The sequence below is a fragment of the Haliotis rubra genome, unplaced genomic scaffold, assembly GCF_003918875.1.
Source record: "Haliotis rubra isolate DU_JTF1 unplaced genomic scaffold, ASM391887v1 Scf404, whole genome shotgun sequence".
Taxonomy (NCBI): domain Eukaryota; kingdom Metazoa; phylum Mollusca; class Gastropoda; order Lepetellida; family Haliotidae; genus Haliotis; species Haliotis rubra.
In genome coordinates this window covers 753,006-1,009,815 of record NW_025767085.1, presented here as the reverse complement: position 1 = coordinate 1,009,815, position 256,810 = coordinate 753,006, and the positions used below count along the sequence as shown (strand labels likewise).

At 40.1% G+C, this 256,810-nt stretch overlaps 8 protein-coding genes across 12 annotated transcripts; 7 read left to right on the top strand and 1 right to left on the bottom strand.

The window, feature by feature from the left end:
- Positions 1-24,977: 24,977 nt before the first annotated feature.
- LOC124287667 (zinc transporter ZIP4-like) lies at positions 24,978-31,665 on the top strand. Its single transcript, XM_046724169.1, has 11 exons — positions 24,978-24,989; positions 25,157-25,265; positions 25,905-26,009; positions 26,272-26,432; positions 27,131-27,194; positions 27,577-27,746; positions 27,881-27,932; positions 29,491-29,549; positions 30,186-30,236; positions 31,037-31,088; positions 31,504-31,665. The coding sequence occupies exons 1-11, from the start codon at positions 24,978-24,980 to the stop codon at positions 31,662-31,664; spliced, it is 996 nt and encodes a 331-aa protein (XP_046580125.1). The 3' UTR covers position 31,665.
- An 8,647-nt stretch (positions 31,666-40,312) lies between these two features.
- LOC124287675 (glycerophosphocholine cholinephosphodiesterase ENPP6-like) lies at positions 40,313-45,393 on the top strand. 5 transcript variants are annotated; one of them, XM_046724180.1, is made up of 8 exons: positions 40,313-40,537; positions 40,970-41,232; positions 41,451-41,599; positions 42,100-42,280; positions 42,641-42,706; positions 43,727-43,957; positions 44,775-44,915; positions 45,285-45,393. In XM_046724180.1, the coding sequence occupies exons 2-6, from the start codon at positions 41,004-41,006 to the stop codon at positions 43,945-43,947; spliced, it is 846 nt and encodes a 281-aa protein (XP_046580136.1). In that variant the 5' UTR covers positions 40,313-40,537; positions 40,970-41,003; the 3' UTR covers positions 43,948-43,957; positions 44,775-44,915; positions 45,285-45,393. The 5 variants fall into 5 exon arrangements, with proteins under 5 accessions (XP_046580136.1, XP_046580135.1, XP_046580139.1 ...); XM_046724179.1 differs by having other exon boundaries at positions 40,914-41,232; XM_046724183.1 differs by having other exon boundaries at positions 40,313-40,558.
- Positions 45,394-47,784: 2,391 nt separating this feature from the next.
- Positions 47,785-66,186, bottom strand: LOC124287673 (glycerophosphocholine cholinephosphodiesterase ENPP6-like). Its single transcript, XM_046724178.1, has 7 exons — positions 65,911-66,186; positions 51,462-51,610; positions 51,006-51,174; positions 50,280-50,575; positions 49,807-49,947; positions 48,966-49,080; positions 47,785-48,113 (listed from the first exon to the last, which is right to left on the bottom strand). Exons 1-7 carry the CDS (start codon positions 66,149-66,151, stop codon positions 47,905-47,907), a joined length of 1,320 nt encoding a protein of 439 aa, XP_046580134.1. The 5' UTR covers positions 66,152-66,186; the 3' UTR covers positions 47,785-47,904.
- Positions 66,187-74,181: 7,995 nt separating this feature from the next.
- Positions 74,182-84,123, top strand: LOC124287672 (peroxisomal trans-2-enoyl-CoA reductase-like). The gene is made up of 8 exons (XM_046724177.1): positions 74,182-74,313; positions 75,181-75,320; positions 75,849-76,014; positions 76,949-77,030; positions 77,632-77,728; positions 80,451-80,558; positions 81,009-81,123; positions 82,364-84,123. The coding sequence occupies exons 1-8, from the start codon at positions 74,187-74,189 to the stop codon at positions 82,444-82,446; spliced, it is 918 nt and encodes a 305-aa protein (XP_046580133.1). The 5' UTR covers positions 74,182-74,186; the 3' UTR covers positions 82,447-84,123.
- An 11,347-nt stretch (positions 84,124-95,470) lies between these two features.
- LOC124287681 (protein disulfide-isomerase A5-like) lies at positions 95,471-140,022 on the top strand. The gene is made up of 27 exons (XM_046724187.1): positions 95,471-95,569; positions 113,215-113,344; positions 121,413-121,500; positions 122,015-122,083; positions 123,416-123,461; positions 123,580-123,672; positions 123,831-123,891; positions 124,541-124,608; positions 125,153-125,244; positions 125,852-125,920; positions 126,619-126,823; positions 127,199-127,280; positions 127,502-127,514; positions 128,309-128,374; positions 129,982-130,121; positions 130,412-130,482; positions 131,437-131,565; positions 132,119-132,311; positions 132,922-132,989; positions 133,491-133,572; positions 135,294-135,306; positions 135,635-135,703; positions 136,618-136,757; positions 137,278-137,440; positions 137,601-137,669; positions 138,887-139,134; positions 139,835-140,022. The coding sequence occupies exons 1-27, from the start codon at positions 95,489-95,491 to the stop codon at positions 139,984-139,986; spliced, it is 2,700 nt and encodes an 899-aa protein (XP_046580143.1). The 5' UTR covers positions 95,471-95,488; the 3' UTR covers positions 139,987-140,022.
- Positions 140,023-156,744: 16,722 nt separating this feature from the next.
- Positions 156,745-185,634, top strand: LOC124287686. The gene is made up of 4 exons (XM_046724192.1): positions 156,745-156,845; positions 173,203-174,464; positions 177,857-177,887; positions 185,227-185,634. Exons 1-4 carry the CDS (start codon positions 156,779-156,781, stop codon positions 185,466-185,468), a joined length of 1,602 nt encoding a protein of 533 aa, XP_046580148.1. The 5' UTR covers positions 156,745-156,778; the 3' UTR covers positions 185,469-185,634.
- Positions 185,635-186,683: 1,049 nt separating this feature from the next.
- Positions 186,684-195,482, top strand: LOC124287687. Its single transcript, XM_046724193.1, has 4 exons — positions 186,684-186,764; positions 190,536-191,785; positions 192,114-192,144; positions 194,126-195,482. The coding sequence occupies exons 1-4, from the start codon at positions 186,689-186,691 to the stop codon at positions 194,365-194,367; spliced, it is 1,599 nt and encodes a 532-aa protein (XP_046580149.1). The 5' UTR covers positions 186,684-186,688; the 3' UTR covers positions 194,368-195,482.
- Positions 195,483-202,506: 7,024 nt separating this feature from the next.
- LOC124287688 lies at positions 202,507-233,914 on the top strand. The gene is made up of 4 exons (XM_046724194.1): positions 202,507-202,900; positions 230,219-231,468; positions 232,144-232,174; positions 232,990-233,914. Exons 1-4 carry the CDS (start codon positions 202,810-202,812, stop codon positions 233,241-233,243), a joined length of 1,626 nt encoding a protein of 541 aa, XP_046580150.1. The 5' UTR covers positions 202,507-202,809; the 3' UTR covers positions 233,244-233,914.
- Positions 233,915-256,810: the final 22,896 nt, after the last annotated feature.

Genomic DNA, 256,810 nt, shown 5'->3' with positions numbered 1-256,810 from the left:
ATATTTGCCTCAACAACTATAGGAATAATTCACAAGTCCCAGCTACGGCTAAGAATCACATCTCAATCCGACACTCACACCAACTACTCAGTAGGTTATGCTCAAGACACATAAACCAAGCAGATGGTAAATCAATATCTATCGTTCGCCACCACAAAGCAGAGAATACAAAGTAACTAATATGGTAATGGTCACAGGGCCATGATTAATACAACGTAATTTTAATGCCTAAATAATCATTCTTCAAACTAATAGTACGTGAAAGGCACCCACAAGGCACCCACAAGCTGAACGTAAATAACTTTCCCGTTCCTCAGCCTCAAGATGGATACAAAAATAACCAATATTAGTTGGTACTATAGAAAATGATAATTGCTACAACACCGACATTCAAACCGGTTATAAATTCAAACACTCGGTATGATACTAAATACCAATTAAACTACGGCAAAGGCGCAGTTGAACAGTAAACAGCAGGTGACAAAAACAACACAGCGAGAATGAACTAACTTAATTACAATCAATAGAAATCAGATATCAAAGCAGGTCACGAGCGCACCAACTCAATAACTACATACTCACAGCTAACCAGCTGGAAACGAAATAAAAACACTAACCAATATAATATATAGTAGCAGCAGTCACAATTGCTACACACGCAATTGCAACCAGTTATATCAAAGCAGGTCACGAGCGCACCAACTCAATAACTACATACCACAGCTAAGAAGCTGGAAACGAAATAAACCACTAACCAATATAATATATAGTAAAGGCAGTCACAATTGCTACACACCGCAATTGCAAACCAGTTATATCAAAGCAGGTCACGAGCGCACCAACTCAATAACTACATACTCACAGCTAACCAGCTGGAAACGAAATAAAACACTAACCAATATAATATATAGTAAGACAGTCACAATTGCTACACACCGCAATTGCAAAACCAGTTATATCAAAGCAGGCCACGAGCGCACCTACTAAATAACTGCATACTCACAGCTAACCAGCTGGAAACGAAATAAAACACTAACCAATATAATATATAGTAAAGGCAGTCACAATTGCTACTAACACCGCAATTGCAAACCAGTTATATCAAAGCAGGCCACGAGCGCACCTACTAAATAACTGCATACTCACAGCTAACCAGCTGGAAACGAAATAAAACACTAACCAATATAATATATAGTAAAGGCAGTCACAATTGCTACACACCGCAATTGCAAACCAGTTATATCAAAGCAGGCCACGAGCGCACCTACTAAATAACTGCATACTCACAGCTAACCAGCTGGAAACGAAATAAAAACACTAACCAATATAATATATAGTAAGGCAGTCACAATTGCTACACACACGCAATTGCAAACCAGTTATATCAAAGCAGGCCACGAGCGCACCTACTAAATAACTACATACTCACAGCTAACCAGCTGGAAACGAAATAAAACACTAACCAATATAATATATAGTAAAGGCAGTCACAATTGCTACACACCGCAATTGGAACCAGTTATATCAAAGCAGGCCACGAGCGCACCTACTAAATAACTACATACTCACAGCTAACCAGCTGGAAACGAAATAAAACACTAACCAATATAATATATAGTAAAGGCAGTCACAATTGCTACACACCGCAATTGCAAAATACCAGTTATATCAAAGCAGGCCACGAGCGCACCAACTAAATAACTACATACTCACAGCTAACCAGCTGGAAACGAAATAAAACACTAACCAATATAATATATAGTAAAGACAGTCACAATTGCTACACACCGCAATTGCAAACCAGTTATATCAAAGCAGGCCACGAGCGCACCTACTAAATAACTACATACTCACAGCTAACCAGCTGGAAACGAAATAAAACACTAACCAATATAATATATAGTAAAGGCAGTCACAATTGCTACACACCGCAATTGCAAAACCAGTTATATCAAAGCAGAAGGCTACGAGCGCACCAACTAAATAACTACATACTCACAGCTAACCAGCTGGAAACGAAATAAAACACTAACCAATATAATATATAGTAAAGGCAGTCACAATTGCTACACCGCAATTGGAACCAGTTATATCAAAGCAGGCCACGAGCGCACCAACTAAATAACTACATACTCACAGCTACCAGCTGGAAGCGTAATAACACTAACCAATATAATATATAGTAAAGACAGTCCTGAATTGCTACACACCGCAATTGGAACCAGTTATATCAAAATAGGCCACGAGCGCACCTACTAAATAACTATATACTCACAGCTAACCAGCTGGAAACCTAAATAAAACACTAACCAAATAATATAAAGTAAAGGCAGTCACAATTGCTGTGGCGTTGATAACTGGTGCACACCCAGTTTCAACTACACCACAGCAAAGAAACTACAACACGAACGTCACAAAATACTCCGAGCTAACCAGCTGCAAAGGTACTAATACACTAGCCAATACACTACAGGCAATGACGGCTGCACACCGCAGTTCCAACAACAAGTTCTCTCTCTCTGAGCAGGCCACGCGCACTCAAGCTAGCTCATTACTGGAAATGATGGCGCGAATGGACTCCGTCGTATTTATATGCACCCTGCAAATATATCCGCGAAGCCGTGTGTGTTAATGCGCGAAATTCCGTGAACATTCACAAGAACCAACTCAAGTTCACAGAAATACACGAGCGTTCGCTCAAACACACCCACTTCCTGATGATAGGAACCCTCGGTGACCATGGCCATGTGCGCGGGGTGTTTGTTGTTAGAGAGTGCGTGTGGGATTTGATGTGGTTTGCCATCACAAACAATGCTGCCCTCAATTCCACGTCCTTATTAGAACTCGAATTTCTCCAATTCAACTGTGTTTTACCGGATAGGCACTAAATGTTGACAGAAATACAAGAGCGTCACCCAAACCCACACCGCTTCGCAGATGTTAGAACCCCCTCCCCTCCCCCCCAAAAAAAACCCCCAAGCCCAACTGGCCGCCAGGTCAAATTCAGCTTACTTGCGCTTTATTATGTAACATTTTCTGCCGAGACAGTGGCCGTGGCCATGTGCGCGTCCCAGAGAGAGAGAGAGAGAGAGAGAGGGGGACGTGCGTGCGGGATTTGATGTGGTTTACCATCACAAACAATGCTGCCTACATTTTCACAGCTTTATTACAACTCGAATTTCTTTTCAACTGTGTTTCACCGGATAGGCACTAAATGTTGACAGAAATACACGAGCGTTACCCAAGCCCACAGCGCGTCGCAGATGTTAGAACACCCCCTCTCTATCTCTCCTCCCCCCCTCCCCACCACAAACCAAGCCTGCAACTGGCCGCCAGGTCAAATTCAGCTCACTTGCCTTTATCACGTAACATTTTCTGCTGATACAGCGCCACTAACAAAGGAATTTCTATTTTACACTGCAATGCCACAGTCTTATTAGAACTTCTTTTCAACTGTGTTTTACTGGATTTAAAATGCATTACCACCCATTTTCAGCATCAAAAGTATGTTCTGGCTTCTGTGACACTGGTACTGTGGCGGGTTACCTTTGATCCCACCCGCGGCCCTCCCCACCCCAACGCCTTCAAAACCGCAGCGACAGTGGCCATGTGCGCGTGTCAGAGGGAGGGAGGGTGGCATGAGTACGGTGGGATACAATGTTTAGCATTATGTATAACTGCGTAAATATTAGAAATTGACAAATTGCTATAAATCACAATGTCATTCAGAACAAATTTGAGAATCAGCTCAAGTTCCAAGAAAAATTCTGCCCTTTGCGATATGGTAAAGATATTCACAAAGGAATTTCTATTTACGTAACACACTGGCAGAATCTTCTTAGAACTTGAGTTTATTTTCGACTTTTCTTTACCTCAATTGGTATTAAATGTTCACAGACATACTCGAGCGTCGACACAACCCACATCGCTTGGCGGATGATATTACGCCTGAATCGGCAAACAAGTGAGGTCAAAACATTTTGCCCTCACGTCATTTAACCGACATGAACAAAGGGAACTCTATTTCCATAACGCCTGGCGGTGACAGCATAACGCTTGACCTCTTGACAACAGCCAAATTAATCTCAAACACACTGTCGTGGAGGCACCAGTTTGTGCTTTCCTGCTTTTCATGTAGTCTGTGAATTTTCCGTTTCTGTCAGCAGCATTGAATCAGCGACACATTAATCTCAAAAACACTACAGTATACCCTCCCGTAATGGGTTTCTGTGATATTAGGAATTTGCGACTATCACTATGATCGCTGATATTGTCAAGTCATATAAACATAATATAGTGTTAGACGACAAACGGCCATTATGTACAAACTCACGCAAACCTACAGATGACATTAAGGGCGCACAGCACATGTGGCAATCTAACAGGCTGTCGGCAGCAAATCCAGAAGTGTTACTGTAGGTTTACAGTAATAACGACGTTGATAAATTGTAATACAGTCAACGATTTTATAGAATTAACACAACAGCCACATGTCTTCAACATAAACTTCCATTTCACAAAATATGTAGAGTTGATCAACGGGATACGAGAAATGAAAAGTGAAAAGCCGACTTAAGAGATGATAATAATAAGCAGAATACGTTTATACAAAATGTTTGTAGAGATCGCACAAAAACTGCATTACGTGCTATACATAAAGTAGTCCAGCATATAACTAGACGACTCTGCACTATACCAAGGTGTGCGCGACGTCTAGCCGGCGAATCCAAGTTCTTTGTCGCACTTCGCTGGGCACAGAGGCACAACGGATTTAGGACAAAACGAGGATGGAAACTCAACCTATCGACTAATACATGTGCATGGATTGATAAACCCTTCATTCATCTTCAAAACGAAACACTTACCTCCTCTAAAACCAACTCATTTTATTACTTAAAGGATCTGAAACATAGAGACCTACCTACGTTCTACTACATTTGTCGGCCATACTGTTATGGTAATTAGCGTTGAATAAAAAGTGCAAACGCATTAAAACGTATTTACAAACAAATAGAAACTGCTAAAAGTTCGTCCTCCTTCCCCCGACTTCAGAGCGTCATGTTATTACGGTCCGTTTAATACGATTCGGTTTTTTGATACAACTGCTAATTACCATAACCAAAATGGTCGACAAATGGTGTAAAGTTGGTGGGGGTGTTTATGTTTCAGGTCATTCAGTAATAAAGTGAGTCGATTATAGTGGAGGTAAGTGTCCCTCCCGTCAAACTTCTTGCGGAAAGGTGCGTCAAAGAAAATGCACTCGCCGTATAAACTCGATGTAGGCCTTGGCTGGAATACGAGTTTATTCATATGAAGTATACATAAAGTTGCATTAGTTTTAATGGTAGATGACTGTACGTACGCAAATTGCTGAAAGTCTAAACATTTTTTTATCAGCGCCGTGACGATCGACTAATGAACGTAAACAATCGATAGGTGGCGCGATTTGGTGAATGGCTCGTGAGAAATTATGTCATTAGAAAATGCCACGGAAACGTAAGTACCACGGAATCATATGACGGCATGGTAATGTATGAACGCTCCAGCTGGCGTCCGAAGAAACAGTACAAGTAAAGTGAGTGAGTGAGTGAGTGAGTGAGTGAGTGAGTGAGTGAGTGAGTGAGTGAGTGAGTGAGTGAGTGAGTGAGTGAGTGAGTGAGTGAGTGAGTGAGTGAGTGAGTGAGTGAGTGAGTGAGTGAGTGAGTGAGTGAGTGAGTGAGTGAGTGAGTGAAAATTTAACGTCACATCGGCAATATTTCAGCCATATTAACAGTTAATCTAATCTCTCCAGCAGCCTGTCTTTTGCTGTGCTTGGCTGTGTGTTCCTGTTTCTGCAGTTTGTGTCAGCTGCATTGAATCAGCGCCAAATTAGGGCGTCAACATTTCACATTAACTAACATTTACTTGCTTGGTAGTACTATCTCAGAAACACTGTAATGGGCGATCCAGCTGGCGTCCAAAGAAACAGGATAAGTAAAGGTAGCCACCGGGTGTAGATGGGGAAGTCTGAAGACCGCCAGTATTGCCCTGGAGGCAATCCTAGTTATTATTATTATTATTCCAACCGATTTTGTGACAGCTCTACTGACCTAACCGCTAGGTCGATTTTCGTGAAACTTTCAGGGATGATAGCCTGTGTGCTGAAATTGATACATAGTCGAAAAAATCCCGACTTCCGGCTTCCGGTAAGGGCAGAGAACCCAAAATGTCGAAATCTTTGCACCTGAATAACTCAAAACTATAAGAGATAGATTGACCAAATTTTCACTCAATGTAGACAACATCATCCCCGTCGATTCAACACATACCGGAAGTTGGCCGGCAGGTCAAATTTTCCGCTATTTTGAAAAACTGATTTTTGCCCGATTTTCACGATTTGACGGTGCCTGTCTTTGAAAATCTTCTCCTCCAGAACGGCATATAGTACAATCGTGTTCGATACGCCGTTGGAAAGCCCATACTCTGGACTACTTAGTTTGCTCAAGGCATGTCGATATCTAGAATGGTTTTGGAGTTATCGCCCTTGAAGTTGGTGATTTTTCTAAGACGCATTTTCATAGGGTTAAGAAAAAGGTCTCAACTCTGCGAAAAATCTATGTATTCCATTTTTCGAAGTACCATCCTCTAGGTAATTGGATGGCAAACATTTTTGCTTCACATCATGGTTATGTAAAATCAATAATAACGTCACCATTACGACACAAACACAGCCTTCGCGATTTTGCACATTTCCGCACTTTTTTACGGTGCCTGTGTTCAACAATCTGCTGCTCCTGAACGGCAAATAGTACAATAGTGTTCTATATATGGTTTTAAAGCCCACACTCCGGACTACTTCGGTTGTTCAATGCATGTCGATATCTTTAATAGTGTCGGAGTTATTGCCCTTGGAAGTTGGTCAATTTTGGCGAAACGCATTTTTATAGGGTTCACAGCTCTGCGAAGACACAATGGATTTCATGTTTGAAGGTACCAAACTGTAGACGATAAAATGTAGAACAATTTTGCTTCACATCATTATTATGTAAAGTCAATAGTTACGCCACAATTACGCCACAAACAGTGAGGGACATGAGGATTACGCATTTTTTCAGTTGGGACATAACTAACTGAAGGAAAGCAGCGAGTGTTGCTAGATTTTACTTGCGCTTCCTTCAGTCAGTTAGTTAGTTAGCTCATCAAACAGGAAGCGCCAGTAAAATCTAGCACTGCCCACGTCCTGGTGTACCAGTGCCCACAGAAATAGTTCCCTTTTTAACAGTAACTCCGTTGTTCTTAGGTCTACATTCAAAAGAGTTAGTGTTCTGGAATTGGAAGGATATAATCTCTCAAGAGGCATGTCCTTTGCTGTGCTTGGCTGTGCGTTCCTGTTTGTTTTTCTGCAGTTTGTGTCAGCTGCATTGAATCAGCGCCAAATTAGGGCGTCAACATTTCACATTAACTAACATTTACTTTCTAGGTAATTCTATCTCAGAAACACTGTAATGGGCGATCCAGCTGGTGTCCAAAGAAACAGGATAAGTAAAAGTAGCCACGGGGTGTATATGAGGAAGTCTGAAGACCTACAGTATTGCCCAGGAGGCAATCCTAGTTGTAATTTGTAATTGTAATTGAATGTAATTAATTACAAAATCTATGTAATTGCATGTAATTTGTAATTGAATGTTTAAAATGTAATTTGTAATTGTAATTTAATTAATTAATATCTAAATGTAATTGAATTTTTAATTACTTTTCAGTTACATCTAATTACATCTCACTTTTTTTTATTTTGGTGGTCATCAGGCAACCCTTGCAATTATATTCTGTACAATAAGGAGGACAAAGCAGTGTTTTTCAATAAGATGCTTGTTGTCGGTATATACTCTAGCAGGTGTTAAGTTTTGAAAGAGATTTGAATGTCTAAGCCTTTGTAACTATCACCATCTGCACATTGGTGAAACAAAGGGAATCAGTAACGCATGACTGAATGTAGGTTGGTATTTGAGGAAATGGGGGATTAACAGTACTATTAGTCAAGTTCCTATTAAAATGGCCTCTTTGTTTATTTCTCATAGGATATGATATTCAAAATCTTACTGAACTGTAGTCCTATTTTTATAATCATGAAAGGTAATAAGCCATAAATCCAAGTTGACAAATCCTTTAGTATGTTAATGTGGATTATGTCAGATAGAGAGACCGGCAGAGTTTATATTGTAATGTAGGCCTGTAATGATGTCATGATACAGTACACCTAAGGTGGACAAAGTGTTTTGCAACAAGAGATGATAGAGGTGTGTATTTGATAATAAGCCCAAAGAAATATGCAAAATACAAACTTGATCAAATAGTGTACATTGTAGATATAATCTACTTTTGCATTTCACTTTTTGATGACAAAAATATGAATTGGATTTAGTGACCACTGCTTACCAACATCGATATGTTGTTGATTAAAGGAATACAGAAATATATTTGTTTTGTTTTTTTGTTTTTTTTAACAAAGTAATTTGTAATGTAATTAATTACATTGGTAATGTAATTGTAATTTAATTAATTACATTTTAATTTAAGGTGTAATTGTATTTGTAATTGTAATTGAGGAAAATCAAAGTAATTGTAATTTAATTAATTACATTTCAAAGTAATTGAACCCATGTCTGCTTCCTTCACATGTATATTAGGTAATCTGGGTACACAAAGCAGTATTTTTCAACCCGGATCGCTATACATGGGGCCAAAAGCCGGATTTTACACCATTTGAAGCAAACACACATGCGGTAGAGATGTAGGTTGAGATGTAATTAACCTAGTTTCATATCGGATACCTCATCAGTGTCATCTCATGTTACAGTCTCTTGGAGAATAGGATCCATCAATATGGAGTAGTTATATCAAGGATATCCCCTTCAAGTTCTCTGACTTTCTCACGATGTTGGTGATTCTATTTTCACTTCTCCATAACAGACAGTTATCTTTCTTTACTAATACTAAAAATATGCCAGATATAAATATTGGGGTGTTCTATTGTCATACATCATATGAATATTCTACTAACTTTAGTCTACAATTACTAGCAACTAACAACTACTATCTGACGATTACTAAAATGAAGAATTGTCCTAAAAACATTTTATTAAACGTCTGGAATATTATTTTGATTTGATCTTGTTTTTGTCCAATCAGGTCATACTCATGGCACATTAAAGGAGGAAGTATTCCTTGTTAGATATATTTGATTAGGTTATAAAGGATTGTTTTGTATTCAACATTTTAGAAGGTCACATAAACAAAATATGGCTAAAGCGTAAATATTTACAGCCTCTCAGTTTGGCGTCCACAAAATCAAACTGGTAACACAAAACCGAAAATGATACTGCTTCATTATCGAAAAAATCCGCCGCAATGCGTTTATGTCTCTAAGTATAGGCCAAACTGTCACATACGGTATTACACAAGCTTCGATTCAATATCAAGTTTGTGTGCAACTCTACCTACATGCTCCATTGAAACTGGTGTAATGATCTATAAAAATGTCATGAATATAGATCTACAGAAGAAACACATGCTTTATGTTTTCTCCGATAATTTAACTTGATCACCTCAAAAGAAGATGATCGTACTTTTTATGCTTACCATGTCGCTGGTACTGGTTCGCTCGTAATGCACCTTATTGACGTTGCCAACACCAACAGCACTGCACACGCCAGCATCGACGTCCTCAGACCTACAGATGGAAAGGATAACCACCACGTCAAGTTCTTAAAATACCAAGGATATTATATTAATTACGCATTGTATCTTTTGACAGCAGGGCTTCGTGTCTCAAAGCGATCTTACCGTGATTCCCATACTTTGAAATTCACCTACGATAGTCGTATCGTAAAGATTGGTTTGTAGAACAGAGCCTAGTACACTAGTGTTTCTACAATCAAATACAGTACAGAAATTATTGAGAATTTAAGATTGTAATTTTTAATATTTTTATTATTCACTCATTACTCACGTATTAAATGTGAATATTAGCAGAACATAACTCCAGATTCAAAGACAGGTGAACAGTTAGTATTTTGTCAAGTCACCATGGGCAGCAATGCAGGCTTCAATGCGGCGGGGCATACTACTGATCAAAGAAGTTAGAAAGTCGTGGTCTATGCTGTCCCAATATCGGACCACCTCTTCTTTCATTTCAGCAATATTTGTAAGATTTTTCTTATTGACACTTTCCTTCATAAGTCCCCAAACATTTTCTATTGGATTTAGGTCAGGGCTATATCTAATAATGTCATATTTTGGGTCCGAAACCAGACCTGTGAATGCTTTGAACGATGTTTTGGGTCGTTGTCCTGCTGGAAAATCCAAAATTTCCATAGAACACGTGAGCAGATTCGGGAGGCATTTGAGCAGATGGAAGTAAATGTCCCTCGAGAATATCTGTGTACCACTCACTGTTCATATTCCCTTCAATACACAGAGGGGCGTTGCCCCTAACACAGATATGCCACCCCACACGTTAAATTTCGGAGTGTACTTTGGACGCTGATACAAAGGTTTTCAGTTTGTTTGGTCCAGAATTTCAGTGTATTACGAAACAGCCACACAGAAGTTTTATCTGAGAAAAACATTGTCCCAGTTAAAATGTCTATGCTGTAAGCACCAGTTCAACCTTCGCTCCTTTTGTTCAGGTTTCATGATCGGTGATGGAATTCCTCGACTTTTCTGCCAACCCTTTGCATGCAGCTCAGTTCCAATTGTCTCCTTACAGGACAACCACAGTTCCTCTATGAATCATATCCAGCCTTAAGTTTTCTAAACTCCTTCGTTTGTTTTTAGAAACAAGAATACCAAGCCGCCTCCTGTCACCCGACCCGAGGGCCTACCTGCGCCTCCCTGGTGCTCAATGGCCATATCCATTTGCAATATTTTTCAAAACACGATAAACAGTGGACAAAGGGATGCCTGTACTACTTGAAATCACTTTAGCTGATCTGATGTCCTTGTTATAATACTCTAAAATCAACTTCCTCTTCTCTAAATCATCCATACTGAGGATCACTGAAAATGTCGTCTGCTAGCAAGTAAACAAAGGGGGATAACTCTTCACAAACTAATGAAAAAGGATTAACGAAGTTGTCTCTCTTGAATGAAACCAAGCACTTGATAGCTGGTCAAGGTTGTTTATACTAGAAATCCAATTACATGTAAACATATTCCTAAAATTCTCAATAATTTCTGGTCATACTATATCTGCCTAAGCGAGAGGCAACCCTAAAAGTGCTAGAATCTGTACTTTACTGAGAACGTGCGATCCTAAGGTACTTCAGGTTAGTTTCGATTTGGTTTTGTCGGGTAATTACGCTGCTTGCATTAGTACCATACAAATATCCGGTTCCCGTTTGACAGAAAGACAGAAAGTTAGAGTTGATATTTATTTCAAAGACAACTGTAAATAATATAAATCAACTATACTAAATCAATTCAAACTAGCTCCACATCTGTTTATAATAATATATTATATTTCATTTTTCAAATACGGAGTGACGTTTCCCTCAATTTGGTTATTTAAATTTGATATTGACGCTGATATTGGAATTATCATTGGGATGATATTTCTAATTATCTTTCAGAGTAACATACCTAGGACGTATATCGAACATGTATACATGAACACACTCTATAACAGATTGCCATCTCATATATTATGCTCCCATATATTTTCAAATTTAAATCAACTTAGGTATTATTGTGAAACATACAAATGGTTTATCTTAATTTCTCAACTAGAAGTAGCTAGGTCCAATGTTTCATGGATGAGAGGCAATTCAAAGACAATAATAAGACAGGCACGAACCTTTCACGTCCATCAGCCAAGCCACGGGAAACATGAAAATAAAATAGCCAATATTCCCACCATTGTAAAACAGTGCTATATGGGCATCTGTCCACCCGAACACAGCCTTTGCTGACTGAGCAATAGGTCCGGAAAGTGTTCCATATCCCTGCCTGGAGGAGCGCAGCATACGCGAATACGCCCAGAACATACCACCGACGTTTATAGGACTTGATTTCTCTCGTGAAGTCCAACAAGGAGCTGTTTTCCTTCGGGGACGATTTGCTTGGAGCGTCCTTGCTTTGGTCAGTATGTTTAGTTTCTTCCGAGGCTTGAGATTTCTGGTCAGGTTGAGTATCCGCCATGCTGTACCTTTATGTTGAGTGCATTCGGATCTAACTCATTTTGTTCAACAAGCTGTTGCAATACTTGCTATGTTGACGTCGATTGTTTCAATCGATGATATCACATATGAGAAACGTGTAACACTAGGCTGATGTGACTCCTTGAAATGTATACATCTGAGTATTTAATGTATCTAATAACGATTCTTCAGCCACTTTTAGAAAATGAAATGATCTGCAGTGATGACGACAAGATTATTGGAATGTATTGATAGTGGAGTATCGTCTCCCCAAGAGGTACGCAGAGACTGTGTCAAGTGTAGCCGGGTGTAGCCAAACACCAACACTCATATACCACTACCATATAGAGAAAAACTTGTGGTGTGTTTTGGCACGTTTAGCTCTCGACTAACCTGATAGTTTAACCTTTCATCCAATAATTGCCACCCACGGCTGTGAGGCTTTCTATTACAAATCTGCCCCTGTTGTATTTCAACCACACATATATCTATCGATCTTTTTTGAACACTTTGTAACATGGATGCCTGCTCTGCGCCGTATTGGATCACGATAGAAGTTCGCAGTTTTCACTATTTTTATTACATATTGATTGTGTCATTTTCTTTAGAAAGTATGCTTGGCAATAACAAGGGCCATTGTAGTTCAGGTTATGTTTACGGTAATCAGAGGTAGATTACCACTGTGGTATATCCGCTTGACATAGTTTTCGCCCCATATGTTGTGGGCGATCGCCACCTGCTGCAACATACTTGAGTGTTTAACACTGATGGTCATGGAGTTTACGATCATAATCACCAGCCGCAATATACTAATATATACTACTCAAAGTTTGCAGAGGGTCAGGTCTTGATAATATCGAAAACAATCCAACCAAAGTAAATTGAAATTTCATGATGATTTGGTAACCAACATAGCGCCTCAGTTTTATGATGAACGGACAGAGGAACCCATGCGTGAGGCTTTTTGTTTGTTTGATTGTTGTGCACCGCCGTCCTCATCAAAAGTCCAGCTATATGGCGGCGGTCTGTACATAGTCGAGTCTGGACAAGACGATCCAGTGATCAACATCTTTTAACAATCTGAACGTGTCGTATAAACAACAAAAGACACATATGTCAAGAGAATGGAAAGTTAATACATAAGGATTAAGCAAGCAAATATGAGTCATAAAGAGGTGTCAACATGCGGGGCGGAGAAGGACACTTAATTGATTCCCCTTTACTTCAAAACCAATAATACTACTGGGAGGGTGTGATGGGTGACAAAATAGCAACCGTGCGAAACGTATGAAAATACGAAACGGAGGTCACTCGTGACTAACATATCAAAATACATTTTACCAATGAAACATATTACGACATGTATGAGGTGCCTAAAAACAGCATTTGGGTGCACCTTTATGGAGAGCAGATAATCATTTATGCGTCTTCAGTGTCAAAGACGTCCTTTGATGACAGAGAATAGGACAGGTGCGTAATCATCTCAGTGAGGCTCAGACATCGGTCACGGAGCACATGCATTCGAATCCCACCGACATCCCATCCAGGCTAGTTTTGATTGGGCTAAAGTTCACATCAATTGGACAGACCAGGGCAGGGCTCGAATATTTTCTGTCAGGACTTCCCAGTTGTGCCCGTGACACGCAGGAAGAGATCGTGATTCTATGGATTTTTGGGGTAGCTCAATCAACACATGGGGTGGATCAGTAGCGATGAAAGAAGCAATATAAATATCCTACACAGCTGTACGGGGACAGATGTGCGGTGACAGGTGAGGGCCTATACTGTGGGTGTGTACGTGAGACCTATGCTGACGTAATCGTCCTTTGGAAGATTTTGCACGACCTCGTCGTGTCATGGATGTTGATGCCTACAGAGAGTTGGAGGTGATTGTCTGTATGGAAATTGCCAGTTCGGTCAATTTACCTCAAACCTACTGAACATATGTGGATAGAACGACGATTCGCCTTCCCACGACTTGCATAATTGGACGTATTACTCTGAGCTATTGCAAATTTTCAGTCATATACATAGCACTAGAATAATTCTTCGTCAACCGTTTGATTGCTGTATGCAGTTCTGGGTATATGGCAACTGGACGTTGTAGAATCCCAGGTGTTAAGATTTTCGCTTGTCACAGTTATGTCACGGGTTTAATTTCTCATTTGGGCACAATTAGCAATGACAATTCTTGGCTTGTGAGTTTCGTTTTGCGCCACCTTTATGAATATTTCAGCAATATCAGGACAGAGGACACCAGGACTGCACACATTGTACCCATGTGTGGAATTGAACCCGAATCATCGTCAGACGAGCGAATGCTTTAACCACTAGGCTACCCCACCGCACCTTCGACACTGTAAGGCCAGCCATATCACTGTGTTTTTCACGTCAAAGTTCTGTTTCAGTGGGAGGTCGAGCAAATGCATTAATAAAATGTCAATAAATGTACTTATGATTGAGAATACATCTGTTGTGTATTGAGATGAGATGGGTAATGAAGGTGTTCTGTTGTGTATTGAGATGAGATGGGTAATGACGGTGATAAGCACACCCACAATACACAAGGCCTGATCGATCTCTGCCTCAGTGCGCATTAACAGTGATAGCAGTTCGTATCACTCATGTACACAGCTGGCAGATCAAACCAATGCCACCTGTCGGTGTTGCTGGGGCGGTTGTCTGCACCAACTAACAAGGTGCTGTGGAGAAGTGGATATTACAAACATTCATTATTAGAACCAGGATAAATGTTATCCAGTGTTTTAGCTGCTTTTCATCACGTCTGAGATCGTATTCTAAAACGACACCAGCTTCATACAGGAGATACAGACACCAGATACATACTGGTGAAACAGACATCACATACATACATGTGAAACAGACACCACATATATACATGTGAAAGAGAAACCACATACATACAGGTGATACAGACACCACATACATACATGTGAAAGAGAAACCACATACATACAAGTGATACAGACACCACATACATACATGTGAAAGAGAAACCACATACATACAGGTGATACAGACACCACATACATACATGTGAAAGAGAAACCACATACATACAGGTGATACAGACACCACATACATACATGTGAAAGAGAAACCACATACATACAGGTGATACAGACACCACATACATACATGTGAAAGAGAAACCACATATATACAAGTGATACAGACACCACATACATACAGCTGAGACAGACGCTACATACATACAGGTGAGACAGACACCACTTACATAGGGGATACAGACATCACATATACTCAGGTGAAACACACATCACATACATACAGGTGAGACAGACACCACATACATACAGCTGAGACAGACACTACATACATACATGTGAAACAGACACCACTTACATAGGGGATACAGACATCACATATACTCAGGTGAAACACACATCACATACATACAGGTGAGACACACACCACATACATACAGCTGAGACAGACACCACATACATACATGTGAAACAGACACCACTTACATAGGGGATACAGACATCACATGTACTCAGGTGAAACACACATCACATACATACAGGTTACATACAGGTGAGACAGACACCACATACATACAGCTGAGACAGACACTACATACATACATGTGAAGCAGACACCACTTACATAGGGGATACAGACACAACATGCATACAGCTGAGACAGACACCACATACAAACAGGTTTTATTGACCAAATACTGACTACAAAGTCTTACAATCTGGACGAACATTTTGCAGAGTTTTAGGCGGAGAAACTATGAATCCGAAGGACCTAAGTCAGAGCACCGACAGCCGACGTGTTGCAGCTGTCGGTATTCACAAGGTCGCAATCGTTAATAACAGTCAGACCTCAATAAACGTCTATTGGATAGCAAGTTCTGACAATCGACTTTTTCTTTAGTTCACGTAATGACTAATTTGTGTTATTTGAGTATGTAATCACATAGAACTGCAGAATATACAATTTGTAAATGCGAGCACAACGAAACTCTACCACCAAAGCCGAACCATTCAATATCCTCTGTCTGTCTGTGTGTCTCTGATGTATGATCAAGTCAAATAAACTGTTCATACAGCCCTCTGAAACATGATAAAGTCAAATAAACTGTTGATACAGCCCCTGAAAAAGGATAAAGTCAAATAAACTGTTGATACAGCCCCTGAAACATGATAAAGTCAAATAAACTGTTGATACAGCCCTGAAACATGATAAAGTCAAATAAACCGTTGATATAGCCCTCTGGAAAAATGATGAAGGCATATAAACTGTTGAAACATCAATGTGAAAAATGATAAAGTCAAATAAACTGTTCATACAGCCCTCTGAAACATGATAAGGTCAAATAAACTGTTGATACAGCCCCTGAAAAAGGATAAAGTCAAATAAACTGTTCATACAGCCCTCTGAAACATGATAAAGTCAAATAAACTGTTGATACAGCTCTCTGAAACATGATAAAGTCAAATAAACTGTCGATACAGCCCTCTGAAACATGATAAAGTCAAATAAACTGTCGATACAGCCTTCTGAAACATGATAAAGTGAAATAAACTGTTCATACAGCCCTATGAAACATGATAAAGTCAAATAAACTGTTGAAGCAGACCAATAAAACATGATAAAGTCAAATAAACTGTTGATACAGCCCCTGAAAAAGGATAAAGTCAAACAAACTGTTCATACAGCCCTCTGAAACATGATAAAGTCAAATAAACTGTTGATACAGCTCTCTGAAACATGATAAAGTCAAATAAACTGTTCATACAGCCCTCTGAAACATGATAAAGCCAAATAAACTGTTCATACAGCCCTCTGAAACATGATAAAGTGAAATAAACTGTTCATACAGCCCTCTGAAACATGATAAAGTCAAATAAACTGTTGAAGCAGACCAATAAAACATGATAAAGGCAGATGAACGACTGAAGCAAACCTTAACGAAACCTATACCACACGTGTATTTCCTCAAAGGATGTAGTGAGTGAGTGAGTTTAGTTTTACGCCACACTCAGCAATATTCCAGCTACATGGTGGCGGTCTGTAATAATCGGGTCTGGACCAGACAGTCCAGTGAACAACAGCATGAGCATCAATCTACGCAATTGGGATACGATGACATGTGTCAACCAAGTCAGCGAGCCTGACCACCCACCTCTTACGACAAGCATGGGTTACTGAAGATCAGTTCTAACCCGCATCTTCACGGGTCTCAAAGCATGTAGGCTTAATGTGGCTAAAGAATAGTCTTTGATAGATTGTACACTGATCAAACTGGATGGTTTGTACAAAAACACATGTTATTGGTTCCAATGTGATTGTTTGGCTCTTCTTTATCTACGGACAGAGAAACGGCTAGTCCGAAAGTCAAAATAAACAATGCCGTATTACGTTACGCTGAAAGTCTTAGAGGTGATTGCTTACAGCCAAATGAATCGGTACGTTGTTGTCACGTGACTGTCATATTGTGTCGTGAAACCTTTGCACACGGCTTCCACCTATCATCTCAGCGTGAGCCTCTTAAGTCCCTAGATGCTAAACAGACACACAGGTGAAAACACAGCTTTGACATGGCAACCTTCTTTTTGGATATTGTACTAATTGTGACTATTTTTCGCCAGCGCTCTGTCTGGAAGTCTCAGGTATAGACAACCACGGCCATGGTAGAGTTAACGTGTTTCATCAGGTTCTGGCCTCTTTAAACATCACAGACGGTGACAGCCTCAACTTGACCAAGACCGAGGAATTCCTTCAAGTATTATTTCACAAATTTCAATGCCAGTCTACCAGTCCGGGTCCATGTGACGATTCTGTGGTAAGTGGTGATATTTTCTGGTTTATTTTTTAAAAACATTAATCTCTTTAAACGTTTGGGAACATATGAACGGTATCTAAAGAGAAAGAAACCAGTTAAATCACATTAGCATTTAATAAGCGCGACGAAACCCTTTCATTCAGTATATATATCGTCAATGACAGACAATAACCAGTCTTGATTATTGGACGAAACGTGATGGTGACATGAACCAGTGCTCATGACATTAACCACTGGCTAAACTATTAAGTTTTAAGACTACAGTGTCGAACCGAATTTAGGCAATACTTCCACACAATTAACGTGAACGCACAGCTATGGGCTAATTTTGACAGTTGATTATGAAATAACATAGCATGTATTCGACGATGTGAATTTTGAAATTTGTCTAAGGCGCTCTCCAGGACGTTTGTAAACGCGTGCATAGTTAGGTTTTCTTCACTCATAATGTGTACAATATTGATATAAATGGTATCATCAGCAGTGATCAGTTTATGTCTAAAGAAACTATGAAGGACAAAGAGTAACAAGTCTCGATTATCGGACGAAAGTATTCCATCGCACTTAAAAGTCAAAACAGCGGTTAACATTTTATGAATGGAGTATGAGTATCAGATATGACACCAGGTGTTCACAAAAGGGTAAACGTGTCTAGCTCTACCCGTAGTACTCGCCACTCACACAATTGGGTTAAAAAGGTTTGCGTTTGTTGTCTTGCACCACACCTGATTAAGCCCACCTAAGTCTTGCGATGGCGTTATGTAAACACACTAGACAATCAAGTGGTGTTCGAGGATTCCAGACAAACCGCTCCGCCACTTCTGATTTTGTCTAAAAGCGATTTGATATTTAGCTTTGCACTTGGGCAGAGATTTTGCTGCTTAAAAGGAAACACAAAACAGTTGAAAATAGGTTCGTTTTGCAATACAGTGTCCAAGCAAGCATACGCTTAGCGGGAAATTGATAGGCGACAACAACACGTTTCCTTCTGTCTCAGGGCACAAAGCGAGCAGCTTACCCACAATCAAATAATTTCAACCATTTTTGTTTCTAGAATAACACCTTCCCATAGCCTCGTGTTAATTGTGTTCTGTCGGTCCACGAGAAGCTGGATTGAGGTGGGAATGTAGATACTGAACATGCAAAGGTTACATTGAACGTGCGATCTCCCGCGCCCTGGCTCGGACATGCACCACCGTCGTGTGTAAATACTCGGACATCAACGGCCGTTACGGTCGCCGCACGGCCGATTACCATTGCAAGGACAAATGTTACCGACGTGTGGGATTTGAAGGGGAATTAGACTTTTCATGCATGGAATATTTACCTATTAAAGAGTCCTCTGTCTTTGTCACGTCCCGCAGGAAGTACGAGAGCATTAAGGTCTGTGTAGACTTATATAAGCTACTTAGATGACAAAGATTTACAAAAGACTTGTGTGTGAGTTATAGATGAAGATATATTTTCTTTGTTACCAATGTAGCGATGGAATGTAATGTTGATCCATAGGCGGATCCAGAGTGGGGGTGCAGGGGTGCGCAACCCCTCTTTCGTCCAGAAAGTTTGTTATATGACCATTGAAACTCGGATGGGCACACATCCCTTTCTCAAAAGGCTGTATCCGTCCCTGTGCTCGTATCGAAAGTAACATGTTCCGAAGCACCTTTAAACTTCAGCACCGAACCTTCGCGCGTAGATGGTTTCTAACGGGAGACACCACTCTCTCTCTCTCTCTCTCTCTCTCTCTCTCTCTCTCTCTCTCTCTCTCTCTCTCTCTCTCTCTCTCTCTCTCTCTCTCTCTCTCTCTCTCTCTCTCTCTCTCTCTCTCTCTCTCTCTCTCTCACACACACACACACACACACACACAAAAACACACAATCATGCCGCGTAGGTCGATGTTTATGTCGCAGTCACTGGATCTTCTTGTATTAACTCGATTCGGTCACCTACTGCCTTCATGTGGCTGGTAACATTGAACCTTATAAACGTGCCTTTGTCACCGATAATGCTTCAATTTCATGAGCATCAACTCTACACAATTGGGATACGATGACATGTGTCAACCAAGTCAGAGAGCCTGACCACCCGATCCCGTTAGTCGCCTCTAACGACAAGCATGGGTTACTGATAATCAATATTCTAACCCGGAACTTCACGGGTTACATGAGGCACGAGATTAATGTCGTTGTCATTGTCGTCGTCGTCATCATCATCGTCGCCGTTGGCGTCATCAATGATTAATGATACCACTACTTCTGTTCCTACTACTGCGACTGCTACTACTACTACTCCTTCTCCTACTACTACTGTTACTACTGCTAATGCTACTACTACTAATGTTACAAGTACTGCTAGTCCTCCTTCTCCTACTACTCCCGTTACTGTTGTTACTACTACTGCTACTGCTATACTACTATACCATACTACTGCTACTGCTACTGCTACTACTGTTACTACTGTTACTACTGCTACTACTACTACTGCTGTTCAATGGAAATGTTTTCATTCCACGTAATCTATTATCTATTTCAGTTTCTTCCAGCATGTAGGATGGGGCTGTCGGTAACTCAGTTCACACGATGCAAAACGATTCACATTCATTCATGTTTAGAGTTTAAGAACATTATTCGTAAACCACACGTAAGGGAGCGTCATGTTTGCTTGAACTTAGACGTTGATATCTTACGTAAACAAGTTGATTTTTTCGTCAAGTAGGTGTTTGACCTACTGAATTAACCTGTCGACCCACAAATTAAAGATGTTTTATCACTCATGGCCTAACAGTGTTTGCATGGTTCGCCATACCGATCACCTCTCTAACACTTGATTTTCGCCAGATGTCACGTCTTTGAAGGTCACGTGTGAAAAGGTCGTAGGAAGTGAGTGATTTCCTTGTTTGTTGTTCGACGGCGACCGTGACAGCGCGGTGACGGGAGAGATACCCTAGTTTTACAACTTGTTCCAACGTCGCTACATAACTCCCGGCCTCTTAACATCAACGTATGATTTGACCTTTGGCTCGATGGAAACATGATGTAATCCCATACAAAATGTACTCCCAGAGCGGTCATTGTTTTGGGAAACATGCTTCATATTTTCTACCCCTACATCAAAACCGACTAGTCGTGATGTAATACTGTTAACATCAGCGTTAAACTATTCACTCACTCACTTTGTATGTTTCGGTTTCATTATAAACTTGCAGAGGAATAGTTACGTTCTGCTGGTACATCAGAAGTATATATCATGAAACCATAAGACATGGGCATATAAAAATATTTGCAGCTGAAACCATGCAGCACATGTATTCTGTAAGTAATGTTACGTCAGCACTAAACATCTTACAGCGAAAAATTCCTGCATTTAAAAAACACGGAAGCCGCAAATATAAACCCTCTTCATAATCGCCTCAATTTTCATAAATGCGGTCATATTTGACGTCTTCGTGTGATATGTCCAACATTGGTTCTAGAAACGTGAGGGGAAAGTAAGTCCGCATCAGCCCTAGTTCACACGACTGTTTTGTTCCTGTTGACGTGTGTTAGTGTTCGCAGGGAAGATGGCTTAAAAACACCAGAAAACACCTCTTTAACACGAACTCTATTGACTCACGCGTACTCGATCCTCCTTTGTCGACTTACATATATGAGTATAGTCCCGGGAAATGTTGTAAACGATATTTGTTCAAAGATTTAGGTCGAAAACAATTGTTTGGCTTCTGGTGTCAGTGAAAGAAACTGGATGACAACAATCTGACGTTGTGCGAGGTTATTGCACCATTTTTCAGGTTGTTAACTTCATCCATCCATTGATATAGATGGGGAGTTATTAGAACTTTTGAAAGTGGCAAAGGCAACTGCTTGTTATATTTCTGAAATTAAGATTATAGTCCATCATTTTTGCATTTTATTATTTGGATATTGCTGGCATATTTTAGCGCATGCGAATTCAAGACAGAGAGCCACAGGTTGTTAAGTACAATTTAGAGTCTGTAGTTAATACACGTTCATTTGTTTATCTAACATGAAGCTACCTTTAAAGGCATAAATGTCGATTTTCGGGACTATGAAATGTCTATTGGCAATTTGTGTACCATCGTGCCCTTGTCGATGTTCATCCTTTCGCACACTGGTTTGTTTGGCCGAGATTCGAATGTTTACATTATCCGTGAAGGTCCGGGTTAGAATATTGGTCTTCAGTAACCCATGCTTGTCGTAAGAGGCGACTAATGGGATCGGGTGGTCAGGAGCGCTGACTTGGTTGACACATGTCATCGGTTCCAATTTGCGTAGATCGATGCTCATGCTGTTGATCACTGGATTGTCTGGTCCAAACTCGATTATTAACAGTCCGCCGCCATATAGCTAGAATAGCTAAAACTAAACTCACTCACTCACTCGAATGTTTACATGACATTCTCGCACGGACGATTCTCTGCCGAAAGAACCTCGATTACAGCGCCACGAAGGTCAGCTACGATCACCTTAGCGCTAAATCGCTTTGCACAAAGGCTCCATGGGCTATGTTTATGACAGGTGCCACCAGTTGTGCGGGATACTCTAATCTTTTCGCGAACACCTGGTATCATCACTAGTTCATAGTGATTCATAGACACATCCTCTGTCATCATATTGCAATCACTGTACTATCAGGTCCAGGCGCGATTTGTTTACAAGCAACATCATACAGCCGTAATGCTGCTGAAACAAATATATGCTCATGATATAGTCAATTCATGATGTCGTACAATTCCTCATTGTACAATTGTACAATCGCTTCTGCTTTTGGCAGAGATTTCGTATGAATATGGTCACTTAGGGTTTTATCGCTTCTGTTTCCATAGTTCACTGTAATCTGTATACTAGTCAGGTTCATGTGTGACTAAACCCGTGCTACATAAAACGTTGTGTATTGTCACAGAGGCAGATAATGTGCCAGTGGTTAGCATGTCTGACGTCAGCTGTTAACGCGTTAATGTGATATATCCCAGACCAGACACATACCCCAAACAAAACGAGACAAACATATGCATGTACATGTTCTTATCTGTCACAAGCATAGATGAAATATGAACCTGTAATGTTGCATACCTATAGTATAGCATTAATTAGCGCAAAACAACATAGAGCTTAGAATTCACACTGGCCACGATGATGTCATAATATCTGTACTGTTGACGGACGTGTCATTAATGTAATTTGGTAAGCTTACCTGAACAAAGCTTGAACTTGGTTTCATTCTAATAAGATTTATTAAGACTGCCGAGTCGGAAATGGAGTTTTCTATTGAAGATGTTTGACACAGTTTTCAGTGACTCACAAACATTAACATTACACACTGAGGTCCACTTCATACTTATACTCGGTCCAGTCAGTCAGCTCCGAGAGTATCGTTGTTTTGTTATGCCTAATAATCATAAATAATCAGCGTAATTTCATATTTTGCAGCCTTCTGTTTTATAACAATTACGTACAGTTCACGCCATATTTGTCTAGATAAGGTCGGCGAAAAATATATTGTCACTTCAGTATCATCTTTATTTAAGTTCAGGAAGTCGCGCCGTCAGTGCGGCATTAAACACAACTCATTCTATAAATGCATGCAGGTGAATTCTGGTAGAGTCTTACGTGGCTTATGTATGAAACCGTTTATATCGCCAGTGTCTAAACGTCTCCGGTTTGTTCACTGTCGTGGGTGCTGACATGACCCAGGGTCTGACGAAGGAGCAGTTTGACAACGCCTCCGTCGTCATATTCTACTACATCTACAACATCACCAACTACTGTCGACAGAATGTCAGTCCGGAAACCAAAACGTTTGAGTATTATCTCCAGAACGTTCTGAGCATCTTCCGAGAAAGGTCACGGGGATTTAGAGGCGGGGAGTATTGAACATGTCCTGAAACACATTGCAAAGTCAATTATACTGGAGGATTCTCAACAGGACCAGCGTGAAGACCACGACGACCTTAGTCATGTCAAGGAGGTGCCAGTGGTGGAGGAGCAGGTAATATTAAACACACGATTTATATTTATCCTCAGTATAATGCATAACGTAACGGACAAAAACTGTCCCCGTTAATGCAATATTAAACTTCTACCAGGTTTTCTATCATTACAAACACAAATGGTGCTACCCTTTGTAACCCAATGGAGTCAAAAGCGACTCTCTGATATCGGGATTACTTATTGGGATAATTCCCATCAGTATCAATATAGTGGTCAATGATCCAGACAACGGTTGGTCGGGAACACAAGTGAAGTTTAATACTGGCGGTGACAAACATATAATTTGCGTAACAATGGGAGCATTCCATAGCACTATGAAGTGCCAGACAGACTCCAAAAGACGTAAAATGTATTAGAGTAGATTCCCTTTGATAAATGGAAGTTATTCTAGCTGGCCGACTGGTGGACTACCGCGAAAGGCGATCATTGACTATGTTGAAGCACTTGTTTTGACTTTATGATGCTTTCAAAATACAAATTTCAGTTTGAACAATGTTCATTGTTCTCTGTCGCCACTGTCTCATCCAAGGCCTCGTGACGGACTTCCAGGATAATTTGTCATGTTTAGGTACTGTTTGTCAGAGAAGAATACGTTGTTTCAACGATCGACTGAAAGAGTGGCGTTATACGTTAAAGGACCAACAAAGCTTACATTTTGGGATGGTAAACCTCTTGTAATAAGAAATCTTTATAATTATTCGAGATGAAGGATATTTACAATCCAAAAGCACACATACGTGATAACCTCGTTCTAACATAAGATACTAATGCGAACAATGCACTTGTGTTGACGATAACAAAGAAAATGGTTACCCATGACGCAAGGATATTATGTTTAGTTATTCTTACTGAGAACTATCTCAATTCTTGTCTTGTGTTACCTCTATGCAACTCGTTCTGCATAAGCTATTTGGCGTTTATTCGGATTTGTTTTTATATCACACTAAATGGATGTCGATGCGAGTATGTAAGATAGAAAGGTGGAAAATGGCTGAACCAAAACGTCAGTATATTGGGGCAACGTTGCTCCCGCCTTCAACATTCATCTAACCTGTCTTGAGTTGTGAGTGGTATCCATGTTGTATTACAAATGACCCACCTCCTTTCATGCTTTTGACTTGTTTCCTCAGTGTATCAGCGTAGACGCAGCATTCTACCAGGTTGGTGTGGAGAGTGCAAATATCAACAGGGACAAACTTGCAGATATCACCGCCTTCATTGTCTACCATCTTCTTGAAGGTAGGTCTTGACCACACATTTTGTCAGTTAAAATCAGAATGTCATGTGAATGTCATGTGGGTCAAATCAGTTATGACGCCATTTGCCTGCATATATTAAATCGCTTATACAAGATCAAAACCAGGCCATGTATTTCCTTGAAATCGATGTCCATGTGTAACAGTTTATCAAACCGCCATATAGCTGGAATATTGCTGAATGCGGCGTAAACCTCAACTCACTCTCTAACTATTAAAACCTTGTTCGTGTTTATAAAACCTTCGCTTTTTTCAGTGCCTTGTTTGAAAACATTCATTTGGAATATTATATTTTATGAATATACTGTCAAGGTTTATTTGCACGCCGACGGGTTTTTGCAAAAGCCGAAAGTGAGGCAGGTGTCAGTAGCTGTTTTGTCAGACAACCATGGCATTTTTGTACAGTAACTTAAAAGCTAGACGAAACGGTTAATTCAACAAATTGTTAACGAATCACGAACTTCACTTAAAGTAATGTACTTTTGTAGTCGCCCATAAAGCGGAACTTCGGAACAGCCATACTAAAAAAGAATACAACTCATTTAGAGCTGTAAATGTTAACCTATTGTTATTCACACGCTGATTTCATAGTTGGTATGTTCATCGCTGTTTCATATTGCAGGGTCGACAATGAAGGAGACATGTCGTCTGCTCCCGTCAAAGCAGACCATCCTCGACGACCTCTTTGTTCGTATCGACGCCTCCAACAACACCATCATGGACACAGGTACCAACATGAAATTATTATGTATAAAAGCTACGTTCATTGTCCCCATGAAGAAATACGAATAAATATCCTTCTTCATTTCCATATCAATATTTCTTCACTGGAAATGTCGTGAACTTAAGAATCAACAATCTTCTATATCCATTGAAAATAGCATGACACATTTCGGTAGAACTTGCCGTCACTGCCAAGTATAGAATAGTGTTGGAACTTATACAATAGTGTTGGTTGCTAAATGACAATCACAACTTACGATGTACAGAGTTGAGTGCATTGCTCGTCAAGCTGAACTTGGAGGGTGAGCGAACCGACCACTCAGGGCACAGGAGAAGCGCGGGGAGTGACGTCGTCGATGCAGATGCAGACAGTGTTGTCCATGGGCTGACACAGGCTGGTGAAGGTCACAGCCATACAACAATCCTGGTAGGTTGTAAAAATTTCATCTTTGGTGCTATCTTCCCCGTGGGCCGTTTAGATAAGGATTGTCCTCCAAATTAGTGTATGAAAATATGTAATTGCAGCATTGAAATAAGATGGGAAATTCTTAACATGAACCTGAGAAAAATCCTGGGTTGTGTCCTGGAACTTGAATTAGTAGAGAGGGCTGGGCGAAAAGGAAATATGATGGTTCATGGACTGTGAGACAGACAAATAGACCTGAGTAACCTTTGCTGGCCGCCATTAGATCTAATGGTCAAGTTCGATGACTGGTAGATTGCGTGTCACCCTAACCGACGGCGTAGATGGTTCCTCGTATTATAGATCGCATAATTCTCTGGTTCAGATTCGATTATTTACAGGATTCTAGAACAGAGAGTTTGTCGTCGAACAACAAACAGGTTAAAATTGATAGATTATACGTTTCAGTGAGCGTTGGTACTTGCAAATGCAATATAGTCCCAGTATATCAATGACATTCGATTTCTAATCCCTACTTTTGCTACTGTTTTATTTATTTATTTTTCATATATCAGTTGAACTTTTCTTTTACTCGCATTTAAAGGTCACCAAAAAAGTGTTACTCTGTCAGTGAGATAAAAGCAATCAGCGGTTTGGGCCATGATGACGTCATTACAAAGGACAAGTTTGTGGAGTTGTGTCCCACCCTGGTGTATATGCAGATGGCAGGGTCATGCGTCTCCACACCCAACACCACACATGGACCCACGACCACCATGACAGAACGTAAGTCTTACCATACCCTTGATTAAAACGCCACACCACACAACCAAGTAAATAAGTCGTGACTCAAGTGTGAAACATCACACAAACTGACATGCCCACAATGGCAGAAGTAAGTCTCAGTACCAACCCAGAGTAAAACAAGAGACAACCAGTTATGGCGTCCATGATGAGATCGGTGGCCATGCCCTGGTGCTCAACATATGTGTACATCATTGCAGAACATACATCCGGGTCTATACCGCAGAGTACACGCAGGAGGCTCTCTATCAGAGGTACATCACAAATCCCTCCATTGCTGGTACATACGCTTTTGAGTGGAAACTCACAATGAAACAGTTACCATTATCTGCCAAATTTGGAGTCATATAATCATTTGCTGCAGGTTACGGGTACGGCTCCTTGGCTACTCTGATCATCTGCTTATGCGCCGTACTGGGCGCCATCCTCTTCCCCCTCCCAAAGGGCACCTGTCACGAGGCGTTCATGTCCGTCTTCCTTGGCCTTGCTGTCGGCACGCTGTTCACTGACGCCATCTTGCATCTCATACCTCAGGTCAGTTGTGTACATGGGTACCTAGTAGAAATAGACAGTTCAGTCTGTTACTGATTTCACTGTAACTCACATGATGCATTCTCTGAATCTTTGTTTTGAGTAACATTTTCGTTAACATCAATACTTTCTGTCAGGCTTTCGGCCTTCACGACCACGAAGATGAGCATGCGCACAACCAGTCTTCCGGTCCAGTGATAGAAGAATATACTTTATCGCAGGTGAGACACGATGGTCCATATCAGTAAGATATATATATGTGCATTTATCATCCAAAACTGTGTTCACAGGAGATATCGCTTGTGATCGATATCGGGATGAGATTTTGTACAATGCCCTGATTTATCGGTCCATATCAGTCTATGGCACATTTGTACATTGAAAATTAATGAAGAGTGATCTTGATATATTCGGCAAGCCTCGGATATTTGTAACTTTATCAACTCGTGATATAATTGATATCAGAAGACACTTGGGTGAATAATACGACTCCAGGAAATAAAGTGAGAGATGAGTGAGTTTGGTTTTACGCCGCTTTTAGCAATATTCCAGCAACATCACGGCGGGGGACACCAGAAATGGGCTTCACACAATGTACCCATGTGGGGATTCGAACCCGGGTCTTCGGTGTGACGAGCCAACGCTTTAACCACTAGGCTACCCCACCGCCCCTGAGAATGTAAAAGCGATGGAGAGGAGAAAACACGAAACCCGAAAGTTGCAGGTTCGATCCCACTGAAATATAAGGTGTGTTACGAGGCACATTCAAAACATGTTAAAACCAAAAATTGTATGGGTGACGGACGAAGGTTGAACAACCTCACACGTCCTTTCAACTGTTAAAGACGCATGTGAACGGGGATGGGAGATGAAGAGTTTTGTCGTGTACTCTTCATATTTCGCCGTCCATTTTTCACATGTTACTCTTCCATTCTCCTTAAAACCATTTAAGAACTTGTGGTATTAGTGACGTGTAAACCCGTGAAGGTCCGGGTTAGAACATTGATCTTCAGTTACCCATGCTTGTCGTCAGAGGCGACTAACGGGATCGGGTGGTCAGGCTCGCTGACTTGGTTGACACATGTCATCGGTCCCCAATTCCGCAGATTGATGCTCATGCTGTTGATCACTGGATTGTCTGGTCCAGACACGATTATTTACAGACCGCCGCCATATAGCTGGAATATTGCTGATTGGGGCGTAAAACTAAACTCACTCACTCACACTCACTCAGTGACGTGTATCTATATTTAGTTAACAAGTGAAATGTGACCGTTTAATACTTCTGGAAATCATACTTGAATCATCTACATTGACGCTTCGGAGTGTGGAGCAGATTGTCGCAAGGCTACGACATACACTGCCATTTGTTTGAGACGTTTGTACGGTTACCCCTCTAGCTTGAACCAAGGTTGCGTTCCAAGGGGTGGACGTGTGAAGTACTGACTGACTGACTGACTGAGTTTGGTTTTACGCCCCTTTTAGCAATATTCCAGCAACATCACGGCGGGGGACACCAGAAATGGGCTTCACACATAGTACCCATGTGGGGAATCGAACCCGGGTCTTCGGCGTGACGAGCCAACGCTTTAACCATTAGGCTACCCCACCGCCCCGTGTGAAGTACTGACTGTTGGAACTTAGTGTTGACTGTTGGAACTTAGTGTTTCTTGAATAAACAAACTGTATTGACCTCTACAGCCCTACATTTATATGACTTGTCTATAACATGTTCTTTAAATGGCAGGTACCTATGGCTTCTATCTGATCGAGTCTTTCATGGTAATCCTTGGATCCGGACACACGGTAATGACATGTTTGCTTGTTATACTGGACTAGTTCACTTACCAAGCCTCCCAAACAGTAACGGTTCGACTGAACATAAGTTTCATTTACATCAGATATTTTACTCCACTACGATACACCTTTGAATAAAGATCTGACAATACGTCCATCAGAGGTCGCGTCAGGTGAACTTTCTCAGTCCAGCCAATCAGCGAGGAGATATTAAAATGTAAGGACTAAACTGAGCATTAAGACCAGTATATGTGATTTCTATATCTCGAATATTCGAAAGATTAGTAATATAGCGCCATTACATGTACGCAATATGTAGTTTAAGGGGCGACTGCATACATATAAAAATGTGCGTGTGGTCCCAAGCAGATTAACGAGAGAATGAGGTGAATTGATTTCAATTTATCTGATAAACCAATAATATTACAAACGACTTTTTAAGTGATATTTATGAGGTGTTTTTATGTATAGTTCGGTCTAATATAGAATATTGTATTTGGATAACTCCTTAATATAGATATATAAAGTAACGAAAGACCCTTCTCAAAGTATGTCAGTGTCTGTTGAAGCTTGTAGATAAAGTGCAATCAATGCGGAAAAGTCGACTTGCGTGTAATACACAGCCGCTGTGTTCTTTGATTCCAGCATTCTCACAATCACTCTTCTGTGGAACTGAACCAAATTGCTGTTGACCATGTAAGTGTTTACAATTCTTACGTCTGTGTTCACTGTCTTTGTATCAGTGAGTCAGTGAGTGAGTGTGGTTTTACGCTGCCTTTCGCAATATCTAAAGAGATGAATGAGCTTCAAGAATCAGCTCTATACATTGCACTCGTGAGAAATCGAACTCGGGCATTCGGCGTGATGAGCAAACGCTTTAAGCACTAGATTCACTAGGAGATGGTGCGGTTGGGTAGCCTAATGGTTAAAGCGTCCGCTCGTCACGCTGAAGACCTAGGTTCGAATTCCCACATGGCTACAATGTGTGAAGGTGTCCCAGGTCGTGATATTGCTGGAACATTGCTAAAAGCGGCGTAAAACCATACTCGCGATTTTAACCACCAACTTGTTGATGATGCATATCATAGGCACTGCAGTCTGTACCCAAACGTCGCAAAGAATATATTAAAATCCATACCATCCTTACATCTGGTAACTGCATGTACTTTATCGCAGATATTCTCCATATACGCTTCTTATGTTTTGGTCTGGATGCTGAGAGTCGTCCTGTACGCAAAGTTGAAGATAATTATTATTATTATTTATTATTATAGGATATTTATATAGCGCACATATCCAGGCAACTAGTGCATGCTCAAGGCGCAGGTATTTTTCCCTTCGATCATTGGATGTCAATCTCAACGGCACATCGTATTATCAATCTCAACTCCCTGGGGAGTGTACATAATAAGCTTACTATGTCTGTATTTCGTTGTTCTAGAAGAAACCCTATCACAAGTATAGCGTTTCATTGCAACAGACTCCTTTCGTTTCAGAAAAAAGAAACAAAAGGAATTATCGGAAAAGAGAGCCCACGGGAGTCGCCTTGTAAGTAAAACAGAATGTAGAGGGCTTAGGGGTGAATATGCAAGCAGGTAACAAACAGTAAGGACAAGGTGCTGACATTCCAAAGGACCCTTAGCCGAGCGAAGTTAGGATTCGACAGAGAGACGGAACTATGGACCTGTGGTCCGTTTTATGGCAGTTATGCCACGATTGCCTAACTACATTTGGTTTATACCATTGGAATAAAACCACTGCGTTTATCTACTTTTATTCATGGGAGCCCATGCCTCTAAAGTAAACTTACACAGGTAAATCTCTGGAAACTCCTACGTAATGTATTAATATTAGCTACATGCCGTCTTGTTGATCTTATTATACCACCAACCCGATCAGTTTGAATGGCAAGACGCTCGATCAAACCATATTCTGGCGTTTTATCCATTTGGGTTTGTTTCAGCTTTTTCAACGCTTGCCTTAATGGTGATAATCGGGGACGGCATTCACAACTTCGCCGACGGTCTGGTGGTTGGCGCCGCCTTCAGTCTCAGCGTCACAAGCGGCATCACCACCAGCATCGCCGTCTTCTGCCATGAACTGCCGCATGAACTGGGTAAGTAAGCAGTGCTTCGAGGTGTCAAAACTGAAAACCTGTACTACCAGGGATACTCCACAACATATATAGTCTCCCTGGTACTACGAAGGTTATGGATATATTTCTCATAATGACCCAGATTTACATGATCTTTTCAAGCTCCCAAGCAAGGTGGTCTGGCTTTGTCTGGTGGTGGCTTGTGGCGTGTGTTTTAAAATGCCGTGTTATGTTAGAATATTATATCAAATCACAAATAGGTGACACGAATGACATATGTATTTGTAAATAAATAAAGTTGTAGGGACGGGTCGAGTGTCGAATTAGTCGAATAATTTCCCCAGCCACAAGGAGACACAGATAACAAGGCTAAAATATGACACGCATAACTGAGTGAGTGAGTGAGTCGTTTCAAACAGTATTTCAGTTACGTTACGACGTGTGAACTTAACGTTTAAGGATAACCCGAAGTGACGTGTACTGACGAATACCATAATACACATAATCAGGTCGAAACATGGACTCGAACCAACTATCATCATCTGTGTAATGGCGGGGGGCGATGGGGTAGCCTAGTGGTTAAAGCGTTCGCTCGTCACGCCGAAGACCTGGGTTTGATGGTACATGGGTACAATGTGGCCTATTTCAATGTCCCCGCCGTGATATTGCTGTAATATTGCTAAAAGCGGCGTAAAACCCAACTCACTCATTCACTACTGGACGCAACCCAAAACAATAAATGTAAGCGCCTTATATGATAAATTTTGGTACTGAGACTTTTTAAATATCAAATCTAAATTTTACATATAATTCTACTATCACAGGTGACTTCGCAGTGCTGTTGGCGAGCGGGATGTCGTACAAGAGTGCGCTGTGCTGGAATTTCGCGTCTGCCCTGACGGCGTTTCTCGGGCTGTACATCGGACTCTCTGTCTCCGCAGACCCGCTGGTCCGACGGTGGATATTTGCTGTCACTGCCGGGATGTTCCTCTACATTGCACTAGTCGACCTGGTCAGTTACAACCGATATCGTTACATTTTAATGGAGAATAGAAATGCCTTATTAAATGACTTATTGAGTTTGGCTTTCCACCACGTTGCGCGTTTCGTTTGTATCACGGTGTGTCGGTTTAAAGTGGGAGAAAAGTTGGTAGTGATAATGGTCTTAGGTACATACTAAATTTAAGGTTTACTACAAAGGGTTATTAATGAAACGTTGATGGGATTCGGACCGACCTGCGGATCATGTTCAAGGGACGCAACTCCTCAAAGGGAGTGAGTTTGGTTTAACGCCGCTTTTAGCAATATTTTAGAAATATCACGGCGTGGTCACCAGAAATAGGCTTCACACATTGTACCCATGTGGCGAGGCGGAGGCATCGGCTATTACAACTTTTCTACGCATTAAACGCCTGATAACCAGGCAGGTAACAAATATCTGTTTCATATTGAAATATGTCACCGATTTGCAATGCGGTTATGTCACAAAATGTTTCCCCGACACAACTTTGACCTGGCCCCTAATGGCCTCTTTTGCATGTTTGTAGGACACACACTAGAGTAGTACCACACAGATACCACTCTAATCAACTCTGGGGCACTTGTACAAAGGACTTATGTATACTTGCAGTTACCGTCTCTTATCAACAACGTTTCGAGAAACCGGAAGTTAGTGTTTGTGATGCACAACGTTGGGATGTTGTCAGGTTTTCTCTGTATGCTGCTCATCGCCATGTATGAGGAGAAGATCACTATTTGAGGTAAGACGGACCATCGTCTCTTCTACAACAAAGGCAATCCTGGTTTCTCGTCTCCAGCCTCAGCGAGGAAGAGAGGGGCGAGCGAAAATATCGATATGTTGTTTCCACTAATTAACTAACTTTAACGGGTGGTTGACGGGAAAGACAGAACAAAAATGCAGTAAGCCTAATAATAGGTATGCTACTACTCCTACCATCCATGCACAGTCGTACTTCATCCACTATATCCATTTCCATTCGTATTGCTGCCGTTGCCACTGCTACTGCTATCGCCTCTGGTGCAGTGGATGGTGCATCTGGCCAGAGAGCGGATGGTTGGTGGTTCGACGACAGGCGCGTAGCAAACCAATTTTTTCGTGTAAGCCCGATAGATTCCAAAGCTTTATATTTAGATAGTATTGAGGGCTTGCCCCACCTTTTTAGCAGCAATCAGGTGTAAGCACGGGTTTTTTTCATAATGGTAGCTACGCCCCTGGACGACCTGCACACGTTACACGACAAGACATTAGACATGATACTTGTTGTTACCCTGGCTTGTGTTCTACATTTCGGGGACTAAACATGAATTGGCCGGACTGGAGTCAGTATAATTATCTGGTTGGGTTAGCACGTCGCAATATAAGTGAAGTAAGCTTCAACCCGGAATTAAACCTCATTCCACTCCATCTGCTACAGCTACGACTACATCGTTCGGGCCACACAAGCTCGGAATTTGTCTTGGTGCTTGATAACTTGCTGATTTCCCAACCAACTAGACGTAGCCGATAAATATCCGTCCAGTTCGCTATTCTGTAGAAACAGACTAGCAATTTGCTTATGCCTCCATTGCACTTCTAATGACGGATTGGTATAGATTCTTTTGGTAAATTCAAAGTCGGATCAATTATTTACCTTAATTATTCCTAGATTTAGGCTGCAATAACATTGAGAAGATTTGAAGAGATATATTTGTGCAAAAAATCTTGATACTTTGTACTTCTTGCATTCATGCTAAAATAGATTGACATAGACTTGGTCACTTTAGAGGTATGTAGTCTCATTACGACTTCAGGACCAAGTAGGACTAGTAGAACCAAGGATTTGTGCGATCTTTTATGTACGCTTCATAAGTGAGGCGTTTCACTGTCATATGATGACAGTGATTGAGTGAATATGGTTTTACGCCGCTTTTAGCAATATTCCAGCAATATCACGGCGGGAGACACCAGAAATGGGCTTCACATATTGTACCCAAGTGGGGAACCGAACCCGGGTCTTCGGCGTGACGAGCCAACGCTTTAACCACTAGGCTACCCCACCGCCCCCGTATAATGATAGCATTCATTAACATGGCTACCATTAAATTTAAATAATGCGCCAAGACTGGAATATCCGATGAAAAATGTTTAAATACCCTTTACAACAGAATGTGTCTATTATTAATGCCACTAATGAACGCGCAGTGTATCATACCACCTTGATTACAAACAAGAAAATATTTGGATTGGAAAATATCAGTTGACGGCTCACATGTTCTGTAAGTCCTGCAACCGATCAATCTGTGAACAGTAGTTGCCATAGAGTTAATGAGCCGAATGTTGATTTCGTTACGCGATTTTGATTGGACTGTGTTTAGTTTCGTTAGTCTGGCCAAAATTTAACACCATAATCCCAGTCCATTCGACAATGGTGGAAACTGGACTTATCAGTTGTAACATATGTTACATATATACTTCACATCAAAAGTTTAGACTCACTAGTGTAAATATAGCCACTTACTTCAGTCAACTGGTCCAAACTAAATTTTGCAAAATATTCCATACTCTTTAGGGGTACTGTTTACACATGAACTGATGAATTGTAAAACAAATTCGTAACGTTGAAAAGATTATTGTCATGAGTTCAGTAAATGATAAAAATCAGTGAAAATTGGCGAATTCTTAACAAACCTTTACACCACAACGCAGCTGTTCACATGCACGATATTTGCACATGCTTTTCAGCAATTTTACGCATGATCCTCGTGCAATTTATCTGCATAAAGTTTGCAGTTGGTTCCCCCAAGTTAGTGGAGAAGTCAATCTTCGATGTAACCATATGTATGACTACACAATGCCATTTATAAGAAAGTGGTCAAATGTAACATATGTTACATGTATATTTGGGATAACACGCTTTTTAGTAGAGTACAAATTCTAGTACTCTTGTGGGGTTGGTGTGAGGGTTTGTTTTGGGTTGAGTCCCATCCGGGATTCGAACCCACACCCTCAGAGTCAGGCACCAAATCGCCAGCGCAACTTCCACTCCAATATTCCACTGACTTTGTGTGCTGGCGATTTGGTGCCTGACTCTTAGGGTGTGGGTTCGAATCCCGGATGGGACTCAAACCAAAACAAGTACTAGAATTTGTACTTTACTAAGAAAGTGTTATCCCAAATATAACATATGTCACCATATATATACATAACATATAGTGAGTGTTTTAAGTGAGTAACTTTTGAAGAGAAGTATATTCGGGATTGCCCTAACTTATTAATTGTGGCATTGTGTATTCACAGTTAACTCCCTTGCCTTGGAATGACTGATACAGGCCATGAAGTTTAACGATGCAGTCCTTTACATTGCAGGGTTAAAGATGTGGGAATTGGAGTGGTGCCTGCTGCACAAGGCGCCGAGACCTCGTCAGAAGCCATAATACCTCAAACATGGTTCTGTGACAGACTGTGAAGAAGTTACCGTTTCAAATGTTATATACCAACCATAGTACCTCTGTTAAACGCACACGGTCGAATATTCCATTCGATAATTAGTGAGGAATATATTTCTCGATGACAGGGAGACACTTCAGGTTGAATTGTGACGAATTTTAAGGGACTATCCAATTAGCTACGTTAGCTCAGTGTTCTTTCACCAATAGTTCCAGCGCTACATATTGGTTATTGTTGTGTTTCATAAGTTTATGTGTATGTCGGTTTGACACGGACGTCTGCTTGCTATGGAGTCTCACGAGACCAAAATGAATATCGCGAGGTTTGTGCCTTGATTGAATCAGTGCCCACCGACTGCGTTCTTCATGCATTTAACTCAAACGTTGTTGTCCGTAATCCTAACTTAGGGCAGCGGGAAACATTACAGTCTTTATCACCGTATGATTATTTCCTATACACACGTATATAGAGAGATAAGAGTTTCTGTAATGATTAATAATATTTTATCAATTTACTTTTTTATAGTAAACAGCGTCATATTACCTTTCCTATACAGACATTTTCTTTACCTTTAAGGTCGAATTAGATTTAAAATGTTATGTGAATCGTGTGAAAATAACTATAGGTTTTGATAATACTGATTTATTATGGGGTTGTATGGTTATCGAAGGTTAATTTTCTCAACGTTATTTTCTTTCTTTTGGTATTGTGCTGTGTGATATTAACGTGGATATAAGATTTCTTAAAAAGAGGTCTAAATATTCTTAATTTGCATTAATCGATACTGATAAACACCTGGTCTTTCAATTTTATAACGGTGCTTTTCTTACGTCCCAAAATAAACAGCGTGTCAATAATTATTGCTTACTCAGCAACAGCGGATGTTATTCATAGTCAGAGCAGTCCTATAAACAGAGCACAATAATAGCATGGCAGATGGCAAAGTAATCGATAATACTGGTCTGTTTATCAGAAATCGCACAATAGAACCAAGGCAAATATGTTTTCTTGAATTATGTGTTGCGTCAGTCCATTAGCGTTATTGACAACCAACCTCGGTGAAATTTCAATATTTCCTTTGATGATATTTTTCACACGTTACTTCATCGCACAAAGACATGGTGTGGGGGTAAAACATCTGATGATGAGATTGATTGTCAACGTTAGTGGTATGTTTATATACTGTGATGTAAATATGTAACATGTTTCTTTGTGACATTTGTTTATTCATGACAGTTTTAATAAAACTATCAAACAACACTCTTAAATTTTCACTCTGGGTAACTGGGAAAAGGTATGTGTGAATGCATAATTTACTCAACACATTATGCTGGTGTCATCATATGAACCAAATTCATTATGCGTGGCGAGAAAGTTTTAAGGTCAAGATGTTAAAAAAACTACATCAACGCTCACCTTAAAAAAACGATTCTTTCATGTTTCTTTAGCGCCGTGACAGATTGATTAATGTAGATATATTACTAGTATATACGAATCTAAACGATCTCAGTTTTACCTCGTCACGGCGCGTCGTCTCGCCTTGGTAAGGAAACTCGGATCGCTGATCTGACCCAGTCAATCGTGTGTGTATTATTCGGGGCTGCCTCACCCACAACACACATTGCCTCATAACCAGCTCGATCGCCATATATGCCAGGCCTGTGATCCGACATTTGCTGTGCGTAGCTCAAGCGGGAGGCGATGCTAGTTTCGGATCGTCTGCCGCTGGGAACCACGTTGTTATCGAGTGATTCAATAACGGTCATCAGTGAGATACTCTAGGGGTGTTGAGTGGCATGTTGCAACACGCGGAGTAAACTTCTCGGATTTCTTGCGACTAATAGCATAGCGTCAGCACAAAGCGTTCAGAGGTGTAGCCGTGCTCCTCCGCGAGGAAGAGTGACGGAAACCTACCGTGTGACAACTTGGGGAGGCACGGAGTGTGTATACACACACTCCTGCCGCTTGAGGTCCGCGCTTGGCCGCGGATCCGAAATTAACATTTTCTACTTCGCGCTGTTACACAGATCCGAAACTATCCTAAAATCCGATTTATCACACACGGCGTTCACTCGAAGCCAATTGTTTTCGCTGTTCGCTCGCTCGCTGACGTGTGGTGCGCGTAACAGCGGCGAACCGGCCAATCAATAGCGACTTTACAACAGGCCGACGTGCACGATCACAATTGTGTTCCGATTGCCAGCTGATTTCAGATACAGGACATAAGGTCGCTCAGCTTTTATAACCGTGGTAGAAATTGTCACACTGCATGTCTGCCATTCGCGTCGACAGTAAGTAAATCTGAAGACAAAAAGGATAGCTAAGTGACGGATCATATAAGGATGCAAACGCATTAAACTTTACAGTAGCATCTTTAAGGAGTCGTGGAGTTACGAGTTCTTCTTATTAGTTCTGATTCTTGTGTTTCGTTTATGGACAGACACATTGGGATGTTATCCGCATGATAATAACAAGCAAGGACGGACTTTCAGGAAGTTAGAGAGCACTAATATAAACACCTCCGATTCACCCACCCCTGTCTGTGATACGTGCGCGGTCCTTAGGATGCATGCAACACGCTCTCAACAGTTTTATTATGAAGTACAGTGCATGCTCACAGTACATATGAACTAAATGCACAATCAGGCTGCATATTTTACAGGCATCAAATACGACTGGGTCTTTAGTGAAAATGGGCAAAACTATATTTAGTAGGGACGTGGGGGAAGATAGAGTTTCCAATATGACCCAAGATCATGAAGTACTATGAATATGGATAGTCGAAAAGGCAACGCATATCAGTCAAATAGTGCATTCTGAAAGCATTCCTAGAGTTGTACATAAACAATGCATGGAAAACCTCGTGTTACGGGGTTTTGAAGCACACCAATCTAATGTTTTAGCGATTATACAACCATTGATGAGTGTAGGGTGTATTACTACAAACCAGAAACAAATAGTCAAAGCACTGAAGACAGTAAATGTACCTGTGCAAACCCTTGAAAATACAGGCTAGAAATGGTTTCTAACAAACCATGCTTGTGGTGAATGCCGCATTACGAGAAAAGGTGATCGAGGACTGACTGAGTGAGTGAGTTTGTACTTTTAGCACAATATTCCAGCAATATCACTGTGGGTGCCAGCAGAAATTGGCTTCACACATTTGGGAATCAAACCCGGCTTTTCGGCGTGACGAACGAACGCTTTAACCACTAGGCTAACCCACCGTCCCTGGGTGATCAAGCCTAGCTGACTTGGTTGCTGCATAATCATTATCGCAATCACATATTTCGGTGCTCATGATGGCAACTTCTGAATTGGGTGATCGATCGATTATTTACTGACCACCGCCGTATAGCTAGCTGGAAAGGCGCTGATTGCGAGGTTAAACAACAAATGTGTGTACAATCGTGCACAAGTCTGTGTCGTCAAAGATGCAAGCATGAACTTATACGACTTCCTCCATATTCACTTGATCTGACACCCTCAGATTTCCACCTCATCGTAATTTGAATACAGAGCGGTCTTACTAGCATTATGCAAATGGTGTATGACCTGTATGGTGCTGTGTATGACCGGAAGGATGCCTTCCACGCCAGTGGGATTCAGGTACTCTTGGAATCCTTATCTCAAATGTTTTAAATGTGGGCAAAAACTCCACCTATGTTTTCGTAGATATTGTAGGGAGAATGCACGATAACACACCATATGCAGTGTGTAAAGACTGATTTTACGCAAAACGAGACATATTTTAACTACATTTTACATGAATTCTCTTAAAAAGGACGCAGTGTAGCTTGTGATACATGTAGGACTGTCCTGTTCATTGCGCATGCAGTTTCTTTTAGCAATTTCGCGAATATAATGGTAAAAATGCACACTTGTGATTTTGTCCAGTTTCCGATGAGGTGAAGTTTAGAGAAATTAACAAAACTGCCTGTCTTTTCACTGAAATGCATAAATGACGTTTCTGCGGACGCCTTTGTTGATATAAATAATGCGTTACGGCGCATTAGCTCATGAGCCGGTTCCACGGGTCTTCCAATTAATTTCGCTCTAATCTAAGATTATTTACCTAGCGTATACAGTCCTCAACAGGACAATGGAAAGGGTACTTTCTTAAAATAGAACACTACCGGTACGACTAGTTTCTCACTGTTACATCGGGTTATGGCAAGCTTCAGCGAGGCGTGACGGTATCTCCCAGCCGGAGTCACCCGAATAGTGGGGGCATTCAAGGAAGTGTACTCAGTCTTTCATTATTACAAACAGGTTTGTAGAGTCCGCGGCGCGGCGAAGGAAAGTGTACATACCGGTGTTGTGTGTGTGTACGAGGGGGTGGGTCCTATTTCACCCACGGTCTACCCGAGACAGTCGAACTATACCCTGGCTGGGTGAATGCAGGTTTTGTGAATCATTTTCAAGTTGGACTAGATCTGTGTAGACTGAGCACAGGTAGGAGTGTTGAAATAGGGTGTGAGTTGCTTCTGTGTGTAAATATTACTTTAGTGATACAGGTAGATAAACACATGTAGAGAGGAGAGAACCTGTGAGATCTAACTGGAGGATTATTACAAGAGACTGTGCTGCATGAACGTACCCAGGGTAGACAGTTGAAGAAGTATATTTTAGACTCAACCAGTCTGACTTGTCGGTGCTGTACACGTGTATGTTAACGCGTCACCAAGGAGTATAATAATTCTAACTGAATCGCTGTGTACACACGTTTCACGTCAGTGAACACTAGAAGACAGAACTGAAATCTGAACCTTGTGATAATTCTTCATGTCGATAACATTTTAATAACAGGGTAATGTGGCTAATTGCACAGGTGTGACGTATTTTTCACCTGTACACCTTTTGAAACACAACCGACTGTTTCTCCAGTGTTTGTCACCTACATCCACCGCCTCACACCATCATGTCTGGAGGATGCATCCTATCCCTGCTCATCCTTGCTTGTGTCGGGCTGTGCTCGGGGGAGAAAGTGCTGCTGATTGTACTCGGGGGATTCCGCTGGGACTACTTCAACATCCACACATACGATGTGCACGGTTTCAGCAAGGTGTTCGAAAAGGGTGTGAAAGCTGATCATCTCATCCCTTCATTTCCCACCCTCACCTACCCAAACATCTACTCCCTCGTTACAGGTAATCTATATTCCTTTTTCAGCTATACATTACTTATATGTACTTATTCATGTAACGTGGTAATGAATTAACTAGTTCAGTAAATGTTAACAGTTTACCTATCATACATCTTGTATAGTCACTTGACATCTGTATCTGATAAGTGATTTCCTTCAGGAAAATGTTAGATGTATGTGTACACGTGATCTAAAACATTAAATAATTTCCAATTTATTCAGGTTTGTACCCTGAGAATCATGGGGTGATCAGCGACGAGATGTGGGACCCGGAAATGCAGAGAATGTTTTCCAAGGGAGACTATTCCGAGTTTCTTAAACCCTACTGGTGGGACATGGGCGAGCCTGTGTGGGTTACCGCGGCAAGACAGGTGCGTCGTATACCTGAACTATTCAACCGATACCATCAATATTGTTAACCTAATCCCTATTTTTTAACTAACTAATTATGTTTGTATTAGTACCTGTGAAAAGTGAATGCGAGTTTTGAAGTCAAAATGACTTTTTGACGATTACATTATTCTGTAAACAAGGATATGTTTATGTCCACTTACACACCTGGCAAAATGGGTATTTCGGTTCCTTGGTAAGGTGCCTCGTATTCCCCATTTTGCGCGGGTGGTCCCGTCTTCTGAACCCGTTATAACGAGAGTTGTGTCAGAAACCTATGATCGCATATTCTGATCCCAAGATGTTAGTATTATACTTGTAGGTTTGCAGACCACATATCAATGCTGCTGGGTTTCACCACCGCGGTAACGTCTAAGACGTGCATCACTGCGGGGCTTCTTCAATACGCTGTGATATCATTGTTCAAATGCTGTTAAAACACTCAGCTCACTCACTAACTCACCCACTCACCATTCCACAGGGTAAGACGTCCTACCTGTTCAACTGGCCAGGCTGCGATGCCACCATCCGGTCACTGCAGCCCACGTTCTGTGTTCCGCACGCTGACGCCACACCTGACCTTACACCTGACCTTCAGAAATTTGTGCATTTCAAGCGCGAGGGCTTGGAGTTGCTCAAGAATAATACAGCGGATTTCGTTGGTAAGAAGATATAATAGCTGACTCCTTTTAGTTGAACGGTGCGATCAGATGTCGCAACGGACGAGTATTCTGTGGCAATTACTTACGTTACTTCGAAGTCTATAGCATAACGCTTATTTTCATTTTTAAGACTGGTTCCCGTTGTATTTATCCTGTAAAGTGTTCGAGTATAGTCAAGTGACGCCCTTGCTCAATACATTTTATGTAAACTTTACAAAAGGTTGAACAGGTTGCAAACTGCTGGCGTCCATCTACAAAAATGGTATAAAAGAATAATATTGAACAAGCATTCTTTTCATGTTGTATAATCTGACAGAGCTATGAATAGTTTCCCTGAAGGCACGGTGTGTTTGATTACAGGTATTTATTTCGAGGTGTCGAATTACGTCACCCACCTGTACACCCCAGGTAGCCAGGAATCTAAAGGTGAGTCTCTGGTAACACTTACTTTAAGCCGGTCAATTTATTATTGTGAACGGCTGGGGTGGCTTTGGGTAGTTGTTGAACGAGGGAGCAAGGTTTTACTGTAAATTGATAATTACATGATAAATACGAGTATCATTAGGCATTCACGGGATTACAGGTATTTATTTCAGGTGTCGGTCACCCACCTGTATGAGGGGTGAGTCTCTGGTAACATTACTTTAAGCTCAATTTATTATTGTGAACGGCTGGGGTGGCTTTGGGTAGTTGTTGAACGAGGGAGCAAGGTTTTACTGTAAATTGATAATTACATGATAAATACGAGTATCATTAGGCATTCACGGGATGAGGGTGGTGCATGGCTCGAAGTTTTGTCTTTCGAGACAGAATATTTAATATTCATACCTGCCATTCTTGTCAGCGGAGGGAGGAATCAAACAATTTTTGTTGAGTTTTACTTTTTGGGGTAAAATACGGGAACAAGAAATGATTTTAGATCCTAACTTCTCAGACCACAATCCCTTTTCGTCATCCCTAATCGGAAAGTTGGTAACATTGGTTTTATAGAACATGTGATAAAACGAGAAATATGTTATATGAATTAATATTTTACACCTAAATATCAAAGTTCAAACTTTGTCCCAACAATAAATGTACAACATCCAACCCAATAGGGAATATGAGACACTTATAGAGTAATAATAAAAGTATGAAATTATGAAACGTTTTAAAAGTTGTAATAATATTGAGTTCGAACGATGCTCACGTTATAGGTCATGTCGCTACATGTATGTAGACAATTTTTAAGATAGATTGGTGAGTCATGTAATGATGACAGGCAGAATGTTTATGAAAGCTGATAAATATGACTAATACTAATTTATATACAGTATCCATGTTACTGAAAACATTCAGCATTGTCATTCAGGGAATCTTCACACTTACACCTACGGTAGAACATTAATGAAGCACTATTAAAATACACACTGTTTATACATGATGTGTTTCTTCGCTCAAACACAGGTCTGAGTAGATGGCTCGACAATGAATTCGACAAGCTTGTTTACGACATCGACAACGGCGAGCTGGAGTACGACGTGAACCTCCTGGTGGCTTCTGACCACGGTGTCGCAGACGTTTCCAAGAAAAAGGGTCGTCAACATAACGGCCGTTCTTGTCCGAGAAGACGTCGACCACATTGTAGGCCACGGGGCCATCGTCAGTGTCTGGCCAAAGACGAATAAAGTCCGGCAGGTAGGTTGTACATATCTGGATTCACTGTGTTATTTATAATGTTATGCCTTCTTAGAAGCTGTATTGGTGCAATACACACTGGATATATCACTAAATATAAGTAGGTGCTACACCACCCCACGAAGTCCACGGGAGTATCAGTTTGAGGAGAAGGTTCTGTGATGTTAGTCCACTATAGCTAGGAGATGGTTGGGGCTGTAGTCCTGACCAAATGGTCTTTGCTTCTAATTTGAACTTTTTCTTTTAAAACATTTAGAATATTGAAGAATAGTAAAAAATGCCTAGTTACAATCACTGAGGATCCGTGAAACGAGATTTACACGACTCGTGTGTAATAACTTGTTTGAGTGGCATTTAGAAGTTGGTGTGATGAACAACGAGGAGAGTTCTATGGATATACAACTTCTTTAATATAATATGAGCGACGTTTCGGTGTAGCTACTAACACCGTTATCAAGCCTTCTTGTGTAAACATCCTCCAACCTTGTACATCAGCCTCATTAATTGTGCAAACATCAATCACTAACTGTTCAACTTTACTATGTATATACATACCTTGCCTCTAGTATTGTACATCATTTGCTTGATAACGGTGTTAGTAGCTAGACCGAAACGTCACTCATATTATATTAAAGAAGTTGTATATCCACAAAACTCTCCTCGTTGTTCGTGTGTAATAGTCCTATCCTAGGGCTGCTTCACCATTCTGAAAAGCTCATGTCTCAGTAAGTCACTGAATAATAGGCTTCTATGGGGATACATTATCATTTATCCTGCGGATGTGTTTAGAATGATGATCTATATCTGTTGTCTACAGGTGTATGATAAGTTGAAGGATTACAACGACAACGTTGACGTATTTCTGAAGGACGACCTCCCCGACACGTGGCATTACCGAGACAACATCCGGGTCGCCCCAGTCACCCTCGTGGCCAAGCTTGGCTGGATGATAGCTACAGTAAGTTCCGCTCTCATCGCCTACGTTTGAACCATATGACTGTGTATAGCATGTGCACTATTTCTTGACAGGACTACTAAGCAGCGTTCGCATTGAAACTATTTTTATAGTCGGTTTCGTGGCAATAGTGATTTTTTAGAAACAAGACATAAGGTTGAATGCTCAGGCCTCGACTTTGTTTCATAAAATACCTTTAACATCACTGTATGGTACAAAGGCTATAAATATATATGTTGTGTATGTTTAATTGTCAAATTGCATTGGCGAAACTTATCAAACCTGGAATATGTTTCGAGGACGTATTGTAGTTCAGAAGTACATACCTGCGCCCAACTAACTATCTAACGCTGTCTGTACTGTTTTTGTCAGCCTGACCAAGGACTGCCCAAGAGTGACCGAGGTCGTCGGTTCCGCAGCTATGAAGGCTATGACAACAAGGAGGTCAAGATGAGGGCCACGTTCTTCGGGTTTGGACCAAGTGAGTATCACTGCTAACCCTATATTTGTCGCCAGACCCGACTCGGCTGCACCATGTTTAGCATATTCCAACTGACGCCGTTAACTATTCAGCTACCCTACTGTCCCAGTTGAGTGAGTGAGTGAGTATGGTTTTACGCCGCTTTTAGCAACTTCCAGCAATATCACGGCGGGGGACACCAGAAATGGGACTGTCCCAGTTGATGATGACATAGTACCTTGATGGTGTTTCAGTGTATACCTGGATTAGATGGTGTCTTAATGATAGTGTGTCATTGTGTGGTCGGATAGGGCGGTATCATGATGATAGTGTTTCATCATATCACGAATGAATTGATCGATATATTCCATGTATTTTTGTGTTTACATACCTGCAGGAATTTTAGCTTTCTTTCCTTCCAGGTCAATATTCACGTCAGTAATTATTCCACGTTCCTATCCCGGGTCCACAAATCCGGACTAAATTAGCCCTTCGGCCATCGCCATACACCCCATCCTTTGAGATTGTTTTATTACCTCTCCACTATATAGATACCATTACTAAGACAGTACTTTAAATCCCCATTGGCCGATAGACACCAGCAAATGACGTGCTCGGCGCCTGAGGACAGAACATGCCGTCTGTGCGACTCTTCGATTATTGCAGATGAATTTCACTGTTTATTTGAATTAGCGCTTTAAGCTATATGTATAATGTATTCACAGGACAGCTACTTTACTTCGCCAATGAACATGTGCAGTGCTTTTCCAGATTAAACCTATCAGGATACTTTCGAAATGTATTTCTACTTTTCTGATAACTGTCTATAATAGAACAATAATGTTTGTGTTGCGTTTCGTTACGTGTAGTCAGGAAGACAGAGGAACATATTCTACAAAATGACTTGCTCCAGCTTGACATTGATAACGTTCTGGGTTTAAATCCACACATTGATACAATGTATGAATCCCATTCTCACAGTACCCAGTCGCGATATTGCTTGAAAATGTACAAAGCCAACTACACCCATACTCCACTCCATTACCTTATGTATACAAATGTTTGGTTCAAAATATTCGACCTTCTTTCTTTCAGATCTTAAACAAGGCTACACATTACCAGCTTTAGAAAACGTAAACCTCTATCAACTCATGTGTCGAATTTTACGGATCACTGCCGCACCGCACAACGGCACCTGGAGCAACGTTGAAGCGGCATTCATCAAGGTGCCCTACCGACCCCTCATCACGTGGAAGAGAACCTTCACTTACGGACCAGTATTGGCTTTCGTTTTGGTGGCCGCCATTATCTACTACGTCAAGTTCCGGAAACACAGCGACAAACATAAGGCAGTTTGAGAAAGGAAGCATAGTAGTCGATAACATACAGGTCCTTCTAGTCGATTATTCGAGGTACAGAGGACCGTATGTTCATGATCCCTCAAACAGCTTTACAGACTTCAGCGGATCCTGCTTTCTGTTGTAGTATATCTGCGTAAACTGACTTATCATACAAAGTGACCAGTTTAAATTATGGTAACGTCATATAGGCTACGCGCTGTTGCAACATTCTGTAAAGATTTTAAAAAGCTCTGGTGACCTGTGTCTGATTTCAGGTTGTGAGATCGCGCTTACATTGTTGGAACATTGCTTACATCACCATCAAAACGTAGGCGCTTACTCGGGCAAGATCCTGTCAGCTATTTAATTGTATTCCAAAGCATTGCCTTGATATAGGTGTTGAACCATCTTCAGCACACAGGGGTGATTTATTTAGCATTCAACTATATGCTGTGTTCAACCTGGGTGCTTCAAGTCAATTCTCATGTCAACCACGATCTTATCTTGTATAAGAAGAGTCATGTACAAAATATGCATAACAGCGCTCACAGAGGCTATGGCACCTGTATAATATCATGTGCCGTCCAACCTCGCCAACAGTTCCGGACACACCATGAAATATACGTCAACAGGGAACTGCGAGGTTTTACTATGTTTCTACTATGTTACTGGACGTAAGTGTGTGTATGTCTATATTTGAAATGTTTGATTGCTGGAATATACCACCTGAATATCCACTGAAGTACATTGCGTCTCCGACAACATCAGGGCTTTAGAACAAAATGTATCACCTTGCTGATAAAACGTTTATGACGTCTAACTGACCATGATATCAAATCCGATTTGACGTGGTGATCGATGTACCAGGGGAGGTAACTCGCATCCTTGTTCAGTGATACAGATTTTACAACACTTCTATAAGCATGGACTCAGGTTCGTTCTTGAACTTCGATCTTTTTGTTGCCCGCAATTATTACATTGATCCGTGCGTTTATAAAATATATATTCTCTCATACTATATTATAGTCATTCGTCTGTCCACAGTACAGCTTCTGTTTTGAAACACAATTGATATTTTACATATAAACAGTTTTTATTTACATGGAAAATAGAGATAGATATAATAGACATTTTCTCTCATGTATGCATTACAAAATATATGACGACAAATATATATCTAATAATAAAAACATTAGGAAAATAGAACCACATTGAGCACAACTACCAGAACGACGACAAGAGAGCTGAAACATTTCACCGATGACGATGTCTCAGCCAGCATGCCGCTGACGTTGTCCCATGTGCCGTTGTGGGGTGACGGAGTAATGTCAACGATTTTGCACATCACCTGGTACAGATCTGTGACCTTTAAGGGGACAGTTACCTCGTTCTTACGGAACGCTGAAATCAAAGGCAGGAACATGAATAGTATTAATAATGACCATATCATCATCGCCGTCGTCATCATTCAAATGAGTGAGTGAGTTTGGTTTTACGCCGCTTTTAGCAATATTCCAGCAATATCACGGCGGAGGACACCAGAAATGGGCTTCACACATTGTACCCATGTGGGGAATCGAACCCGGGCCTTCGGCGGGACGATCGAACGCTTTAACCACTAGGCTACCCCTCCGCCCCTCATTCAAATGACATCCATCCTACTTTTGTAGAAATAATACCCTTTGCAAATTCCGGTGCATGCAGATTGACCATATATATAGATACAAACACGATTTTTTGTTTGTACAGGGCTGAATGGGTATCTGGTGGTTACTATGTAAAGTGGATGATGAGACGTTTTAGTGCTCATGTCATCACCCACTAGTTTGTATAGCCCCAAGTTGGTTATTGATTATTTGAAGTCGCCATCATACAGCCTAGTGCTGACTGCCATGTAAAATACTGGTGGCTTTTCCCTTGCTATTAACCTACATTTCCTTAAATATCTGAAACACCATTTTCCGGTTCTTGCTTACATTTATTCGGATAAAGACATTCGTTATCTAACTCAGATTCTGACCTTGCATAATGATCTTTATCTTTGAGAGGGAACACATACACAGGTTCAATTCGTACCGATGACCGTAAAGTAGTGAGGTTTTACACCGCTTTTAGCAATATTCCAGTAATATAACCAGAAATGGCCTTCATACAATGTAGTTATATGGAATCGAACCCGGATCGCCGGCGTGAAGAGCGAACGCTTTAACCACTGTGCTATCCAACAACCCCTATGTTAGTACATTCACGCACCTGGTCCAGTGGCTATAAATATCCCTCTCATATCTGGTTCAGTGTTGTCGTATCCATGTGTGCCCTGGAGGGGATTCATAGTAGCAGAGGAGGCTGGGAAATGGGGATATTTAGGCTGAAAAATACAAACGTGCAGATTCACGGCACCTACCTTATAACACATGCAGAGAATCAGGTTTATAATATGACATATAGATTGTAACGTCTCCATTTCCATACCTTTGTCCTTCAGTGTTTCTCGTACCTTTCCGATACGTTATGGCTTTTATTCATACTATTCAAAGGTACTGGTAAGAATTGGATCCAATGCATGTTGACATGGGATTTAAGTACCCGCTACCGATAAAGATCTGAAGAGGTTCCATTATAGATGACACAAGAACCACCTTTCGACCAATGAAATGTCAGGATCTAGCAAATAGTGAAGCATCTTTTTCGGTCTTCACTGGTTTCAAAATGGCTGCTTTCATTCCAGAATGCGCATTGATACATACATATTGAAGGATACTCTTATTTGATCAAACGAAACTTCAGAAATAGCTGATAGACTGTGGAATTTCTCAGGCGGGATATGGAAATCTCTTTCAAGTGTTTTATCTTACAGACTGAAACTGTCGTTCGGGATACCCCATGTTAATATTTTGGCCTAAGGAAACACATTCGGACCTTCACTTTGCGTTCCTGTAACCCGATTGGTTGGATGAGAGTTCTTTCTGACATGGCCCGTAATGGAATGATTTCAAATCTTTGCGTAGCAGCAGAGAACGCAAACATACGATTTTATCAAGAATTGGGAAACGAGACTGACGAAATAACGAAGTAAGTAGGGGAGATAACTCACAATGAGAATGGTCCACCCGAGATCCGCCACTGCCAGCAGAGGTGGAGTGAGTCGGCCATTTTTTAAATACCATCTTTCTGGAATGTCTTCTTTCTTGTACACTTTCAGGTGCTCGGAGATCCCAACGAGCCTTTCATACAACTGGACATCGCATAAAAATACACATTATTGTAGAGACAATGGGGGCACAAGGCACAAATCATCAATTTATCATGGTCAGACTCGCTGACTTACATTAATATTTGCTATGATGATGTGTGAACAATTTGGTATTACTTTTTAACTTCGTACTATGACGGTAACCTGCCAATAATTGACTGGCCCACTGATATCAGCAACGTTCCACGGTAAAAGGATTCGCTGACACCCAATCAACAAAGTCACCTAGTCTGACCACCCGATCCACTAAGGGGCCTTACGACAAGGCCGTTTGTGTCTAAAACACGTCCTTGCCACTAACTAGCTTCACGCACCTGCTCCAGCCTCCCAGGTCGAGGCCATATCAAGACAGGGGTCCCGCTGTCCATAGTCATGAGGACGTCATCTGGACTCAGTTCCCTGGTCAGATCTATTGTCCTTGTGGGAGAAATGGCGGTCATGCCGTGATCGGACGCAATCATGATATTGACCTTGTCAGTCAGACCACGTCGGTCAAGGTCGGCCACTAGGAAGGCCAGTTGAGCATCAAGGTCACGTAAAAAGCCCATCACTAACGAGCTGTAAGGCCCACTGCGGTGTCCGTACTTGTCTGCCAACTCGTAATAAATACCTGCAAACACAGCAAATGTTTCCCTGATACTGTGTAAGTTTAATGATATAGTTAATTTTTAAAAGGTCATTCTTTACGTCCAATAGTCGACGTAAAGAGCGAGGGAGCTGTTTTTAACTCTACTTTCAACAATGTTTTGAGTTACATCACAGTATGTCATCTTGATGAAGGAGGAAAGAAGATGGATGCAGGTGTCAGACGTTTATCGCACGTTGTTGACAAAAGTGGAAACAGAAACTGTGCGACTTTAATGTTCACACCCATTTCTAAAAACTATGGCACGCCAAAAGTTTCTGTGGAACAATTTATGGTTGGTAACATGTCAACCCCAATGGCGATGGGTACTTTCCTCATGAATCAATCAATGGAATCTGTCTTGTACATTTACTGCTGGAATATTGTTGAGTGCGACGTTAAACTACGACCAAACCTGCAAAATCAGCCTTGTCTTCCTCAAGCTTATTCAGAGCGTCTGTGATAGCGCCACGGGTATCGTTGATGGTAGGGGGCCTGTTGGGGTACCTCTGGCATTGAGTGGGACGCAGACCCCGGATCTCCACCTCACACCCGCACCAGTAGTACATGTACGTCCTCTTGCCCTGGAGCAAGAAGCAGGGTATATCTGGTATGGAGTACTGTGTGAAATTCATGTCACCATTATTGGTGAGGATTTAGAACCTCGGAAAGGACAGAGACTTATATTACTGACATGTCATGCAGACCCAACATATTTTGTTTACGTTTACTTTAATCAACGGCATTTCGATCAGAAACAGTCAACAACATCTGCTTAACATAAACCGACGATGGCGTTTTACTTCCCTAAACATTAATATTATTCTTGGTGCATTAGTAATGGCGTCCTATACCCTCGCTGTGTACCCACCTGTCTCGTGGCAGTGATCCAGAAAGGGTCTCCACCATCCCACCAGTGTGCGTTGTACTGGTCTGGGTTTGTACCGATAAGGAATGACTGGTTCCTCACGATGTCGTACATGTAGTTGCCGACCATGCCGTGACTCTCACAGTGGAGGCCTGTGGGGAAATTAAAGTATTTTATTACACATGCCAAGTAATTAAGGTAACGTTAAATCATCACTGTAAACAGACGTGTTCAGGTGACATTTTCTCTCTCATACAATATTTATGACTGACATACATATGCTATAAACTATTATATTTCTTCCTTTTGGTCTGTCTGTGTTAAATATTAGTAAGGCGTAGATATATATCCACGTTTTCGTTACCTAAAAGAAAACTGAATGAAACAAGGTTATATTGCCTAAGGGAGTTCGGAAGACCTGCTCGATCTCCAGAAAGTATTGCCCTTCATCTGTATAGCAAACCGTGGTATAACAACGGAGTTCTCACGTCACGTTAAATAATACCACTGAGCATATTAACGTGCATGCGAAATATAAGGATGGTGTTTACACACTGGACTGTTTTCTCTTAAGTCAAGTTTACAAGGTTTACAATTCAAAAAATGGAATTCGAAAAAAATATTATATGAAAAGTAGACCATCAAACCTGTGAAATATATATAAATTAAATACAACGGGAATCTATTTTGTGTAATCTCATCACGCGACTCAAGAGTACTGTACACAACCACACAGAATACAACACCGAGACCGTATGCTGTCAGGCCTCTGTGCGATTCCTATGTCACAGTACGTGACGATATAATACTGACGCTATGTCATTATCTCATCCAAACTGAGCGACAAGATGTTTGATATCAACCATTCGAGTGTCTGGTCCAGATTCGAATATTAAGTGAGTGAGTGGGTTTAGTTTTACGCCGCACTCGAAGCTATATGGCGGCGGTCTGTGAATGATCGAGTCTGGACCAGACAATCCAGTGATCAACACCATGAGCATCGATCTACGCAACTGGGATACGATGACATGTGTTAACCATGTCAGCAAGCCTGACGACCCGATCCCGTTAGTCGACTTTTACGACAAGCATGGGTTACTGAAGATCAATTCTAACCCGGATCTTCACTGGGTCGAATATTAAGAGTTTGACGTCATATAATTTCAACATTGCGGCGTTAAACAATAACCAATCAGTTGAACAACCTTCCTACACTAAACTAAGCTCGGCTTCAAAATGAGCCATGATATGATAACGCGAGATGAGTGATATGGCGTTACTGCATTATCAACTTTAAATGATTGTGAAAAATGACGTCCCAGCACGAATAGGTGAGTGAGTTGGGGTTGAAGAAGCGGAGGAGGAGGAAAAAGAAAAATAGAAGAAAATGGCTTTGCATATTTTGGAGGATCGAACCCGGGCAGTCGAAGAGCAAAACGCCCACACCACTACGGTTAAGTTTCATTATCGGACCAAATAGAACAATATGACGAAACGGCTTAACTGGATGTAAATAATGGTGATGCATCATAATAGTGACTTGCAACACCACAAACAAGTGACGTTTAGTTAACATAGACCCTGTGTAAGATGGCACTGTAAGACCTACTTACAGAAATACGTTGCTCGTGAGTTTGCTGTCTCTTTAAACAAGGAATAATCAAATCTGTAATAGTAATATCAAGTGGGCTGGAGTAATTTTACTTGCAATACAGTTAAGCTAAATGTACCTATCACTGCGTTTTAACTAAGAAAACATAACACATTTCGGTTGACACTTTCTCAGTAAAGTACAGATTTTAGTACATGCAGGTTTCGAAACTACACTCTCAGAGCCAGGCACCTAATCGCCTGTACACAAAGGAAGCCATTTAAAAAGGCGGTGGCTTCCACAACAATGGAAATCGGGCAACTGGTATTATATCAAGATCACGGATTTTGTGATCAGAGAAAGTGTAATCCCAAAAATAGCATGTGTGACATTTGACCTCTTTCTAAATGGCATTGTGTATTCATAAGAACATATGTTAATTAGTAATAGATATTAACAGGAAGAAGCATGAGGGATGCGAAAGAATACTCTGCCTCTGTATCCCAAACCAATTCCATCGTGTATACAGATTTTCGTCTTGATAAGTATCTCTCACGGCTGAAACGTTATGATATATGATAGATATGAATAACTGTCGATAAGGTACCGGCCTATCTTCTACAAGGTGAAACAGATAAGATGCAAGACATTAACGCTACTTTCTTCACCCTGTATCAACACAGGATTTAAACTTATCACTAAAACAGCTGTTTGTCGGCAGAAAGAACGCGGAAATGAGAGCGTGAATGGGAAAATGCTTGCGTTTTACATCTGGGCGATAAAGTTGAGCTGGGTGGGGTGCCATCTCTATGCAAGATAGAATAACACTATGACTATGGTTCATGCGTCCGAGATAGAATCAAGTCGTTGAGTTATCTCTAGTAAGAAGTATGTTCTGTAACAGCTACTGTCTCTGGAGCATTCACACTATGCAAAAATACAGTCTGAGACCCACAAGGACCTGTTCAACCGACAGTGATCAAAGATTTCCTGTTTGAAAATGCTTGGATCTCGACCTGCAGGCGCGACTGCCCAAACGATAAGATGGTTAGTGCATTTCCAAAGTTTAAGAAAAACACGGAGAGCCAGGTTTATTTTTGTTTTTGTGTGTGTGAGAAAGTAAAGTCGTTGGCAGTTACGGGCAAAGGGCATCATGATAACGTTTATTCTCAGAAGACAGAACGTTATATAAATGCGTTATGGGGAAATGATTGTGGGATGGGTTCTAGTTTTCAGAAAAACAGGATAAAATCTACCAAGTGTTTTATCCTTCATTTACATGCTAAGGATGAGATCTCGATATAGAAAGTACCATTATGTTTGTGCTTAAGTTAGATAAATGTATCATAGCCGGGAGCGTTATCACTTCGACAAACATGATAATAACAGAGAGAAACCATTTCCATAATAGTGAGTGAGTTTAGTTTCACGCCGCACTCGGCAATATTCCAGCTATATGGCGATGGTCTGTAAATAATCGAGTCTGGACCAGACAATCCAGTGATCAACACCATGAGCATTGATCTACGCAATTGGGATACGATGACATGTGTCAACCCAGTCAGCGAGCCTGACCACGGGCTCTTACGACAAGCATGGGTTACTGAAGATCAATTCTAACCTGGATCTTCACGGGTTTTGTCCATGCTAATAGGAAATCTCTGCTGAAAGCAGGGTCAGTTCCGACTGTTATGAACATGTACTTTTTAATAATTGATAACACAATGTGTTCGCGGAAAAATTAGAGTATCCTTCACCACAGATGACACCTGTCACAAACACATGCAGCGGCAGGTGAAAACACGGAACCATATGGTACAAGTCGATATTAGCAACGGCGTCGAACATACATTTTTGTCTCTGGCCATTAGAATTATATATTGCTTTTTGAAAAGTATATCACTGAAAAAAAAGAAGTGGCTACCACCCAAAATATCTGTTAGTGCCCGTAAATTGCTTCTCTGTCCGTATGTTAAAAGTGATAAAGTGGATAACAGTAAATACTTGCCCGGGTTATTTCCGTCTCAGGTGATGGAGGTTCCAATCAGTATCTGATAGACCCGAGGTGGTTTTAGCCACAGGTCATCATCGTCTGTCTTCTTTCATGACTTTGGTCTGATAACATTTTGGGGGTTTCCAACATGATGGATTCAAATCGTATTTTCAGGCCTCGCCGACACATCCCAATTCTTAACAGTAACCAAGTTAGAAGGTCTCGCACACAAATACGTGAAGTCGCACTAGATCTGGTGATATGTCAATGATAGTGTCTTTTCTCAGATGAAGAATGAGCAAAGTTTTACGCTTCTGTTAGCAATATTCCAACAACTCTACAATTCACGGCGGGGGACGCCAGAAATAGGCTGCAGGCATTGCAACCATCTTAGGAATTGAACATAGCTTACGGCGTGACGAGCGATGACTTAATCAACTCGGCTACCTTACATGTCAAGGAAGAACCTCAGAATGAAAACATTACGAAATAAAAATTTCCAGTTTTCAAGTTTTGAGCATAAAGTTACTCATCTGACAAAATATCATGCTAGACGCAGCCTGCAAGGTTATAGTATAATACCGAATAGATCTTATCATTTACGCAGCATACGCATTGGTCTGGTAACACTCCATTCTTATATGTTCTGTTGAGTGTTTTACTAGACTAACGTCTAGTCTCTGAAATGAACATATTTTACAGAAAAAAAACTGTTCATAAAAAATATTAAAAAAATGCAATGGAACGGAGCCTAGAGACTTCATTCGTTTTCACTTGCCACATATTCTAGACTTGCATGGGCTTTCTTGGATATTTGTTTTAGGGTCTGTAAGACAGACTTGGGTTTACATAAAACTTATCATATGTGAAAACAGGTAAGAATCCATTCTCATCGGAAGCCATACGCTGCAAATAGAGAGATTTCCTTTACCAAGCTTAAGCCAGTACATCATCGTGAATGGTTTACAGGTCAGCCTCTGGCGTTATGCCTCGTTGCAAATAGATAGCTTAAATAATAGGAAATGGGAAACCGATAGAAAAACTTTCAACGACACGAGTCTCTAATCAGGCAGAAGGGCGTGGAATCGTAGAGACACCCACAGCCAACTGTCTGCTATTTATCTAGTGTATATCTAGGCGTACCTAATATACAATGACACAGTAGCACTTTGGGGAAATATTTCTGGTGAACTGGTTCCGGCCCCCTGATATCACCTGTCCGTGGACTCAGCGCTCCCTCTCCTCCCCCATCACATGAGGCTATAGGGGTGGTGATGGGGAGAACCCGCAACAGACATACATGGTGATCACGCTAGTCGTATATCATACAAACCAACTGGGCGCTGTCTTCATCACGCCTGACAGCGTTATGGGAGGCACGCAACTGTCTAGAATGACAACTTAAAAAATAACAGCAGAACCTTATTTATTGTACGGATCCGCCTTTTAGAAAGATTGAAGAGGTGAAAAAATGGACTATTTTCTAACCCGCAAAGTAGTTCCTTTTTCAAGACTCAGCTTTTGCCTGTACTGTATACAGCGTAATGCAAACAGTGGGTTGCATTGGGCAAGCAGTAAAGGTTAAGATATATACACTTGAACAATGGATTAGCTACCTGTTTCACAACAGTACACACAAAAATAATCATTGTGACCAGCTACACGTTCTAAGACAGTTTCACACAATTTAACCACTGTGGCCAGCTACACGTTCTAAGACGTTTTCACACAATTTTATCACTGTGGCCAGCTACACGTTCTAAGACGTTTTCACACAATTTTATCACTGTGGCCAGCTACACGTTCTAAGACGTTTTCCCACAATCTAACCACTGTGGTTAGCTACACGTTCTAAGATGTTTTCACACAATTTAACCACAGTGGCCAGCTACATGTTCTAAGACGTTTTCACACAATGTAACAACTGTGGTTAGCTACATGTTCTAAAACGTTTTCACACAATGTAACCACAGTGGCCAGCTACACGTTCTAAGACGTTTTCACACAATGTAACCACTGTGGTTAGCTACACGTTCTAAGACGTTTTCACACAATGTAACCACTGTGGTTAGCTACACGTTCTAAGACGTTTCCACACAATATATCCAATGTGGTTAGCTACACGTTCTAGGACGTTTCCACAAAATATATTCACTGTGGCTATCTTACACGTTCTAAGACATTTCCACAAAATATATTCACTGTGGATAGCTACACGTTCTAAGACGTTTCAACAAAACATATTCACTGTGGCCAGCTACATGTTCTAAGACGTTTTCACACAATATATTCACTGTGGCTAGCTACACGTTCTAAGACGTTTCAACAAAATATATTCACTGTTTCTATCTTACACGTTCTAAGACATTTCCACAAAATATATTCACTGTGGCCAGCTACACGTTCTAAGACGTTTTCACACAATTTTACCACTGTGGCCAGCTAAACGTTCTACGGCGTTTCCACACAATGTAACCACTGTGGCCAGCTACACGTTCTAAGACAGTTTCACACAATTTAACCAATGTGTCTAGCTACGCGTTCTAAGACGTTTTCACACAATTTAACCACTGTGTCTAGCTACACGTTCTAAGACGTTTCCACACAATGTAACCACTGTGGCCAGCTACATGTTCTAAGACATTTCAACAAAATATATTCTCTGTGGCTAGCTACACGTTCTACGACGTTTTCACACAATTTAACGACAGTGGCTAGCTACACGTTTTGAGACATTTCCACACAATTTAACGACAGTGGCCAGCTACATGTTCTAAGACGTTTTCACACAATTTAACCACAGTGGCTATCTTACACGTTCTAAGACATTTCCACAAAATATATTCAATGTGGCTAGCTACACGTTCTAAGACGTTTCCACAAAATATAATCACTGCGGCGAGCTACACGTTTTGAGACATTTCCACACAAGCTAGCGACTGGCTAGCTACACGTTCTAACACATTTCCACAAAGCACAACCACTGTGGTTTTGAAACATTTTGTTTTACAACATACATAAACTGAGGCTCAAGAGACGTTCCAAAACATAACAAATGTACTTGCCAACATTTTCCAAGATATTTTCACAACATACATTCACTGTGGCTAACTACATCTTCGACGACATTCTCTCACCTAAATGTACATTATGGCTAACTAAAGACAATCAGTCTTATAAAAAAACTTTCCTCGAGAAAATAAAACAGAAAGAAGGCCTTCCTCAAAAGTCCTTTTAACAGGGCATTGCCAGGTGAGAATGATTTAGCGATAGCGTTCATTACAAGGTGTATTTATAAGAAAACTGGAACTTCAAGGGAAGTCTTCTTACATCGATTGAATCAACAAAATAATGGGCTTTTTCTGTGATAAGTGTCGATATTTCACGCAGGGTCCAGGATCTTGTTTCGTTTATTCTCCTTAATGACAGCAGATTCATTAGTCTTGATAAACGAAGGACCACTGTTCTGTGGTTCCTATCAGATCTGGACACCTTCACGCAGAGACATGGCGCCAGAGGATTATAGTCTTACCCTACTCACGTAGGAATTCCGACCACCCTTCACCAATTCCGTCCCAGGGCATCTAACAGAGCACTGGTGTCTGGATCCGATCCCACGACAGGTGCTCGCTGCCCCGTGGGTGCCTCCACGCTCCCCTGTGGTTCCTCCGACAATTACACGGGGTAAGATGATAGGTAGGTAAATAAACAGTAACTATTCAAGATTATAGGAGGAAGAATGCTCAATGTTTTGAAAGGTCGGGAAAACAATATCCTTAGGCTCAGTGTTACTGATAGGGTCAAATGTTGACCACATTGACCATCGCTGCCTGGCGGTAGATCCACATGGAACACTTGCCATGGGTAAAAGGTCGTAGTTACACGATGGTAGCTTTTCTTCAAAGTACCTTTTGCATAAACCGTAAGTCCCTTTGTGTATAATCGTTTTACACTTATTCTGTTTTTATCTTTTCCGTTGTGATATATTTTCGATATTATCATTGTTAGCTTCATACTAGTCTGTCTCACAGTCCCTGAACCACATTTTTCCTACTGCCCAGCCTTTTCTTCAATGCTAAAGCCCTAAATGAAGCAAGTCTAGATTCCCCCAGGTTACCTGAATCTACCAACTTACTGGGGCTCCTTTTCAATATAAATAGGTTTATTTGTTACTATCAAAGTTATATATATTCAGGGACTAAGCGTTAGTCTTGCGTCATACGTTTGCTTGTTGGTTTCACGAAAATAGTTGCATCTAGTCCAGATTCCAGAGTTAATGTAGAACAATTAGTAACTGACACAGTGTTCACAACGGCGTAACCCCCACTTACTCACCCTTTCTATGACACTTTATTTACCATTCCACCCGCCACTGTACGGTTTTCCTAAACCGTGTTTAATGCTTCACAGGACAGTTAATGAGTATCATACTTTGGCACTTTATTCCAGATATCTGAGACAGAAGCAAATTACTGAGAACCGAACACGCCAAAGGGTTTCGGGGGAAACGCACTGGAACATTCATTCCAAGGAATTGCGCTGCCTTATTTCGTTGTTGCATGAACGATTAAATGTCTGCAGACAAGTCACGACTGACCTGACCTGTGTGGCTCTCGCACCTGCTAAACTCATGCTCTGTCACGCGTTACGTGATTAACATGTTCTCAAATATCAACAATGTTTATTCAGTCAACAAACATCAAGGCATGAAAATATTGTTTTGACATCGTACCATGCATATATCTAGCTGAAGAAAGTTATCATCGAAATACTACAGTTGAACTCCTGGCAGCAATGATCCGAATCCTATATTTGTGTTAGTCTAGTTCAGTATGCCAGAATTACGTCACGATGGGCGTTGCTCGACCAGTGTTGAATCTGCGCCACATGGTATGCTTATGTGTTAACTATAACAGTATGATAACAAGCATATGACCCTTGTGTTACTGCAGTAAGGTAAAAACAGGAATACTGACCCAGTAACAACCACAGGCCCTCGTGTCTTTACGAGGATTTAAGATTTTAAAAAATATTAAATATTTGAGATGACCCCCGACTTGAAATGCTTCATAGTACAGTACATAATGATTTTATTGTACTTTGAAGCATTTCGAGTCGGGAGTCATCCCAATTTTTTATATATTTTTATAATCTTTAATCCTCGCAAAGACGCGAGGCCCAGTGGTAACAACCGTATAGTAACATATATTGATACACAGTTGTAACATCATGAATAATGTCCATTGTAACAACGGCATGATACACCCTGTGACTACATATCTGTTACTATTCTCATGTTACTACATTATGATAATAACACGAATACTGTCCTTGTAACACTGGTATGATGAACCACGTGACTACACATCTGTTGCTGTTCTCATGTTACTACATTTTGATAATAACACGAATACTGTCCTTGTAACACTGGTATGATGAACCACGTGACTACACATCTGTTGCTGTTTACATGTTATTACATTATGATAATAACACGAATACTGTCCTTGTAACAGTGGTATGATGAACCACGTGACTACACATGTGTTACTACATTATGATAATAACACGAATACTGTCCTTGTAACAATGCTATGATGAACCGCGTGACAAGACGCCTGTTTCTATTCTCATGTTACTACATTATCATTATAACACGAATACTGTCCTTGTAACACTGGTATGATGAGCCACGTGACTACACATCTGTTGCTATTCTCGTGTTACTACATTATGATAATAACACGGAAATTGTCCTTGTAACACTGGTATGATGAACCGCGTGACAACACGCCTGTTGCTATTCTCATGTTACTACATTATCATAATAACACGAATACTTTCCTTGTAACAATGGTATGATGAACCACGTGACTACACATCTGTTGCTATTCTCGTGTTACTACATTATGACAATAACACGAATACTGCCCTTATTCAATGATATAACATGTATATCTGTACGTCTACATATTTGTGTTACTGTCCTTGGGGTACTGCAGTATACCAATTTCATTAATAATATACTTATGATATTCCAATATGATAATATGTGTATTGTCTTCCTAAGCAATACACGTGTATACACCGCTTTAACTATGCAGTCTTACGCACTACGATATGATAACACATACGTTGTTCTTGCTACTATGTGCAGACACATATTTTGTCCGTGAGCTGCTGCATTAATTACTCATGTGGCATACACGTATGTTGCCCTTTTGCACCTATGATCACATATATTGTCCTTATGGTCTCTGTGAGTGGGGCCGGTGGTAGCCTAGTGGTTAAAGCGTTGGCTCGTCACGCCGAAGACCCGGGTTCGAATCCCCACATGGGTACAATGTGTGAAGCCCATTTTTCTGGTGTCCCCAGCCGTGATGTTGCTGGAATATTGCTAAAAAGGGCGTAAAACCAAACTCAGTCAGTCAGTCAGTCTCTGTGTGTGGCAACACGTTTCCCGTATAATACTATGGTATACCACGAACATTGTCCTTAACTCTAACATATGTCCTGTTAATGCTACATAGGATGATAACAAACATTTTTCCTTATGATACAATAGTTTGATAACACTCACATTTTCCTTTTGATACAATAGTATGATAACACTCACAATTTCCTTATTATACCATGGTCTGATAACACTCACATTTTCCTTATGATACAATAGTATGATAACACTCACAATTTCCTTATTATACCATGGTCTGATAACACTCACATTGTCCTTATAATACCATTATATAACACTCACGCTTTCCTTATTATACCATGGTCTGATAACACTCACATTTTCCTTATGATACAATAGTATGATAACACTCACAATTTCCTTATGATACAATAGTATGATAACACTCACAATTTCCTTATTATACCATGGTCTGATAACACTCACATTTTCCTTATGATACATAGGATGTAAACACTCACAATTTCCTTATTATACCATGGCCTGATAACACTCACATTTTCCTTATTATACCATGATATAACACTCACTCTTTCCTATACACTCACACTTTTTCCTTATGATATCACATTTTCCTTATTATACCATGGTCTGATAACACTCACATTTTCTTTATTATACAATGAATGGTCTGATAACACTCACATTTTCCTTATGATACAATAGTATGATAACACTCACAATTTCCTTATGATACAATAGTATGATAACATTTTCCTTATTATACCATGGTCTGATAACACTTTTTCCTTATATGTAAACATGATTTCCTTATTATACCATGGCCTGATAACACTCACATTTTCCTTATTATACCATGATATAACACTCACTCTTTCCTTATTATACCATGGTCTGATAACACTTACATCTTCCTTATGATACAATAGTATGATAACACTCACATTTTCCTTATTATACCATGGTCTGATAACACTCACATTTTCTTTATTATACAATGAATGGTCTGATAACACTCACATTTTCTTTATTATACAATGAATGGTCTGATAACACTCACATTTTCTTTATTATACAAAGATTGGTTTGATAACACTCACATTTTCCTTATTATTCCATATCCCCGATGATAACTATGGTATGATAACGTATTTTCCTTATGATATCATGGTATGATAACACACATTTTCCATATGATTGCCTACGAGCATGTTACCCTGGTGTCAAAGTACAGGGGCGGTGGGGTAGCTTAGTGGTTAAAGCGTTGGCTCGTCACGCCGAAGACCCGGGTTCGAATCCCCACATGGGTACAATGTGTGAAGCCCATTTTTCTGGTGTCCCCCGCCGTGATGTTGCTGGAATATTGCTAAAAGCGACGTAAAACCAAACTCAGTCAGTCAGTCAGTCAAAGTACAATCTTCAAATTCGTTCCGTGGTAGGGGCATAAGTGGCCCAGTTGAGTTTCGTCACAAGTGAACACTAAAACCTACGAATGTCGGATCATATCTCATTAGACCGGAATATGTCTTTGAAGAGGTAAACGACAAGAGCCCGGCATCCCTTTGGGCTTTCTTCCCACATCCAGTCGACACTGTGTAAAGCGGAGTCAAGCCCAACTCATTTATTCATTTCCTGAACCGTAGGTGTGTCAGTACCACCTTTCCTCCCAATATGATGGCATCATCTACCTTTACCCAAATATCACACTATATCTCACACGCTACTGTTCGTATCGCATGAACTATTGTATGCGAGCACATGCAGAAAGTGGATATATTGCCATAACATTTAGGTGGAATTCAAAACCAGGAATGTTCCAAGAATTCTCGAGGAGTCATGTGATGGGGTCGGGGCGAGTTACGGAGCAGCTGGCACCGGTTGTCGGGATGACACTGGAGAGGGCTGCTGGGGGGAAGGAAGTGATCACTTTCAATGATTCAGTTAACCCATGTCTGGATCCCATATCCGAGTCACGTGACTCCCTTCCAGACGTCAGCTGGTGTCTGGCCCAGGTAACCTATCTGAGTATTAACTGACATATCGCACGAGCATCACATGTTGAACGAGGAGGTACATAGCGCGGATAAAATGTATTCTAACGTGCACCAAATGATATCGTTTTATTTGTGATTTATGTACCTGGGAAATATAGATAGGCAATGCGCCAGTTTCAACGAATAACACAATCATTATATCTACATGAATACAACAGCATCTATTTGTGTATTGTAGTCTCCGGTAGGCAGTGACAGAGGGTGACCCTCGCTGCAAGGTATAATAGGCGGGTACATATGATACAGTAGTCGCATGCAAAGAGCTCTCCCCGTGTCGTGACACAGTAATAGTGCGTACGGTGACGTCTCATGTGTTCTGACACAATAGAGCAGATAGTCACGTGTCTCACCAGTCATTGTTAGTAGTAGCGTATCTCACCTGACATCGTTGGTAGTAGCGTATCTCACCTGTCATTGTTCGTAGTAGCGTATATCACCTGTCATTGTTGCTAATAACGTATTTCATATGTCATTGTTGGTAGTAGCGTATCTCACCTGGCATTGTTAGTAGTAACATATCTCACCTGGCATTGTTGGTAGTAACGTATTACAGCTGTCATTGTTGGTAGTAACGTATCTCACCTGACATTGTTGGTAAAGGCGTATCTCACCTGGCATTGTTGGTAGTAACGTATCTCACCTGTCATTGTTGGTAGTAACGTATCTCACCTGACATTGTTGGTAGTAACGTATCTCACCTGTCATTGTTGGTAGTAGCGTATCTCACCTGTCATTGTTGGTAGTAACGTATTTCACCTGTCATTGTTGGTAGTAACGTATTGTTGGTAGTAACATCTCACCTGTCATTGTTGGTAGTAACGTATCTCACCTGACATTGTTGGTAGTAACGTATTTCACCTTGTCACAGCTGTTGGTAGTAACGTATTTCACCTGTCATTGTTAGTAGTAACGTATTTCAGCTGTCATTGTTGGTAGTAACGTATTTCACCTGTCATTGTTGGTAGTAACGTATTTCACCTGTCATTGTTGGTAGTAACGTATTTCACCTGTCATTGTTGGTAGTAACATATCTCACCTGTCATTGTTGCTAATAACGTATTTCACCTGTCATTGTTGGTAGTAACGTATCTCACCTGTCATTGTTGCTAGTAACGTATTTCACCTGTCATTGTTGGTAGTAACGTATCTCACCTGTCATTGTTGGTAGTAGCGTATCTCACCTGTCATTGTTGCTAGTAACGTATTTCAGCTGTCATTGTTGGTAGTAACATATCTCACCTGTCATTGTTGGTAGTAACGTATTTCATATGTCACCTGTCATTGTTGGTAGTAACGTTTTTCACCTGTCATTGTTGGTAGTAACGTATTTCAGCTGTCATTGCTGCTAATAACGTATTTCAGCTGTCATTGTTGGTAGTAACGTATCTCACCTGACATTGTTGGTAGTAGCGTATCTCATCTGACACTGCTGCTAGTACCGTATTTCAGCTGTCATTGTTGGTAGTAACATATTTCAGCTGTCATTGATGGTAGTAACATAACTTATCTCACCTGTCATTGTTGCTAATAACGTATTTCATATGTCATTGTTCGTAGTCACGTATTTCACCTGTCATTGTTGGTAGTAATATATCTCACCTGGCATTGTTGGTAGTAACGTATTTCACCTGGCATTGTTGGTAGTAACATATCTTATCTGACATTGTTGGTAGTGACATATCTCACCTGTCATTGTTGGTAGTAACATATCTCACCTGGCATTGTTGGTAGTAACATATCTCACCTGGCATTTTTGTAGTAACATATCTCACCTGGCATTGTTGGTAGTAACATATCTCACCTGTCATTGTTGGTAGTAACATATATCACCTGGCATTGTTACATAGTAGTAACCTATCTCAACCGTCATGACACAGTAATAGTAAATATGATAAAGTCTCACCTTTCCTGGTACAGTAATAACAGGTAGTAACGCGTGTCACATGTTCTAATAAGTAATAACAGGCAGTATCGTGTCTCACCTGTCCTGATAAGTAATAGCAGGTAGTATCGTGTCTCACCTGTCCTGATAAGTAATAGCAGGTTGTATCGTGTCTCATCTGTTCTGATAAGTAATAACAGGTAGTAACGTGTCTCACCTGTCCTGATAAGTAACAGCAATTAGTAAAGCGTCCCACCTGTCCTGATAAGTAATAACATGTAGTAACGCGTCTCACCTGTCCTGATAAGTATAATAACAGGTAGTAATGCGTCTCATTTGTCCTGATACAGTAACCGTATTTAGTTTTGAGTCTCACCTGCACTGGTACAATAAAAGTAGGTAGGTGAGCATTTTACCCGTCTCTGTACTTTAACAGTAGGTACGCGAGCGTCTCACCTGTTTCGATACTTTAACATTAAGTAGTAATGTGTCTCACCTGTCATGATGCTGTAGTAGTTGGGGTAGGAGGTTGTCGGGAAGTCTGGCTGTAAGTACTCGGCGCGTACCCCAGTACGCATGATTCGACGGAATCCATCCTCCCCAAAACCGTCGTAGTCCAGGTAGTCCCATCTCACGCCGTCCACCAACAGCACTATGAGCTTCTGGGACTCACATCGCAGGAGAGAGGGGAGACAGGCTGCGGTGAAGAAGAGTACGAGTGCGAGGCCCCGCGCCATGCTGGGCCGAGACTGGCCGGTTGCTGAGGAGTCGGGAGGAGGAATGAGGCTCCGGTAGTCTTGGGCTCGCTTTAAAAACTATCTAGTGCGTGATCGAAATATAAACTCATCCTGTCGTTTAAAAACGTCTGTTTGCGTAGCAAGCTGGCTTTACGGGTTATAGGTAACATTGAAATATAATTACAGAGGATGTGTGCTTTTCTGAACATGATTTTGTTTCTGTATGAGGTAACTAGTGAGGTTCCAGCTCGGAATGAAATATAATAACATAACATTGAAACTCAAATGTAAATAAGGAAGGCTGTGTACTTGTCTAGTAATAGTAATACTGTAGTAATAGTCCGCTTGTATGGAGCTCATATCCAGGCACATTGCCTGCTCACGGCGCTACGTACATTACTATCACCGGTCACAGGACACGATAGTACTTTCCGATACTTTTTCAACTCCCTAGGGATCATACAGCCATGTTGCCTGTTAAGCGCAATGAACTAAACACTCACATTGCCAGCACATCCTTACGGGTACCCATTTTACTGCTGAGTGAACTGAGACAATGTGGATCTAAATATCTTGTCCAAGGATACTATGCAAATGTGCCCACCTCGGGACCCGAACCTAGGTGCCTCTACCGGGCCTTCAGCGTGATAGGCAGACGCCTTGCCACTGCACTATTGCCCTCCACAGTAAGAACAGGTAGTAACTTGTCTGAACATATGCATAATTTTATTTCCTAAACATGGTTTTCTTAAATTATCGTGCATAATAAGTTAACTTGACTTGAAGTTTCAATGCTTTCAGTGTACAAAGACGGGATATCAATGTTAGATATTGTTTAACGAACAAACAATGGTATTTTGGGCCGAATGAGCAACCGATGGTATTTGTGACTGGATGAACAAGTAAGGATCGATTTGATTGGGTGCAAAATCAGTGATAGATTTGGCGAGAAGAAACACCAATGGCAGATTTGCATATAACGTCCTATGGCTGATTTTCGTAAATAAGCAGCCAATATTAAATATGACTAGATGTACAACCAATGGCATATTTTGGTAGATGAACAGTCAGTAGTAGATCAGGCTAGCTGTACAACCTATGGCATATGTTGGTAGATGAAGGTCAGTAGTAGATCAGGCTAGCTGTACGACCAATGGCAGATTCAGTCGCCTGCCTGCACTGCCACACCACCTGTCTCATAACATGTCCAAGAACCTGCAGGTACAAAAGTTAATGAATATACACTATACGCCAAAAGAAACGTTACCCTCCGTCCTTAATGACGGAGGTACCTATCTTCAGCTGGCGTTGTGATGCGTGGACGTCCACTTCTTGGTCTGTCTGCGGTGACCCCAGTCTGTCTGAAGCCCTGAATAAGTCTTATAACCGTGATACGATGGCATCCGAGGGCGTTGGCAACAGCACCATTACAATGGCTCTTTTTTCTCTCTTCAGCTGTTAATCGTGGCATATTTCTCGTACTTGTGTATCATATCATGCATTCTAGGTTCTCTTCATACCCTATAGAATCATTCTACATGTGAAATGGATGCAAATACTGCTTCGATATTGCTGGGTTTTGGCGATTGATATTGCTATGTGTAAACAGAAAATGGAAAAATGTTACTTTGCAAGCAAGAATGTTAACAAAGATAATTTTAAAGGTTCCTAAAAACGTTTTCACAATATCAAAGACACTTTTACTTGTTTTTACTAATGCAAATCAGCAGACAATGTTTTAAAAGACTGAACTCATAGGAATGATTATTTTACAATTTTACACACTCTACAGTTGTTTCTTGTTTAATAGTTGAAAAATGGTGACTTTAAATGGTTTATCTTTGTCTCATAGCAGAATTGTATTTCAACGTTTCTTTTGGACATCTAAATCACTGTTTTTGGTTTATTTCGGCATGGACGAAAATAGGACAATTAACTCTTCTGAAAAAGATGCATTTCACCTAAATATGAATGCATTTGAGAATTTTGTTTCCTGATTTGCATAAAGCTGTGTTGTTAAGCTTTCTTGTAAACTAATACCTTCCAACATATTTTTGATAGTTTTTAAGTAATTCATAAATGTAGGAGGGTATCGTTTCTTTTGACGTTTAGTGTATTTTGTTATATATTTGGTCGATAAGGGGATAAGATTTCAACATAAAACACACTAGACATGACAGAACTGATACCGGTACATGAATAGTTTCAGTGATTATACTTAACTTGTACCACATTATGTGCACGTTATCACTTAGAATCTCTGGACAAGTATATACACATGTGTAGGTCCAACGCAAGATTCTCTGGCTTGCGTTCTGAGTGCCATTAGTTTTACGCCGCTTTTAGCAATATTCCAGCAATATCACGGCGTGGGACACGAGAAATGGGCTTCGCAAATTGTACCCATGTGGGGAATAGAACCCGGGCCTTCGGTGTGACGAGCGAACGCTTTAACCACTAGGCTACCCCACAGCCCCTTGCGCTCAGATGGTCATCGAAATGTTGTACAACAACTCTTTGAAGTCAATGATGTACCGTTGTCCATTCAAATTATGCCTGATCGACACAGGCACAATCTTTACAGTCATCAAAGAACCCCGCAAAACGGTACTTGCTCCAAGATATTGGACTGTGCATATGCAGTGTTTCACACGAGCTCGGTCATCATTCATGAACGAAACAAATCGACTTTCGTCCGACCATTGGATCCTTCCCCCATGACCTCTAATTGTTGGACAAACGACGGTGTGGAAACCACTCTGTTTTTTACACGCCACTTGACAGGAACGAATGAAGCATTGTGACTCTTAGAAGGGCCGTATCCTTCCTAGGAGTTGTCATCGTGGACGGCCTGAACACTGACTGTCCTTAACATCATTAGTTTGCTGTGTATTCTGGCCAATCGGCTGATAGTCCATGAAGGACGACCAACATCTCTTGCCTTAATACTATGTCAGCGTTATGTATACCAACAATTTGCCATCTTTGATCAGTTGTCAGTTGAGGAGGCCCCGTATTTGATTATCAGCAACGAAATCAATTGTTTTCGAAGTATAAACTCATCAGGTCATCGAGCTGTTCACTGAAACTTGATATTTGCTTGATGACGGTTACACGTATTGTACGTGATACGCACCTTTGATTCTAGCACGTGCATATCTGAAATCAATGTATGGTACGACCGAAAGTCAAAATAATCGTGCAGACAAGCATGATTGTGATATGAATATAGATGGTTATATATGGTTATAAAATTGTATACTTAGTAAGTATCTACGAATATAATGTGGTTGGTCATATTGTTGGTATTTACTCAGTGTGCGAACGATGATCACAGTCGGAGGCCTGGCCATCTTCAATTTCCAGACCGTTATGTCTCCACAATTGTAAAATTGGCAAAAAATATGAAATCACTTTCTGCAGTAAAGTCGTATTTCTTGAATCATTTTGAAATTATTAATATGCCTGTATGTGACTGACATAAAACACAATATAAAGTAAACAGCGTCACATGTCGTCGGAACCCTGGCTGTGACATGTGTTTACTTCCCCTGCGACCCATTGCGTCTCGTGGTTGTTGGAATGATTTTACGTACGCTTTACTCGTATCCCAAACTTTTCATAAAGAGAATTTCGCTTAGCCCTGGCTCCTATTTGCCACGATCTATATACACACATAAAGAGCATTTGTTGAGAAACCGAATTTAGGCTGATCAATATAATTTGATATACATATATGTAAAGATTTGAAGACATGCAATTAAGTTATGGGTTTCGACTTGTTTTGTCTTTCGTGAAAATACCGAATCTTAGCCATTGTGAATGGAGAAACTGAAACATCTACGATGTTATGTTACATGCATGTCTAAGTACCAACTCCAGCACAGTGAAACTGCGAATGGCTATTTAGATCAGTTACGGTTCCTTAGAGGATACAATCCTATTTAGATAACTGTGGCAATTCTAGAACTAATACATGCATCAACGGTTTGTACTTGTGCTGCAGAAAATGGTTGGTGAGTTTAATGATTAAAATGATTACATTTTATTCAAGATTAACATTCAGCAGTTGCAGTACACGGTCAGTTTGAACCCATCCATGTTAATTACGGTTCTTCTGCGCTTTAATATTCGCCTGTGGCTCCACCCATCAACATCCTCAGGCAAAGTGGTTTCGGAAGCAGACAATGCGCTGGTCGTCTTCGTGGCCTGTGATCTATTTAGCAATTTGTTCAATATGTCATTTACAACTGATGACATGAAGCCGCAGGAGCTGTAGAACAGCGTGTTGTGATCCCTGTGTATGCATCGTCAGTTGGGTGCGTTTCGAAAATTAAATAAAGGACAGTTTCGTATCATTTACAGTCTAAAGCATCATCCTGAAACAGGTGTCCAGGCGTGATTACTACTTGTAAGGTCACACTCATGTGAAATGTGGTTTTCATCCCGTGTCTGTTCGTGTTGATGACCGAGACCTATTGCCGTTTACATGGAAGACTTAATATTACAAATGGTGCGTTTTACCATTGGGACTATCTTGCAGCCATTGTATTACGTGGAAGACTTCCTATTATAATTGGTGCGTTTTACTATTGGGACTATCTTGCAGCCATTCTACTTTAACAAGAAGCAACTTGATTTCGAAATTTGGCGGCATGGTTGTTGTAACTTTGGAAGATTTCTTGCTTATGGCTCCTAATAGACTGTTTCATCACTTTTGCTGAGACAATATTAACTTCGAAAAGTGAACTTGAGGGTAGTCTCAGTCAACTGTAGTTCAAGAGTTTGGAGGGAGTCATCCAATATAAGGACAGTTGTTGGCAATATGTATGTAACAGAAGTCATTGATCAAGAATATTGCAAACAAGTCATTAATGTTTTGACGGACAATTCCGTTGTTTTGGCATATAAAGACACAAAGGCACAAAGGAGACATGATAGCAACTGACCAGCAAAGGCAATCTGGGCAGAAGCAATAGCCAATCAAACTTCGAATCGTCACATCCGATCCACAACACACGTTACTGGTCGGAGAATGTTGACGATAATGCAAATGTGAAGAGCGCTGTAAATAGTTTAGAATTACACAATCAGCTGGGCGAATATGGTCTTTCAACTGTTACCGAACTGGAATATGGTCTTTTCAACTGTTACCAAACTGGGGCTCCTTTCAAGAAGCAACCTTTACTAAGGTTAACCTTAACTCCCTTTCTTTAACACTGCACTAAGGTTACCTTAGTGACTTACGATCACCTTAGTGCTTTGTGAAAGGAGGCCCTGATCCTTAACCTAAAGCCCAAAGCGCACTGGACCACAGCATACGTTTTCCTGGTATTTTCATTTTTCAAACGCGAATTTCATTCAATAATAATGTGCGTAGCGTACTCCTTTTTCCCAGAATGCTTAACCGCTCTTACATCGGAGTCCATCAAATAAACTAGCAGCAGGTCATTGATAGGAATCCGAAATTGTCATGTTTCAAAGGAACGTGGGGGAAAGGATCCGAATATTTTCTATTAATCCGTCCAATCCTTTTCAGTGTGGCGAGGGTGCGCGCGGCTGACAGTTTTGACATGCTTCACAAATACGTATTAACTATCTGAAACACGGCCACGGCACACGCTTGCGAATCCGAAGTAACATTATCGAGTGCTCGGCGTGGACGGCGCTCGAAGGTGAAGACGCGGTTATGCTAGCAGATCCGAAGGGATCCGTGAAAATACATATTTCAAAACCAGGCGCAGCACTTACTGTCAGAATGGGCCACGTCAAAAACTTGGATCGGATCACCAAGTCAAATATGGAGTGTTTTCCCCACAACTGCTGTTATGTATGCAGATCGAAGATTGCTTGTTTACATACATACATACATACATACATACATACATACATACATACATACATACATACATACATACATACATACATACATACATACATACATACATACGTACATACATACAAAGCACTGTGAGCGAAGACGCTCGTCTTTGTCTCGTATGTCCCAAGAAAACGACAATCACTCGTCACAACTAAAAAAATATGTGACATAATAAAAATAATATCTTGAATTGTGTACATGCACAAATATTAATTATATTATGTAACAACAATCAACTTAGCGCGTTTACTATTTGTGCGTCTGGGAGGTGAGGAAGGAGATGGGTGTGTGTGTGTGGTGGTGGGGTGGGTGGTGGGGGGTGTAATTGCAGTGGTAATTGGGTACGGGTTGAATGTGCGCGTGGTTGGGGATATGCCAATTTTTAGTTCATTTGCTATAGGTTGACTGTGGAGAGAGAAAAACCATCATCTGACTACTACTACTTACTACTTACTTATTTAAGTGTATTTACAATTTCAATGTCGGAACGGGGGATTATTTTTAGTTTCGATCCTTGTAGATAAAATGTTATCTACCACCTGCAGACAAATTCCCCCAAACCACTATGCAACAGTTAAAGAGATCCGAATTCACAACTGACCCATACAGCGCAGCGCTGCGCCCTCCACAACACGGCGCGTGCAAGAGATAGCCGCTAATTCACATACGGACGGATTGAGTTGGTCCTACGGGGACGTGCCTCTTTAGGATCCGAAGCTACGATGAATATACACATCTCACTGTCGGATCCGAAATTAGCCGCGAGCCGCTTTACGCGACAAGAATTTGCATCAAGCGAGCATAAAATCCGAATAATGGTCCCTCTAAGCATGATTGCCTCTTCCCAGCTGCTTAGCGCGTGCAAGAAGGTACTATGTCCCGATCTTACACATTTTCACAACTACTTTCATCAAATCCGTAAAATATGTACCTCAAATGCAGACGAAGCTCCGCAGAAAAGTAGTACACGGAAAATAATAAGGAAATAGCTTCGCGGGTCCTCACAATGTGAGCGCAGTACGCCGGCGCCGTCACAGATCCGAATAAGAGCAGAGTGAAGTTTCAAGCTTTGTGGATCCGAAATTACGATGGCGTGGTGCGCGCAGGTTCGCCCAACACTCGCAAGGCGATCGGGATCTCCGTAGCGGGATTCGGGCCGGGATTGGGGACGGGATTTTGTTATACGAGCGGGATGATGAGGCTGCTGAGCAAGACGCGAGCTGCTGAATGGGGCGCGGAGCTGACTCTAAGTCACACAACCGCCACGTCCTTCCACGAGGAGAGGTTTTGGCTTGTGAGATATGGGGAAAAAGACATTTTGCGATAAAGATGCTTACTTGATGTACTTGATGTACTCACACGGCAGTCCCAAAGTGAATTTAAATATCATGTCATTTGTAAAACTTTACCCATTGTTTCAACTTGACGCTTCACTTTAAAGCTTGTTAATTTGAACTATTAACGGCATGTTGCTATATATAGCGGGGAGGGAAAAATGGCTACGCTACCCCACCGCCCCCCGTGAAATCAGACGCATTGTCAATCCAAACTTGATACCGTCTGATTTTGTGATTGACCAATCAAATTGGAGCATTTCACGTAGCCATGGTAGAATGATTCATTAACCTGTGCTGTGCCGTCTCCATCCTTTCTGGCACACCGGGCTGTTCCTCTCTTTGCACCCCTCCCTCGTACCAAATAGTGAACCGAGTCAAAATTTTGATGATAGTTTGTTAAACAACTTTCTTATTTTTAGGACATAAATTCTGCAAAAAAATCACAGAGTTGGTCTGATGTTTTGATTATGATCAGTGTTTCATTGAGTATTATATGTCTATTAGTTTTCGAGTTAGATCGCAATTCATCGGTCCGCTTTTGAGCCAAACTAGAGTTTGACTATGGACATAATTTGCAACAAATGTCTGTAAGTAGAAAAGAAACCGACGTGGGAAAGTTTTAAGGAATGTTACGAATATCAATTTGTCTACATACAAATAACACAGCAGGGTAAAACAATAACACATTCCACTCGATCGCGACTCCCAAGTTGCAGACGCCACGGCATTGTAAACAGTAAAATATATTCAATAATCGGTCCCTTATTCACAGTGATAAATTGTTTCTCCCCTATCACGTGATACGTCTTTGGTCAAAATGGTGGTTCCAAGTTCAAAAGTCGCTAGTGTGTTTCGAGCTGGTCTCTTTAAAGACAAAGTTGCTGTGGTAACAGGAGGAGGAACTGGAATAGGAAAGGCCATAACTCTTGAACTCCTGTATCTAGGTTTGTAGAGGGAAAGCGAGTCAGTGCATGGCAGTGGTAAAGAAACAGGTCGGAGAATTCTGCTGGCTTAGCCGAGTGCCGCGATGGGGTCCAACAGTCATTGAGTCAAGACATGCCACAAATGCACGGTCACGTCTTGACAGTAGAACCTCGCCACGGCTCGCGGATAATGTCTATCCAAAACCTAACAAAACACTGATTCTTTCGTTTGTTTGAAAAGATGACGTGTGATTAAATAAACGGGGTTGTAACTGTGTTGCCTGAACGAACAATACGCGCTTTCAACCCAGTGCCAGGTTTTCCAGATGCAAGTCAGTGTACGGAGTTACGTCCCTTAGACTTGGCAGCAGACATGCAGTCGTTGTGTAATCATCATTGTGATTTGTTAATACGTTTTACTGTGTTTAAGTAGCATAGATCAGTTGTCAAAATGCAATCACAGGATTGGCCGGTCCAAACTTGATTATGTCAAGTCAACTATCACAACTGGAATTATTGCTGACATAGAAAAAGAAGGCAAACATGTAGGCTCTAATTTCTAAATTTAGATCAACTCTTGACTCTCTTCTGTAACAATTTTCTCTTTGTAATGCTGTGTACAGTGAATTTTAATTTGTATGAAAAATAATTTTGATAATTCTGTAACTAAGGCCTCTTTCTGATGATTGCATTTTCTTTGTCTTTTTTCTTTGAAAAATGTCTCTTGTCATTTTTCTTTTAAAATTTCATATATATTGGCAGTTCTTTCAAAACCATATCCCAGCAACTATACATGATACAAGAGAGATGCTCTTTATGGAACATTTGATTAACTTCAATATCTTCTGCATGTGAAATGATTCAATCATGTTTTGCATTGTTATGAAGGATGCAAGGTGATGATCGCTTCTCGTAAGACTGAGCGATTGGAGAAGTCAGCTGTGGAAATGTGCAAGCAGATAGATAAACAGGGACGTGGACCTGCACAGCTAAAACACATACAGTGCAACATTCGAAAAGAGGATCAGGTCAGGCTCATGATTATGTCAACATGGTTTCAGTTTAGATTCATAATATCTAAGCTATGTTGTATTTGTATGGTATCTGCAAACACCAGAAAGTGCAGAAAATGTAAACAATTAATAATTGTTTTGAAAGCTGAAAGTTACTTTCAGTTTGTTTGAGTTTTGTGGTTTATCTCTGTGTTTCACTTATGAGGGTCAGACAAATTATTATATATCAATTAAGTTATTCCATAAAAGTATGTAACTCATAATTTAATCAAAAAATGTTAAAAGAATTTAATATGAAAGAAAATAAACGTTTTTATTGTATGTTATCCCATATCAACCCTCACATTTCTTTTGTCCTGTGTCTTGACAAGAAAATATCGAAAAGAGTGAAAAAACCAAGATCTTAAAGGAACTATTTCTTCTTTGTAGAAGATGGAAATACTGTTTGTATGTTTTATCTTACTGTCTCATTTTATGTAACGGAAGAAATAAAACACATGTGGTCTAAAGCAAATTGTCTAATCAGTTTGAGCATGGTTTCAGGTGAAAAATCTGATGTCTGAAACACTTTCCGCCTTTGGTAGGATAGACTTTCTTGTTAACAATGGAGGAGGACAGTTCCCAAGTCCGGCCTCCAACATCTCCCTGAAGGGCTGGAATGCTGTGGTGGAGACCAACCTCACAGGGACGTTCCTCTGCTGCAGGGAAGGTACATATCACAGATTTATCTTGACATAATCTAAAGGCTGATGTTGACACCAGGTCTGCAGTAATTATCAGAATAAATCCGATTGTTAATATCATTTTCACTGAAGTGATGGCAAGGCAAATATGACCCTTTTTTATGCTGATAAGGAAGAAAAGGCATTAATTGTTACTTAAACATTAAAATAATTACCTTGTTTTGAAGGGTATGGCTCGGTTTTAATTTTATTAGTACAGTGAAACCGGTTCCTGTTGCCTGATGTGCACACTTCGAAACCATCATTTAGTAATCATTCAGTAGCAATCTAGGCCACATATATTGTTAATGTATTTCCATCTCCCTAACAACTGCCTGCAAAAAGTTTCTCAATTTGTCATCCCTCAAATTTTCTAAAATTAATACTCATATGTAGCTTCTGTAGACTAACATTTAATCCCTGAAATCAAATCGTTCTGTCTAAAGTATGTAGCTACAAATGAAATACATATAATCCCAATGAAACCCAGAACTAGCGATTGCAATACCTGCCTGCCCGACCGCCCGGGACAGGGTTTTTTCAACACGGACTGCCAGATTCTCAAATTCACCTGCCCACCAGTAAGGTGAAAATTTAGACATGTGTATGAAGATATTTTGTGGGCAGGTAAGTTTAGTCAGGGCTTGCAAGTTTTACATCTAACCGGCCCTGTGGTCTGGCTGAACTTTTTAGAAGTTTCATACCCTGCCAGAACAATTCATAATTTCAGCCTTGAGTCCTTTAATTTGTTTCCATCGGCATGGGAGACGGATAACTTATGTACCTGCGCGTTCACATTTATTCTGTGTTTGACATGCCTTTAATCAGAAAACATGCTGTGTATTGTAAAACAAAAAGTTCTTGAAAATGAGTTTACAGTTACTGTGCAGTATATAGACAGTTTTCTGTCGATGGTTGCAGTCTACAATCAGTGGATGCAGGAGCATGGAGGTGTCATCGTCAACATCATCGCCGACATGTGGAAGGGCTTCCCATCAATGTGGTGAGCAAGCTACACTGAATACATGGCTGACTGACAACACTAGAGCTTGTACACTTTAATCATTTGCCACATAATTACTATTATGTCTAGACGATATTTTATACCTTTGTGCTGTTTTTTAAACCCTTATGACAGTATCATACTGTTGTTGTTGGCGTTGATTCAGAAACTCGTTTTGATTGGTGCAGAGGTGTATGACCCCACCACTACATCTAGCTAAACAACGTGGAATAACTGAAATACTGTTTAGAGCAGCATTAACCCCGCCTCACTCACTCGAAATAATATATGAATTTGCTCATAGGTCTGGATGAATCATTGAATGGTCTGAAACTGAAATGTGAAATTTTTGCTCCGACATTACATCCTCATACAACTATTACTTACGCTGATTTGTTTAAATCATTCATGTAATTTTGTACCTGAATATTGGATAAATGTTTTCTTGTGACAAAATGTATTGCAGCAGCTCAACACTAACATACCTGTAAACTGAACTTATAACAAGATATCAAATTATATCAAGTGTTCTTTTCATTGTTTTATACCTTGACTCATGGGAATTTCTTTTTTCATTTTGGAATTTTTTGTGTGTATACAGTCACACAGGTGCTGCCCGATCAGCTGTAGACAATCTCACCAAGTCGCTGGCCATTGAGTGGGCATCTGATGGTGTGCGAGTGAACTCTGTAGCCCCTGTGAGTTATACTGACATAAACTGTTGTATTGTACAGTTAAAACTCAGTGACATTGGGGTACTCATACTCTATCTCAAAGTCAGAATCAGATTGTACTTTGTAACTGGTTCAGGACTGAATGTATCATGTAACAGGTTTGGGACAGAATGTATCATGTAACTGGTTTGGGACAAATGTATACTGTAACAGGTTTGGGCCAGCATGTATCATGTAACAGGTTTGGGACAGAATGTATCATGTAACTGGTTTGGGACAGAATGTATCATGTAACAGGTTTGGGACTGAATGTATCATGTAACAGGTTTGGGACAGAATGTATCATGTAACTGGTTTGGGACAGAATGTATGTGTAACTGGTTTGGGACAGAATGTATCATGTAACTGGTTTGGGACAGTATGTATCATGTGACAGGTTTGGGACTGAATGTATCATGTAACTGGTTTGGGACAGAATGTATCATGTAACTGGTTTGGGACAGTATGTATCATGTAACTGGTTTGGGACAGTATGTATCATGTAACAGGTTTGGGACAGAATGTATCATGTAACAGGTTTGGGACAGAATGTATCATGTAACTGGTTTGGGACAGAATGTATCATGTAACAGGTTTGGGACAGAATGTATCATGTAACTGGTTTGGGACAGAATGTATCGTGTAACTGGTTTGGGACAGTATGTATCATGTAACAGGTTTGGGACAGTATGTATCATGTAACTGGTTTGGGACAGAATGTATCATGTAACAGGTTTGGGACAGAATGTATCATGTAACAGGTTTGGGACAGAATGTATCATGTAACTGGTTTGGGACAGAATGTATCATGTAACTGGTTTGGGACAGAATGTATCAACTGTAACTGGTTTGGGACAGAATGTATCATGTAACAGGTTTGGGACAGAATGTATCATGTAACATGGTTTGGGACTGAGAATGTATCATGTAACTTTTGGGACAGAATGTATCATGTAACTGGTTTGGGACAGAATGTATCATGTAACTGGTTTGGGACAGAATGTATCATGTAACTGGTTTGGGACAGAATGTATCATGTAACAGGTTTGGGACAGAATGTATCATGTAACTGGTTTGGGACAGAATGTATCATGTAACAGGTTTGGGACAGAATGTATCATGTAACTGGTTTGGGACAGTTTGTACAGATGTATCATAACTGGTTTGGGACAGAATGTATCATGTAATCATGGGTTTGGGACAGAATGTATCATGTAACAGGTTTGGGACAGAATGTATCATGTAACTGGTTTGGGACAGAATGTATCATGTAACAGGTTTGGGACAGAATGTATCATGTAACTGGTTTGGGACAGAATGTATCATGTAACTGGTTTGGGACAGAATGTATCATGTAACTGGTTTGGGACAGAATGTATCATGTAACTGGTTTGGGACATGTATGTATCATGTAACAGGTTTGGGACAGAATGTATCATGTAACTGGTTTGGGACAGAATGTATCATGTAACTGGTTTGGACTGACAGAATGTATCATGTAACTGGTTTGGGACAGAATGTATCATGTAACAGGTTTGGGACAGTATGTATCATGTAACTGGTTTGGGACAGAATGTATCATGTAACTGGTTTGGGACAGAATGTATCATGTAACAGGTTTGGGACAGTATGTATCATGTAACAGGTTTGGGACAGAATGTATCATGTAACTGGTTTGGGACAGAATGTATCATGTAACTGGTTTGGGACAGAATGTATCATGTAACTGGTTTGGGACAGTATGTATCATGTAACAGGTTTGGGACAGAATGTATCATGTAACTGGTTTGGGACAGAATGTATCATGTAACTGGTTTGGGACAGTATGTATCATGTAACTGGTTTGGGACAGTATGTATCATGTAACTGGTTTGGGACAGTATGTATCATGTAACTGGTTTGGGACAGTATGTATCATGTAACTGGTTTGGGACTGAATGTATCATGTAACTGGTTTGGGACTGAATGTATCATGTAACTGGTTTGGGACAGTATGTATCATGTAACTGGTTTGGGACAGAATGTATCATGTAACTGGTTTGGGACAGAATGTATCATGTAACTGGTTTGGGACAGTATGTATCATGTAACTGGTTTGGGACAGAATGTATCATGTAACTGGTTTGGGACAGAATGTATCATGTAACTGGTTTGGGACAGTATGTATCATGTAACTGGTTTGGGACAGTATGTATCATGTAACAGGTTTGGGACAGTATGTATCATGTAACTGGTTTGGGACAGAATGTATCATGTAACTGGTTTGGGACAGAATGTATCATGTAACACAGTATGTATCATGTAACTGGTTTGGGACAGTATGTATCATGTAACAGGTTTGGGACAGAATGTATCATGTAACTGGTTTGGGACTGAATGTATCATGTAACTGGTTTGGGACATGTATCACTGGTTTGGGACAGAATGTATCATGTAACTGGTTTGGGACTGAATGTATCATGTAACTGGTTTGGGACAGAATGTATCATGTAACTGGTTTGGGACAGTATGTATCATGTAACTGGTTTGGGACAGAATGTATCATGTAACTGGTTTGAGACAGTATGTATCATGTAACTGTTTTGAGACAGTTTGTATCATGTAACTGGTTTGGGACAGTATGTATCATGTAACTGTTTTGAGACAGTATGTATCATGTAACTGGTTTGGAACAGAATATGTCATCAGTATTGTCTTGTACTTGCAGGGAAGTTCCATCTTCTCAGAGACTGCTGCTGCCAACTACGGAGATAAAAATCTTTTTGCCCGCAACATTCCTTTTGTGCCTGCAAAACGTCTCGGAACTACAGAGGAGGTAAACCCCCACAGCCCGTTTAGACATACATCAAATATGTATGGTTAGAACGCTATGATACACACTACTTTCAAATTGATTAAGGTATAACAGGTTCAGCTTGTTGGTGATGTAAACTGGATGCATGCATATTGTTGAACTATATTTATAATGGTATTGATATTGATACATTACACGTCTCTATGATGCCATATCCAGATATATCTACTCATATACAGCACACAGGGAGGTGAGCATATTGCCTACAAGCTTGAACACCAGAATAAGACCTAGAAGCTCTAGGAGTTGTGAGCCTCAGTATAGGACCTATAGACTTTAAGCTGAGTTGTCAGCACTGATATTGAACCTACTGGCGATAGGAGTTGTAAGCACCAATACAGAACCTATATGCTAGGACTGTAAGATAGGGAGGGGAAAGGACCTACACGTCATGTTTACCTACGTCCACAGATATCTGGGGCTGTGTGTTTCCTGTTTTCTCCGGCTGCATCCTTCATCTCAGGAGAGAGCCTTAAAGTGGACGCAGGATCAAGCATCTACCCATCTATGACCTGGGAAATACCAGGTGAGTCCCCTTCTGTGACCAGGGTAATACCAGGTGAGTCCCATTCTGTGACCTGGGTAATAATAGGTGAGTCCCCTCTGTGACCTGGGTAATTTAGAGGTGAGTCCCCTTCTGTGACTTGGGTAATACCAGGTGAGTCCCCATCTGTGACCTGGGTAATACCAGGTGAGTCCGATTCTGTGACCAGGGTAATACCAGGTGAGTCCGATTCTGTGACCTGGGTAATACCAGGTGAGTCCCCTTCTGTGACCAGGGTAATACCAGGTGAGTCCGATTCTGTGACCTGGGTAATAACAGGTGAGTCCCCTCTGTGACCTGGGTAATTTAGAGGTGAGTCCCCTTCTGTGACTTAGGTAATACCAGGTGAGTCCCCTTCTGTGACTTAGGTAATACCAGGTGAGTCCCCTTCTGTGACCTGGGTAATACCAGGTGAGTCTCCTCTGTGACCTGGGTAATACAATGATGAGCTCTCAGTGACCTTAGAAGTTCCAAGTGTGTCCCCTCTATGAATGGAGTAATACCAGGTGAGTCCCCTCCTTTGACCTGGGTAATACAAGGTGAATCTCCTTCTGTGATTTGGAAAATACCATGTGAGTCCCCTCTATGACTGCCAAAATACTAGTTGAGTTTCCCTTTATGACCTGCAGAATAGTGAAGTGAATCTTAAGCTATTTTTCACCTAGAGAATGCCAGGTGAGTCCCCTGTATGACCTGGAGAAAAGCTGATGAATGTCTACCTGTCTCTGACGTACAAAATAACTGATAAGCAAAATGACAGGTGATTCAGGTCTATGGCAGGGAGTATTACCTTAGGTCTATTGCATGGAGAATTACCTTTTCTACATCTTGATTTCTTCAAGAGGTTCCAGCCCATTTTTCAAAATGGTCACCTCTACAATGATATTCAAATAATCATCTGTGTCCATTAATTTGTAGTCATGTGGCATATGCGTAGATCTACTACTTGGGACTGAACATGTTCATTGGTTGTGACTTGACTGTGTTAACACTGTCACTGGCTAAAGGTGAACACTGATTTTGATGGACACAGAGTTAAATCTCCATATTACATCATCATTGACACAAAGCATTTTAATGGCTCCAGGGAATATTTCATATTTTAACCATTTTATGACTCTATTTGTATTTTTATCTAACAAAATAAATTATGGATGCTTGCAACATTGCTTGATAGCATATGACTTGTTGAGAAATCCTGCTTACAATTTCGTGGTTTCAGAGCACAAGAAACTGCCTGCATATCGCTGGGATGAAGATGATGATAGTAACGGATCTCAGAACACCCCGAAGTCCAAGTTATAACATATGATCAATAATCTGAAAATAAATATTCAGTATTTGACAACCTGATCTATCTACCAGTATCTCCCAAAAATCAAACAGGAGGTTGTTTGTTACTGTGTCCATGTTTAAACTGATTTAGGCAAAGACATCCTTCAGAATACATGTATATTATAATAACCGGATAGCTCCATGTTGAGGCAAGGGCGGTGCATTGGCAAGGCCTTTCAATACATAGCGATACACGTGTCTATATTGTGATAGGTATTATCATATTTTGGGAGCTGAAGTGTGTGACAGTGATTGACACTGATTTTCTCTGGAACCTAACGTAGATATTATCAGCACTGCCAATTCAAAGTTATCGATTCAGGGGAGATAACAATATGAGAGAAATATGTCATTCAGTTGTGAATCAATTTCAGTGTAAATTTCTGGTTAAATGCTAAAATAATAATGAAACTAGGTATTTGTTTTTATTTGGTATACTTGACCCTGACAATATATTGCAGTATGTATCATTTGGACAGTATTTTGCTGTAGTCCACTGTTCTTAAACACTATGCAGCTCTTCTATTAATGTTTTTAATTAGATTTTTAGGGATTTTTTTAATAGATTTACATGATCAATATGCAAGGGAAGGAAAATACAAAGAAATAATTAAAAGTTTTGACATAATTTAGGTTAATTTCTTTGACTCAAATCTAAGAATATTTGCAATCAAACAAAGCAAGTCTGTGATTTTTGTTTTGCAACAAGTAAATAGAGATTTATGTTTAGAAGTAAATTAGTCTTACTTAAAACATTGTAAAAATAAAATGAAAATGGCTCTTCAGATTTCCAACTGTGCCAAAATCTTAGTCATGTGTTTATAATTTTCATAATATAAGAATAGTAAAGGAAAAGCTTGTTACATGCTTTGGACTGTCACAAACTTGGACTTGGAGAAACTTTCTCCTGTGTCTCATGTGTGCTGGTGATGATGGGTGGTCTGGCTTTCTGAGGCACTGCCAAAACTCTAGTCAGAGTGGTATCCCTTGAGGGCCACTGGGGTTGTCTAGTAGTTAAAGTATTTGCTCATCACGCCCAGATTCAATTCCCCACATTGGTACAATGTGTGAAGCCCATTTCTGGTGTTCCATATTGCTGGAATGTTGATAAAAACAGAGGAAAACGAAACTCGTATCCATTGGGCATATCTGAAACCAATTATCTTGAGTTCTATTCCAAGCGCGCCCTGACCTGATGTATTAACCAGGGATAGGACAAATTTGTCCTGAGTATTGTTGATATGATAATAATGTAGGTTGGTATAATAGACTGGAGGATGGAATGCCAGTGAGATGTGTGTGTGTGCATGTGTTTGGTGTGTGAGGGAGAGAGGGTGGGGTGGGGTGGGGGGACGTTTGGGGAGTGTGCATGTAAGAGTTAGTGATTAAGTCAGTTTAAAATGTTAAATGTGAAATTATGTCACATTGAATGGTGGCACAATATGACACCGTCCTGACACCAATCTTACTGGATCAGAGCCCCTCCCCACTATCCCCAGGCTTTGATTAATGTACAGATCAGGTATATTTCTATTATATACTTGAGGTGAGTAATATCCAACTGCTGAATGAACACAGTTTGTTCCTTGATTTGTATTGAATTGTACAGACATTGTAATTCAAGTTAAAATAAATACACAAGGATTATTTGCTGAAATTGAGTGTCTTTAATTGAGTGTTGGTGTGTGCCGAATAAGTCACGAGCCGTGAAGATCCGGGTTAGAATTGATCTTCAACAACCTATGCTTATGGTAAGAGTCCACTAACGGGTGATCAGGCTCGCTGATATGGTTGACACATGTCATCGTATCCAAATTACGTAGATCGATGTTCATGCTGTTGATCACTGGATTGTCTGGTCCAAACTCGATTATTGACAGACCGCCGCCATATAGCTGGAATATTGCTGAATGCAGCGTTAAACAACAAACCAACCAACTAACGAGTGACGGAGACAAGATGGCTTGCTGCCCCCACCGTGATATATATGGAGGCCCTCTTTTCTCACCCACCTGTCAGGCCGAAGTGTTCAGATTGAGATCTACAGATAACATATTTATCATAATAAGCGCAACAGATTTTGATAATTGTTGTGCGGGTGTGTTCCGCATTGTGCAGGATGACGACTTTTTGTAGTACCCGGAAGCAGATTAGACTTGTAAGTTATAAACACCTGTGGAATAGTTTAGCTATTAGGATCTATATAGGTTGTATTATAGGTGCAAGCAGGCTACTTCACTTTATAATTGACAAAGATAATTGCCAATCTAGTACACTTGTTATACCATACAGCTAAATTTGTTGTGATATTGAAACAATATATATAGTATGACCAGAAATTATTGAGAAGTTTAGGAATATGTTTAGTTGGATTTCTAGTATAAAAACGTTGACCAGCTATCAAGTTTCATTCAAGAGAGACAACTCCGTTAATCCTTTTTCATTAGTTTGTGAAGAGCTATCCCCCTTTGTTTACCTGCTTGCAGAAGACATTTTCAGTGATCCTCAGTATGGATGATTTAGAGAAGAGGAAGTTGATTTTAGAGTATTATAACAAGGACATCAGATCAGCTAAAGTGATTTCAAGTAGAACAGGCATCCCTTTGTCCACTGTTTATCGTGTTTTGAAAAATATTGCAAATGGATATGGCATTGAGCAACAGGGAGGTGCAGTTAGGCCCAGAAAATTGACTGTCGGTGACAGGAGGCGGCTTGGTATTTTATTGTTTCTAAAAACGAACGAAGGAGTTTAGTAAACTTAAGGCTGGATATGATTGATAGGGGAACTGTGGCTGTTTGTAGGGAGACAATTAGAACTGAGCTGCATGCAATGGGTTGGCAGAAAGTCGAGGAATTCCATCACCGATCATGAAACCTGAACAAAAGGAGCGAAGGTTGAACTGGTGCTTACAGCATAGAAATTTTAACTGGGACAATGTGATTTTCTCAGATGAAAGTTCTGTGTGGCTGTTTCCTAATACACTGAAATTCTGGACCAAACAAACTGAAAAACCTTTGTATCAGCGCCCAAAGTACAGTCCGAAATTCAACGTGTGTGGTGGCATATCTGGGTTAGGGGCAACGCCCCTCTGTGTATTTGAAGGGAATATGAACAGTGAACGGTACACAGATATTCTCGAGGGATATTTACTTCCATCTGCTCACGTGTTCTATGGAAATTTTTTGATTTTCCAGCAGGACAACGATCCAAAACATTGTTCAAAGCATTCACAGGCCTGGTTTCGGACCCAAAATATGACATTATTAGATTGGCCAGCTATAGCCCTGACCTAAATCCAATAGAAAATGTTTGGGGACTTATGACGGAAAGTGTCAATAAGAAAAATCGGACAAATATTGCTGAAATGAAAGAAGAGGTGGTCCGATATTGGGACAGCATGGACCACGACTTTCTAACTTCATTGATCAGTAGTATGCCCCTCGGCATTGAAGCCTGCATTGCTGCCCATAGTGACTTGACAAAATACTAACTGTTCACCTGTCTTTGAATCTGGAGTTATTTTCTGCTAATATTCACATTTAATACGTGAGTAATGAGTGAAAACAAAAATAAAATTACAATCTTAAATTCTCAATAATTTCTGGTTGTACTGTACGTGTGAGTGTTTGTGAGCATAAACTAATAAACCTTTGCCGCTCAGCAACATTCCAGCTACATGATGACTGCCTGAAAAACCTGATAGGATAAGAATGGACCAGACAATCCCGAGATGTTTAAACCAAGCTGACCACGTCGAGGCGCATTGACACAACCAAGTGACCCAGCCAGACTTCAGTAGGTATTAGATGTTGGGGATCACTGGGTACACAACACACACATTCACCTGAAGCAGCTTATACATGTAGATATAGCATATCAGGGAGAATGCCAGGTGTAAGCTGCGAATCAAGACTGGACACAAAATGACAAATTCTCAACAATGTCACAACCTTTATTAAAACATTAAACAGCCTCCGTGGTCGGGTGGATAGAGCGTCTGTCGGCGCCGGTCGCTAGTTCTATACCCAGTCGTCATGCCAAAAGATATTTAGATAGCTCTGCAAACGTAGCCCAAGTACACATGACCCATGATGATCCAGTTAGAATAATTTTTTGTCTGCAGTAACTCATGCTTGTCCTAAGAGGCGACTGACGGGATCGGGTGGTGTGGCCCGCTGACTAGGTTGACACATGCCATTGTACCCCAATTGCGTAGATGCTCATGATGTTGATCACTGGATTGTCTGGTCCAGACTCGATTATTTACAGACCGCCGTTATATAGCTGGAATATTGCTGGATGCAGCGTTAAACAACACACACACACACACACACACACACACACACACACACACGTCCTAACCACATGTCAAAGGATTACCTGTGGAGAATTTAAAACAAACAAAAATAAAAAATCTTGTACCACTTCGCCTAATGTTGACAGCTGTGTGGCACGTGCTGTCGGATCTGTTGACAGATGTGTGGGGCCCCTGCTCCCAGCTGCAGCTACTATACGATTGTCACATTCGCTACATCGGGAACCACCAGTAAATACAGAAATACAAATGTCTCAATAAAATGTGGTCGACGTCAGCTATGTATTTCCGTGTTCAAATGTATTTTGGAGTAATTATCTTTCGTCCTCTTTCGGGTAAGTCACGAAAAAAACAAACCCGCACAATATATTTCCTGGTTGAGGTAATGTCAAGAAAATAGAAGACACTGTAACAGAATGACTATGCATCTTCGGAGTTGCCTTTTACAGATATTAAAAATCTATAATTGGTCTATATCTTGATCGTATCGATCCCGGACAAACCTGTAACAGCATTAGTTTTTTCGCTGTTTATACTTAAAACAACCTTAAATGGAGCAAACAGGAGCCACCAGATGACAGGCCAAGGAAAAGAAGACCGAGTGTCACAACACAAGAAGAAAGGCGAATGTCACAACACAAGAAGAAGATCGAGAGTCATAACACAAGAAGAAAGGCGAATGTCATAACACAAGAAGAAAGGCGAATGTCACAACACAAGAAGAAGATCGAGAGTCATAACACAAGAAGGGTGCCGAATGTCACAACACAAGAAGAAAGCCGAATGTCACAACACAAGAAGAAGATCGAGAGTCATAACACAAGAAGAAAGGCGAATGTCATAACACAAGAAGAAAGGCGAATGTCACAACACAAGAAGAAAGGCAAATGTCACAACACAAGAAGAAGATCGAGAGTCATAACACAAGAAGAAAGCCGAATGTCATAACACAAGAAGAAGATCGAGAGTCATAACACAAGAAGAAAGCCGAATGTCATAACACAAGAAGTAGATATAGTGTTTCATAACATAAGAAGAAGATCGAGAGTCATAATTAAGAAATACAGTTCGCTCTACCACCATGTATAGTGTGATAAAACAAACTTTCACCCTGAACTATTATAGTTAAAGTACGAGGACGCTTGCGATAATTACAATTAATTTAAGGCAGAAAACAAACGACGGTGTCGGTGACCTAAATTAAGAATCCCCGCACAGGGATAACTGGCGCGCTGTTCTATTAATGTGTCTGCCCCCCTACGTTAAGACGAACGTTACCAGAAAAAAACAAATGATAACAGTTTGATGCACGGTTTACGTTCGGATTAAATATCTTCTCTGAATTATTTTAATTACATCTGTCATTAACGTAAACCATATAGGGCAATATGAACGTCGCATTTCTACCACCAACGTAAGTTTAGATCATTACATCCAGATGAAGCTGAGTAGTCAAGCGACATTCCACGATTGCAATGTGGGAACGTAAACATTGCGAACGTTACCGTGTCGCTGAAAACTTGTGAGTCGAATTGACACATTTTAACCGTCGTAAAACATAAACGTAATGTTTCCACCAGTGATGTTAGCTGCGTGAAGCAACTGCAAACCAAGAAACGGGATGCAACGGAGTAGTTTACTGTAGGAGGCCGTACGAGGCGATGACAACTGACATGCATCGTGACGTCGCTTACATTGTGACGTAATGTAAAATGGTTCGATTACGGGACGGCACACTAGAATGGCGCAGTGACGGGATAACGTCATTCAATTGTTACGTCATCAAAAAACTATACCTGTATTATGTCTTTCAGTGGCATTTAGAAGTTGTACATTGATGTCCAAGATATTTTTATGGATTAAACTTCTTTTTGTGACGTCATAACTCAGTTATGACGTCATAGTGACGACGTCATAGTCCTAACTGCCAGTTCACCTGATGAAGGGACCTGGAATGGTCTCGAAACGTTGTGAGAGAAATTAAAAAAGAAGTTTAATCCATAAAAATATACCTTTATTGTCTGATAATGTATTTTTTTTCGATTGTTCTAACCGCTAGGCATCTTAGAACACAAGAAGAAAGCCGAATGTCATAACACAAGAAGTAGATAGTGTTTCATAACACAAGAAGAAGATCGAGAGTCATAACACAAGAAGAAGACCGAATGTCATAACACAGCAAGTAGATAGTGTTTCATAACACAAGAAGATGATCGAATATACAATTCGACAACACAAACAACAGGTTCGTGACGACAACGCCGACGACAGCAACAACACCGTGTTACCCCATAAGTCGATGGCCGTTTAGACGTCTGTATGTACTTCAGGTATCACAGCCTCTCGTCTCGTCGTCAACAGGTACTGCTGACCCCAACACTTCTCAGACTGCAATACTCAAGAATTGTACGGCGTTGACAAGCAGATGGAGCTGTTCACGGATGAAAGTCGTTTAGTTCTGCAACAGACTGAAGGGAGAGCCCTTATGTACAGATGTAGAGGGGATGGCCTGGCACCAGGAGCTGTCCAAGAGATCCACTCATGGACGAGTCGACGTGATAGTATAGCGAGGCATTTCTTGTGACCTCCAGGAAACGCGCTTTTCCTCATAAATGTCAACCATAACGCTCAAGGACGTAACGTTCAAGATCTCCAGCCACTCCCATTGCCAATTTAACGTGGGGGCCCCAGGAATCAATTCCGTAACGCCAAAAATAAACCCCAAGGACCCGAGCAGCACAAATCTATCTAAACAACAATCTGCAGGTCCTGTCATGTCTTGCGTGTTCCCTACATGTAAAAGACCAACTGACTTCTTTCAGCGTCACTTGAACAGACAGACAAGAGTCTAACAGCAGACACCTTTACACAGAATTTAGCTCCAAAACACTAGAGTAACATTGTAAAATCCCGTGTGACTTCATCGGGCGCCGACAGCTTCACTGTGACGAGGGGCGGTGTGGTAGCCTAGTGGTTAAAGCATTGGCTCATCACGCCAAAGACCCGGGTTTGATTCCCCACATGAGTACAATGAGTGAAGCCTATTTCTGGTGTTCCCTGTCGTGATATTAATGGAATATTGCTAAAAGCGGCGTAAAACCATACTCACTCACTCCTATGACGACGTGTGGCAGCAAGCAATAATTGCAGGTGATATAATACTCGCGTTATTAGTCATCTAGAACGGTAGCAGAAAACATTTCAGTTTTACAGCAAGAGTCTATATCCTTGTCAGTGTGAAAAGTCTTTCTGTAACCAACGTGTGGTTTCGGCACATTTCCACCTGATTCGTTGTGCCGTATGGCTTAAATCATACTATCAGTCCCTGTTGTACTGGTTTATGTGTACGAGATAACCGTGACGTAAACACTAGACCCAGTCAGCCAAACGTAAAACTGTCGTGCACATATTTTATTACCAATAAGCCAATTGACACACGAAGCCCTCATGTGGCTCAGCGATGAATAAATGTGCGTCATTACCGTTCTGTGGGATTGGAAAACGGGATATCCAGTATGTGATGTGGGCGGCCATATTTTGTCTCTTTTTACTTCATTTTCTTTCTCTTTTTCAAACTTCTTATGAATGAAACCAGTTGGTAACTGAACAAGCGACTACTTCAGTTCTTACGATGTATTGTTTCATGTGAAGATACTCCGTGACTGTACAATCCCCAGGGAGTTGAAAAAGTATCGGAAAGTACGATAGTGTCCTATGACTGGGGATAGTAATGTACGTAGCGCCGTGAGCAAGCAATGTGCCTGGATATGAGCGCCATATAAGCGGAATATTACTATTACTATTACTATTCTGCTACTGTGTTGTACAGTAAGGCGATACGAGTCGCCCATTTCTCTCTAACTGTTACTTGCGCACCAAACGCTCCGAGGGTCATGGTGTAGGTTCGCTGCTGAGGTATGCGACGTAAGCCTCGGTGACATTGTGAGAAATGTTACATAAAACACCTATCCCCAATTAAGATGTGGCTCGTGCGAAATGTGTAAGCAGTATGGGGAACAAAGCGACTGCAACCTAGATGCATGGGCAGCACAATACGTGAATACAAGAAAACTATTTGCGTTGAAACAGATATCAAGTGGAGTCTTCTCACCACATTTAAATTTGACGTTTACATAAATAAATATTAGTGAATAAACATACATTTCTGACGGCAACTATGACTCATTTCCCAGTTAAAAGGCAGCTGGATTAGTAAAGGCATGCCTTTCTCAGTGACGGTGACCTAAATGAGTTAAAAGGTGTGACGCAACTGGCTAGTCTGGACATAGAGAGGGAACCGCTGTTTCCAAACACTTTGGCATTTATATTTAGTCAAATATTTAAAGAAAGGTTCCACCGGGTGTAGTCAGTTACTAACATACGTTTAATATATATTAACATCGTATTATGAAGCAGTTGATAAGCATGTGTAAGTAGGAAGAACAAGAGTTCGTGAGTGTACCTCACTAATACCACAAGGCTAATATATACTATCCATAAACTGATTCGTGTCTTCATCCTATAACTGGGCCGGCGGGATAGCCTAGTGGTTAAAGCATTCGCTCGTCACTCCGAAGATCCGGGTTCGATTCCTTACATGGGTACAATGTGTTAATCCCATATCTGTCCCACGCGCCGCGATATTGCTGGAAAGTGCTAAAAGTGGCGTAAAACTCACTCACTCACTCATCTTGTAAGTGAGTGAGTCGGGTTCTACATCGTTTTTATTGATATTCCAGCAATATCGAACCAGCGGACAGCAGAAATGGGCTTCATGCATTGTACCATTGTGGGGAATCGAACTCGATCCTCCGCCTTGATGAGCGTCCGCTTTTACCAGTGAGTTACCCCACCTTCTCTTTCATCCTATACGTCGTCATATGAGCGAAATATTCTCAAGCACGACGTTAAACGCAATTTCACCTCACCTCACCTTCATCCTATAAAGAATTTCCACAGTTGTAAATGCGCGTTAATCTTTATAATACTCCCGACTTTGATGAACTATTTGCATAATATATAAATATGTCGTGTCTTCAGATCCCATGATATGGATACGTGGGTTTAGGAACGCGGTTGTCTGTAAATACATTATCGCTGTTTCCCTTCACTTGGACATCCATTGATAGATGTGGACAAGTATATTTACTTAATGTTACGCAACCGATTTTCCAAAAAGAGGATAATCAAGACAATTCAAGTGACATAAAACATTCTGGAGCACGTTCGCCTTGGGACGATGTATTCAACTGAACCAGGTTTAGAGATCTAATAATTCCTTTCTCTGTATTGAGTATGGATCCATGTAAAAATAATTTGTGGTTGTATATTTCACGCCTGGATATTCCAGTCGTATGGTTAAGCATGTACACACAGAGGCGTCTGGGTTAGACAAACCATGTGGTTGATACCGCGAACAACGTATACAACGGGATCCACTGTCACCGAGCCTCATCACCAGATTACATTTCCATTTGTCTCCAAAGAAAGCTAACACAAAACAGCAGACCAAATCTATATAGATTTAACCCGGATCAACACCGGGAGTATACATAGTGATTGACTTAAATATATTTTAGCCATATAACGAGGGAGTATATTTATTTAAGCATTCGCAATGATAATTAAACCCATGCTGTGTCTCCCTTCCTTTGGCCTAATAACCGAGTTTATGATAAATATATGTTTTTACGATGGCCTGAAGTTGACCTAAGTTTAGAATATGATAAGAGTTTGGAATCCGAATTATAGCATTTACAAAACATACGCACCCCGCACTAACCGACTAAATCCGCCCTTGTGCATGGTGCACATGAGACAAGCTGAATCCTGAATCAATGAAATTACAATATGAAACAGAATCTTATGAATATGTGTAGGCTACAGTTACCCTTTAAATTCTATCTGGTTAACTGTATCTTGGCCATATATTCAAGTAAAATGTGTATGTGCGTGCGTGCGCGCACGTGTGTGTGAAACATACAGGCGCACATTCACTGGCAATTACAGATAGGTTACAACAATATATCTTTAGTTTAGAGTTTAACATTTCAATTGTACGGATAATCACAACAGCAAGATCCAATATGCATTCCAAATAGATAAATCAAATCGGAATTGGATTACACAGCTGATCCTATTTATAAATATAACTAACTAGAAATCCTCCACATATTGAAGTTTATAATTAGCTATGGCCAGCTTGTCCTGTATACGAGACAATGTCCCGACCAGACACGCTGGGAAAGCTGAAGGTCAAAAGCATGCAGTATGACAATTAGAGATTAAATTGAAAGAAAAGCTTACACTGGAAATAGATATTTTAAGACATACCACGTTAAAGTATGAAACATAACACATATTCTAAGTTATATACTCTATTCTTATTGTTAAATGTACGTGTAAAATGTACTTAGCTAAATAAATGGCAGCATAGTATTAAACCTTTCTACTTAACACACTAACTAATCTTTATTATTTTAGCTGTGTGCGCACGTACAAATACTTGACTCTGACACATGCATCTGAAACTGATTGATGATTGTTTCCGTTCATTAAGTTCAAATATAAAGACGGCATTTGAAAGGGGAAATACATACGTGCATACATAACTCTTTCAAAACTTTCAAAGGTTCTAACCAGGAAATATATGGCTATTTGTTACAACTCTTCATGAATCAGTATCACAGGAAAACGTCACACAAATAGTATATATGAACATTCTTACCGTAAAATTCTCATTTATATTTTTAAAAATCTGTCCATAAAAGAAAGTCGCATAACTTACAGTGTTCGCACAAAGTTGTAATATTTAAGTATCTGGATTAATGCTATATAGATAACTATGCGAATATGCATACGTATGTGTGTATTCCCCGACCGCGTCATACCAAAAGACGTTAAAATATGGTACTTGTTGGTCCCTGGCGCTCGGCATTATTGGGTACAACAATCACTGGTCGGCTCGGAGTCAGTATAATGTGTCTGAGTGGGGTATTCATTCTTCACTGCGGCATGGTATCTCAGTGGGCTAAATATATATGAGCGAAATATTCTCAAGCACGACGCTAAACCCGAAATTCACGTCACCTTCGTATGTGTGTACGTGCGTTATATTTTTAGTAATATTTTTGCATGTTGGCAAGAACCGTATATGGTAAATTTGTTACAGTTTGTTGTGTTGATAGAACGACAATCCCGATCCTGCAGGATCCCGATAAGGATCCTGGTGGTTTAGGGTTCTAATCCAATTAAAGGTCCTACCCAAACATTTTCAACAAAATTATAAATAAACGTAAGTAAAGACGTTTAAGGCATAATACAATTATTGAGACCGTTCCAAACGTATTCCAGAGTCATCTCTACTGGGTGTCAGTTAAAATGGCGCGACAATAGCACTGAATTTAAATGTAAGCGATCAGCTGAAAGGTATTTGAGATTGTCCCCGTCTACAGATGTGTAACATACATACTTGTGTTCAATAGTCTTAATGTCATATACACAACACGGTATCTAGAGTTTACCGCAGTATTTAAATTTATTTAATTGTTGTTTAAAGCCGCACTCAGCAATATACCAGCAATAATAATAAATAATCGAGTCAAGAGTAATTAGTTAGGATTATAGTAATCATCGTGTGATTCTTCCAGTCAATATCTTATAAGTTCTATATACGTATGTCTACATGTTTGAGACAGATATATACAAAATAGAATGATCTAAAATGAGAAATTATCCCTGAAAAAATATATATTTAAAGTCTACATTGAACGCTAAAATGAATAGGAGGTAGGAAGTAGAATATTATAGGTTTAGGTATTAATAATTTTGATAAATATCCCAAATACCACCAATAGCTCGAGTGCAGAACTATATAGTTGACACAAGAACTATGTACCTGTTAGTTTAAATGATTCTGTGAGATAAAGGAATTATAATAATGAAAAATATTATCAATTGTAATTACGGCCCACTCTGTAACAATTACAGGGGAGGTGGGGTAGCCTAGTGGTTAAAGTGTTCGCTCGTCACGCTGAAGACCCGGGTTCGATTCCCCACATCGGTACATTGTGTTAAGCCCATATCTGGTGTCCCCCGCCGTGATATTGCGGAATATTACTAAATGCGGCGTAAAACTAAACTCACTCTCTGTAACAATTACAAAACATTCCATTCAATAATGCATTCGGTTTCGTTATATGTGAGCGTTGGTATATCACTTCTGTAAACCCAGATATTGGCGTTTTGTCATAAAACTTATAAAGAGACCAGTAATGTTATCAGTATATTTTTATCACTCTTATTGCATGTTGACGGCTAGCAGTTAAGTATAAGCTGTTTTCTTTATGTAAACGTACTTTATTATTATTTTAGGAGAGCCGTACTTACACACAGAGACTCACAGATAGACCTAATCATAGATACTTTAGAAAAACGCCTGAACCATGCTTTTGACAGCATTAATATAGCCGAGTGGCGTCAGATAGGCATACTGGCAAATATAGTTAACTCGCTGAAACATAGCAAGAGGACTTATTTATTGATTTAATTAGTGGAATTGTGCATGTTGTGTCTTGAACTGTATGCTTGTAGTGCCACGTGGGTTTAATATTTTATCAATCAACGGATGGGCCGGGAGATAACGCAGCGTGCCCATCACCAATGGAGACTGTCATTGGCAATCTCGAGCACTGCGCATGCTCATAACTTGGAAACATAACGTGGCATCAAACATGGCGAAAGGACACACAGTGCTCCTGTTCCTCAGCATAATTCTGGTGAGGCATTTTCATTTGACAATAACTAAACAAACTGTACATGGAAGTAGTGAAACATAGTACCATTACAAATGCAAATTTCACTTTCACTGCACTCCCGGAATGCCTCGTGCAGTTTCGTGGAAACTTAGATCGCGGTACCCCTATGCACGACTAATCCCATCTAACAACAATCAACCGGCATCTCTCGGCCTAATGCGCTTGTCGCGGTTGTGTATGAAGATGAATGCGACGATTCCGGGGTCAGATTTGTGTTTGATTTTGACAGTTGATAAAACTTTACTTCATCTCCACGTTCGTTGACATGTGAAAACGTGAAACACGTGAAGTACTACTATTATGACGACAATTTGTATACATCCCATCAGGAGGATGACGTCTACCGAACCCAGTCTAGATATTCTTTGCTCTATGGCGAGAAACAAATGAAATAAGTGACAATTTGATGATAGTTGTGTAAATGAAACATGATGTATGTGAAAAGAAACAGTTTAAAACTTCATATAGAAAAATGTACATTGCTCCAGCCATTGTTTTATACTTTAATTCATGTACATATGACACGTTTGATATGGTGTAATACATCGATCAGCATCGAACACAGCATCGGTCACAGGTCATCTCATACTCCCATTTGGAGTTTAGAATTATTTCCAGGTGCATCAATAAGCACAGTTTTATCAGGACTGCGAGGCTAGTACTGCCAGATAATGGGTGGATATTTCAAGTACATTGTATGCACATAGGCATGAAGATGTACATATGTACTTTTCAAATTGAGTGCCAGCAACAAAATTTCCATAACTAAAATATATGGTTTGATATGTTTCTCTTCAAATCATGCAATCAGTATCTTTGTTAATGAGGTGAGGTGAAATTGGGTTTTACGTCGTGCTTGAGAATATTTCGCTCATATGACGACGTGCATGCGTGTGTATGTGTATGTGCGCCTGCTTGTACTAGCCCAGACTGAAGCTGGTTTTATAGTGCTAGCCTACTGAGATACCATGCCGCAGTGAAGCATGAATACCCCACTCAGACACATTATACTGACTCCGAGCCGACCAGTCCTTGTTGTACCCATTAATGCCGAGGCCCAGGCAGGGACCAACACGTACCATATTTTAACGTCTTTTGGTATGACGCGGTCGGGGATCGAACCCGCGACCTTCCGCTCTCCGGGCGGACGCTCTATACTATACACCACGGAAGCGGTCTTTTTGTTAATGAAGCCAACATTAGGGCTGCAATGAATCAACTAATATAGGTGAATGTGTTATATATCATAAATATTGGGTAACATTTACAATAAGAGATCTGCAGTTCACATATTATTGTTGCATTCAGTGAAACAACAAAATAAATTTGTTGTTAAATTTGGACCATGTTGTCAGTGTTATTTTATGACGACAATGGCCAGTGACCACATTAATGTCAAATTAAATATAGAAGACTGTTGACTATAATCCTGCCTGGCTTGGATATATTGCATTTTGCATATCTCACTTTGTTAAACAACTCCAAATTCAAGTAACAATACCCCTTTTTAAAACATTCGTGACTCTTGATTCTGATGATTATGAATATTCTGTTGAATTGAGGGATATGGTTCGATTCATCGAACACTTGAGTGAATAGTAACAGCCCTAGTCCACATGAATTATAATTCTGTCAGCTGTTGTCCATTGACAACTTTTATGGAACTGCTGGTTTAAATATAGATTCGTATAAGCTTAGGCTCAACTTAAGACTTTTTGTATAATGAATGTTGTTTAACAAAATTCTAGATAATCTGTTGTAATTGGTAAGTTTACCTCTACCAATTCATTGACATTGAAGGTGGTGGGGTAGCCTAGTGGTTAAGGCATTTGCTTGTCATGCTGAAGACCGGGTTTGATTCCCCCCATGGGCACAATGTGTGACGCCCATTTCTGGTGTCCCCCTGGTGTGATATTGTTGTGGTATTGCTAAATGTGGCATAAAACTAAACTCACTCACTCACTCAATGGGATTGATAATACAGTCATTAATTATCCCCCGCCGCGCGTTTAGTGCGAAGTGGGGGATATAGTATCAGGCTCCGTCTGACCGTAGGTACGTACGTACAAATTAGAATATCTGAAGAACCATTGACTAGATTCTTTTCATACTTGGTACCTAGGTGCATCACAGTATAAGAAAAGTCCAAGTCAGGTTTGGTGACCTTGAGCTTCATTTCACCCTTGTTACCCTTGTCAGCGAGATATCTCAAGAACCATTTACTGGATTTCTTCATATTTGGCACCAAGCTTCATATAGGGAATGTGCAGGCCCAGTTGATTTTGGTGACCTTCACATAATTTTTAAGGTCACGACGGCACTTTGAAGATTTCGGCATGTTAACCTGCATGTTAAGCTTGTCAGCGAGATACCTCAAAAACCAATCACTGGATTTTCTTCATATTTGACGCCAAACTTCATCTGGGGAATGCACAGGGCCCAGTCAAGTTTGGTGACCTTCACATTATTTTCAATGTCATGGTGACACTTTGAAGATTTCAGCATGTTAACCTGCATGTTAAGCTTGTCAGCGAGATACCTCATGAACCATTCACTGGATTGTCATTATATTTGACACCAGGCTTCATATAGGGAAGGTGCAGGGCTCAGTCGAGATTGGTGACCTTCACATGATTTTCAAGTTCACAGCGACACTTTTAAGATTTCAGTATGTTAAGATTGTCAGCAAGATATCTCAAGAACGGTTCACTGGATTTTCTTCATAGACTTTCAAGACTTCTCTTGAATGTTTTTTGATAATCCATTTCTCTATTACTGTTTTTTGCATATTTCATACACCATGACATTCATGTCAACGTCAAAGAGAGTCTTGAAAATATTTGTGTGTTTGAACAGCTACAGAGCAAGATATCAAGAGAGGTTGACTGGTCATGTTTTTGTTGACATTTAACTTCATCTTAAACTACGACCTTCACTTTCGTTACTCTTTAATTTTGATTTGATAATTTGCGGCAGGGGATTATGTCACCTTAGTGACAACTGCTTGTTTCTAAATGCCCTTGTGTATAATAAACATTGGCTTATATGGATTTGAGATCTCCGTTCATGCACCAAGAACCAGGGATTTACATGGAGTCCTGTATTTGACTCGTACCTGGGACTCATACTCTTAATTTTCGGGTGTCCTGGACAACAAAATGGGGGTCCCAGACACTTAAATATGATTATCAATACTGTTGTGTTGTGTATCTTGATCATCACATTGTTACAGTAATTAAATTGCAAATAATACCATAACCCAGCTAGTAGCAAACTCAGTGATAACTTATTGTCACTTGATTGGAATTTTTACAAAAAGTATTTGGACTTTTTCTGAGTCCCTGTGGAAGCGGTAATAAATTTGGTTGCGTCCATTGTCAATTTTTATGCGTATAGGACGCAGTAATTCCTGTAAATCCCTGAAGAACTTTTTGGGCATTGCCACTGGCACCTTTTTAAGCCAGCTAATAATTCAATGCTGAAATCTTTACCTATAATCAATAAGATGGTTGTGAGCACATGCATTTAGGACTGAAGTCTGTAATCATCATGCTCATGTCGATACAACATAACAAAATATTGTCAAGGCAGAATCGCCTTCATGGTGACATATGAAGTACCCACAATAGCCTGACAGTGTCATTATCTGTTGAATGATGTATGATGCTTTTATCTGCAGTTCTCCAATCTCTGGTTCAAGTGACATGACCAAAGGAGTAGTGCCCCGACAAGAATCAAATATTCATGAATTATTTGAAAAGGAGTGTTTTTACTTGAAATCAGTTTTCTTTATGAAAGTGAGATATGCAAAATGTAATATATCCAAGCCATTATTGGGGCAATATGAAAGACAAGACATGACAGCCTGGCTTGGAGAAGGATTTCAGAAAACAAAGTAATGTTTGAGAAACTAACAGTAAATTAATTTGACATATGTCTGACATATGTCTAAATTTGGACCTAAAATGTCCTTGGTTGGTTAGAATTCAGACCCATCATTGACAAGGTATCCCTTTGATACCTCACCTGTGAAGGTCCGGGTTAGCATGAACCTTCAGTAACCCATGCTTGTCATAAGAGCCGACTAATGGGATCAGGTGGTCAGGCTCGCTGGCTTGGTTGACACGTCATTTGTTCCCAATTGCGCAGATCAATGCTCATGATGTTGATCACAGGACTGTCTGGTCCAGACTCGATTATTTACAGACCACCACCATATAGCTGGAATATTGCTGAGAGCGGCGTAAAACTAAACTCACTCACTCACCTTTGATATCTGGGTTGAAGTTGGTGTTTGTTACTGAGACTCTGGATACTGGATTAGAACAGGTCTCTTACCCTCTGTTGCCTGTCAATCTGTTGATTGTTGACCAAGCAGGTTTGCTTCGGGAACAATTTTTTACATAAATATAGATGAAGAATGATCAAACTGGCCTGTTTTGTAGGAGTGTTCAAGTGAAAGAACATTTATTTTATCAAATCAGGGCTCGAACTTCCACAGCAGCAGAGAAAATTGAGATAAGAATAGTTTATAGTATTTCACATTGGAATAAAATTTCAGGGTTGATGGGTGACTGGAAACACAGAAAACTATACGGACATCCTAATATTGCTGACACAGCTTTTGCTGTATAATGTACTCCCCCACTTCTGAATTACAAGAATGGAATTCAGGCTGGGATATGATCTTATGGTATTGTTGTGCAGCTATAGTGGATTGATTGAAGTGTAACATGTGTTCGCTCCTCTCAGCTGATGTATTGAGGTTGGCTGGTCGCTGGTCATTAACTTGTACTGTACGCACAAATGGCATTACATTAGTCAATGCTAATAGGTTTTGAAATTCCTTGTAAAAGAGTGACATTTCATGGAAAATACAAATCTTATCAAACCCCTCAAATGCTAAACCAACCCCTTCAACTTCTAAACTCACACCCTTAACTTCTAAAACCGCCCCGTCAGCTTCTAATCCCATTCCCCCAGCTTCTAAACCCACTCTCTCAAGTTCTAAACCGACCCTTCAACTTCTAAACCCACCCTTTCAACTTATTTAGATACTTCCACTAAACGTATTGCTGAAACCACTCAGCTGTTAACTTTCCCTGCCCCTTCAGCTCTTTGGCATGGACAAAAGCCCATTTCTGGTGTCATGAGTTGACAAAATTCTTTCGAATGAGACAGAGTCACTATTAGTCTGCTAAAGCCCTGAATGAAGCAGGAATTTCTCACTGGGGCTCCATTTCAATTGAAATGGGTTTATTTGTTACTATCAAAATTATATATATTCAGGGACTAAGCATTAGTCTAAGTCATCTTGGGACAAAAGGCCCTGGACTCCAAAACCTAAAACACTAAGAAAATGTCAAGGAAACCCCAAGTAACTCCTGATTACTTCTTGTGTCCCACCTCAAAGTGCTTAGAAGGCACAGTAAACCATATCACTGATTGACTTATGTTCTGAAGTATTTCCTTTCGTCTCAATGACATTTGCACAGGGTACGATTCAATTTTTTGTCACTACTTGCACCAGGTGCAACCAAGTGAATTAATCAGGTTGCACCATCAAAATATTGTCTGCACCATGTTATAAACAACCCTGTCACTGTCGCCGACAACTGACGATTCTTTATCAGCAGATGGGCAGGATATTCATAACCAACTTCACTATCTCCAGAAACATTCAGATTACTCAATTTCTGAAAGGATGTTTTGATAGATTGCTGTTTTTTGACGAACATTTTCATTCATAGATTTAATTTCTTTTCTGCTTGGCTAAATCAATGTGTCCACCATTACAAATGCTGAATTACACAGTGACATCTGACCATTCATGGTATGTAACATAACATTGTGTACAGTGTGTGGTGTACGTGACTAATTTATGGCATGTATTCAGACTTGTTTACATTTTTTTGTTCAAGTTATTGATTAACCTGATAAACATGATACGATAGGACTTGCTCAATAATGGAAATTATACCAGTAACACTGCGGCCATCCACTTGTGGTGGAAAATGTTACCTGCACTGGGTGCAACCTGACAATAAACGCTACCTGCATTAGTAATAATTTACCAACGTTAATGTAGCCTGGATATTGCAAACTCGATCCCTGTGGTATCATTCTGGTATGAAGTTTTTGATAGTGGAATATTTGGTTTGTTGGTCAAATTTGTTATTTGTTATGGTTCGTTAATCCTGATTGTTGATAATTATGTAAAAGAACAAGCAAACCATGCAGTGATAAAAGTCACTTCAAGGTCTACAAGTACAAAGTGTGACAACATAAATCCTTCATAAATCTAAATTCTACAAGCCATTATGATTCCATTTTCCATTGCCAAACTTGCTTCAGCTCATGTTAGTCTCAATTCTCATGTACAACAGGGTGCAAATGGCGGATTAAGATCAGATGGATTTCATCTTGAATAATTTAATTTTACATCATATTTTATTGCTACTTTCTGCTCTATCATCATGTTCATCAGTCATTTTATGAAGCAGCAAGAAATTGCTTTGAAATGTTGTGAGAACACCATAGAAAATGAAGGAAGATGAAAGGCTCTGTGAAGTTTATTGACAAAGTAGTACAAGATGGGATTACATGCACTGATGCATGCTAACTTGGTTTAAACATATTTTTATTTCAAAGAAATCTGGATTGGTAAAATAGCAAACTTGCTTATGTTAATACCTCTCCAGGTAATGTGTTGAATCGGCTGGTTAGTACACATAGTGCACAAATGAAATACATAGTCAGTATTTTGAAGTCAGTAGTGTCAGTGGAAAATTATGATTATGCAGTTAACCTTTCTACGCAGAGTTTAAAAATTGCTCAAATGCTAACTTCACAGGTCATGCCATTATTAATCCTTATTTATGAATTTTTTTCTTTTTATGCGAGACAAATTGTGGGTTTTCAAATGCTTTCCAAGAAAAGATGGTGCTGGAGAGACCGAGTTGTCCAAGTTGATGTGGCATTTATGATTATCAAGAGTAATAAAGTTCCATTCCATAACAAGAATATGATTATATTTACCCTGAGTATGTTAATCACCATTGTTGTTTAAGATTATGTCAATGTGTCCATCTTCTTATCAGTAATATATCACCAGGGTTTTAGCTCTCAACTCACAGACATGGGTGTCCCGGAAACTCCCAATTATTAGTCTTAAGGGTAATAGTGGGCCAAATCAGGGTCAAGTGAAGTAACTGTGGAGAGAACTGTATGTTATGATAATATCTTTAGAGCCTGGAATGAATCACTGATCATGTGGACTGATGGATGAAATTATGCACATTACTGCTCTGAAAGAAACAACCAAACACTTAACAAAGTCACAGATGTGTTGTGGGACAATGAATAATAATGTGCGTCCAGAGGGATGCAGTGCATTTTTTTCTGCATACATTCTCTATACTTGTGTGTACTGGACGGACATTTACACGGCACGTAAAACCCTGTAGCACAGATTTCTCTTGCATATGACACTAATTTGATTAGACAGCTGTGTAACATGTGTAAATCTTACAATATAATCTGGTTGAAAAATTACACTGTGGTAGCGATGGATTCAAAGTAGGAAGAAATGTATTACACTTGATATCAAGGATGCAGATGTGGAGAGGTTTGTTGAAGCAGGATCATGTCAGGAGATCTTGATCACCTTGATCACATTCTGTGGTTTATCAGCATCTTCCAGCATCCCAGTGATCAGATGTTTGAGCTGCTCCACATTAAGCCGGCAGGCCTGGCTGTTAAGTAAAGGAAATACAACTAACACTTGCACTGTTTGCTTATCTGATCTGACCTTGCTCTGTGAATACTTATATTTGCATAGTATCTCTCGTCACCTTGTTCTGTCCTGCTCCCAGAGGGCAATACCAAGCCGTTGGTCATCATTCACAGTACTGTGGGGAAACATTTGTCTCATTTCACTGCTCAAGACAAACAAAATAAATATACCCTAAAATCACTTTTGTATAGATGCAAGTGAAATGTGATTTTGAAATAATTGTATGCATACACTGATAAAAGGTTTCATTTTACTAATAGTTTAACAATGATTGTGAGACCTTTTATTCTGGTTTGGGCCTAGAAGTCAAAATAGGTGGCCAAGAAAGAAATATATAATTTTCGACTTTCAAATTAGTCTTACTAGTTATGAATGAAAAAGAAACATGTTTTATTGTAAAGATAATGAAAGATAACTAACTGATGTTTTATGGTAAGAAAATACATCTTTGTTTGCATTATTCAGCATTTCTAGGAGCGGTGGGGTGGCCTTGTGGTTAAAGCGTTCGCTCGTCACGCCAAAGACCTGGGTTCTCTTCCCCACATGGGAACAATTTGTGAAGCCCATATCTGGTGTCCCCCGCCGTAATATTGCTGGAATATTGCTAAAAGCGGCATAAAACACAACTCACTCACTCAATCACTATATCTGTCAAGCAGAGGTTGTAATATCTCGTTGCTTTTTCATTTGATCTAATTGTAAGACAGAGTTAAAAAAAAAACCCAGTTTTGTCGAAAGATTGTTCTTCTTTCTAATTTCACATACTGTTCAAAGCACTGTTAAATGAATCCCCTTTATTATTAGAGATAGCTGGAAAACTGATATAATACCTCACAGACCATCATGTTGTCCTCATTCAGTGTGCAGATCTTATAAAAATTCTTGCGTATGTATCTACAAACCATTGATTTGAAAAATAAATATGTCCGAATTTCACTAAAACTCCCAGTGTTCAGAGTACTGTATTAGTAAACTTCTTGATATTTAGGGAATGCAACAAGGTAGCGTTCATCTGAAGCAGGGTTATATTGTGGTGTTGTTCAGTGTCAAGCATTATCATATTACGTACACACAGTGTAGAGATGGATGATCTTTGGACCACATGACACTTGAACCAACAAGCACTTCAAACTGTATCTGAAAAATAAGACATTTAAACGCCATACATGTCATGCTGAGTCTTTATCATATGGCAGTATTTGATTGGTCAATCAAGGTTGGGCAATTTGTGATCGCAGGGACTTTGGGAATGGATTCAGGGGTCAATATAAGTTTACCATAATGCTAGCCCTGGGTATATGAGGTTGGTTATACATGGCATATTGATGAAGAGATGTTATGACCCACAATGAATAACAGGGCTCGATTTAAGATATGTAAACCTACTTGCACCAGGTGCAACCTAAGATAAAAACCTAGTTGCACCAGCAAATTCCAGTTGCACTGCTTTTATTGCAATATGTACTGTAAGAAAGATGCTATTGAATTATTTAGATGTTTTATTCAGAGTTTACCCAATCAAAAATTGAGTTGCACCTGGTGCAAGTTAGACTAATAACTAGGTTGCACTATTTAATATTGGGTTGCACCAGTGCAAGTAACAAAGCACTCAATCGAGCCCTGAATAATAATGTGCGTCCAGAGAGATGCAGTGCATTTTTTTTCTGCAAACATTCTCTATACTTGTGTGTACTGGACAGACATTTACGCGGCACGATGGATTCAAAGTATTATGGTAGAAATGTATTGCACTTGATATCAAGGATGCAGATGTGGAGAGGTTTGTTGAAGCAGGATCATGTCAGGAGATCTTGATCACCCTGATCACATTCTGTGGTTTATCAGCATCTTTCAGCATCCCTGTGATCAGATGTTTGGGAGGTGTTTGTGCATAGGGGTGGGGTGGTTGTAGGGAGGTGACATTTTCTCAATTTGAGGGTCTCACAGAGAATCACTGTGGGGTGTCTTTTGATGTCCTTCTGCTATTATTGATGGTTTCCAGCAGCTTCACACAGCCTTGAGTCAAGACCCACAGTGTATGTTTTTGTGTACTGATCCTGAGGGGGGATTTTTCTAAATTTCAGGATTATATGTGTTTTTAAAAATCAGACTAATGAGTTTTGAAATACATTATATAAGTTTTGGAAGAACAGTTGTGTTACAACCATATGAACAGTGTTAGGAATTCGCCCTTGAAACCCCCTTGTGACTTTATTCCTTGTTACTATGGTAACAGAATTCTCTCATCCATTACTGTGAACTTTGAAGCATGATTCCATATGAAGAAAATATGGTGTGTTTTTTCAATCTGGAACCCTTCAGGGCTCACTTTTGTATTTGGAGAAGGAAAGTGACAGAGGAAAAGATTGATGCATAGATTCAGTAAAATAATTGTGATTTGTAGCCATTCAGAGATGTGGCACCGAGCTGTAAATCATGAAGTGTTCATTGGCTGTAACCCTGCTTGTGTGATATTCCAAGGTCCCCAGACGGGACATTCATTGCAATGGAAACTATTTAAGTCTTGTTTCATTCTGAATATTTCTTATGGGATATCGTATGCCGAATACTGTAATTAGTAAAATATTACAGTACTAAAATGTGTTTTGCATCAGGGTATGAAAATGTCTGAAAACACTTTTACTGTCAGTTTTGAGCACTGATCCAAAGTTTAATAACGTGTATGGCCACCATTGACCTGAATACCGCGCCTTCAAGGCGCTCTAGGCATTGACCAGATGAGTCTGTCTAGAGTCTGTTGTGGAATGTTCTGCCATTCTCTCCGCAATGCCTGTTCAAGCTGATCCAGAGTCTGAGGATCTGACGGAGGAGGCGTACACTGCGCTTTCGAGGATGTCCCAAGCATGTTCAATAGGATTCAGGTCAGGAGACCTTGCAGGCCAGTCCATATGGGTGATGTTGTTGGTCTGAAGAACATCAGTGACAACTCTTGCTTTCGATGTGGGCCGGGCATTGTCATCCATGAAGATGAAGTTAGGACCTGCTTGCTGAGCCACGGAATGATCACAGGTGTGACAATTTAGATCTCGGTACCTCCACACCTGTCATCATGGTACCTCGTCTGATGACCACAAGATCAGCCAAGTAATAACTTCATATACCCATGAAGAAAATATGGTGGAAAAAATACTTGTTGCTTAACTTTTGTGAGGAGTATATAAATCACAGAACAGCACTCTAAATTGAATGTTCTTTTTTGTATTGGGGTTTACAGAGGGAGAGAATATTTTTAGAAAATTAGCGCCTCAATTATTTGGAAATTACATTTCATGTAAGACCTGTGTTAGATTTAAACAATAAAAAAATTAATGATGGATTAGGTTTTGTGTCAATCAACCGATGACTGATCTGAAATTCAATCTCCCTCATCTGACACAGGTGTCAACTCTCCATTGGGAGCCAGCTGTACTCAATAAATACCAAAATCTCCTTTAGTATTGATTAATACATGTGAAATGTGATCGTCTGATCAATGTAAATACACTAATGAAATCTTGTACTCTTTTTCACACTACTGGTTTCATCACTGTTCATTTGTCATAGGTCAGTTTCAATTTCTGGGTGTGGATGACCATGTGTATTATGTATAGCTAGTTAATTATTCATTCACTTTGTGGACATACCAGGCTACATCGTGCTTGGTTGCTGTTGGCTGTCCAAGAGTTCTGGGTGTGTTGAATTAAAGGCATAAATACACGCTGAAGTGTGTTCTAAGTTCTCTTTAACCACACACCTGAAATATGCTGCTTCTTATAGTAAGACCATTAAATTTGCTGACAACTAAAGATCCAGTGATGGTAATCATCACTGACGAGTGAGTAGTATTTGAGAGCTGTACTTGTGAAGTAGTTCTCAGGGCTACAGTTTTGCTGCAGACACAATATAACCGACAGAAAATGTAAACACGCTTAATCTTTTTGCCTTTTGTCAAGCAGGACTAGGTACTAACTCAGAACACCAGAGATGAAAAAGAATAGTGGGTAGTTTTGAAAAGATCCTGCCTATCTATAGCTGAAAGCAGGGATAGAAATACTATGCCTTAGGGCACCAGACAAATATTTTAGGTGTGCCTTTCAGAAATTGAGTATGCCCACATGTTTTAGAATAAATAACAATGATGATGATCATTTGAAATTTATTGTTAAATAAAGAAATGGGTTTATGAGCATTCAAATATGTATGGTATTATTCAATTTGGAAAAAAATAATTGTTTGGGGGATTAAATGACTAAATGTGAGTTATGTCTCTGAAAAATCAGGTGTGTCAAAAGAGCACCGAGAACATTTTTTAGCAGTGCCATTTCAATATTTACCGTGCCATGGCACACTAATATATGGGGTATTTCGAACCCTGGAAAGTACTTAACTGTGAATCCATAAGTGGTGTCATGAAACTGATTTCCTGACTGACCCTATAAACTGCTTCCAACCCAAATGTTTTTTTTGCACTGTTCATTAACTTGATTGATATTCGTTTTGATGTTTACTCGATCGCCAGTTTCCTGTTTGCTGTGAAACTCGTATAACCTCACTTTTCGTCTGTGTCAGTGAACATTTCGATTTCTCCATGCAGCAGTGAGTGGATTTAGTTCTGTGAAATAATTTTACTGTGTGCAGTGCATGAAATTCTGTCTTACCTGACAGCATCATGTCGAAGAACATTTCTATCTTTGCACAGAGGAAAACTGATCTTTATTGTGAAAGTTGAAAAAAACCCGGAAGCAACATTGGAACTGCTAATGGTCATGATATCCTTGTGTGAGACGTACATTTCAGGGGTATTTGTCTAAACAATACAAAACATCAAAAATATGCTTTTAAAATATGTAATTATCCCCCGGCGCGCGTTTAACGCAAAGCGGGGGGGTATAGTATTAGGCTCCGTTCGTCCGTATGAATTGGAATATCTTAAGAACCGTTGACTGGATTCTTTTCATATTTGGTACCTAGGTTCATCACAGTAACAGAAAGGTCCCAGTCAGGTTTGGTGACCTTGATCTTCATTTCAAGGTCACAAGGGGACTTAAACGTTTTACCCTTGTCAGCGAGATATCTCAAGAACCGTTCACCGGATTTTGTTCATATTCAACACCAAGCTTTATCTAGGGAAGGCGCAGGGGCCCAGTTGATTTTGGTGACCTTCACCTAAAATGGCGACACTGAAGATTTCAGCATGTTAAGCTACATGTTAAGCTTGTCAGCGAGATACCTCAAGAACCGTTCACTGGATTTTCTCCATATTTGACACCAAGCTTCATCTAGGAAAGGTGCAAGTTCCAGTCGATTTTGGTCACCTTCACATAATTTTCAAGGTCACGGCGATACTTTGAAGATTTCAGCATCTTAAACTTCATGTTAAGATTGTCAGCTGAGATATCTCAAGAACAGTTCACTGGATTTTCTTCATAGACTTTCAAGACTGTTTTTCAATAAGCAATTTCTTTATTACTATTTTGCATATTTCATACACTAAGACATTCATGTCAAGGTCAAAGTGAGTCTTGAAAATATTTGTGTGTTTGAACAACTACAGAGAAGATATCAAGAGAGGTTGACTGGTCATGTTTTTGTTTACATGTAACTTCATCTTAAATTACAACCTTAGCTTTCATTACTTTTTAGTTTGATTTGATAATTTGCGTCGGGGGATTATGTCACCTTAGTGACAATGCTTGTTTCAAATCTTTTGGGGCTACAGATAAAATTGCCTCAGCTTCTTCACTTTTGCCAATGGCTTCCAGGAAAGAACTATTTGTAGGCATACAGCAACTTTGAAGCTGGCATTTCTAAAGAAAAGAAATAAAAGGTGAGCATTTGTTTTGTGTGTTAAAAATTTAATGAAAAATAAAATGCAAATATAAAATTAAATAGAAGTACTAAAAGATTATGAGTTATAAGTCATATTTTTATAAGGGAATTGTTCTGCCTCTTACCCGTCTCTCTCTATACATGATTTTTCGTTATTTTTACATAATATTTCCCAGTAGAATATGGAAGTTATCCATGAATGGTGTCACCTACTGTCATCTTTCAACTTGTAAGAAATGCTTATGAAACAATTTGTTATATCTTAATAAAGTACATATAACAGCTCCCATAGATTTCAATTAGGCTTCCCAACTATTATGGACTTGCACGGGCTGCATTCTGTATATTTGTTTCCGTGTTTTGTGACAGACAAACACAAGCCTTGCTGTATATTCATTGTTGAAGCTGATACAATTAGTGCATTGATTGTGGTGTAACATGTGTTGTGCCCCTACACATATGGATCTGACACTTGGTGGGGACATCTAGATCTGTATCATGGATCGCTGTGGTCTGTGCCTGATGGTGGTCAGGACCCAGCAGTACAATACACAGCATGCAACAGCTGGGTCTAACCTCGGGGGCTGAATTCCCTGTCATTGATTCATGTGTACACTACCTCCGCGCTTTCCGCTTATAATGGGTTGTGCCATGTAGAACAGGTTAAAAATGCTGAAGAAGTATATAGACCTCTGTGAATGATTGGTTGCACACACAGCTTTAATTAAGATTAGTTAGTGTATTAAGTAGAAAGGTTTAATACTATGCTGCCATTTATTTATTTAGCTAAGTACATTTTACACGTACATTTAACAATAGTGAGTGAGTTTAGTTTTGTGCCGCACTCAGCAATATTCCAGGTATATGACAGCGGTCTGTAAATAATCGCATCTGTAAATAATCGCGTGACAATCGAGTGATCAACAGCATGAGCATTGATATGCGCAATTGGGAACCGATGACATGGGACTCAATGAGCTATACTCAACCAAATCAGCGAGCCTGACCACCCGATCACGTTAGTTGCCTCGTACGACAAGCATGGATTACTGAAGACCAGTTATAACACGGATCTGCATGGGTCTCGACGAATGAAAAATAAATAAAAGTTAAACAGATCATAACAGCCAAACTTTTCATATTTTGAAGTGCTCATGGTTTCCACTACTTTTTGATGTGACTAGGTAGGTGACAATGGCTTTGTACGACTGTTTCAGATGTATGATATTTCTTGGTAGGCATAGATCAGATAAATTTTTGTTCCAAACTGTGATTTGTGGGATTGCGTGACAGCAAATGAAGCCTTCAATAACCAGTAATGAAAAATGATATGACACCTTTAATCAGTCAAGACAAACTAACCTCTAATACAGGCCCCTGAGCATATACTTTATAGAACGTTGATCCGTCTTCGACACCCCACGTCCTCTCTATCCCCACTTCCCAGCTCTCCACTGAGCAGCTTATCCACAAGTCTCAGATTCCCTTAATAGCAGAAATTTTCCCTTCTGCTAAGAGGTTACTGTAAAATGTATAGTCTAAATAATGCAGGTGTAGATTTTCACGATCTTCCATCTTATTTGGGCTCCTTTTCAATTTAAGTGTGAGACAAAGCTTTGCATAACATCTCCTTCTCAGCTCCTGAAATTAAGACTTGAGGGTTCCTCAGTGCTTGGGGATTCCTTTATAGAAATATTTTTATTTGACCTTATACCCGACTTCATTTCGGTCACTATGAGTTGTTCTGTATAGATTGGCAGATGCTGAAGCCTTTAGCCCTTGGCTGCATCAGTCGTGAACTGCAGCATCTCGTATGTACACTCAATTACTCCTGCCCACAAGTAACAGACAACCATTGCAACCTTCTTGGATTCATATCCACTGACTGTTAGCTACATTATTTGCACAACAGGATTTAGCAAGCGGCAAGTTTTTGTTTCCTTTAAATTGAAAAGAAGCCAGTTGGCCGCTTGAAAAAACTCTTTGGATTAGATCATTGAGGGTTAATAGAAACATCCTTAATTGCTTGATCATTGGCAGGCTTACAGATTCCTCCCTAACTTCAGTAAAATACCAAGATCAATTGAAGTTTGGTCTCAAACAGCGCCTGAAGCCAACCATCCTCAACTCAGGCTAATATTGATTTCAATGTCAGTATTGCATTCTGTATAAATGAAGCCTGAACATATTGAATTTTGTGCTTTTGATGTGAGATTAACATGGTGAACTGGATGAAGAATATAGGTGTCTGTATTTATTGTGCAGTTGCGCATGCATTACATGCATGTTTATGAGGAGACAGGATAATATGCGTCGGTGTACATAACCATTCACAACCTGTGCACATTCCGCACGCTTAGTTAAACAAATCACGTGGGTCACATTAGGCTATTGTAGTGTTTACATCTGGTTGGCATTTCAGCATCAATAACCACTTTGATAAGCGGCAAGATAGCTGATGCGACATTAAACAATGATTACGCTCTCACCGTCAGCCGCCGATTATGATTGGATTGTTACAAGGCTCACAAGAATGTATACTATTCAAAAGGAATTAAGGAACATACCATACACACGATGCTCATCATACTCTTGATGTTCTCATATCACGATATAGTTAATCTGCCGTGGTAGAACAACTTCATTTTTTTAAATCAAAGTCTTCAATCATCAAAAAAGTCCTTGTCATCATTTGTAATTGTTGAATGAAAATGTCTGATTTGTAGAAGATCAAACGAAAGAGTGCTTTTTTGTAATAATGTTCATTACTATATTGATTAAATGCCGGTGAATGATTTGCATTGAATTGGTTATGTAAAAATAAAGTGCATATTTTCTCCCAATTGATTGACTGCATTTAACTGTGCAACATATCAATCAAACATATTTGTCTGTGTTACATACCCAGTACTATATCTGTGCCTGTGTTACATACCCAGTACTATATCTGTGCCTGTGTTACATACCCAGTACTATATCTGTGTCTGTGTTACATACCCAGTACTATATCTGTGTCTGTGTTACATACCCAGTACTATATCTGTGTCTGTGTTACATACCCAGTACTATATCTGTGTCTGTGTGTTACATACCCAGTACTATATCTGTGTCTGTGTTAGGTACTATATCTGTGTCCATACCCAGTACTATATCTGTGTGTTACATACTGTACTATATCTGTGTCTGTGTTACATACCCAGTACTATATCTGTACCCAGTACTATATCTGTGTCTGTGTTTACATACCCAGTACTATATCTGTGTCTGTGTGTTACATACCCAGTACTATATCTGTGTCTGTGTTACATACCCAGTACTATATCTGTGTCTGTGTTACATACCCAGTACTATATCTGTGTCTATATCTGTGTCTGTGTTACATACCCAGTACTATATCTGTGTCTGTGTTACATACTATATCTGTGTCTGTGTTACATACCCAGTATATATCTGTGTCTGTGTTACAGTACTATATCTGTGTTCCTGTGTTACATACCCAGTACTATATCTGTGTCTGTGTTACATACCCAGTACTGTACATACCCAGTATCTATGTGTGTGTGTTACATACCCAGTACTATCTGTGTCTGTGTTACATACCCAGTACTATATCTATGTTACATACCCAGTACTGTGTCTGTGTTACATACCCAGTACTATATATATCTGTGTCTGTTACATACCAAGTACAGTACTATATCTGTGTCTGTGTTACATACCCAGTTACATACCCAGTACTATATCTGTGTCTGTGTGTTACATACCCAGTACTATATCTGTGTCTGTGTTACATACCCAGTACTATATCTGTGTCTGTGTGTTACATACCCAGTACTATATCTGTGTCTGTGTTTACATACCCAGTACTATATCTGTGTCTGTGTTACATACCCAGTACTATATCTGTGCCTGTGTTACATACCCAGTACTAAATCTGTGTCTGTGTTACATACCCAGTACTATATCTGTGCCTGTGTTTCAGTCTCTCATCCCCACCCACCTGCAGGCCAAGCAAGGGAAGCCCAGCCTCATCCTCAGGGTAGACGATTACAAGGAATACAAGAAACTACTCAGGACCAAAACAAACCTCCTGGTTATATTTGCTCAATCTGGTGAGTTATTTACTGTTACGTTTGTGTATGATAAGCAGGTTAGGTCAAGTATCACTCTTGTATTGAGGCTGATTGTCTGCTGGTAGCATTCAACCACTGCTTGTTCTAGAACTAGTAGTAGACTTGTACTTGTACAAACTGATTTTAACACTATACAGTGTCATAAATGCTTGTTAACGTATGGGAGTTACAATCACCTCAGTACCAAGATAGCTTTGTAAAATGCCCTAACTTTGGAAGACCATCACTATGTGTTTTGATGCAGAACGTCATCATACCTACGGGGTGGAATTCCATCCTCTCCCTTCCAACAACCACTTTGACGGCTAGGACTGCTGCAGCCAACCCTAGGCAGTTGGTAGGGCAATAATGCATTTAACTTTCTGAAGTGAAATGTAAGTGATGCTCATTGCTTGTTCGTGCAACAGATGCAACCAAATATGCTGCTACTGTTTGTAGGTAGACCTAGTTTTGCTGCAGGGTAAGTCACGTCTTGGACAGTGGTCAGTAACAGTCTGGCTACTGCTGTGGGGAAACACTTTTTCTCATTGGGAAACTAACAATTGTTTTTTTGCATCAACTCACAGAGTCCTTTCTCATAATACTGTGGTGATTCCGTTTAGAATTGCTTCTTTGCAACCTTTGCTGATGGAAACGTTCTGGTGTCAATTCTAGGCGTGAATAAGTACATGGCAGGATACACTGGTTCACTGAGACAGCTCTTTGGGGACTTGTTCCCCAGAAATACCTTCTGGCCATAAGAAGCAACCAAACCTTCAGGTGCTCTAACTCGGTAGCTTGGTTGATGGTGTGTTGTTGTACTGCTGTTGGCTTTGATTGTCACCACAATATCGATCAACAGATTGTTCTGGTTCAGATTTGCTTATCCACAGACTGCACTCACATACCTGGAATATTGCTGAGGGCTTTGGAAATAAACAAGCAAGCCTTCGTGAGGCAAAATAGAGAGACTTAGGTAAGGCTGAGGTGGTCATTATTTGTGAGCCGGTTGACTTGAGCATACCCTCAAGACGCGAATCATTGTTGGTACTATCAGCCATTTGTCTACCATTATCAGCCAATGGTCTAGCACTGTCAGCCAATGGTCTAGCACTATCAGCCAATGGTCTAGCACTGTCAGCCATTGGTCTAGCACTATCAACCATTGGTCCAGCACTATCAACCAATGGTCTAACACTATCAGTCATTGGTCTAGCACTATCAGCGAATGGTCTAGCACTATCAGTCATTGGTCTAGCACTATCAGCCAATGGTCTAACACTATCAGTCATTGGTCTAGCACTATCAGCCATTGGTCTAGCACTATCAGCCAATGGTCTAGCACTATCAGCCATTTGTCTGGCACAGGCTGGTTTGTTCAGGGGCTACTGTGATGTTACTGAAATATAGTGGACTGTGTGTACAGAGAACATCCACTCACTCACTCACTCACTCACTCACAGTTATCTCCCTTGTAGAGACATCACAGCTGATTCCTAACTTCAGTTCATGATCATGGTATAGACTCAGTGGTTACAGTTTTTGCTTGTCATGCCAAAGGCCTGTGTTCATTGGGTACAATGTGTGAAGCCCATTTCTGGTGTCCCCTGCCATAATAAAGCTGGAATACTGCTACTACTCACTCAATCCAGATCACGAGGGTGCGTACAGTACATAGCTTATACAGTGAGTATCACATATACAGCAAGCTCTATGGTCCATCCCCTGTTGTATGTCATCACACCATGTGCTTATTAAATATTAAAATCTAATTAGGGTTTGGGGGACATACGTTTGTTATCTGTAGTTAGAAGAATGTACCCTTTGGCTGATCAAGGGCAACACAAGGTTTTTCATGTTTGATATACCATGCTGTGATTGCATGACCTGGGAAATATCTGATGTATAATCAGGGGGGAAGAAGTTAACAGGAATGATATTGAATACTGGTACTGAAGATGTGTTGGAGGGATTACAATGCATTGGTTGGTGATCGTGACAGTATAGTCCGTAGTGATGTCCCCAGGGAGAACTGTGACCAAGATGTAATGTGTCCATATCATGTAACTTTGATGTAGTGTGTGTCCATGGTGACATGTAACCTCACACTGTAACACACACTCACACAGACATGCACACATTCTCACAAACGCACAGTAACACACATGTGTGCAGCCATGCGCCTCACGCACATGCACGTGCATGCACACTAGTGGTGGTCCGATTAATTGAAATAATCGAAGATTGGTCGCAGTGCCTAAACAACCAAGCAGTCGATTGTGTTTTCTCATAATGGAACACAACCAATTTTGGAACACTTGTTTGCATCAACGAGATTTTACACAAGGTTGGTTATGTCTGTGTCATTAAATTTACATTTCATAAGCACTACAAGCTCAATCCAAGTCATGATTGAATATATCTTAAGGAATCCAGGAAATATGTGTTCCTAACATACTAATCATCCTTTAAATATGCGAAATTTGCCAATGGATTTTGTACAATTTGCAAAAACCCCAAATTACTACATGTTTCTTCTTTATTTTTTTTTGTGTGCATTAACAAAGATAACAGGAACATTTGATAAATGACGCTAACCAATTATTTTCGATGATTGATCAGTTGTAATGAACCGATCATCAATTATGAGATTTTAACCAATTCCCAACACTAGTGCACACACACACACACAGTAATGCTTACACACACAACCCCTTGAAGCTCATTGATGTGTCCTCACACAGACACACACATGCATGTGCGAACACACACACACACACACACACACACACACACACACACACACACACACACACTCTTTCTCTCTCACACTCACATTCACACTCTCACGCACTAACCCTAACACACAGTTAACACATTAACAAAGTTATTATATGTTCCGCCCGCCACTAATACATCTTCTGTGCTTATAACAATGGATAGGATGTCAACAAATGAGGATGTGTTTTAATCTTTACTACATTTCGTTTTCACATAACACCAATCTGTTTCCCTCAAGATCAATTTACTCTGGAGGTAGAAGAGATAATTGTAAACAGCTGTCAGATGAGTGACTGTTACTATGGAGTACACAGTTATAGTACTGTCGGAAATGCTAGAAAAATGCTTTTTGACTCATATTTAAAATTCAGAGGTATTACGGTTACTTAAATAACAAATATCACTTTAAGAAACATCTACCTAATGTAGACCGAGGGAATAAATTTTGAGACATGCCCTAAAATGTGTTTTTACTGATAAAAATACCAAAAACTTAGAAAAATAAGCGGTAGTGGGACGTTATTTGATACAAACTGCCTGTGTTACGTCATCAGCATGCACGGTATCGACAGGTGAAATTGACACCTGAGCACACGCTCGGGGGAGGGGTCATCTCAATAGATGTTTTCTTAAAAATGTTGAATATGTGTACGTATAGTATACATGTGTGTGTGTGTGTGTGTGTGTGTGTGTGTGTGTTTGTTTTGAAATAAACATACAAATAACTGTACATTGGAAAGAATCCTATCACTTGTGTTATCTTAGCGATTGATTGTAGAAATGTGCAACATTTTAATAAATGTTTTGCATGTCAACAGTATATTTCATTGAAAACATATGGATGTAATTCGGTCAGTTTAATCTAGTTGTGAACATTGGCCAAAGATTTAACTAAGTCACTGGTGTAGCTTCTTTAGACTATATATATTCTTCTTCTCATAAAGTTTGTAGACCGCCCGTCTAAGTACTCCCTTGTCAAAAGTTGTCAAGGATGGTTTTACGTCCCGGTTTTGCTCTTTGAGACCGTCCCTGTCTTATCTGATTTGTTCACAATATTGTAAACTTGTTCGTAAGACATACCAGCAGCTGTAATAAACCCTTTCTAAACTAATGAAAGGTTTACCTCTGTCTTTTTCACGCACAAAAAACTTATAAACCTTTGCATAAATCGACTGCAAATAGTTGGCCATAGTGAACGCTGTGATAAAGATGTGCATGCATGACGGGAAACTTATTTATCAAGACTTAACATTTATATTAATATGTCTTCAATGAAGAAACGATAATAAATTAAAGTAACAGAAACATTCAACATTTATTTGTTTAAGAAAAACGCAAATTCATATTTTTACATCGCCTGTATTATTAGCATTAATGTAAAGACTATTTCAGATTTCTGTTGTTGAACTGTTGTGTTGGTACCAAATTCTCTCCTGTAAACTGCCCTTTAAATGCATGGGAATGTTAAATCGATTGAAATAAAAATTAGGTACACCATAGGCGAGTTGATATATTGACAACATAGTACATTTATCACCTTTATAAAGATAGTAAGGCTGAAAAGCATATTTCTAGCATTTCCGACAGTACTTTAAGACACACTTGTCCTCTCTCACACACTGATAAGGACCTCAGTGTTTGCAGAACACTCTCTGCTGCTGCTGCTCTGGGACCAAGTCTTGTTCTTGTAGTCACTCCTTTGACACTGTGTCCATGAATGTGCTCTGGGATTGAAATGCTTTGTGATTAAAAAACTAGGTGTCCCTTGAATATGTGTGTATTGAAGTTCATATTAGTAAATTGTGAAGATACATCTTTATCGTTTACTTTAGACTCAAAGTAACTGTTTTTGTTGACATTTTAAAGTAATATTCTGACCCATGGCACTCTTCAGGTCAACAAACCAGGAAACATTATTATCAAAACCTTGCTCATTCACTTTCTATGCTGTTGACTACTGCTTAGACATATTCCAGTGAAGGGGCAGTGGGGTAGCCAAGCATTTGCTTGTCACACATTTACTCGTTGCTAAAGTCAGCGTAAAATCCAACTCACTCACTCACTCCCTACATGGTAAAGCAACAACACTATACTTAAACATGGTAAAGCGGCAACACTATACTTAAACATGTAAAGCAACAACACTATACTTGTACATGATAAAGCAACAACACTATACTTAAACATGGTAAAGCAACAACACTACACTTAGACATGGTAAAGCAACAACACTATGCTTAAGCATGGTGAAGCAACACTACTATACTTAAACATGGTAAAGCAACAACACCAAACTTAAACATGGTAAAGGAGCAACACCATACTTAAACATGGTAAAGGAGCAACACCATACTTAAACATGGTAAAGGAGCAACACCATACTTAAACATCGTAAAGCAACAACGCTATACTTAGACATGGTAAAGTAGCAACACTATGCTTAAACATGATAAAACAACAACTCTATACTAAAAACATGGTAAAGCAACAACACTATACTTAAGCATGGTAAAGCAACAATGCTATACTTAAACATGGTAAAGCAACAATGCTATACTTAAACATGGTAAAGCACCAACACCAAACATAAACATGGCAAAGGAGCAACACCATACTTAAACATAGTAAAGCACCAACACTATACTTAAACATGGTAAAGCAACAACACTATACTTAAACATGGTAGAGCAACAACACCAAACTTAAACATGGCAAAGGAGCAACACCAAACTTAAACATGGTAAAGCACCAGCACTATACTTAAACATGGTAAAGCAACAACACTATACTTAAACATGGTAAAGCAACAACATTATACTTAAACATGGTAAAGCAACAACACTATACTTAAACATGGTAAAGCAACAACGCTATACGTAAACATTGTAAAGTAGCAACACTATACTTAAACATGGTAAAGCAACAACACTATACTTAGACATGGTAAAGCAACAACACTATACTTAGACATGGTAAAGCAACAACGCTATACTTAAACATGGTAAAGCAACAATGCTATACGTAAACATGGTAAAGTAGCAACACTATACTTAAACATGGTACAGCAACAACACCATATTTAACTGTGGTAAATTAAAACATAATACTTTAGAATGGTGACCAGTTTACCTTACCTTCACTTTCCAGTCGATATATGTTATATATTAATATACTTACATTACCACTTCTATTTACCTTGTTCCATTTGGTTAGTTTACCACATACCTTACTGTAATAAACTACTGAAAAATTGATGATGATCGCTATCTGAATATGCTGTTTAGTGGGACTGCTGAACATTTGATACTGGGTTTCAATTTACATTCTGAGTAGTTTTCATACAAATGCTATATTGCTTGAGTGTCAGTGTTGATCAGCTTCATATACAGGTAGCTTGCTTGGCTTTTTTGTTATCCCCACCGCGCGTTTAGCGCGAAGCGGGGGATATAGTATTAGGCTCCGTCCGTCCCTCCGTACGTAGCGTACATACAAATTGGAATATCTTAAGATCCGTTAACTAGATTCTTTTCATATTTGGTACCTAGGTTCATCACAGTATAAGAAAGGTCCCAGTCAGGTTTGGTGACCTTGACCTTCATTTCAAGGTCACAAGGGGACTTAAACGTTTTACACTTGTCAGCGAGATATCTCAAGAACTGTTAACTAGATTTTCTTCATATTCAACACCAAGCTTTATCTAGGGAAGGCACAGGGCCCAGTCGATTTTGGTGACCTTCACATAATTTCCAAGGTCATGGCGACACTTTGAAGATTTCAGCATATTAACCTTCATGTTGTGCTTGTCAGCGAGATACCTCAAGAACCATTCTCTTGATTTTCTTCATATTCAACACCAAGCGTTATCTAGGGAAGCCACAGGGCCCAGTCGATTTTGGTGACCTTCACTTAATTGTCAAGGTCATGGTGACACTTTGAAGATTCAGCATGTTAACCTGCATATTAAGATGGTCAGCAAGATATCTCAAGAACCATTCACTGGACTTTCTTCATATTTGACACCAAGCTTCATCTAGGGAAAGTGCAAGGCCCAGTCGCTTTTGGTGACCTTCACTTAATTTTCAAGGTCACAAAGACACTTTGAAGATTTCAGCATGTTAAATTGCATGTTAACATAGTCAGCAAGATATCACAAAAAACATTCACTGGATTTTTTCATATTTGACACCAAGCTGCATCTAATGAAGGCGCAGGGCCCAGTCAATTTTGGTGACCTTCACATAATTTTCCAGGTCACTGCGACACTGAAGATTTCAGCATGTTAACCTGAATTCACTGGATTTTCTTCATAGACTTTCAAGACTTCCCTTGAATGCTTTTCTATAAGCAATTTCTTTAGTACCACTTTTGCATATTTCATACAATATGACATTCATGTCAAGGTCAAAGTCAGTCTTGAAATTATATGTGTGTTTCAACAACTAAAGTGAAAGATATCAAGAGAGGTTGACTGGTCATGTTTTTGTTGACATTTAACTTCATCTTAAACTTTAATTACTTTTTAAGTTTGATTTGATAATTCGCAGCGGGGGATTATGTCACCTTAGTGACAATGCTTGTTTTATTTCTGTCACTTCTATTACATGTATATTGTGCACCAAGGTGAAATGGGCTTGTCATGTAACCATAGTTACAAATAGCATCGGGGTATATGTTGTCACTACCAGGATCACAGCACTATGTAAACGTAGCCCTATGGCTCCAGTACAGACAATATGTATGAAGAACCCCTCCAAGTACAACCTGATCCACAGATCATCAATCAGAAATGTGCCTCACATGAATCTTTGCTCCTGGACAAGTAAATGATGGAGATAATTTGTTTGAGTTAAAAAAGTTCAACCGTCTTCTCATGGATTGTTGTTAGAGGCGACTAATGAGATCGGGTGGTCAGGCTCGCTGAATTGGTTGACACATGTCATTGTATCCCAGTTTCGTACAATGATGCTCATCGTGTTGATCACTGGATTGTCTGGTCCAGAGTCGATTATTTACAGACCTTCACCATACAGCTAGAATATTGCTGAGAGCAGCATAAATCTACACTCACTCACTCTCCAATTCAGACCTGATAGATATCTCTGATTTATCTATAATTGATCACTTGTGTGGTTTAATTGAACTGTATATTTTTGTATGATTTATATCCTATAATTTTGACAAGTAATGTCTGATTTGAACAGTTTATAATCAGTGTGAAGCTCTATCCATATTGCCCATTGTCAGTCTCTGCATGGTGTTCTAGAACGTATGTCTTCTCTCTCCTCAGAAAAGGCAGCATCGAAGTCCATGACATTGTTTGAGGATGTGGCTGAGGAAGTGAAAGGAAAGGGCACTATGGCCTTCATCAACTGTGGGTAGGTGGGCTAGTAAGGGAAACCTTCAAATGTCAGTTATTTCTATATCATAAACAGGAGTGCTATTGGGGAGTTTCAAGTTCAACACATTCAAGCTGTGCTAGTATGTTATACACGGAGTAGTTTCAGAATTCCATGGCATTGATACAAAATAGGGAGTATCATCTCAGGAATACTTTTGTTCTAAGTGTGGGTTTTCTTTTGTTTAAGTTCACTCTTTCTCATTTGATGTGTTAAAAAACTGAAGCTGAGATGTTTTAGAAAGTAGACATCTGGTTGGTTCAAGAACCCATGCATCTTTCATTTTGATTCATTGGTCAAAGTTTGCTCAGTTTTTTGCCCTGCTTGACCTTTGGATGAGGTTTCCTCAGATCTTCGAACAGAAGTATGAAATCAAAAGGAAAAGATCTGATTTTGGTGAGACAGGATGACGACAAATTGTTAGACTTAGTTTCATAACTCATTAATTATTATTTCCGTACTGACTAAGAATATTATCTCTTTCTGTTTCCAGAGAGGAAAAAAAATTGTGCAAGAAGTTGAAGTCCACACCTGCAGCTCCATACACCCTCAAGCATTTTAAGTGAGTACACTTATGTCACAGTGCACTAATGTCACGGTGCACTTACGTCACATTGCACTTATGTCACAGTGCACTTATGTCACATTGCACTTATGTCATGGTGCACTTATGTCACATTGCACTTATGTCATGGTGCACTTACATCACATTGCACTTATGTCATGGTGCACTTATGTCACATTGGACTTATGTCTTCGTACACTTATGTCACATTGCACTTATGTCACACTACACTTGTGTCACCGTGCACTTACGTCACGGTGCACTTATGTCACAGTGCACGTACGTCACAGTGCACCTATGTTACAGTACACTTACGTCTCAGTGCACCTATGTTACAGTGCACTTACATCACATTGGACTTACATCACATTGCACTTACGTCACATTGCACTTACATCACAGTGCACTTACGTCACATTGCACTTATGTCACAGTGCACATACTTCACAGTGCACCTATGTCACAGTGCACTTGCGTCACAGTGCACTTACGTCACTGTGCTCTTACATCACAGTGCACTTACGTCACATTGCACTTATGTCACAGTGCACTTACATCACAATACATTTGCATCACAATACATCACAGTACATTTACATCACAGTACATTCACATCACAGTACATTCACCTCACAGTGAACTTACATCACAATACATTGACATACAGTACACTTGCATCACAATACATTTACATCACAATACATCACAGTACATTTACATCACAATGAACTTACATCACAATACATTTACATAACAATACACTTGCATCACAATACATTTACATCACAGTACATTTACATCACAGTGAACTTACATCACAATACATTTACATAACAATACACTTACATCACAATACATTTACATAGCAATACACTTGCATCACAATACATTTACATCACAGTACATTTACATCACAGTACATTCACATCACAGTGAACTTACATCACAATACATTTACATCACAATACATTTACGTTACAATACACTTGCATCACAATACATTTACATCACAGTACATTTACATTACAGTACATTCACATCACAGTGTACTTACATCACAATACATTTACATAACAATACACTTACATCACAATACATTTACATAACAATACACTTGCATCACAATACATTTACAGAACAATACACTTGCATCACAGTACACTTACAAGGGGTAAGAATTTGCTCTCTTTGGTCTCAGGCTTCTTGCAAAGGAAATAAAATTGGATCCAGTGGTCCTAATCTAATATGGTTAATTGTCGTGTTATCATTCATCGTGGGTATGTCAAGTACAACATGTATGTCATAATATCACCCTCTCATGTTTTTCAGAGATGGTGATTACAACCGGGACTACGACAGGAAGTTGGTATTTAAGGTAAGACTTCTTTTTGTACAGGGTAAGGGTTAATATAGCTTTAATGTGCCATCAAGATTAAACATCTCATCAAGATGTTGAATTGTCAATGTGTTCATTTTACCGATTTCTGTTTCAGTCGATGGTGAACTTCATGTTAGACCCCACTGGTGACTTGCCATGGGAGGAGGACTCTACAGCCCAGGACGTCGTCCACATCGACAAGGAGGATGTAAGTACCGCAGCATCAGCATCACAACATACATCTTTTCCAACATGCTGAAGTAATACTGTGCATTAAAATGTGCATACTCAGTTAACTCACCCTTTCAAGCCCAAAAGCTACCAGCCCAGTAAGAATATTATTATATTGTTAACATTCTGTTTCAGGGGTTCAACAAATTGTTGAGAAAAGAGAAACATCCGATGTTGGTGATGTTTTACGCACCATGTGAGTTGACAATGATCAGGGCATAAAGCCTAACACATTAGACTAGGAATGAAGAAGGTCATCTTCACCCATGGAATTTACGTCATTTCAGAAATGATGAACATCATTCAGTGATTATGAAAGTTATAAGATGGGTTCAAATGATTGAGATTTCAAATGTGTCTATATCAGTACTACATGAATAACTTAGGATAGAATATGTAAAACAGACTGATTCTTCAGATTTTCAGGAAACATTATGTCAATATTTCAATGACTTCCAGGCCTTCAATATTCCCTCTGGGGTGAAAATGGTTGTACAGTGCCTCATTCATTGTTCAAATCAATGTCATATCCTCCCTCTTATCTTGGTTCAGATTAAAACTCAGATACTGACTTACCGGTAGGCAGAAAGTCTCTAGTAATCAATGTTGTAATAAGGTGGAACTTGTGAACATGTGTGACAAGATTGTGAGTCATCACAGTTAGTGAGCCCTTAGATTGGTGGTTTGCTGCTCAAGCTTACTTATTATATTGTCTGCAGCATATATGCACCATGTTGGTCCTTTGATATTTTCTAATTAGGTTTATGATTAAATAGGTACATATTTAAGGATTAAAGATACTTGTAATGGATGTTTTGTGGAAGTAACTAAGGTGATATTTGCAGGGTGTGGATACTGCAAGCGATTGAAGCCTGAGTTTGCCTCTGCTGCCACGGAACTACGGGGTAACTACGTAAGTGTTTGTGATATGCCCATAACTGCTTACAAGTAGAATAATTAGAATTGAATAATTGGAATAGGTCCCCTGTAAGTTATGCCTGTTGAAAGAGGCAGTAACTCTGTTTCATTTCAATGACAGATATTTAGCAAGATTCACATATTATCATTGGACATGCTGTCTACTGATGTTTCCTAAAAGTGGAAAGAAACTTCTGCCTCTCTCTCAACCTTTCCCCTCCCAAAAGCAAACAAACCCCAAACCAACAAAAACAAACAACATACACACCCACACATAAACAAACCTGTACCACCACCATGCAATAACACACTACCATGCGTACCACATTAACACCTCCACCACACACCACCACACACACAGATCTGCCACACATTACACCACACACACTGGAGAGCAATTGGAGGGAGCCTTGGGAATGGATGGTTGCATGGAGAAGGAGGTGTACTCATCTTTGGCATATCTGACTTTCCTTGGTTGTGTTGTATCATTTATCAGATATTGTCCTGTCAATGTTATGCCGATATGCTCTCTGTTGTAGGTGCTGGTTGGTATTGATGTCGACAAGCCCCAGCAGATGGCGTTGCGAGCTCAGTACAACATCACAGGTTTTCCAACAATCTACTACTTTGAGTAAGTTTTGTCCTTCATATGAAATGGTTTAAAAGTGGGACCAGCCAACACAAATATAGTTGAGCTGTAACCCAGAGCCCTGCAGGCAGCTGGCACACAAACACCACCTCTGTGGTATAGTGGATAGAGCACCTGCCTGGAGTGTGGAATGTTGGTGCTTTGCCTCTAGACTGGGGCATGCCAAATGAGAACAACAGGTGTTACTTGTTGTCTCCTGCCTGGCATTCAGTGGATAACATAGGAACTGGTCTGCTTGGAGTCAGCATAGTATGTTTTTGTTGGGTTTCTACTACAGCATTGTATCTCAACAGACTGGCACTATACAACTGGTATTAGTTGGGACTGGTACAAGCAGCCACACACACATTCATGCTAATCATTATGTACCTATATTGCCGTAGATAAGCCACATTTTGAGGACCAAAAAAAGCAGTGAAATATAACCACCATTTCACCTCACCTCTAAACTTGTTTTTTTTGTCATAGAATTTCAGCAAATATTTACCCAGCAACACAATTGTACCCTTAAGTCTGTTTCACAATGTATGAACCTGGATCTTTGTAAGCTTGTATAGTCTGGTGACATGTTTGTTTCTGTGTTTGACAGGAAGGGTAGGGTAAAGTACAAGTATGGAGGGGAAAACACCAAGGATGGAATCATCAGCTGGATGAAGGAGTAAGTATTGCCATATGACCAGGTATGAAACATTCTCATTTGGGATAGGCCACAACATCAGGTTCAAGGACAGGTCTGTAGTTTTGCTGCTGCTTGCTTGTATCTGGGTCTTTACTTCTGTTAGAAGGTAAACCCTGGACCCAGGTTACCAGGGGATTCCCAATTTGGACCATGGTTACCAGGGGATTCCCCATTTGGACCTAGATTACCAGGGGATTCCTCATTTGGACCTAGGTTTTCAGGGATTCCCCATTTGGACCTAGATTACCAGGGGATTCCCCTTTGAACCCATTCCTCATCTGGACCTAGGTTACTTGGGGATTCCTCATCTGGACCTAGGTTACCAGGGGATTGCCCATTTGGACCTAGGTTATCAGGGGATTCCCCATTTGGAGCTAGGTATAGTCGCCATCAGTTAGTATCAGTGACATGTCATTGAGAATACTTGTACCCTGATGTGACTATATAATCATTTGCTGACCGCAGAATATTACTGGAATATTGCTCACTGCGGCAGTAAATAAAAATCAGTTACTCAGCACGCTCTCCCACACAACACTCAAATTTATTTTCAGTAGCAAACTTATGCTCATTATTCCTGTTATATTTTTAGTCCAGTCTCTTCTGTTTATGTACGATATGATACGGTAACCCACATTCATCCTGTGAGAGTTACACACGAGTTACCTCCCTTACAGCCCAAAGCCACCACAGGAACCTAAGAAGGAAGCGGAATGGTCAGAGGAGGAGTCTGATGTTGTGCATCTGGATGATGCCAACTTCGCAGACCATATAGCCAAGGACCCATCAGTGTTAGTTATGTTCTATGCACCATGGTGTGGTCATTGTAAGAAGATGAAGCCGGACTACTCAGAAGCTGCCAAGGAAATGAAGGAAGGAGGGGTGAGGATTAGTTTTGGGCGTGGTCAGTGGGTCAGTCTGATCATTAAAGCATTTGCTGGTCACATTTAAGGCCTGGGTTTGAATTCCCACATGAGTATATTGTGTGAAAACCATTCCTGGTGACTGTACGTTTATATTGCTGAAGTATATTGAAAAGTGCATAGTTGGCCCTGTTGCCTATGGTGCAATAGTTTGTTTGTAGTTGCGTCCCTTACCCGTGGAAGAATTTGTGGTTGTTGTTTTTAATGCTATATCAATCTTGATTTTAATCCTAACTTTGAGTAAATAATAATAATAATTGGTTTGATCAATGTTGGGACTGTTAATAGGGCATAAAACCCATCTCTTTCATTCTCTCACCTATACCTTTTTCAGATTAGTGGGACTCTGGCAGCTGTGGATGCCACCAAGAGTAGGAAGATGGCAGAGGAGTATAAGGTTCAGGGCTTCCCTACAGGTGAGACATGGGTTATTGTGATAGCCACAGTTGACATTGATGGCAGTGGTTCAGTTCTCTACAATTTGCTGTACAGGGTTGTCTCCCTTAGATTCTATGACTTGTGTAACTCATCAACAACATAGGTGTGACAGCTTGATATCAATGAAATTGTGTTTTGTGCAACAGTAAATACTAACTTACAGTGTTTCTTTTTTTCATATGACCTGCCCTCTGAACAGTCAAATATTTCAAGTAAGTATCAATTGAACAAACTACCAAATTTGTTGTATTTAGTATCAAACAGATTAGAAATAACAGGGTACTCTGGGATACAGTCTTCCACTACTGTCTGACTTGTGGTATGACCTTCGATTTGTCAGGCACAACACAAAGTTGTTGTTGTAAGCACATAGAACAGCAATCTTTACAGGAGTTTGCAAGTTATCTGTTATTAACCGATCTGGGGTCGGTGCGGTAGCCTAGTGGTAAAAGCGATCGCTTGTTACGCCGAAGACCCGAGTTTGATTCCCCACATGGGTACAATGTGTGAAGCCCATATCTGGTGTCCCCTGCCATGATATTGCTGGAATATTGCTAAAAGCAGCGTAAAACCATACTCAGTCAGTCATGTTGTCCTCATTCAGTGTGCAGATCTTATAAACATTCTTGCGTATGTATCTACAAACCATTGATTTGAAAATTAAATTTGTCTGAATTTCACTAAAACTGCCAGTGTTCAGAGTACTGTACTAGTAAACTTCTTGATATTTAGGGAATGCAACAAGGTAGCGTTCATCTGAAGCAGGGTTATATTGTGGTGTTGTTCAGTGTCAAGCATTATCATATTACGTACACAGGGTGTACTCATCTCACTCATTTTGGCTGACTGGTGATAACACAAATTTATTTCTAACCGTGTGCTGTGAGGTGATGGCTTCATGATATAGGTGAGAGTCACCATTGTAGGTATGTAGATCATTGATGTTGATGCAAGATTTGCAGTGAATGTAATACAACAGAATATAATTTCCAGTGTTGTGTTGCAGAGATGGCCAGTATGCATTTGATGTTAATGAGAGGACCAAAGAAAAGATTATGGAATTCATGAAGGAGTAAGTACAATAGCTTGTTAGAATCCTGTGCTGGCCACCATGGTGTAGTGGACTGACCTCCTGCCAGGAGAACCGCCTCCATGGTGTAGTGGTTAGAGCGTCCGCCCGGAGAGCAGAAGGTCGCGGGTTCGATCCCCGACCGCGTCATACCAAAAGACGTTAAAATATGGTACTTGTTGGTCCCTGCCTGGCGCTCGGCATTAATGGGTACAACAAGGACTGGTCGGCTCGGAGTCAGTATACTGTGTCTGAGTGGGGTATTCATGCTTCACTGCGGCATGGTATCTCAGTGGGCTAGCACTATAAAACCAGCTTAAGTCTGGGCTAGTACAAGCAGCCGCACATACACATACACATGCATGCACGTCGTCATTTGAGCAAAATATTCTCAAGCACGACGTTAAACCCAATTTTACCTCACCTCACCTCACCTGCCAGGAGAGGAAGGCTGGACATTAAGATGGTACTTGCTGTTATCCTGCCTGGCACAAAGTACCAACAGGCTATAACAAGTCGTGGCGGGCTCAGAGCCAGTATACTGTTTGTGAGTGTAGTATTCATGTTAACACTGCGCAAGGTATCTCAGTTGGCTAGTCTCTAACAGTCTGTAATGATTTCTTTAGATGTCATAGATGATGCAGCCATCAAATCTCCTGTCCCAGTAAGAGGAGTGATTTTGTACTTCTTACCGAACTTAATGAGCATATTGTCAAATTTATTCCAGAATCATTACTGTATCTGACATACTTCCATGTACTCACTGTTGGGAAGTGAAGATACCCTCTGTTGTACACATGAATATGTTGTAAATGTATCGGGGTCGCGGTGGGCGAGCTGGCTAAGGCGCCAGGCTAGTGATCCAGCGAGGTTGAGGTGTCGGGATCGAGCCCACCTGTGACTGGGTGTAAAAATCTTGGAGTCAACTTTGTGTGCAGACTCTTTCAGTGTTGTCACAACTTCTAGTGTACACAACCCTGTGCACTTAAAAGAACCCACGAATCCGTTGGTATATGACCAGATGGTGGACACATGAATACGCAAACACCTAGTTGCAGGTACAGCAACGTGAACATGGACAAAGTACTGTGACTATGTGTCCCAAACCACCCAGCTGTGAATGGGTACCTCGTTAGGATGAGAAAGCCACAATAACTCGGTGTGCCAATAGTGTCTGCAAGAGTTGTATACTCCCCAGGGAGTTGAGATTGATAATACGATGTGCCGTTGAGATTGACATCCAATGATTGAGGGGACAAATACCAGCCCCTTGAGCATGCATTAGTTGCCTGGATATGTGCGCTATATAAATATCCAATGATAATGATAATGATTTCTCTGCTTACCCGTGAAGGTCCGGGTTAGAATATTGATCTTCAGTAACCCGTGCTTGTCATAAGAGTGACTAACGGGATCAGGTGGTCAGGCTCGTTGACTTGGTTGACACATGTCATCGGTTCCCAATTGCGCAGATCAATGCTCATGTTGTTGATCACTGGATTGTCTGGTCCAGACTTGATTATTTACAGACCGCCGCCATATAGCTGGAATATTGCTGAGTGCAGGCATAAAACTAAACTCACTCACTCACTCTACTCTCTGCTGTACAGCCCAAAGGAACCGCCACCGCCCCCACCTCCAGAGCCCAAGTGGGATGAACAGGAAAGTGATGTAGAGCATCTCGGGGATGACACCTTCAAAGCCTTCCTCCGGAAGAAGAAACATGCACTTGTTATGTTTTATGCACCATGTAAGTATAGATGCTAGTTTGAAAAAGACATATACACAGTTTGAAGATGATAATCTATGACAGTTACCATAGCATATATGAAATGTGTTCCATATCAGATGAAGATATAGTGTCACATACATTTGTGGAAATTTAGTGGTGAAGAAGAGGATTTGAATAAACATAGAACAAGTTCTATGAAGTCTTTGAGCCCATACCTAGATGATGCAACTGTGTTGTCGAAGCAGAATCATCAATGATATTGTGTAAATCAACACTTGGCTTGTAGTAACAAGGGTGATGTGTTGCAGGGTGTGGCCACTGCAAGAAGGCGAAGCCAGAGTTCACTGCTGCAGCAAGTCAGTTCAAAGATGACAGCAAGGTAGGTGCATCTGTCACAAGCCGGAGGGATTCCAGGTTAGAATTAGTCTGCAGCAACTGATGATGTTATAAGAGGCATCGTGACCCATAGAGATAGAGGTGGTGGGGGCATTAATGTTCCTGTCACACACACTTTCAATATCATACCAGTGATAAGAATCTTTACTTGTGTGAAATTCCTTGCAATTGAAGCTCAGCGGATTTGTTTAGTCTCTGGGCTCCTTTTTGTTAATTGTTTGTTTTTCTGTAAAATATGTTCATGTCAGAGGCTAGATGTTCATGTCAGAGGCTAGATGTTAGTTAGTACACTGGGCTACCAACCTAGACCCTGGGCTACCAACCTAGACCTAATGTACTGTATATTCCCATGTTCCAGAGGCTAGATGTTAGTCTACACATGGGCTACCAACCTAATGACTGTAACCTATTCCCATGTTCCAGATGTAGTCTACACATGGGCACCAACCTGGACCTAATGCACTGTATATTCCCATGTTCCAGAGGCTAGATGTTAGTCTACACATGGGCTACCAACCTAGACCTAATGCACTGTATATTCCCATGTTCCAGAGGCTAGATGTTAGTCTACACATGGGCTACCAACCTAGACCTAATGCACTGTATATTCCCAGAGGCTAGATGTTAGTCTACACATGGCCTACCAACCTAGACCTAATGCTCCAGAGATGTTAGTCTACACATGGGCTACCAACCTAGACCTAATGCACTGTATATTCCCATGTTCCAGAGGCTAGATGTTAGTCTACACATGGGCTACCAACCTAGACCTAATGCACTGTATATTCCCATGTTCCAGAGGCTAGATGTTAGTCTACACATGGGCTACCAACCTAGACCTAATGCACTGTATATTCCCATGTTCCAGAGGCTAGATGTTAGTCTACACATGGGCTACCAACCTAGACCTAATGCACTGTATATTCCCATGTTCCAGGTGGCGTATGCTGCAGTCGACTGTACAATCCACACAGGAGTGTGTGGCACACACGATGTTAGTGGGTATCCCACATTCAAATATTTCAACTATGGAAAAAATTCTCAAAAATATATGGGAGGTCGAGAGGTAAGATAAGTTAGGAAACCACATGCTTGTAACAGTTTTGCAGTTTACCAACTCTCAACGTAATAACAAGTTATCTTGATTATAAATGTTCAGGGAAATTTGTAAAACTTATTGTCTATGTTTTATTTCAATGTTCATCTTGTTTAACAAACTTATTAAGCTTTTAAGCATTTTGTTTAGCAATGTATCCATCAATTAACACAATCTTTGATTGAAATTTGTGATAGCCTGTCTCATTTTCAAATCTGCCAAGTTAGATTGTGAACATATGTTTTGTAGCCAAAAACTAATTCCAAGTCCTCAGTGACAGTGATGTGAAAGGTAACTGTAGGGGTATGGGTTGGTCAGAGAGGCTTCTAAGGGTGGACTCCACTTAAGGACAGGAATATCAGGGACATGTAACGCATAACTTTAGCCTGGTCTCTGAGGTTGTTCTGTGTGTCGAATGACTCCCAAGTCTGTCTTCTCCTTGCAAGTGAGTAATCAAATATTGGAAGAAACTCTTTGTACAGATTTCATTCTTGACTGTTGTGACATCCTGTCTGTCCTCCAGGAAGCCGACTTCGTCCACTTCATGAAGGACCCCCTGAACCCCACCCCCACCCCTGTTGCTGCCAGCCAGCCACCCAAGGAGGATGCATGGAAGGATGTAACAGGCCACGAAAACGTCCACATCCTGTCAGACTCCAACTTTGACGGCTTCATCAAGGAGAAGAAGTCTGTCCTTGTTATGTTTTATGCACCCTGTGAGTAATGTCAAATATATCAAACATATATTACATCCCATTAACCTGTAATGTTTTGGGGGGCAAACAATATGATGTGTGGTTTGGATCTTATTGTTTGTGAACATGTAATTTTCACATCAACAGTGTCTGTAGTCTGTCATACAGACCCTGAAGCAAATATCCAAGGAATCCCACGCAAGTCTAGAACATGTGGCAAGTCTAGATTTCAACAGCTTCAGGAAATGAAGAAAGTCTCCTTTTCATTATATTTTATTTTTTTCACTATGAGCTTTTTTCTGTAAAATATGTTCATGTCAGAGACTGGTTGTTAGTCTACAGTGTCTGGTGTCCCCAGGTGTGATTTTGTGAGAATTTTGTGGATAGTGCCGTAAAACCATACTTGCTCACTCACATCAACAGTGTTCCATTAACACTGAATAGTTGTCAGTAATGTATTGCTCATTGTACGAAGCAGCTCAGTGGTAACAGGTGCTTGTAATATCCAACACATCAACAGTGTTCCTTCAAACATGGATCCACATGTCCATATGTAGTATTGCTAACTGGAAGCCCATTTGTGCATGTTTGTTTCTCATGTCTGGTGTAATAAAGTGACCTGTGGTTTCAGGGTGTGGACATTGCAAGGCCATGAAACCTGCCTATGGGGAGGCAGCTGCCCAGCTCAAGAAAGATGGAGTAAGTCAAGCTGTAGGGGCATGCTCACTTCTTGAGGCATAGCATGTGGAATATCTTGCAAACAGTGTTAGGTTTCCTCTATCATTATTCTGGGTTGGAATTAGTCCCAAGCAACCAATGCTTCTTGTAAGAGGAGACTTGAAGTTGTCAAACTCCTGGTTGAAGGCATGCCACCGTACAGCACTATGTACCTCATAAGTCCTTCTCTGGTTTGTCTGTTGGAGATCCAGGGATTGAAAGATGCTACAATGTGCTGTGACAGTTCCTTCCCTTAGACATGCAAGGACCCTCTAATCATGGAACTGAAACCATGAGTATGATTGCTCTGACACCACAATACCTGCCCTTAACCTGAGTTACTGCCCTTAGTCATGTCAGGATTCACAGCTTAACCAAATTACGATCCATGGTTGGCAACATACCCATCCAAGGTACATCTCCAAAGTGTGAAACATGTATGACCTGAGTCACATTCTAACTTCTACACTTTTCTACTTCCAGGTTGAAGGTGTCCTGGCTGCAGTAGATGCCACTGTAGACACGGCCGTTGCAGGGAAATATGAAATCCGAGGATATCCAACCTGTGAGTTGTAGTTGGTATAACTTCATTTCCTTACAGCATGTGAATAAGTACTTATGAAGAAACACTATCAAGATGGAGTAGTGATATGTTTGTCCAGGGGGGACTTTGATAGCAGCAGTAAAAACAGTTTGAGATACTTTTCTGATATAAATATTTGAATAGTATTGCCAAGGCTTGATCAGTATCTCTGCTGACTTACAGTACTGATTTCCTGCATACAATTTCACAAATCTGCCAAGTCTTGTCATCAATTTTGGATGAATTCGTTTGGGAAGAAGACAGTGCTGTTAAAATCAGATAGGTTTTATTCAGATACGATATCCCTTGGCATGGTACTGGTTTAAGCATTTGCTCATCATAGCTAATACCTGGCTGTCAAGGCTGCCATGTTTTAGATGCAAGGGAGCCAAACATAAAGGCTTATTTTATACTGTATCTTGAAAAATGAACTAAAACAACTAATTCTGAATCTAGATAGTGTCAACAGTAACATTATCTGGAGATTTTAACATTATCTGGAGATGTTGTTTCTAAGCCCCATGGTATTTACCCCCTATGAGGACTACCACTGAAGAAACATTTGTGCTTTGTTTTGGCTCGTTTTTATACAAATCTTGCAACATGCGACTTTGTGGATAACAGCTTATTGTTTATTGCATAGAGCCACATTTCGGTGTACTGCTTGTTATTAATCTAAGAGAATTTTATACATATCAAAATTTCCATTTCAAGTTGTAGCTGAAATCAGGGCTCGTGGGGTAGCCTAGTGGTTAAAGTGTCCGCTCATCATGCTGAAGATCTGGGTTTGACTCTGTGTGAAGCCCATTTCTGGTGACCCCTGCCGTGATATTGCTGAAATACTGCTAGAAGCGGCCTAAAACCATACTCATGTACTCACTCACTGTAGCTGAAATCATGATGAAAATTAGAGATTTGGTGTGTGATTAGCTCATGACCCCACAAAGCCAATTTTCGAGGTGTTTAAAGTTCACTCAGTGTTCACTTGATGCGGCCTGGTATCCCAGGTATCCGTTTGGAAAAAGGACTGATTTTAATTAGATTGGTATGTCGTGGCGACCTTTAACCACTGTCTGGTAATGGCCTCCTTATGAATGTTTCAATTAATGGTCTCAGTGTGTCTCATTCAGCAGAATGTATTTTTGATCAACAGCAGTGATACATGGACAGGTTTTACATTATACTTAACTGTTTATCCTCACAGATTTAGAGGGGCGGTGGGGTAGCCTAATGGTTAAAACGTTGGCTCATCACGCCAAAGAACCAGGTTCGAATCCCCACATGGGTACAATGTGTGAAACCCATTTCTGGTGTCCCCCTTGATGTTGCTGGAATATTGCTAAAAGCGGCGTAAAACTAAACTCAGTCAGTCAGTCACAGATTTAGAGAGAACTGTTGTTAATGGTGTACAGTAGAACCTGTTCAAATTTAATCACTTAAGCACTTAACCTACTCAAATTCTCCCAAAGACCTTCCAGTTCTTTCATAATACTTCAGATAATTTATCATGCCATAATACATTAGACTTTGCAGTAGAATGCCATGGCAGGGTAACTATAGTAACATAGACAATGGTCAAGTATTTATGTTTCTAACAATAATTTTGCTTGATAGGTGATCAACAGAAACAATGCTGAGCACTTAAGAAAACTAACCTTCTTTCCTTTTCTTTTCTTTCATAATTAATCAACCTGAATCTGCAGTGAAATATTTCAAGTAAGTATAGAAACTGATTGACTTGTAGTTGTGTGTATCAGATTCCTATCTCTGTGGTATAGCTTGATCTGTCAGTGGCATTCATATTGGTCAAATGACTTGCTCCACTTCCTCTGTTCCATCTTTGTATAGAATCTTCACCACAATGGCAACACTTCTATTCAGATATAGGGCTACACCTTGAGCAACTTGTACTATGTATCATTGAGATTTTTTCAGTTCAAGTACTTAATAACAATGTTAGTTGTACATGTGATGAAAAGAGTTATTTCCCTTGAATTAAGAAATTGACAAATCTTATTAAAGACTCTATTTGTTTATCTTTCAGAGATGGTGCTCTAGCATTTGAGTATTCAAGTGGCAGATCATCAGGCGATCTTGTATCTTTTATGAAAAAGTGAGTGATGAATTCACAAAGCAAATTCTTAGCATATAAAGTTGAAATGTTTTTCTACATATTCAGTTAATATGGAGATGATCACAGATAACAGTAATTAGAAATAAACTGAAAGTGATTCTATGGCATATAATTGGCTTCTCAAGCAATATATTTGAATTTATTTCCAAAACTGCAATATTACAGGCCACACAGACAAACAGACTACTGTTTCCTGATTTTACTGACCAAATATGAGCAGTGGCTTAAGGTGCATTATTGGGCTGAACATGTCCCTGATTTTGTGTTGGCAACAGTTTTGTTTGTGATACTCACTGTGGGTAGTTAATATTGTTGATTTATTTTTTTTAAGAATTGACTTCAAAATGTTTTGCATTTATGGAAATATGAAAGTCTGCCTTCATTTTCAGAGCTTTTTGTAACTTCCTTAAGTGGCATTTAGAAGCTGGTATGATGAGGAGGAACAGTTTCAATGGATAGACAGCTTCTTTATTGCAACAGATATTTTGGTATAGATCCTAACACCATCATCATTTGCTTTGGAATAAAGAAGTTGTCTATCCATAAAATGTGTTCCTCTTTGGCTTTTTTTTACTTTATGAGGGGCGGTGGGGTAGCCTAATGGTTAAAGCGTTGGCTCGTCCACCCGAAGACCCGGGTTCGAATCCCCACATGGGTACAATGTGTGAAGCCCATTTCTGGTGTCCCCCGCCGTGATGTTGCTGGAATATTGCTAAAAGCGGCGTAAAACCAAACTCAGTCAGTTTTTTACTTTATGCCACCATTAGCACAAAATGTATCGAAGTCAGTTTATGAATGCCCAACTTTATGATGGTTGAAAAATGTTTAAGGAATTATCATTTCATGAGTTAGTTTTTTACATAGTTTGTCTCAATGCCCCTGTTCTATTTCAGCCCTACAGCTCCACCCCCTCCCCCTCCCCCCGAACCAGAATGGAGTGATGAGAAAAATGACGTCTACCACCCTACAGACAAGGACTTTGATTCTTTTATGGCTAAAGAAAAATCTGTTTTAGTCATGTTTTACGCACCTTGTGAGTATGAAAAGTGACACTATCAAATACCGATAAAGCCCCATGATACTCCTAATTATCCACACCAGTGAAGATCTGGGTTAGTATTGGTCTTCAGTAACCCATGCTTGTCTTTAGAGGCGACTAACCGGGTGGTCAGGCTCGTTGACTTGGTTGACTCATGCTAATGTCTTCTAATTGCATAGATTGATGCTGTTCATCACTGGATTGTCTGTTCCAGACTCGATTATTTACAGACAGCTGCCATATAGCTGGAATATTGCTGAGTGTGGCTTAATCAACAAACAAACCTAATTATTCAGTACTGCCAAATGTTTATTGGTTACTAAACAGCATGCCCATTGTAGAGCTATAATGGTAAAGGTCTGAGACCTGCATAACTTTAGCCATTCTTCCACATCAACTGACAAATCAGCATATGTTTGAAATTCTGCCCAAAGGCATGTTCTATTAAACTCACTCTCTCGTCTTCTTTTCTGGTAAAGGTGGATGTGCATCAATAATGGTTCTCATATTTCAGGGTGCGGACATTGCAAGAAGATGAAGCCAGCATTTGCAGCTGCTGCAGCTAGACTTAAAAAAGAATCACCCAATGCTAAGCTTGTGGCCGTAGACGCCACCAAGTACAAGGATATCGGTCAGAGATATGGCGTGGCTGGTTATCCAACGTTGAAATATTTTGAGTAAGTAACTCACATTTTACTAATTTCACAAATATGAAAAAAATGCCTTTTACCCATAATAAATGCTAAATTTAGATTTGTCCCCAGAACACTCTGCTCTTGTTGAACATAAAGTCAAGATGGAACGGACACTTTGTATGTGTATAACTTTCTCTTTCAGACATGGTCAAGAGAAGTTTGACTATAGCGGGGGTCGAACTGAAGATGCTATTGTACAATTTTTGAAAAAGTAAGTAATCTTCATCACAGCATCTTGATGTTTCATACAGTGGAATATTCCTGAGGTTTCTATGATGATTACACAGGCAAGTGGTTGATCAGTGGAGGGAGGAACATGGCTGTCAAAGGTTCTGTATATGGTTACCTGACAAGTATTTACTATTTGGGATGTGTCCTAGTGATTTGAGGTTCACTGCTGTTCAGAATTAAGAGTTCCCTGTTCTTAGGTTGAATTGGGGCGGTGGGGAAGCCAAGTGGTTAAAACATTTTCTCGTCATGGGTTTGATTCCCCACAAACGTGTGATTTCCATATCTGGTGTCCCCCATCATGATATTGCTGGAATATTGCTAACAGTGGCATAAAACCCAACTCACTCACTCACTTAGCTTGAATTGGTAATGCCATCAACCTTTGTGTCTTTCTTCTCACGAAGCTGTGAAGTAAGATCGGGTTTAACCCATCTCATTCCCTCTAGTGAATGTGAGGTTGTTGATTAATATATAATCAGTCAGGTTTGTCCACACCAGGCTAAACCCTGATAACAGACTGTTGTTTTGAGTCTTTATGTATTGGACTCTTCATGAGAGGGGTGGCAGGGTAGGCTAGTGGTTAAAGTGTTAGCTCGTCACACCGAAGACCCGGGTTCGATCCCCAAATGCGCACTATGTGTAAGCCCACATCTGGTGTCCCCCAATGTGATATTGTTGGAATATCGCTAAAAGCTGCAAGAAACCTCACTCACTCACTCACTCACTCACCCACTCACTCTCTCACTCACTCACTCACTCACTCACTCACTCACTCACTCACTCACTCACTCACTCACTCACTCACTCACTCACTCACTCACTCACTCACTCACTCACTCACTCACTCACTCACTCACTCACTCACTCACTCACTCACTCACTCACTCACTCACTCACCCACTCACTCACACTTCATGAGAATTGTTATTGATATCATGACACACTGTTCTGTAAAGGCTGTAAACCTGACCCTGCTGTTGAACCCCATTTAACTTCCACTCATCTCCAGGTTTGTCAACACAAAACCTGTGGTCATGTAACGACACAAGCCACTGTTTCACCCATGTGTTAAACTGCTAAGATCAGCATCTCTTTGTGTTTTCCTCCTGCGTCAAGCTGTCACCAACGTAAATATTGTTCAAAGTGATGTTAACCATGTACTGGTATTGACATAACTGCATCCTGCTCCTCCTCCAGCCCTAAGGCTCCACCACCTCCACCACCTCCAGAGCCAGAGTGGAGCACAGTGGCGTCGGCGGTCAACCACCTGACCTCTGATACCTTCAGTGACTTCATGGCACAGCGGGAGTCTGTCCTGGTCATGTTTTACGCACCATGGTGTGGTCACTGTAAGCGGGCCAAGCCGGACTTCCAGAGTGGCTCTGAAGCCATAAAGGGGGATAAGAAGAAGGCCTTTGCAGCAGTCGATTGCACCAAGAATACAGGTATGAGGATATGTACCATCATCCTCGATTATCCTTCGATTATCCTTTGATTATGTCTCTGTTTCGTTTTGCTTAATACATGGACTGGTTGTACTGTAGCTTTAATTTCAAGGGCACATCCTCAACTTCAAATCTATAATTTGTGATTTGAGTAAACGGATGATTTTAGCGTTGTGCCACTCAAATCAGAGTTGAAAAAAAGGCTTGGTAGCTAATAGGTCAAGGGTATTTATGATACGAGAATGTATAGAAATATAATTCTCAGGATAAATCAGGCAATACAGTGTTAGCTTAAACTGTTCATGCATCAGTAAAGATGCTTCAAAATAGAGGCTGGAGAGATCATAATGTAATATTAGACAGAAGTTCATACATCAAGTGTTACAAATAGCTGATGTTTGCAAGTTACTGGTCAGTTGAAACTTCTTGTCATATTCCTGCATTGTTTGGAACTAAACATTGGTCAAGATGCTGACCAAGAGGTGATGGGTCTTTGATCATGCCTGTGCCACAGATTTGCTTGGTTCAGGTTCAATTACTCGCAGGCCACCAATGGTGGTACATTGTTCAGGGAGAAGTGAAATATCTTTTCTCATTCAAGTGTTAATTTTGTGTTTGATAAGAGAGTCATGGTTTACATGCAGTTAACAATTTTTTCATTGCAATCTAGAAATGATGTCTCACAATGTTTGGTTTTCAGATGTGTGTAAAAAAGAAGATGTGAGTGGTTACCCTACAATCAAGCTATATGTGGGTGGCAAGTTCCTCACTGCTTACAATGGTGATAGGACGAAAGATGAATTTGTCAAGTTTCTTAAGAATGCCCCAACAATAAAGAAAGATGAATTATAGAAATCCTGTTTTTAATTAAAATATTTATAATTTTAATTGCCTTGTTTGTGTTTTGTTGTTTATGAAGTGGAAGGTTGAAAATAAGAAAACGCTCTACTACAGGGTTAGACAAGGGGGCCTCTACTCTCCCACAATCAGGGTGAACAAGTGGGCCTCTTCTCTTGGTCCCACTATAGGGTTAGACAAGGGGGCCTCTACTTTCCCACAATCAGGGTAAGCAAGTGAGCCTCTTCTCTTGGACCCACAATAGGGTTAGACAAGGGGGCCTCTACTTTCCCACAATCAGGGTAAGCAAGTGAGCCTCTTCTCTTGGACCCACAATAGGGTTAGACAAGGGGGCCTCTACTTTCCCACAATCAGGGTAAGCAAGTGAGCCTCTTCTCTTGGCTCCACAATAGGGTTGGACAAGGGGACCTCTTCTGTCCCATGATAAGGGTAAGCAAGTGAGCCTCTTCTCTTGGTCCCACAATAGGGTTAGACAAGGGGGCCTCTACTTTCCCACAATCAGGGTAAGCAAGTGAGCATCTTCTCTTGGCTCCACAATAGGGTTGGACAAGGGGACCTCTTCTGTCCCATGATAAGGGTAAGCAAGTGAGCCTTATCTCTTGGTCCCACAATAGGGTTAGACAAGGGGGCCGGGGCCTCTACTTTCCCACAATCAGGGTAAGCAAGTGAGCCTCTTCTCTTGGTCCCACAATAGGGTTAGACAAGGGGGCCTCTACTTTCCCACAATCAGGGTAAGCAAGTGAGCCTCTTCTCTTGGTCCCACAATAGGGTTGGACAAGGGGACCTCTTCTGTCCCATTATAAGGGTAAGCAAGTGAGCCTCTTCTCTTGGTCCCACAATAGGGTTAGACAAGGGGGCCTCTACTTTCCCACAATCAGGGTAAGCAAGTGAGCCTCTTCTCTTGGCTCCACAATAGGGTTGGACAAGGGGACCTCTTCTGTCCCATGATAAGGGTAAGCAAGTGAGCCTCTTCTCTTGGTCCCACAATAGGGTTAGACAAGGGGGCCTCTACTTTCCCACAATCAGGGTAAGCAAGTGAGCCTCTTCTCTTGGCTCCACAATAGGGTTGGACAAGGGGACCTCTTCTGTCCCATGATAAGGGTAAGCAAGTGAGCCTCTTCTCTTGGTCCCACAATAGGGTTAGACAAGGGGGGCTCTACTTTTCCCACAATCAGGGTAAGCAAGTGAGCCTCTTCTCTTGGTCCCACAATAGGGTTAGACAAGGGGGCCTCTACTTTCCCACAATCAGGGTAAGCAAGTGAGCCTCTTCTCTTGGCTCCACAATAGGGTTGGACAAGGGGACCTCTTCTGTCCCATGATAAGGGTAAGCAAGTGAGCCTCTTCTCTTGGTCCCACAATAGGGTTAGACAGACAAGGGGCCTCTACTTTCCCACAATCAGGGTAAGCAAGTGAGCCTCTTCTCTTGGCTCCACAATAGGGTTGGACAAGGGGGACCTCTTCTGTCCCATGATAAGGGTAAGCAAGTGCCTCTTCTCTTGCCTCTTCTCTTGGTCCCACAATAGGGTCTACTGTCCCATGATAAGGGTAAGCAAGTGAGCCTCTTCTCTTGGTCCCACAATAGGGTTAGACAAGGGGCCTCTACTTTCCCACAATCAGGGTAAGCAAGTGAGCCTCTTCTCTTGGCTCCACAATAGGGTTGGACAAGGGGACCTCTTCTGTCCCATGATAAGGGTAAGCAAGTGAGCCTCTTCTCTTGGTCCCACAATAGGGTTAGACAAGGGGGCCTCTACTTTCCCACAATCAGGGTAAGCAAGTGAGCCTCTTCTCTTGGCTCCACAATAGGGTTGGACAAGGGGACCTCTTCTGTCCCATGATAAGGGTAAGCAAGTGAGCCTCTTCTCTTGGTCCCACAATAGGGTTAGACAAGGGGGCCTCTACTTTCCCACAATCAGGGTAAGCAAGTGAGCGTCTTCTCTTGGCTCCACAGTAGGGTTGGAAAAGGGGACCTCTTCTGTCCAATGATAAGGGTAAGCAGGAGAGTCTCTTCTCTTGGCTCTACAATAGGGTTAGGCAACGGGGCCTCCACTCTCCCTTGATAAGAGTAAGCAAGAGAGTGTCTACTCCTACACCTACCTCACGGCAAACATGCTGAAGTGCTTCCTTAACCCTCTCCACAGACGTTCAGAGACTATCCAATGATGGCAAGCATTTGGCATTGCTGTCGGATATCAGTAACATTGCTGAACATTTTTCTGTAACATATAATTGTTTTTGATAACAATTTGAACCTGTGATGTCCGGGTTAGAACTGGTCTTCAGCAACCCATGTTTGTCATAAGAGGCGACTAATGGGATTGGGTGGTCAGGCTCACTGACTTGGTTGTTATGTCATCATCGTATCCCAACTGCGTAGATCGAGGCTCATGTTGTTTACTGGATTGTCTGGTGCAGACTAGGTTATTTACAGACTGGAGCCATATAGCTGGAATATTGCTGAGTGCTGCGTTAAGCAAAAGACAAAAACAAATTACAAACAAACAAAGTGTATAACATTACCATAATTTACCATTAGTTAGAAGGTCGTCAGTGAACCAATCAGATGTAAGTTTAGTGGTGATATGAATCGAACCTACTTTATCAAAGCATCTCTATCCTCTGAAAGATGATTGGTGGAAGCGAGAACATCTCTATTCTCAGTACCATGATTGGTGTAAGGGAGAGCGTCTCAATTCTCTGTACCATGATTGGTGTAAGGGAGAGCGTCTCTATTCTCTGTACCATGGTTGGTTTAAGCAAGAGCGTCCCTATTCTCTGAACCATGGTTGGTTTAAGCAAGAGCGTCTCTATTCTCTGAACCATGGTTGGTTTAAGCAAGAGCGTCTCTATTCTCTGAACCATGGTTGGTTATTCTCTGAAGGTCAAGAGCGTCTCTATTCTCTGAACCATGGTGTGGTTTCTATTCTCTATATCATGACTGGTGTAAGGAAGAGCGTCTCTATTCTCTGTATTATGACTGGTGTAAGGAAGAGCGTCTCTATTCTCTATATCATGACTGGTGTAAGGAAGAGCGTCTCTATTCTCTATATTATGACTGGTGTAATGAAGAGCGTCTCTATCCTCTATATTATGACTGGTGTAAGGAAGAGCGTCTCTATTCTCTATGTCATGATTGGTGTAAGGAAGAGCGTTTCTATTCTCTATATTATGACTTGGGTAAACGAGAGATCAACGTTCTGTATCTTCATTCCAGTAAGCAAAGAAAGTCTCTCCGCACAACTTTGATCAGGTTGAACAAGAGCGCCTCTATTCTCTGTACCTCTGAGCCTGTGACTATGATATCAAGCATGAGCAATGATCCAGGTAGTCGGGTGCAGTGAGATGTCAAGTCTCCAGTTCGTGCCTAGTGTATTGCGGATTTCACTTGCGCACCCATAGGCAAACATCCTGAATTATTCATGCTGAAATACGAGAAGCTATTATCTTTGTCACTGGAAAGTTGAACACTCCTTTTCATACCTGTTCTTCATGACTGCAGCTTGAACATGTTGTACCAAGGTATGGACCTTCTTGGTTTAAAACATACATAAATCATGAAACCTCAGTTGTTAGAAACAAGTGAAATGATGACACTCGTGAACCTATTGATGACAAGGTTCAGGCCTGCCCGAGTCAGGGTGTTATGCTTGAGCACGTAACAAGTCGTGCAGCCATTAAAAGCAGACGACCCGCCGTAGTCTGGGTGTTCACTGTGCCCCAGAGCACGATCTCTGCAATTGGTGTTAATAACATAGTTATAACGGCTGCCCAGACCCCTCGGCAACACACCCTTGTCGTAAAAGGCGACTGAGTGGATCCGATGTTAAAGCTAGTTGATTTACTGATTACATGTCACATACACCATGCTCACGTTTTCAATCACTGGATTGTCTGGTCCATTATATCCAGACCGCCGTCATGTAGCTGGAAGAATGCTGCCTCAGACAATCATATTAAAAGTAATTGTTACTTCCAGTGCTTTATCTTGAGTTCAATCTGATGATTAGTACTAAAAGGATTGAATACTTTAAGAGATGGTAATACTCGAAGGCTGATGACTCGCATCCGCCAATAGGGATGGCTGTTTAACCCCCTAGTCTGTCATAACTATGGAAATGAAAATTAGTTCGTCAAAATAATGATTATTGGAAAGCCCTATCCATTAATGCCTGTCTGTAGATGACATTATTTACAAAACCGCAAACAGATTTACATTTCAGAGTTTCTCTATCGTACTTGAGTACATAGCGATAGAGGCCAATATGCTTGACGTTTCTAAATATTTGTTGAAAAATCCCAATTCGGTTTGTGCTTATTGCTTAGCGACACACCACAATCAAATATAAACTTGAGCTCAGATATGAGTATCCTACAATATCGGCAAGACACCCAGAAACACGGATATGACACCCAGAAACACGGATATGACACCCAGAAACACGGATGACATAACACGCCCACATACGGATATGACACGTAGAAACACGGATATGACACCCAGAAAACTCGGATATGACCCCAGAAACACGGATATGACACCCAGAAACACGGATATGACACCCAGAAACACAGATGACATGACACGCCCACATACGGATATGACACGTAGAAACACGGATATGACACCCAGAAACACAGATATGACACCCAGAAACACAGATGACATGACACGCCCACATACGGATATGGCACTTAGAAACACGGATGACATGACATCCAAGACACACGGATGACATGACACTCAGAAACATGGTAGGTATGGCATTCATGAAGGAACTCTGAAACCTAGCCAGGCTGGATAGCAACGTAATGGGTGTGATTCTCACCAACAGTCATTCAGTCAGACGGAAAATACAAGATATAAAACCCTAGAAAGCGTGTGGTTCAACGCCGCTTTGGCCAGTTTGGACTTTGGTCAAGGTTTATCACGAACATGCTTATAACAGACGGATATAAGTGATGTCATTTCGCTCCGGACACTTGTGGTGTATTTTAATTGAAATGCATATAACGAGCATCGGTTATTAAAAATACATCTTTTTTATCTTTATTCCACTTCAAGTTGCATGTACAGACAGAAGAGTGACATGTGTTGGCAGTTACATCATCAAGTAAATATACAAAATTGTATACACATATTAGGGTGTACATATATGTACTGGACAAAATAAGTTAGGGATATTGGTATTTTTATGATTGATATTTTATCAGTGTGTCAATGAATGAATAGATCTTTATTCTTAATTTCAAAATTTACATATATCCCTAACTATTTTTGCCCAGTATAGATAAACAGGAGTTAGATGAAGATGTTATAACTGTTATGTAAGTTGAGAAAGTTGTGTGCTAAAGCTACGGTTATAATTAGCCATAATTGGCCGTCCCTTTGAGTTCCCCACAGCTCGAAGACACCAGTCTAACATCCTGGTTAACCATCTTATAAATCAATCACATAGATGACCAGCTTTTTGTTCAATTACATACGCTGTTTAAACCCCATAACACCATTAATAGCTCAATGCAGTGTGATCGACCAGACTGTCAGACGTTTACAGTTTACTGTAATTAGCAATGTCACGAACCACTAGCTTTTGTAGGACATACAATTTGTCCAGCAGACTGTAACTACGAAGCATGAGGCAAAAGGATTTTAACAAGAACTTTCTCGAACCAATTTGCATAATTGTTCCATCAATGACCCACTGCTAATGTATTAATTTTAACTAATACATTACACCACGTTTATAACGCCTATAACGTACAGACGGATTTAACGAACTATTTGTGGCCCGGGACACTTGCTGTGTATTTATGTCGAATTGCGCATAATGCACTACGGTTATAACGAACAAAACTGATGATCCCGTTAGGTTCCTAATAACCCTACTTTACTGCTGTAGCACAGAAAGGTTATTTCTCTGAGGAAAACAGTCTAGTTTTTGGAACCAAAATGTTTAATATGTTACTCCTTGGAACTACATTTATATTGACAGAGGTTCCACAAGCATTAGGTGTCAATTCGTAGGTTTCTGCTACTGGTATACAAAGATATACAGGAAAATATAATTAGGTAGACTACCTTTTCCATCCTATTTTCCAATGGTGCTCTTGTGCCAATGATATGGAACATAGATGCTCATGTGCAACCGATCCAGCAAACAGTAAGTACACAAGACAGTCTGACAATTTCCTAGCTTCGACAGCTATTGAACAAGGCATCAGTGAAAATCGACTTGTTCTAGTGTTCTGATTGATAACGTATGATTAAATATAGATGCACATAAGCGATGCGAGGAGCGGAGAACGATCCAAAATTTTAAAATGGCACTTGTTGTTACCCTGTCGAAGTCAATATACTGAACCATTATACGAGTAGGGTATCCATGTTGTACTGCTGTCTTGAATCTCAGTGTTGTGGCATCGTGACACCAGCATTAGTCCGGACTACATATAGTACGGTCTAACGCACACGCACACACACACGCACACAAACACGGGCTGTCAGTAACATATATATAGGTAGGACATTAAGACAAATTTCATTTAAAAATCAAAGAGTTTACTTTGCAAATACTTTAACATGTTTCAAAGTATCACATGAATAATGCATTTTTCATCAAATACCACGTGGCTTCCTAAATATTTAGCTTCATTCAGAGCAAATTACGACACATCATCGTAGAACACACAATGCCATACACATTCTAATATTTTTGTTGGGTTGAGTCCCATCTGGGATTCGAACCCACAGCCTCAGAGTCAGGCACCTAACTGCCAGCACACAAAGTCAGCAGCCTAACCCGCTCAGCCACTGCCGTTTCAACACAAATGGAAGCCAGACGACTGGAGGCTAGACCCCTCAGACACGTGTAAATGGCACGGCTGCCACGGGCGAAAGCTATGAATACGCAATGTCATTTAGAAACTGGTCAAATGTTAAACATTCTTATGTTTGGGATTACACTTTCTCAGTAAAGTACAGATTTAGCAATTTTGTTGGGTTTAGTCCCATCCGGGATTCGAACCCACACTCTCAGAGTCAGGCTTCCACAACAACAGAAGTCGGACAACTAGTAGTCTAGATCATGGCCACATGTATTCATAGCTTTCGGTAGTATTCAAATACACTACAGTTACGATTTTAATACGCGGAGTATGGTTTACAGAGCATATACAACAACAGGTGATGTTTTCGTACGTGTCAAATACAAACGTGGATGGTGCTTTATTAATGCTCAAAGGGCGGTGGGGTATCCTATAGGTAACTGTTCGTCAAGCAGATGACACGGGTACGATTCCCCACATGGGTACCATGTGTGAATTCCATTCTCTCTCACTCACTCTCTCACTCACTCATTAATGCTAATGGGTAACTATAAATAAAAGTGCGGTCGTCAAATCCACTTTTCAGACTTCAAAAGTATGTGAGACCCGTGAAGTTCCGGGTTAGAATTGGTCTTCAGCAATCCATGCTTTTCGGAAGAGGCGACTAACGGGATCGGGAGGTAAGGCTCGCTGGCTCGTTGACACATGTCATCGTATCCCAATTGCGTAGGTCGATGCTCATGATGTTGATCTCTGGATTGTCTGGTCGAGACTCGATTATTGACAGATTGACGCCATATAGCTGGAATATTGCTGAGTGCGGCGTAAAACTAAACTAACTCACTCACTCACTCACTCGTTCATTCATTCATTCGTATTGTGTTCATCAATCCTTGATGTTTCAGCGATTATAAACATTCTTATATATGCAGATACATTCCTAGGCTTATCAACACAAAGAGTTACTGTTGTACATAGCGACTGCCCTGCCAGGATGATAGCCACAATGAACTAGGGGAGTAGTTATATAGCATGACCAGAAATTATTGAGAATTTTAGGAATATGTTTAATTGGATTTCTAGTATAAACAACCTTGACCAGCTATCAAGTGCTTGGTTTCATTCAAGAGAGACAACTCCATTAATCCTTTTCATTAGTTTCTGAAGAGTTATCCCCCTTTGTTTACTTGCTAGCAGACGACATTTTCAGTGCTCCTCAGTATGGATGATTTAGAGAAGAGGAAGTTGATTTTAGAGAATTATTACAAGGACATCAGATCAGCTAAAGTGATTTCAAGTAGAACAGGCATCCCTTTGTCCACTGTTTATCGTGTTTTGAAAAATATTGCAAATGGATATGGCATTGAGCACCAGGGAGACGCAGGTAGGCCCAGAAAATTGACTGTCGGTGACAGGAGGCGGCTTGGTATTCTTGTTTCTAAAAAAAACCCGAAGGAGTTTAGAAAACTTAAGGCTGAATATGATTGATAGAGGAACTGTGGCTGTCTGTAAGGAGACAATTAGAACTGAGCTGCATGCAATGGGTTGGCAGAAAAGTCGAGGAATTCCATCACCGATCATGAAACCTGAACAAAAGGAGCGAAGGTTGAACTGGTGCTTACAGCATAGAAATTTTAACTGGGACAATGTGATTTTCTCAGATGAAAGTTCTGTGTGGCTGTTTCCTAATACACTGAAATTCTGGACCAAACAAACTGAAAAACCTTAGTATCAGCGCCCAAAGTACAGTCCGAAATTTTAACGTGTGGGGTGGTATATCTGTGTTAGGGGCAACGCCCCTCTGTGTATTTGAAGGGAATATGAACAGTGAACGGTACACAGATATTCTCAAGGGACATTTACTTCCATCTGCTCACGTGTTCTATGGAAATTGGATTTTCCAGCAGGACAAAGACCCAAAACATCGTTCAAAGCATTCACAGGCCTGGTTTCGGACCCAAAATATGACATTATTAGATTGGCCAAGCTATAGCCCTGACCTAAATCCAATAGAAAATGTTTTTCGGGACTTATGACGGAAAGTGTCAATAAGAAAAATCTGACAAATATTGCTGAAATGAAAGAAGAGGTGGTCCGATATTGGGACAGCATGGACCACGACTTTCTAACTTCTTTGATCAGTAGTATGCCCCGCCGCATTGAAGCCTGCATTGCTGCCCATGGTGACTTGACAAAATACTAACTGTTCACCTGTCTTTGAATCTGGAGTTATGTTCTGCTAATATTCACATTTAATACGTGAGTAATGAGTGAAAAAAAATATAAAAATTACAATCTTAAATTCTCAATAATTTCTGGTTGTACTGTATCTCATGGTTACTTTGAATAGTTATATGTGCCTTGGCAAGTATTGGAAATAACCACCGCATGTAATGTGTATATAACAACTATGACCCAAATTGCGCCCTGCTTAACAAGGAAAGCCAGTCAATATAATGATGGTCCAGTTGAGTGCAAACATAACACTAATTCACTTTTAATCAGTGGCAGTCCAGTGATCAGAGACAAAAATATCAACACTCCTTTTTAATTAACAATCCAGTAATTAATGACTAACGAATAACATATCCATACCCGTTATGGCAGAGTTCAGAATCATTATTTGTATATGATTGTATGCTTCTAGCCCACTGCCGATCAACTAACTGCACCTTGTGACAAAAGCGTTTTAAAGGAGCAAAGATTCGATTGTTTGTTTTTTCTGGTGAAGAGAAGCGCCAGTGCTATAGGCCCGTTCATGTTTTCATAAAACCCATGGTCTGCACCACTAAACACGGCAAAATAGGTCAATAAGATGATGTCTTAGTAACGGGTTTGTAACTTTCACAGAGACGAAAAGACCTGCGTCCCTTGCGGTCGACTGAAAACAGACAAGCGGTCCCACAACACCTTCACGGCTAATGATCATCGTCACCATTGACACAATATTTCTGTGTGATGATGGCTGGAAGACAGAGCAAACTGAATGATATGAATATCACATGTATATAATTATCACGGAACAGTGAGGGGTACTCCCTTGAAAACATCGGTGATGAATATTTATGTGTATTTGAACATAACTCAGGGCTTGTATGTTCTGTGTCCGGCGTAAACATATTTATCTCTCACAGTCCCTGAACCACATTACTTTCCCTGTTGCATAACCATCCCTGCAATGCCAAAGCCCTAAATGAGGCAAGTCTAGATTTCAGGTTCTCAATCTCCGGTCTCCCTAGAGCTCCTTATCAATTTAAATGGGTTTAATTTTACTATCAAAATTATATTTACTCGGCGTCATCAATGAAGGGTCAAGTGGTTGATAACACTATTTCTTAAAAGTTGTAACATCTTCGTTTTAGTTTGAAATATATGCAACAGAATGTTTCACAAACGTTCTTAACAGTATGAAACAACACACCAGACTGTTGAAATGTCATTATTACATTCTTTAACATTCTGTTACAAATGGCACATTGTTTTATTCAAATATGGATAATATGGAAATCCACCTGCCACATAACGTCAATGATTTGCACGTGCAAGTCGCTCCAGGGAAAGTGGAGGAAAATACACATGCATTGATGCTTTTTCACTGTCGTTCACTGTTCAGGTACCTGATAGAAATCGCAGTTTAAAATGAGACGATTTTCGACGCTTGCTGAAAGGGGTCAGGTTATAGGCCTTTTAGAATCTGGTCAAACTCAGGGGCAGGTTGCTGTCTGCTTTAATGTGAGTCAGAGTGCTATTGGTAGACTGTGGCAAAGATTTCAAGCCAATGAATCCCTGGAATATGCACGTCGACCAGGTAGCCCCAGAGTAATAACAGTCCGAGATGATCGGCACATGATTAACACTGCTTCACGTAACAGATTCATTACGCAGCAGATCTTCAGACACCTCAATTTCTTTGAGAGGCATTTTAGAAGTTGTATAAATGGAGGAAAACCAAGTTCTATGGATAGTCAACTTCTTTATTGCAATGGTGCGACGTTTCGGTGTAGGTACTAACACCGTTATCAAGCAAGTGATACAAAGAGTTGTAACATTGAGAATATATATATAGTTGCATAGTGTGTATATACAATTGACAAGGTTGATATACATTGGATTGCTAATGAGTGATCTGAGCAGAGTAGGTTGATGTACATAGTGATAGTGATTAAAACAATATGCAGAATGAGTTTATACAATAGATGAGTTGATGTCCACTGAGATGGTAATCGTGAGTTGAAGAGAGTAGGTTGATGTACACATTGATTAGTTGTGATTACAATACACAAAAGGGAGCATAGAAGCCAATTGGTCGAGGTATGGGTGGATTACTGGTGATCTTTACTTAGGTGGTGATAGGCTGAGAAGATAAAATAACCTTGATCCCGGTTCATGGTGGGGTTGAAGCGTTGGATTTTTATGGCTTCAAGAAGTTTCCTAATCTTGTAGTCTGATCGGTTGGTTTCCAGGATGTGGATGTTGCCCCAAAGGATGGCATGGTCAGGGTTGGCTTGGGTGTGGTCGGCTATGGCGGATTTGGAGTCTTTTTTTCTGGACTGAAGTTTTGTGTTCTTTACTTCGTAGTGGTAGAGGACGTTTCACCTATGTAAGAGTCTCCACATTGGCAATTGGTCTGGTAGACTACTCCTGTGGGGTCTTCTTTAGTTGTTGATGGGGCTTTGCCTGTGGCTTGGGGGAGGTTTTGGATGGACTTGCCTTTCTGAAACAGAACGTGTATACCTGCTTGCTGCTGAAGTAGTCGTCTTATCTGATGTCTGACTGCTGGGACATACGGGATACTTATTACGAAGGGTGCTGATTGCCGACGGGGTTGAGGGTGGATCTGATGACGTTGTTAACTAACTTCTGGGGCACTTGTTATAATGGATGAAGACATGGCGGAGGTGGTTTAGTTCGATCTCTAGGGCTTCTTTTGTCGAGCAGATGTTCTTGGCTCTTCGGGTAAGGGTGGAAATGATGCCTTTCTTAACCTGCAGAGGGTGATTGGAGGTGAAGTGAAGATATTGGTCGGTATGAGTGGGTTTCCTGTAGACAGTGGTGGAGAGCTTGTTTTCTTGTTTCTGCACCAGGACGTCGAGGAAAGAGAGTTTGTTATGAGATTCTTCTTCCATTGTGAACTGCATAAGGGGATGTTGAGACTTGAGGTGGTCTAGGAGGTGTTCAGGGTTGTCGTCGGAGTTGAGGACTACAAAGGTGTCGTCTACTTTTCCCCTAGAACACTTCAATGTTAACAATGTAAGGATATCCAGGAGCACCGTTCGTCAAAGTTTAAGGGCAGCCGGAGTCCACTCTAGGCAGTTCGCCGACCACTAACAGTACGTCACAGGCAGAGGCGTTCGAGATGGAGTTGATATGATGGCTGGAACCAACGTCAATGCTCTTCACAGATGAAAGCAGATTCAATTTGTCCTTCCATGATGGTTGGCAGAGGATTTATCGTCGCAATGGAGAGCGAATCACAGATGCAACTGTGGCCACACGCATAACCGATTTGGCGAAGGTCGGTCACGTACGAAAGTATTTAAATCGGTTAATTTGTGTATTTGTTGTGATATTTTTGATTTAGGAGATAACCCTAGTGTGTTTGAAAATCAGAGACATGTTTTACTGAATTGATGGCGACTAAATTTCAATTGGAACCGAACGCGTAGCGTGAGGTTTCAATTGAAATATTTAGTCGCCATCAATTTAGTAAAACATGTCTCTGATTTTCAAACACACTAGGGTTATCTCCATCTCTACCATGACCCATTTAAAATCGAACTTCCTCGCTCTGCGGAAGACACTGCGTAATCCGGCATGGGACGAGAGGCGAATTGAACTCGTCTGTGAAGGGAGCGGTAGGTGCCGTTCGTATTTTTTAACATTACAACATAACAATATTCTGTCCAAAGAAATCAAACTACTGTTTATTCAATGCAATTATGTAATACCCAAGATCTTGTGTTTTTTTCATCCCATCTCCACACGACTAAAATCAGCCTATTGTTTTGTGTGCCGTGAAACTGTAGCCCCCTGGCCACACTATAATGGAATCGTCTGACCTACTTATTTTCTTCGAAGTAGACAGTTACGCAACAGTTTGAAATGGCGGCCGAGCCAGTGTTTACATTTTGCGAAAGGTTGAAATTTGAAGTGACAGTGGACAATACTTGACTGACTGTCGAATCTGAACCCTGCAGAATCGAAGAATAGATCCTTTCCTGATCAACCTACGACCTGTTACTCATCAAAGACTGTTGATTTTTATGACCGGCCGATCATGATTTCACGTACTGCCCCCACCCCGGCATGCGACAACAGAGTGACAGTGCTGCTGCTTAGTGTACATGCGACTAACTTGTGATTCCTTGGAACTTTGTTTTCGTCGTTTGGGACTGGACTGTGTCCAAGCGATTTCCAAAGTAGATGAACATAACAGTGACAACCTTGCAGGGAAGCTGGCAGAGAGCAGAATTATTTTGTGAACGATGCAACGCCAACGGGATATGATGGAGTATGACTATGAGTGGCATAAATGTGGTGTTTCGCCAGACCGTTAGATCTATCTTGCAAATTTCCCATTCTAAACGGAATTAAATATACCATTTACCAGGTAGGTAAATGTTTACTAATGTTTTGCTGCATATTTTGCATAGATAGGGATGTATTTTTACAAGGCTTTCTGATTTATATGTTAGATATTGTTTTGTTTATCTTTGGGGGCTGTGTATTGTAATTGAGTTTGAATATTTTTATAATAGAAGGTAATATGATAGTGAGGTTCCCTCATAATTGTGTGGGGGAAATCATATAATTGTATTTTTCGAGTTTAAATAAATGTTTTGTCAGCATTTCCATCACGTCTGTTGTATTGATATTAGTCATTTTGGTGGTCAAGCTAAGTAGTGCGGCAGCGTTCTATGCGTGAAGTGAAGCGCAATGAAATCAAAATCATTTTTAATCCAAAAATTTCCAATTGCCTATGTGGAAAATTCGAAAGTCAGCGTCAAAATCCATGGAGTTGTTGTTATGATCCGCCATCATTATGGTCAAACGGAAGTAGTTCTCACAATAAGATTCGTTAATGCGCGGTGAAGCGGCCTTACAATCAGATGAGCGTCAATCCACAATTGATGCCGTCTGATTTTTCTGAACACCCAATCAGAATCTAGTATTTTCTTGATTCATGGTAGAATATTGAATTAACCATGTTACAACACTGTTTGTTCAGTGACGGCCTGTGTTGGCATGTTTGACCGTGTTGACATGCTTGACTGTTGACATGTTTGACTGCTGGCATGTTTGACTGTATTGGCATGTTTGATTGTGTTGACGTGTTTCACTGTTGGCATGTTTGAATGTGTTGGCATGTTTGAGTGTTGACATGTTTGACTGTTGACATGTTTGACTGTTGACATTTTTTAGTGTTGACATGTTTGAGTGTTGACATGTTTGAATGTGTTGACATGTTTGACTGTGTTGTTATGTTTGACTGTTGGCATGTTTCAGTGTTGTCATGTTTGACTGTGTTGGCATGTTTCAGTGTTGTCATGTTTGAATGTGTTGACATGTTTGACTGTGTTGGCATGTTTGACTGTTGGCTTTGACTGTTGGCATGTTTGACTGTGTTGGCATGTTTAAGTGTTGACATGTTTGATTGTGTTGACATGTTTGACTGTTGGCATGTTTGAGTGTTGGCATGTTTGACTGTGTTGGCATGTTTGACGGTTGGCATGTTTGACTGTGTTGGCTTTGACTGTTGGCATGCTTGACTGTGTTGGCATGTTTGAGTGTTGGCATGTTTGACTGTTGGCATGTATGAGTATTGACATGTTTGACTGTGTTGGCATGTTTAAGTGTTGGCATGTTTGACTGTGTTGGCTTTGACTGTTGGCATGTTTGAGTGTGTTGGCATGTTTGAGTGTTGGCATGTTTAACTGTGTTGGCATGTTTGAGTGTTGACATGTTTGACTGTTGGCATGTTTGATTGCGTTGACATGTTTGACTGTGTTGGCATGTTTAACTGTTGGCATGTTTGATTGCGTTGACATGTTCGACTGTGTTGACATGTTTGACAGTTGGCATGTTTGACTGTGTTGGCATGTTTGACTGTGTTGGCATGTTTAACTGTGTTGGCATGTTTGACTGTTGACATGTTTGATTGCGTTGACATGTTTGACTGTGTTGACATGTTTGAGTGTTGGCATGTTTAACTGTGTTGGCATGTTTGACTGTTGACATGTTTAACTGTGTTGGCATGTTTGACTGTTGACATGTTTGATTGTGTTGACATGTTTGACTATTGGCATGTTTGACTGCGTTGACATGTTTGACTGTTGGCATGTTTGAGTGTTGGCATGTTTGAGTGTTGGCATGTTTGACTGTTGGCATGTTTGATTGCGTTGACATGTTTGAGTGTTGGCATGTTTGACTGTTGGCATGTTTGAGTGTTGGCATGTTTGAGTGTTGACATGTTTGAGTGTTGGCATGTTTGAGTGTTGGCATGTTTGAGTGTTGGCATGTTTGAGTGTTGGCATGTTTGAGTGTTGGCATGTTTGAGTGTTGGCATGTTTGTGTATGTTTGACATGTTTGACTGTTGACTGTTGACATGTTTGAATGTGTTTCCGTGTTTTCATCCTGATAACTTTAAATGAGTTTGGTTGGGATCACCGTATCTTAAATTAGTTACATGCATAAAGAATGGATTTTTCACTTTGGTCAGCGTTTGGTAAATATTAGGTTATTGATGTCAATATGACCGGACGTATAAGACAGGAGAGTTGCAAAGTTCGAATACACAATCTCCTTTCTTTACAGCATTTTATGGTCAGGTTTTAATTAGTAGATAATGGTCACCTATTCCGAAATCTGGGACGGCGTATCACATGGTTTGTCAGTAATGTATTGGATATTTTGGTGTACCTTTCAAATAAATATAAATATAACCAAAGAACCTAGAAGACGTGTGTATTACTTCTCGCTTCTGGTACATTGAACATATTCTAATGATCTCTTGCCGTTTCGCATAGTTTATACCAAGGTTTTGCGATCGTATGACAAATTCAACTAGCTATTCGCTTTCGTGCTAAAAAGTAAATTGGTCAGGGTTGCAGCATCAATGGTCTCAAAATAAGTTGAAATGTTTTTAGTAGGTATGTGGAGGGCGTTTCCAATTTCGAGACATCTGTGCGCGATGCAATTCCTTATTTTAGCTAAAACCATATGTCCCTGTGCTTTTGGAAAGCTGACTGACTTGCAAGTTTTAGTGACGGGTGCCACCTTAACTTTCTTCTTTTCGGGAACACATGGTATCATCTCTATTTGATAGTGATTCATAAATAGACGTTAAGTTGGGATTGTTCAAAAGGCGCTGCCCTTAGCCGAGACTTATTATGAGTATGGGAATGGCTTTTAATCTTAATCAAGTAGCATAGTTATGGTCGCTCTAGAAACACTTGAGATTTTCATTTCCCCATATGTGTAATAGTTTGGGGTTTTAGAGGTCAGTGTTACCAAGAAAATGTCTTCCATTCAACTAAGTTAAATATCACAATGCCGAATCATAGAATATTAGGTTTGATAGAATCCCTCTTATAAAGAATCTTCAACAGACGCCTTTGAAAACATATCATTCGTGCCCTTCGTTGGACATTACCGTTGTGATACTTCATACGTGAAGAATACCATGTGGTCCTGGTGTACTCGCTAATAAGGACGTAACTTTATATTTCTCGGTAATAAAGAGATAAAATATGGACATAACTTTAGATTACATTTCACCTCACCTATAGAATCACACAACAAAACCAGTGAAATGGATACATCGTAATTGATTATATAAAGCAGATGGATATACAATAACGCATTGGCGTGAGACAAAACAGTGTGTGGTATTGAATAAAGACCAAACACCAGACGGGTCGATGGTTCCCCGAGTAGTGTCTCGCAGTGTAGCTACGCCATTAGATGGAAGGGGACATCATGGCGATGTGGGTCTGTATGTTGATGGTTGGAACTGTACTTGGCGGTCAAGGTAGGACAATAAGAGACAATTTACTGATTCGTTTGGATTCAGCAATCACTATACAATTTAGTGTAGACGCCCACTATATTTGACTAGTCTCGCTTAACCTGTGAACCACTTAGTTATTTCCTTAAAGCTGACATAAGGTTTGAATAAACGTTCACTCCTTCCAGTCAAGATTAAATCAAAATTGCACTCACAAATATAAAAGTACTTTCGTGAATTAATTCAAACTTTGAACAACTTCGAAAGGTTTTTGTCTAATGTTTGGAGAAACGTCAGCCCGAATTGGACTACCAATCGTTTCACCAATTTTATTGACAGGGCGCAGTTTGATTGACGCGGAGACTCTTCATTACAATATTTCAATGTGCACTTTTGCATATATTTATGATGATCCTCTTGTGAAGCATGATAAAACCATGGTATTTCACAGTTGTTTTAAGTGCCAAAGGTGCTGGACAGAATCTGAACAATGATGTTGATTTTGTTGATGGTCCTGTACTGCGGGAGAAGAACAACCCATCTGACTCCTTGTCGGTCCTGAAAAGTGAAACAGAAGGCTTTCTGTTTACTCCTTTGGACCAGTCACTTCCAAATGAGTCATTTTTTAATACAAACATTAACATGAAATGTAGATAATACAAAGACTTCAATGAAACTACATTTATTTTGTTGGTGAATACAGAACCTTGGCACGCACGCAGTATCTCCATAGACTTGATGGAGTGGCTCGATCAAACAGCAAGTTAACCTACTCACTGTTGTTCTTGGTACCGCTCAAACTCTTAACTGACACTGAGAGAGTACCCTTGTTTGCTATTTGGAACACAGACCTTCTGGCACGGTGGGTCATGCAGAAGCCTGCAGTGTTAGGCAGCCTTCGCATTCTGCCAAAATGGTTTTGTGGGTTCGAATGGTTATTTAGGCTGCGTACAAAGGAGGCTTGGTCCTTGAGCATATAATGAGCACGATCAGGCTGAATGTGCCAGGACCAAGCGAACCCTCTTGGTTGTATTTATGAACAATCTAATATGTTAGTAATATTCATGACCAGTTCCGGCGACTGAAGTTGTGTATACACCGTGAAATGCTAACAGTTGTGAGGCATGTGTTTGCAAGAACCCATAGTGACAACAGCAACAGACCCGAAATTGCAAATGAACTTTTGCATTAATCTTTCTAAATTGCCTTCATGTAGTTGTTACTGACGACCCACACAAAATAACCAAATAAAAGCCCTGATGGATCCCGACGCCTCTGTCCATGCCCTTTCTGAGGATACGTTGTATATTTTGTTAATGTTGTAGTCAAATCCGTTAATTACAGGAGACTAACTGAACATTTTAGCAAATCATTTCCCAAGAATCATCTTGAAAAAATACCTCACTTAATTTCTGTCAGCCTTATACCTTACTGTTATTCGTATGTAATTAACTGTTGTGTGTAAGCTGCCTTTCGAGCATAATTTCATAAACCATAATAAGTGGACAAAAGTGATGGAAAACATTTATACAGGCATTGATACAGGCAACATACCCGCCATTGGTTCCAGTAAAAGGTTTTGGAGAAAGATGTGGTTTATACCTGGAAACTGCAACCTTGATGATCACAATGATACTGTACATGACATTTGTCTGTTTTATTACACTTGACTGTGTGACAAAAATAATAGGAAAGTCCAAAGGCTCAAGGGCCCGAAGGTATTTGAAACCAGTATTGGTTCCCTTGTGTCCGAACAGCATCACCTCAGTGCTTTGATTCAATTCAATCTTCAGTTGGAAACGGGGAATGCTCCGCCTTTGTTGTCTCAATGTTGAACAACACTTCTCCCACAGAAACGTGATTTGACTGATCCTAAAACATCCTCACCTGGTACTTGTCACAGGGAAGACTACTTGTAGGGTGTCTTGCAGATCTTTGGGCATCCTACTGCATCTATTTACATGGATCAGGAGCAGCCAGAAAAGGGATATTGTGGCCACAAGGATTGTTGGATCACAAAATGACCCCTGGAGAGGCAAAACGTTAGAACCGTAACCTCCCAGTGTACTTACCGTAATGTCTGGCTTTCAGCAAAATCTCATTATTGTTCAATATTTCCATTTCCAATAGTGTCCTCACTGTCACCATTTCTACCCCTCAAATAAAACTGTAACCATTGTAACTCAAGCAGCAGTGACAAATCACTGAACTTTCATTTCTAAACAATGATTACATCCCTAGAATAATAAAGCGCACGCTTCCCAAACTATGAAGTAAATGGAAAATCAGGACACATATATGTACACAAAAGAAGTACAACCAGAAATTATTGAGAATTTAAAGATTGTAATTTTATTTTTCACTCATTTCTCAGGTATTTAATGTGAATATTAGCAGAACTTAACTCCAGATTCAAAGACAGGTGAACATTTAGTTTTTGTCAAGGCACCATTGGCAGCAATGCAGGCTTCAATGCGGCGGGGAATGCTACTGATCAAAGAAGTTAGAAAGTCGTGGTCCATGCTGTCCCAATATCGGACCACCTCTTCTTTCATTTCAGCAATATTTGTCAGATTTTTCTTATTGACATTTTCCGTCATAAGTCCCCAAACATTTTCTACTGGATTTAGGTCAGGGCTATAGCTTGGCCAATCTAATAATGTCATATTTTGGGTCCGAAACCAGGCCTGTGAATGCTTTGAACGATTTTTTGGATCGTTGTCCTACTGGAAAATACAAACATTTCCATAGAACACGTGAGCAGATGGAAGTAAATGTCCCTCGAGAATATCTGTGTACCGATCACTGTTCATATTTCCTTCAAATACACAGAGGGGCGTTGCCCCTAACACAGATATGCCACCCTACACGTTAAATTTCGGACTACTCCAGGCGCTGATACAAAGGTTTTTCAGTTTGTTTGGTCCAGAATTTCAGTGTATTAGGAAACAGCCACACAGAATTTTCATCTGAGAAAATCACATTGTCCCAGTTAAAATTTCTATGCTGTAAGCACCAGTTCAACCTTCGCTCCTTTTGTTCAGGTTTCATGATCGGTGATGGAATTCCTCGACTTTTCTGCCAACCCATTGCATGCAGCTCAGTTCTAATTGTCTCCTTACAGACAGCCACAGTTCCTCTATCAATCATATCCAGCCTTAAGTTTTCTAAACTCCTTCGTTTGTTTTTAGAAACAAGAATACCAAGCCGCCTACCTGCGCCTCCCTGTTGCTCAGTGCCATATTCATTTGTAATATTTTTCAACACACGATAAACAGTGGACAAAGGGATGCCTGTTCTACTTGAAATCACTTTAGCTAATCTGATGTCCTTATTATAATACTCAACTTCCTCTTCTCTAAATCATCCATACTGAGGATCACTGAAAATGTCGTCTGCTAGCAAGTAAACAAAGGGGATAATTCTTCACAAACTAATGAAAAAGGATGAACGGAGTTGTCTCTCTTGAATGAAACCAAGCACTTGATAGCTGGTCAAGGTTGTTTATACTAGAAATCCAATTAAACATATTCCTAAAATTCTCAATAATTTCTGGTCATACTATATGACATGGGTTTTCAAGCCCAGTAAAAGGGATGACATTAGAAAAAATTGATGTAAAAATGACGTGCAGACATATAGGTGCAGACATTTTGGCACCTAAAAAGCATGGCTTTGAAGCAGTGTATGCAGTCCGCCAGGAAGATGCCATTTAATTAAAACATGTAGTTATGATAACAGTAGTAACATGTCACCGTGTAACAAGCATGCAAAAGCAATAAATCAAATATTTTCATTCAAAACTTTTGACAAACTTGAAAGGGCAAAATGTGTCCCTCCAAAGCCATTTCTGGAGCACTTAAGTATAATGCATAATGGGCGGTGGGGTAGCCTAGTGGTTTAAGCGTTCGCTCGTCACGCCGAAGATCCGGGTTCGATTCCCCAACATACAGGTACAATGTGTGAAGCTCCATTCTAGTGTCCCCCGCCTTGATATTGCTGGAATATTGTTAAAAGCGGCGTAAAACTAAACTCACTCACACACTATAATACATAACTATCAAAATGTCAACCCTAAACGTTTATTAATATTATTTACATATATCGAGCGGTACTGTGTACAATGTTCACACGTATTTCGAATGCAAGGTTTAAGTCATAAGCTGTTTTATCACAGCTTTTGGATCGACAATAACTGTGAACATTAACTGAACCAATAGAATAATCGATTACACTTCATATTTGATCTGGAATGTAAGTGAAACCTGTCTCTTTGTCACGAGTTGTCCTGTCATTAATAATATATAACCGTGAAACACAGTTCCAGTAGCTTACAGGCCAACGCATTTACAAACCGGTCACTTGACTCTCTCCTTTCCAATGAAACACGAAGTTCTTCGGGCAATGCTGATTGTTGAGCCTCGGTTGAACAAGTGACAATGGCGGGTTGTTACGCCTGCCTGCACAACCGCTCAGGTCCACACAGATGATGACCGCCGCCCAAGACACTCTGATCAGTCAACCATTCGTGAATGATTAATTGTGCTTGCCTTTTCAGATGCAACATCAAATGTTGAATCGATGGAAGAAACATACATTCCCTTTAACAACAAATCTTGCTACCAAGGAGTACCCGTGAAGATCCGGGTTAGAACTGACTTTAGGAACCCTTGCTTGTAGTAATAACTAATTTGAAATTTGCTGAAGAAATGCTACCTTTAGCACCTCACACTTAAAGAAAACATATCTTACGGAAACAGGCCCCTTTGTCTAAATTATATTCATATAATGTAATATACTAAGCAGCAAAAGAAACGTCAGTTTGGAATTTTCCTTTGCAGAAACGGATAACTGTAAACTCATGTAATGTTTTGATTGTATATTTTTTGACAACATCTCCAACTTTACCTGAGCAAAGACATTCTTTCCCAAACTCAGGACCCAGGAAATGGTCTCAAAAAACGCAGCCAGATCTCGGTGAAGGTACAGTGTTCTCCATGTTTTTCAAGCAACTCATGCTGCGCGTGCTGTTCACAAGGACCAGCCCAATAAAATGCACCCCCAAACCTGGTTGAAACATTCACATTACAACGTCAGCAGGATGCCGCGACTCACGACAACTGAGAGGAACCAGGCGCTAGGAAGACTTGAAGCTGGCCACAATGCACAAGCCGTCGCCAATCACTTCCAGGTCAACCTTCTGACCATCTCCAGGCTGCAGCAACGTTTCCGGTCCACCAACACCACAAATAATCGCCCCCGTACTGGCAGACCAAGTGTGACCACAAGACGACAAGACCGCCATGTTGTGCGACAGCATGTACAGAATCCCCTCATGCAGGCATCTGAAACAGCACGCCAGACAGTGGGACAACACGGAAGACCAATCAGTACTGATACAGTACGCCGTCGTCTTAACAGCAGGAACCTCCACTGCCGTAGACCTTACCGTGGACCTACCCTCACCCCTAGTCATTGACGTGAACGTCTACAGTTTGCCCTACAACACCAAAACTGGCTCTACAGGCAATGGAGAACTGTTCTGTTCACAGATGAGAGTCAGTACTGCGTATCAACTGCAGATGGCAGAAGAAGAATATGGTGAAGACGTGGCCAGCGTTACTCAGACCAATGTGTTATGGAAAGAGACTCATGGGGAGGTGCAAGCATCATGGTATGGGGTGGAATAGGCCTGAACCAGAGAGTGGGTCCTGTGGTGTTCCAGAACCTTGGTCCAGGGACAGGAGGCGGCATCGCAGCGGTGCGCTGCATTGACCAAGCTCTCAGACCCCACCTCAAACCACATTTCGCACGTCATCGGAACAACTTTTCCAGCATGATAACGCCCGGGCCCATACTGCCAGAGCTACACGAGACTTCCTACAGCAGAACGGTGTCAACATTATGCAGTGGCCAGCCCCTATTCCTGATTTAAACCCAACTGAACATCTTTGGGATGAAATTCAGAGGAGACTGAATAATGTCATACCAAGGCCAAACACAGCCGATTTATTGCGCCAGGCCTTTCTCAGAGCGTGGTTCCAGGTGCCAATGGCCTTCATCAATCGATTGGTGCACTCCATGCATAGACGCTTTGCTGCAGTTATTGCCGCTCGTGGTGGTCACACTAGACACTGAAGTCAAGAGTCGGAAAGGACGCAAACGTTCACGTAATGTCTTGAAATTGAGTTATTCATTGATGTGTCAAGATATTTTACACCAAAAATGCTTTTGATCCGCTTATTATGTCCATTTCTGTAATGATTTGATTACAGTGCCTATCTAATTTCGAATTCGTACTGATCTTTTTTTTGCTGCTGAGTATATAAAGGGGACAGAGACTCTCTGTATTTCACAGCTGTAGCACTGTCCTCGGAATCTGTGCTGGGTGCGGGATAGTCAGCTCTGTGGGGCTGGACTCTTAACAATAGAATATTGATAGTCGATTTGGCATGTACATATATACGTGTCGATTAATCAACTCCATGTCGTGAATTTGTTTCTTTCGTTTTGTTAAATCGCTGTTTGGTCCGGGATGGTCAGCGCTGTGGGGGTGGTCTTTCTTACAATAGAAAATTAATAGTTGATCTGGCATGTACATATATCCGTGTTAACTGGTTAACTCCATGTCGAGAATCTTACGCTTTTGTTAAATTCTTTAAATTGTAATACACAGTACGGTTATTAGCTTCTTGTAACAACACACCACAAGTACCTAATTCAGTTGCATCAGTTGCCATTTTAAATATCACTGTAGACGTGATGGTTATTGATTGTGTGCTCCTACAAAAGTTGGCTGGTAGGGGTTATTCCATTGACCTTTTATGTGTTAGTCCAAAAGTTTAAATGAGCCATAATGTCAGACAAATTCTTTCAACATTTCTCCTTGGTATCAGTAACTAATAGGTGAAATGACAGCCTCATTGGAAGTACAGTGCTCATCTAAAGACAAACTGAATTTCAGTAGTTCAACGGCGTCAGCATCCTGTAAATGAGTAGTGATATAAACATATTGCCAGGTGGCATATCTATTACTGATGATTGTTAGAGGAAGCTCATTGAAGCCCTCGTAAAATGTCAATTGTCATGGTCGGTGGATTTTATCTTATTGATGGTATGCAACACCCATGAGTATCAGTTCCTATCAGCCTATATGTATTACCATAGGATAGGTTTAACTGCAAAACACTTTCTAGAATGCTGACTGTGTCTATATATGAGCAGTGGCTTCAACTATCTGCCTTGTGACCAATGTGGACAGGATACCCATCTAAAAGCGCCGACATCTTTGCATGCTTCCATCAGTTTTTCCTGTATTCAAGAAAAGAGCACGTCTTTCCTATAAGACGTGTGACGTGATACAGTCACACCATGCATCCGTTCGCAGACTCATGCGATAAGGCATATTATTATTGTAAGATGCTGCAATACATGTAAACAAACAATTGTACTACCTTTGACGATTTTGAGTTTCCGTAGTATTTGATCACGAATTTCGAGGTTGACTAAATCATTGCCAACAAGTCGACTGAAACTGGGAGAGTTTTCTGGACAACAGCTTTCACTAAACTCAACACCAAATCAACAAAATGTAGATGCGCGCGACTACGTTTACCGTTTACATCAGATAAGACATTTGAGTAAGCAGAAACACTTCCGAAAATGGCCTAATTACCTCTACCAGAACAGACTGGAACGCTCACTGCAGTATTAAAGAGTATTAAAGAGTTTCTATGAATGTTTATCACAATAAAAGGCAAAATCTCTTACCTAATAACAGTAGACATAAGTAACTGAAGACAACATAAATTCTGCTTGTTTTTGTTAATGCCATCAGAAACAGACTGAGACTTGACTTTCACAAAAGAATGGTAAGAGACTTGCGACTTCTTTTGGGCATTGGTTACAAAACGATCTGAAACCGTATGGCCGGTCTTGTGTCAATATCTCTATCTATTTCCTGCCGAGAAACCTGACTTACCAACTGTTGCATGTTCTTTCCTTGCTAATGGGCTGCTGTTACGTTTACATTCCCAAGTGAAAACAACAACAGCAGAACTAAAAAAATATATATGGGTCATTTTCAAAATTGGTAGGATTTTCTGTCCGTTCCAAATAAGAAAAACCTCTGTTAACTTAAAAGGATTCTTTTGTGCTAGAAAACATATTTAGATGTTTACTAGTCAGTAAATGTGGTATATCATTAGTCTTGTCATTTTGAAATTTATATTTAGCCACATTTTAGGGTCAAAATTGGCAGATTTGCTCTGTCCGGAGGTGACGGTCCTAATATCAAATGTTCACAAATAATGTAAATATAAATGCAAATAAACAAACTAATTCATATTATGCCAATTAGGATTGATCAAGCATACTCAAACTGCATTTAATTTTGTTTTAACTTAAAAAAGTTTTTTTCTACAAATTGTAACATGCTTGTCCTGTGATTTTGTGTCCTGACCGTTACCAGTGTATGAAATTCCTGCAATAATTTCCCCCTGGAGCTGGATTGAAATTAAACTTCCTGTGTCTGCTTAAGCTAGCCCCTGTGCATGTGACAGCAGATGAAATAATGAAATTCAACACATTTTGCAGAAAATTGACACCATCAAATATGTATAAATGTAATGTGTCAACCTTAATTGTCCAGACCGTTACCAATGTATTTTGTGTCAAATATATTTCTTTGTTTTTTTAAATTTCAATGGATATGTTGCCCAGAAATGGAAGAGGTGGAAGGCATGTCCTTTGAAATCTTTTAGGGATCATTCATTTTTTTATTTTAGATTTACTTACAAATTGTCTTGACCGTTACTGTCCAAACCGTTACCATTCTGCAAAGTAATGGTTTGGACAGTCCTTGTAACGGTCTGGACAAAATTATTTGTATTTCAAAAAGTTGTTAATTAATATTTGAAATATAACAAATTTATAATTACTTTAAGGGTTAAGATAAGTTTAAGCATGGAATTTTACTGTTCAAAGGAGTTTTGATGTAGTAGCATAAAAAACACAGTCTCTAGTAACGGTTTGGACAAATAATAGTAACGGTCTGGCCATATCTTTAATAAATTTCAATTTTAAAGAATATGTTCCATGGTGTGATAATAATTTTCTATTTACTTATCTATCTGCTTTGAATAATAAAAACCAAAACGAGTTTATCACGTTAAGTTTCTATTTTCTATAAGATCTATAGTCTTTATAAATTAAAGGTAACGGTTAGGACATCTATGGTAACAGTTTGGACAAAATGTAGTAACGGTAAACAACTTTCAGTATTCCAACCTTTAAAGATTATTTGGGTGTAAACTGTTTTAACTTTAACTGTGAGATATGTAAGGCTACCATTTACTTTGAATATTTGCTAGGTGCTAATATGTTGGCCAAACCTTTGTATTTGATAAATATGTGTTACCATCTCACGATTAACAAAAACTAAAGGTATCCGAGTGAATGAAAGAAGTATATTTCGTTGAGGCTAATATTGCACCATAATATCAACAGCAAAATGATATCTATGCAGTGGCCTGTGTAGCATGACCATGTGTACAGTATCATAGTTGTTGCAGTACCTTTCAGAATTTAATCTTTTGCAACTTTTTAGAGGGATAACATTGTTTGTTACACTGATGTCCTGACCGTTACCAATAATGTCACAACCGTTACTATTCATTCAATTTTCGTTCCCCAATTGCACTCTTCTTTAGATTATAAGTGATTTTCAACTTAGACAGGTGTGTTTTTCTATTCTTTAGAAGCTACGGTTTGTTTGGTATTCAAAAGCCTAAATTCATTCACAAGTTTTATATTGATATAACAAATGTCCAAACCGTTACCACAGCATGGAAGAAAACATGTCACATTTGTTACAAGTTACAATTTCTAATACACATTTCACTGTCTGTCCAAAATAGGGTTAGCAATTGAAGTAAATGATATCATTTTTTCCTTTCGTGTTACCTGTTTCTATGTTGAATTAAATTGTTTAAGGTTTATGTCCAGCCCGTTACCATTCCTGTCCAAACCGTTACCACTATTGTCCTAACCGTTACTGGTGTTAATTGACTGCTCTAATTAATTCATGATAATACATGAAACACTCCTCTTTATGCTGGTGTCATCAAAAGATGTCCTGGGCTTAGTAGCTGATGTTTATTTTAGACAATCTTACCTGTTGAAAGCTATATGCATAATAATGTTTTAGAAAAATGCAATTTTTTTGTGGTAAATAAATGAAAGATACAAAATAACACTTTCAAGATTCATGATAATAGTTTTTGCCTTCAAGTTTGATTAAGTCGGTGTAACAGCTGAGTATGCCATCTTTAAAAGATTTTTATGAATTATTTTTCAACATCCTTATTCTGATTAAGAAGTGGTAACGGTCAGGACTTTCCCTCGCCCTATTAATTACTTATGTATCAATTAAAAGGTCAATTAGTAAATTTGAGCCTGCATGTTTGTATTATTGAATAATTAAGTATTTGAGATTTCATTTGAATAAAAACTAAATCAATTTTCAGGAGTTTGATTTTACTGTAATAAAGAATTGAAAATCCTACCAATTATGAAAATGACCCATATATATATATATAAACCTGTTGTATTTTAGTACCCTTTTCAACAACACCACCAAATGCTATTTTGGACATTACAAATGTGTTGCCACCTTCTCGAAGTGCATGAAAACATTTCTACTTTTTTCCGATACGGAGGATCTAATCTGACACTTGCATTCACTTTGACGTTATTTGATTATTTGGATAGGAATGGATACTTGGATAATTGGATATCTGTTTTGATATTCCAGTTACAGCAGATATGAAACTAATTACCTCCCTTTCTCTTTGAAATTCTCTTTTCTAATTCCGTCTCTCTTTGAATCTCCATTGAGTTCAAAACCTCGACTTTTCTGAAATTAGCAAGAATTTATAATTGCCAGTTTATCACAAAAACTGCAACACAATGTGTCAAATAACTGGCTGCATCAGTAAGTAACGGGCGACGTAATATACACGAATGTCACTGAACTCAAGAATGAACCGAATATGTCGCAGTTCTCTGCCTTGCAAGACGACCGAGAACTGTTGTAAAAGCAAGTTGAAATATGGTGTTTCAGATATTTAGTACGTCGTACTGGGCAAAAACGATAGGTTGTAGAATACTGCAAATCCAGGTGTTCTCATACATGAATACAGCCATCCTTTAAGAAACTGTTGTATCATGCAACCTCTTGAACGATTAAGCTCACTTTGGTCATCAACAATAAGTAGGTTAGATTTACGTCTGTCGTCTGAAACAAAGGGCCACAACAGCGCTCGAAATTGTACGAGTGCTTCAGCCACTTGCGCCACCGGACAAATTATTCGTAAACAGGTAACCATAAAAAACTCTTCATGTAATTGTTTTTGTGTGGCTGAGCTGTACCATTATTCTGTATGGCGTTGCATGTGTTTTTTTTGTACGGACTGTCCAGTTGTATTGCACAATTACTGGTTCTGGGGTTGTCTTCCTGTATTGTACAACGTTGACGCCGCTGTGTTGTGCAAATTTATCAATACTAAGGTTGAAGAGCTGACTTGTACTGGGTGTTTAGTAATGTGATTTATGTCTGTCGACTTGAAGTGTAACATGGTAAGTTTTTGTCTCTGTACACATATTGTGGACTAGACAAGCTGGATTGTAGCATGCATGTTCTGAGTTGCTGCACAGACAGTTTAGATTATGAATTTGTTCCGATGTATCAGACAATGGTTGTGTGTGACTGATCTGTGTATATGTATCGATTGTATGGTTGGTTCTCCAGCTGGTTGGCACAATCATTGTTCCATGTCTTACTGAGAAAGTGAGTGAGTTGGGTTTTACGCCGCTTTTAGCAATATCCCAACAATATCACCAGAAATAGGTTTCACATATTGTACCCAGGTGGGGAATCGAACCCGGATATTCGGCGCAACGAGAGAACCCTTTAACCACAACGGCTACCCCACCTCACCCAGTAATGAGAGAGAGAAATATACTATGACCGTTGCTGGGTGACCAAACGAATGTGTGCTAAACACTGATACGATGGAAAGTTGGACTGGCTGTTAACCCCACCCCACACACACACACACACGCACGCACGCACGCACGCACACACACGCACAGGCACACGCACACATGCATATTACATACATATATACATACATAAAATCTTTATATAGCGCTAGTTTCTGGCATGTGCCACTCAAAAGCGCTGGAGACGAGTCTGGAAAGACATTGTTCAAGTACGGCAGGCAACACTAAACAAATGCGTTTTCATTTGTGGCTTGAACGCTGGTAGGTTATGTTGTGATCTGAGATGCATAGAAGTTACATTTACAGAAACTAAACGCGTTCTTTATCAATAAAACATCCATGCCAGGTTGATTGTAGGATGTCGACTGTATCAGTTGTTTATACATCATTACCAAATAGTGTATTATATCAGATGCTCGCAAGGACTTGAGCCTATCCTTTGCCGCTGGTGGTCACTGTAATACGTGAAATGACGCAATACCACGCGGCGAGCTCGAAAACACTGTGGAAGACGGCCAGTGACAGAGAATAACCAGTGTCCTGAACAAAGTCCACTAGACCTTCAAGGAAACTAGCTCGGTAGCCTAAACTCACTGACACAAGGGTTTGCGAGAGGTCAGTATGCATTGCATAAGAAGCGTACCTTACACAATTTATTTAAATGAGTAATTAAGCATGTTTGTTGCAATGTGACGGTTGCCTCTGAACAAACGAGACAATAAATAATAAATTCAGTTAAAAGTTCCCGCAAGGATGTAGAAGCTTCTTTTTCTGCCATGTATGGATCGACATCAAAGATTTTATTTATGTTGTCATTGCAAGCGTCAAAACCTTTTAACCATCTCTGTTAAAAGAGTCCATTGTACTATTCCGTCTACATCATGGGCATGCGGTTTTGAATCCCTATCAATGGTGATGATACCAGATACGGGAAAGGTGTCCTGCCCCACTTCTGGCAACCGTCATAAACACATATATTGGCTAGTCAACTGTTCACCAAAAGCAACACGGAAACGTATTCCCCGTTTCCAGTTTAAAGGGTGAGTAAATCGGGAAAGCTTATATAGTACAACAAAAGTAAATAAAAATATCATAATCCTTTCCATAGTCTTCAGAATTAACCGCGGTCTTTACTATATCGCAGGCCTGTGTGTGTTCTACCTGTATGGCAATAACACCAGCTGTTTGCATACACTGATAACAGGCCCTCGTGACTTTGCGGGGGTAAAGATTGCAAAAAATCTGATGATCCCCGACTCGAAATGCTTCAAAGTGTAGTTATATAAAATGGTCACCTTTTGAAGTCTTTCTCTCTCTTTTTTTAGGGCTCCTTGCCTCTAGGCAGGAGACCTATTGTAATCGTTCGGATTATTATTATTATTATTATTATTTATTATTCCGCCGATTTTTGTACCAAACATAACTCCTAAACCAATGCTCCGAATCGCTTACAAAAAATCACACAGATGCGCACCGAGGTGTATATATTCCCCTTAAAAATCTCTAGGCTCTTGGCCCAATAGCAAAGGGGACATAATTCAAAATTAATTCCAAAATTTCAACGTTTGACAGCAAATATCTCAAGAACTAATTGTTCCAACACTTCCAAATTTCGTGTACAGATGCACAATCGAATTCCCAACAATATTGCCTGGACGGGTCAAGTCGCTAAAACGTACCGTTTGGCAGTTATATTTGTTTTCAGTTTTTGGCCATGTTTTTCAGCACTTTTCTGAGTAGTTTGCTCCCAAAATATGCCAGTATGGTAAAGGTTGGTTATTTAACGGTTATCAAATGATCATCGATGCACCTCAAGTGTAAAGAGAATTCCTTGGTCAAATTACATTTTCCACTTAGCCAATCCGAACAGACATTTGGATTATCCTGAATTGCCTACTCTTTTGCAGTATCCGTAACGATGTCGTTATTGTCAGCAATAGAGATGTTTGGACATGTGACATGACATGATAGGCACAAGTAGTGGAGTTTTCATAGCCCCCCAAATAAGCGACTTTGACCGAAAGCTTAACATACGCTTCAGGTATATCAAAGGTTTGACATAATCAATAATGGCCAAAGCTTATTCAGCCATTTGAAAGAGCAGTGAAATAGACAAAACACTGTCCAAAGGACTTCAAATGGCAAATGTGTACATTGAGTACAATGAAGCATGCCCTTTATCTAGGGGACGGTGGGCGAGCTGTGCTCCAGCGAGGTTGAGGTGTCGGGATCGAGCCCACCTGTGACCGGGTGTAAAAACCTTGGAGTCAACTTTGTGTGTGGACTCTTTCAGTGTTGTCACAACCCATAGTGTACAGTACACAACCCTGTGCACTTAAAAGAACCCACGAATCCGTTGGTATATGACCAGATGGTGGCCACATGAATACGTGCAATCACCTAGTTGCAGGTACAGCAACGTGCAGTGAACTTGGACAAAGTACTGTGATTATGTGTCCCAGTCCACCCAGCTGTGAATAGGTACCTCGGAAAAGGATGGGAAAGCCACAATAACTCAGTGCGCCTTGTGACAGCAAGTTGGGAGTTGGGATCGATAATACGATGTGCCGTTGAGATTGACATCCAATGATCGAGGGAAAAAGTACCAGCGCCTTGAGCATGCACTAGTTGCGTGGATATGTGCGCTATATAAATATACTATAATAATAATATTTAAAGACTAGCCTGATATGATTCTTACTAGAAGGTTGTTTATGGCCTCAGTAAATTTTGAAAAAAGTGTTACGGGAGACATGCGTTCTATATTTCCAAATGTATGCATCAGAGATGTGATTCCCAATTTGTCGTTGTATCATACGTTACTGTGTTTAAAGAGAATGGTGACTGTAATAGCATTCAAAGCCTCAAAATACCATTTAATAAAACTTTAATGGCACTTGTCCAATGAAATTCCCAATTTCTAACTTGTAACATATGTTTTCCTGTTGTTCAGGTAAACACAGGATTGCCCAAAGTGCAGTGTTTGTGACGGCTACTACAGGAGGCAGGATACACTGACATATTTTCGAACAGACTTTGATAATGATGCACCAATACATTCATAAGCTAATAGTGGGGATCGTGCCGTGGACGCTGCTTTTAGTATTAAGGTTATTCAAACAGTTTTGTCTCAAGTCATTATATTTATAGTATAATTCGTTCAGCGGCAGGTACTAGCAAGATCTGTCCAGACCCGTGTAAATATCATTCACAGATTCGTCTACTTATCCATTTGTAATTCACGCGGTTGATTTTTTAAATAATCTTTCAGTAGAAAGAATGATTTTAGTTACACAGCGAAAATGGCGATGTATAGGTAATTAAAAAAGTCACTCTAAAAGCCATGACGTAGATATATGCTACATTTCTATCATAATTCACACCATTATTTAGTGTACACTAAGACACTGACGTCTGATGGTATGTGCATTTATTTTGTTTGTTCAAACCTCTCCCTCTTCTATAGATCTGAATTGATTTTAAACGAGAGGCGCTGTGACGAAATAGTTTGGCTCCATACTGGAACCCACAGGCCACACTGAAACCCACAGGCCCTATTGAAACCTACGTAAATTCAGATCAAGATTCGTTGTACCAGACATCCGGTCTGCCATTCTACGATCACAATCGCCCATTTTACCACTGGAAGTTACATTGTACTTCCATAAAAATATAGGGTTTACATGACTCATGTTTTAAAAAAAATGGCTTTGGTTGAAGAACAATATCACTACCGGGATCAGGGTGGTCATGCTCGCTTACTTGGTTTACACATGTCATCGTATCCCAATTGCGTAGGTTCATGATAATTTGTCATGCATTTGCAAATGTCATCTGACGGGTAGTGAGAGAGCAACATGTGAAAAGTCTGGGCTTCCCCATTCATGAAATCTATGAGAAATGTAGGGCATTCATGACTTTGTGATTATCTGCATCCGGTAAGATTAGCGATGAAGCATGCATCCGCAAGCACGCCAAGTGTCCATGCCAACCCATCTCTTCCATGTTTATCTTATATGCTTAAATAAATATTTAAATAAATATTTAAATAAATAAATAAATAAATAAATAAATAAATAAATAAATAAATAAATAAATAAATAAATAAATAAATAAATAAATAAATATTATTTAGAGAGAAAGGTCGAATTCGTTTAGTCAGACATTGTCTAATTTCTAAATACATGGCTTAACAATGCCGTTTTTGCTTAATGGATCAACTCTGTAAAGGATTCCAACCAACAAAATCGAGGCTAATGCATGTACGGCATGGATGATTGATTTGTTGTACTGATCAATATGTAATTCTCGGTTTCAGAAAGAACATATGTGACGGTGTTTACTGAGAACTTACGGGCCGCCTCTGCAAGCACGCCATTGTACATGTCTCTGTACATCAGCTCATCGTGTCCACAGCCAGTGATAGTTGAAGTGTTTGTTCCGTACCTTAACACCGCAGCTCCTTTCCAAAACCTCACGCTTGACCCAGGACAAAGAACCAAGGTCACATTGCCTGCTGATGTTCAGATGCCTAAAGGGACGAGGACGTCAAACAGGATTATCCGCGTCGTGGCTTCCGACGATATCACAGTATTGGCACTAAACGCAGAACCGTCGAACCTTGATATGTATCAAGTGAAAGAGACGAGTCAACTGGGAAAGGAGTATGTGGTCGTGGCGCCGGACTCTTACACTGCCCAATCTGCAGCTACGGTGGGAGTAGTCTCCCCTTTTCCAAACACTGAAGTGAAGGTCACACTTCCAGACATGCATCCTACCATTTCTGCAGTAATAAATGGAGCCCCAAAGATATTATCTAGAGAGTTCTCAATCACACTGCAGGGAAACCAGACGTTTCAGATTCAGTCCGTTAACGAACTTTCTGGAATGTACATTGCATCTAACAAACCCATTGCCGTTTTGACTGGAGTAAACAGGACAAAATCTTCCGACGGTCTGTGTTTGGACGGGCAGATAACCCAGCTTCTTAGTTTGGACAAGATAGGCACGAAATACATTGCATTTGGGTTACCTTTGTCTGATACTAAAGACTATATAAACATTGTCTCCACACAAGCTGGCACGGACATCTCATTTGATGGAACTACGATAAAACTCACCAGTGCAAGGGAGGTAACTAGAAAACGTATTCAGCGAAATCAGTTCAAATTGATTGAAATGTCTAAACCAGCAGTCGTATCCATGACAACTGCATCAGGTAAATCACCCACTATCCAGGGTGATGTGTCCAACTACATGCTCCATCCTCTTCCACTGAGGGACCTCGTCTACACAATCACAATGCCGGACGCCACGGCTTTCTCCAGCCCTCGAAGATACCTTGTCGTCATGGTTGAGAACGATGGCGTGGGTGACATTCTGTTGGACGACGTTGTCATCTCAGGAGCCTCATGGGTACCAGTCACGGGCACCAATATTTCAGCATGCTTCTATTCGGTGACAGATAATACGGAGGCCAGAGTCCTGAGACACAGACGAGGAAAGCCGTTGGCTGTGTATTTGCAGGGCTTCAGTCATTGTAATGCATACTCTATTGCATTTGAAGCCAATGAAAGAGATGTAAGTACACAGATATATTAAATAGTAAGCAAACAGAAACATTTTAATGCAATGTTGTTTTGTGGAGGTATTTGATATTGACAGTTCAGTCAATGTTTAGCCCAAAATATGCAACCGTAGAAAATAGCAACATGATGAATTTTAGTCGTTTCAGTATCGGAAATTTTATACACACACACCGCCCAGACCTGGCTTGAAAATGTCAGACAATTATCTGATTTAACTGAACATCAGTCATGTGTGTAATCACATTACAATTTCATAGTTTAATTAGCCCTATCTCATTTCATGTAGACTTCATTGTAATCTGTATAACGTTTTTCACTTGCCGGTTTTCCCCTGGAAGGTCATCAGAAGGTGCTTTAGAATAGCTGATGCAACAGTACTTCTGGCGTTTGGGTCATCAACTGTCCCAGTTGTAATCTAACTACATGCAGTGATATTCAGTAGTTTTGCTACAGGCAGAGGCGAGTGAATAGACGGAGGTCTATCACAAGCTGTAGTCCGGTTTTGGCCCTGTCGAATCTAAAGCTGAATTTGCAAGAGAATATTAACACATCCACAACATCAGTATGATCAGAAGACATCTTGATGCCAGTGCAACATCATCGCATCAGGGGTTGAAGCGATTGAGAATGGTAGATGCAAGTGCATCCTTGGACTATCACAAAACCACCGAAACTACACTGTTGCTTGTATTAGCCAATTCAACATGGCGTTGCAAACAGACATGACATGACGTCAACACGCTGCTAATTTCCACACAACTAGTAACACCGAGTGGTCATATTTTCTTTTTATAAATTTTCATCTGAAATACTTCTGAAAATCGAGCAAAGTTCGACAAGTTTGACAGGTCTTACATGACCATGTCACTTACAGCGAAGGTCCACATTTCATTTGCAGGTGTTGACGTATGTGCCTCTCTGTGGAAAGCCAAACAGTCAAATGAAAAGAGAAAGCTACAGGCTTCACACCTGAAGTCTTCCGAAATGTCATCAAATGTGTAGCTCTGTATATTCTGAGGAACAATTTATTTGAGTACACAGAAGCCAGATTCCTTAGCACTGTCAACATTACACATGCATCTGCTGGCACACCAAAGTTGGATCCTCTGCAAATACATTTCGGTCCTCAAAGAAAGATAGCATTGACTTGGTGTCAATGTTTCTTGTTTGTGTGTCTTCTCTGTGTAGATCACAAGTGTTGAATTCAGTGTCTGTCAACTGTTCCATCGTCATGCTGATGTCTGCATAAGCTGGTCTTGTGAGGAACACATTCTGATATGACCCTGTTGCTTGTTGTCCCGTTTGGACCTTGAGTGTTCACTTTCAGATAGTTTTGACAACCAAAATGTATACCCTATATGGCAATTTCAAGGAGTTAATTTAGATTTGAGGCACCCATGCCATGAACAATGGTTTCTATATGGAAAGCTCATAGTCCTGGCATGGCTGCTTTTAGATCACTTGTCACTGGTTCATTTTTCATTGCCGTCAGTGCTTTCCCAAATAGCGGCTTGTCGAACGTGACAACCGACTCAGAATTGCCTTGCTGCATAAAAAACACGGGCATAACTGTTAAATATGCAGGTGTGGTCACTGGGAGTCATGCGAAGCATTGGTAGGGAATGGATGAAGGACTGTTGTGTCGGCAGTTTTCCAGAGTATTCTTAAAGATAGGAAATCAAATTTCCACGTTGAATCATTACCAGATGGGAGACATAACTCCTGATAGACATCCTGTTCCCATGACGTTTGAGTGAGGTAATCAACTGTTTCTGAGATCCTTTAAACTTGCCTCGGGAGTTTGGTTGATGGATTGATTCCTGCAATGATCAAGACATTTTACCGGGATATGACATTCCATAGATACTTTGACGCTGATAAACTGAGCACTTACGCGGTAATTTTATAATAATCATTATATTCATGATACATGGTATTTCACAGAGTTGCCTTATCATTGCTTGGAGCCTGATTTACCATAGACTTTGTAACTGGTCTCCGCCGTCAGCAATTACCTATGCACATGTAATAAACTGAAAACACTACATGGAAACCGGGATTCACAGTAATATATAAATACAGTGGACACTTGCCTTGTCAAGATACTAAATAGTATTGTCAAGCATATCATCAGTAATGATGTCCCGAAGCCACGTAGATGCATGTCAGCAATGTCAGCATGAAGAGTTATTTCCTTTCTACGATAAGCTTATCCTCAAGGAAGCACGTAAAATCAGTCGATCAAATTTATCTTTAAGGGTATAACTATCCATCCATCCATCTACCCATCCATCTATCAATCCACCCACCCATCCATAAAGTTGATCGCATTCAACATCTTCCTGAGAGATTTTCTAGGGCTTAGGTCCTGCTCCACACGGAAGCATATGGACCACGTGCTTTCACCTTAGGCGAGTGTCTTTGATTTGAATAGGCCCCTGTTCAGGCAGCAACATGGGAACCCGGTATGATGACATGGTAATATGACTATTGCAATCTTAGCCCATGACAAAGCAGGATCAGTTGTTTCATCCCAACACACCTTGTGAACGGAGTGGATGAGCATGGTTTTACGTCGCTAGTAGCAATATTTCAACAATACCACCACATGGGCACAAAAGAAATGGGCTTAACACATTGTACTCATGTGAAGAATCGAACCTGGATGTTCGGCGGGACGAGAGAACGATTTAACCATCAGCAGCCCTTCTGAACAGCAGTATAACGACATAAGTACAGGCTTTATCCTTATTCTTACACTAGAATTTAGTAACATCAGAATGCATGGCACACATTGCCTGCATTATTTTGTTTATTGAGAGTCAGTTCTTACTCCCTTTGATGGATGAATTAATCACGACCGCCGTCTTAGAAAATCTTAATTGTAGAATGACGCCAACTTTGTTTTGTTATAGCTTAGAATGTGACGTCATTCCAACCGTAAGCAATTAGAATGGCGTCAATGCTGCTGGGCTTTATGTGAAGTGATATTTGCATTCTGGCACAAACATTGCATGACTTCATTTAGTTCTAATCTTATGGTTAATATATACATTTTGTGTCAAAGTAACACCTGGTAGCTATTTCAACAACTGCATAAACACAGGCACTGTCAAACATTGGTTAATGTCTGTTGACACCTGAACGTATATACATAAATTAGCAGAGTAATCTATTGCATGTATTTGAAACCTCAGCATGAACGACTGCTTTGTTGAGTTACAGCGGATGTTATGTTTGTTGTTTGTTTGAAGTTGGTTACACGCTATCAATGAAACCAACAGTCTATGTCCAACTAAAAGGCGTCCAAATCAACGGAGTTTCAGCATTGAGATTTATTGATAGTGCTTCTATGATGTTATTTTTTATTTCATTTCGTTTCAGAAACTTCTCCCTGAAGCCAACCGATTACAAGGTTTGTATTTCGAACAAAAACATAACAAATGAGCATCTATTTATATTTGTTCAGTAAAATGCATCTAAGGTACTAGTATCCCAACACCACTCCACCTTGACGAAGAAGATGCAAAATTAACTTTTCGAAATAGCAATAACATGTGTACGACGGTATGGTAGAAATAATCTTTTGTTGTTAAAATAAGATTTACAATGTCTACCCAAAGTGTCATTAAAAGCTTTACAATATTGACTTAATTCTAAAAGGTGGCATCGGTATGACATACGGATAGGGCGCAAATCCTGTTTCTCTTTGTCTTAAATCCAAACAGTGTTCTCGTGGATTTAACATGTTGCGTAATCGCCTGGACTTGCATTATTTCAGCCCCTATTCACATGAAGGTGGTTACGCCATGCTATAAATGAAATACTGTAAGCTAGCGACGTCTGCAGGCCTCATGGTACGCTTGGCAAATCAGATAAAAGATGCTTTTCAGAAGTTGACGTTTTGCATGAATATATTCTTTAATTTGAGTATGAATGAACATAATATGACGATGACAGCCAGGGACTAGAGTAGTATACACAATGGGGCTACGGGACCAGGTACCCCCCAAGGGTTCAATTTAAAAATTGAATAATTGGAAAGTCCCTAATCCTGTGGCCAAATTGTGTATACTACTACTGAGGTCCATGCAAAATTTGATGAAAATGGGTGAGCATGGGTCGGTCGGGAAAAAGGCTCGGGTCGCCTCGGGGTGATTGCTCCTCCGAGTGCTGTGGAGCAGAAAAATAGGCATGCGAGACTGATAAAAAATCATGACGAGAAACTATCATCACACGGTGGGTGATGTGTAAGGGACTGTGTCGTGAGGTACGATCATCAACTCCTCTCTGACGAATGCTATCGGCGGTCCATCTTTTATCAAGAGCACAAAAATGGTCAGGACTACTAGGATTGGTACTACCATTTTGCATTTTCCCCCCGCAACAGTAGTCGAAAATTTCAAATTAGAGATTTGGTAGTTCCAATGTATAGCACTACATACAGCAGAAGATGGCAACCAAAACAACTTTCCAACAAATGGGCCTGCTGGTCGATAAGTCTGTAGGAGCACATCTACTCCTAAAAATCACTATAGACAGCAATCTTGTGTCGAATATCGCCGGCGTCGACTATTTTGCTGGCCATCCTGGTAGAACAAATGTACAAACTTTGGAAGGTCTACCTACATTCGTAGACGATATATACGTGTTTGGCTACCTCCAACGCAAAGACTGTGTTTGCAAGAACGCCAAAGTATCCTGTACGACTGGAAGGGATGGTTCCGCACAACTCGTCGTTTCCAGATCTCCATCACAGTACAAGAGTCTTTGGCGAACCCCAAACATGTGCAAACAAATATCCTACACACGATAGGAATACGAGAAGACAACTGTGGATCAATACGGAGCACCATCACTAGAATAGAGAGAGAGACTGGAAAGAGGTGAGGTGAAATTGGGTTTAATGTCGTGCTTGAGAATATTTCACTCATATGACGACGTGCATGCATGTGTATGTGTATGTGCGGCTGCTTGTACTAGCCCAGACTGAAGCTGGTTTTATAGTGCTAGCCCACTGAGATACCATGCCGCAGTGAAGCATGAATACCCCACTCAGACACATAATACTGACTCCGAGCCGACCAGTCCTTGTTGTACCCATTAATGCCGAGCGCCAGACAGGGACCAACAAGTACCATATTTTAACGTCTTTTGGTATGACACGGCCAAGGATCGAACCCGCGACCTTCTGCTCTCCGGGCGGACGCTCTAACCACTACACCACGGAGGCGGTCCAAGACCGGAAAGAAAGCAAAAGACAAGTGGCAAGAACTATATCCGGTAGAGAAGGCATACGCACTATTCCTAGCAAAGATAGACGTTTGCGAAATGCCATCGGCAAGCTACAAACGTCGATTCCAAAACTAGAACGCCAACTACTAGCACACGGCTATGGACTGTATTCTATCGACTATACAAGAGATTTCTCTGGTGTGCTGGACCGCATGCAACTGGTGAAATACTTTTGGAAGAAACATGGTTTCCAAGAGCAAGGAGACTTATCTTCTGCTATGCAGTCGAACAGTCATACAATTCTAGACAATATGGGTAGTGTTGGGGCCCACGTCTGTATTTGGGTCAAGACCTGGAATGGCTATACAACGTATAACAAAACTCTACATCAAGGTTCTTTCCAATTTCGAAACGGGAGATGTCCGGGAGCACATCTGGCAGACTATATGGATAGCCCAAACAAACGCTTGCGGAAAACTTTTCTGCATCCAGATGTGCAAGCCCGTGGTTGTACTCGCATAGAAGTTTTGCTCTACGCACATCCACACAACTCGGAAGAAATAGCAAACGATTTGGTAGAACAAACTCTAGAGATGGTATCTCCTCCTGACACCAACTTGTTCGTAGTACAACCACCAGCAAAACAATGGGAAAACCTATCTAAATGTCTGGACCGTTGTCTCGTTCTGGCAGATCACCCACAGGGCACCATATTCGTAGCTTGGTATGCACATTCAGAGACAGGTAAAATTTCTGGGGTCCGTATTTCTCCTACAAGAGCAGATGATGATGCTACATGGGAGAAAGCGATAGAATGGGCTGTAGCAGATTTTGGTTTCCGAGCATGTCCAATATTTCGGGTAGATATACTCTTTGCTACAGATACTAGTGTGGAGCTAGGTCCACTACGTTGCTATACAAAGGATCCCGATGCTAAAACGATACTGTCTGTTAGTAGAAGACCAACCCAGCTACATCCAAATGGAGCCGATCCAAGTGTTCTATTGCCTTCTTGCAAGACAGTACAGTTGGAATGGAGAACAGCCAAATGTAGCACCATAGGCAAGGTTCTTCCAAATTCGAACTGCAGGAAGTACCAGAGATTGCAAAAGACAGAGAAGTATATTCTGGATCTGCTAGGGATCAAGGAAAACGATTGCAAGAAATACAAGAAGAGCATGTGTGGAAGAATGGAGAAGAGAAGCATGGGCTATCCTAGAAGGCAGAAAGACAGCACGGCAGATAGAACAAGAGCAGTGTAGAGAAAAAAAGAACTGGAGCGACTAGGAGAAATAGTACGGGAGAAAAAGGAATACACAAAGCGATCGGAAGAAGCTCGCAAAGAGGTAGAAACGTCTCTACGACATACACAAACGAAAAATATAGCAGACGTTGCACATACTACATGGTCCATTCTAGGATACGACAAACAACCAGAAAGACAAAGAGCCAGCATAGTACTCTTGTTGCAAAAAGGTGTAGAAATGCCAATTGTGGTTTGGGCAAACAAAGATTGGAGCGTGTGACTTTGTGGAGACCACTACGGACAAATACGGACGGAAAACGTGTTGGATACCAAGAGGCTTGGCCAGCAACGAAGAATACACTGTTGGCCTGCACAACAAGCAAGCGAGGTCAAAAAGCGCTTTAGTATTGGGTCCACAAGGCTGTACGAACTATGGCAAGAGCCTGCTGTAGAACCTTCGACCCCATCGCCCACCGAAGAGATAACTCCGACCACGACGCACTCCAGTACGACTGTATTGCCTGTCGCATAACCGGCGGACATCTTGTCCGCTAGCGAGACAGCTCCAAAGTTGTCGACCGGCCAGGACTTCTACTATCGTCTTGGGAGGCTCGATGCTCGTGCGGAGCAAACCGTGACTACGTTGTCGGCTGGTGTGCAGCGAACGACGAATTTGTTGGTCGACATCTTGTCGAGGCTGGACAAGGATGACAACGAACTCCGGGAGGAAATAGAAAGCATCGACGAGGAGGAGGATACACGTTCGGATATCGAGAAGGTGCTGCAGACGGTAGAATCGACCCAAAAGTGGACCTACCTTTCGCTAGCCGCCTTGTTTGAATGGAATGTCGTCTACAAGACCTGGAAGCATGCCAGCACACCGCCGGCCGCTGCTCACCACGCAACACTGGTCCACAAACATGTCTACGAGACGCCAAAACATATCGACCCCCACCACATGCTGTAGAAAAAAAAAATATATGTGTAAGCAATTGGAAATATAGTATATAGAACTACATATTTTTGCAGCAATGCATATTGTGTACAAGAGAGGAAATCCACTCCGCTTCCCATTCGAGGAATTCGACAAAGCAGAGGCTGCATACTGGAAAGAGAACCCTATTGAATATTCTTCTGTGGACAAAAGCTACGACAAATGGCTGGGGAAGGCCCAATAGACCAACCAGCTCGTATACTAGGCCACTTTGGCAAACATACAGCAAAACGGTTTTTCGTCTCCACAAAGTCGTGGTTCTCTTCCAGCACACGCTCCAATATTTTGTTTGCCCTAACCACAATTGGCATTTCTACGCCTTTTTGCAACAAGAGTACTATGCTGGCTGTTTGTCCTTCTGGTTGTTTGGGGTATCCCAGAATGTGACCATGTCGTATTTGCAACGTCTGCTATATTTTTCGTTTGTGTATTTCGTAGAGACGTTTCTACCTCTTTGCGAGCTTCTTCCGATCGCTTTGTGTATTCCTTTTCTCCCGTACTATTTCCCCTAGTCGCTCCAGTTCTTTTTTTCTCTACACTGCTCTTGTTCTATCTGCCGTGCTGTCTTTCTGCCTTCTAGGATAGCCCATGCTTCTCTTCTCCATTCTTCCACACATGCTCTTCTTGTATTTCTTGCAATCATTTTCCTTGATCCCTAGCAGATCCAGAATATACTTCTCTGTCTTTTGCAATCTCTGGTACTTCCTGCAGTTGGAATTTGGAAGAAATCTTGCCTATAATGCTACATTTGGCTGTTCTCCATTCCCACTGTACTGTCTTGCAAGGAGGCAATAGAATACTTGGACCGGCTCCATTTGGATGTAGCTGGGTTGGGCTTCTACTAAACAGACAGTATCGTTTTTGCATCGGGATCCTTTGTATAGCAACGTAGTGGACCTAGCTCCACACCAGTATCTGTAGCGGAGAGTATATCTACCCGAAATATTGGACATGCTCGGAATCCAAAATCGGCTACAGCCCATTCTATCGCTTTCTCCCACGTAGCATCATCGTCTGCTCTTGTAGGAGCAATACGGACCCCAGAAATTCTACCTGTCTCTGAATGTGCATACCAAGCTACGAATATGGTGCCCTGTGCGCGATCTGCCAGAACAAGACAGTGGTCTCGACATTTCGATAGGTTTTCCAATTGTTTTGCTGGTGGTTGTACTATGAACAAGTTGGTGTCAGGAGGAGATACCATCTCTAGAGTTTGTTCTACCAAATCGTTTGCTATTTCTTCCGAGTTGTGTGGATGTGCGTAGAGCAAAACTTCTATGCGAGTACAACCACGGGTTTGCACATCTGGATGCTTAAAAGTTTTCCGCAAGTGTTTTGGTGTGGGCAATCCATATAGTCTGCCAGATGTTCACCTATTTGCTCCCGGACCATGTTTCTTCCAAATGTATTCCTACAGTCGCTTGTGGTCCAACACACCAGAGAAATCTCTTGTATAGTCGATAGAATACAGCCCATAGCCGTGTGCTAGTAGTTGGCATTCTAGTTTTGGAATCGACGTTTGAAGCTCGCCGATGGGTATTTCGGAAACGTCTATCTTTGCTACGAATAAAGCGTATGCCTTCTCTACCGGATATAGTTCTTGCCACTTGTCTTTCACTTTCTTTCCAGTCTCTCTCTCTATTTTAGCGATGGTGCTCCGTATTGCTTCACAGTTGTCTTCTCGTATTCCTATCATGTGTAGGATATTTGTTTACACATGTTTGGGGTTCGCCAAAGACTCTTGTACTGCGATGGAGATTCTGGAATTGACGAGTTGTTCGGAACCATCCCTTCCAGTCATACAGGATACTTTGGCGTTCTTGCAAACGCAGTCTTTGCGTTGGAGGTAGCCAAACATATATATCGTCTACGAATGTAGGTAGACTTTGCAAAGGTTGTAGATTTGTTCTACCAGGATGGCCAGCAAGATAGTCGACGCCGGCGATATTCGACACAAGATTGCTGTCTTCAGTGTTTTCTGGGAGTAGATGTGCTCCTACAGACTTTTCGACCAGCAGGGCCATTTTTTGGAAAGTCGTTTCAGTTGCCATCTTCTGCTGTATGTAGTGCTATACATTGGAACTACCAAATCTCTTATTTGAATTTTGCAAAATGGTAGTACCAATCCTAGTAGTCCTGACCATTTTTGTGCTCTTGATAAAAGACGGACCGCCGATAGCATTCGTCAGAGAGGAGTTGATGATCGTACCTCACGACACAGTCCCTTACACATCACCCACTGTGTGATGATAGTTTCTCGTCATGATTTTTTATCAGTCTTGCATGCCTATTTTTCTTCTTAATGTAGCCAGCCAGCCAGCCACCCGTACTCCAAGCTGTGAGAGAGACTCGCACTGCGAGTCGTCCTCCCACAGCGCTTGGAGGAGCAACCACCCCCGAGGCGACCCGAGCCTTTTTCCCAACTGACCCATGCTCACTTAAAAGTCAATATTTCAGAAACTATTCGACCGATTTTCATCAAATTTTGCACGGACCTCAGTAGTAGTATACACAATTTGGCCACAGGATTAGGGACTTTCCAATTATTCAATTTTTAAATTGAACCCTTGGGGGGTACCTGGTCCCGTAGCCCCATTGTGTATACTACTCTAGTCCCTGGCTGTCATCGTCATATTATGTTCATTCATACTCAAATTGAAGAATATATTCACGCAAAACGTCAACTTCTGAAAAGCATCTTTTATCTGATTTGCCAAGCGTACCATGAGGCCTGCTGACGTCGCTAGCTTACAGTATTTCATTTATAGCATGGCGTAACCACTTCATGTGAATAGGGGCTGAAATAATGCAAGTCCAGGCGATTACGCAACATGTTAAATCCACGAGAACACTGTTTGGATTTAAGACAAAGAGAAACAGGATTTGCGCCCTATCCGTATGTCATACCGATGCCACCTTTTAGAATTAAGTCAATATTATAAAGCTTTTAATGACACTTTGGGTAGACATTGTAAATCTTATTTTAACAACAAAAGATTACTTCTACCATACCGTCGTACACATGTTATTGCTATTTCGAAAAGTTAAGTTTGCATCTTCTTCGTCAAGTATGCACCTCAGTAGTAGTATACACAATGGGGATACGGGATTAGGGACTTTTTAAATTGAGCCCTTGGGGGTACCTGGTCTCGTAGCCCCATTGTGTGTACTACTACTAGTTTTTGTACTCTAAAATTGTAGATATGATAAACCTAAAAGATTCAAAATAATTGTTTTCCCAAAACATTTATACGGTACAGTAACTGTTATCTGTTTCAGTTTACTCCCGAAAACTACGTGCAAACCCAGGAAAAAGAAAGACGTCACAACGGATGAAGTTGCTCACTGTATCGTTTCTACAAGTTTGTTTCTCCTTCTGTCTCAACTACGCGGAATGTGAAGGCGTGAACTACTTTCTGAACGCTTTGCCGATGGCCATCAACTGTGAGCTTCTGTTCACCGAGACTGATGGACAACAAGACAGTGCTGAATGGACGTACTATCAACTCGTTCCAAACTGATTCTGATCTTATTCCACTTATTGTTATGTCCTCTTTATTTCCAGGATATGTCCTGTCCTACTCTTTACTCATGAACAACTAGAACAAGTCAAGTCAAACGATGATATTAAGTGATGGAATGGCACTCAATTACAGTATGTTTGTACCACTTACCATTTAGTGACAATGAATAAACACTATGGCTACACGTATTCGTCATTCATATTTCAGGCTTATGCTGAAGGTGATGTCCTCAATGGCGGCTTACGTGTAATTCGTTATTTTATTTCAACAAAAAGCTAGTATCAAATTAACGAACTATTTCTTAGAACAGGGACGATTTTTTATGGATAACGGTGTTAGCATCTACACGGAAACGTCGCAAAAAGTTGTCTGTCCATACAAAAATCGTCCCTGTTCATCATACCAGCTTCTAAATGCCACTCAAAGAAGTTATTTCTTAGTAATTCACTAGGATCACAGAGCTAAAAGTCTTAACAATTAATGTATATTTCGCTGACACAGGTCATGTGGTGCTGTACTCTTCATTGTTGAATCTTACCTTGATGCGTTGAGCAATAGATGTAAGAAGAAAGCCGGTGATACGGTTCTGAAAACCATGATAAATATCGATTGTGCTTTGTAATAATAACCTATTGAAATCCGAATCTTTAAAGGCATACAGATGTCCAATTTCCCATTTCTTAAATCAAACATTATGTATTCAGAAGATGTGGCTTCGGGAACAATATGAATATACAGGAATCTTATTTAAGTGTCCTGTCATTACTTCAAACATGCATTTCCCTACGTAGTGGTGGTTACAGATGTCACAGTCTGCTGAGCACCGTTTCGCCCTCAGACATATCTGTCACATATACGATTGATTTAGTCCAGCCAAGTGGAATATCAGAATAAGGATTATCAGAATATACTATTGAACGTCAGTGCAAAAGGGTAACCAGTCTTGACCATCCTCAGAAACAAATTCCTTTTGATGAAACAGAAAAAGAAGCGTCCTTCTGTGGACAATACAATATACAATATGATGTCTCGTTCTTTCTTTCCTGTGTATTTGTTACAGGACTAAAGTTGTGGTACGTTACACACAGGTACACACTGACAAGTTTACATGTATAATGCAGTATGTAGGCTGAAAATATAAATTCACAAAAGAGCAGATCGATCACACGCACAGAAGAGTGTCACTGTGTAGGAGTGATTTGATGGAAGAGGACGTCATGGCGAAGGTTACCACCGATGGCCTGACAATTCTAATCTGTATGTTAATGACTGGAACTGTTTTGGGCGTTCAAGGTAGGGATTCTATGACTAATTAAAGAATTATATTTATTTTTTCCAAAGTGGGTATTAATTTCCATCACCCCAATGCCGAAGTCTTCATAGTTATCTTTGAAACTAAAACTGAGTATTTTCAGTATTTTTTTCCTGAAGGTAACTTATGCTTTGTTAGAGTAAGATATGGTGTGGATGTAGTCTGCTCTGTAGAAAATTTTATGTGTATTCTGCTTTCAAAAATCGTACATGAATACGATGAAAGATGAACTGTACTTAATATATAATAATAATAATAGTCTATTCGCCCGAAAGGGAATTTGTAGTACATCAGCTGCTGTGAAACACAAAAGCAATAAATAGTACATGTAACAATATGCGAATCACCAAAACAACACAGCATTTACACAAGGGGACAATGACGTGACACGAATAACAAGCAATACATTCAACCACATCAGAGCAAGGATAACTGATATAGACAAATGTGCAGTTGGTACAAGAATATTATGGTAACTGGTGTATAATTCAAACATTATTGAATTAAAAATAGTTTCTCATTCAAGAATGAATATAATCTGATTGAAATGATCCACGGTCTGTTTTAAATTATCTAGTATCGCCAGTACTACTCATCTACCTCGTCTGTATTAACACAAATTGTGGCCATACCCGATGATGATATTGTTTATTACTTAGGGCATGTCACTTTGTCTCTTGTAATCAGGTATGCTGTTTGTAAATGAATGTCATATGATAAATATTGACTATTTCCGCCAGTATATTTTCCATAGTGGAAAAGATCTCTCCAGTTATGCACATTTCAAATTGGATGAATATTATTTATGTAATTTTGTAGGAAAATACAGTTTAAGGAGACTTTCGTGCTATGAAACCAAAGATAATTTCTTGATGTTAGTACACATGCTGGTTGAAAATTGTTTTCAAATGTGGCAGTGTTTGTTGATATTAAATATTAGTCGTTGCCAAGGGGCACTCTCTTCAGTCGGCAGTTACTCCAGGGATAGTGTTTTGATGGGTAAATTGTAGTCACTACGTGGACCTAGATGGTTCTTTGGTATGATTCGAAAGTGTAATGACAGAAATGACAGTGTACCTCCTTAGTGTTTTGCCACTATTTCGTCCTCAGATACAGTATCCGATCGTGATACTGATGAGAAAGTACTTTGTCAAGTTCAATGACATCGCTGACTGTGATTAGATATTAAGTTAAGTAATGTCTATGAAAGGGTAATGTGTAAACCTTCAGGAGTTTCGCTCTCTTCATTCCGGATCTGCTTCTTATGAATCAGCCAAGCCAATTACGTCAACATGTTTGACCTGTAGTCTCTGGCATGGTAATCCACTTTCAGTTGCTGCTGATTACAGCACGTTTTTATTTTGTATTTTTTGTATAGTAGTATGTATTAAATGATAGCTGACATGTATTTTGTGGAACGTGCATGGCTTTTATTCATTCATTGCTTTCATAGTCACGACACGACTGAAATGCTGATGATGTGTCTAACTCTCTCGCTTACCGTCTGTGATATGATCAAAGCTGTGTCAGTGTTCTCGAATGCGTAGGTCTTTGGTCAATCCATTATTCATTCGTTTGTTTGGCCCGAGTCAGTCACTGATACTAATGCTGAAACCACATTAACGTATTCTCCTCCACCATCGCAACTGGCTTTTTTCGCACAATACTAGCTCACTGCAAGTAAAAACGTCCTTAGATTATCTTGCACGGGCACACACAACGTTTTGTAGGATCAGACGTTAAGATAGGGAATAAATCGACAAATAGGAGGTAGTTCCGTTCAGGTATTGCTCCACACTGCTGGTTTCTATTTCATCTTCCATGAACCCGTGAAGATCCGGGTTAGAATTGACCTTCATTAACAAATGCTTGTCGTAAGAGGCGACTAACGGAATCGGGTGGTCAGACTCGCTGACATGTTTGACACATGTCATCGTATCCCAATTGCGCAGAGCGATGCTCATGCTCATGTCCGGTCCAGACTCGATTAGTTACAGACCGCCGCCATATAGCTGGAATATTGCTGAGTGCGGCGTAAAAGTAAACCCATTCACTCATTCAATCGTCTTCCATGATGTAGATTAATCTATCAGAATGGTAGCCTGAATACACTCACTCAGTCGATTTACAATGCACGATTTACTCTTTACATTTCCATTCTAACTGACAAATCATCGCTAGCCTGGATAAATGTTTCCCTCTTTCAGTTTGTAGTAGCATCTGCAAAGAGCATAGTAAATGTGTCTTCAAACAACTGATTATGTTTCCATGACTAACAACAATAACCTACGTTTGTCTTTAGATGCAAATGGAACTCTTACCATGCTTGGTGACCCGAATGACTTGTAAACGGTTGAAGTAATAGAATATAAGCTATCGTGAATATGGCTAGAAATAACAAAACCTAACAATGTCATAACCTCTTAAAATGTTATGACCCTACAAAGCCTCAATAATATCATATATATTGCCTTTTATGTCATATGTACTTTATTTGTGAATTAAAATGGAATAAAAAATATTTTTTAAAAATATAATAACCCCTTTAACAAACCAACCAATACATGCTCGAGATATCAGAAAAGTAAAGCAGTTGTGGTAAATAATGATATTTCATAAGCCGCCATTATAAATGCACCTCTTGTCTTCATAAACAACTGAAACCTTTGTTCACACTCGTTGACACTGTAACAGATTTGTCAAATGAGGAACTGATCGTTATTCACAAATTCAAGAGAAACCATCCTCTTCAGTTACATGATGCTGTCAATGGTTTATGTTTTAGACCTCTGAGTGAGAATGTTTCTGTGAAAGCATTGGTTCTATTTAAATGCTAAATACATCGATTTCCCTTGCACTATTTAGGTGAGTGCCCCGATCTCGGTTCATCAAAACTCTTATGTCATCTGTTGTTATTTACGTATAGCTTCATTTATTAATAATTGACATCGAGATAACACCACAGGTTTTGCTTGACTAGTTGATGAGAGGGTTTACTTATTTGGATATATACAGACTTATACAGTCAGGTTAGACACTCTTGCATAGCGGAGATGGAATTCACTACTTTATGACACGTGCTATTAACATCAGTAAGGTACGTAAGGTCCTTCAATGAGCGGCCATAAAACCTTCTGTCCATGATGTCCATCAAATAATTTACATCGTTTGAATTCGCTTTTGTCCTCAAAACAATCCCGTATTCGACGAGGTATACACCCGATGGAACGTTCAATGTCAGCTTGGTTCATTCCACCCCACTCTTCCTGAGAAGCAGCACCAAGTTTGTTGAGAGTGTGTTCTTTGTCGGTGACATATGGAAGACCAAGGGTATCCCAGGTATGTTCAATGGGTAGAAAATCACAACTTATGATGGACAATCGAGCAAGCTCTTTGGATAGAAATCCCAAACACCGTCATGCGAATCATATATTTAGAGTTGTAAGTAAGTTCTGTGTTTAGGGTTGCAGCAGTCAAGGGCCCGTTAAACTTGGCTTTGCAAGTGTTTGTTATTGGTACGCCCGTCGGGACCGGATTGGTTCACCTTTAGGTGAACACTTGGTGTCATCACCATTGGTAGTTATATATTTATGAATGGATATGACACAGTCGGAATGGTACACGGGATTCTGCTACACAAAAAGTAGATCTGATGTTTGATACAACATTTTTTACGATTAGAAAGAATACAAACACATCCAAGAACGGTATTTATCTTCGCCTACGATACTAAGTATATTTTTCACTTTCAGAAAGAACATATGTGACGGTTTTTACACAGAACTTCGTTGGCTATTCGTACAACATGTACCTCTACATTACCTCATCGCGTCCACAGCCAGTGACAGTTGAAGTGTTTGTTCCGTACCTAAATACCGCAGCTCCTTTCCAAAACCTCACGCTTGACCCAGGACAAAGAACCAAGGTCACACTGCCTGCTGATGTTCAAATGCCTACAGGGACAAGGACGTCAAACAGAATTATCCGCGTCGTGGCTTCCGACGATGTCACAGTATTGGCACTAAACGCCGAACCGTGGAACCTTGATATGTATCAAGTGAAAGAGACGAGTCAACTGGGAAAGGAGTATGTAGTCGTGGCGCCTGACTCTTACAATGCCCAATCTGCAGCTACAGTGGGAGTAGTCTCCCCTTTCCCAAACACTGAAGTGAAGGTCACACTTCCAGACATGCATCCTACCATTTCTGCAGAAGTAAATGGAGTCTCACAGATATTATCAGGAGAGTTTTCAATCACACTGCAGGAAAACCAAACGTTTCAAATTCAGTCCGTTAATGAACTTTCTGGAATGTACATTGCATCTAACAAACCCATTGCCGTTTTGACTGGAGTAAACAGGACTGAATCATCTAGCAATCTGTGTTTGGACGGGCAGATAACTCAGCTGTTAAGTTTAGACAAAATAGGCACGAAATACATTGCTTTTGGGCTACCTTTATCTAATCCTAAGGACTACATAAACATTGTCTCCACACAAGCTGGCACGGACATCTTATTTGATGGAACTACGTCAAGACTTACCAGTGCAAGGGAGATAACTAGACTACGTATTCAGCGAAATCAGTTCAAATTGATTGAAATGTCTAAACCAGCAGTCGTATCCATGACAACTGCATCAGGTCAATCACCCACTATCCAGGGTTCTTTGTCCAACTACATGCTTCATCCTCTTCCACTGAGAGACCTCGTCTACACAATCACAGTGCCGGACGATACAGTGATCTCAGACTCTCATAGATATCTTGTCATCATGGTTGAGAACGATGGCGTGGGCGACATTCTGTTGGACGACGTTGTCATCTCAGGAGCTTCGTGGATACCGGTCACGGGCACCAATATTTCAGCCTGCTTCTATCTGGTGACAGATAATACGGAGGCCAGAGTCCTGAGACACAGACAAGGAAAGCCGTTGGCTGTGTATTTGCAGGGCTTCAAGCATTGTATTGCATACTCTATTGCATTTGAAGCCAATGATAGAGATGTAAGTACACAGATATATTAAATATTAATGCAATGTTGTTGTGGTTGACATATATGATATTTAGTTACTTATTCAGTTACTTATATAGAAAAGTATAGATGTATTATTATTGATTATCATTATTATGAGGATATAGTCGGTATTGAGTTGAGTATCTAAAAGCTGAAAATGTATAATGAATATCTAATAAAGCAGCTAAATACAAATTAATTCATTGACCGAATAATTCTATAGCTGTAACTTTTACAGTTCAGTAACAAGAATGGCAAGCTGACATTGTACATTGATATCAATATAAACGTACGTATTGTGATTTGTTCCGTTGCAGAAAGTTCGCCCTTCGGTCACTCAGGCGCAAGGTTTGTATCTCTTGCACACATCATGTCTAAACACACACGTACATTTGTTAGCGTTGAAGCATTTTTGTGTAACACAATTATGCTCTTTCGGCAAATCAGTCCAATTAATTGTTTACAATATTGAAATAGATTTTAAGTTGGTGTTTCCTAACCGATCTTTATACGTGAGGAGGATGATATCATATCAAATGATGGTTCGGTGTTACCTCTATCGTCAACAACAACAAATGCATTAGCTTACATGCCACCGTTATTCGAGACAATTGGAAAACTGTCAGGTGATTGCTCGGGTAATACCCAAGATGACGGTGTCATGGAGTTGTTTGCTATTACAGCTAATTGTCAATGATTCTTGTGAAGATGACATTGTTAAATGATAGCTCGATGTTTTTCGTGAACCCTATATATTTTCTTGAAGAACGTAGAGGATTGTGAAATATGAATTTAAATAGTAATGCCAAATATAAGTAATGTAATTTTTGGCGTTGCAAATCCAATGCAAGAACGTGTATGCCTGTAACGAGTAACACCAAAACACACGTACGTAAAGTGTAATTTGGGACTTTGGCACTTTAAGGGAAGGTTTCTCGCAATCTTGTTGATTCTGTTTTTTCATAAAGATGTGATTTTGTATTTCATTCGTTGTTTGTGTATGAACCAGTAGTTCAGTATCTGCAACGTCAGGAGCGTCTGGCGACAACAGTATAATATCGATTGATCTCACGCGAGGCTCTACGAAATCGATCACAAACGGTAGATACATTTGCTGCAACGCTTCATTTGGATACTAGAGTACTACGAGACGATTGGTCAACATACATAGCTGTATGTTCGACGGTCAAGTGTTGTGCCACCCATTACAAATCGTCATATTGCCGTTACAGGTGTCCACAGCGTCAAAATTGGGGGAAATCATCGCTGATCACGTGTCAAATTTACAGATTGGTCCCCTTTCATTTTACACATGTTTGATAGACGCGGACGATATGGAAATGAATATCAAGCCAATGTCAATCTGAGACCTCATGTGAGATTTCGGGGGTAGATCGATTAGTTACGGAGTGGCATCACTATGACTGAGCGAACCCACTTGGACTATCGGGACGACATGCTGACCATCTTTATGGCACATTTTACAATGCGTGCGGGTCGACGTTTTGCCTGTCAATGCATTCGTGGCAGTGGGGTAGCCCAGTGGTTAAAGCGTCCGCTCGTCACGCTGAAAATCCTGGTTCGATTCCCCACATGGATACAATGTGTGAAGCCATTTATGATGTCCCCCAGCTGTGATATTGCTCGAATCGTTCTAAAAGCGGCGTAAAACCATACTCACTCACTCAATGCATTGCTCACCGCTCACTAAACGCAATGCTCACCTCCAGCAGTAAAACCTCCTCTGAAAGCCATGGCCAGCAATGGGTCCTTTCAAAGACTGAACACGACATGCCAGGGACGTCCATCACCGTCATAGGATGCTGCAACGATGGCTGTTGATGGCCAAGCGCTGCAAGAAGAGTGGAACAGTGACTCAAATGGTCATTTGGGGACTTATAAGCAGCATACTTCATCGAATGAATGAATGTTTGAAAAATCGTAGCGGTATTAAGCACTGCTGATCCTCAAGACGCCCACTTTCAAATTCCCTACCCCGATCGTCCTTCAGAACATTTGCGGTCATAACCTTAACTGTAAGAGTTAACTACTGGTTGCAATGTTGCTGGTTGCCTATTTGTTCGTTAGTATCATACAACTAATACCTATTTCTGTTATAAATAATATGTAAATATGTAAGTTTAGATTAACAGATAAACATATATTTGAGGATTGAAATGATCATAGAAATCCTTTGTGAGGTGGAATTAACAACATTTTAGACAATCCGTAATCATCCATTACCACTAACACATAAAGGACCATGGGGCTTATATACATTGTAGTAGTGAAGAAGATGTTTACGGGACTGAAACTGTTGTTGTTTTAGTTAACTCCCGAGACCTCCGTGCAAACCCAGGAAAAAGAAAGACGTCTCAGCGGATGAAGTTGCTCACTGTATCATTTCTGCAAGCTTGTTTCTCCTTCTGTCTCAACTACGCGGAATGTGAAGGCGTGAACTACCTACTGAACGCTTTGCCGATGGCCATCAACTGCGAGCTTCTGTTCACCGAGACCGATGGACAACAAGACAGTGCTGACTGGACGTACTATCAACTCGTCCCAAACTGACTCAAGAGATATTTTCTTTGATAGCAGGATGAGTCAAGTTCGTGCCCAACTAGGTACCAAGATTGTGGTAAAAGTGATTTTTGTGTCCATTCTTTTCATTTCACATAATGTCAGGAAGAAATGAGCTGGCTGATCGGTTTCCTGCAGTAAGGACAGAGTGAAACAAAATCTTGTCAAGAAAGTGTTTTGCTTTATTTGTTTGACAAATATTGATATCACATTTACTGGCACTTCATTACAATATGCTTCATATCACTTACTAATTTGTTAAATTATGTAACTTATTAAAACAAAAATGTAAATGACAGTATCAACTCATCCCCTGATCGTTTTGACGAATTAAGATCACCTTATTTTTCACTAATTTTGGTTTAAGAGCACACGTTTGATTAACTAAACGGTATATTGTTTTTTAATTACCGAGCAATTGAGCACCTCAGATGTTGTAATTAAATTACTAACTGTGTGAGAATAAACGAATGGAACAGCCCTCTACAATAAGAAACCACTTTCACCTGCGGTGACATGTTAATGACTATTTTGTATCTCCAGTTGGCATTGCGGACGCCATACAACCATTTTGAGTGGGAATTTCTCAGCGAAAATGTTACTTTGAATTTGTGATGCCACCCGTGGTTCAATGGTATAGTTGGGAGAAAAGTGTTCACAAACCTCCACCCCTGCGTCACATGGCGGATCTGCTGAAGGCTCTAGTGCTTGTGTATGACGTTCAATAATGTTCCAAATATGCTCAGATTCAGATCCACTCTCAAGGCATTCCAAGGCCGAGGTGTCACAACATTTGAGGAAGCTGGCTGTCAGTGTCTTCGAACAATAGGGTCTGGGTTTATCATCCACGAACTGAAGCCAATGAATGCTTGACAAAATGGGGGAATAGCAACTGACACTATGTGAGATTGCGTTCAATGTTATCAGATCCAGTTTGCAATCAAATGCGATACATCATAGTATCACTAGCAAACCTCCCCTATGTAATGTTTCGGTGTGTGTAAACTGTATTCAGCTGTATCAGAATCTCAGTTGACCTTGTGTAACATGGAGCAGTTTTCATCCGATCAATGAAATTTTCTCAGATTAAAAGAATGTCGCGCTCATCACAATGTCAAACAGAACCTTTGAAGGTAATCGGACACCACAGGGCGTTTGATGTTTCTCCTTGACGCCATCCAAGCCCATCTCAGGCAGTTTGCCGAGGTCCTGGTGGACACACTGAAAGTGGGTAGCCATAACTGCTTCAGGACGGGATTCGGTACAAATGGATGCATGTCATCCTAATCAAAGTAGTGTCTTACCTTCACGATGTGATCACTGTCAGTGAATCAGTGACTGTTTATCTTGGTACCTGTACCTGATTACTTAGAGACTGTTGTAAGTAGGGCACCATACCTAAAAGGCAGGAGACCTTTTGTAATTTATTCGATTTATTATTATTAGATTTTCGCACAATCAGGCTAGTAAAAACGCAACAAAAGCCTGTCCACATTCATAAGAAATCTTTGCTAAAAGCAGAGTCATTTGTACAGTTGTGACTATATCATGAGCATGTATTTGTTTCAGTAGCATTACTGCTGTGCGATATTTGTAAACAAATAGAGTCTGAACCAATCTATCCATTGATTGTCACCATGCGATACGATGACAGAGCATGTCCCTCATCAGCAGCTCAGGGCCCTTGCCAGCCCAAACAGCGAATGGGACTTCTCCCAGGAAACGCTGCGAAGTCGAACAAACCAAGAACTTTCCGGAGAATATATAGACTCCCCAATACTGCAGCCTTCTACATTACCCAGAGTGTCAGAAGGGATGTTCTCTCGGTGGAGAACCCGAGCACTCTCCGGATCTGTGCCTAGACATCAGGAGGTACCAAACCGGGGTACCGAGAACAATTGGGATCCTGACGACAGTGTACCTGGGGTGTAAGCGAGACATTTCAAAGGCGAGGGCCGCATATTTAGCATGCTTTCCCTGAATCTTACCAATCACTTTGCTGTCAAAAGGGATAAAAAATTCAATGATATAAGTAAATTCACTTGATCAGGTTTGTTGGCAGGAATTCTTCTTAGGCTGTATATGGGCGTTATTCCAAAGAAGTTTAAAAACATCATTTTCCATGACGCGCTGGACATATTCAGGGTCGTACCATGGATGGACCTTGGGGTCAAAGCCACAGGCATGGCAAAGACGTTAGTAGAAACAACGAGCCATGCCATCATGTCGTTTGCGTAAGAGATAATTATGTTGTTTGTGCCAAGGAAGGGCATCCACTGACAAGGTGTTGGACAGTCTCTGTAAATACATTGCACACTCGACATTTCATATTTCATACTGGTCTTGGGCAGCAAAATGAAGCCCTCATCCAGGCGAAGGAGTCGCTTATATTACTGTTCTGTTCCAAACGCTGCATATGCACACGATGCAGTGGTTTCTCAGAAAGCTTCTCTACGCATAGCCGACTCTGGGCAGACATGGTGAAAGTCTTCACCTGGTTATAACTCCCATCGCTGTATCGTCCAGCAGTACATCGCCATCAACAAAATCAACCTCAAATTTCAGATTTTGCCCAACAACCTTGGCACGCTTAAAATAGCTGTTGCAATTCCTTGTGTTTATCATGAGTCTTGACATGCATCACCAGAGGATCATCCGATCAATAAACATTTGCAAAAGTACACAATGCAATTCTATCACGAAGAGCCTCCACATTAATCAAACCCCGACCTCCAGAACTGATTGGCATATATAAACGATTAAGAGAGGAACGAGGGAGGTGGGCTCTGTTGTCAGACATGATCCTTCTGGTCAGGCGGTCAAGACTCTTGATGTCTTGTTTTGTCCATATCAACAGGACAGGCACAGCAAAAGTATTGGTGGCTTTGACCTTGTTTCGAGCATTTAGCTCGAAGTGCAGTGAGATCACATGAGGTTTGCCAAACACATTGCGAAGATTTTGTACTGAGTATTCACACATGTGATAGGGCGGAAGATTTTGGGATCAGTCAAGTCACCTATTTTGGGAAGGACTATTGTGCGACCTTTGCAGAACCATGGAGGAACATCGCCTGTGTCCACGAGAGAACTGAAACAGTGAAGTAATGATGTTTGGACACAGGGGTACAGTTTCCAATACCGGTTTCGAATGCCATCAGGCCCTGGAGCTGTATTTGATTTGGTCTTCTTGATAACACTTTTCAGGCAATTTGGTGAGATGTAATAGCTAAACGACCCAGTTATTTTCTCATGAATTGCGTGATCGTAATCACGGACCCATGGTGCCTCAAGGTTACAGACCACAACTGTTTCCATAACCTTTCTTTGGTATCCATGGGAGGCCGTTTATCATGTTCACCATCACCTTCTATTGTTATTAAATACTGGGTAAATTGCACCCCCACTTAACACAAACCAATACTACAGCCCAACCCCAGCAATTCTAAAGTTGTTCGACCATTATGTAACATAACCTGTATTGCATGCATTTTTGTTTATAGTGTTTGAGTCATCTGAGTATTTCATTAAGCATATAAAAGACATGTTTTGCGTGAAACATGTATATAAAAACTAAATCAAATTGAACGAATTCGTATACCAGTATGTAACTTCCTAAACATCGTCATACCTGAACATCCATTTATCGTCATCGCCATTATAGTAATGCATAATAGATTTGAATTTTACTATCACTGCCTTTATTGATATATTCACTGCGCACCCCTGCATCCCCCTCTGGATCCGCCTATTTATTGCCACTCAATCTTGTACTGCCACTTTGTATTCATTTGCATTGAGTTTGTAAATTTAGTAAATTTTGGAATACAATTATTGATCACATAACTATGTTGTTTGCCGGCTTTATACCTAGTTCTCTCACCGAATGATTTCCCAGTTAGCCTTTTAGTTTCAACCTGGGAAGCAACACGTAAGAACTTACTAGCTTCCGCTGAAATACCGTTCATCTTGACGACCCATGGATGTGAGTGAGTGAGTTTAGTTTTACGCCGCACTAAGCAATATTTCAGCTATATGGCGGCGGTCTGTATATAATCGGGTCTGGACCAAACAATCCAGTGATCAACAGCATGCGCATGGATCTACGCAATTGAGATACGATGACATGTGCCAACCAAGTCAACGAGCCTGACCACCGAACCCGATCCCGTTAGTCGCCTCTTACTACAGGCATTGGTTACTGAAGATCAATTCTAACCCGGATCACACAGAGTTCTTCATGTTGTAATTGCACAGAAAAAAGAACAACGGACAAACCGAAGAATCTGCAGGATCTGGCAAGTGTCATACCGGCTCCAAAAAACTGCAGTTGCAGGCAAGTGTCATACCGGCTCCATGGGGTTCCGGTCACATCACACAATACGGAAGGTCGACACCGGTTTCGTTTTAACTGATGTTTTTGAGTTCCTCAAACCCAGCAATCCACGCACGTTTTTTCAGCTGAGCTTCTTGCAGGTGCCATTATTCACACCTGTACAGCTACAGCGAAAACACAAGATCTGTTCCCGGCTACCAACTGACATTCAGCGATGTTATGGCCGCTGTGTCGAGTTACCCGGATGAGGGCCATCACGTTTCTTCTTTGTGAGGTCATCCATTGTTGTACTATGATGTAATTACCATCTCCATTATTCATCTCATGTCATCTCTCCATTATTATTCTTGTTTAATACTTGCTGGTTTTTGCTGTTTCGCCTAACTGTCCAACAATCACCAGTAATGAGGTTTAAATCTTGCAAACGTATCATGCATGTCCACATGGTTCTTGGGCCTAACTACCCGTGAAGGTCCGGGTTAGAATATTGATCTTCAGTAACCCATGCTTGTCGTAAGAGGCGACTAACGGGATCGGATAGTCAGGCTCGCTGACTTTGTTGACACATGTCATCGGTTCCCAATTGCGCAGATCGATGCTCATGCTGCTGATCACTGGATTGTCTGGTCCAGACTCGATTATTTACAGACCGCCGCCATATAGCTGGAATATTGCTTAGTGCGGCGTAAAACTAAACTCACTCTTGGGCCTAACTGTGGTTGTTGGTGATATATTCTGTCATGTCATGTCATGTGATGTTATGCTATGTTATATTATATATTGTCTTGAGTAGCCGCATTTGTATGGCTAAAAATATATAGATTACCTTAAACATATATCTTTGAAAATCTAATACTTTATGAGAACAGTTTTGTTTTGACAGGTTAAACAATCTAAATTCATGTACAACATGTAATATGTGCAGATTGTTTTAGTCACGATTTGGCTTATATACTGTCGATGTGACTAGAAAATCCTAGCTCACTCACTCTTTTTCAATATACCTGTGCTATACCTTTTGGAATGTCAAACGTTCCATATTGTATCATGGAATTTTAAGAGTTAATCAGCGTTATAACCGCTGTAGCCTCAGATGCCATACCCCAACAGCCATGTATATGTTCTAAGAAGTGATTTCCTGTTCTGAGACATTGTTCCAGCCGTTGGTTCTGTGCGTGTATATTGGATCATAACGATGTTTTCATTCTATTTGGTTAAAAAAGTATTCATTCAAAGATTTCCAAAACATCTAGCCACGCATTTCATCACACCATAATTACTATATGGCGTGACATTAAGTGCTCAATACATTTGCATTATTTCTTGACACATATATTTAATTAGTGTACATGTATATTGAAACATTACTAGTCATCGTTGCAGGGTACCAACACTGATATCAATGAATATAGCTACAATATATTTCATGCCCTTAGATTTCATAAATACGTTCTTGAATGAGGTTAGTCTTGATTTTGTATGTTCTGTTATAATTTCATCACAATTTAAACAATGTGTCTCGCGTTACGAAATACCGGAATTGTCCGCGCAGTGAGAGACATTTGTCGGTTATCATTCTCGTGCCAGGTATATTGACTTCATGTATTCAGTTTATGTAAATCATCTGTTTAATGAAGTATTGATCGTCTTACACAAACACATGAGACCGAGAACTTCACCAGGAAAGACATGCCATTGGGAAAAGTAATAAAATGGGGTCTGTTTTAAAAAGTCTTTGAGTATGAGTGATCGACACTCAAGAAACTGTTGTTTCATTTGTTTCGTATTGCTGGTATATTTATAATTGATTGAATGAGGAAAGGACTGATTCATTATTGTCCTTTCAATTTCATCTAGGGAGTCAAAACGTAACAATTTAAAGTGAAAGATTCAGGGGGTTCTTTTCAAACCTCTTTGTCTTTGGGATATTACTGTCAAGGGAAGTGGTGTAATATAAACACTTGCAAGCCGCATTGGAGGAACGCTACATGGATTCTTTACACTATTCATGGGATCGTCCCGACGTTCTCTTGACGTTTCTACACTCACATTATAATGCTATCGTTTGCACTAGTTTTTGGTCTGCAGACGGATAAATGAATGATGACGGAATGGCTCCGAACCCCAAGAGCTACGTCGGGATTCTTGATCCGCAGCATGTATAGACATATTTAACATGTGTTTTCCGTAGCTGTTATTTACAGGAACGGATAACAGTGATATAATGAGTTACAAGCTACCATTTCTAATATGGACAGTTGTGAGCAATAATCAGATATTACGCTTGCAAGTTGGAGAACATCTCGACTTACCTATCTACAACTGAGTACAAGACCATCTACATACACTCTACAACTCATGTGAATCCTCAGACAAATCTGTCAACATATCATTCTTTGAACCTCTCCACAGATCTGTCCACAAATCAAAGAATCCTCAGACAAATCTGTCAACATATCATTCTTTGAACCTCTCCACAGATCTGTCCACAAATCAAAGAATCCCCAGTCAAACCTTGAGACTATGATAACCGAGACGTCCCTTCCTGAGATACACCATTAGGTCAGACACATGAGTTGAGTAAGAATGACGATACGGAGGACGAGTTCCATACAACATGATTTGACTTGTTTGCGCAACCAAAATGATGTCGCACGTACTGATGGGATGACATTTGATACCAGTATACTTATCATTATGTGAAATTGGATTGAGGCAGTCAAAATGTAACGTTTGTTTCCTTCTATGGGCTATGCTGTAGTGACACTACATGGTATATCGCAAATGTTTATGCTGTTTAAGTGAACACAGCTTGTTTCTAATTATAGAGCAGTGATACATGTTAAGAGAGACAGCTGACTATTAAACTGACGTTGTCTTCAGAGCGTCCGTTTGAATTTCATGTTTGATGTCTAGCGCCGCACTCAGCATTATTCCAGCTGTGTGATGGTTGCCTGGTGACAACCTGGACCAGACAGTCCAGTGATTGACATCATGAGCGTCGATCTATGCATGTGAGATTCAATTATATGAATCAACCAACCATACTAGTATGATCACGTTTAGTGACAAGCGTGGGTGTGTCTGAAGTTTTTGTTGTCGTTTAACACTGCACTCAGCAATATTGCTGCTATGTGGCGGCATGGTTTGCTGAAGATCAGTTCTAACCCGGATCTTCTCGGGTTCCAGGTGGTTCCATGTTGCAGCTGACATAAGGTATATCCAGGTAGGTGGTTCGAACCACTGTCATACCCGAAGGCCTTAAAAGGATAGTACTTGTTGACTGGCGATCGACATCAAGTTGTTTACCAACCAGGGTCCAGATCCACAAAGAGCGCTACGTCATTTATATGTCTATTAAACCCGTGAAGATCCGGGTTAGAATTGGTTTTCACAAACCCATGCTTGTTACTAACCGCGACTAACGGGATCAGGTGTTCAGGCTCGCTGACTTGGTTGACACATGTCATCGTATCCCAATTGCGTAGATCGATGCTCATGCTGTTGATCACTGGATTGTCTGGTCGAGACTCGATTATTTACAGACCACCGCCATTTATCTGGAATATTGCTGAGTGCGGCGTTACACACCAACCAAGCAACTATAAGTATGTTATAAACTAAAGAGTTACCACAAGTCGTAACGTTACGAACGCTTTGTGGATCGAGGCTTCATCCCAAGACCAACTGTAGATATACTCCAACAAAACAATACTATTGTTTTGGGGAAGCACAAACACGTGTACGGTAACAAGATGTTCAATACAGTTTGTGAACTATAAACAAAAACGTCCCTAAGGTATGATTGATCAGACATAGTTAACAGTGCCACTGTGTACAGGAGTCGTCAGATGAAAGGCCACACGTCGAAACATCCACCTCACTCTATTTACAATAGAACGTTGCTTGTTAACTAGTAATCATTTAATGTGTACCGGTAACTAAATAACATATTCGCGTGTTCACACAAGAACCGTAATAATTGTACGTGCATAATGCAATATGTAGCACACTATTAGTCTGGCTGAAAGACAAAACCTACATACAAGCCCAAGATCGATGAGTCGCCCAGAAGAGCCTCACAGTGCTGGAGGTATTAGATGAAAGAGGACATCATGGCGAGGTGGATCACCGACGGTGTGGCAATTTTGGTCTGGATGTTGGTGACTGGAACTGTTCTTTGCATTCAAGGTAGGACGATTCTCAATGAAATACTATCCATTTTTCTCAAGTGGTTATTAAAACCCATTAGACATGTGCCGAAAATGAGTTAACTTTTAAATACACCCAAATATTGAAGTCACACGTTGATATTGTTCGGGGTTTTTGTTTAAAACATAAGTTTGATGTTGTTTTCTCAAATTATATAATTTTTGGTCACGTTACGCTATTGATGATACTGTTGATTCTAATTCTATTTTCATTTATGTAAGTAAACGTGAGGCAAAATAATACTATTACATTAGCCATGATATGATGTAATGGGAGAAATCGTTCTGATGTGTTGATTCCAGAAATGGAATGATTCCTCGGTTACAGAACCGAGACCATTTATATATTCTGCTTCCCCATTAAATAACGTACATGAAATTATTATATTATATGGGTATTTATATAGCGCTATAATCCACCCCATCTACACGCATGCTCAAAGCGCTTTGTTTTTCCGTCGATCATTGGATGTCAATCTCAACCGCACATCGTTTTGCAATCTAAACTCCCTGGGGATCATACAACTCGTGCAGCCACTGGGTGCACCAAGTTCATGTGGCTTTCCCATCCTTACGAGGTACCCACTCACAGCTGGGTGGACTGGGACACATAGTCACAGTACTTGTTTTACTGTTCAGGTTTTACTGCACGTTGCTGTACCCGCAACTAGGTGTTTGCATGTACCCATGTGGCCACCATCTGGTCATATGCCAACAGATTCGCCTCGGTTCTTTTGAGTGCACAGGGTTGTGTACTGTACAATAGGGGTTGTGACAACACTGAAAGAATCTGTACACAAAGGTTTTACACCTCAACGGTATTTACGCCTTGTCACAGGTGGGTTCGATGATTGATATTTGTCATTCTGAACCATGTTAGCATGATATTTGGTTATGCACATTTCATGATCACATGTACTTCCCATGAGTGATTAAATAAAGCGGCTTAAAACTAAACTCACTCCCATGAATAAAACGATAATTAATCAGGCAAATTATGCTCTTGAGTGAAGGCCTTTTACAAATTGTTTTCACCTGAGGTTATTGTAATTGAACCATCACATTTGTTGCCGACCTGATTCCGTGATAGTGTGGGTCATGTTCAGTGCCCCATGTCGGTTGTCATGAGGACTGGGTGTCACATACGTGTCACAAAAGTGTCACGTATGCTACATTCAGTGCAGGTCTACGTACATTTTTGTTGTGATAAACCACAGATTATTCTTGCATAGGTTCAGACAGCTTCACTAATAATTAAGCCTGTGATAAACTATACTCACTCGCTCGCTCACTAACTCACTCAATCAACCACTCAACCAATCACTCACTCATTCAACCACTCAACCACCCACCCAAACACTCACCCACCCACTCACCCACCTGGGGCTACTATTACTTCGTGTAAATTGCTGGTGTTCTCAGCACGTTTTGTTTGAGAACAACTTTGTACAAATGGACATATTACTACTATTTTTCCGACGTGGTTGGTCAGTGTGTCAGATAAATGTACAGAGCATTAGTACCAATGAAGAATAAAGTATTATCGCAATACTGGGGTGAGTGTGTAATGGGTTTGCTCACAATTAGATTTGGTGTTTGGTGAATAGAATATTCTTTCGCATGAACAGGAGAGTTATTTGTTTGTTCTTTGAAAATGTTAACATTTTATATTTGCTTAGATTCAAATCAACATGGTTGAACCTGAGGTTATTCTCTCCCCAGACAATACTGACATTCAGACAAGTTTCGAGACATCTCTTGTCGAGATTGTCAACATTGTCAAGATTGCCCTTTTTCAGCAACCGTATTTTTATACTGTACCGTCACTGAGCTGGCTTAGGTCACCGTGTATTCCATGCCTTATTACTGACTCCCTTTTGTCCCCATTACCTGGAGTGTACACTCTTTGCACTGGTAAATAAATAATGCCTGGAAAGGTGGTTGAAAACAAAAACCACAAGGGACAAATTATTCCTTGGTCCAGAATAGGTAATCTATTCTGGTGCTTGCAATACTGTATCAAGCATATCTGATGATTGATCAATTATGCTGACCTTAGGCGATCCTTGTAGGCAATCTATTCTTTCTGCCCAGGTTTCAGCGGTATACCCGTTACAAGACAAACGTATAAACTTTTGTTTTGGTGAAAGGATTAAGACTCATAATAACTTCAAATCCCACAGGGAACCCGCGCGTTCGTCTCCCTGCATACACAGTTTGTTTCAAATGCATATGTGAGCACCTTGGGTATGTCGTGAATCATACCTGATCTTTAGTGTTGAAATGTATATTTGTGCTGGGCTCAGGTAATAGGTGATATCTGAAGTTTGTTCGGCTAGGTACTACTAATCCTCTCGTGTGTTGTTCGTATTGATTAACTGTTAGAGTGTCTAGCTGAATTGTAGGTTGTACATATGAGGACTGTGTTGTTTTCTGACTGAACTGTACCTTGTATGTATTGGTTGTGGGGTTGCCTAGCTGGATTGAACACTTATGTCAATGTGAATCTACAGTTTGTATATATTGGTTGTGGGGTTGTCTAGCTAGATTGAACAGTTGTGCCATGTGAATCTACAGTTTGAGTATATTGGTTGTGGGGTTTGTCAAACTGGATTGGACAATATTGTTCATGTGACTTTGCAGCTTGTATATATTGGTTGTGGGGTTGTCTAGCTTGAATGAACATTTGTGTCCATGTGAATCTACAGTTTGTATATATTGGTTATGGGGTTGTCTAGCTAGATTGAACAGTTGTGCCATGTGAATCTACAGTTTGTATATATTGGTTATGGGGTTGTCTAGCTAGATTATGATTGTATGAATGTCAGTGTTGACATTAACTCACTGTTTCAACCAACTTCCTTATAGAATGGTTAGTAAAAGCTTGTTTCATACTGGGTTTTTTTAGCTTGAGTATATGCTTTAAGTAGAGACAACATATAATAATGATAGTAAAGCTACGTGTATAGCGCAACAATCCACAAAACATTAAGTATGCTCAAGGCACTTAAAAGAAGACAGGAAGGCAGAATGGTTCATTGAGTTAGTGCATATCCGAAAAGATTGGACGGTGTATTGTTTAAATAGGTTTTCAGGAGTGATTTGGAGGAGCTCAATGTGGGCGCTATCTTTATAGAGATTGAGAGATTGTCCAGTAGAAGGCAGTAGCACTGGCAGATGTCTTTGAGGCAAATGTTTTCAGCTGCCATGTTGGAACTTGGAGCTGGTGCTGGTTGGCTGAGCGAAGACGTCTTGATGGTACATACCGCTGTATCACGGCTGTGTTGTTAACACATTAATACGTGAGTGACAGGAGTTTGAACTCTATTCTCCCCTGTCCAGCACTGATGAGATATGCTTCGTCGCTTCCGAGCTTCCGAGTTCTGAAGTCTCTTCTGTAGTCTCCTCAGGTGTTCATTAGAGATACCGTACAGGAGACTGATACCATAGTCCCATCTTGAGAGAACAAGCGAGGTTATCAAAGTTGCTGCAGATTTGAATGAAATCAGATGACGGATGCAGCTTACTTTCCTGATGCGGAAGAAACATTTCTTAAAGATTTCGTTGATGTTTTGATGTTTCAGAGGTGTGATCTGATTCAGTCTTGCCTTTCGGCGAAAAAGTATGTCTTCGGTCTTTTCCTCGTTTATCATTAACATGTTCTGTGTCATCTAGGATTTCACCGAAATGATGCAGCACACAGCTTCCGACACTGTGTCTCTGGTTTCAAAGGGATGTTTGTATAAAGTTGTGCATCACCTGCGTAGAAATTATAAGGTATATCATCCACTGCAAGTTGTTTCCCAGAGGATGGTTGTATAGTGTGAAGAGCAGTTGTCCAAGAACTAAGGCTTGTGGTACTCTTGTGGACAACTTCATCTGATAATTGATCAAATCACTCCTGAAAACCTATTTAAACAATACACCGTCCAATCTTTTGTGCAGTGCCTTCAGTTCCATACTCATTACAGAGGCGTGGTACCGGGATGCTGTGATGAATTGGATCAAACGCCGCTGATAAATCAAGGAGCACCAATAAGGCGACTTCTCTGTTGTTAATGTATGTTGATATGAGAGGTTGTCCGCGGATTGAAACCTTTCTTGTAAGCCATGTTCTTGAAAATGTTGAAACAATCTCTTTTAGACAGCTTTTTCCAGTATCTTTGAGACAAATGGTAGGTTTGCGACCGGCCGGTAACAACATAATGTTAGGGTCGAGTGTAGGTTCCTTTAAAAGGTGAAGGACAACGACAAATTTGACATGCTCAGGAACAATACCATGTTCAAGGCTGCTGTTTTACGATTTTGACACTTATGGGAAGAAGTTCTTCCTTGCATTCCATCAACCAGTGGGTAGGACATGGGTCTAATCCGCATCACGTTGGCTTTGAGGAAGCAAGCATATCGGAGCTCTCATTCTCGGTGAATGGTTTGAAGCTGGTACACTTAGTACCATCAAAATGAGAATGTGTAGACTATGGCTCGTGATCTGACTTGACCTTGAACTGCCTTCAGTTTTTCGATCGTTTCAGAACGTATCCCATTAAAGTGTTTACACAGACAAGAATCTTCACAAATCTCATCAATATTACACTTGCACAACTTAGATGACCTGGCAAAAACAGCATCCAAACAATTCCATAGAGACGTTTCTGTTTTGGCACGCATGGACTGCCACCCTTGATTTAAATATACGTTCATAAATAATATAATATCAGGGTAATTGTTGTCTGCCATTTTGCCTTTTCCCACGGAGAATCTATACTGTTACAGGACAGTGTATTGTTCAACAGTATTGTATTGTATTACTGGTGTCCCCCATTGTGATTTGCTGAGATATTGCTAAAAGCGGAGTAAAACTAAATTCACTCACTGAAGAGTGATCTGGCTTAAGAAGTTTCAAACACTCACAACGTCAAGAACTATGTAACAATTTTAGGTTCTTAAGATGGCATCGACAACAACGACAATTCAGGGGTCTAAAATACGCACCTTCGGCCTCAGGAAATACGGATTCAAACTGGCCGTACCTTCCCATTGTGCCAGGCAAATAGCCGTGTAGCTTATAATACACTACACATTTAAATATTATTTGCACTTAAATTTGAAATACGGTGATATTAGAAGATGTCGACCTGTTAGCCGCCTTCCTTCGAACAAGTTTATGTGCGGTAACTTTTGATTCATAAATCCTTGAATTCTTGTTGCAGTGGGGGATTATCCAGTGAGTGTTGTTATTATGAGCATGAATTAGTTCATTAACCTTCATGCAGTAAGAGATGTTTCACATTAACTGACGATGTTATTTGATATATAAAATAACGGCTTTAGTGTTTGGCTGAAAAGTTTCGGCTGACGGAGAAAATGGCTTAAGCAACAAAAGGACGGTTATGAATTTACATGTGTGTTAGATGTTAATATCGACAGCCGTAAGCTCCAAAAGCGTTAGGCTTTTGTTCCCTACATCGACAAAATAAAAGCTTTCGATCGAATTAGTCATGGTTTTCTCGTGTATAAACTGAAAAATTGAGTGTGAGTGGCGGTTTGTCTTAGGCAGGTAAATGTTACATTGCATGAAAACAATCGGCAAAGAATTGCTCTTAAGTGTCATTGAACAGAACCTTTGCTTCAGTGGTTGAAAGAAAGGTTGATTTTTGTTGTCACAGTAATTGCGGTATCAATATGAATGGATCCATTAGTTCAGCTTCATGAGGTCTGACGTACTGCAACGTGTATGGAACAAATGCTATATTTAGGAATCCTTTGTGTTAACAATTTTAGTCCAAACCTGTGAAACCTACCAACACCGGCACCTGTCTAATCCGGCACACTATCAAAACCGGCGTAAAATTTTGGTTCCGCCATGTTACAACGACATTATGATCAATAAAACATTGTCTAATCCAACACCTGTCTATTCCGGTACGACTTTCCGATCACTTTGTATCAAAATATTAGGCAAATTGTTTCGAATATTTTGAAAAATGATCGTCATTGTCTAATCCGGCACCCTGTCTTAACCGGCATTTATTTTTGGTCCCGTGGGGTGCCGGTTTAAACAGGTTTCTCTGTACTTTAAGTTCCATCCATGATGCAAACCCCAGCCCTGTTACTCTCATGTATGTGTATGTTAGATGTCTGGCTGGAGTGGAGCTGGTGAAGGAGGAGGGGGATTTGTTGGGGATTCATAAATGCGTTATGAGTATGGATACTGTTACGAGAGTGTGTTTTTTGTCACTTGTAATATATTTGATTGATTAAGTGATAGTTATTATGGGTCACAATGTTTAAAGTTTTGAGTATGGGTTATGGCTCACATGTCGCATCATATATGTTCAATGGCAATAGTATTTGTAGCGGCACGCCTTTTCGATAGTGCTTCGGAGTTGCCTTCCTTGGCAATCGTTCGTATTTGTTGACTTCCGGATCTCCACGTGGAGCTTTCGATAACGTTCTGAATGGACAATGATGCATCCTAGCATGGCTATCTCGAATGCTCGAGAACTGTGTAAGAACTATATAAATGGTTGGTTGTGCGACGGAACTTTCACATGACTGGATTTATATACATCTGTCTGCCATCATCAAACTGATCAACGTTTCAAGATCAACCGTGCTTGTCTATTCAACTGCTGTCATTGTAAACAACCTTCAATCAGTATATCTGTTGTCACTGTAAATGTCAAGACTCTGGTGAGTTAATATTTTTATATTTGTGACCCAATATTTTATATTTGTGACTCAATTGCATTGTACTAGAAATCTGTATTGTCATTCATTGTAGCTTGCTCATTGTTTGTTAAATATATGTTGTTGAATATTCTAGACTTGTCTGTGTTCTATTTTACTGGTTTTACGGTAATCAGACAAGGAGTTTCTTATTTTGCCTTCCCGAAAGACTTCAGCCTCGTGTGTGTCTTTCTGTTCTGGAAATGTACATAACATTAAAAATATCTGGCTTTTTGTACTTTGTTCAATGCATGTAGCATAAATTAAAAAATCATCTTCTGTGATATAATACCTTATTTGGTGAATATGGAATTATTTCTCTTTGCTTTGGGCACTCGTGAAGAGCCACCTCCTTGTGCTGGGTGCTGGGTAACACTGAGCGCTCCTCAACCCCCCGTGTGGACCCGGGGGTATATTTGGTCCACCAGCCTGTTTGCCGTGGGTTGCGCCCCTGCGTCGGTGGAGGACGGGAGTCTTGTGGTTGAGGGCACTGGTTCCAGGAAGAAGCGTTCCTTTGCCCAACACACCACTTCGCCCCTTACTTCATCTAGACGGGTGGTTGAATGGGCCCGGTTCAACCAATCGGTTGGTCATGCCAAGCCCTGTGCATGTCTCTTTTGCTGTACAAATGCAATAAACTATGTAAAATGTCTGTCAGATGCATTGGCTTGTGATTATTATGTTTGAATTTCAAAAACCTCAATTTTGTAATTTGCCTAGAGTCGTATGTCAAGAAGGCGGTGACTCATGGGCCAATCTGGTAGAATAATTACTTTATATTATTCTGCCTGAGTATATCATCCCATTATCCTTGGTGCTGCAAGTAGGAGGTCCACTTGTTTTAGCATTGTCCGTGTGATACTCCGTGGTGGGTGGGGAGCTGGGATGATGAATCTGGATTCTGAAACATGGATTCTGAAACCCCCTTGAAAAGGAAACGTCAGCTTGATACTGATGAAAGTACACATGATAGTTGTAGACCATCTAAGTAAGTAGAATACTGCCCATAATTTCTAGTGATAGAATCTCCCGATAAAAAAGACAATTAAACTAAACCCGTTTGCTGTTTCTAAACGCTGTGTGGTATAGCAGGTGACGTCAAATATATCAAACGAATGAGATCTGGATCATTACTCATAGAATGTAGCAAACGAGATCAAGCGTCTAACCTGCTGTCAATTGATACATTAGCTGGGATCCCTGTTTCAGTGTCAATCCATCGGACCCTCAATTCTAATAAAGGCATTGTCAGGGATAGAGATCATCGTTTAGAAGACATGACAGAACTTGATATCATGCTGGAACTCAAAGATCAAGGTGTTACGTTCGTGAAATGATTTACGAGGCGTCAGAACTCAGAAGTAGTTCCAACCAACACGTATCTGTTCTCATTCGTGTCTCCATCGGCACCAAGATCAATAACAGCAGGATATTGTTAATCTTCAAGTTGAACTGTATATTCCTAATCCGTTGAGGTGTTTTAAATGCCTCATGGGATAAATTCATGTACAAACCCAATAACTTGTGCTCATTGTGGGGAGCAATCACACGTCACAGAAGACTGTACAAACAACTTTTTAAAATGTGTCAACTGTTCAGGTAAGCATTCCTCATCGTCAAAAGATTGCCCAATTTGGAAAAGGGAAATGGGGGTGAATAAGATAAAGCATAGTCAAAAACATCAGTTATGCTGAAGCTAAGAAACTTGCACCAACTGTCCACCCAGGTGAATCTTATGCTTCTATTACCAAACGACCATCCACGACCACAGTCTCAGTCGAATGTCACACAGAACTGACGTGGACAAAGTCTACATCTCCTGTACTTGTCCCAAATCAAGAACTGTTAGTGCGAGGAGAATCTGCTACACAGACTGCTGACGTGTTACCAGCTACAGTGACATCATCTAAATATATCTCTTCTTCCCAAAAGGTCCTGCATGTCCAAAGACACAACCAGACAAAAGAAGGTCCTACAGTCCCAAACCCAGACAAGATTCATTGTCCATCAAAAAGTGTACAAGAACCTGATTAAACAAATTGTGAAAGGAAACCCCAAAATAAATAGAGTCAACCAAAGCGATAGACTCGCTAAGGGTTCAAATGATGAGATCCAGCTCTATAATAAGTTTGGATCCTTTGAGGACATGGATGTGTCCGACCATAGCTCTGGTGGGACACATAGCCTGTTACCCTCAAGGAAAGCGAGGGGTAGATCTCCCGTACATCCTCCGCGGAAGAAGTAATGTCTTCGCCAATAATTTCAATGGAATTGTAGAGGACTCAGAACTAATTTTAACAGCTATTAGTCCAAGATCGTAATCCATCAGTATTCTGCATTCAAGAAACCTATCTAAAGCAGACGGATAATTTGGACCTACGTCAGTTTAATGCATACCACTATTTTGCTCCCCCAGGTGACTGGGCTACTGGTGGATCATCTGTCCTGGTGAGGAATAATGTTATCCATAGCCTAGTCACACTCAAAACAAATCTCCATGCCGTGGCAGTGCGACTTACATTACAAGTTGCATTTACGTAGAGGGTAATGTCCGAGTAACTCTCCATTCCTTAAAAATAATGGAGCCGAGGCCCCGGAGGGGCCGAGGCACATTATTTTTAAGGAATGGAGAGTTACGAGGATATTACCCTACTTAAATTACATTCAAAGTATTGGGAATATTTCTGTTATCAAAATTAAATATCAAATTGACAAAATGAAGGTTTTATTTTGAAACTGGTACACATCGCTCCATTCCTGAAAAGTAATGGAGCGAACAGACAATGGAATGACGTCACAAATGTAATTTAATCTCTGTTCATTGTATCTTCCACCTTCATCTACTATCCAGTTAACTGATCTACAAGCTCTTTATGATCAACTGGTGATCGTGGGTGATTTAAATGGCCACAACCCACTCTGGGGTGGTACTAATACAAACACCAAAGGTAAATTACTGAAGGATTTCATCTCAAATAATGGTCTATGCATTTATAATAACGGTTCAAAGACATATCTACATCCTGGCACAGGAACATATTCGGCTCTTGATTTGTCAATTACTGACTCCAACCTATTGAGTGAATTCGAATGGTCAGTCCAGGCCTTTATATGAAACCCTCTGTACTGACAAACTTAAACTTGAACGTTTTATTAATGTTCCTCATGCTATAAAAGATTTCTCTGACATATTAAACACCATAACTGATGAGTGTATCCCAAAGTCCTCTACAATTCCACACATACGGAAACCATGGTTTAATGCTGATTGCAAACAGGCTAGGAAGGTACGGAAAAAAGCTGAAGATTATTGGTCCACAATTTGAACAAATTTAAAATCTTCAACGCTAAGCACGGCGTACATTCTTGGCGAATCTTGGCGAAACTATGTATAAATATCAATTCCCGAACGCCTATTTCTAAGGTATGGAATATGATCCAGAAAATCAAAGGTAAGGCCTCTAGATCCAGCATTCACCATCTCAAAGACGAAAACCAGTTATTAACTAATAAATCCGATATTGCTAATAAACTTGGCGAAACACTGGCACAACATTCTTCTTCCTCAAATTATGTACCTCACTTCCAAAAGTGTCAAAAACAACAAGAAAAGAAATCTATTAATTTTACTTCAGATAACGGGGAAGATTACAACGAGATATTTTCGACTCATGAGCCCCATACTGCTCTTGACCAGGCCCACGATACTGCTACAGAAGCTGATAACATCCATTATCAACTTCTGAAGCATTTACCGGAATCATGTTTAGAGACCCTTTTGAATATTTTTGATGATATTTGGACATCTGGAAAGTTTCCTTCTTCATGGCGCGATGTTATTATTGTACCCATCCCTAAACCTGGACGTGACCATACTGATCCTTTGAATTATCGACCGATCTCATTAACTAGCTGCGTTTGCAAAACCATGGAACACATGATAAATAATCGACTAGTGTGGTACTTGGAAACTAATAACCTTATAACAGATATTCAATGTGGTTTCCGTAAAAACAAAAGTACCATCGATCATTTAGTGCGTTTAGAATCGTTTGTAAACAATGCCATTATTCAACAACAACATGCAGTGTCGATCTTTTTCGATTTAGAAAAAGCATATGACCCTACATGGAAACATGGTATTTTAAGAGATTTACACGATTTTGGATTGAGAGGCCGTTTGCCTCAATTTATATCCAACTTTTTAACTGACAGGCAATTTCAAGTCCGCGTGGGTTCTACCCTGTCTGATCATTACAATCAGGATCAGGGTGTCCCTCAAGGCAGTACTTTGTCTGTCACACTGTTTAGAATCAAGATCAACAGTTTATCCAAGGTTTTAAACGATTCAATTGATGGATCACTTTTTGTGGATGATTTTAATATTTCATGTCGTGGTAAAAATATGCATACTATTGAACGGCAATTGCAGTTGTGTTTAAAAACAATTAAAAAAATGGTGTCTTGAAAACGGCTTTAAATCTTCCAAGTCTAAAACTAATTATCTACACTTTTGTAGAAAATATAAGCCGCATAAAGACCCAGAACTATCTTTATGTGGCACTCCGATCAAAGTTGTCAAGGAGGCCAAGTTCTTGGGTCTAATTTTCGACTCCCATTTAATTTTTTTGCCGCATATTAAATCCCTTAAAGCTAAATGCCTGAAGGCCCTTGATTTGTTGAAGTTGTTTCCAACTCAAAGTGGGGAGGGGATCAAGCTACCCTCCTCCACATATATATCGATCATTGGGCCGCTCGAAACTTGATTATGGCTCCATCGTATATGGTGGAGCCTGCAAAAGCAACCTAAAACTACTTGATTCTGTCCACCACCAAGGCCTAAGACTTTGTCTTGGGTCCTTTAGAACCTCTCCTATTGATAGTCTCTATGCTGAGGTTGATGAGCCATTCCTTAACCAACGTCGTATCAAATTATCCTTACAGTATATAACAACACTCTATTCTAACGAGTCTAATCCTGCATTTAACTGTGTTTTCAATCCTCTCTATGAGGATTTATACAACAAAAAGTCTTCTCTTATTCCGCCTCTTGGGCTAAGAACTAAACCATTCATTTCTGCTGCCGGCATTGAGCTGGAAAATATATCTCCTTCCCGTCTTCTTTCTTCTCCTCCTTGGCAACTGGTGAGGCCTGAAGTTGACCTAACTCTGACAAAACTAATGAATTACAATAGAAACAAGAATATAATCAATTGAAAAATAAATATAATACATACAAATCCTTATTTACAGATGGGTCCAAGGATGGTGGCGCAGTGGCATGTGCCACTGTCATTGGATCCCGAACAATATCTTCTTGACTACCAAATAACAGCTCTATTTTGACAGCAGAAGCTAACGCCATATTAACAGCTCTTAAATATATTAATAAACACCGTAAATATAAACAATACATAATCTTTTCCGATTCTTTTTCGTGTCTTCAGGCTATTAAAAATCTTTCTTGTAAACATCCACTTTTATTAGAAATTATTTAATTGTATAATGAGCTTGCTACTGGCTAATGCTACATCGTCTTTTATTGGCTACCCAGCCACGTTGGCATTTCTGGGAACACAGTGGCCGATCTTGCTGCCAGGGCAGCACTCAACAAATCTGTGACACCACTTCTGATCCCATACTCTGATTATAAAGCTGCTATAAGATCTTATATCCCTGATCTGATGCAAAATAAGTGGGACACACAAGTGGGTATTAATAAATTACATGAAATAAAACCCTTCATTGGTTACACCTACCTCGGTTGTCAGTCCAGATTTGAACAGGTCATCATACGACGACGATAAGGATCTGTTTAATAATATAAGTTCTCATTTAATTATTGCATTTTTAAAAGAATTATATTTGTTACATGATTTGTAAACAGATGCATATTTTATTATTGGTAGTTTAAATTAGTAACTGAGATTGTTAGTGGCTGTACCCTCAAATGGGTTTGACGTAGCGTAAAATTATTGTCCTCCTGAGAGGGTCCGTAAGTCCCGAAACATTCAAAGGAAATTTATACTTACCAGCTGTTGTAAATGTAGTATTTTTGTCATTTTAATTTAGGCTAAATTTGACTTCAATCGCCAGCGGCTGAAGGGATCATATAAATCCAGCTAGGGTCCATGCAGGTAGCAAAAGTACTGTAAGTCCCCATGGTCCCTAGTATGGTAATCTACCTTCAGTGGTTGGCGATCTATAGCCAGTTTTTATATTGTATTGTCCAAATAGTGCTATTAGTTTTAAGTTTCCACACAAGTTTTAGTTGTAATTGTGATATTCTAGTTGTTTTACTGTCCTTTGCAGACAGGTTTTTATAATATACACATATTACATTTCAATGTCAAATATGTTATCGTCACGATATGGCTGAAATATTGCCGATGTGACGTTAAATATTAACGCCGATCACTCACTCACTCACTAACTCACTCACTCATCACTAACTCACTCACTCACTCACTCCTCCTCCACTCACTCACTCACTTCCACTCACTCACTCCTCACTCACTCACTCACTCCTCACTCACTCACTCACTCACTTAGCTTTGGCGACAACCCGTAATCAGGATCAAGCAAAACGCCTGCCTGAATTCATTTCGACAAACAATCGCGTCAGCAAGGGATTATTGAAAATTTAGATGGTTACCTTTCTGTAAAGAGCCAGTCTTAAACTACCGTTAGGCATGCGTTCGATGCGAAACTCTGGTTTTACATCTGGGAATAGTCTGAGAGCCAACCACCCTCGTTCCTATTTTAATCGTTTATGTATGCCAATCAGTTCGGGAGGCCGGGCTTTCATTAATGTGAAGTCTTTTCATGATAAAATTTGTTGTGTACTTTTGCACCTATTTATTTATCGTATGATCATCTGGTGATGAATGTCAAGACTCACGATATAGGTAAGGAATGCCACAGCTATCTGAAGTTGTTGGACGAACTGTCTAAGTTAAAGTTGATGTCTATCTACTGCTGGACAGTCATTTGAGGAGAGGCCTTTTGAGAAACCACTGCATCGTGTAAGGCATAAATACAGTGATGATAACGGAATAAATATCCAAATCCACCTCTTCGTCTGGATTATGTCGAGTGGTCTTACAAGTGAAAAAGAGGGATTTCTTTTTGCTGCCAAAGACCAGCCATTTCCTACTCACTTTAGCCAAAATGTGTTTTTTTCCTAATCATAAAGAAAATGTGCAATATCAATTGACAAATTTTAAGGATAACTGCTTATATTTCGGGAGTCTCTTCTTGATATCTCAGTAACATTTAATGATATCAGTAATTCTACTTTGGATTTCAGAAATTATTTTAAGATATCTTCAACTATTTACCGACATCTAAAAGGCATTTATTAAAATTAATAAATGTGATGCAGATATCTTTAAAACAATATCAGTAACTGTTTAATAAATGGGAAAACATTCATTCCCACCTGTGACACCCTTCAAACTCGTTTGCATAATCACTGGACAATTCAGTTGAACGATAATGTACATGACTGTTTATTGGTGGTAATAAAGGGATTGTTTGTGTTACATGACGCAGTTAAAGGTGTGCCTTTGTTTCACTAACATTCACTATTTGTTTGTCACACCGGTACCAGAAGGACACTTGACATGGTGTCGAATGCCGAAGAGACTAAATGAATTGTTTTGGAGACAAGCCAATACAAATATGTTTGATTGATTTTATGACACGCAGTTTTAGTCGATTAGTAATGATAATAAGAGAGGCATAACGTTTCTGGACGATCAATTCTAAGTGTAGTTAATTTACTAGAGCAAACCCTTGCTGTCATAAAAACAAAAGAAGCCTTTCAGGCCAGGGAATTCATATATAGATCTTATATTCACAACCGAAGAAAAACCGTGACAAATGCTTTGGCTCCATGTCGATATCATATGAAAAACTAATGATCCATTCATTTAGGCACCAAAATCAATACACTGATGAATTGATAATCTTTATTTTCTCAAAATACTGAAGGTACATATATTGACAATATCATTATCGTATTTCCCCTTATGTAACATAGTATATATTCAGTGTTTGAAATCGATATCGACCCGGAGGCCCAAGGCCGTCAGATTGGTTCGCGAGCTGATAGTTATAAGTTTCAGAAGCCCGTTATGTCCTGCAGTTTAATTTAAGTTGTAAACGTTGTACATGAATCATAATACTTCGATTACTTAGTGAAACAGAGCCCTGTTACGACGTAAATTGTAATAAAAACGCAAATTGTAATACTTGCAGCAAATTGTAATAAACTTGACGTAAATTGTAATAAAAACGTAAATTGTAATACAAATTGACGTAAAATGTAATACGCAAATTGTAATAAAAATTGACGTAAATTGTAATACTTTTCGTTGCGGTAAAATGTAATAAATATTTACATAAATTGTAATAACAGTTTTAATCACTCGTAAATACGCGGGTGTTTTTTTTTCGTTGCATTTCATACATCAAATAAGCTTGTTAGGGCGATAACTCAAGAAAGAAATGATGGATTTTGTTCAAATTTGGTACCAAGGTATATTGGCGAGATTCACCGACACAAGTGAAATGGAGTGACCTGGAGATAATTTTCAAGGTCACAGCAAAAATCTGAGGGTTTTGCCAATATAAAGATTGTTAGCGCGATAACCCAAGAATGAATTGACAAATCTTAACCAAATGACGAAAATGATATTCGTCCTGATATATAATCGATATAAACTGTCCTCTGTATCATGTCTTTTCGCAAATATCTTTTGAGGTTTTGATATGTATAAATATAAAGTAGGGTGGGGTGGGGATGGGTTTCTAACGGGTATATTAAATCAAATCAAATCAAATTAGACATTTGTATAGCGCTACATATCCAGAGTCCTGCTCACGTGCGCTTAGTCGAATGCTCGTTTGAAGAGGATGGTTTTGAGACACGATCGGAAACTGTTGATATTTTCCGATTTTCTGACATTTTCAGGTAATCAATTCCAGAGTACAGCACCCGGTCTGCTAAATTATCTGTCTCCGTATGTTGTGGTTCGGACAAATGGAATAGACTAGCTGACTAGCAATGAAATGCATCACAAATTAAACTTCAGGAAACAAAATATGCAAGAAACATTTTTGTATGTTTGAGATTGGTAGAGGTCGGCTAGAATCAAACTTAGATATTAAACTGCACAAAAAGGCAGTTTGAAACTACAATCGCTTTTTCAAATGACTCCCCCTTCGGTTTACTGAAAGAACTCGAGAAAGAAATGATGGATTTTGTTCAAATTTGGTACCAAGGTTTATTGACGAGATTTACCGACACCACTTGAATTTTGTGACCTTGATGTCATTTTAAAGGTCACAACGAAGGTGTAACAGTTTTGCACATGCCAAGTTTGGTAGCCGCGAACTCAGGAAAGAATTAATAGATTTTGATCCAATTTTATATCAAGGTGTATTGGCGGGAATCCCCCTACACCAATTGAAACAAAATATGCAAAAAACATGTTGTATGTTGGTAAAAGTCAAACTTAGATATTAAACTGCACAAAAAAGCCCTTTTAAAGTATAATCGCTTGTTCAAGTGACTCCCCCTTCATGTTTACTGAAAGGGCTTGTTTTGGAGACACTACCCACCCCCTTTCAGTTGACGTCATCATAAGGATATAGCTCATCCTAAAGTTTTCACTTATTCATACATGGTGTCAAGGGTTCAAACTAAATACTGAATGGTCACACAAGTGTCAGCTCACAATATGTTGTATATCTGGACACAATGTTTTTGAAAATTTAAAATGAGGGTGTCCTCAGTCCCCGTCTAAATGTAAATCAAGCAATCCAAATCTTTGAATGTTGATGATGACGGGAAGTCATCCAATATTATGCTGAACATATTTTATATGATACTATCTGAGGGTATACCATTATCCAAGAGATAGCGCAATAGTGCAGTTGTAAGGCGTCTGCCTATCACGCTGAAGGGCCTGTTTCGAGGAGGCACCTAGGTTCGGGTCCCGAGATGGGGCACATTTGCGTAGTATCCTTGGACAAGATACTTAGATCTACACTAACTCAGTTCACCCAGCTGTAAAATGGGTACCCGTGAGTATGTGCTGGCAATGTGAGTGTTTAGTGCCTAACAGGCAGCATGGCTGTACAATCCCCAGGGAGTTGAAAAAGTATCGGAAACTACGATAGTGTCCTATGATCGGGGATAGTAATGTACGTAGCGCTGTGAGCAGGCAATGTGCCTGGATGTGAGCGCCATATAAGCGGACTATTACTATTACTAGATATCAAATGGGAGATCGTTTTCCATTTTCTGCAAATTTGCAAGAAACATAATACCCCAATGTTGTGATATCTAATATCTCGTTAACCACATTATCCACATGAAATTTTGGATATGACTTTGCTAATGATTCCATCAAAATAAAATGGAAGCTGTTTTTCAAATATTGGACATCGAGAATATAGTTAGTTTGACTACTTTTTCAACGCCCCTTGTAACATACTTAAAAGAAATGAGAACGTCTAAGGAAAAAAGCATTTCGATCTCTGAATACTTCTGAGCTATTTAAATACAAAAAGCAAAGGAATAAAGTAAATAATCTGAAAAGAATAGCCAAGGGAAACTTTTAAGCTATTTTTGATAACTATTTATCACTTCAGTCTACTCAATCAGGTTGTTACTACTTCATCGGGACCCATTCCCCTTCTTCTGTCACTGATGATTCTGGGATACCTTCAGGTTTTACAGATTTGGATAAAGCTCAAACATTAAATGAATATTTTGTATATATAATGTATAACAAATGTCATTGTAACCGAAAAGGAGGTATCTGATAAGACCTTACCAGCAAACAAATCTAGTGGACCTGATGGCATTAACATGAGAGTGTTCAAACGAATTTGTACATCTATAGCCGAACCTCTTTATTTGTTGTATAATATATCACTGAGTGACTGTATTTCCTACATTGTAGAAAACGGGTAATGTTACTCCTATTTTGAAAGAAGGAATGCATCCCTCCCAACTAATTACAGACATATTAGTTTAATATTACCTATCCTTTGGAAAATCCTTGAAAGAATAATGGTAAAGCATGTGCACGACCATTTCCATGAACATAACATTTGAAGTAAATTCCAGTCAGGTTTTACTGCTAGTCATTCTACTACATCTCAACATAAACATTTATCATAATATATGCTCAGTCCTAGATAATCACCACCTTTACTGTATGCTGTTTTAAATCCTTAACCTGCCGTTAGGTAACCGAACGTTAAATATGCGTTGTTCAGAACATGGTTAGTCATGCCGTTAGCTAACGTCGCCGTCAAAGTTTAACAGTGTGGTTAACGTCACTGGTTAGCTTCCATATACCCCATAGTTCCGTTTTCTGTTTACTTCCGGTTTACCAAAAATGGAAACGCATACTGTCGCCTGCACCCCAAGGAAAAAGAGAAGTCGAAATTTCTCTGCTGACGAAAAGAATGTAATCCAGTCAATGGTTGAGGCCAACTCTATAGTTTATCATAGGCATGCGAATGTCGTAGCGTTACGAACGTTTTGTATTGGAACACAAGGTTCCAGCCGTTTGCATAATTTATATTTCAAAGACATATGATCCCAGCTCTGTGTGGGAGTTACTTCAATTCCAGCAACAGAAAAGACATTATAATGAAAAACTATAGCACAGCTATAGATAAAATATGATGAATCGATGAAAATAATATTAATAATAGAAGCATGTTGTCAGTGGATAGAAAATGTATAAATATTACACACAGAGTTACGCTTAGACGGCTACAGTCTTAATGAATCTTTGAATTCCCACAAGACCTATCGCTCACTTTTCACTCCTTAAATTGTCATGACTGTATGGCCAAGTCGTGAAGATGCTATCAATATCATTTATTAATTATTTGCCAAGTCTGTCAAAAATTGTAATGTATGAACGCACATTGCCAAATCTTGTAACATCAAACAATATACATGTACATGTTGTGTAATTAATACCATAGCTTTTATCTGAAATATGCATTCAATTAAGGATTGACTGTGTATTTCTTTCGTTGCATTGAGGTATGAAACTAAAAACCAATGTGCAAACTGTATGAATCCGCGTAGCAAATTCAAAGGATGTGGGCGTAAGCTGCTGGTGAAATTCAAGACCACGACTTACAAAATGGATGGCCAAGTCGTACCATACTTTGTACCGGAGGATAACAGGATTGGATGCCGAATGCAGATAAGTGCTAATTTTCATCAGATCACTTGTTTCAATGATTGATTTATGTTGTGTGGGACGTGACAAGCCATGTTGTACATTGTACTTTAATTTGGCATCAAGCATATCATTTGCAGACTTAAACTGCTTTTCTCTTACAATGTCAATATCTCTCCCGATATCATTTAAGTGTCTTTTCAGGGCAGAACGAACATTTTTTAAAGTGTTCTTGTGATACTCGGCAGCATGTGCAGCCGGCATATTTTCACATCTTGTTTCCTGGTTTTTAGGCTGTGCCTCAGTGTAGAAAAATCTCAACTTTGTGTTAAGTTCCTCTGGTGTAATTGTTGAAAAATCCACAGTCCTCCCCTCGCTCTCGAACGACCAATCTAAATAAACAGAACGAAAACAATATCTAGAAACCTGACTATGACAGACCCAACTATGTAAACTTTGAACTAGGTAACTTTATAGCAAATCATTTTTCTCGGTTAGATCTACATAATTTAATCTCATTCTGATAATTGTTCCATTTTTAAAAATACAACTTTGTGCTGATGAACTGTCTTTCGTTTTGAGAAAATATACGTAGGATGGAATTTGAAAATAATATTTATAAGAATTGTGTATATCTACCTTGGAATAGTTTAACACCCCATTTTGTGTTTCTTTTTGTGGATGTTGATTGTCTGTAGTCGTCCATTCGAAGTAAATCATTATTTGATAAACGTTTGAAACGATGTGTTTGGGATGGCTTATCATCGACTTGCATTGCACTAGTCATCTCGTGATTTGCCGATGTTTTTGTAGATCTGATTGATGCTGTTATCTCTAACAAACTTTCAATTTCTTCCAGGTCTAAATCATCCGGAAAATCGATGTTATCCGTGCTAAGAGTTGCAACGTTTCCGGTAGATTGATCTTCGAAAATCGACTCAAAATTCCCCAGATCGAAACTTCCCTACTTGGAATCGGCCATCTTGTTGGAATGTAAACAAGACAAGTTGCAGACGACCGTTCTCTGACTGCACGTGGTAACCACAGTAACCAGTCAAATAATGTATTATGACAAACACTTTTTTATTAAATAAACACTTTATTAACGTTCACGGATGATTTTGAGTTGTTTGTTTATGTTAACCACAATGTATCACTTCAATGTTTATCCAAAGTTCATTAAGGTACCCGAGTGCAAGGGAATTCCCTCGCTGTGTAAAGGTATTCCCCGACATTCCTCAGGTCCGAAAGTAGTCCGGTTCGGTGGGCGTGGCTTATTTTTTTAGATTCCTTGGGAAATGAAATCAAAAGAAATGTTCCCAGTTAACCAATCAGATTGCCAGAATTTTAATGAACACAATAAAAATTTAATTATTACCAATAAAAAACTTAATATGTTACTAGCACCACGTAAACTGTAATCGTACTATAGGCCCCAGGGCCAACACTGCTGAATAAAATCGATCTATTATCCGACCTTACTTTTGACAAGAATCTCATGAATAATACTGTGCAAAATCGTCATTATATGAACGCCTTCACAGACGCATATTCCGGAAAGATGTCTTGAAAAACATGAAGCTGCGTCTAATTTATAGATGAACATAATTTCCTCGATACTCATTAATCAGATGAACCTTCATTTAGTTCAATTCACAAGTGACTGCAGAAAATGCATAATTCTTGTTAATGACTTCACGGTCGGAAAACATATATTATATTTCATAAGGGTATTATAGAACGCTGCAACGATTCGGCACAGAAATACTATTGTGCCATAGTATTCCTTATATGAACCTATCAGTGTATAACATTAGCATTCAGATATTGTTATAAAATAAGTTAAAAATTCCAAAAATTATCGTGTAATATGACAAGAGATAGTGTTGTGTTCGCTGTGACAAAAAGGTTACGATATTCAAATATAACATTTAATCAAAGTGACTACGAAGTAGGCCTGCATATCACTCACAACAGAAATAGATACATAATAATGTTATGTTTATTTTCCTACACATCAGTTGCGAGAGCAATGTTTATGCTAACTAAATTTTCATCAATTAATGCAGCATTTTTAAAAGATGATTTGCTTCAATTAAAACATTCGAAGAATGAAAAAAGAAATTAGGCCTATTGCTGAAATGATTAGTAAAAATATAATTAAAATCCATCTATGGGAAGGGATGCCAGACGGACATATTAAAACAAAATCGGATAATTACTTGGAGTATAGACTTTCAAAAATAGCATATTAATTAACAATGATATCAGTTTTTAATAAAATCACTAATAATTCTGAAACGTTGCCGATAAGCCTGGAATCGTGTTCAGATGTTTTCATGAATACACTCACACGAACGCCCAAGTGCACTTTGCGCCCTATTGGATAGTGTTTACAAAATCACGTTTCGCGAAGGCCGGTATTGAAACGCCAATTACATCACTTGTATTTCATATTCACGAATCACTGCATTCTAAGGCTGGGACGGGTACTCGGGTACTCGAATCCGGGTCGGGTACAGCTGGAATCGAGTCCTATTTCTAGGAATCGAGTATCCGGAAAGGGAGAGAGCTCTGTAATGACAAGGGCAGACAATAGCTTGTCTTTTTCATTTTTTGACGTAACACACATTTACATCATTGAGTGAGTGAGTGAGTGAGTTTAGTTTTACGCCGCACTCAGCAATATTCCAGCTATATGGCGGCGGTCTGTAAATAATCGAGTCTGGACCAGACAATCCAGTGATCAACAACATGAGCATCGATGTGCGCAATTGGGAACCGATGACATATGTCAACCAAGTCAGCGAGCCTGACCACCCGATCCCTTTAGTCGCCTCATACGACAAGCATGGGTTACTGACGATCCATATTCTAACCCGGAAATTCACGGGTTTGTACATCATTGGTATTGTCCAATTAATGGAGCATAGTTTTAATGACTGTAATTTATATGTGCATGAGCAGTGAGTAGTTAAGTTACAGTAGCAGCAGGAACAAAACGTTCGTTGTTATAACGAGGAGTGTAAGTAATGGTGTTACTCTCTATATTGGTTAAACAGACGTAAATTAAATAGCTTGGGGTTAGTTTTAATGTCTTATTACCAACTGTTCAAGTTTTCTACAATAATCTCTGTCAAATCGTGATTGAATATTCAGAAAGTTGACCCGAATGTATTTCTTACATTTCCGGGTACTCGATTCCGATTCGGGTACGTACATGCGGGTACTCGATTCCATTGTTTCCTACTCGTCCCAGCCCTACTGAATTCCTCATACATTTAGAATCTAATTACAACTGGTCTTTTTGGCACCAATACCAAGTGTCTAGATAAAGTGAAACGAAAGATATTGGGGGTGGAAACAACTGCTGTGCTCGAAAGACAACACCTGTTTGAAATGTAAACAAAGAAAATTTCGAAAAAACACTGTGTAGCATTTTCTCAAATTTTCAGACACCCATTTGCATGGAAAGAGCATAGTAGCAAGAAATAGGAAATTAAAAATAGATACAATACAGGAATGTGATGTGTTTACACGAAACTGTCAAGTTTCTGTGCTGCGTGACGCCATGACTGACGCAAAATCACGCAGAACGACAACGGTAATAATCGGCATTTCTGGCTTCTTCTCTATCTTAAAATGGGAGTGTATTTGGCAATTTCTCTGAAGTGAAGGTCGGTAGAATAAGAGTATACACAATCACCATATCCCGCCGATTACACTTTCAGTATCATAATGTAATCGTTCGGATATTTTTCCATGAAACTAATTTAATTATCTACAAGTAGCCTTGTTCAATATCATATCATACGTGGGTATAGGGTATACGTGTTATATTCTTTGAAAGTGTTTGTTTGAATAATATTTACAGAAGAAATTCACACATTTAGTGTAGTAAAGCATATATAAACCTTTCCACAAGTGTTAAAAGATGAAACGTAGGCATCATGTACTTGTACAACATGTATTTTAGTTCCTATGATGTGCATAGATACAGTTTCGTATGTAACTCTTCGTCAGAATAATTTCCAATATCGAAGTCCAGTCCACGATACACCCTATCCTTTCTTTGCTGAACTGGCATCATGAAAGCAGTGTTAGCCATGAACGCCATTTGCGAGTTAACCACACTGTTAAAAAGTTAGCGGCGGTCCTTAGGTGTGTTAACTTAACGTCACGTTAACAGCCTGTTAAAAGTTAACAGAGTTTTGAACAACAAGATAACCCTCTGTTATTAGGTAACAGTCGGTTAAATGTACTTAACGGCTGGTTAAAAGATAACCGAGTTTTGAACAACCGGGCCCTGATAGACGACAGTGTGTCTCTGTTAATGGAACATTATGAAAAACTAAATGTTACTGCAGGGGTTCCTCAAGGATCTGCCCTTGGTTAATTTGTGTTCCTTGTATATATCAATGATTTACCTGGAAATTTACAAAATATCACAATAATGTTGGCCGATGACACATCAATCGGTGTTGCGGGAAAATATGTAAAATCCATAGAAGCAACTCTCAACTATGATTTAGCCCAATTGAATAAATGGGCAGAAAAGTGGTGTGGTGTGTTCTAACGGTATATCTAGCATACTTTAAGACATAGAGGGGGTGGTGGTGGTTCTAACGGTTATATCTCAAATACATGTAGAGGCGGGAGGCCTAACGGGTATGAACAACAATAAAAACTTTCATGCATTTATGACCCACATTTTCGAACCTTTTATCAGTCTCTAAAAGGGGAGCTGGCAATAGATTTTAATGAGCTTCGTCCTTCAACCCTGGAAACCTTTTAATATGGTTGATTAATCCTTTGTCATTTATCAAAAAAGTAGTGAGGTTGTGCTTTATTGTTATAGATTTCTAAAATATATGGACACTATTGGGACGTTGGTAACTGTCATCAGACATTATTTGACGACATTTCTCATGGTTTGAATATAGCCGACTTTATAGAAGATAAATATCAGTTTACAACACAACTGCCTAAATCTTGGTATTTTCGAAATCAGAGAAGGGATATGCCGATATTTAGCTCGTTAACCTAGCATATTATGGTCACGAATATAATTTTCTATTTATTAACGAAGTCTTTAATTGCGGAAATTACGCGATAATCTACTTTCCAACAAAGGCAGGCTCCCCGTCATCGTTGTATTTAGAAGGCGGCTTCTTAGAAGCAACGTGACGTCATAATATTGTTCATGATGTCATGTCACCATGACAAAGTGATATTTTACCCGGTGCATATCGCATGAAAACAAATTATCCCCGATAAATTTGCCCTCGTATGTTATAAGCATTGTTATTATCATTCTTTGAGGTTAATGCCACCCGTTGAATTCTTTGTTGTATTTTGAGCGGTGAAACTAAATAAATGATTTCTTTGGTCTACCCATAACAATTAAGGTGTCAACTTCCACTGTATACCTTACAGAAAGAAGTTTTGACTTTACTTTGATAACGAGCACATCTGATCGATTCCTTGAAGCAAATGATGCAATTCAATATCATTTCTACATTTTATTTTAAATGCATCAATCAAATACAACAAATGAGGAGACAGATTGACTGCTATGTGGCAAGGAATAACCAGGCGCCAGCGATTTATGATATCCTTAGCAAATGTAACTTAAAATTCCTTCTCATAAAAATACAATAATATGTAGTAATATGATGAAGAAAATAATACGAAGCAGGTTAAACTATGACAACGCAATATATGAATGTATGATCGAAACATAAATCATAATAAATCACATATGATTAAAACATTAAATTAACTTCAAATATGTCATTGCGTCAACATTGAAAATAATTCGAAAATGAAGAAAAGAAACGTACATTTCAAAGCGTAAACAAATAATATCCTGTTATTTTGGGATATGCTATGAAGAACTTCAAAATGTAATAGAAATAAAATTAAATTATTGAAAGCTATTGCTCGTAAAATATGTCCTTGCGTCAACATCGAAAATAACTCCATAATGAAAACTAATTAACTTTAATTTTCGAAACATACACAAATAATCTCTGGCTTTTTAAGACGTGTCACGAATAATTTCACAGCTGGTAGAATTAACATGAAATTATAGAAACCATATGCTAACAAAATTTGAAAATTAGTAATGACAAAGCGTTTGTCACAAACATATAGCTATTACCCCCGCCACATGTCGATATCTGAATGTAGCAATTATCCTCTGTCTGACCCTGAAAATTATGTAAACGTTACCGAAACTGTCATCTGATGCCTTGATACAAAATGCGAACAAATTCCATCCATTAGGTTTGGAGATATCCAAGAATACTCGCTGTGACCTTGAAAATAATCCGAAGGTCACTGAATTCGACTGGCGTTAGACGATACTCCCAACGCATCTTGGTACTACCTTTAAAGCAAAACATATTAATTCTGTCTTGTATTTTCGCACTAAAAGTTAGACATGTGCAAAACACTTTTCACTGTGAACTTAAAATGAGCACAAGTTTCCCAATCAATTGGTGTTGGGGAATCCCGCCAATACACCTTGATATAAAATTGGATCAAAATCTATTAATACTTTCCTGAGTTCGCGGCTACCAAGCTTGGCATGTGCAAAACTGTTACACCTTCGCTGTGACCTTTAAAATGACCTCAAGGTCACAAAATTCAAGTGGTGTCGGTAAATCTCCAATCTCCAGTCAATAAACCTTGGTACCAAATTTGAACAAAATCCATCATTTCTTTCTCGAGTTCTTTCAGTAAACAGAATGGGGAGTCATTTGAACAAGCGATTGTAGTTTCAAATTGCTTTTTTTGTGCAGTTTAATATCTAAGTTTGATTCTAGACGACTTCTACCAATCTCAAACATAGCATATTTTGTTTCCTGAAGTTTGTGATGCATTTTATTGCAGATTTTACGTTTTTTGGGAGTACCAAGCCAAGATACAAAGTCTCACAAAATGGGATCGTGAGGCTGCAACATAGCAAAACCAATTTGCTTGAGGCTGACAGATAATATGTAGAAAAATAAAACATAAAAAACAGCTGCATTTGTATCATATTCTAGGTGAGGCTGACTACTATTTGAACGCCCCTCGTAGTTATACCCGTTAGAACACCCACCCACCTCTCCGACTCTACATGCATGCAAGTGTGTTAGATATACCCGTTAGAAACCCACCCCCACTTTATATGTATACATATCAAAACCTCAAAAGATATTTGCGAAAAGACATGATACAGAGGACAGTTTATATCGATTATATATCAGGACGAATATCATTTTCGTCATTTAGCTAAGATTTGTCAATTCATTCTTGGGTTATCGCGCTAACAATCTTTATATTGGCAAAACCCTCAGATTTTTGCTGTGACCTTGAAAATTATCTCAAGGTCACTCCATTTCACTTGTGTCGGTGAATCTCGCCAATATACCTTGGTACCAAATTTGAACAAAATCCATCATTTCTTTCTTGAGTTATCGCCCTAACAAGCTTATTTGATGTATGAAATGCAACGAAAAACAAACACCCGCGTATTTACGAGTGATTAAAACTGTTATTACAATTTACGTAAATATTTATTACATTTTACCGCAACGAAAAGTATTACAATTTACGTCAATTTTATTACAATTTGCGTATTACAATTTACGTCAATTTTTATTACAATTTACGTTTTTATTACAATTTACGTCAAGTTTATTACAATTTGCTGCAAGTATTACAATTTGCGTTTTTATTACAATTTACGTCGTAACAAGATTCTCCGGAAAATTCTTGGTGGGTTCGACTAGGCAGTGTTTCCTTGGAGAAGTCCCATTCGCTGTCTAGGCTGTGTGTAGAGGGGGCGAGGGCCCTGAGCTGACGATGAGCCTTACCAGCCTGACTGTGCCAGGATCACCCGAACCCTCTCTGCTGCATTTTCATCTTTAATCTATATAACATAATAATAATAATAATAATAATAATAATAATAATAATGATTTCATCACTACGTCACCAGGACGTGACAGGAGCTTTGCGGTGTATTCACCGCTATTCTTTCAAAGAAAACAATAAGACAAATGTCTGACGAAAGAGGTTTCAAATTAAATTACACACGCGGAAACTTTCTTCTCTTGAATCCAATAGGACTTATTCGTAAACTGCTTGCAGTGAGTCGGTCTAGTGTGACTTCCAAGAGCAATAAACGGTATTTCCATGTTCTTCTAAAGTAGATACGTCATTATTGTAAATGGTTTCGACTATCCGCATGTATGGGTGACGGAGGACATGAATATGTTGCCGAGAAGTATTCCCGATGGTTAAATCATACATTAAATCTTCAGTGAAACTGATCAGTGTGTCAATCTTCATTTCAGAAAGAACATACGTGACGGTTTTTACACAGAACTTCGTTGGCTATTCGCACAACATGTACCTATACATTACCTCATCACGTCCACAGCCAGTGACAGTTGAAGTGTTTGTTCCGTACCTAAATACCGCCGCTCCTTTCCAAAACCTCACGCTTGACCCAGGACAAAGAACCAAGTTCACATTGCCTGCTGATGTTCAGATGCCTACAGGGACGAGGACGTCAAACAGGATCATCCGCGTCGTGGCTTCCGACGATGTCACAGTGTTGGCACTAAACGCCGAAGCGTCGAACCTTGATATGTATCAAGTGAAAGAGACGAGTCAACTTGGAAAGGAGTATGTAGTCGTGGCGCCTGACTCTTACAATGCCCAATCTGCAGCTACGGTGGGAGTAGTCTCCCCTTTCCAAAACACTGAAGTGAAGGTCACACTTCCAGACATGCATCCCACCATTTCTGCAGTAGTAAATGGAGTCCCACAGACATTATCAGGAGAGTTTTCAATCACACTGCAGGAAAACCAAACGTTTCAGATTCAGTCCGTTAACGAACTTTCTGGAATGTACATTGCATCTAACAAACCCATTGCCGTTTTGACCGGAGTAAACAGGACTGAATCATCTAGCAATCTGTGTTTGGACGGGCAGATAACTCAGCTGTTAAGTTTAGACAAAATAGGCACGAAATACATTGCTTTTGGGCTACGTTTATCTAATCCTAAGGACTACATAAACATTGTTTCAACACAAGCAGACACGGACATCTCATTTGATGGAACTACGACACAACTTACGAATGCAAGGGAGATAGCTAGACTACGTATTGAGCGAAATCAGTTCAAATTGATTGAAATGTCTAAACCAGCAGTCGTATCTATGACAACTGCATCAGGTAAATCACCCACTATCCAGGGTGATGTGTCCAACTACATGCTTCATCCTCTTCCACTGAGGGACCTCGTCTACACAATCACAGTGCCGGACGATACAGTGATCTCAGACTCTCATAGATATCTTGTCATCATGGTTGAGAACGATGGCGTGGGCGACATTCTGTTGGACGACGTTGTCATCTCAGGACCTTCGTGGATACCAGTCACGGGCACCAATATTTCAGCCTGCTTCTATTCGGTGACAGATAATACGGAGGCCAGAGTCCTGAGACACAGACGAGGAAAGCCGTTGGCTGTGTATTTGCAGGGCTTCAGTCATTGTAATGCATACTCTATTGCATTTGAAGCCAATGATAGAGATGTAAGTGCTCTTCGTGACTCATAAACATAAAATACATATAACTCATAAATGCATGAGTATATATATTATCTAAAGGCTAAAAGGAGTATTTAAGAAACTTATGAATGCTTATTATGATGAAGAAATAATAATGCAATTTTCCAATTACATAGATCAATTTTATCGCTGCCGCTTTTACAATTCAATTGATAAAACGGCTTTATGCATATGAAAATATACACAAATTTTCACGCTACGGTATGTACACATTAAACTCTGACCAAGCTAGAGTAAGAGAGGTACAACTGTTGTCTTTTGGAACCAAAGCATGTGTAATGACAGTTAGTACAAACTAAAGTCGCATCTGGTATACATTTTAAACCTCTATCTGAACTTTGGCTGTATCGCAGAACAGTTAATGTATAAACGTTTACACAGACAGCACCAGGCACAGACAGTAGAATTCTCACGGTCTACACAGGTAGACAGCTGGTATCGTAAAACGTGTATTTCAGTATTTCTCTATGTCACTTTTATCATTATTTTGCGAGTAGAAATATTTGCATGGAACAAATATATAGTCTACTCAAGTTCTAATGTAGAACTACCGGTGACAGGAAGTGTATTCTGGAAACAGAGATTCCGCTGCAGTATGATCTTAATCACAGATGTACTGATGCATATGATTTGTTGTAGAAACTTCTCCCTGCGGTCAACCACACTCAAGGTTTGTATCTTCAGCACAAATATCAGATCTCAGCATACATTTATAGTTATTAAGCATTGGACATATTTTGTATCAAAATATATTCACAATATTGAAACACATCAGAAATTAATTTAGATTTCAATGGTAAGAACAATATGGCCATTGTGGGCGGATATAGTTCGCTAAACCTTTCTGTTGGTTGCTTGGCACCACATCCATCTCCATGGAGATCTGCATGGATAATATATATATTCTGAAGAAGTACGATTTTGACAGCTGAATTGGTTGATATTGTACTATTACCAATTGATGAAGATGACATTGTCAGTTGATCTTTCAGTGTAAAATGATAGAACGACATTGCCAGTTGATGTTTGAGTGTAACATATAAGGACCACATTGCCAGTTGATCGTTCAGTGATAGGACCACATTGCCAGTTGATCGTTCATTATCAGATATGATAATATACCTTTGCCGGCGCTGGTTCAGTGATACAATCGTATTCGGGAAGATGACATTGTTAACTGATAGTTGCAAGTTACTTGTGAGGACGACATTGTCACCCCATCATGCTTAGGTTGTCGATGATGGGTCGATGTTGCATGCTATCACGACTTTGTCAGCTGTTCGGTGTAACATGTTACAGCAACATTGTTACTGATTTGTCAGTGTTACATGCGAACTCAAAACTCAATAATCAGTTTACAGATCGGCGATTAAGTTTTGTTCTTTATTTCAAAAAGCTTATATAACAATAAAGATACTTAGACGATAAGGAGAGTTATTTTAATTGCCAAGATGTTGACGTTACTGCAACTGTTGTTTGTTTTAGTTAACTCTCGAGACCTCCGTACAAACCAAGGAAAAAGAAAGACGTCTCAACGGATGAAGGCACTCAATGCACCGTTTCTACAAGCTTGTTTCTCCTTCTGTCTCAACTACGCGGAATGTGAAGGTGTGAACTACCTACTGAACGCTTTGCCGACGGCCATCAACTGTGAGCTTCTGTTCACCGAGACTGATGGACAACAAGACAGTGCTGACTGGACGTACTATCAGCTCGTGCCTGAGTCAGTCTGTGATTAACTGATTCAGGAGAGTTTCATTGATAGCAGGAGGTCACATTTACATTATGTCGTTCTATCACATTGTACCCAACTAGGTACTAAGACTGTGATAAATGTTATCTACTACGAACTTGGGCCGTAATAATTCTTATTATGTTAGTAAGGATACGTTGAACGAAACAATATGTTTTTATTCGTTTGCTCGACAAAAGTTGATAACGCAATGGAATTCAACTTGATTTAAATGTTACGTATACCATTTGGTGAGATTGTATTGACGTTTAACCTTTCGAACTGAAATGTAAACTGAATTGTTTTCGTATATTGCATAACTTTGGTATGAATTATCAACAAGAGGTTTTTAACTATTGTGAACTTCAATTCAGGCCATATCATTTTTCTAATTGTTAAAACATCCAGTGAGTTCATATGGATTCTGAATGACCTATGTCTATGTAAAGGTATTTGCAGTAAATGGCATAACAGAGAACAATTTAAGGTCCAACATCATGATGGTAGACATACACGGATTTAGGATCAGGAGGTTATGTACCCAAAGTTTTGCTCAAAAGAGCGGGAAATACTTTAGAATGGAAAGATTCAAAGACGACACAATGACATTAAGAACGTGTCAAATGTAACCTATGTTATATTTGGGATTACACTTTCTCAGTAAAGTACAGATTCTAGTACTTTTGTTGCGCCGAGTCACTTCCTGGATTAACCCGTGAAGATCCGGGTTAGAATTGATGTTCAGGAATACATTCTTGTCGTGAGAGGCGACTAACGGGATCGGGTGGTTAGGCTCTCTGACTTGGTTGACACATGTCATCGTATCCCAATTGCGTAGATCGATGTCATGCTGTTGATCACTGATTTGTGCGGCCCAGGCTCGATAATTTACAAACCGCCGCCATATAGCTGGAATACTGCTGAGTGTTGCGTTAAACAACAACCAACCAACCAACGGTCATGAACCAAATGCACAAACGCGTAACACAGATAATACAGATTACCCACCCATCCGGGATTCGAACCCACAACCTAAGAGTCAGGCACCTAATCGCCAGCACACAAAGTTAGCCATTGTGTGGTATGTTAAAAAGAGGTGGAAGTTATTGCTACAGGATATTGTATATGTATCAAATAATTACTGTAAATTAGTATAATTATCTTGTATGTTTTATCAACGAACATATTACTATCTAATGTAAGCAGTGGTGTGGAAGTATTTTCAGATGCTTTTAGGTGTCACGTGTAATGTAGAATCTTCTGGAACAAAAAAACCCAACTAATCCAGCATGGTATGGACATTTTATTTTTGAAGTCGACACGTAACATAACCGTTTTCTTGCCACTATGCTCTTACAATATCCCCTCAAGTATAATAAATGTTGTTACTGTTATTTCGTCCCCTGTGTTGTATGATTTTGTATTCATACATATCCTATCGTTTGATTGTGCCGCACGCAGTAACGCCTAAATGCAGTAAATTCTTAGGGTGACATTCCTGATTTGGACAAACTTGGAAGAATTCATCTTAGGGCTATTGGCATGCTGAAAACTGTCAGGTGAGGGTGCAGTGACCATTACTCTCAACACTGCACAGTCTGTGATCAACGATTAGCTGACGGGAAAGGTACCAACACACTCTCGATGTTGACGATCGACATATTTCATGGAGCATCGGGTCATTTGAACCGGGCACTTTTAAATCGAGCTCATCAATTGTTGCAGGCTATTGGAATCCAAATTCGCTTGGCATTTCCTTGGTGGGCGTGGTCATGACTTGAGACGTGGAAGTGAACTCCCAGCCAATGTCAACCTGGGACCTCATAATAGATTTGGCGGTGGATCGGTTATGGTGTGGGTTGGTATCACTATGACTTAGCGAAGCTCGCTCCATATTGTGCAAGGAAGAATCACCGGACGGTGCAGAGGGGACAACATACTGACACCTTTAGCTAACTGGGCTTTCAAGTCATTTCGACGACAGTTTCTTTTGAGGACGACATCCATAAAATCCATAAAATGTCATGGCCAACAGGCCCTGAATACGTCTGGACATCATATTGCTTCACCGTCATGCAGGATACCATGTTGGCTAAACCTGTACAGACTTGTTAGATGAACGCAGACGACTTCCTCGTATCGCCATTGGAAGACACGTTCATCGAGTGAATTAATGTCTGACAAACCAGGATGGTATTAACTGATTAAAACACACCATCTTTAAAACTTCCCTTGTTGAACCTATCGTCCTTCAGGATCGTTGACGGTCACAACAGTTACTGTAATACTACACTACCGTCTTGGTGTGTTTCCGATCCGTTCATTATTATCATTCAGCTACAAGTCGAAACTCGTAACCCTTTCTTTGAAAAGTGACCATTTATAGAATGGGAATGCCTACTTTTTACCTTAATGTGTTTTTGCAACATTTTCAATGTATACTAGCCACATAAAGAAACTGTGCATTGTCAAAATATTATCCCAGTTGATCAGTACGATAACAATGTCAAAGGTCCATATAAACTTTAATGGAGGGATCATGAGACCATAACAAGTCGGGAGAATTTCAATTGAAAAGTCAATCACAATGACGTCACGAGTCCACAAGCGGGACAGGGGTCAAACAACCATGTCACAAGCTCAATAACGGGTATGTCCACCATCGGCATTGAGAACAGAAGTGCATCTACGACGCATAGAGCCTATGAAACGTGCAAGGAAGGCTTGTGGGATGTCACGCCAGATTCTCTCAAGTTCAGTTGCATGGTCAAGGACGTTATCTGGCGGATGAGGAAGACGGCGTAGACGTCGATCCATCTCGTCCCAAACATGCTCTATCGGAGAGAGATCCGGTGAATTTGCAGGCCAAGGCAGTAAGTCAACGTTGTGGTGTTGCAAGAAATCCATAGCAACCCTTGCCGTATGAGGGCGGGCATTGTCCTGTTGGAATGTTAACCCCCCAGGGCCATGACGTTGCAGAAAAGGAATTGCCACAGGTCGAAGAATCTGATCCCTGTAGCCCGCACCATTGAAGTTGCCCTGAACAATCACCAAAGGAGTTCTTTGGCGTGCTGTTAATCCACCCCAAATCATCACGGAACCACCACCAAAGCGATTCCTCTCCAAGACACAGGCCTGTGCATAACGTTCTCCCACGCGTATATAGGCACGTTGACGTCCATCACTATGGGAAATGTTAAACCTGGACTCATCTGTAAAAACAACATTTCTCCACCAAAACAAGGGTCTGCGGACATGATTTCGGCACCACATTCGGCGAGCTTGTCGATGACGTTGTGTCAGGATAGGCCGTATGGCGGGACGTCGTGGTCTGATCCCGTGATGACGTAAACGTTGTCGAACTGTGTTGGGGTGGATACGGCGAAGTCCTGGGATGGTTCGGGCAGTCATCACTGCAGTCTGAAACCTGTGGCGAAGATGGGTCATCCTTATCCATCTGTCCTGTCTTGGCGTTGTTACACGTGGACGTCCAGAACGATGACGTAATTTGTGTTCTGGTAGCGTCTCACCAGTGCAGAAATGGTGTTCCGGTGGCAGTCGAAATGTGCAACCACTTGTCGTTGAGACATTCCCTCAAGGACCACCCCAATGGCCTCATGACGTTGTGCAGACGTGAGCCTTGGCATGCTATGCGTTTCAATAGCCATTTTATTTTTTGAACGATTGCAAGGGCAGGGGTTGAGCTTTCCAAAGTGACAGTATTGTGTGGCATTCATTTGCTCTGTTTCTCTTTCCCGGAATGCACGTGCAACAACGTATTGCACGTCTCAAGGACGAACCCACTGACGTCACGGAACGTGGCACGTGCATGCATGTTGGAAACATGTCACTAATCTTTGAGTTTGAATCCTTATGTGTCTACACAGGTTCGATAAATTTAGATTTTTGTATGCACAGTTTCTTTATGTGCCTAGTGTAGTTCTTAAAGGGCATTTAGAAGTAGGGCGAAAATGAAAACATGGCACGTTTTATGGATAGCAACTTCATTTTATTCTTTATACGACGTTTCAGAGCTCTTGCTCCTTCATTAGGTGAATGCCGAGTCAGTGTACAGAGTGCATATATATACAGATAAAACATGCTTACATAAAGCAAGGTGGGAGAATGTACAAAGATAGCAATATAATCACGAAGCCAATTAGATAGGATTAATGTACAAAGACAACAATGTAAGGATGAAGCCTATGAGATTAACGGTATAACAATGTAGGGGGAAGCCGATCATTATCGCACAATGGGGTACACACTGTGAAGACATTTACCTTCCCAGTGTGTTCTCCATTGTGCTCTTAAACGGTGTCTAAAGAATAAAAAGTATTTAAATGTATTTAAATGTACGCTATCAGTAAGTCCACTATTTCATATATTGTTTTCTCGGTACACCGGGGGTAATATTTCTTATTTTGGAAACTGTCCTGAACCTGAATGAATGAATGAATGAATGAATGAATGAATGAATGAATGAATGAATGAATGAATGAATGAATGAATGAATGAATGAATGAATGAATGAATGAATGAATGAATGAATGAATGAATGAATGAATGAATTTCTCAGCATGTACCAAGCTGAAGGTTCGGATATGAAGGTTGATTGGTCTGCATGATATCCTGTACTATATGACCTTCCCGTCTAAAGAATGTAGAGTTGTGAATAACTGATAAAGCCTATCAACTGTCATTAAGAAAATATTATTCAGTAGCCTAGAACAAAGACGCTCTGTTGGGTGGCGTCTGTATTGACTTGCTTGTGTACTCAGCACGTCTAGTTTTGACAAGAGTGTGACACACGTTTGACCACAGCATTGACAATTCACTGGATGTCAAGTATTCAATTTCTTGTGTTTGAATGACGTTGCTGCAGTTTTATATTTGTTACAGCTGCTACTAAATAAACCATGATATGGAATAAGGATATTTTCTTAAGTTGGTAATCATGTTTGAATATGCAACATTTTCTTTTCGGAGGATAAGAATAAGATGTTATCGTGACAGCTGTTACTAATAGCAAAAAAACAAACAAACAGAATAATATTTGGACTACACATATGCAGCATTATGTAAAGTTTGTAATACAAACGCGTATTACTATCGATAATGATCAAGGGTTTACAAATCGATTTTTGAATGAATATATAGAGTTGTGTTTCGTGTTGAACTAAATATTTGAAAAATCAGAAGAGTACATTTAGAAACGCATATGTGAATGTAATATACAGGTAATTTTAATAAGATCAGTACATCTGATAGGTTAAAATATTATCTCCAGTTAAAATCGGTTTTTGATACTGAATATTAAATCATGAATATTAGAAATAGGGAGTTTTGGAGATATTTATGTTTGCTTAGATTACCTATTCAAAACACAATTGGTCGTAGGCAGGGTATAGATAAAAGTTTGTGTTGCTGTAAGAAATTGTAATGATAATTTAGTTGAAGATGTTTTTGTTTGTCTGCCCAATGTAGATTTTCTGATATCCCTACCTTTTATTCTGATACGTTACTAGTATGCAGTGAAGATCATGGAATTATTCTAAATGCAATAAAATATGTTAAATATTGCTTGTCTCTCTGCATTGAATAATCATTGCCACTTTCATTATATCATTATATTTATGTTCAATAATGTACATGGTCGATGGCCTAAAACGAATAAAGAACAGGGGATTATCTAATTAGGGGACTGGTGACCAGAGTTTGGGCTAATTAGGACTGTTCGAACTGATATATTATTACTGAAGGGGTGAGCCTTCTCCACCCTCACTCAAGTGTCTGACAACTGGGGTGTCTGACAACTGAGGTGTCTGACAAATGAGGTATCACCGTCATGAATGAGTTTCACCCAAAGTACGCTGCGAATCCTTCTCCGCTGCTGTGACTGCCCAGGACGACTCCAAGATAACAAAGCAGTATTCTTCAAGAAGAATGAGGACGATTTTTATGGATATACAACTTCTCTATTCTGTTCTTATTAGGCGACGTTTCGACATAGATTCCAATGTCGTTGTCAAGCAAGTTACAATTACATTAGAATCTATGTCGAAACGTCGCCTATACAGAATAAAGAAGCTGTATATCCATAATTGCTCATTCCTCATTCTTCACCTACCCAACTTCTAGAATGCCAATCAAAGAAGTCAGTATTCTTCAGACTAGAAATTACCTTTAGCTGTTGCTGGTGTGAACTGGAATGGTGTTGTAGGTCAAGGTCGAGTTTAATTCACCGAGAATGACCCGTGTGAAGTCAGAACCATTACTCAACGGGATAGTGAAGGCAATGTGTAGACTTCCCCGAGCTGCTGGAGGAAGAACCTGATCTTCTTGAACAATTGGTAATGGTTTTCCCTTTTGCTTGTTGGTTTCACCCTGATTTCTCTTACGTACTGATTTCTGGTTTAACGTATTTATTCAGTTTGGAAAGAGACGATAACCCATCCTAAGATGGCCCCAAGTGTGATTCCGTTACCTGCATTGTATGTGCGTTATACAAGTGCCTGTGAATCTTATCTTCGCCCTCAATATATTTTATACCTCATCCGTATCTGAGTTAATGCCGAAGTATTAAAAAATGTTTTGATTATTAGTATGACAGATGCACTTTATAATACAGCCGTGTTCTTATTAGGTTTAGTTATTTCATAGTTCTACTGATTATTTGAATATTAACTGACCTGAGAACTGCAGGCATATCATGTCTTCTTTGAACTAGGGCATGCTTTTCTATCAACAAGTGTGGTCATTTTGAAACATACAATGTCCATAAGAACAAAGAAGGTTTAAGAGTTCAGTCTGTTATTAGCTCTATGGGCAGAATCATTCTAATTCATGTGGTTTGATAGGGTTACAAGATCATTAACTGGCCTGATTCAGTCAATGCTGGAATTCAACTCAGTTGCACATCATACGTCATGAGGCTATTGGAATTGTCTTTGGGGCGTTGTCTAAACGTCAGATGACTGCACGTTGATGAGGCGTTTTCAGAACAATAATGACGTTGCCGATCGCCCACGTGCAGGACATCCACGCGTCCAACAAGACAAGACAGGGCAGACGGATACGTGTGACCCATCTCCGGCACAGGTTCCAGACTGCAGTGGGCACTGCTCAGATCATTCCAGGACTTCGGCGTATCCATCCCAGCACAGTCAGAACAGGCATATGTCATTAAGAGAAACGACCATGTCGTCCTGTCAAATACCTTATCCTGACGCTACGTCCTCGTGAAAACCGTCATAGGACGTTCCGAAATCATGTCCTTCAACCTCGGAGGAGGATTGTTGTTTTTACAGACGAGTCCGGATATCAAATTTACCGTAGTGACGTCAGCATGTCTACAGACGTCGTGGAAAGTGTTTTGCTCAAGCATCTGTCCTGGAGTGTAGTCGCTCTTGGGATGGTTCCTTGATGATTTGGGAAGGCATAAGTGTACTTCGGTCAACCACCTTACGTGTTGTTCAGCGCAGTTTGACTGGTGTGGACTACAGTGATCAGATTCTAGGGCAATGTCAATTCTGTGTCTTCAACGTCATGGCCCAGGATTAACATCTCAACAGGGTAATGCCCGTCCTCACACGGCTAGACCTGCTGTGGCTTGCCTCCAAACAGCACTTTAGAGCTTGATGAAATGCAGCGCCGTGTACCAAATCAGCCAGAATCAGAGTTGCAGAGAACATGGCGAGTCAATCCTCAAGTCTTCCATGACCATTTGAAAGACACTATACACTGCTGTTCACTCTCATGGTGAGCATAACCATTATTGTATTTATGACATTGCTGTTTGACTCATGTCCGCCAATGTCATTGTATATGCTGTCTTCATACGATCTCTATATCCACCTATTCAAGTGTTCATGGACAGGCGCGTAGCAAGCCAATTTATTCGGGTAAGACCGATAGGTTGCAAAGCTTTATATTTAGACAGTATTGAGTGCTTGCCCAACTGTTTTAGCAACAACCATGTGTAAGCCTGGGCTTTTTATAATGCTACCTACGCCCCTTGTGGACACTTTGACAAGAGCTTTAACATTGCACAGTTTCTTTTTTATGGCTAATATGCTATACAGCTAAACCCCATGCTGTTTTACATCTTTGCAGCACATGACGAAGGCTTATGAAGAGTCCTACTGTTGTAAATCTATGTTATAGTATAGGAGGTACGGCGGTCGTGGCGCGACGAGAGCTTTGGACCCTCGGGGCCCCTGACAGCTGTTGTTTGATGACGTGCCATGATGGGTCGAATGCAAAGTCTTCATATGTTATTTGTTTGATCGTTGTATAACGCCGCACTCAGCAATATTCCAGCTGTCTGGCAGTCTGTAAATAATCGATTCTGGACCAGATAATCAAGTGATCAACAGCATGAGCACCGATCTACGCAGCTGGGATACGATGACATGTAGCAACCAAGTCAGCGAGCATGACCACCCGATCCCGTTAGTCGCATCTTACGCACGCATGGGTTGAAGAAGACCAATTCTAACCCGGATCTTCACGAGTCGTCTTCATATGTGCAATTGATGATTGCCAAGGCTGTTACCGATTGTCCTGTGTCCAGTCATCAGTCGACGTTGTTCCTTTGTGCATCAGTTGCAGGAGGCGTGACATCGCCGTTTCACGATCCCTAATGGACAACGTTTTAGCCACCGGAATAAACAAACTTTTTGGATGTGTATTCATGGTGTTTCATGTGCAGAACAACCACGTGTATCGACCCTTTGATTGTCTTCGTTTTTTTCTAATTGTGCATTGATGTATATGGCAGTGGCCATTGCTGCGATATGGTTCCAACAATGGCTGTAATTATTTGGTACCCAACGGCCGTATATTCATGCCTCATATACCGTTCTGTTGAAATGACGCCCCAACACGTATCGCATGAGTGATATTCCAATATGCATGCTGTCAATACCACGTGTCGACAGAGCATCTTCAGGATAGCGTACGTTTTCGATCCCCGGCTTTATCAAACTAAAGGTTGGATGGAACAACGACTGGTCGGCGCGGACAATGAGCTCGAGTGTATTTGAGTGGGATTGGCAGCACTGTACACAAGCAATAATCAAGACTCCTTCTTTCCTACTCACATATGCTCACAAGCAACCGCAGAGAGAGAGAGAGAGAGAGAGAGAGAGAGAGAGAGAGAGAGAGAGAGAGAGAGAGAGAGAGAGAGAGACGAGACACACACACACACACACACACACACACACACACACACACAGAGCGATGTCGCTCGCTTTATGAGTGCAACGTTCCGGAACCCGATATTAAACCTCGCTTCATCTTTCTCACCGAAGGCTTGTTTTTGGACTACAAGAGATGTAAACCCTTTGGTTTAACATTGTCCTCAGGAACATATGTGACAATACATGCGCTAGTCTAGACCAGTCAAACAAGTGAATGTATTATGAGCGAAGACCCTCGCCGCTGCGCATTAAACCTCGCCTTACTTTCCTTACCCTTTAAACGTGTCCCACAAACGTAGCCCAGAGGAGATCCGGATTCCCTTATAAGAAGTGCAAATACTTGATGCTGTGGGTTACTATATAAATATGAGCATACATCTCGTATCCTTTGTAAAACGAACCTCAAGTATTTGTCAACAGCGAATGAAACTATTTGATCACGCAAATAAGGTATAATCTATTCAATAATATATTGAATATGATGTTTGTCCTTAAAGGAAGCCGATACATTTACGCTCGATAGGAAATATTGACAATTAGTACAATCGAACAGATCAATAGTGCTTTTTCAGACTCAGGTCCATTTCAGTCTTAAAAGGCAAGTTATGAGCCATGTAAAAGTAGGTCATTAATTCAGTTAATAGGAGGATAAAGCATTGAGAAGATGGTCCTTTACACTCCACCATGCAGGCGTCTCATTCTGATCGACAGTTTCTGATCAATAGTTCCTGATCATTTGTACCCAGTGATTTAACAATAAAAAATTACACGAAACTCATAAACTATTAAGTAACCATTTTCCAAACGATGGATGGTATCAGTTGATGGTTGAGAGAGTTACGTTTAAGGTTGACAGTATTCCAATTACATCACACTCTCTCAGATATAAACTACAGCCCCTAAACTGTGCAGTTTTTAGATGTTTATCTGTTTGGTGAAACCAACAGACGCAACATATTTAAAGTGTAGATTTAACTTCTCTTTCTTTACTTACGAATCACTGATTGATGTCAACTGCGCAGCCCGGAAGTAGAATGACGACAGTGGTGAACTGATGTGGTCCGGATCACCTCTCGTTTTCATCCGGCATTGGACTGACACGCGAGACATCACAGAAACACTGTTCAAAGCGGCGTTCAATACAACTCCTTCACTCACTCAGAAACAATAGACCCGTTAGGATCCGGGTTAGAATATTGATCTTCAGTAACCCATACTTGTCGTAAGAGGCGACTAACGGGAGCGGGTGGTCAGGCTTGCTGACTTGGTTGACACATGTCATCGGTTCCAATTGCGCAGATCGATGCTCATGCTGTTGATCACTAGATTGTGTGGTCCAGACTCGATTATTTACAGACCGCCGCCATATAGCTGGAATATTGCTGAATGCGGCGTAAAAATAAACTCACTCACTCACTCAGAAACAATAATGAATGCTTAATGAATCACCGCGTATCTGACGGTAGACGTATCATGTATTTCAGAGTATCTGTCTGTATTCCAGACGGTAACCTAACATAAGTTATCTCATATGTGCCTCATTGGCTTATTCATGTGTTGAAAATGTTTTAGTAACTTTGATTTTCAAGCGGAAATACCCGTCACTTGTAAATATTTCTCATGTATGTACATTTGTATGTTCATGTTTGCCACCTTACGAACAAAACCTTTATTGGTTCTCTTGAATAGCTGATGTTCAGCCCTTTAGTTTGGTATCTTCATCTTCCCTATTAGTTGAGTAGTGAGTTTGCTACTCGAGTTTATTTCAGCAAACTCAATTCTGCTTTCATTGTGGGGCATTTAATTTGGACGTGCACCCCTCATCCTTATTGTCCAATAGACATATTTAGGGCTAAACCCTCAGTGATCATATCTCATAACTATAAAAGCTGAGTTAGGTCGATCTATGTAGTTGATTTAACTGATGCCTATGCATCTTGTGGATTGTCTTGTCACAGAGTGGTTGTTGCAAGGTGGATGCGGTAATAACGCTGCTCAGCTAATTAGATTTGGTCATGGTTTTCGGGCTTGTGGGGTAACCAGGTGGTTAAAGCGTTCGCTCGTCACGCCGAAGACCCAGGGTCAATTTCCCACATGAAACCCTGATCCCCAACCATGCCAATCTCACCCTTATTGTCCATCAAGAGCTCATCGTTTCGCGAACACCATGTTCCATCACTATCTGGGGGCAAGGTAGACGAGCTGTCTAAGGCACTGCGCTAGTAAGCGAAAGGAGCCTGGATCGATCCCCACATGTGACCGGGTATAAAAACCTTGGAGCTAACATTACTTGCCGGCTCTTTCAGTGTTGTCAAAACTTCTAGTGTGTAGTACACAACCTTGTGCTCTTAAAAGAACCCACTCATCCGATGGTAGGTGACCAGATGGTGGACACACGACCACGTGCAGAGACCTAGTTGCGGGTATAGTAATGTGCAATATCATTACAATATACTGTGACCATGTGTCCCAGTTCACCCAGCTGCTATTTTTTTTCTTTGTGGGGATGAAGCTGTGTGATAACTCTCTGCACTTAACAGGCTGCATGAATACTCCACAGTATGGTGTCCTATAATTGCCATCACGTGGCGCGTAAAAAAAGAACTACGTCGCTTTGTAAAATATATTTTGGCTACAAAAATAGCGGGCGACGTCGTGGGCGACGTCTGACTATATCGAGTGGTTATCGGCCTCTGAACGTGGCTGACCAAGGTTACGTCTAAAAGAAGAATCGTTAAACGAAACAGGATTTAAAACGCGAAAAATGCTTCAGTCACTCCCGATAAACATTTCTGTCGACCCGAAAATGTTTTTACACCTATATCCAATCAAATACTACCCTAGAAGGCCACTGTTCATTGTATGTAAGGCATACCCATCTGCAAATGAAACGATCTCTTCCCCACACTCTAAACATAATCACCACCACTATTGTTCGGTTCGGCATACCTCGGGCCGTCAAAAGCAGCTTAAACCTCACACATGTATCTTGAATTGCGTTTTAATTCACATATTAGTATTACATCTACCTATATATCACTTTTCCAGCCCCTTTCTCTCTCCATTTTCACCCGTGAAGGTCCGGATTAGAAAGTGCCTTCAGTAACCCATGCTTGTCGTAAGAGGCGACTAACGGGAGCGGGTGGTCAGGCTCGCTGACTTGGTTGACATATGTCATCGGTTCCGAAATGTGCAGATCGATGTTCATGCTGTTGATCACTGGATTGTCTGGCCCAGACTCGATTATTTACAGACCGCCGCCATATAGCTGGAATATTGCTGAATGCGGCGTAAAACTAAACTCACTCACTCACTCACTCTCCATTTTCAACATAGCCTCAATCAAAAGTGTTAAGTCTCTGTTGGCCCCACTTGGCCCGGGCTGTCAAAAGCAACTTAAACCTCACACATGCATCTTGAAGTCTCACAGATGAATCCTAGATTCTGTTTACATCCAATGAATATAGTTATATCTATCTAAATACCACTTTTTAGACCCAGTTTTCTTTGTAACATCACAATGTAGCATTTAGGTAGATATAATACTAATCTATGGATTTAAACACATTTCAAGATACATGTGTGAGGTTTAAGTTGCTTTTGACAGCCCAGGCCAAGTAGGTCCGAACAGAGACTGAACACTTTTGATTAGGGCTATTTTGAGGGTGGACAGACAAGGGATTCACTTTAACGGAGCAGTTACCTTTACATGTGGCATTTTGTAACATTTCAATGTGATATGTAGGTAGATATAATACTAATCTATGGATTTAAGCACAATTAAAGATACACCTTTGAGGTGTTAGGTGCTTTTGACGACTCGAGCCAAGCCGGACCGAACGCTTGTGACACAGTGTGTTTGTTGAGAATATATAGAAAAGAAGGCTTCACTTCGAGCAACGTGTTTGCTTAAAATACTACGCTTTGCGACTCTATAAAGAAGTATTTAGGTAGATATAATACCATTTTGCCTTTCATGTGTACTAGCAAATTTAAGCATATGCATACGCGCTGGCTATCGGATTTGGGCTGGTGTTGTTTACGGTTTAGAATACAATGAAAACACATAAGAATGTTTGTGTGTGTAAATGTATACTTTCTTTGATCCTTTATAACAAATTACAAAAGGTTGTGATTTAATATATTTCTGTTAACATATATAATCATGTCATAATTTCCCAAATAATATGGGGAGCAAATTATTTCGAAGCCATTGAAAATGTCCATGCATCCTATTTTAACACTTTTGTTACAGTAGGTACATTTGCTTCCAATAAAGCCATACTTGGCGAAACAGGACCCTATAACATGCATATTGAGAGTCAAATGAGAGTTATTAGATACTGGATTAAACTTATAAGAATGCCTGATTATCGCTACCCCCATCAAAGCTATCAAATATTGTTATCACTGGTGAATGTGAAAAGTATTCATGGGCTTCAGATGTGAGAAATATGTTATTTTCAAGCGAGTTTTCTTATGTTTGGTTTAAGCAAGATGTTGGTGATATAAAAATGTTTTGTCAACATTTAAACAACGAATAAAAGATATATATATATATATATATATATTCAGAATTGGTACGCATCAGTCAATTCATCCAGTTTTCTTAGTCATTATTCACAATGTAAATCGATGTTCGGACCAGCAAAATATGTCAGTGTTCTTAATGATAAGTCCCTTTTAAGAATTTTTTTGTAAATTTAAAATCTCTCTACATGCCTTAAAAATACAGCGTTTTAGAAAATATATTAATACATTGGAAGATTTATCATGTTCTTATTGTTCTTCTGGTAAAACTGAAGACGAACGACACTTATTATTAGTCTGTAAGACTTTCTCTGCCTGCCGAAAGAAGTATTTAAAATGCACTAATGATGCCCCACAAACGATATTCAATGTACTTAATTCTAATAATGCTGATATTATTAAATCTGTTGCCATTTTCATGAAACATTTGATGTCCACCCGTAAATCACATGTAAAACCATAATTTAATGTCACGTGACCAATAGTTGTAATTGAGTAACTTCAATTGTACTCTGGGCCACTGGGCCTTAACTACTGAATAAAGCCTGTGTGACTGTCTGTCTGTCTGTCATTGTCCAGGTACGTCGCCTACGACGTCGTGGACGACGTCGATTTTGTATTTCTGTCGTAGAACATTCTTGTGTATTTCTGCACGACGTCGTCGTCGACGTAGTTCTTTTTTTACGCGCCACGCGATGGCAATTATAGGACACCATACCACAGGGAGTGCAGTTGGTTAAAAAGAATGCCAGAAGAAACTTAAGACATCCGTTGACCAAGGGAACACTCCAGCGCCTTGCGTGAATATCTGCGCTATATAAATAACCTATACTAATCTGAAAGCGATTAATAAACACATGCTCCTAAAATAGTCATAATCGTACATTCACACCTGATTTCAAGTTGTTAAGTTGTATGAAGGACTTTGGCCCATATACACATAACATAATACGTCTACATCGCACATGAATTGCATACAATGTACATGGATGTTTGATATATTGTTCTCTTGAGATTAACCCTTGACAAACATATCTACATAAATTATTTAATACATCACTACACTTTGAATTCAGTAGCTGTCTAAATTTGTTAATATTAACGTTGTGGTGATACATACATGGTAGATAACACTGTCTTAAATTCCTATAGTATTTACATACTAGAATAAAATGATACTCATCTTCACTTCCAGTGCTACACAACTGACATAATCGCTGACTTAATTCAATTCCCAACTACCTTCCCTTGTTAACTTTTAATTTTAAAACTCCACGTCTAATTCTTATAAATATATTTCGTTGTTTTATATTTGTTAATAGAGTGAGATAATTGTCTGGTTCAAATAGGCTTTTATATTGTCTATATACATTATATCGAGTAACTTTCTTGTAAAATACCATTCCATGACTGTAAATACACATTAACTGTAAAATTCTTAAACATTTGAAGAAAACTGAAATATACTATTCACACTTTGATAAGGATCAAATCATGGATTCAACAAAATACTATGACGTGGGGTCAATTTTGGTTTAAATATCTAAGCCAATTGTAAGCATGGATCTTAGGTTTCAGTATGTGACTGCTTCTTGTGGATCCCGTATCTGCTATTGACAGGTGTTGTGTACTTGTCAATGTCCCGTGCCAAGATTTGCAAAATGGTTGGTTGGTGCCATGAAAACGATTTCTTTGGTTACTCATGCATCAAGTGCATACGGTTAGCTTAAAGTGTCTGTTTTTCTAAAGATGTGTTACCACATCATTATTTATCCAGTTTTAAATGGATACAATTTCAAATTATAATTGAACGTTTAAGTGAAGTTACTAATTTTTGTGATCCTTAGCAAAGTTTGAGTAGTATATCACCAACACCTTGAGACAACCCAACATACCCGAAACCTTGTGGAAATAGAAGATTACGAACATTAGAAATATAAGTTGTATATCCACAGTTATCATAATAAAGTAACATGTCATAAGCTTTCTTTCTATTCTATATTGACACATAGACACAAGTTTTAACCAGTATTTTACAAATCGACATTGTGCATTTATGTACAGTTAGATATCGGCCACATTCACCGTATACAATGGCATTTGGTGCCTGTGGACCGGCGTTTATAAACTTTTTACATTCAGTGAGATGGACATTTCAGTTTATAGAAATTATTATTACCCCAAACTTCAGCGCCATATAAAAGAATTGGTTGGATTTGCGTATCAAATATCTTAAAGAAAACAGAATAGATATTAGTATCGATTCTTTATAAATATGGAAAAGAGTTTTAATCAATTATAAATTGTCATCTGCCAAAACAAAGGATATATACTTGCGACTGAATATCATACTCACACACCATGTACAAATAATTATTGACAGACACCAAATTTTCTCCAGCCTCTTAACACACTTTACAAGGACATGCTGACATTCATTGTATGTGACATGTGTTCCTTGCTCTGACGTAAAATTGCAACCGCGTTGTATCAGCGTGTATCACAGATGTTAACAGACAGATACACGTCGTTGGGTGCAGCAAAACAAAAACACTGACTAAAGCGTTAGTATTGTCGCATAAACTGAGTCCCTTGATTTCACAATTTGAATGCTCGTTCACCCACAGTTACTTGTTTATTTTTAAGACGCAGAAATGCAACACTCGTTGTCGCCGAGTAATGACATTAACGCACACGTCTTGCTATCACTTCCAATGATTAAAGTGAATAAAAGGTCTGGGTCCGTTGCTGGTCATGCCATTCACTGGTTGGTGCGCTGTTGGGAGGTTACCATTGACCATTCGCGCGTGATGAGCACGTGCATTGTCTCATTGAAAGAAACACCTGGACCAACACACCGTTTGTCTGTTGGTTTCCAGACCGTTCTGTCCAGGCATACTTCCTTGCACAATGTGTTCTGGGGTTTAATCAGTCATAATGATGAAAACAAGTCTCAGTGAAAGAGATAACATATACTGGAGTAATCGGATGTCTGGGCTGGTTCAAGTTAGAGTTCATGCTTGCTGGTCATGTGAGGTTAATGTTCGTTGGTCATATAGAGTTCTTAGTTGCTCGCCGTGTAGTTTCTAGGTCATGTAAGGTTTGTGTTTGTTGGTCATGTAGGGTTTGTGTTTATTGGTCATGTAGGGTTTGTGTTTGTTGGTCAGGTAGGGTTTGTGTTTGTGGTCATGTAGGGTTTGTGTTTGTTGGTCATGTTGGGTTTGTGTTTGCTGGTTATAAAGAGTTCATGTTTGTTGATAATGTTGGGTTTGTGTTTGTTGGTCATGTAGGGTTTGTGTTTGTTGGACATGTAGGATTTGTGTTTGTTGGTCATGTAGGGTTTGGTCAGAGAGGGTTTGTGTTTTTTTAGTCATGTACGGTTTGTGTTTGTTGGTCATATAGGGTAATGTCTGTTGGTCATGTAGGGTTTGTGTTTCTTGGTAATGAGGGGTTTGTGTTTGTTGGTCATGTAGTGTTTGACTTTGTTGGTGATGTAGGGTAATTGTTTGTTTGTCATGTAAGGTTAATGTTCGGTGGTCATATAGAATTCTTCGTTGTTGGTCGTGTAGGGTTTGTGTTTGTTGGTCATAAAGAGTTCATATTTGTTGATCATGTTGGGTTTGTGTTTGTTGGTCATGTAGGGTTTGTGTTTGTTGGCCATTTAGGTTTTGTGTTTGTTGGTCATGAAGGGTTTGTGTTTGTTCGTGATGTAAGGTTTGTGTTTGTTGCTCATGTTGGGTTTACATTTGTTGGTCATAAAGAGTTCATGTTTGTTGGTAATGTAGGGTTATGTTTCGTAGTCATGTAGGGTAATTGTTTGTTTGTCATGCGAATGTTTGGGTAATGTTTGCTGCTGATGTAGGGTTTGCGTTTGGTGGTAATGTAGATGTTATGTTTGGTGGTCATGTAAGGTTAATGTTCGTTGGTCATATAGAGTTCTTGGTTGTTGGTCGTGTAGGGTTTGTGTTTATTGGCCATAAATAGTTCATATTTGTTGATCATGTTGGGTTTGTGTTTGTTGGTCATGTTGGGTTTGTGTTTGTTGGTCATGTAGGGTTTGTGTTTGTTGGTCATGCAGGGTTTGTGTTTTTTGGTCATGTAGTTTTTGCGTATGTTGGTCATGTAGGGTAAGTTTTTGTTGGTCATGTAGCGTTTGTGTTTGTTGGTGATGTAGCGTTAGTGTTTGTTGGTCATGTAGGGTTTATGTTTGTTGGACATGTAAGGTTTGTGTTTGGTGGACAAGTAGGATTTGTGTTTGTTGGTCATGTAGGGTGTGGTCAGAGAGGGTTTGTGTTTGTTGGTCATGTACGGTTTGTGTTTGTTGGTCATATAGGGTTTGTGTTTATTGGTCAGGTAGGGTTTGTTTTTGTTGCTCATGTAGGGTTTGTGTTTGTTGGTCAGGTAGGGTTTGTGTTTGTTGGTGATGTAGGGTAATTGTTTGTTTGTCATGTAAGGTTAATGTTCGTTGGTCATATAGAATTTTCGTTGTTGGTCGTGTAGGGTTTGTGTTTGTTGGTCATAAAGAGTTCATATTTGTTGATCATGTCGTGTTTGTGTTTGTTGGTCATATTGGGTTTGTGTTTGTTGGTCATGTAGGGTTTGTGTTTGTTGGCCATTTAGGTTTTGTGTTTGTTGGTCATGTAGGAGGTATGTTTGTTGGTCATGTAGGGTTTGTGTTTGTTCGTGATGTAAGGTTTGTGTTTGTTGCTCATGTTGGGTTAGTGTTTGTTTGTCATGTGAATGTTTGGGTCATGTTTGTTGGTTAAGTAGGGTTTGCGTTTGGTGGTCATGTAGATTTTATGTTTGTTGGTCACGTAAGGTTTGTGTTTGATGGTCATGTTTTTGTTGGTCAGGTAGGGTTTGTCTTTGTTTGTCAGGTAGGGTTTGTGTTTTTTGGTGAGGTAGGGTTAGTGTTCTTTGTCATGTAGCGTTTGTGTCTGTTGGTTATGTAGGGTTAGTTTTTGTTGGTCATGTAAGGTTAGTGTTTGTTGGTAAGGTAGGATTTGTGTTTGTTGTTGATGTAGGGTTTGTGTTTGTTGGTCATGTAGGGTTATGTTTGTTGGTTATGTATTGTTTGAGTTCGTTGTTCAGATAGGGTTTGCGTTTGTTGGTCATGTAGGGTTTGACTTTGTTGGTGATGTAGGGTAATTGTTTGTTTGTCATGTAAGGTTAATGTTCGGTGGTCATATAGAATTCTTCGTTGTTGGTCGTGTAGGGTTTGTGTTTGTTGGTCATAAAGAGTTCATATTTGTTGATCATGTTGGGTTTGTGTTTGTTGGTCATGTAGGGTTTGTGTTTGTTGGCCATTTAGGTTTTGTGTTTGTTGGTCATGAAGGGTTTGTGTTTGTTCGTGATGTAAGGTTTGTGTTTGTTGCTCATGTTGGGTTTACATTTGTTGGTCATAAAGAGTTCATGTTTGTTGGTAATGTAGGGTTATGTTTCGTGGTCATGTAGGGTAATTGTTTGTTTGTCATGCGAATGTTTGGGTGATGTTTGCTGCTGATGTAGGGTTTGCGTTTGGTGGTAATGTAGATGTTATGTTTGGTGGTCATGTAAGGTTAATGTTCGTTGGTCATATAGAGTTCTTGGTTGTTGGTCGTGTAGGGTTTGTGTTTATTGGCCATAAATAGTTCATATTTGTTGATCATGTTGGGTTTGTGTTTGTTGGTCATGTTGGGTTTGTGTTTGTTGGTCATGTAGGGTTTGTGTTTGTTGGTCATGCAGGGTTTGTGTTTTTTGGTCATGTAGTTTTTGCGTATGTTGGTCATGTAGGGTAAGTTTTTGTTGGTCATGTAGCGTTTGTGTTTGTTGGTGATGTAGCGTTAGTGTTTGTTGGTCATGTAGGGTTTGTGTTTGTTGGTCATGTAGGGTGTGGTCAGAGAGGGTTTGTGTTTGTTGGTCATGTACGGTTTGTGTTTGTTGGTCATATAGGGTTTGTGTTTATTGGTCAGGTAGGGTTTGTTTTGTTGCTCATGTAGGGTTTGTGTTTGTTGGTCAGGTAGGGTTTGTGTTTGCTTAGTGATGTAGGGTAATTGTTTGTTTGTCATGTAAGGTTAATGTTCGTTGGTCATATAGAATTTTTCGTTGTTGGTCGTGTAGGGTTTGTGTTTGTTGGTCATAAAGAGTTCATATTTGTTGATCATGTCGTGTTTGTGTTTGTTGGTCATATTGCGTTTGTGTTTGTTGGTCATGTAGGGTTTGTGTTTGTTGGCCATTTAGGTTTTGTGTTTGCTGGTCATGTAGGAGGTATGTTTGTTGGTCATGTAGGGTTTGTGTTTGTTCGTGATGTAAGGTTTGTGTTTGTTGCTCATGTTGGGTTAGTGTTTGTTTGTCATGTGAATGTTTGGGTCATGTTTGTTGGTTAAGTAGGGTTTGCGTTTGCGGTCGTCATGTATTTTATGTTTGTTGGTCACGCAAGGTTTGTGTTTGATGGTCATGTTTTTGTTGGTCAGGTAGGGTTTGTCTTTGTTTGTCAGGTAGGGTTTGTGTTTTTTTAGGTGAGGTAGGGTTAGTGTTCTTTGTCATGTAGCGTTTGTGTCTGTTGGTTATGTAGGGTTAGTTTTTGTTGGTCGCGTAAGGTTAGTGTTTGTTGGTAAGGTAGGATTTGTGTTTGTTGTTGATGTAGGGTTTGTGTTTGTTGGTCATGTAGGGTTATGTTTGTTGGTTATGTATTGTTTGAGTTCGTTGTTCAGATAGGGTTTGCGTTTGTTGGTCATGTAGGGTTTGACTTTGTTGGTGATGTAGGGTAATTGTTTGTTTGTCATGTAAGGTTAATGTTCGGTGGTCATATAGAATTCTTCGTTGTTGGTCGTGTAGGGTTTGTGTTTGTTGGTCATAAAGAGTTCATATTTGTTGATCATGTTGGGTTTGTGTTTGTTGGTCATGTAGGGTTTGTGTTTGTTGGCCATTTAGGTTTTGTGTTTGTTGGTCATGAAGGGTTTGTGTTTGTTCGTGATGTAAGGTTTGTGTTTGTTGCTCATGTTGGGTTTACATTTGTTGGTCATAAAGAGTTCATGTTTGTTGGTAATGTAGGGTTATGTTTGTTGGTTATGTATTGTTTGAGTTCGTTGTTCAGATAGGGTTTGCGTTTGTTGGTCATGTAGGGTTTCTGTTTATTCGTCAGGTAGGGTTTGTGTTTGTTCGTCATATCGGGTTTGTATTTGTTGGTAGTGTAGGGTTATGGTTGTTGGTCATGTGAATGTTTGGGTCCTGTTTGTTGGTCATGTAGGGTTTGCGTTTGGTGGTCATGTAAGTTTTGACTTTGTTGGTCGTGTAGGGTTTGTGTTTATTGGTCATAAAGGGTTCATATTTGTTGATTATGCTGGGTTTGTCTTTGTTGGTAATGTAGGGTTTGTATTTGTTGGTCAGGTAATGTTATGTTTGTGGCCATGTAGGGTTTGTGTTTGTTGGTCATGTAGGGTTTGTGTTTGTTGGACATGTAGGGTTTGTGTTTGTTGGACAAGTAGGATTTGTGTTTGTTGGTCATGTAGGGTTTGGTCAGAGAGGGTTTGTGTTTGTTAGTCATGTACGGTTTGTGTTTGTTGGTCATGTAGGGTTTGTGTTTGTTGGTCAGGTAGGGTTTGTGTTTGTTGGTCATGTAGGGTTTGTGTTTGTTGGTCATGTAGGGTTTGTGTTTGTTGGTCATGTAGTGTTTGTGTTTGTTTGTCATGTAGTGTTTGTGTTTGTTGGTCATATAGAATTCTTGTTTGTTGGTCGTGTAGGGTTTGTGTTTGTTGGTCATAAAGAGTTCATATTTGTTGATCATGTTGGGTTTGTGTTTGTTGGTCATGTTGGATTTGTGTTTGTTAGTCATGTAGTGTTTGTGTTTGTTGGCCATTTAGGTTTTGTTTTTGTTAGTCATGTTGGGTTTTGTGTTTGTTGGTCATGTTGGATTTGTGTTTGTTGGTCATGTTCGGTTTGTGTTTGTTTGTCATGTTGGGTTTGTGTTTGTTGGTGATGAAGGGTTTGTGTTTGTTGGTCATGTAGGGTTTGTGTTTGTTGGTCATGTAGTGTTTGTGTTTGTTGGTCATGTAGGGTTTGTGTTTGTTGATCATGTAGTGTTTGTGTTTGTTTTGTCATGTAGTGTTTGTGTTTGTTGATCATGTAGTGTTTGTGTTTGTTGGTCATGTTGGGTGTTTGTGTTTGTTGGTCATGTTGGGTTTGTGTTTTGTTGGTCATGTAGTGTTTGTGTTTGTTGGTCATGTAGGAATTGTGTTTGTTGGTCATGTAGTGTTTGTGTTTGTTGGTCATGTAGGGTTTGTGTTTGTTGGTCATGTAGGGTTTGTGTTTGTTGATGATGTAGGGTTTGTGTTTGTTGGTCATGTTGGGTTTGTGTTTGTTGGTCATGTAGGGTTTGTGTTCGTGTTTGTTGGTCATGTAGTGTTTGTGTTTGTTGGTCATGTAGGGTTTGTGTTTGTTGGTCATGTAGGGTTTGTGTTTGTTGGTCATGTAGGGTTTGTGTTTGTTGGTCATGTAGGGTTTGTGTTTGTTGGTCATGTAGGGTTTGTGTTTGTGTTTGTTGGTCAGGTAGGGTTTGTGTTTGTTGGTCATGTAGGGTTTGTGTTTGTTGGTCATGTAGGATTTGTGTTTGTTGATGATGTAGGGTTTGTATTTGTTGGTCATGTTGGGTTTGTGTTTGTTGGTCATGTAGGGTTTGTGTTTGTTGGTCATGTAGGGTTTGTGTTTGTTGGTCAGGTAGGGTTTGTGTTTGTTGGTCATGTAGGGTTTGTGTTTGTTTGTCATGTAGGATTTGTGTTTGTTGGTGATGTAGGGTTTGTATTTGTTGGTCCTGTAGGGTTTTTGTTTGTTGGTCATGTTGGGTTTGTGTTTGTTGGTCATGTTGTGTTTGTGTTTGTAGGTCTTGTTTGGGTGTGTTTGTTGGTCATGTAGGGTTATGTTTGTTGGTCAGGTAGGGTTTGTGTTTGTTGGCCATTTAGGTTTTGTGTTTGTTGGTCATGTAGGAGGTATGTTTGTTGGTCATGTAGGGTTTGTGTTTGTTCGTGATGTAAGGTTTGTGTTTGTTGCTCATGTTGGGTTAGTGTTTGTTTGTCATGTGAATGTTTGGGTCATGTTTGTTGGTTAAGTAGGGTTTGCGTTTGGTGGTCATGTAGATTTTATGTTTGTTGGTCACGTAAGGTTTGTGTTTGATGGTCATGTTTTTGTTGGTCAGGTAGGGTTTGTCTTTGTTTGTCAGGTAGGGTTTGTGTTTTTTGGTGAGGTAGGGTTAGTGTTCTTTGTCATGTAGGTTTTGTATTTGGTGGTCATGTAGGGTTTGTGTTTGTTGGTCATGTAGGGTTATGTTTGTTGGTTATGTATTGTTTGAGTTCGTTGTTCAGATAGGGTTTGCGTTTGTTGGTCATGTAGGGTTTCTGTTTATTCGTCAGGTAGGGTTTGTGTTTGTTCGTCATATCGGGTTTGTATTTGTTGGTAATGTAGGGTTATGTTTGTTGGTCATGTGAATGTTTGGGTCCTGTTTGTTGGTCATGTAGGGTTTGCGTTTGGTGGTCATGTAAGTTTTGACTTTGTTGGTAATGTAGGGTTTGTGTTTGTTGGTCATGTAGTGTTTGTGTTTGTTAGTCATGTAGTGTTTGTGTTTGTTGGTCATGTAGTGTTTGTGTTTGTTTGTCATGTGAATGTTTGTGTTTGTCATGTGTTTGTGTTTGGTCATGTAGGGTTTGTGTTTGTTGGTCATGTATATGTTTGTGTTTGTTGGTCATGTAAGTGTTTGTGTTTGTTGGTCATGTGTTTGTGTTTGTTTGTCATGTAGGGTTTGTGTTTGTTGGTCATGTAGGGTTTGTGTTTGTTGGTCATGTAGGGTTTGTGTTTGTTGGCCATGTAGGGT

What these genes read in the sequence shown, in the direction of transcription:
- LOC124287687 (XM_046724193.1), top strand. Translation starts at nt 186,689, where the DNA reads ATGGCGAAGGTTACCACCGATGGCCTGACAATTCTAATCTGTATGTTA. An exon ending in TTGAAGCCAATGATAGAGAT is followed by an intron (nt 191,786 to 192,113) that starts GTAAGTACACAG and finishes GTTCCGTTGCAG; the next exon opens with AAAGTTCGCCCTTCGGTCAC. An exon ending in TTCGGTCACTCAGGCGCAAG is followed by an intron (nt 192,145 to 194,125) that starts GTTTGTATCTCT and finishes TTGTTGTTTTAG; the next exon opens with TTAACTCCCGAGACCTCCGT.
- LOC124287672 (XM_046724177.1), top strand. Translation starts at nt 74,187, where the DNA reads ATGGTGGTTCCAAGTTCAAAAGTCGCTAGTGTGTTTCGAGCTGGTCTC. An exon ending in TCTTGAACTCCTGTATCTAG is followed by an intron (nt 74,314 to 75,180) that starts GTTTGTAGAGGG and finishes ATTGTTATGAAG; the next exon opens with GATGCAAGGTGATGATCGCT. An exon ending in ACATTCGAAAAGAGGATCAG is followed by an intron (nt 75,321 to 75,848) that starts GTCAGGCTCATG and finishes GCATGGTTTCAG; the next exon opens with GTGAAAAATCTGATGTCTGA.
- LOC124287673 (XM_046724178.1), bottom strand. Translation starts at nt 66,151, where the DNA reads ATGGCGCGGGGCCTCGCACTCGTACTCTTCTTCACCGCAGCCTGTCTC. An exon ending in AGACAAGGCTGATTTTGCAG is followed by an intron (nt 50,576 to 51,005) that starts GTTTGGTCGTAG and finishes CTGTGTTTGCAG; the next exon opens with GTATTTATTACGAGTTGGCA. An exon ending in GACCTGGGAGGCTGGAGCAG is followed by an intron (nt 49,948 to 50,279) that starts GTGCGTGAAGCT and finishes TGCGATGTCCAG; the next exon opens with TTGTATGAAAGGCTCGTTGG.
- LOC124287688 (XM_046724194.1), top strand. Translation starts at nt 202,810, where the DNA reads ATGAAAGAGGACATCATGGCGAGGTGGATCACCGACGGTGTGGCAATT. An exon ending in TTGAAGCCAATGATAGAGAT is followed by an intron (nt 231,469 to 232,143) that starts GTAAGTGCTCTT and finishes GATTTGTTGTAG; the next exon opens with AAACTTCTCCCTGCGGTCAA. An exon ending in TGCGGTCAACCACACTCAAG is followed by an intron (nt 232,175 to 232,989) that starts GTTTGTATCTTC and finishes TGTTTGTTTTAG; the next exon opens with TTAACTCTCGAGACCTCCGT.
- LOC124287675 (XM_046724180.1), top strand. Translation starts at nt 41,004, where the DNA reads ATGTCTGGAGGATGCATCCTATCCCTGCTCATCCTTGCTTGTGTCGGG. An exon ending in TAATACAGCGGATTTCGTTG is followed by an intron (nt 42,281 to 42,640) that starts GTAAGAAGATAT and finishes GTTTGATTACAG; the next exon opens with GTATTTATTTCGAGGTGTCG. An exon ending in AGGTAGCCAGGAATCTAAAG is followed by an intron (nt 42,707 to 43,726) that starts GTGAGTCTCTGG and finishes GCTCAAACACAG; the next exon opens with GTCTGAGTAGATGGCTCGAC.
- LOC124287681 (XM_046724187.1), top strand. Translation starts at nt 95,489, where the DNA reads ATGCTCATAACTTGGAAACATAACGTGGCATCAAACATGGCGAAAGGA. An exon ending in CTTGTATCTTTTATGAAAAA is followed by an intron (nt 135,704 to 136,617) that starts GTGAGTGATGAA and finishes GTTCTATTTCAG; the next exon opens with CCCTACAGCTCCACCCCCTC. An exon ending in AGTCATGTTTTACGCACCTT is followed by an intron (nt 136,758 to 137,277) that starts GTGAGTATGAAA and finishes CTCATATTTCAG; the next exon opens with GGTGCGGACATTGCAAGAAG.
- LOC124287667 (XM_046724169.1), top strand. An exon ending in TCCTTGGATCCGGACACACG is followed by an intron (nt 29,550 to 30,185) that starts GTAATGACATGT and finishes CTTTGATTCCAG; the next exon opens with CATTCTCACAATCACTCTTC. An exon ending in ACCAAATTGCTGTTGACCAT is followed by an intron (nt 30,237 to 31,036) that starts GTAAGTGTTTAC and finishes CTTTCGTTTCAG; the next exon opens with AAAAAAGAAACAAAAGGAAT.
- LOC124287686 (XM_046724192.1), top strand. Translation starts at nt 156,779, where the DNA reads ATGGAAGGGGACATCATGGCGATGTGGGTCTGTATGTTGATGGTTGGA. An exon ending in TTGAAGCCAATGAAAGAGAT is followed by an intron (nt 174,465 to 177,856) that starts GTAAGTACACAG and finishes ATTTCGTTTCAG; the next exon opens with AAACTTCTCCCTGAAGCCAA. An exon ending in TGAAGCCAACCGATTACAAG is followed by an intron (nt 177,888 to 185,226) that starts GTTTGTATTTCG and finishes TATCTGTTTCAG; the next exon opens with TTTACTCCCGAAAACTACGT.